This window comes from Amphibalanus amphitrite, unplaced genomic scaffold (genome assembly GCF_019059575.1).
Source record: "Amphibalanus amphitrite isolate SeventyFive unplaced genomic scaffold, NRLGWU_Aamphi_draft 000268F_arrow, whole genome shotgun sequence".
Classification (NCBI taxonomy): domain Eukaryota; kingdom Metazoa; phylum Arthropoda; class Thecostraca; order Balanomorpha; family Balanidae; genus Amphibalanus; species Amphibalanus amphitrite.
This window is the reverse complement of record NW_024881763.1, coordinates 35,949-322,407: the sequence shown is the minus strand read 5'-3', so window position 1 is coordinate 322,407 and position 286,459 is coordinate 35,949. Positions and strand designations below refer to the sequence as shown.

The 286,459-nt window shown below is 51.0% G+C and overlaps 11 protein-coding genes and 1 long non-coding RNA gene across 26 annotated transcripts in view; 4 read left to right on the top strand and 8 right to left on the bottom strand.

The window, feature by feature from the left end:
* Window positions 1-35,250, bottom strand: part of LOC122386967 — a 56,146-nt gene extending 20,896 nt beyond the window's left edge. Inside the window, exons 1-2 of the mRNA XM_043376737.1 lie at window positions 35,140-35,250; window positions 15,512-16,739 (exon numbers count right to left, since the gene is read on the bottom strand). Coding sequence (XP_043232672.1) covers window positions 15,512-15,597 — 86 coding nt within the window. The 5' untranslated portion in view covers window positions 15,598-16,739; window positions 35,140-35,250. The remainder of the gene's footprint in view (window positions 1-15,511; window positions 16,740-35,139) is intronic.
* Window positions 35,251-35,926: 676 nt separating this feature from the next.
* Window positions 35,927-54,885, bottom strand: LOC122386966 (alpha-adducin-like). Of its 7 annotated transcripts, none has more exons than XM_043376732.1 (8): window positions 54,824-54,885; window positions 53,704-53,887; window positions 46,131-46,304; window positions 45,256-45,398; window positions 44,599-44,829; window positions 40,640-40,792; window positions 37,351-37,521; window positions 35,927-36,767 (listed from the first exon to the last, which is right to left on the bottom strand). In XM_043376732.1, exons 3-8 carry the CDS (start codon window positions 46,243-46,245, stop codon window positions 36,606-36,608), a joined length of 975 nt encoding a protein of 324 aa, XP_043232667.1. In that variant the 5' UTR covers window positions 46,246-46,304; window positions 53,704-53,887; window positions 54,824-54,885; the 3' UTR covers window positions 35,927-36,605. The 7 variants fall into 7 exon arrangements, with proteins under 7 accessions (XP_043232667.1, XP_043232663.1, XP_043232665.1 ...); XM_043376728.1 differs by lacking the exon at window positions 54,824-54,885 and adding an exon at window positions 54,742-54,814; XM_043376730.1 differs by lacking the exon at window positions 54,824-54,885 and adding an exon at window positions 54,695-54,743.
* A 4,316-nt stretch (window positions 54,886-59,201) lies between these two features.
* Window positions 59,202-104,888, top strand: LOC122386965 (zinc finger protein 382-like). 4 transcript variants are annotated; one of them, XM_043376726.1, is made up of 8 exons: window positions 59,202-59,318; window positions 62,773-62,859; window positions 96,897-97,063; window positions 99,073-99,182; window positions 99,385-99,518; window positions 99,857-100,039; window positions 103,057-103,170; window positions 104,378-104,888. In XM_043376726.1, exons 2-8 carry the CDS (start codon window positions 62,777-62,779, stop codon window positions 104,541-104,543), a joined length of 957 nt encoding a protein of 318 aa, XP_043232661.1. In that variant the 5' UTR covers window positions 59,202-59,318; window positions 62,773-62,776; the 3' UTR covers window positions 104,544-104,888. The 4 variants fall into 4 exon arrangements, with proteins under 4 accessions (XP_043232661.1, XP_043232660.1, XP_043232659.1 ...); XM_043376725.1 differs by having other exon boundaries at window positions 59,312-59,438; XM_043376724.1 differs by lacking the exon at window positions 59,202-59,318 and adding an exon at window positions 59,431-59,533.
* A 5,152-nt stretch (window positions 104,889-110,040) lies between these two features.
* On the bottom strand, window positions 110,041-112,670 carry LOC122386976 (cytochrome b5-related protein-like). The gene is made up of 2 exons (XM_043376757.1): window positions 112,489-112,670; window positions 110,041-111,988 (listed from the first exon to the last, which is right to left on the bottom strand). Exons 1-2 carry the CDS (start codon window positions 112,585-112,587, stop codon window positions 110,630-110,632), a joined length of 1,458 nt encoding a protein of 485 aa, XP_043232692.1. The 5' UTR covers window positions 112,588-112,670; the 3' UTR covers window positions 110,041-110,629.
* A 7,317-nt stretch (window positions 112,671-119,987) lies between these two features.
* Window positions 119,988-121,934, bottom strand: LOC122386949. The gene is made up of 2 exons (XM_043376696.1): window positions 121,416-121,934; window positions 119,988-121,367 (listed from the first exon to the last, which is right to left on the bottom strand). Exons 1-2 carry the CDS (start codon window positions 121,826-121,828, stop codon window positions 120,803-120,805), a joined length of 978 nt encoding a protein of 325 aa, XP_043232631.1. The 5' UTR covers window positions 121,829-121,934; the 3' UTR covers window positions 119,988-120,802.
* A 17,353-nt stretch (window positions 121,935-139,287) lies between these two features.
* On the bottom strand, window positions 139,288-185,856 carry LOC122386959 (cAMP-dependent protein kinase type II regulatory subunit-like). The gene is made up of 9 exons (XM_043376714.1): window positions 185,446-185,856; window positions 166,329-166,567; window positions 159,847-159,932; window positions 154,018-154,101; window positions 151,478-151,584; window positions 146,289-146,418; window positions 144,971-145,102; window positions 141,625-141,783; window positions 139,288-140,119 (listed from the first exon to the last, which is right to left on the bottom strand). Exons 2-9 carry the CDS (start codon window positions 166,555-166,557, stop codon window positions 139,886-139,888), a joined length of 1,161 nt encoding a protein of 386 aa, XP_043232649.1. The 5' UTR covers window positions 166,558-166,567; window positions 185,446-185,856; the 3' UTR covers window positions 139,288-139,885.
* LOC122386960 lies at window positions 176,298-177,704 on the top strand. Its single transcript, XR_006257465.1, has 2 exons — window positions 176,298-176,480; window positions 177,418-177,704. It is a non-coding gene; the product is annotated as an uncharacterized LOC122386960 (long non-coding RNA).
* A 3,362-nt stretch (window positions 185,857-189,218) lies between the features above and the next one.
* Window positions 189,219-211,136, top strand: LOC122386961 (putative Dol-P-Glc:Glc(2)Man(9)GlcNAc(2)-PP-Dol alpha-1,2-glucosyltransferase). Its single transcript, XM_043376715.1, has 7 exons — window positions 189,219-189,355; window positions 204,776-204,995; window positions 205,737-205,919; window positions 207,192-207,357; window positions 208,394-208,548; window positions 209,098-209,355; window positions 209,949-211,136. Exons 2-7 carry the CDS (start codon window positions 204,828-204,830, stop codon window positions 210,423-210,425), a joined length of 1,407 nt encoding a protein of 468 aa, XP_043232650.1. The 5' UTR covers window positions 189,219-189,355; window positions 204,776-204,827; the 3' UTR covers window positions 210,426-211,136.
* Window positions 194,068-196,280, bottom strand: LOC122386964. Its single transcript, XM_043376723.1, has 2 exons — window positions 195,689-196,280; window positions 194,068-194,975 (listed from the first exon to the last, which is right to left on the bottom strand). The coding sequence occupies exons 1-2, from the start codon at window positions 195,701-195,703 to the stop codon at window positions 194,421-194,423; spliced, it is 570 nt and encodes a 189-aa protein (XP_043232658.1). The 5' UTR covers window positions 195,704-196,280; the 3' UTR covers window positions 194,068-194,420.
* A 544-nt stretch (window positions 211,137-211,680) lies between the features above and the next one.
* LOC122386963 (dihydropteridine reductase-like) lies at window positions 211,681-253,052 on the bottom strand. 6 transcript variants are annotated; one of them, XM_043376719.1, is made up of 6 exons: window positions 252,648-253,052; window positions 219,814-219,910; window positions 215,804-215,993; window positions 215,395-215,535; window positions 214,757-214,949; window positions 211,681-212,878 (listed from the first exon to the last, which is right to left on the bottom strand). In XM_043376719.1, exons 1-6 carry the CDS (start codon window positions 252,659-252,661, stop codon window positions 212,776-212,778), a joined length of 738 nt encoding a protein of 245 aa, XP_043232654.1. In that variant the 5' UTR covers window positions 252,662-253,052; the 3' UTR covers window positions 211,681-212,775. The 6 variants fall into 6 exon arrangements, with proteins under 6 accessions (XP_043232654.1, XP_043232651.1, XP_043232652.1 ...); XM_043376716.1 differs by having other exon boundaries at window positions 252,604-252,782; XM_043376717.1 differs by having other exon boundaries at window positions 252,736-252,754.
* Window positions 253,053-259,060: 6,008 nt separating this feature from the next.
* LOC122386957 (E3 ubiquitin-protein ligase KCMF1-like) lies at window positions 259,061-271,882 on the top strand. The gene is made up of 9 exons (XM_043376712.1): window positions 259,061-259,186; window positions 262,241-262,408; window positions 263,187-263,326; window positions 263,477-263,709; window positions 264,160-264,322; window positions 265,119-265,294; window positions 266,611-266,689; window positions 270,646-270,760; window positions 271,875-271,882. Exons 1-9 carry the CDS (start codon window positions 259,171-259,173, stop codon window positions 271,880-271,882), a joined length of 1,098 nt encoding a protein of 365 aa, XP_043232647.1. The 5' UTR covers window positions 259,061-259,170.
* Window positions 271,883-272,343: 461 nt separating this feature from the next.
* LOC122386956 (fibroblast growth factor receptor-like 1) lies at window positions 272,344-276,591 on the bottom strand. The gene is made up of 8 exons (XM_043376711.1): window positions 276,576-276,591; window positions 276,021-276,293; window positions 275,285-275,487; window positions 274,223-274,379; window positions 273,733-273,848; window positions 272,948-273,185; window positions 272,605-272,705; window positions 272,344-272,472 (listed from the first exon to the last, which is right to left on the bottom strand). The coding sequence occupies exons 1-8, from the start codon at window positions 276,589-276,591 to the stop codon at window positions 272,344-272,346; spliced, it is 1,233 nt and encodes a 410-aa protein (XP_043232646.1).
* Window positions 276,592-286,459: the final 9,868 nt, after the last annotated feature.

The following is a 286,459-nucleotide window of genomic DNA, read 5'->3' as shown; positions in this document are numbered from 1 at the left end:
CTTTTTTGGATATGTTGTTTATTGATATAGATAATAGCTAGCAGAATCGCTGATAGTTCAGCTGAAAAAACCGTGAAAAGATTATGCAGGCGAATGGAGTTTTCGTAGACTTTTGATGTAACACCAGCGCCTGTTTTGCCATTTGATAGTGATCCGTCAGTATAAAAGAAAGTATGATCGTTGTATTGATTTACATATTGTATGAAGAGTTGAGAGATTTCTTGTGAGGAGACATGTTTCTTATTTTCTGAGAAAAGACGATCTACATTCTGGATGGGTGCCAGCCAGAAAGAGGTTAGAGGGGGGATAGGCAAAATGGACGGGAAAGAAATGTTGAAATGATTAAGAGCCTTCTCTACGCGATAACTGATCACTGGGAATCTCCTTTCAGGGTCACTTGGAGGAGACGAAGAATATCGATTTGTAAGTATTTGATTAGAGGGATTCGAGGGGTTCGCGCAGCAACGAAGATAAAAGCGGAGAAGAAGATATTTGCGGCGTCGATCAAGTGTAGGAATATTGACATCAATGTGAAGATTGTCAATATTGGAAGTTTTCATTGCACCAGTGATGATACGAAGAGCGGTGTTCTGAATCACTTGGAGAGAATCAATTTTGTTTGTGGCTATATCATCGTATAAGAAACCGTTGTAATCCAGGATAGGACGAATTAGGGAGGTGTATAGGCGGAGGAGGGTTCTCCGATCGGCTCCCCACTCCCTGCCGGCTATACATCTCATAATTGAAAGTCGTCTGGCGCATCTTTGTTGAATGTCTTCGAAGTGTTTACTAAAATTAAGCAAGGAATCAAGTGTTATACCTAGATATTTGAAGTGTGAAACGAATTGAAGATTACGATTGTTGATTCTGAGATTACGATGATTGGTTTTGGGGAGTCGTCTCGAAAAAATGACCGATTTTGATTTGTCTGATGAGAGGACGAGTCCCCATTGATTACACCATGTTTCTATTTTTTCAAGAACGAGTTGCATGATTGTTATGCCTTGATCAAGATCACGATGAGAAACCCAAAAGGCTACGTCATCGGCGTAAAGAGAGTGTTGTATATTGCTAGGTGTGTTGTTGAAAAGGTCATTGATCATGATCAAAAAGAGAGTAGGAGAAATTACACTGCCCTGTGGGAGGCCATGATCTAGCGTAAAGAGTGGAGAGTAAGTGTGGCCACAACGGACTCTGAATGTTCGATTTGCAAGGAAGTTCTGTATAAAGTTCGCCATGTGCCCGCGAATACCGGTTCGATGAAGTTTAATCAGAAGAGCAGATTTATTGACTTTGTCGAAGGCGTTTTTAAAATCAAGGAAGACGGCGATCGTGTATTCCCTTCTTTGAAATCCTCTTTGAATTGTGTCAATTATGTGAATTACGCTATCAGCAGTTGACCGACCAGGTCGAAATCCGTGTTGGTAAGTAGAAAGAAGATTGTTTGATTCGAGATACGCCCTAATTCGTCCGTTAACCATTCTTTCTGTTAGTTTAGAGGCACAACTGGTGAGAGATATAGGTCGATAGTTAGAAGGGTTTGAGGGGAGTTTAGAAGGTTTAAGGATAGGGATAATGGTGCTTTCGCTCCAGGAAGCAGGATACGAATTGTTTTCCCAAAGGCGATTTAGAGTTTCCAGGAGGGTTTGTTGTCCAGATTCAGGGAGATTTTTGAGAAAAGCGTAGGCGACCTGATCTGGACCAACTGATGTGTTGCCACATCTGTTGAGTGCTGATTGTAGTTCATGTGCTGTGAATGGTGCATTGTATATTTCGGTGTTGTTGGAGTGAAATGAAAGAGAAGCAAGTTCGGAATCGAGTGTTGTGGTTAGTTGTGGAGTATACTGTTGTACTGATGAAATGTTAGCATAATGTATGGCGAATTGTGTGGCTACTTCTAGTGGTGTGAGATAGTGGGTGTTGTTTATGTGTAGGTGTGGGATTTTATAATTTCGGGGTTGTTTGTTGGAGAAACATTTTATGAGAGACCATATTTGCGATAGGGGGGTAAAACGATTAAAGTTGTTCGAGAAAAGTTGCCAGCTCGATTGTTTTGCACTAAGAATAATTTTGCGGGAATGAGAACGAGCCTTACGCGCTTCCTCCTCATGAGCTGAGCATAGGCAGCGCCTAAAGGCGCGTAGTGCCCGCCTCCGGAGGGCGACCGCTCTCTGGCATTCACTGTTCCACCATGGAGCATTATTATTGGGGCGGGGAGGGCCTGAAAGTGGGACTGATTTACGGGCGGCGTTAAGTATTATATCTAGAAATGTGTTAATATCTCTAGGGGGAGTTTGGAGGGGCGATATGGCTAGGCGAGGGGGTCGTAGTCCGTAGCGAGACGATTAAGGAGGGGGAGGGGAGTGGACGGTTGAGGGTAGCCGGAATAAGTGGAGGAGCTCCTTTTCAGCAAAAATCCCCGGGTTGACTGTTAGTGGGTCCAGGTCACTTGTTCTCCTCGTTGTCCCAAGACTCCGAACAGGCCTATATCCCAACAAAAGACGTAGTATGATGCTCGGTCCGAATGTTGGACCGTGGACCGACAATGCTGACCGGCTGAGTCCACCCTCGATCCCGACCTTCCTCCACGGGTCACCCCGCGAGCTGCGCAGTGCGCATAGCCGGCGATGGCGCGGAACGGAACCCCCGGTAACTATTGCGTGGAAATGGTTCTTCCAAGGGCGCACACAAGGGGGGGGGGGCACACGGGCCCGTGCCCCCCCATTCGAGTTGGGGGGCCCAACTCGAAGGAAGGGGCCCATTTGAGGCGGCCGAAGGCCGCCTCAAATGGGCCTCTAACTAATCCTTAGACCACCGAAGACCGTGTACAAAGGGCCCTCAAATGGCCTTAAAGGGCCCTCAGATGGTCTCAAAAGGCCCTCAGATGGCCTCGAAGGGCGCTCAGTTAGCGTCATAGGGCCCTCATCTGGTGTCAAAGGGCCCTCAGATGGCCTTAAGGAGCCCTCAGATGACTTTAAAGGACTCTCAGATGGCCTTAAAGGGCCCTCAGAGAGCCTCAAAGGGCCCTCAGCTAACGTCAAACGGACGTCAGAAGGCCTTAAAGGGTGTCAAAGGTCCCTGAGCTGGCGTCAGAGGGCCATGCCCTTGCGTCAAACGTCTCTCCGAAGGCTCTAAAGAGTCCTTTGCTGGTGACAGAGGGCCCCCAGCTGGTGCCAGATGGCCCCCAGCTGGCGCCAAATGGCCATCAGAAGGTCTCAAACGGTCCTCAGCTGGCGTCAAGCGGCCCTCAAAAAGCCTCAAGGGGCCCTTAGAAAGCCTCAAGGGGCCTTTAGAAGACCTCAAGGGCCCTCAGAAGACCTTAAAGAGCGTCAAAGGGCCTTGAGCTAGCGTCAGAGGGCCCCCCAGCTAATGCCAGAGGGCCCTGAGCTAGCGTCAAACTTAAAGTGCCCTTAGCTGGTGTCAGAGGGCCCCAGTTGGTGTCAGAGGGTCATCCATTGGCGTCTAATGGCCATCAGAATTCAGAAGGCCCAAAAACACGATCCTCAGCTGGCGTCCAACGGTCCTCAGCTGACGTCAAGAGGCCCTCAAAAGGCCTCAAAGGCCCCTCGACTGCTCAAAGGGCCCTTAGAAGGCCTCAATGGGAACTCAAGAGACGTTAAACGGCCCTCAAAAGGCTTGAAAGGGCCCCTGCTGATGGCAAAGGGCTCGCACCTGAGTCAATAAGAGCCTTGTCAAAAAACGGACCTGAGAAGCCTTGCCGGCCCTTCTGCGGGACTCCTACACTTACCTGAGTGGCCCCCGTTTACTGAGGGGCCCTGGTTATTGATGGGGTTCCTCGTTACTTAAGAGGCGCCTGGTTACCAGAGAGGCCCATGGTTACCTGGTGGGTCCCTGATCAATTGAAAACCCCTGGTCATCTGAAACGCCCCTGATTACCTAAAGGGCCCCTAAATCCTAATCACTTGGATTCAGTGACATAGCAAGGGAGCGAGGGGGTACGTGCCCGTTCTCGGGTTTAGGGTTCCTTCGAAACCGAGGGGCCCTGCGGCGCCAGTTGGTAGCAGAGGGTTCGCGCTGGCCGCACTTCAACTCGGAAGGACACCACAGGGCTTGTGGGGGCACGTTATTGGCTCCTATAAAGCCACAATTATCTTCATAAAGGCCCAATGCCGGTTTCTGAGAGACCTCGCCGGCCGCTCAGGGCCCTAGTAACGGCCAACGAGGGATTGGCTGCTATGGCTCCACATCCGTCTGTGATAGACACACGGTCCACACCAGTGTTTCTAAAGGCACCCACAACGGCAACTGCGAGGCCCCTCGCCCCACCTCCAAGGGACCCCCACCAGCGCATCTTAAGGGCCTACATCGGCGGCTCTGAGAGTCCCACACCGACGCCTCTGAGGGCCACGTACCAGTGACTCTGAGGGCCTCTTACCAGCCTCCGAGTGTCCTTGCCAGCCTATGACGGGCCACTTTCCACTTGCAGGCCATTTTGCAGGGCCACACACATGCCAATGATGGCCCCACCAGTGTCTCTAAGCCCTAAGACCCCGCAACGGTGCCTGTGAGGACCCAACACCAGCGCATCTGACGGCCTTTCACTGGCACCTCTGAGCGCGCCACACACCGGTGACTCTGAGGAGCTCGCTCGCTTCGCTCGCTCGTAAAATACCATGTAAATTAGGCATTAGTGTACATTAGGCACACTTATTTATGAAATCTGATGGCCAAGAGTTGCGAACGAAAATTATAATTAAAATCTAATGCTGGGGGGATCCGTGCTATCGTAAGTTATATCGGACGTGGCTGCGAAACTTCTCTCGGTACGAAACTTCTCTTGATCGGAAGAAAATCGGAGGGATGAAAAAGAAAGAGGGGCAAATCGGAGCTACGTTGTACGTAAGTTGTTTCGCAGCGTTTAAATGCCAGTTTTACTACGATTTAAATGCCAAGCAGATCAGCTGACCTCGTAGTACCATGTCGATAAGGTCGAATTCCCCATACGTCTATAGTGTAAAAGTGACCCCTATTGCAAAGGGGCTGTCAGGGACATCTCCTCCTCTGTAAATTTGGAGGGATCATGTGTCGGCATTCCCGCGTTCGTTTCGGAGTCCATCTGTTCCATTTGGAGCCCGTCAGTTGTCGTCGAGAGTTGGCGCAGCGAGCGCCCCGAAGACTGCGTCTGCGCACGAGGCTTCGCGATGGAGGAGTATTTTGACGAAATCGCCCTCGCTGCAGAAGAAATAGAGGGACTTGTTGAGAAAGAGGAGGCCGCAGTGTGCCGACGACTTTAAACTGTACGCCAACGCCAAGACCAAGGCAATCAGGGGGCGCTCAGATGATCGGGAGGTTTCAATTGATCAGGGACCCACCAGGTGACCAGGGAACCCTCTGATAACCAGGGGTCCTTCCAATAACCAGGGACTCCTTCAATAACCAGGGGCCCCTCAGTAAACGTGGGCCACTCAGGTTACTGCAAGAGACAGGAGTCCCTTATAACCAGGGACCGGCAAGGTCTCTCAGGTCCGTTTTTGACAAAGCTGTTATTGATGTCATATGCGAGCCCTTTGCCACCAGCAGAGGGCCCTTTCAAGCCTTTTTAGGGCCGTTTAACGTCTCTTGAGTTTCCTTTGAGGCTAAGGGCCTCTTCAGCAGCCGAGGGGTCTTTGAGGCCTTTTTGAGGGCCTCTTAACGTCAGCTGAGGACCGTTGGACGCCATCTGAGGACCGTTTGGGGCCTTCTGATGGCCAGTAGATGCCAACTGAGGGCTCTCTGACACCAGCTGAGGGCACGCTGACACCAACTGGGGGCCTCCTGACACCAACTAAGGGCGCTTTTATATTTGACACGAGCTCAGGGCCCTTTGACGCCCTTTGAGACCTTCTGAGGTCCGTTTGACGCCAGCAGAGGACCCTTGGGGGGCATATGAGGGCCCTTTGCTGCCTTCTAAGCGGCCTTTGAAGCTTTTTGAGGGCCGCTTGACGGCACCTGAGGACCGTTGCGGTTGGACTCCAGTTACGGACCGTTTGAGGCCTTCTGATGGCCATTTTGCGCCAACTGAGGGCCGGGGGGCCCTCTGACACTAGCTGGGGCCCTCTGACACTAGCTGGGGGCCCTCTGACACTAGCTGGGGGCCCTCTGACACCAGATAAGGGCCCTTTAAGGCCTTCTGAAGTCCGGTTAACGCTAGGTGAGGGCCTTTTGAGGCCAAATGAGGGCCCTTTGAGACCTTATAAGGGCTCCTTGAGGCTTTTGAGGGCCGCGTGACGGCATCTGAGGACCGTTGTACTCCAGCTGACGACCGTTTGAGGCCTTCAGATGGACTTTTGGCGCCAGCTGAGGAGGGCTCACTGACACCAGCTGGGGGCCCTCTGACACAAGCTAAGGACTCTTTAAGGCCTTCGGAGGGTCGTTTGACGCGAGCTCAGGGCCCTCTGACGCAGGTTTAGGGCCCTTTGACGCCCTTTAAGGTCTTCTGAGGTAGGTTTAACGTTGGCTGAGAGCCCTTTGAACCCATCTGAGGGCCCTTTGAGGCCATCTTGTGGCCCTTCATTTGGCCATCTGAGGGCCCTTTGACACCAGATGAGGGCCATTTGACGCTAACCGAGGGCCCTTCGAGACCATCTGAGGACCCGGTGACCCCATCTGTGGGCCCTTTGAGGTCTTTTGAGGGCCATTGAAATTTCACCACAATACCCCTGGCTGCGCTACTGGGCATTTATGGACTCGTATGGGCCTGCTGGGGAACGAGATGGGCCCTCCCGGTCTTTTTAATCATTATTTCAGTTAATTTTACATGGTCTTCGGCGGTCTAAAGATTAGGGGCCCCAACTCGAATGGGGGGGAGGCCCGTGTGCCCTCTCCTGTGTGCGGCCTTGCCGACACTACACCGCTTCCCCTCCCTCCGCCATAAACGCACCGCTGCACTGCTAGGCGCCGACAAATACGGACCGGCGCCGCAACCGGCTCCCCCGCGGCCTGCCTCGCGTTGACATAGCCCTTTCCGAACACCAGTGTAACCCCCACGCGGACTAGGTATCGCCGCGCCCACCTGTCCGCGGCGCGGCCTCTGATGGCGTATCGGATCATTGATGGTGCGATACATGTTTTGGTCAGATTTTCGCAATTAACGCGAAAAATTGCCCAAAACACTTTTTAAACTTCAAAATTGAAAAAAAATAATTACAAAAATGACGTGAAAGTGACCGTTTTCAACGTGTAAATTTAAAACGCTCTAGCGCAGCCATTTTTGAAGAAATCGACTTCAAATTTTGTACACGTGTTCATCAACCATAATTGTTTAACATATATTTCGGTTTTGTGAAAATTTTGAAAATTTCTTATATTTTTCTCTTGAGAAAGAGGTAAAGCTTCGCTACGATCGGCCTTCCGATCGACCGAGAAGATTCGTAAAGTTAGTTCGTATCTTCACCATTTGCGATACAACTTGCGTATCTACTTAGCCTACGATGTGATGGATCCCTCCAATATCTGTTCCGATTCAACTTACGTTTGATCGCAACTGCGAGGTGCCTTGCGATCACATGGATCCCCCCAGCCTAAATCTTTTTGTATTTCAGACGTTTCGACAAACACTGTGTCATCGTCAGTAATTGATATAAAATATTTCCTAAAGTCCCAAATCACATTTTAAAAATAACATCAGCATCAAGAAATTACACATGGTAATGACATTTCGGTATTTTACATTCGATCACGTTCGTTCCTAACACGCGTGCTCCGTTTCAGCAAGGATAATCTGGCTGTCGCTACTGTCATCGAATAAAATCCCCCTCTTGTATTTAGTGTGTTCTTAGTCTTGATGTGTGCAGCCTCTAGTGCCCTCCTGATATTTTTGTTAATACCTTTCTCTAAAATTTCAGCCCCTTCCCACCTTGGTAAGTGCCCGGCCTCATCCACATGAACCACTATCGCATTACTTAACACGTGCCCCCTCACGTCTCTTCTGTGTTCCCCGACACGGGTACCTAGGCCCCTACCTGTCTCGCCTACATATTGTTTTTCGCAAACAGCGCACGGTATCTGATAAACTATGCTACTTTCGTGATCCTTATCTTCGTCGCGTGCACCTTTAAGAATATCGCCACTTTTGTGTCCCGCACTTATTACCGTCTTGAATCCGGCATGTTCAAGCTGTCGTGCTACCAGGGCCTCGTCTAAGGAGTTTTCACTGGGGGGGGGGGGGCAGAGACTGAAGGAGCCAAACCTAGGGTACCCCCAAATCCTGTTTTCTCACCGGATTTAGACCACTTATTTTTCATCACAGCCCTGACACCATGAATATTTTGTTTTGTTTTTGAAAACTAAAAAAAAAAAAAAAATAGTAGGCCATCCGACCCATGCTTGTATACCTATTAGTTTATAGCCTCCTCACATTGCCCCATCAGGCAATAATAATCACACTTCTCGTTGTTGAGCGTGTGATTGAGTGGCAGTGCCTTGTCTAAGGAATTTGCATGCCGAGCCTTATGTCGAGGGCCCACACGCATATGTATTTTTTGCGAACCACATCGGTTTCAGATGGCCCCCTCTGAGTGCTCGATGCCGATCTCTGAGGGCTAATGCCAACGTCTGGACCTATACTTCGGCCTCTATGGTAGCCCACACTGGTTTTATATGATCCATACCAGGCTTTAATGGTCAATCTGAGTGGAGACCGTATTTTCCCACTAGGGCCCCTCAGACCAGATGCCTGTGTATCAACTTGGAGACTGATGGCTTCTCAGGTGGATTCTCCGTAATCGCCGTGGATCTTCAACACAACCTTAACCCTCGCCCGTATTGGTGTTTTTCCAGCCGCGAACGTATAAGGGGGGGGGGTCCGTTGGACCCCCCCTTGCCGTTTCGCCCCTGATCGAGCTAGAGCTTCGCGGAAAAAACGAGCGTGTTGCCCGTGACGAGAGGAAACCGATGATACCTAATTTTAAGGTCCTAGGTCATTGGTTGACCTTGCAGGTCAGGTCAATGACCCAAAAGTCGGGAAAATCGGGACCTGTTAGAACGTCGTAAAGTGTGGCTGCTATGGGGTTTTTCGGGGCGCCGATCACGAATATCATGTTAGTTTTGATCACAGATGATGTCTTTATGCATTTAGTCCAGGTCGGGTCAGGTCAGGTCAGGTCAACCAGTAGGGGTCCTGCTGGGTATTCCTAGTAGGTGTCAACCGCCTCTGACAGCTTCGTAACATGTTACGAAGGTACCAAAACTACTTCGTAAACGTTCATATGGTTGCTAAATTCGAATTCAGCTCCAAAAACTGGCCTAGAAACATGTAAAACTCGCAAAAGTGAACCGAGGTCACCAAAGGTCAATGACCTGACCTGACCTTCAGGTGACCTTAACACCCACCCTAATGCATGGGGGCAACATCATATCACATGTTTGAACGCTTGAAACCACGAAAAGACTGCAAACGCGCGGCTAATGCGAGCCGACATACGCCGAATCGCGATTCCGGCCAAACATGGTCTCGAAAAGTAGGTCACAGGTCAAAGGTCATTTGGGTCAGGGTCATGAAATTTTCAGGGTAGGTGTAAAATTGATCAACGCGAGGGTACTGAAAGTTTCGTCGCGATCGGCCGCTTTTTACGCGAGTTATTCGCGAAAAACCATGGGGGGGGTCCGTTCGACCCCCCCCCCTATACGGGCGAGGGTTAAGGTCGTCAGAGGCTATAAACTAAACAAAAAATGAAGATTACCCCGTGTAGTAGTGCTTTGAGGCCCGTTGGGACCCTAAGTGGCTGGCATTTGCCCCCCAGGACTCTTTTATTTGTTTGTTTGTTTTGTTGGGTTAGGCTCTTTCGGTCCAATGAGACCATTTCAGAGCCGGGAGGATGATAGGATATAGGGGGAGACATTGGTCTGGGCAGGCACCCTAGTGAGTCGCCGGGGCTGAGCCCGTCCAAGGACAGGCCACCCAGCCCCAAGGCACTCACTGCACCCGGCTACGGGGTGCGCTCCCTCAGGAGCAGCGGTGCCGCTCCAAGGGAGCAGCCCGCATGGGTTAAAGTTGCCTGTCCAGCCCGGAGGGGGTTGTGGCGTGGAGGAGAAGGATTTCTGTATCCTGAGGATAGAAGCAGGCAACGGTCCCCCCAGGACTCCATGCCGACTTTTTTAGATAATCCAGCTGTCAGAGTTCCCGTCCCCACAGACAGACCACCAATCTGGCATCTGCGCCTGCGTATGACCACCCAGAACGGGAGCCTGCTTCATTACGATTAGGAGCTACTCTAGCCGCACACCGGTGACCGTCCATCCAGAAGTTGGACGCCGCATAGCGAAGACGACGATAGGCAAAAACAAGAGATTGACGCCTCGAGAACAGAAACAATTCAGATTGATACCTAAAGGAGAAATTGTTGCCGGTAGAGCCTTGGACTCCGCGTGGTGAGGGCTCGTGTCTCGGTTATAACAGTCCGGGTTCGAAGCGCGACATCGCTCGATCTTTATGAGCCTCCTGGCGAGTACATGGTTACGGTTGGTGGCAGGCCGTAGCCATTCGAAGTCGGTGAGGGGACCGGCCGTGTGCGGCTATGTGCATACGTTAAACTTTGGGCTCTAAATTCTGCCATAGATCACGAATTGCGCGATCGGAGGGTAGAGGGCAGGGCCAACGCAAAGCTCTGCTTAGCGGGGGCTCTGTACTTGTGAATCCTTCCATTCAAAAGGTTCGGACTAAATTTATGAAAAAAGAATATCCGGGACACGGAGTTGGGCGCCTGAAAAGACGAAATGTAACGCATTGCTGAGCGAAAAAAAAAAATGGTTCAGGTAAACAAAATAAACACATAACAGCCCTAGGTAATGAGGTAGGTATTTCAATGTGCTCACATTGCATCGTTTCGTTTACACATTTGTTTTTATGTGCACTGACGCCTCGAAATAAAAATTCGTTTGCCTTTTGGCTATTGCCGGCCCCCCCAGTAGTGACTTTTTGCCCTGACTGGGGGGGCCAGGTCGATGACTGCGGGGGTATGGCCCCCCAGTTAACATGTTAGACGAGGCCTTGCGTGCTACCGTATCCACCTTTTCAAAATTGGGAATGCAGAGCAATCTACTCGATTTTTCTATTCTTGCGTTTTCTCTTTCATTAGTGTTTCGTTCGCAAGAAAACGCAAGAATAGAAAAATCGAGTAGATTGCTCTGCATTCCCAATTTTGAAAAGGTGGATACGGTAGCACGACAGCTTGAACATGCCGGATTCAAGACGGTAATAAGTGCGGGACACAAAAGTGGCGATATTCTAAAAGGTGCACGCGACGAAGACAGGGGGGTTCGCTCCCGTGCCTTCAGCGTTACGAAAAATGGCAACAGCCCGTGAGCAGCATCAGCGCTCACACACATGTTCAAGGAAAACAACGTGTAATTAGCTGCTGACGACGGCCCTCTCCACCAATCAGCGCTCGGTAACTCGAGCGCTGATTGGCTGGTAGCAAACGCGTCATATGTGGGTCTCTTTTTTTGCTATCAGTGAACGCGTTATTTAATACACAGTGGCCTATGGAGAATGGCACGCGGAATTGAAGGTCAGTGTTTTATTGCTTCGTACATGCGAATGGGGGTATTTGAGTGGCATTTGACACCATTTTCGAAATCTACAGTGAATTTCTGATCGACTCATGTATATATTTTTATGAATTTGACAGTATTAGTGCTACATAGTCGGTGTTTTATGTTGGAGTTGTTTCTCTCGACCTTTGTCTTGGACTTTAATCATATCTTTTCTCGAAAGTGCTTGCCATAACCAGGTCTAAACTGTATCTGTACATTCTGCCTATCAAACTGCCAGAAGGTGTGCTTGTAAGGTGATTGAAACTGCAGTACGGGTTGCAGATGTGGGTTTGACATTAGCATTGTTGTTGTAACCCCACTTGCTCTAATAAAATGGCAACATGGGGTTATGTACACACTATTGCACAGCCTGGTATCAAGCTGGTTGATATGTGGAGGATAATGAAAGCATAAAAGAATAGGAGCGTTGCGTCTTGTGACTTATGTCAAGTCATTTTAAATCAAATGATTGTGATTGTAACTTTTACTTCAATTATTATTGCAAGTTTTGACCTTTTTAATCATCAATTTTTATGTGTACCAATTTCATATGCCTGTGTAATGTCTGTGCGGCTTTGTGCAGTGTGCGTGTCTTGAAACAAACCAATTTATTTTGTACCTTTTTGTACTTCAACAAATGTATGTCAAAGGACAAAAATGTCATGTCTATTATCATTGACACTACTACAGCTAACTTTGCCTGTATTCCTATCTTTCAGAGGCATTCAATTCAATCTGCTTTCCAGTGCAGTACCAAGGAGGCTGCAGCTGAAACTCGCACAAAGGCAATCAAGTGTCACTTCATCAGCCTACAGTAACAGCCCATCTGTAATCAAGATATGGATGAAGGGGCATAGAAGAACGACCAGTTCAAACATGAAAAGATTGCATTTTGTTTTGGACTATTTCTTAGCATAACAGAACAGTACACTTGCTGCTTTTTATGTTTGCCCTGTGTGCAGTTTTGAATAGTTTTAACCATGAGATGCTTTTGTCAACTATTCTCTTCACATAAGCTTCCTTTGTCATGCATGTGTAATTTTGAGTTTACATGCATAATGTAGGCACATTTCCCTTGGCTTCATAGAAGTTAAAACTACTTGCAAGCTTTGGTTATGGACATTGGTGCTATATATGATGCTTCAAATGTGTCCAGTAGTTGATGAAGGGAGAAGAGGAGTAGGACAGCTGATAGCTATTACCAAAAGTATGTGCTTGTCTGCACTTCGGGCTGTTTTACTTCCTTGAGTTAAAAAACCCTCATCTTTTGTTTCTTTCCTGTGTGCCCATTGTTTCCATGGTGCTATACATAAACGTCAAGTTTGAAGTTAGTATCCAAGTGAGCAAAATGTGTATTATTTCAGTCCGTCTTGAATCATTCGTCTTGAATTATATCCCTAACTGACATCCTGTTATTTGTCCTGCAATGTCTGTGCCTGTGTCCGCCCTTACCTCCGGCTCCAGCCTCCAACCAGCCCTGCTGAGCTCTGTCGCCGGCGCGGTGTGTCGCAACGTGCTGTTTCTCCACTCCAGCCGACAGCTGCTAGGAATCGTCCTGTGCCATGCGCCATGCGACACAGCAATTGTAAGCTGCAGGTCACATTCGGACTGATTGGCTCCGGGTATGTGCATACGGCCGGGAGCTAGTCGATATCAGGGACGTGGGTCGGACTGTTGTGGCGGCGTGCACTGTGCTGGTTGAAGTTGTATTTCTGTTAGTGAAAAGCATTAATACATAACCGTGGCCGCAGCCCAATGTTATTGTGGATTTCAGAGGGAATGGCCAGTCAGGAGGGCCCCATGTGGGTATGGATACAGTGTCCAGTGGGATTGGCTAAGATTTCCGGCGATTGATAAACGCTTCTATGATAGTAAACCTATTGAGTTATGAGGGGAGGTCACGTGACGGACCTGAGCTTACTAAACTCTCGTGAAAACACGACACATACGAACGGTAAGAAACCGACAACTCTTCTTTCTGCCAAGTGTCATCTTTCTGTGAAGGATTTCTTGGCACTGAGTGTTCAGAAATTGCGTTGTTTTTGGACTGTGCAGAGGCTCACGAGCGACAACATAGGTCAACAACATGACCTACCTTAAATATGCGACTTGTACCATAAGATCCAGCTTGATCAAAAGATAGGACATGTCAAATTTCATCTATTTATCTCAAAAGAATTTTGAGCTATCGTAAAAACCGCCAGTGTGGCACCATATCGCCTCCGCGCGCGGTCGGAAGGTAAAAGTTCGCCGGCTCTAACTAAACAAATAGTCGTCATATCGCAAATTCATTGACGGCGTTCGAAGCGTCGTTCAATTTACTTTTGAAACATATCCTAACATTACCATTTAACTGCCTAGCGCAATCACCAACAAGCAAAAGTTCCGCGCATCCCTCCTCATACAGTGTTAGCGGCGGCCGGCCGCCGGCCGCTGACCCACATTCGCGTCATCAGGGAATGCTGCAACTAATTTATTGTTTCCAACTTTTTTCCCGGAGCGTTCTACCTGGTTTATATAGCCTTGGACGAAGATAAGGATCACGAAAGTAGCATAGTTTATCAGATACCGTGCGCTGTTTGCGAAAAACAATATGTAGGCGAGACAGGTAGGGGCCTAGGTACCCGTGTCGGGGAACACAGAAGAGACGTGAGGGGGCACGTGTTAAGTAATGCGATAGTGGTTCATGTGGATGAGGCCGGGCACTTACCAAGGTGGGAAGGGGCTGAAATTTTAGAGAAAGGTATTAACAAAAATATCAGGAGGGCACTAGAGGCTGCACACATCAAGACTAAGAACACACTAAATACAAGAGGGGGATTTTATTCGATGGCAGTAGCGACAGCCAGATTATCCTTGCTGAAACGGAGCACGCGTGTTAGGAACGAACGTGATCGAATGTAAAATACCGAAATGTCATTACCATGTGTAATTTCTTGATGCTGATGTTATTTTTAAAATGTGACTTGGGACTTTAGGAAATATTTTATATCAATTACTGACGATGACACAGTGTTTGTCGAAACGTCTGAAATACAAAAAGATTTAGATTTTAATTATAATTTTCGTTCGCAACTCTTGGCCATCAGATTTCATAAATATGTCTAACAACACTGAACATTAGGCACACTCCTCGGGCATAAATGATACTTTTGCTTGCCGATTTTCCACATTTTCTCATGCAAAGACCGTTTTAAAGAGACCCGTCTGCCAGTGAGACTGGACCCACCGTGCCTTCCTCCTCCCATCGAAAGGTCCTGGATACATCCTTGCCTGAGCTGACCCCGGGCCCCCGGGTGACTCGCGGGCCCGGGGTCCGCGAAAAAAACATGCTAAAAAAACATGCTAGCGTAAAAATATATATGTTTTGAAAATTAAGCTGGTACCGAAATAATTGTTTTACCTACCATGCATTGACAAACCAATTGCTCAAGCTTCAAACCAACCGAAATATAGCCCCGTGGGCCGTATTTTTTTTGGGGGGGGGGCCCTTCGGCATGGGGGGCCCAGTTCGAAGGTCGTGCCCCCCCCATTCAAAAATCCTGTGTGCGCGCCTGGGTTCTTCGATAGTTTATAGTTTGCGAGATACTGTGTCGTTTGTCAGATAATGGCGTAATAGAGAGACTGTGACCTCCGGTGACCTGCAGGTCGTTAGCACAGGCTTGAACTGGTCATGATGCTTTCGAAATGCGCTTTGACGATCCATCCAGTTTGCCTCCTGGCATTATATCAGAAGGAGGAGACCAGTTATGGCGACCCGCGCTGTTACACACCGGCCGGGGGTAGGAGCGGCCACCATCAGCACAGTGCGCTTATGACGTTGAATAATTAGCAATACCCTGTCACCATGGAAGCCCAAATTCCACCCCACATATTCTGAATTTAAGAACCAACCTGGCTATCAGTCACGTGGCTGAATCCATTGGCCATTCCCAGAGCATATCACAGGGCAGCGCCGCAGCTCTAGGTAGGTACTTACCGGGCATTCTTCCTGTAGCGCCGCAGGCTGATCTCGCTGAAGCGCGTGGGAGACTCGCTCTTACGTCCTCGGATGGCGGCCAGCATGGTGCCGGCGGCGAGGGAGACTCCGAGGCGAGCTGACGGTGACGGACGCCTCGTTTGAGGGCAGCGCGGCTGGCCACGACCGGCCGAAGCTGCCTCCGCCGCAACGGACACTGACACTGGCGTCCGCTGCCAATCAGACACTGGCTGTCACCGTAACGGACACTAACACCGGCGCCCGCTGTCACACTGCCACTGGCTGTCACCGTAACGGACACTGACACTGCCACTGACTGCCCGTCAGACACTGGCGCTGACTGTCACCGTAACAATGCTCACTCGAGTGAACAATGTCACTCGCCTCCACCGTCACAGCACCCGCTCGAGTGAACACTGCCGTTAGCCGTCACCGTAGCAGGCACTGCAGCTCACTCGCCGGTACCATGACTCGCTGCCACGCTCGGTCTCACCGCAACAAACGCGTCACTCGCTGATACCGCGCTAAACGCTGCTCCTTGCTGCTGGTGCAGCTCGAGCTGTTACTGTTCCTTGCTGCTGGTGCAGCTCGCTGCTACTGTTCCTTGCTGCTGGTGCAGTTCGCTGCTACTGTTCCTTGCTGCTGGTGCAGCTCGCTGCTACTGTTCCTTGCTGCTGGTGCAGCTCGCTGCTACTGTTCCTTGCTGCTGGTGCAGTTCGCTGCTACTGTTCCTTGCTGCTGGTGCAGCTCGAGCTGCTACTGTTCCTTGCTGCTGGTGCAGCTCGCTGCTACTGTTCCTTGCTGCCGGTGCAGCTCGCTGCTACTGTTCCTTGCTGCCGGTGCAGCTCACTGCCGCCGACAGACGCTGCCCTCGCCGTCACAGGAGCGCTCAGTCGCCGTCACTGGAGCGCTCAGTCGCCGTCACAGGAGCGCTCAGTCGCCGTCACAGGAGCGCTCAGTCGCCGTCACGGGGGCAGTCTCGACGGCCGTCACAGGAGCGCTCAGTCACCGTCACGGGGGTAGTCACGACGGCCGCCACGGGGACAGTCACGCCGTCGGCTCGGTGAATGTCGAAGTGCGCCGGGCGCGCCGGCCGGGCCGCGGCGGGTCCACGACCGGCCGGTCCTTGACTCGCGGCTCCGTTGTGTCGGCTGCAGCGGACGGGCGGCGCCAGCCGAGCGTGTCGGCCCGGGCGTCAGCCGCCAGCCGCCAGCGCCGGCCGCCTCACCTGCCGGCGCAAACAGACGCTCATCAGACGGGCCTCCAATCCGCAGGGCCGCGCCGGGCCGCCGGCCTAATGGCGCAGCGCGCAGAGCAGCCGCCCGCCGGCCGCCGGCGGCGCGGCACTTTCACGGGCAGTCGGCGGGGAGCGGGGAATCGTCCGCCGCCGGCGGCCGGGAGGTGGAAATCGCGCCGGGCATCAGACCCACTGCCCGGTCACGCCGAGTCCCGCCGCGTCGGCCGGGCGCCGTGACGGGAATTTCCATCGCGGCCAACGATCGGCGGACACAATGCCTCTCGTTTACAGCCTCGGCACCAATGGAGGGAGGGGCAGCTCCACTGCGCCGGGACCTGACCTTCGACCGGTGACTGCGCCGACGACTAACCGTAACCACCGTGTGTGCTGCGGTCAGTCACACATCCACCCGGTGCGCCTCACAGTCCCGCAGTCCCAGTCTCACAGTTCCAGCCACACAGTCTCACAGTCCCGACTACACAGTTCCACAGCCCCGACCACACGGTTCCACAGTCCCAGCCACACAGTCCCTGCCACACAGTCATAATAACGCATTCACAAAGTGTCAATTTAAAGTTAAAAAATATGTACCTACCAACCAATAAATGATCAAAGTTCGTCCCGTCTAATTTTCTTTTCACTGTAGGTAGTACATAGCTACCGTCAAAAAAGTTTTTTTTAGTATCACTATATGAAGATACACACCTACCTATACTTACTATGCGATGCATCTTCATACATAACGGTGTTCAAAGATGGCTGCGCCGCGTAATTTTATTCACCATTAATAAACAAGGATAGTACTATCATATCATGATGTCAAGAAAATACCATTTGCTCTGTATCCATGGGTGTAGTTTTCCAAAAATCATTGGGGGTGCTCAATAGCTTTCAAAAAGGCATGCCATATTTTTCGTAGGTCTTTTTTCAGCTGTTCTTTTTTTACTGTATCAGGCATCATGCAAGAAATGATGTTAAATCGATTCGAGAGCTTGTTTTAATAGCGCCACTGTAAAACAATTTTGGCTCACTCAATGCATTCATAATCACGGAAGTTTTTGAACATATTTCAGAACACGCTGGGTTTAAAATTTTAAATTCAGGCCCTACCGGACTTTTGGTAGGTCCGCGCTTAGGCAGCCTGGTCTGCATAGCTCAGCACGAATGAGCTTATATTGAGGGCTATCCAACATGACGCCTGACGGGACAGGCGCGATGGTTACTCTCCGGACATGGTTCTCGTGAAATATTGCATTTTGTCCCTGGAACTTAAACCTCGCCGGCACAGGCCATTTTGCGTCCTTCGATGGCACAAGGGAGGGGGGATCCCACTCGCGTTTGGCCTCTGATCTAGCTAGAGCTTCGCGGAAAAAAACGAGCGTGTTGCCCGTTACGAGAGAAAGCCGATGGTGCCCAATTTTAAGTTCCTAGTTCATCGGTTGACCTTCCAGGTCAGGTCAATGACCCAAAAGTCGGGAAAATCGTGACCTGTTAGAAAGTCGTAAAGTGTGGCTGCTATGGAGTTTCCGGGGTGCTGATCACGAATATCGTGTTAGTTTTGATCACAGATGATGTCTTTAAGATGATGTCTCAGGTCAACCGGTAGGGGCCGTGACGGGTATTTGTAGTACGTGTCAATCACCTCTGACAGCTTCGTAACATGTTACGAAGGCACCAAAACTACTTCGTAAATGTTCAAATGGTTGCTAAATTCGAATTCAGCTCGAAAAACTAGCCTAGAAACATGTAAAACTCGAAAAAGTGAACCGAGGTCACCAAAGGTAAATGACCTGAACTGATCTTCAGGTGACCTTGACATTCACCCTTATGCATGGGAGGAACATCAAATCACATGTTTGAACGTTTGAAACCACGAAAAACTTGCAAAAGCGCGGCTAAGGCAAGCCGACATACGCCGAATCGCGATTCCGGCCAAACATGGTCTCGGAAAGTAGGTCACAGGTCAAAGGTCATTTGGGTCAGGGTCATGAAATTTTAGAGTAGGTGTAAAATTGATCAATGCGTACTGAAAGTTTCGTCGCGATCGGCCGCTTTTTACGCGAGTTATTCGCGAAAAACCTTAGGGGGGTTGCATCAACGGGAGGGTTGATGTCATCCTGTCATCCTGTGCCGGCGAGGGTTAAATAATAATGCTATACTTGCCGTGCTATATTTACATTTATTTACTCAAAACTGATTTAATTTGATTAAAAATATTTAAAAATAGCACATTGATTTCAATAAACGAAAGCCATAGATTTGCTGCCGGATGCTGGGGCTCCTCATGAGGAGTCCATCAAAGCCCGCCTCATTCATACCGATGTTATGTTCTTGTACCAACTCCTTCACCACCGTACCGACTGCGCTTACCTGGTATCGATGTTTGGCCTTATCCCTCGCCAGCACGGGGGGGGGGGGGTTGATGCAACCTTCCCCCTCGGTTTTTCGCGAATAACCCGCGTAAAAAGCGGCCGATCGCGACGAAACTTTTAGTACCCTCGCATTGATCAATTTTACACCAAACCTTAAAATTTCATGACCCTGACCCAAATGACTTTTGACCTGTGACCTACTTTCAGAGACCATGTTTGGCCGGAATCGCGATTCGGCGTATGTCGGCTCGCATTAGCCGCGCGTTTGCAAGCTTTTCGTGGTTTCAAACGTTCAAACATGTGATCTGATGTTGCTCCCATGCATGGTGGATGTCAAGGTCACCTGATGGTCAGGTCAGGTCATTGACCTTTGGTGACCTCGGTTCACTTTTTCGAGTTTTACATGTTTCTAGGCTAGTTTTTTTAGCTGAACTCGAATTTATCAACCATTTCAACATTTACGAAGTAGTTTTTTTGTGCCTTCGTAACATGCTACGAAGCTGTCAGAGGCGGTTGACACGTTCTACGAATACCCGTCACGACCCCTACCGGTTGACCTGACCTGACCCGACCCGACCTGGTCTAAATGCCCAAAGACATCATCTGTGATCAAAACTAACACGATATTCGTGATCAGCACCCCAGAAAACCTCATAGCAGCCACACTTTACGACTTTCTAACAGGTCCCGATTTTCCCGACTTTTGGGTCATTGACCTGACCTGGAAGGTCGGCCGATGATCTAGGACCTTAAAATTGGATATCATCGGCTTCCTCTCGTGACGGGCAACACGCTCGTTTTTCCTCGAAGCTCTAGCTCGATCAGGGGCCAAACGCGAGGGGGGGTCGTACCAACCCCGCCCCCCCCCCCTCCTTGTGCCGTCGAAGGACGCAAATTGGCCTGTGCCGGCGAGGGTTAATGTGCCTGGGAGGCGTAACCGCCGCACGGGCTTGTTTCATGTGCCCTTCGGGAGAGTGAACACCGTAAAAAACTGTCTTTCTGTGCATATTCCTGGGTTGTGCAATCAATTTTTGGCACAAGGTCCGTCGGTGGACTTTTATCACCCTTCCACGTCCTTCCGGCGTGAGGCTTTCCAGTAGGGTAGGGTGGGGTTATTTGGCCGGTGGTGTAAATTGGCCGCCCCCACCTGTACGAAAGCTGATAAAAGTGAATGAAATAATTTAACTCTCTATTCATTTGTCGTCTGCTGAACTAGCTCGAGAACAAATGTCAAAACTTTCCCCCTCTTAGTTTTATTCAAAATTAATAAAAGGTGAATTTCGTTAGAAAATGGTAACTTTTACTTCCGTTTAAAAATTTGTATAACATGTAGTATTTGGGCTGTAAACGAATTCCAACATTATAGCGCCATTTTTGAGGGTGTTCAGTGGTTCCAAGAGCAATTTCATCTAGTTCTGTACAGCCATGACGACTTAATACACAAAAAATTTCAGAATGGCAATGTGGGGTTATTTGGCCGGGACTAGCGGGGCAACTTGGCCGGTGCACTCAGAGTCACTATGCTGGGACGGCCGAGTTGTCATGGTCAATTATACCATAAAGGACATAATTCATGACCAACCTTGACTACCTTGATGCCATATTTCCTATTGGACAGCTGTAAGGGCATGTGACGTCATCAAAGGTTACCTAGCGCTTTTTTGCTAATAAACACTTACATAAAAAAGATACAGCCGCGCAAACGGTATCATTGTGTTCAGCTCGTCAAGGCGCATCGAATGATATACATGATGACCTTGAACTCACGTAACCTTGAGGTCAAGCGACCTGAGGTAACGTGACCTGAAGCCAACCTTTGACCTTGACTCTCGAGGTCAACACATATATGTTTCGATGCTGAATGACGAGAGAATTACGATGGTACTTTTAGTTTTGGCCTAGCTTGATTACTTCAAAAGCTATTAGTAAAAAACTGTCATCGCATCTAGAGCCGTTATTTTGACTATTTTCGACCCCTGTGACGGCTGAGTCAACCTCCAAAATGCTTCAAATGCGTCGTAGGACACGCGTCATTGCTGAATGTGAAGCTGACTCGCCTATAACAAAAATCATGGCCTCAAACTAACACCGGCCAAATTGCCCCACACTCCCCGGCCAAATAACCCTGCTAGTGGGGCAATTTGGCCGCTTTGCAGACCTTTGTAATACGTCACAATTTCAATATAAGTAGTTACTCTATCATTTCAAGTTTACTGTCCAAGAAAGTAAAATGTATGCCACACCTGTCAGCGTTGAGAAAATGCAGAAATGTGTTGTCGATTTTTAATTACATCGTTTTCTAAAAAAAAAAGCGGCCAAATTACCCCACTCTCCCCTACGCCCGAACACTGGGCAGCTATGGGATCTCTCTGTCATCATGTCCCACTTGATTCATTGACCCAGGTTGTACTGAACTTTTAGAATATTACAGAAAATTGGATATTGTTAGGCTGGCGGCTGCTTATACATGCTTGTAAGTTGTATGTTTTACCCAAACAGAGGAACTAAGTATGGTGTTGTGAATATCGATAAATTTTACAGCCATTGACATTGTTTGCCAACCTTTATTTATGTTATGTAGATTGGAGATCTTAGTCCCAAGCACCATAATATCAGATGTAATGTAAACACAAATATCATGCATCTTAATTTGTGGTAATTTATTCAATGTATATTCTCTTAGTCACTGAATTGAGTAAGCATAGTATTTGCATGATTCACTGAGCTCATTACAGTACTAGGAGAAGAAAATACTTATTATTGAGGGCTTTGAGTCAGCTGGGAATGTTTTGAGGAGGCTGGGGGTGCTTTAAGGAGGCAGGGGGTGCTTTAGGGAGACAGGGGGTGCTGAGCTCAGGATTGGGGGTGCTTGAGCACCCACAAAGAGATATAAAGTTACACTTATGTCTGTATCTCATTTTGGCGACCTATAAGATTAACTTCTGGGGAGAAGGGAGTGAAAGACAAAGATCAGGTTACGATAAAGAACACCTGTCGCTCTCGTTCGCTTCGCTATAGGTTACGTCATAGGCGTAGGAACGTTTTCAAAGTGGGGGGGCCAAGGTCCCAGAGGTCCAAAACCTAACCTACCCCCAAAATCCGATTTCTCCTCGGATTTCGGCCACTTTGCTTTCGCAAACATGATCAGAGATAAAAAAAAATCGCGACAAAAACAAAAACAAAATTGGTTAAAAGTTCAGGGAGACTCCCGTCCATAAACTCAAACTGATGGACGCGTTCCCCTGTCCTCCGCAGCCGTTGGCACCCATGCAAATTCCAGAGGCATCCAGCAACTTTTTCATTACGAGCAAGCGTGAAACGTGCAAAGCGAGTCTTTTCAATATACCCATGAAAATCAGCATGAACGGCCCAGCTAGGCTCAGCCAGACCTATAACGTTTTTAAGAGGTTTTATATCAGCGACCACTGCAACTGGGCTGATTGACTATCAGAGGCCGGTGTGGGACTTTTAGAGGTCGGTCTGGGCCATCAGAGGCCAGTTTAACCCTCGCCGGACCGGACCTATAGGTTTTCTACATACGCGCCGGCCGAGGGGGCGGGGGGCGGGTACGACCCCCCTCGCCGTTGCGCCTCAGGTTGAGCTAGCGCGTCGCGGAAAAACGAGCGTGTGCGCCGTTACAAGACGCAGAGATCGATACCCGATTTTAAGGTTATAGGTCAACCGGTGACCTCTGAGGTCAGGTCAAGTGTCTCAAGGCACGGTTCCGTTTTTGGTGAATAACTTCGCAAAAAACGGCCGCAGAGCCGCGATTTTGCCAGCATCGTGTTCGCCTCTCTCAGGCGCGTCGAATGATGTACTTTTTGTTTGGGTGAGGTAAACTGAGGGTGTTGACCACGGGTCACGGTCAGGTCAGCGCCCCCAGGTCACGAAATTGGTCGAAGGAGGTCATGTCGCATATCATTCGATTCGGCAGGTCTTCCTGAGTCCATTGATGGCTTCCGCGACTTGCTAGCTCAATTTGATCGGTAGTTATTGACGACAAACTTATATGACCCTTATAACTTCATAAATGACGTCGCGCAAGGTCAACATTGCAAAAGTGACGCATCGAACCTTGCAAGGAGTGCATGAAAGATTCAGTGTGCTTGAGATAGTTGAAGATCGTTTACGGCGCCAGAAAAAGTTTTCAGTTTATCCCCATTGACTTATAGGTACCTAATGGTGAGGTCACGAAAATGACCTTAGGAAAAATCCGAGATGTACAAGTTGTGAGACTCCTAATGGATACTAGGTCCTCCAAGGTTCATTTCCCTGTGAAATCTCCTCTGGCAGTGAGGGCGTTGCGAAGTTGCGACATCTGAAGACCGTGCAGAGGTTCACTTATGACCTCATGGGTCAGTGACCTGATCTGACCCGAAAATGCGGTTGGTGTCAAAAGATCCGGCTTGATTCAAAGGTCAGGTATGCAAAGCTTCAGCTCTCTATCACCGGCGTGTTCGGAGCTATCGCGAAAAAAAAACTATGGAGGGGCGGCACCCGCCCCCCCCCCATCGGCCGGTGAGGGTTGAGGCCCTCAGAGACCAGTACAGGGCCTGCAAAGGGCAGGATGAGACATTTAGATGCCGACTTGGGCCATCAGAGGCTAATGTGGGCCCTTACAGGCCAGCATGGGCCCTCAGAGGTCAGTGTGGGACCCTAAAATGCCGGCATGGGCCGGTGTTGGACCCCAGAGGCCAGCAGAAGGCCCTCAAAAACCAAGATGGGCCTCAGAGGCCAGCATCGGGTCTTCAGAATCCAGTGCAAGGCCCTCAGAGGCTAATGCGGGTCCTTACAGGCCAGCATGGGCCCTTAGAGGTCAGTGTGGGGCCGTAACAGACCGGCATGGGCGGGACCTGGAACCTAGAGACCAGCGGAAGGCCCTCATAGGCCAAGGTGGGCCCTCAGAGGCCGATGCGGACCCTTAGAGACCGGCATAGGATCTTCAGAATCCAGTGCGGGGCCCTTAGAGGTCAATGTGGGACCCTAAAATACCAGCATGGGCCGGTGTTGGACCCCAGAGACCAGCAGAAGACCTTCAAAAACAAAGATGGGCCTCAGAGGCCGGCATCAGGTCTTCAGAATCCCGTACAATGTCCTCATAGGCTAATGACGGGTTCTTACAGGCCAGCATGGGTCCTTAGAGGTCAGTGTGGGGGCCTAAAAGACCGGCATGGGCCGGCGTTGGACCTCTAAGGCCAAGATGGACCCTCAGAGGCCGATGCGGACCTTAGAGGCCGGCATCGGGTCTTCAGAAATCAGAATTCAGTGCAGGACCCTCAGAGGCACCTAAAGGTTAGTCTTGGGACCCCAGAGACAGAAATGAGGCCACCAGAGGCCGGTGTGAGGCCCTCAGACGCCGACTGGGCCCTTGAGGCCGGTTTAGAGGCCCTCAAATGAGGTCAATGTAGGCAGTAGGTTCTCAGCGGTCAATGTCGGCGCTTGACCGCCACTGAAGTGCCCTCCAAGATCAGTGTAGGACCCTCAAAGACTGGCTTGGGAGCTGTTAATAGCTAGCGTGGGATTCTTGAGCCTCGTGACAATCGAATAAGGGCCAGAGCCCCATACGCCCATGGGGGCCCATTGGTTGTTTGGGGGGGGGCAAATGATATGATGGCCCCTTGATTAGCCTTTGGAGGGGGAAGGGTATGGCCCTGATCCCCCCTCTGCGACCGCCACTGCACTGAAAGTGGAAGGGAAGGGGCAGATACAGACATTGCTGGCCCCCAGCCTGTTTGAGCCGAGGCGGGGGCATGGTCACCCTGGCCCCCAGCTAGTACGCCTTTGACGAACTATGCCGACCCCAAGCAGATCCGGTCAAGCGTTGGTCGTTTGTGTACGCATTCTCCTGCACCGTGATAATATTGTCTTACACCTTTTCAGTGCTCGCTGTCCCGTGCCTCGTATTCAACAAAATGCTGTCACCAGGACCTTGTCTTGTCTCTGATATGGTTTCCTTCATTGAGTGAAGGAAATTGCGGTCAATAACGCTGTAGAAACAAAAGGGAATCTTCATTAAAGGGCAAGCTGAATTGTTGTCAAGTTACCGGGTGGTAGCACTGGTACCTAGGTACAGACAGACACGTCAGCAAAAAGTGGGGGGGGGGGGGCAGTTAACATTGCTGGCCCCCCCCCCCCACCTCCGAAAGTGGGGGGGCCATGGCCCCCCGGCCCCCCCCCCCTGTTCCTACGCCTATGGGTTACGTTCCCTCTGGTGTCACGTGTTTTGACACACGTGACGCTCCCTTCCCGTCAATATCTGTCAATAACTGTTGGACCCGGTGAGGATTTGTGATTTTTGGGCGACCGGGCTTGAAGGTCATCGGCGCAGTCTCCTCCTGTCGCCCATACCTGTCCCTGCCCCCCCCCCCCACCCGTCCCCTCCTGTCACTAATACAGTCCCCCCTCCTGTATGTCGCCCACACCTGTCCCTGCCCCCACCCGTCCCCTCCTGTCGCCCATACCCGTCCCTGTCCCCATGCCCGTCCCCTCCTGTCGCCCATACCTGTCCCTGCCCCCACCCGTCCCCTCCTGTCGCCCATACCTGTCCCTGCCCCCACCCGTCCCCTCCTGTCGCCCATACCTGTCCCTGCCCCCACCCGTCCCCTCCTGTCGCCCATACCTGTCCCTGCCCCCACCCGTCCCCTCCTGTCGCCCATACCCGTCCCTGTCCCCATGCCCGTCCCCTCCTGCATGTCACCCATACCTGTCCCTGCCCCCACCCACCCGTCCATTCCTGTCCCAGTCTGTCTGTCCCCTCCCTCGTCCTTGTCGCCAATAGGTACGTACTATTATTATTTTTTCAAATATTTTTTTTATTTTTCTAACACTGAATAATTATCTTAACCCTGGCACCGACGGGGGGGGGCGGATATCCGCCCCCCTGAGGTTTTAACCGCGGCGCGTAGCGCCGCGAAATTTGGTATGACTATAACCTCATCAATTTTACACATGGTGTGCAACTTTGAACCTCCTACCTTTTAAGGTCAGGTCACCAGGTCACTTTGAATGACCCAACCTCAAGTCACTTTTTTGCAACTTTGTCACCGTGCCAGAGCTACAGTAGATGTCGGAGGCCTTTGAAAGTCGCAGGATATTATTAGGTCATTAGTAGCTACAATTTGTATATCTCGGAACTTTGATATCGGTGACCTAAGGTCAGGTCAATTTCGCGACCTCCCCATTATAAGTCAATGGGGGAAAAATCAACTCCCTGTTTTTACCACTAAAACGGGTCAGAATGGCCCCATATACCATACATGACTTCATATACGATCAACCTTCACTACCTTGAGGTCTGTTTTGCTGTTGGGCAGCTGTGAGGTCATGTGACGTCATCAAAGGTCACCAAAGGTTTTTGGCCAATAACTCCGTACAGGAACAAGATACAGACGCGTGGATGGTCTCATTGTGTTCAGCTCGTCAAGACGCATCGAATGATATACATGATGACCTCGAGGTCACGTGACCTGAGGTCAACCTTTGACCTTGACCTTTCGAGGTCAACATACCTATATATCATTCGATGCGGATTGACGAGAGGATCACGATGATGCCCTTAGTTTGTTCCTATCTTGACTAATACGAAAGTTATTCGAGAAAAACTCTCTCCATATCTAGCGCCGCCATTTTGACTTTTTCGACCCCTGTGACGTCATCTTTGACCTGACCTGAAAATGACCTTAGTAAAAATTGTAGATCTTGGCGTGCGTATCCGATGCCGTTTACCGCTTGTCGCTATCTTGCTTCGTTCTCGAGATCTCAGGGGGGGGGGCTGTCATCCGCCCCCCCCCCCGTCGGTGCGAAGTTGGCGCAGACCCCCGTCGGTGCGCGGGTTAAATACAGAAATGCCTACATTATCCTCAATATACCCCGACAACACCCGCCCTGCCCGCGCCCTCCTGTCGCCTGCCGTCAATACCTGAGTCCGTCCACGGCCACGGCCGCCCCGGCGCCGGCGACGCTCTCGCGGCGGCTGACGTCACGGCGTTGTTTTCGTCCGTCCTGGACCCATACATAATGAGCGCGCCGGCCTCCCGGGGCGGGGGTGGCGCCGGCCGGCCCCACCGCACGGTAACGACCGCGCGGCGGCCAGGGTAGCTATATGGCACCGCCCCCGGGGGTCGAGTATAGGAGCTGGGAGGGAGCCTCAGCCATCCCAGACGGACTCTGGTCCATAAAATCACAGTCACTTGACTTAATAAAATCCTCACGTTACAAACAACGCTCCATAGACCACGGCTCACCGGAGACAGCGCGGCGGATGGTGTCTGGCCAGTGTTTGGACAGTGTTGTTTGAACATTTTTACAACAGGTCTAGAGGGACAGGCTGGTACGCAGGTAAGCATGACGTTCGCATGAAAAGGGTCTCTGACATGGATCATGTTGAATATTGGCTGGACCTGGGCACTGAAAGTGAGTGTTTTCCTGCCGCTGGCAGCGCGTCACGGGCTCCCGGTCGCAGAGCTCGGCGCTCGGCTGACGCGGACCGGCGCGGTGTGCGGGGTCCGCGGAGTGCGGTGGCCCGGGTCCCGGCCCGCGGGGCTGCAGTGGGAACTCCTTTGTCGCCGCACCGGCTGGGAGAGGGCGGACGGGCGGCGGTCGGGTCGAGGCCGGATGTGGCGCGCTGGGAGTCTCCGCGGCGGGCTTCACACGGCCTGGCCGCCCCCGATTACAGCTGAGCGCGCCGTGGGACCGGGACCGGCCGCCGGTCGGCGCGGCAGGCGTCAGCCGCCGCCGCCGAGACGGGACATTTAAACAACTGGCTATATGAATATAAAATACACCTACGTCCGTGAGATCATCACCTTGTGCCACTGCCAGCCATGTTCACTTTCCACGCCATGGGTGTAGAAACGTTTTCAAAGTTGGTGTGGAGTTTACAGCCATTCTCGAAAACTACCCCCATTTTTTGCCAACTCCAAAATCTCATCGGATCTGCATCCATCTCAGGGGGTACTCGGTCGGAGGTTGGGGGAGGCAAACTGCCCCGCTTCCCCCCCCCCCGTGGCGACGCTAATGGTGTTGAAAGCCTGCACTGGCTATAAGAGCTTAGAGGAGGTTTGAGCAACCACTGGAACAGACCCTATCATGCTCAAGCTCGGGTGGAAACGCCAATCAGCTCGTTTATCGCCTTGCCAATCAGCTCATAGACCCGGGAACAGGGGGGGGGGAGGAGCGAGGGCGATTGCCCCCAACTTAAGAGCCGAGGGGGTGACGCCTCCCAACATTCATGCAGCGAGGAAGGATGATGATGATGATGACGACTACATCATCATCTCTTTTTGATGATGACAACACCGAACAGTAGGTAAGCAGAAAACCGAAGTGGTCGAATTTCGACTCGAAGAGAGGGTCCGTCATTGGAACAAAGCGTAAACACCGCTCAGTTTTCGGCCCTAAGAAGACCCTATCATCTTGCCCTATCTCTGAACTCATTCATAGTTTGATGACTACATCATCATCTCTTTTTGATGATGACTACACCGAACAGTAGGTAAGCAGAAAACTGAAGTGGTCGAATTTCGACTCGAAGAGAGGGTCCGTCATTGGAACAAAGCGTAAATACCGCTCAGTTTTCGGCCCTAAGAAGACCCTATCATCTTGCCCTATCTCTGAACTCATTCATAGTTTGATGACCACATCATCATCTCTTTTTCATGATGACTACACCGAACAGTAGGTAAGCAGAAAACTGAAGTGGTCGAATTTCGACTCGAAGAGAGGGTCCGTCATTGGAACAAAGCGTAAATACCGCTCAGTTTTCGGCCCTAAGAAGACCCTATCATCTTGCCCTATCTCTGAACTCATTCATAGTTTCGTCGAAACCGGCAAAACGCCAGAACGTATGTGCGTACAGGGCATGCATATCTTGGCTCCCTGTCCTTCGAGGTCCTGAGGATGATAGCGGAAATTCTGTGACGATAAACCAAGAGAGGTGGTCGAGGATCCTCCAGTGGTTCTTCCGCTCGCCGCAGCGCAGCTGTGCCGACACCATCAAACAGCAGTGGTTTCCGCAGGATGGAGACCATGCTTGCACCGTCCTGAAGACCATGCATTGTCTCAAAGAGTGGATGTGAAAAGTTTTCCTTGGATATTATATCAAAATTTTGACCGAATTTGGAGTGGGAAGGGCTAAAATTGGTCTGGGCTAAATCAGTCTTGGCCCAAACCCACCCATTCAACCGTTCGGACAAAATTTCTAAACAAAATAGGCTAACTTTTATTTCATACCAAAAGCGGTACAATCGGAAACCGTGAATGCTGGTCTTGTGTCTACCAGCAGAAGATTCGCGAATATGAATCCACTGCTAGATTGACGAGCACGCACGTTTCTGCAATGTTTAGACAACATTATCTTATAAATAAAAATTATTCACTTTTTAAATGTAATATATCACAAAAAGGCAAGTAAATAAAGTCAAAATGAAGCCACTGCCAGCTTTTACAAAAAAAATACAAAATACCAAATGCATGAAAATGGTCTTTTCCTGATGAAGGAAAACTTTCATATGGCGGGAACAACAAATTAGGTATCATTGCGCTATTGCAACGATTATGGCGCAGGCCACTTATGCACATGTGCTACAGCCGTCAAACCAACAATACATCATTCTTATTTTTTTAAAAATCGTAGAGCCAAAGCACATGGAGAAGGTATTGTGCCCTGCTGAATGTGAGGTTTGTTCAAAAATTGCTAACTTATTCCCCACATATCGTCGAATACTGCTGTTTTTCTGGCTGGGGATGACACCAGAGCGGGTAAAAAAAAAACTAATTCTTTTACAAATAAAAACCAGGGCAGTTGGACAATGATAAAAGTTTGATTAATAATAATCATTTTCATCATGCATATTGTGTAACTGTGATATCTAGTGGGTGCATGCTTGCATTAAATGCTTCATACAGTTATTGCTTACTGCTGATTAACCTTCGCCCCAGTGGGGGGGGGGCATATGTTACCACCCTGTCGCGTTTTTCGCGTGTAAATAAAAAAGCGCGGCGCGTAGCGCCGCGCCGCTTGGGGTAGCTTTTTGTACATCAATTTTGGACAATGTGTGAAATTTTTGACCCCAGGTCATGTCAGGTCAGGTCACCAGGTCAAGTTAATTGACCAAGCCTAAAAAAAAGTTTGCAATCATGTCCAGCCTGCAGTGTTTGTCAGAAAGGTATCAAACTTGGTGGATTGCATGATGTTATGGGCGCCTACAATTTGTATATCTCGGATTTTTCATATCCGTGACCTAAGGTCAGGTCAGTGGCGTGACCTTACCATTATAAGGCAATGGAGAAAAATGAAAATGCCTTTAGATCCGTGTGTACGCATGGGAACAGTCCAAATATTTCAGAATCACAATGATTTAGTCCACTCGTGATGACCAAGGTGTCATTTTTGCTGATAGCCTCTAGACAGGTCATCTGAGGTCACTTGAGGCTACAAACAGTTTTTTGCCAATAACTCGCGATTGGAAAGAGATAGAACGCTGGGGATGGTCTCATTGTGTTTGTCTTGTTGAGACGCATCGACTGATATGCAACATGACCTTTTCCGGTCAGGTCATGACCTTGACCTGAGGTCAAATTTTCAAGTTGACCTTTCAAGGTCAAATTATAGTTCATTCGACGCGTCTCGGCAAGGGGAACACGATTCTGGCAATAGAAATGCCGTGGCTTTTTGTAGTCAAAAGTTATTGTCGAAAAACACTTTTCGTAAAAACAGCTATTTTTGGAGTTTTTGCCCTCTGGAGGCTAAACCGTTGACCTGAGGTCAATATTGATAATGACCTTTTCAAAAGAAGAGCTCAAAAGCTATCGTTTGCTGTTTCATGCGTTTTTCTAGCTACCATAGTTTTTGAGATAGCGGCATGTTTTCTGAAAAATATAATGACAATTGGCAAATTTTGACCTTTGATGACCTCTGGTGACCCCAATATTGCTCAAAGGTGAAAAATGACCGAAATACTTTCAAACGTACGCATTGAGGGCTATCGACTGCTTTTTACCGCGTCTTTCTATCCCTCTTAGTTTTTGAGTTAGAGGTGGGTGGTAACATATGCCCCCCCCCACTAGGGCGAAGTTGGCTGAGACCGCCACTGGGGCGCGGGTTAAAAGTGACATGCTTTTTGGACATTTTTCTTTAACTTAGAATGTGAAATATTTTGTGTAGACTCAAGACTTGCAGATTTTGGGGTGCTTCTGCCAGTGAGGGGTGCATTTTTTTGGCTCAGGGGGTGCTCGAGCATTTCCATACCCCTTCCCCTCCCCCAATTATCCGCCTTTGTGGACTATGAAAAACCCATACTGATTTCTTCTGGCCTTGAATCATATTTTGCTGTTTTTTCTACTCAAAAGTGCATGAGAAGTGTCACCACTTAAAGTTGGTGTGGAAAATCCACACCAACTTTCAAGTTGGTGTGGAGCTCTCCATACCAACTACATACGAAGTTACGCCCATGTTCCACGCTATACACTTCACATTCGCAACAGTGAATCGGTTTCACCTGTGTGACCCCAGTTGAAGGTTTTCTGAAAATCCGGTATTGGCGTATGGTATGAGGTATGAGGTAAAGGGTTTATACACAATTCGATGTATCCAACTACGCATGCTCTGTCATTGCCATCGCGCATCTTTCGTTTGTGAATGTAACAATTGTGTCCCTTTAAAGCTCTATGATTACTGATTACCTTCGCAAAGGCCAGCTATCTCGTGGCCTCCACATTTGGATCGGGCCGCCGTGCTACCGCCGACACGAGCAGCGTTCTCGTGCACTGCAGGTATGTGAATGGTACTAGCCCCGCCTCCAGACAGTTCACGGGTCAGCACATGTCAGCAGGCGAGGCAGTCGTGTTTGCATGTCTGTCAGCAGCTGCTGTCTGGTTTCCAGTAGTTAGCGACGGGCGCAGGAAACAATAGCGGTGAGCGTGGCTGCCAGTTCTCAGCCAGCCGCCGTTTCGCCACCTAATTTGTATTCAAATTTACCTCGCGGTAGCGGCGCCGCCCCGCCCAGGGGGCGGTGGTATACAGAGGTCGTGGGCGTGGCTGAATGGTGAAACACTCTGCAGGCACGCTGCCGGTGACTGGTGGGACAGACTGCTGGGACAGACTGGAGGGACGGAGTCAGACTGGTGGGGCAGACTGGTGGGACAGACTGGTGAGGCAGACTGGTGGGGCAGACTGCTGGGACAGACTGGTGGGACAGACTGCTGGGACAGACTGCTGGGACAGACTGGAGGGGCAGACTGGTGGGACAGACTGGTAGGACAGACTGGTAGGACAGACTGCTGGGACAGGCTGGAGGGAAGGACTTGAGGGGCAGACCATGGAGACGGGCTGGAGTAACAGGCTGCTGGGACTAGACGGTAGTGGTGTCAATCGGAACTTGAATCTTCGGAATTCCGATTTTGTCCAATGTCCAATTCTGAATTCGGTTGGACAATAACAGCAGGCTTTGGACATCTTTGGACAATCGCTTGCTACACCTCAACATTTTTATAAATCACTCATGTTTAACATTGGTTGGCTATTAGAATTTAGAAAGCTCTGCTTTCGATATGATTAACACCTTTGAGCTGGTAATGGTACATTGAAAAGCAAATTGAATAAGTGTTGAGTGTATAAAAACTAGTACTTAGGTGTCAGACATCTTTGGACAAATGGCTGGCTTGGACATTTTTGGACGGACAGTCGACGTAAGTATTGGACATTGGACGGACATTGGACACACGTTTTCTGAAATTGACACCAATACTAGACGGACAGGCTAGCCTGGCAGGAACGGTAGGAGACGCTCCACCACCTTGGCCCCGTCAATGGATGAGCTGCTCAAAACAAAACTATTCTCTGTTCAAACCACCCGGGGATAAGAGCGAATGAGCCGGCCCAATGGAAGTGACGAGCTGTAATCGGTGCCCACAAGGTCGGTCCGTGGGTACCTTACCTGGCCGGTTACCAGCGTCTTCCACAAATCACACGCCGCCTGTGCCGTGTCGGTTTAATGGTGGGCATAAAAAGGAGCGTGTGTTTCCCTTCTCGTCTCCCCTTGTCAGACGTTTCAAACGGAAAGCGCCGCTGTTGATCTGTGTATTTCGGCTGGGTGTTTTTCTGTTTCCGGCCGTTTTCCTACCGTCGCTGCAGTGTGGCGCCGGGGACCGATCTGAGGAGGGCGGCGCACCTGCGGCGCCGGAAGCCGGGCAGGTGGCGACTGCCCGGGCGGAGCGGCTCGTTAGTCGTCTGGCGGCGGCCACATCCGGCGCCGCGCCGCCCCTCCCGGCTCCCACGGTGACCGGACCGTCCGTCACGAACCCCGTCCGGGCGGCAGTCAGGTGAGCGCTCACCGGCCCCGGCGGAGCCGGCGGAACGGGACAGACGCTGCCGACCAGAGCTGGCCCGGCCCGCCGCTCCTCCGCCTCCGCAGTGGCCGCGGGCTCGGCTGCCCGGACCGAGAGAAACGCGGCGGCCGAGCTGCGCCAGGAGGTGGGAGGAGGGCCGGCCGGCCGGGCACGCGACGAGACGGCCGCCGCTGCGTGAGCGCCCCGGGCGCCGCCCACTCGCTCGGCGGCCGGCCGCGCGGGAGCAGCGGCGCCCAGCCACGACCACTACACGGCGGTGGCGGCGCACCTCTGGTTCTGGAGTGACCACGGACCAAAGTGAGACACGACGGCGCATGACGTCGGTTGGCAGCTGCTCCAAAATCAACGGCAAATGGGTATACCTACACTATACATGCCTGCATCTGTCGGCATGTATGCGGATATATTTCTATAGGTAACCAGAATCTACGCGAATGAGGCTTCCGTTGTCTTGCATTTCCCGAGGTGTTCCGGCTCATTTGCCACTGTGCGGGGTAGACGACATATGTTACAATGGAGCGTTTAACGTGCCACCGTCATCCCAGACATGTGGAGAATGGCTGTGCCAAGGCCCTAAACACAGGCTGTGCCATGGGACAAATACAGGAGCTCCGAATTGGCCGAACTCATTTCGAGCGGTCTGTCGTTCTCGTGATTCAGCGCTCTTGTCCAATCACGTCTGTCTGGGCGCCGGGGTGGAAAAAACTACCCAACTAAAAACAGTGGCTGCTGGGTAGCCAGCTCCTGTGGTAGGGCTGGAGATCACCGGCCGACCACGGCACTACGTGAGTCAGCACTCACCCTCCCCGCCAGCCGTGGGATGCGTCATCGTCACGGTCCGACACAGTCCAAAAACCGCGCCAGTGCGCCATGACTGCGAGCCGAGACCCGAGACCGAGCGAGTGCTGAGTGCGTTACGACCGCGAGCCGCGGCACCTATCTGTAAGAATCTTGGCGGCACCACACCAGTGCGGCACGACTGCCGAGACCGACTGCGAACGCGTCGATCATCAGACAGGCATACTGCGAGCCGGCAGTCGCGAGTTCGACCACGAGAGAGTGTGCCGCTAGTCAGCGCGTCAGCCTCACTACGAGCACAACCAACCAGTCATGGCCGTCATTATGCATCATGTCTGTCCAGCCCCCTCCGTAGGCACCTGATTCCTCGGTGCCTCTCGTGCCCGGTTGCGGTGCCGTTCAAGAGGCATCTCGAGTTCATTTTACTAAAAGCGGAGCAGTAGTAGTGCCTTCTGGTACGGCTCAGAGTGTTCAGCGCGAAACGTTCTTGATGTAAAATCGCGCTCAATGAACGACACTGCCAATTGCCAAGTTATCATTGCTGCAAAGATATCATACAAAGCAGACAATGCATTGCCATTTGGGGAAGGGGGGGGGGGAGGAGAGCTCATGGTAAATATTTCGACGAACACGACGGTGCCGTATGAATTAGTACCTACCTAGTTATATTCCATCGGAGGTATTTTATGGAGCCTTTACACCCGACGCAGAACACATTACGCAGAACACTTCAGTTTTTGACATCCAAAACGTTTGAGGGAGGCGTTCTATTATGAACGCGTGACGCGTCCCGGATCGGATTTTACAATCCATCGGTACTCAAATGGAGAGAGTTAACCAAGTCGGCAATTAGCATGTTTCCGGGGAAGACTCACCTCCGTTCGAGTATCCGACGCTCTGCCGAACAACGCTGCCCTCACGGTGTGCCCACACGCGACACGTGCACCCCCGCTCCCACCTCTCGGCTCTCTTCCGAACGCCGCCACACAACTGCCGCTGCACCTCCCCTCCCCCGGCCCCGGCCCCAACCGGCGCGCCATCCACCAATCAGCGGCCGGCGCGGCGTGACGTCACGGCCCGGACCGGAGCGACGCACTCTGCTCTACATCGGGGAAAAATGAGACACAACACGAGCACGGGACCAGGACGGGCTGTCAATAACATCAGCCGTCAAACGGGGTAATTTTCGCAATCGAATATAGACACTTCACTTGGGTGGCCCTCAGATCAATGACTAATGTGCTCGGCCCAGCTTATCAAGTTTGTTTGGCAGTTTGGCAACGCTAAAAAGCCGGCTAACGGATTGTGGAAACACAGCATCATGTTTCCTGATAACACGCCAGCGTTAAAAACTTTCGCGAAGACCGGCGGAGAACGCTTCTAGACTGTCGGAGACCGTTCTCTCGGGACAACTGACAAGTAGGTCTGGAGTGAACTGGGTCTGGTAGTGTCTGACTTGGTCGGTACAAAGCACACTATTCGCTCAGGGCCACGTCGTGTGATTCAGTTTCATGCTGCAAAATTAAGCGTCATTTGGTCCCTATTAACGTTAAAACCTATCCTTAGTAAGGACGGGTTTTCGGCATATACACATCACCATTCCACCGTAACGCAGATATCGACACCGGACTGGCTCACCAGCTCTCAACAATAGGCCGCCCATTTGACACATTCGTCGTCGGTTTATTCATCCAAGACAATACCCTGTACCTATGTTCATTGTTCATACACGAGTCAAGCATTTCAGCGATTAAATATCCAATACCATGTAACATGTCTTACAAACGACAGCCTAGCCAGCACGTTACACACCTAAAACTGGTGCCACACAGCGGTGTATCTCACGGGATCGCCCAGACCACCAGCCGGGCCAAGCGCTGCTCAGTGCCCTAACACGCCGACGACCACGGGCAATCGTTGAGCGGGTTGTGCTCAGCAAACAAACGTCAGGTAGTCAACAACACGTGATCGACATCGTGGCATAATTGATTTCGATTCTGCCGCTCAGAGTTGTAAAATTTCTTTGGCCTCCGATCTTGTTTGCTGGTAATATTTTACTTACATCATCTGTTTATGTTATTTTGCGTTCTGAGTTTGATCGTGTGTCGGCGCTACTGTGCGGCGGCCCCCACTGCTGACTTACGGTACCGATACCGGTGCAGGTACTGAGACCCCACTGGAGACCGAGCAGTACACTACAGATACCGGTACATGTACTGAGACCCCACTGGACTCCGAGCGGTACAGGTACTCAGCTCCCACTGGCGGCCCGGCAGCTCCCACTGGCGGTCCAGCAGCTCTCACTGGCGGCCAGCAGCTCTCACTGGCGGTCCAGCAGCTCTCACTGGCGGTCCAGCAGCTCGGGGCGCCGGTACGGGTACCCAGTGCTGAGCCCAGCGCGGTCCAGCTTCCTCATACACGCCTCAAAGTCCTGCTGACCGAACTGCAGCGCCTTACCCTCCGAAATGGTCTTCGTATCCACGCCCTTGGCTTCTTCTTTCATCTGAAAACAACGCAAGTACAGTCAACTACAGAATGATGTTCCACTTTTCACGGGCAATCAATTGCCTGGAGTGGTAGACTGTGCCGCATCACACGGACCGACGTGACAGTTTAACGCTGTAACCCAGACCTCACCATCGACAAGCTTAATTACGTGATAAACGGCACAATTCAGCGTTCCAGTCAACTCATAGCTTCTGAGGAGTGGAACATTATTGTACAACATGTACATCATGTAAGTCGCAAAAAATGCACTACAATAGCCCCAAAATCCAAGTTACGTGCAATAATACATATATAAATAAAGAAATAGTTGAGAAAAATGACGTGGCTTGGTCTGAGGCGCTGGTCTGTCCCTAAGGGTCTGGTCTGAGCTGTTTGTCTGTGCCTGTCGGTCTGGTCTGAGCTGTTTGTCTGTCCCTGTCGGTCTGGTCTGAGCTGTTTGTCTGAGCTGTTAGCCTGTCCCTGTCGGTCTGGTCTGAGCTGTTTGTCTGTCCCCTGTGGCAGTGGTCTGAGCTGTTTGTCTGCGTTGTTTGTCTGTCTGTCTGACCCGAGGTTCACCGCTCGGCCGGTAGCGCCCCCACCTTGAGCATATTCTCGAAGGCGACGCTGGAGATCTGGGCGAGGCCGTCCACGCCGGCGGCCATCATAGCCACCTGCGACTGGCAGGCGATCATGAAAAAGTCGAGCAGCAGGTAGGCCTCCTCGACGGTCTCGCCGCAGACGACCACGCCGTGGTTCCGCAGCACCAGCACCTGCACGGACGGACGGAACGGAATCAGCCATTGGGACGGGGTCAGCACCTGCACGGAGGGACGGACGGGATCAGCACCTGCACGGACGGACGGAACGCGATCAGCACAGGGAGGGACGGAACGCGATCAGCACCCGAACCGAAGGTGGGAACGCCATTAGCAGCTGAGGCAAGCTAGCACCGGGTACGGGATCAGCAGCTGGAGGGAGGCACAGACTGCATAAACACACGATAGCCGGAATCAGGATCAGCGTATGATGAAGCGATGTCATATCGGAACGAGCGGAGTACAGGATGGCTGGAAAAAAGTTTACTCAAAGAATCTTTCATAAAATTTGCCATTTTTATTCAGCTCGTCTGAAATTTATGATACTTTAACAATACAATGAGAAATGAGTGGGTAAAGTTTCATGCGAATCGGTTGTGTTTAGCAGGGATGGTGGCACGTAAAAAAACAACGTATGATTTTTGCGCCAGGGCGCATCCCAAAAACGCTTCCGCGCGTAAATTTCCATACAAACTTTTACTGCAGGATCAATCCATATCATTTTCACACAGTGTTATCATAAGACCATGAGAAGTAAATAACGTAAATTAGAGCGCATTTGGATCATTTATGTCGGGATAGGTGCACTTCAAAGAAATGACCGCTTAAAACTCCGATGCAAGAAGAATTTATTGGAAGAAGAATTCATGGAATACAACTAACAGTTTTCCGTAGATAAACCCAAGGATAAACCTGCAGCTTCAGTAGCGGCGGAACACCTTCAATTAAGGGGGGGGGGGGCAATGCCGAATTTTGGTCCCATTCTTTCCATGCAACGCCTATAGGGCTAATGTTCCCGGTGCCCTCCCCGTTCCGCCGCCAATGTGCACCTTTTGCTTCAGTGCAACAGCAAAAGAAAAAAGAAGAAAAAACGATGCACGAATACGAGTAGTGATTAGCAGCAGAGCTTCACTGTTCTTCAGCACCGGGGTACTTGAAATGCTGTCCACAAACGGTCATGCGGTCGTCGATGCAATATTGGGGCGTTTTGCTTTTGGGCTTTGGTCATAGGTTTCCATACAGTTTTCGTTCATTCGTAATGGGCATTGCTAATTTGCTAGTGACAATACAAGCCCAACTGAGAATTCGATCTCTAATGAACATTGTAGCATTTATGGACACTCATTTTGTTTCCATATGCTTTTTATGCAGCCTACGAGTCGTCATATGGGTCAATTATAGGCGCTAGCCACGGCGGTGCTAAAAAGTGGCCGCTAAAATCGTATGGTTTTTTGACACCCCACCACTCCTGCTAAGCAAAACCGATTCGCGTGGAACAGTTTGCCCACTTACTTCTCATTGAATTGTTAAAGCATCGTATGAATTTCAGATGAGTTTAAAGGGACACTCCCACCTTAACATTAGTTTTGAGTTGAGATAGCCAAATTGGTGGCCATGGCCTGCAAATACCGGTTTGGGCACTCACAACATCGAAAAATGCTTTAATTCGAAGATATGGAATTTCAAACTTGCAGTTTTCGGATTCTAAGGGGCTAATGCATTGGAATGCCCCCTTAGAATTTGTGACGTCAGCGGAGATCTAACGATTTTTAAATCTTAGACTAAAACCATCGTTAACACGTGGTGGTATACGCTGCTTTGCGCGCAACGTCTGCCGCACTTAAAGGCTGCCAAATTATTGCTTCCAAATAAAGTCGCTAGTAACAGGGGAGATCCCAAAAAGTAAACAAAAGTAAAAGCCTAATATCTTGAAAACCAGTGAATATTTTTCGGTGAAATTTGGTAGATATTCGTTTTCGCTCTTTCTGAACCAAGGGACATCACTTTCATGCCAATTCATTAACTTTTTTGAAGGTGGGAGGGTCCCTTTAACAAAAATTGCAAATCTTATTAACGATTCTTTGGGTAAACTTTTTTCCGGACACCCTGAGCATGAGTAAATCTGAGCATGAGCGGCAGGTCGGCCAAGGGTACCCTTTTGCGAAGCTTATATCTCTGCAACCACTGGAACGATTTACTTGCGGTTATTTTTATAGGGTAGCTTCATTCCTTCTACAAAGTATTAAACTATTACCGATGCATGTGGGTAACCCCTCATGCAGGTGCCATGTGCAAAACGAAAGGGTGACAGGTTTCCAAAAATTGCAATATCTCGATAATTACTGGGCCGTTTGCGTTGAAACTTAGCATGTAGGTAGGTACCCACCAGGCAATGCATTACCATGTGTCACGGTTGGGATGCTGCTGCACGTGCGCACGTGCAGGGATCGTTTCCAGATCTCAAGAACGGCTGAACCGATTGCGCTCAAATTTGTTACACGTTTAAGAACCCGTTAGAAGGGTGCCATGCAAAAGTCAGTTGGGACCCAGTTTGCACGTGCACACGTGCATGGTGCCGTTTCCAGATCTCGAGAACGGCTGGGCCGATTGGGCTCAAATTTGGCACATCGCTGGAGACCGGTTAGAAGGGTGCCGGGTTTTAGTTGATTTCGATGCTAGTTGAAGTAACCCTAAACAAAGCCTGTATGAAAGTTGGCGTGTCAGCAGGCACTCATTGGACAATGCCTTTCTGTACCACATGTTTGGTGACTGGTGTGCTATTGCGCGTGCCAGCGTGCAGGGGTCGCTTCAACATCCGAGAACTGCTAACAGATTCTGCTCACATTTGTTACTTTCTTAAAGTCCGCTCGGTAGGGTGCCGGGCATAAGTAATTTTCGAACCAACTTGCACGTGCGCACGTGCACGATGCCACTCCCACATCTCGAGGGTGGGCTTCGCCGACTGCGCTAAAATTCGGTACCTACATCATTAGGGACCGGTTGGCATGGTGGCATGCGCACTGCGCAGGGGCCGTATTCACGTCGACTTCGTAAGTCGATTTTCTTTTGTAAGTATAATTTGGTATTCACGTCGACACTTCGTAAGTTTTTATCTACGGAGTTCACGCGATTTAAAAAATTGCGTAAGAAGTAGGTCATGCGTAAGAAAATTCTTACGAGAATGATCGACGTGAATACGGCCCCTGGCCAGTAATTGGAGTTATATGCCTGTTTAGGGCTATTAGTGGACAGGCGCCGGGCTCGGATTTAGCGCACACGTCACCACGATTACCTTATTCTTGGGTCCGAGGTTTTCCTGAATATCCTTCTTTTCTGCACTGTTGATGAGGATGCCCTGGTAGTCGTGGTAGCTGACTCCGGCGAAACCGTGCACGACCAAAGCCTCCTGTGTGATGGGCAGCAGGCCACACTGCATGGTGGACACCTGTCGGCGCACAGTCACCCGGTAAAACTACTAATGGGCGACGGTCACTGCATGGTGGACACCTGTCGGCGCACAGTCACCCGGTAAAACTACTAATGGGCGATGGACACTGCATGGTGGACACCTGTCGGCGCACAGTCACCCGGTAAAACTACTAATGGGCGATGGACACTGCATGGTGGACACCTGTCGGCGCACAGTCACCTGGTAAAACTACTAATGGGCGATGGACACTGCATGGTGGACACCTGTCGGCGCACAGTTACCCGGTAAAAAACTACTAATGGGCGATGGACACTGCATGGTGGACACCTGGGGCGTTCCACGACAAATCGACAAATAAAAAATTAAATTTGCACCCTCATATTTTATTCTTCGTTGAAAACTGGTGTAAGGGGTTGTGATGGGCGGGGAAGCCAGCTGTGGCAAGGATTTTTTTCTTCGAACAACAGTTTCCGAGATATAGCCTCGGGCAATTCCTGGAGTTCGCGCTGCAGCCCTAGGTTTGGCGGCCTATAACTCAGAAACTATTGTCTTTTTTACGATAAAAACTTTATATGGTTTAACTCACAATCAACCAACAAACATTTTGGCTATCTCGGATTTTCAATTTTTGAAAATTTTGATCACATGACCTTTTGTCCTATTTTTCGAAGAGTGACCTTGGTATTTTCCCCACTGAAAGTTGCAATTTTGTTTGATAACGATTAAAGCCTTATCGGTTGTCATTCATATGCGATAATAAAAAAGTGGTTATCGCCCTGCGTTGACCTCAGGTCAGGTCATTTTTATGACCTGTCCATTATTATGAGCGGGACCGACAGCGAGATCTCGAGAATAAAGCAAGATAGCGACAAGCGGTAAACGGTTAAGGGTACACACGGATAAGGTCTATAACTTTTACTAAGGCCATTTTCAGGTCAGGTCAAAGCTGACGTCACAGGAGCTAAAAGGAAGTCAAAATAGCGGCACTAAACATATATATGAAGTTTTTTCTCGAATAACTTTCCAAGGTATCCCAGCTAGGAACAAACTAATAGCACCATCGTGATCCTCTCGTCGATCCGCATCGAAACATATGTATGTTGACCTCGAAAGGTCGAAAGGTCAAAAGTTGACATTAGATCACGTGACCTAAGGTCAACTTTTGACCTTTCGACCTTTCGAGGTCAACATACATATGTTTCGATGCGGATCGACGAGAGGATCACGATGGTGCTATTAGTTTGTTCCTAGCTGGGATACCTTGAAAGTTATTCGAAAAAAACTTCATATATATGTGTTACAGGGAGTTTGAGAAATCCGTGAGTTTGCAAACTCCCTAGTGAGTTTGCATACTCCCTGACCCATCAGTGACTTTGCAAACTCACTAGGGAGTTTGCAAATTCACTAGGGAGTTTGCAAACTTACTGACCGGTCAGGGAGTTTGAGAAATTCCAGAGCGATTGGGCCAAATAAAATCAAATGTGTAAGATGAGGGTGGCATACGTGCCGTCCGTGATGTTAAAACAAAAGCGACTAGTGGTACGGCCTAACACAGGAGCACGTTGCTCCGAACCTCCCCTTTACATAGCCGCGAGTAGCATTTTTTTCGGTAAAACAATGAAGGATCTGTAAGCTTTTTGCGAGCGTGTATAAACGTCGCACGCTGACAAAAAGCTTACAGATCCTTCATTATTTTACCGAAAAAAAAATGCTACTCGCGGCTATGTAAAGTGGAGGTTCGGAGCAACGTGCTCCTCCGTTGCGTCGTTTCCCTCCTCAGAAATCAGGATACTGAAATCCTTCTCGTCCACGCCGAAACACCCTCCGGGCTGGACAGGCACCTTTATCTCATGCGGGCTGCTCCCGAGGGAGCGCACCCCGTAGCCGGGTGCAGAGAGTGCTTGGGGGGCTGGACGGTCTGTCCATTCGGACGGGCTCAGCCCCGGCGACTCTGCATATAGGGTGTCTGCCCAGACCAATGTCTCCCCCTATAATTCCTATCATTCGTCCGACTCTGAAATGGTCCTGTCAGACCGAAAGGGCCTAACCCAACAAAACAAAAACAAACAAGCAGCGTGCGACAGTCGCAGCTGGGCTGGCTGCCAGCAGCGCCGGCTCTCGATGACACGTCTATGGCGGAGTGGGAATGGGCGTGAATTGATGCGTGTGCATGTACTTTAGCATAAGTGACCAATAGTGAGCTGTTTCTACTTTGATATATTTAGCCTGACTCTGGAATAGCCACACTTGAGTGGAACGGGTCTAATTGGGACGTGAACTAAATAATTGTATAACTAAATAAAGCGGCGGTACATGCATGGGTAAATCACTGAGCAGTTTAAAATAAAAAAAGGTATTTATGGTGTGCATATGATCTATAAGCTTTTTGTCAGCGTGCGAGGCCTTAGAGCTAGCCTCCTTTGTTTTAACATCACGGACAGCACGTATACCACCCACATGCTGCACACTTGTTTTAATTTGGCCCAATCACTCCGAAATTTCTTAAACTCCCTGACCGGTCAGTGAGTTTGCAAACTCCCTAGTGAATTTGTAAACTCCCTAGTGAGTTTGCAAACTCACTGATGGGCCAGGGAGTTTGCAAACTCACTAGGGAGTTTGCAAACTCACGGATTTCTCAAACTCCCTGTAACATATGTATAGTGCCGCTATTTTGACTTCCTTTTAGCTCCTGTGACGTCATCTTTGACCTGACCTGAAAATGACCTTAATAAAAGTTATAGACCTTATCCGTGTATACCCTTTACCGTTTACCGCTTGTCGCTATCTTGCTTTATTCTCGAGATCTCGCTGTCGCTCCCGCTCGTAATAATGGACAGGTCATAAAAATGACCTGGCCAGAGGTCAACGCAGGGCGATAACCACTTATTTTATTATCGCATATGAATGACAATTGATAAGGCTTTAATCGTCATCAGACAAAATTGCAACTTTCAGTGGGGAAAATATCAAGGTCACTCTTCGAAAAATAGGACAAAAGGTCACGTGATCAAAATTTTCAAAAATTGAAAATCCGAGATAGCCAAAATGTTTGTTGGTTGATTGTGAGTTGAAACATATGAAGTTTTTATCGTAAAAAAACAATAGTTTCTGAGTTATAGGCCGCCAAACACAGGGCTGCAGCGCGAACTCCAAGAATTGCCCGAGGCTATATCTCGGAAACCGTTGTTCGAAGAAAAAATCCTTGCCACAGCTGGCTTCCCCGCCCATCACAACCCATTAGACCAATTTTAAGCAAAAAATAAAATATGAGGGTGCAGGGCACTTGTCGATTTGTCGTGGAACGCCCCACCTGTCGGCGCACAGTTACCAGGTAAAACTACTAATGGGCGATGGACACTGCATGGTGGACACCTGTCGGCGCACAGTTACCCGGTAAAACTACTAATGGGCGATGGACACTGCATGGTGGACACCTGTCGGCGCACAGTTACCAGGTAAAACTACTAATGGGCGATGGACACTGCATGGTGGACACCTGTCGGCGCACAGACACCCGGTAAAACTACTAATGGACGATGGACACTGCATGGTGGACACCTGTCGGCGCACAGTCACCGGGTAAAACTACTAATGGACGATGGACACTGCATGGTGGACACCTGTCGGCGCACAGTCACCCGGTAAAACCAGTACAGGTAATGGACACTGAACGCCGGCTGTTGCTAACGGCGGCAGCTGGAGCCACTCGCCCTAAACTGGCTCTACAGACCCTCCACTGGCTCTACAGACCCTCCACTGGCTCTACAGACCCTCCACTGGCGCTACTGACCCTCCACAGACCCTCCACTGGCCCCACTCACGGCGATGGCGTCGGGCAGGTGGACGTGCAGCGCGCACATGACGTCCGGCCGCGTCTCGTGGATGGCCGAGTGGAGCACGTAGCCGGCCAGGTTGACCCCGGCCGCGCTGGAACCGGGGTCGAGCACGGCGCCGGCCAGGTCGACACGCACCAGGTTGCTGGCCGTCACCTCGTCGTAGAGCAGGCCGAAGGGGTTCACCAGGAAGTGCTCGTCGCTGGCGGTGATCCGTGCCTGTCACATGGCCGCGGTAAGGGTCAGCGGCGCCGCCCGCCTCAACACACACAACACGGACTCAACGCGGCCAAAGGGCGAGCGTGTCCTCGCGCCGGGCAGCCCGCCGTACCGGGACGTAGTTGTAGATGTACCGTGATGTTACTGTAGATGTACCGCGATGTGGCTGTAGATGTACCGTGATGTTACTGTAGATGTACCGTGATGTGGTTGTAGATGTACATACGGTGATTTGGTTATACCCGTACCGTGATGTGGTTGTAGATGCACCATGATGTGGTTATACCCGTACCGTGATGTGGTTGTAAATGTACCGTGATGTGGTTATACCCGTATCGTGATGTGGTTGTAGATGTACCGTGATGTGGTTATACCCGTACCGTGATGTGGTTGTAGATGTACCGTGATCTGGTTATATATCCGTACCGTGATGTGGTTGTAGATGCCCATGCTCCAGCCGCGGGCGTCCACCAGTCGGTAGAGCGAGGCCAGCTTGCAGCGCACGGCCTGCTCCTCGGCCGAGTACGGGCAGTCGGCGCCCAGGTCATTGATGGCGATCGGCCGCAGCCCTGCGCGCACAGGCACACGCCAAGTCACTGCAGGGGCGGACTGATGGCCAAACACTGTAACGTGTGGACGTCTGCGGGCGATTGACAGCAGCTTGGCAACACGCATTACCACTCCAAATGAATAATTTTCTAAATGTGGTTAACGAGACATATAAGCGCTATATAGTTTGTTTTATATACTCAAGTCTATGAGCTCTGGCTGTTGGCCAAAATGATAAACTTATCGAATGACCTCCTGTTGGCACTTGCGAGACACCTGAGAACAGCTGCGTTACGAGGGGCGATAACAATCCAATAAGGCCACAAGTCAGGGAGTCGGGGCAAAGTTCGATCAGCGTCTGGTCGGTTTCTCAATCAGATAAACCCGTAAAGGCGCCAATGGCGGACATTGGCCGATTGGAATAAGGTGTGTTGTTTCGGGTTGGGGCGCGTAGCAGCTTGGCTCTTGCGTCCAACTGGAATTAGGTATGAAAGCACAGTTTCATGGCAGCCAGAAATGGGAAGCAATTTACCATACAGCGATGACAGTGTTCGTATTGCCTACTGCATGGGAAGTTCAATCTATAAATACTTTCAGGCAAGTGCGTTTTTTTTTCCAGCATTCACGCGGTGTTTGAATCGGAGTCGGTGTTGATATCGCCACCGCACGGTAAGGTACTGGCATGCTGTCTCCGTATCGCAAACACTCTGGAATGGGGGCGGGCTGCTGGGTGCCAGCGGTGAGAACCCTACCTGGTAGGCTGCCGAAGGGACGGGCCAGCCGGGCGACTGTCGGCGTCCTCCGCAGCACGGTCTCCGCCGGCAGCGGCGGGGCGGCGCGCACCAGACGTGCCAGGGAGCGCAGCATCGTACCTCAACGGGCACGACGGACGGTCGGACGGACGGACGGCGGCCGCTGAGCGAGCACTGCCGGCGCGCGGAGAGGCCCAGGGGCGCGGCGCCGGTCCAAGGTCAGACACCGCGCCACGGGCGTACACACACACGGGGACTTCGGGAGTCACAGCACCGGCCCAGCGCCCATATCACACAGCGAGCGTCAGCTAGGCGGCCGAACGGGGAAGGGGGGGGGGGGCACCGCGCCCCTCTCAAATTCCCGAATAAGCAAGGTCTCAAGTAGAGGTCTTACGAGCATCATCAGGAGCGAAATCTCCCGCCCCGAATCGTCCCATCGACATCGTATGAGCGTCACCGGTGCTCAGGGGCATTCATTACACACAAGAAGCATGGTGGTGGTAGACGGGATTGGCCATTATGAAGAGTTTGTGATACTTTCTCAGATATGGCCGATTGTAAGGACTCTGTTTCAGTGGACATTGCGTTGTCAAATAATCCTTTTGTGGCCATCTTAGTTTGTTTTGCTTGGTGCTCCTGCGGCGGGATCTCATTCATAAAGGAGGTCGTAGGAGAAAGGAGCCTCGTGCCTCAGTCGGTGTCACGTTGGCAAATTAAAAAGCTGCGCCCTACCCAGGTCGGCTGTCCCGCACGACCTTCATCGGCTGGGTGCGGAGTGAGCCTCAGGGGCCGTCGTATGCCACAGCTGCACCGCTGGGCTTCAGCTTCAGAGGCCGGGTGTCGATCGCCCTCCAGCAGTTTTCAGAGGCCGGGTGTCCATCGATGGAGTGGCGGCAACAAGCAGTGGAGGCTGAACAAAATTCGGCTGATCCCGAGCCATGACGCTCACAAGTCACAACTAGATGACACAACTCGGGAACTTGGTGCTTTTATTGCGCATCAGCAATAGCAGATGACACACCGTTTTCACACACGTCGTTAGCACGATAAATATTACAATTAACAATAATGAAAAATGGGATGAATGGAGGTCTATTCAATACGAGCAGCAACGTCATTTGTGGGCGCTGCGATAAGCGAAATTGCCAAGTTGGCTATAGGCGGGACCGAAATTACTGCGGTGATGAGACAATGAAAACGATCATCGGCATCTTGACGAGAATGTCGCCGTGTCACAAAACATTAACTTTGACCAAGCTTGTCTCCACACTATTGCCACAGCCAGCTAGCTACGTTACAGGCAATAGAAGAACACGAGTTGACAATGGCAAAACGACTTTATGCCATCTGTCAAGCGAAAATGAACATTTTATCGGGCAATTCGATGGAGTTCAAACCCTACAAACATAATCCACACAATTATCGACTCTGCGGAAAAGCAAAACAAAACAGAACACACTTGGCATATCAATGTATGAACACGTCACGGCCGGACGCCCGCGCAGTCGCCGCACTCACGGCCAGTTCCGTCCGCTCACACCAGCGGTCCTTTCCGCGTGTTAGTGTACATTTTCATCACCTTCTTCCCGGGGGCGAGCGTGTCACCGAGCCCCGGCCGCTTCCTGCGCGCCTGCTGGCCGTCAACGGCCGGCGGCGGCGGCGCGGCCGGCTCGGCGGCCGGCGGCGGCGCGTCGCTCGACTCCTCCTCTGCGCCGTCGCGCTGCAGGTCCGAGTCGTGCGCGAACTTACAGCCGCGCCCGAAGCGGCAGCGTCCCTTGCGGTAGTTCCAGCACACCTGTTTGCCGTTGATGTGGCGCAGCTCGGTGGGCGCCGTGGTCAGTTTGACGTGTTTCTCGAGCACGGCGCGCCGAGCGTCCTCCTCCTGCCGGTACGGGTTGGAGAACACGGACGCGCCCGACAGCTGCGAACTGAAGCTGGGCAGTGGCAGCCGCTCGGCGGCCGGCTCCGGTCTGTCAGAGAGACGCCGTCAATCAGCTGAGACTGCGGCGGATAGACATCCGACACCGGCACACGGACAGCGTTATCCGACACCGGTACACGGACAGCGTTATCCGACACCGGCACACGGAGAGCGTTATCCGACACTGGCACACGGACAGCGTTATCCGACACCGGCACACGGAGAGCGTTATCCGACACCGGTACACGGAGAGCGTTATTCGACACTGGCGGACGACGACACTGATCCGACGAGTGCCATTCCGGGGCCCATTCAGGCCATACGGGGCAGCCATTTTTGTTGATAAACGTTTCAAATGAATAAGAAACAAATTATGCATTGAAATAACACAATCCTTCTGCGGAAAAAAAAGATACTTGACAGAACGATTTCTTTGCAAACCTTTTTATTAGGTAGGTACGAAAGCTAGTGTAATCCGTAATCTCCATGCCATCAAAGCTATTGTTTCCTTTATAAATAACCAATAACCGAGCATCGGAGGACATAATCTCATCCTGAAAAGTCAACACAGAAATTGAAGTGATAATACATTAAAATCAAGAATGTCAAGGCCAATGGCTGAATTTAATCGTCCTTCGTTATGAGGCGGCCTATGTAAAAGTTGCTTCAGTGACCTCATGGTCACCTCACGTCCAAAGCATCAGCCCAGCCAGGTAGACTAAACCGTAAGCATGAGGTCAACTAACGTGTTAGCAAAATATCTTTAAGAACAATAGTTTTTTTCGACACTGCGACGTTTTTCTTTTCAATAAATTTCAATAAATTTCAATAAATTTCAATAAATTTAGCTCGAATGCTTGAATAGACGGGTTGAAAGAGCAGGAGCCCACGCTAAGCAGAGCTTGTTGCGCGGGCCCTTACCCCTACCGCTCGACAGCGCAATTTCGCGTTGTGTCAGGCGAAGTTGGATGCCCTTCAAAGCCCAACACAGACCAACTGACTTTCCCACTCAATTGACTTCTGCTGGTTGGACTGTTTACACCAACCGCGACCACCTCCGTCAGGAGCCTCGCATAGCGAGCGCCGGAGCGACTCGAGCCCGGGCTCTCACCCACTACCGGGAGTCCAATGTTTTACCAACTGAACCAATCAAGGCTCAAGAGATATGAAGTGTTTTTTCCGCAACGTCATAATGGGGAAGTTTGACCTCCGGTGATCTTTGATAATCTGATCCAAAAGTAAGCAGAACCTTTCATGATTTTCTATGATTTTCCAACGCTGTTAAGCGCTTTTCGTTACGTGGTCCGGGTGCAGAGTTCAAGAGGGGTGGCGTTAGAAGTGTTCTCCGCGCCTGGATGTGTGACCATCAGATTCAGACCACCATCAACTTCCGTCGATAAGTGATGTAGCCAAATTTATGGGTACCTATGCATGGTTCAAAGCGTAAAGTAATCATTGCGCCCCACTAAAACAATTTTATAATCGTTTCACAGGAAACTGAAAATTTCTAACACTTACTTCGGTTTTGCACTGGTATCTTCTGATATATCTGGCTGCTCTGGCTCCGACTCAGAACTGCTGCTGGACCCGTAATCCGCCACCAGCGCTGCCATCACAGCTCTACGAAAGGAGGGAAACGTCATTAGTCCCCCCTGTTGTATGTAGTCCGCTCGGTGTCGGCGTCCGCCGGTGTCGGATAACGCCCTCCGTGTGCCGGTGTCGGATAACGCTCTCCGTGCGCCAGTGTCGGATAACGCTCTCCGTGTGCCAGTGTCGGATAACGCTGTCCGTGTGCCAGTGTCGGATAACGCTGTCCGTGTGCCGGTGTCGGATAACGCTCTCCGTGTGCCGGTGTCGGATAACGCTGTCCGTGCGCCAGTGTCGGATAACGCTCTCCGTGTGCCGGTGTCGGATAACGCTCTCCGTGCGCCAGTGTCGGATAACGCTCTCCGTGTGCCGGTGTCGGATAACGCTCTCCGTGTGCCGGTGTCGGATAACGCTCTCCGTGTGCCGGTGTCGGATAACGCTCTCCGTGTGCCGGTGTCGGATAACGCTCTCCGTGTGCCGGTGTCGGATAACGCTCTCCGTGTGCCGGTGTCGGATAACGCTCTCCGTGTACCGGTGTCGGATAACGCTCTCCGTGTGCCAGTGTCGGATAACGCTCTCCGTGTGCCGGTGTCGGATAACGCTCTCCGTCCGCCAGTGTCGGATGTCTGTCCGCCGCAGTCTCAGCTGATTGACGGCACCTCTCTGGCAGACCGGAGCCACGGCTGCCGCTACCCAGCTTCAGTTCCCCTTAGCTGGTTTTATTCCAGCCTTTAGAAGTTGTTGAAATCGATGGGTTCCCAAGCTATGGGTCCATGTCAGTCTCGGATACATCTTATTGTTTTGAGATCCATCTGGTGGCCTAAAAGGGCCCTTTATTGAAAGTCCTAGATCTGCCTCCGTTGACCTAAAACGAGCCTTACTTGTCCCCAGAAGCAGCTAAGAAGGTCTTCTGGTGTCCTCAGACGGCCCTCGGTTGACCCCAACCCAAATAACCATTTGTTGCTCCTAGACGGCTCTCTTCAGAGACGTGGCGTCGATGGATTTTCGGCGGCTCCGACTCCGGGACCCGGGTTCGAAAAACCGACTCCAACATCGACCCCAGCCCCGATTACGGTCATCACTTACTCACGTCTCGGTGACAGCATTCACGTCGGAGATTGGTTGGTTTCATCTTGCCTGAAAAAATGCCCTATGCATTCTAAGCTCTTGCATTGCAAAGTTGCTGTATAAATTAGGTGCACACTCATCTAAACTCGATTCTCCATTTTCGAACCTAGTTAAGTTAATGAAGTTAGTTAATGAAGTTAATGAAGTTAAATAGTAAATGAAGCCCAACTTAAAACTGTTGATTTCTGAATTAAAACAATCGAAAATGGGTTAAAACACGTGACATTCAGCTTTTAAAAATTCAGTTCCAATGTGCTTCAATGACACGCAAATTTTGAAAAATACGACAGCGTAGCGTTACAAATGAATGTTTAGTTGTGACAGCTCACATGTTTTGCCTTGTGTCATAGGATGAAACCAAGGCGATAAAACTTACCTACCTTTTTCACACAGATTCTGGCTGAAGAAAAGGCGCGCTTGAAAAAATAAGGAATGGTCTTGTCCATTTTATTATCTGATCAGATACCTCCCAACCCGCAAAATTGGTCCGTATATACCTATCTGCCTTTACTCTGGCTAGCTCCAGCATTTTTACCCCAGCCGAAGTACTGGCAAAAGACTCAGCCAACAAAATAAGTCTGGGCCGTATTTGGGTTTACTCTGGCTAGCTGCGGCATCTTACTCCGGCCGAGGTACGGGCAGGGTCTGGGGTTCTACTGGAGCCGACACGCGATCCCGGAGCTCGCTCGTACCACAGTCGGACGTAAGCCGTAGCAGTCGTGCCTTACCTCAACCGTACTTCAGCCACAGATAGTCAGAACAGCTACGAGACAGCCGAACCTAGCCATAGCTGATAGCACGCCTTGGCAGACAGCCGGACTTGAGCCGAATTTGGCGGTCCGAAAACATACCAACTTTGGAGCGCAGCGCTACGGCAAAAGCTGGCTAGCCGGAATAGATGGCCATATCGACCCAAACCTCTGTTCCGATGGCGTTCCGTTTACATCGGCCCAAATCTGGCATGTCTGAGTTGCCGGGGCAAAACAGACTTGAGCCAAAACAAATTGCTAGCTAAGGCTGGGGGTGGGGGCTCTACTACAGCTGACACAAGGTCCCGGAGCACACCATCACTGTGACCGGACTTATGCCGAACCAGTCCTCGCCGTACGTACCTCAACCGTGCTTCAGCCACAGTACGCTAGAGCAGATACGAGGCACTGCCGGACATAGCCGTAGCACGCCGGAACGGTGCCGCACTATAGCCGTAGCGAAACCACACCAACTTTGGAGCACTACGGGAAAGATGGCTAGCCGGAATAGAGCCATAGCGACCCAAACCCCTGTTCCGAAGGCGTTCCGTTTACACCAGCTCAAGTCCGGCATCTCGGAGTTGCCGGGGCAAAACAGAATTGAACCAAACCAAATTGCTGGCTGGGCACCTATAGACATGAGATGGCGTAGGAAGCACGCCATTGCGTTGCATTGTGCCAACGCACTATCTAGTACCTACCTTTTGTATGATAAAATCGATTTCTGAAGGATCTGCGGGCCGGAACGCAATGTTAGCTGGCAGCTGCTGATACCAGCCGCGGGCCGGACGTCAGATCGTCGCGGGCCGGATCCGACCTGCGGGCCGTAAGTTGCCGACCCCTGGTCTAAAACAAAAGCATCGCTTTAGCCGCAACAAAATGTCTTGTTAAGGTCAACAAATGTTCCAGTAAAAAGGCATCGAGTGCAGACTTTGAGTACCTAATGGAATGTCGATTTCAACGTCTGAATCCGAATTCGACTTCGGCCAGAACTGTCGACTCCGACCGACTTCGACACCGACTACAGGCAAAACTGTCGACTCCGACGAATTCCACAGGTCTGTCTCTGTTGGCCCCTCAGAGCCCTTTGAGGATATCAGCTCGCAGAAGACTTTCATAAGTCTGAGAAGGACAAGGACCCTCAATTGGTTCATTGGCTCAATCAGTTCTGTTGACCTCAGAGACCAGGGCTGTATATTGACCTCAGGGCTCTGAGGGCCCTCTGCTCACTTTGAAGGGCCACTTTTGGCCTCAGAAGGGCCTTTGTTGGTCTTAGGCCCCTGGTTGGCCTCAGAGGGCCCTCTGTTGTCTTGGAACGGACATCTGAGGGGGTACTTGTCAACATTGATGGGTCCTATGAGGAAATTAGGGGAACCTGTTGTGAGATGAACAGAGGGCCATCAGGGCCATCAGGCCAAATGAAGAGCCCTGAGACTAATGGATGGCCTTTTAAGGCTAATAGAGAACCATCTAAGTTCTTAAGTATTTCTAAGTTCAGTCCTTCAAAGTTCTTAACCTTAATAAACAAACAAAATGAGTCCTTCAAAGGGACTTCAGGCAGGCTTACAGAGGGCCCTCTGTGCCCTGAGGCCAGCCAAGGATCCTCAAGGCTCTGCTATCCTAAGATGACCCTAGTCTGCTGTCCTCTAAGAACCCATTGTTCTCCTCAAAGAACCATTGGCTTGCATCAGAGCTCAGAGAGCTCTTCTTGGCCCAGAGCAAGAGCCCTTAGTGGATCTGATAAACAATTTTCCAGCATTAAAACTTCTTGAGCAATTTTCCAGTAATTTAGGAACCACTGAAGGTGACTAGTAAATGCTAGGTGGGTAGGTACACAGTTAGGTTTATTGTCATTACTTTTATCTAATAACTTATTTTCTTAAGACTTGGTGTAAAATTTGCTGTGGCTGTGAAGTTTGTGGCACTTAACAACCTGCCCACTTCACCTCGACTTCAACTTCATGACAAAAGCACCTGTCACCAGTTGCCTAATCCAGGAAGTTGATGCAAGCTTTTGGGCTAGCATCCAATACCAATACATTTTCAGCAGATGATCAATTGAGATTAGAAACAAATCAGCAAGCATATTAGACAAAATGTTGTAAAATTTGGGTGACATGCCAACCATGACGAAACTGTGACATTTGAGGCGCAGAGAGATAAGTGTTTTAGTCGATAGTTAACTTACCTTAATGATGTACTTTGCTCTCTGAAGGCTTGGGTATCTTCAGCTGAAAAATTGTGGTCCGAGAAGGTTGATCACAACTAGCTGCACGACATATAATTCAACGGAACAGATCGCACAGCAACAAAGCCGGCCTCGAATAAGTCGAATAAGTTGTGTTCAGTTTGTTCTCTTGCCCGCCTGTATGCTGAAATATTCGAGAAATCAGAATCTGCTTGGGGTAAAAAAGACGAAAAACATAGCAAAATATATGACGTCATTTACATAATTTTGATGCCGGCAGCAGCACCAACAGGATAACCAGAACAGCCATTTTCTTTCGCGTAGCAGGAAGGGCGAGTGGAGTAGGCAAGTATTGGGCAAGTATTAGGGTATTTATCGTATTTATATGCCCTGGCAGCTACGCGCCCTAACCCAGCAAGAACAAGAAGAAGTATTTATATGCTCTGTGGTATTGCCTGTATTGGGCAAGTAGCAGTTCTCTATATCAATATACCTAGGGCCGCAAAATGATAAGCATTTCAGTTTCCATTGACCAAGGCCCTTAGAACGCTATTGATAATTAACTATCTAAACTGAAAGGCATTGGTATTACTACACTGCATTAGTTCGGCCTTCCAATTCAAGAATCTACTGATTCTTGCCTACCGGGAATCCTAACCTAACCTAACCTAACCTAACCTAACCTACTGATTTTTGCCTACCGGATAAGGAAATAGTTACTTTCAGGAATAGATTGCAGGCAATAGTAAATCAAATATTTTCAGGTTAAGTGGTCATGCATCAGGCTTCAGGCCTTCGGCCTGAAGCCAGATACATAACCATTTAACCTAAAAATATTTGATTTACTATTGCCTGTAATCTCTCCTAAGGCATTGCCTTCGGCACTGCACTGCTTCGCCACGAGTTGGCCACAGACGAAAACATGTACAGTACAGGCGAAGAAATGTTGGATGAAGAATGAAAATATGTACAGACAAAAAAATGCACGGACCAAAAAACGAAAATAAAGAAAATGCACGAACGAAAATATTTACGAACGAAACATTTCTGAAGACTTTTTCAGAGCCCTGCGGGCTGCTGCTACCACGCTGCTATCAAATTGCGCGAGCTGACGTCACACTTGTGGTAGTGTTGGAGCAATGGGCCTGTTGATGTCTCCATGGAAACCCAATTTGACAAGTCGTAAAATCGGCGTGCTGCTATCACCGGTGAAACAGGGCCCTGGGCCCTGTTTCACCGGTGATAGCAGCACGCTGCTATCACGTTTCGCGAGCTGACGTCATGTCATGACACCATACTGTTGACGTGATGGGCAGTTCTGGCGCACGATTGCCGCGACCTTGGCCGCGGCATTAAGTGACGTATGGGCCTCTAAAAGTAAGAGTTTACGCAGTCATGATAGTATATTTATTTTTAATATATATTTTTTTAATATAATGTATTTAAAATAAGTTTAGTTTAAAGAAAATTTGGACGTAAACTTCGAACATTTAGTTGATGACGTAAAACAATATTGCGGCAATCGTGCGCCAGAATTGCCCCTTACGTCAGCAGTATGACGTCATCACATTACGTCAGCTCGCGCAATTTGATAGTAGCTTGCTGCTATCACCGGTGAAACAGGGCCCTGATCGGCGGCCGGCTAGTACTCTTGCCCGCGCTCACATACGTGCACGTTACCCCGGCAACGGGCTATTGACCAATGAGAAGCGAGAAAAGTGTTACGTCACTGCGATTTTTCATATACCCGGGCCCTGTTTCACCGGTGATAGCAGCAAGCTACTATCAAATTGCGCGAGCTGACGTAATGTGATGACGTCATACTGCTGACGTAAGGGGCAATTCTGGCGCACGATTGCCGCAATATTGTGTTACGTCATCAACTAAATGTTCGAAGTTTACGTCCAAATTTTCCTTAAACCCAACTTATTTTAAATACATTATATTAAAAAATATATATATTAAAAATAAATATACTATCATGACTGCGTAAACTCTTACTTTTAGAGCCTCATACGTCACTTAATGCCGCGGCCAAGGTCGCGGCAATCGTGCGCCGGAACTACCCATTACGACAACAGTATGGCGTCACGACATGACGTCAGCTCGCGAAACACCGGTGAAACAGGGGCCCTGTTTCACCGGTGATAGCAGCAAGCTGCTATCACGTTTCGCGAGCTGACGTCATGTCGTGACGCCATACTGTTGTCGTAATGGGTAGTTCCGGCGCACGATTGCCGCGACCTTGGCGGCGGCATTAAGTGACGTATGAGCCTAAAAGTAAGAGTTTACGCAGTCATGATAGTATATATATTTTTGATATATATATTTTTTCAATATGATGTATTTAAAAGAAGTTGGGTTTAGGAAAAATTTTGACATTAACTTCGAACATTTAGCTGATGACGTAAAACAATATTGCGGCAATCGTGCGCCAGAATTGCCCCTTACGTCAGCAGTATGACGTCATCACATTACGTCAGCTCGCGCAATTTGATAGTAGCTTGCTGCTATCACCGGTGAAACAGGGCCCTGGCCCTGTGCCCCCCGGACGTGACGTAGTGTGCTCGCGCGCGTGCAGGGTCTCTGCGATCGAAAAAGAGTGCTAGCAGCGCGCCACTCGACGTCAAAAGCGGCGTGTTAGTATGCTTTATTATGAATGATGTGTGTAAAAGTGAGTTTTTATGTTGTTTATTTGGAGGAAATGGTTGGAATAAATTAAGTTATTTTTATTTCTGTTGGTTGGAGTTTTTATTCAAAAGATTTCGGTCTATACCATTGATATTTACTGAAAATACCTTCGCTTGAATAAATTGCAGATATTTGGCAACTGAAGTGTCAGGTAAGCCTAAATAATATGTAAAAAGGTAAGAGACACCCTGATTATCATTTGAGAAACGAAAATATATGAAATTTCCTTATAAGACTCGCTCAATATGCTACTCCGCGGTTTATGCCCCGAGGGTGTCCGAGGGTTCCCGTTAGTTTGTCGTTGGCGCTCGGCTCGCGCGCGAGCCGACGTCACCGCCTGTGACGTCGGCTCGCGAAATACGTCATACCCTGCACACAAAATAGCCGGCTGCCGAACAGCGCTCAGGGCCCTGTTTCACCGGTGATAGCAGCAAGCTGCTATCACGTTTCGCGAGCTGACGTCATGTCGTGACGCCATACTGTTGTCGTAATGGGTAGTTCCGGCGCACAATACGCAACCGAAGTGTGACGTCATGACTACTGGCTGGGGCATAATCAGCTGACGGCCCTGTGTTAAAGCAATGGGACGAAATTTTATCAGCATTTTTAGAACAAACTGGACCTAGTTAGATAGTTTGGGGGCCAGTTTCTAGGTAAACTGAGTATATTCTGTTTTTCTACGCCCAAAAAATGCTATGTTTTAAAGCGGAAAGGACCGAATTTCGCGAAATTGTTACGGGCGGCGAACTTGACGCACCAAATACATGACCTTGAGATGCGAACTGTGACCGCGTCGGGAGGATTTTGATGCGTAAGGTTTGACATATTTGAGTTTGAGCTGGATAAATAATTTTTATTCGTAAAAAGCAAAGGAGAAAATTAACCATATAAGTTATTTTGAAAATCTTTTTTATTTAAAATTCATTATTTTAAACCTCTTGATCTAAAATATTTTGTATTTCTGCGTCAACTTCGCCGCCAATTAGGTTTTCACGAAATTTTGTGCTTTGCGTTGTTAGATTTTGCAATATTTTTTCATAGAAAAATAGATCATACATCGTTGTCCTAAATTCAGCTACTAAAACTATCTAACTAGGTCCAGTTTTCTTGGGAAAGATCGGCAAAATATTGCCCCATTGCTTTAGCACGGGGCCGTCAGCTGATTATGCCCCAGCCACTTATCGTGACGTCACGACTTCGGTTGCGTATTGCCGCGACCTTGGCGGCGGCATTAAGTGACGTATGAGCCTAAAAGTAAGAGTTAACGCAGTCATGATAGTATATATATTTTTGATATATATTTTTTCAATATGATGTATTTAAAAGAAGTTGGGTTTAGGAAAAATTTGGACATTAACTTCGAACATTTAGCTGATGACGTAAAACAATATTGCGGCAATCGTGCGCCAGAATTGCCCCTTACGTCAGCAGTATGACGTCATCACATTACGTCAGCTCGCGCAATTTGATAGTAGCTTGCTGCTATCACCGGTGAAACAGGGCCCTGGGCCCTGTTTCACCGGTGATAGCAGCAAGCTGCTATCACGTTTCGCGAGCTGACGTCATGTCGTGACGCCATACTGTTGTCGTAATGGGTAGTTCCGGCGCACGATTGCCGCGACCTTGGCCGCGGCATTAAGTGACGTATGAGCCTCTAAAAGTAAGAGTTTACGCAGTCATGATAGTATATTTATTTTTAATATATATTTTTTAATATAATGTATTTAAAATAAGTTGGGTTTAAGGAAAATTTGGACGTTAACTTCGAACATTTAGTTGATGACGTAAAACAATATTGCGGCAATCGTGCGCCAGAATTGCCCCTTACGTCAGCAGTATGACGTCATCACATTACGTCAGCTCGCGCAATTTGATAGTAGCTTGCTGCTATCACCGGTGAAACAGGGCCCTGAAGTCGCTATCATTCGTCGACAGATCTGGCGCATCTCGTGAGGCGCTTTACCGAAAAAGAAAATTACCGAATGCTCTTCTATAAAAAATTAAAAATACAGAACCGTAATTCCAAAATTATTTGTGTATATCTATCACTTTTTCATAAAAATAGTATCCCCCCCCCACCCAAAACCCCGGTTTCCCACAGTTCCCCTAGTGTGTTGGGTTTTATGAAGATACTACATTTCTGCGTAATGGTATTTAACAACAATTGACATGTTGACAACAGACCGTCGTGCGGCTCCACCGAGATCGTGGTAAGAATGCGATTAGTTAGCTTTTGGTCTTAAAATTATCGATCCGGGCCCTGTTTCACCGGTGATAGCAGCACGCTGCTATCACGTTTCGCGAGCTGACGTCATGTCATGACGCCATACTGTTGACGTGATGGGCAGTTCTGGCGCACGATTGCCGCGACCTTGGCCGCGGCATTAAGTGACGTATGAGCCTCTAAAAGTAAGAGTTCACGCAGTCATGATAGTATATTTATTTTTAATATATATATTTTTAATATAATGTATTTAAAATAAGTTCGGTTTAAGGAAAATTTGGACGTAAACTTCGAACATTTAGTTGATGACGTAAAACAATATTGCGGCAATCGTGCGCCAGAATTGCCCCTTACGTCAGCAGTATGACGTCATCACATTACGTCAGCTCGCGCAATTTGATAGTAGCTTGCTGCTATCACCGGTGAAACAGGGCCCAGATAACTGGAAACCACATTATTCTTACTAAACACGAGTTTCTCTATAGAATGATGTCTATATTATAGGGATTAACTAATTTTGAAGCGGGGACCTCCATGTGTACCGCCCAAGAATCTTCTTACAATTCAAAGGAATGAAATGGTGACGCCCCGACAGGAGGCTGCGTGAGATTGATAAGCATAATACCTAAAGGTATTTGCCCCGCGTTCGATGTCTCACGGACGACGAAGATTCTACGCCGTCCGGCCAATCCCGTTCAAGGTCAGCGGGGGCTCGGCTGCGGTTATGGAACGTGATTGGCGGGACGGCATAGAATCTTCGTCGTCCGCGAGACATCGAACGCGGGGTTGATATCTGATGTAGCCATACTATTGATTCACGGTGAGTCAGAGTGCAACACCCACAGGCTCTGTAACTGTGTTGCAGTATAGATGGCAATGGTTGCAGTACTCACCCAGCACGGTGAGCTAGGTCTGGTAGGTATAAGACTATACTGAGACTGAAATGTAGCGCTACTAAAGTTGAGCTGCATCAGATATGGTATGGCCTTAGATGGCCTTGGTTGCCTTGGCAGTAGTCATAAAGAAGGTGTTGCACTTGTTTTTTAAACCAAGGAAAGGCACCATACCTGCAGATGTAGGTTGTAAGTTTGTTGGTTGTAGGTGGTAGTTTGGGTGGAATCTGAAAACAGGGCACCTGGGGTGATTCAATCAAGGATTTTGGAAATTGCTTGGCCCAGTCATGACTCGTGTGACAATTAGACTCTCAAAGGCACCAACAGGGGGATAGTATCTCAATAATCAGTAATCACGTGACTTAAAATGCCCTCCAGGCTCCAGCACACTATTTTTAGATTCCACTGTGCTTTGTAGGTTTTAGGCTGTAGGGTAGGTAGGTTAGGTTAGGTTAGGTCAGGTCAGGTCAGGTCAGGTTAGGTTACCGTTAGTTCGGTCTGGTTAGAAATAAGCATTTAGGTATAGGTAGGTATATAGATAATGGACTTGGGGTAGCAGTATGCTATTTGTTGTCCATTTCATTATTGGCTGGGAAACATGTAAGGGTACTCATTGAGGTTGGAGGTCACAGGTCAGTGGTCACAGTTGGCTTTGAGCTGGAGGTGATTATCTAGCTTAGCTTTAAATGTAGCAGTGGTGTCAGCAGACACAACATCACCTGGTAGCTTGTTCCAGTCATAAGCCACCCTCTGTGAGAAGAACCTTTGTCTGGCTTGATGGACTGACTGTTCCTTGTGTAATTTCATATGGTGACCTCTTGTGTTTGTCGTCCTCAGTTTGAAAAAAAACTTCTCTCTCTTCACATTGAGCTTCCCTGACATGATCTTATAGGTCTCAATCAAGTCGCCTCTTTTATCCTGTCTTTAATAGATATGGTATTCAGGACTTTTAGTCTTTTCTGGTATAGCCTGTGCTTTATAAACCCCTCACCAATCTTGTAGCTCTGCGCTGGATGTTTTCTAGGAGACTGATATCTTGTTGTTGTTGTTGTTGTTGTTGTTCCCTCCGGCCCCCCACTAGGGGGGCGTAGCCAGACGGCTCAGTTGGGCTCGAAAGCCGGCGGCCAAAGCCGCCACCACGCCGTCGTCCTGTCGGTCGGTCATCGTAGGGTGGATCGTGCCCACTCGTGCCAGGCGGCGCCCCGCCAGCGCCGGGCAACGCAGCAGGACGTGCCGCGGGGTGTCGGCCTCCTCTCGGCACACACGGCACAACGCGGCCGGGCACCTCACGGAGCCGCACTGCTCGCATCCAGGCGTCGGTCGGCGGCCGATGCGGTGAACTGATATCTTGACTGACTGATATCTTGAACAGCTTGGGGACCCACAGCTTGTATATGGTAGTCCAGGTGTGGTCTCACATATGAGTTGAAGAGGCTGGTGAAGTTTGTTGCTGTGATTTGGTCAAAGGACCTCTTTATCATTCGGAGTGCTACCATTGCTTTGCTCGCAGCTCTTTGACAGTGACTAGTAGGTCGAAGGTCGTTTGTTATAGTCACCCCCAGGTCTCGCTCCTTATCTGTGACTTCTAGTTTGACTCCTCTAATACTGTAAGATCTATTTGGTTTTTGGCACACCTGTTCATGCATCTTTTCCGCACATGTTATGAAAATTTCAGACCCAGGGCTTTCAAGGTCAGGTCACCAGGTCACGTCAAGTGACCTCACCTCAGAAAAACTTTCAATCCTCGTCAGAGCTACAGCGGCTGAACGATCGTCTTGAATCTTTCAGCGATTGATAAGAGTAACAGTATGGACAAAATGTATATCCCGGAATTTTGATATCGGTGACCTAAGGTCAGGTCAATTTTGCGGCCTCTCCATTATAAGTCAATGGGACTTGGGAGGAAATTGAAAAGCGTCTATTTTGCACGAACGCTATTCTAGACACTCTCAAACATCGGAGATGTTGGTAAGATTGACACACTGAACCGGAAAATGGCAACTGACCCCTCGTTATGTCCCCGAGGTCATCACAGGTCACGAACATAATCTAACAGTTTTTCGCTAATAACTTCTGATAGAGGCGTGCTAGAGCGCTGAAAACGCATTAGATGTGTTCGGCTCGACTTTGCGGATCGACTGATATGCAACATGACCTTTTCCGGTCAGGTCACTCATGACCTTGACCTGAGGTCAAATTTTTAAGTTGACCTTTCAAGGTCAACTCATAGTTCATTCGACGCGTCTCGATGAGAGGAACACGTTGCTGGCAAAATTAATGTCATGGCTCTTTTGAGTTAAAAGTTATTGCCGAAAAAACGCTTTTCGTAAAAACGGCTATTTTTGGAGTTTTTGCCCTCCGGAGGCTAAACCGTTGACCTGAGGTCAAATCTGAGAAGATTACTCAGAAAGGTCTGTTAAAAGGCCTATCGAATGCGCTTTTCCGCGGCGCTGTAGCTCTATCGGTTCCCGAGATAGCCGTAGGCAGTTTCCAAAACGTTGAAATAGTCAACATTTTACCTTTGGTGACCTCTGGTGACCTGACCTTTGACCTGACCCAAAAAATGACTGAAGTGTTTTCGTCTTTATTTTGGACGTTCTTTCGATTGCCGCTTACCGCGTGTCGCTACGTGGCCCAGGAGCCGAGTTAGAAGGGGGGGGGGGGGTGTTCAGACACCCCCCCCCTCGGCCCGGCGCGGAATCTCGGAGCACCGGCCCGGCGCGGGTTAAGCACCTGCACCTCTGCTGATTACTTATGTCAGTTATGTTTTAACTGGCATGCAAATAAGCTCATGTACTCTATGGTGCCAACAATTTTCATGGCAGTGCACATATGCAAGTTTGAAAACACACAAAAGCCAACAATGGTAAAATTGAATTGTTTGCTGTCTAGTGGGTATTGATCTGGCTGGGCATAATATGAAGCCCACAATAAGGCTTACTCTTTTCACAGGTTTCACCGAGACATCAGCTTGATAAAGTTGCAGCCATGATTTTTTATTGGTTGGGTTTTAGAACAACCACTCAGTCAGACCCATCCGTATTCCATTGTTTCATACTTTTTTTCTTAGTTCTTTACTCCAATATTATTGGACATTATGAACTAAAAATGGATGCTTTCTTATAGAGTGGAAGGTGGCATGCGATAAGCCACCCTTGCTAATTGTGGCATTGTTGTTCACCAATCGTTAAATTTGTGAAGTTTTGTGGAGAGGTGACAAACACCGCAGGTACTTTTGATGACATTGTGGCTTTGTTTCAGATCAATGGCCTCTACAAGAGCCGGGCATACATGTGTGCTGTGCGATAAACAGTTGGAAACGAAAGCGGCACTTCAGGAACACTTCAGGTAGGTCCAGTGGTTAAATGTCTTGTCTTGAGATTAACGTCAATGCTGGATGCCTTCTGAAAGTGGTTATTATAAGTTAGACACCTCCTGGGGGCGAGAAACGAGCGTGCGCGAGACGGCGAGTGCACTGGCGGATCCAGGGGGGGGGGGGCCACGGGGGCCATGGCCCCCCCCCCAAAGGCCTACAGTGGCCTGTTTGGCCCCCCCAAAACGTCAGAAAAATTTCTAAGAAAATATACCTTGATGGAGGTTTTTAGCCACTTGGTGAAGTAAAGTTTCCACAGCATAATATGGAAGCAATATGGTAGCAGTGAGGGTCAGTCAAAAGTTGCGCGAGCGGAGTCGACCTTCAAAAAAAGACTGTTGTTGGCACGTGTTTATGGCGCGGCAGCTGGTAGTTGGCGGTGTTTCGCGTGGTGTGGCATCACTGGCGGATCCGGGGGGGGGGGGGGGGGGTAGCACGGGAGCCTGAGGTGCCCCTGACAGGCCCGTGGTGCCCTTGCTAGGCCTGTGGTGCCCCTGGACCCTGGCAGGCCTGTGGTGCCTCTGGCGGGCCTAGGGTGCCCCTGCTAGGCTGCTGATGCCCCTGGGACCTGACAGGACTGTGGTGCCCCTGACAAGCCTTAAGTGCCCCCAACAGGCCCGTGATGCCCCCGACAGGCCCAAGGGCCTGCGTGATGCCGTGATGCCTGCGAGGCCGGTGGTGCCCCTGCGAGGCCGGTGGTGCCCCTGCGAGGCCGGTGGTGCCACTGCGAGGCCGGTGGGGCCCCTGACAAGCCCATGGTGCCCCTGCGAGGCCGATGGTGCCCCTGCTAGACCGGTGGTACCCCTGGCAGGCCTGTGGTGCCCCTGCTAGGCCGCTGGTGCCCCTGGGCCCTGACAGGACTGTAATGCCCCTGACAGGCCCACGGTGGCCCTGTAAGGCCGGTGGTGCCCCTGTAAGGCCTGTGGTATCCCGACTAGGTCTCTGGTGCCCCTTTGACAGGCCCATGGTGCCCCTGCGAGGCCGGTGGCGCCCCTGGCAGGTCTCTGGTGTCCCTGACAGACCTGGGGTGCCCCTGACAAGCCTGTGGGGCCCCTCACAGGCCCGTGGTGCCCTTGCTACTTGCTAGGCCTGTGGTGCCCCTGGCGGGCTGGTGGTGCCCCTGCTAGGCCGGTGGTGCCCCTGACACGCCTGTGGTGCCCCCGGGCACCAAGGGGGGTCATGAGTCATGACCCATATGGCCCCCCTTGGATCTGCCACTGATACATAATATATTGATTTGTAAAGGCGTTATGGCTTATGCAATATGCAATTGCAGGCACTTGGTATGCCTCACTTATCCCTTATTGGGGGCTCTGGCGGGCTCCTGAGGGCCCACGTCTATCTCCGGGAGCCCTTGACAGGCTCCTTTGGGTCCTTTCAGTCCACTATAGCATAAGAGGTCTCCATGCGAGTCCTATACATCTGAGGGCGTACCCTGACGTCTGAGGTACCCAACTGCAGCTCCAATGGTCTCTTACACTGGCGGATCCAGGGAGGGGGCATTTAGGGCCATGCCACCTTCCCAGAGGTCTAAAGTGGCCCGTTTGCCCCCTCCCCCAAACGATAATGAAACATAGTTCAATCAGTGCGTGGCCTAGGAGCCGAGTTAGACAGGGGGTGTTTTACCACCTCCCGGCCCGCAAAGGGACCCAAGCACTGACTCGAAGCGGGCTAACTGGTCGACAAAAGCAATGGTAAGTGCTTACAAAGTAATATAAAGGCATGGGTCGGGTGGGCTACCATTTATATATTTTTCTTTCTAGTTAAAAAAAAAATCATAGTGTCGGGGCTGTGACGAAAAATAAGTGGCCTAAATCCGATGAGAAAACAGGATTTGGGGGCACCCTAGGTTTGGCTCCAGCATGAGTTGGCCCCCCCCCCCAAAACGCAAGCCTGGATCCGCCAGTGGGCGAGTGACCCCTACACATGCAGAAGGGCTAAGTGGTATCTCCAACTTGTGCGGGGCACCCATACCAACCGGCCCCTAACGGTGCACCAAAATTGATCGCACTCGGCCCTTATCGTTCTCAAGATGTGATAGCGGCACCCTGCTCTTGCGCACGTGCAAATTTGGTACCAATTTACTTTTGCACGACACCCTACTAACCATTTCATAACAGTTTATTAGATTTGAGCGCAATCTGGCAGGGTTTCGGAGTCGTGGTAGCGCTTTTCCGACTCCGACTCCGACTCCGACTCCGACTCCGGGTGACGGGTCTGATACAAGTGATACGAAGCATTGAAAACGACACTTTAACCCGCGCCCTGCTGGGGGGTGTTTGACCACCCCATCCGGCGGTGGCCGTTTTCGGCACACCTTATCATGCATCTTTTCTGCATATGCTGTGAAAATTTCAGACCAAGGTCACTCAACGTTAGGTCACCAGGTCACATCAAGTGACCTCACCTCATAACAAGTTCAAGTGCCTGCCATAGCTACACCGAGTGGCCGATCACTTTGAAACTTTCAGCAATTGATAAGGCTAACAGTATGTACAAAATGTTTATCTCGGAAATTTGATATCGGTGTCCTAAGGTCAGATCAATTTTCCGACCTCTCCATTATAAGTCAACAGGAGAAAATTGAAATGCGCCTCTTTTGGACCAATGTCATTCTAAACACTTTCAAACATCGAATTACAAGTAAACATAACAAAATGAACCGGAAAATGGCACCCGTGACCCCTCGTTATGTCTATGAGGTCATCTCGGGTCACGAATGATATCTAACAGTTTTTCGTTAATGCCTTTTGATAGAGGCATGCTAGAGTGATGAAAACGCTTTAGATCTGTTCGGCTCGACGATACGAATCGACTGATAATGCAAAATGACCTTTTCTGGTTAGGTCATTACATTTACGTTGCCTTGACCTGATGTCAAATTTTAAAAGTTGACTTTTCGAGGTCAAAGTATAATTGATTCGATGCGTCTTGACGAGAGGAACATGATGCTGATAAAAGTAATCTCCTGCAAGTTTTGAGTAAAAAGTTATTGCAGAAAACCCGTTTCCGCAAAGAACGTCTATTTTGGCAGTTTTTACCCCCTGCACTCTGCAGGCTAAGCCGTTGACCTTAGGTTAAATCTGAGAGGGCTACTCAGAAAGACCGTCAAAAGAGCTATCCAATACGAAACCTGGGAAGTGGAGAAATTTTACATTCGGTGACCTCTGGTGACCTAACCTTTGACCTGACCTAAAAAGTGCCTAAAAATGTCATTATTTTTGACGCTCGTTCGAACGCCACCTACGGCGTGTCGCGACGTGGCCCAGGAGCTGAGTTAGAAGGGGTGGGGTGTTCACACACACCCAACCCAAGCAGGGCGAGGAAATCCAGGACGAGGATTCAAAACAAGATGTGTGAAAAAGTTATTTTTGATCAACAGAAGCGAACTCTACCGCGGGGCCACTGATTAAAAACAACTGAAAAGTGATATCACCGATTCTAGTTAACTTCCCGGAGTCGGAGTCGAGGCGGCTTCACCGACTCCGACTCCGACTCCTGGCTGCTTGCCACGACTCCGGGCAACTCCGACTCCGACTCCGACTCCGACTCCGAAACCCTGCAATCTGGAGTCCTGGACAGTAGTTCTCGAGTAGAGGTGGCAAAAGATAAAAATTTTGGGAACCAGACTCGAACCAGACCCGGCTGGACATTTCTGGAACCAGTCAGACCCGGTCTTAGTTGGAATCGGAACCAGTTGGACCCGTTCCCCAAAAGTCAATTAATACAAACTACTTGTAGGTATCATTAGTTGCATCAAGTAAAACAGCCTATTTCCCACTGGGAATACTCACAAGCTATTGTGCGCAAAGAAACATTCACTTCATTCACTTAATATCTTGCAATAATGTGTAGTGTGCAATATGTATAGTTTATGGAAGGACCCGGTTGGACCCGTCAGAAAATTTCCAGGAACCGGTCTGGACCCATATGGGTCCAGACTGGTTCTTTGGACCGGGTCCTCGGGTCCACATTTTGCCACCTCTATTCTCGAGATATAGAATTCTCGATATCGGGACAGTGCCACTCCAACCGTTGCCCAGCGATTGCTTTGATACAGGGCTCTCAAAAGCGTTACTTTACCCTCGCCCTGGGGGAGGGGGGGGGGGTTGAAACGACCCCCCCCGATGTTTTTACGATGAGTGCCGAACCATTAGTCGAATCGTGCTGAAATTTTCAATAGTCTCTGGGGCATCTTTTGCGCAACTTTTGGTAAAACATATTTTCGGGTCATGGCAGGTCACCGAGCTATGACGTCATAATAGGTACAACCTCCTTCACAACCTTTGACAAAATTGTACATTCCGCGTAACTGGACGTGATCTCATCGACAAGAACGAAACTATTCCGTGTGATTCATGTCAGATTTTCACAGGACATGAATCTTTACATTGTATAATGACCTTTCCAAGGTCAGCCAAGGTCAGTGACCTCGCGTTTTCACATGATGACCATTGTGATATGAGCTATGTTTTGTGGGATTTCTTGAGGTCCTGAATCCGAATATGTGGTTCAATTTTCACCTAAACGCTTTCAAAGCTATTCCTTGACCAGTTACAAGATCAATCCAGGTCATTTAGGACCATCCTCACCGGCGGCGGGTATGACCTCCCGTGTTCCCGGAGACTACGTCACGCCAGTTATAACTGAAATGCGATCAACTCTGCATCATTTTGTTGCTAATTCGTTGAGAAACACGGTCATGAAAGTTTCATGCGCTATCTTTCATAGATTCGTCAATATTGGCTACGTAACTTGGAAAATTAGAGCTTTTCCCCGAAATTTGACCTTTGGCCTGCCATAACTGGGTCAAATATTGACTTGGGCAGTGGTCGGCAGGTCATTCGGGGTCGTGCCCCTTTTTTGGGCGCCAGGCACGGCCATTACCCCCACTTACCAGACCCCATTGCTAACACAACCAAGTTTACTGAAATTCCATACCTTTCTGGAACTCTTTGGGTATTTCTGCATTTCCGATGCATCAAATTTAAAACATGACACTTCCTCCACAAAACATTTAATATATCCCATTTAACCCTCGTACATATAGGGGCGGCGGGTGGTTTTTTCGTTAACCCACGCCGGGCCGGTGCTCCGCGACTTCCGCACCGGGCCGGGGGGGAGGGTATCTGAACACCCCCCCCCCCCTCTTCTAACTCGGCTCCTGGGCCACGTAGCGACACGCGGTAAGCGACAATCGAAAGAACGTCCAAAAGAAGGATGAAAACACTTCGGTCATTTTTTGGGTCAGGTCAAAGGTCAGGTCACCAGAGGTCACCAAAGGTAAAATGTTGGCTATTTCAACATTTTGGAAATTGTTAACGACTAACTCGGGAACCGATAGAGCTACAGCGTCGCGGAAAAGCGCATATCGACACCTTTTTTTAAACCCCACATCTACTCTCCCGTGAATTTCCGGGAGGCACGAAAGATCTCCTTTTAAAAGTGTCCAATTGTCCGATCCTGATCAAATATGTGTGTTCGTAGGCCTGTTCTGGTATTGCTTTATCGGCCAAGACAGACAAACTTGAGAAAAATCGAGTGATTGTACCTTTTTTGAAGGTCTCTAACCAACTTGTCTGAAATTCACCGGAGAACAAATGTGGGGTTAAAAAAAAGGTGTCGATATATGATAGCTCTTTTAACGCTCTTTCGCCTACATGTGCTCAGATTTGACCTCAGGTCAACGGTTTAGCCTCCAGAGGGCAAAAACTCCAAAAATAGCCGTTTTTACGAGAAGTGTTTTTTCGGCAATAACTTTTGACTCAAAAGAGCCACGACATTACTTTTGCCGGCATCGTGTTCCTCTCGTGGAGACGCTTCGAATGAACTATAATTTGACCTTGAAAGGTCAACTTGAAAATTTGACCTCAGGTCAAGGTCATGACCCGACCGGAAAAGGTCATGTTGCATATCAGTCGATCTGCATCGTCAAGCGGAACACTTCTAAGGCGTTTTCATCGCTCTAGCATGCCTCTATCAGAAGTTATTTGCGAAAAAAACTGTTAGATACTATTCGTGCCCTCAGATGACCTCGGGGACATAACGAAGGGTCACAGGTGCCATTTTCCGGTTCAGGGTGTCAATTTGACTTGTATCCCGATGTTTGAGATTGTCTAGAACGGCGTTCGTGCAAAAGAGACGGTTTTCAATTTTCTTTCATTGCACAGTGGGGATTTTTTTTTCCCGATCTAGCGCGTTTTAATTCTAAAAATCTTTTTTGGATTTTTTTTTGTGTCAGGAGGGCTAAGAAATGTGTGAATTTTTCATATATGGCATTGTTTTATCTGTATGTCCACAGCAAGACTAGGAAAAATGCGCCCAAAGCTCACACTCATGCGTGATTACTCAATGGGCTCAGTAAGGCCCGGAAGTATAGCTCAATTTCATTGTCCTGTCCCAGGGGTGTAGGATCGCAAAATAGGTTGGGGGGGGGGGCTGAACCCCGGACGCCGGTGGGGCGGCGACGAAAGGTGCTGAGCGGGGGGGGGGGGAACAGCAGTGGAAAAGGTGTTGACCGGGGGGGGGAGGGAGCGTGGACCATGGTGGTGAAAAGCGGGTTTATGACTAGAGTGATATGACTTTTTCTCCCCCTGGATCCAAGTTCAGGCTTATAAAATAAGGCGTAGGTATTTATATTCCGGCTCAACGTTTTGCAACCACATTTATGCAGTGTATGTTCCCGCTCTTTTCAAATGCAAAGTGATGCCACTAAAACGGTATATGTATGCTCTTCTTATACTTAAGGCTGATGAGAGATTCAATTTCTTGATTGATTCAGTATTTAGATTCCTATCCCCTAGTTTGGCAAACTGTTTCAGGGGTTCCTTGGAGGTGCCCCTGCACTTTCCTAAAATCTAGGTACTCATTTTTCACCAATCACCCACTTCATTTCGGAAGGGTCAAGTTTTTGTGTAAAGATTGTAGACTGTTTAATGGCTCCCTTTTGGCTGTTTCAGGGACCTCCTCGACTACTTCTAGGGCCACGATAGCGGTATCGATAAATTAGGCGGATCGTGATCGGTAAAACAGGACAGTGACAGAACAATTTATGTTGTAGTATTTCGCAAAACCCCCACATTCTGCATAGCATTGGAAGCATAATTTTGTTACGGAGCGAGCGAAGCGAGCGGAGTCTTACGTAGAATAACGGAAATTTCTGAGTATGAGCGGCCGGCCGGCCGGCCGGCCGGCCGGCCGTGGTCACGCTTTTGCGAGGCTTATATCTCAGCAACCACTTGACCGATTTACATGCGGTAATTTTTGTGGGGTAGCTTCATTCCTTCTACCAAGTATTGGACTATTCCCGATGCATGTGGGTGACCCCTTATGCACGTGCCACGTGCAAAACGAAGAGGTGTCACTTTTGTAATTGTTGCAATATCTCGGTAACTACTTGGCCGATTGTGCTGAAAGTTGGCATGTAGGTAGGCACCCACTAGGCACTGCATATCCATGTGCCAGAGTTGGGGTGCTGCTGCACGTGCGCACGTGCAGGGGTCGTTTCCAGATCTCGAGAACGGCTGGACCGATGGCGCTCAAATTTGGTACATGGTTAGGGACGGGTTAGTAGGGTGCCGTGCAAAAGTCAGTTGGGACCCATTTTGCACGTGCGCACGTGCAGGGTGCCGCTTCCAGATCTCGAGAATGGCTGGGCCGATTGTGCTCAAATTTGGCACATCGCTAGAGACCGGTTAGTAGGGTGCCATGCACAAGTCAGCTGGAGATACCCCCTCGAAATTTCGCACGTGCAAGGCTCACCCTCTCGCTCGCTCCGTTAGTCGCCCCAAAAGGCGCTATACTGGCCTTTTGGTTGGCCTCTTGGTTGGCTGGCCTTTTGGTTTTTAAAGTTGTAGGTCGTGTAGCCACACGAATACTCTCAAAATGCACGAAACAATTGCAGGTACGTACCTAGGATTTGGCCAAGGGGGGAGGGCGGAGGATCCCGGGGGCCTCCTCTCTACAGAGGGCAAGGGAGGATCTAGGCGAACGTTTTTGTGGGGGGGGGGGGGGTGGGGGGTTACAGGTCGGCCGACATGCCGGGTCTGATGGATGAATTCTGACGACCGGGGGAGGGGGAGCGAGTATGTCGAGATCAAAAGGCATTTCGTCTTCGCCGCTTCTAAGATGAAGCTTTATCGTTATAAGTCACTCGGCTCAGTAGTTTAAGTTAAATTCACCTATACAAGTGCGCCGCCACGGATTTCTTACTGGGGGGGGGGGGGGCGTATCAACCGACTTAAAAACCCAGAAGTTGATATTGTAACCGCACTTTTAGCCTAATGCATTAGTAGCATACAGTAGCGATCTCTCTTATTGACCTGTTAACCCGCGCGGGGCTGGGGTCTCCAGCCGAACGCGCGGGGCTGGGGGGGGGGGTAAATTTTACCCCCCCCTGTTATCTCCCGAACTAACGGTCCAGTTTGGAAAATTCAAACGCCAATCGAAAGCTCTCATCACGAACTACTAAAAACATGTACTTAATTTAAAGTTTGAGGTCAAGGTCAGGTCAAGGGTACAAATTGCAAGTTTCTACAGTATCGGCCTTGCACCGTAGTTGCCGAAGAATGGAGTCATGGACTGAGACTGATCGCCCAAAACGTGTTCTTAGGCTACCAAGACAATATTCGTTGCATACAATATCATTCAGAGGTCAAGGTCAAGGTCAGGTCAGGTCAGGTCAGGTCACCAAAAAACAAAATATAGAAAAGGGCATGTGCGACACATGTTTTGTGGGTCACTTTACTCATAGAATTCAATAGGCACACTCAGTAAGTGATATGGACCACCTCTGGATGAATTTCAGGTCGAGGTCAGGTCAAGGTCAGGTCAAGTGAGGTCAAATTTTGAAGTTGGTTGTTAAGGCCTAAAAAGGTGTCTATCTGATGCAGTTTTTTCACGGCAAATCGAATGGTGCTATTTTTGTTTCCGTACGAGGTCTAGAACTTCCAAAAAAGTCATTTTTCAAAAAATTTGTGTGTCGTGACGTCATAAAATTTTGAATAACTACCACATTTTTGAACCGATTCTTCTAAAATTTGGTATGTAGGTGCACATAGACCACTTCTCTGACATATATTCCGGTTTTTTCGATAGACTCAAAATTTTGGATTTTATAATGATTTTCCCAAAAAAGTCAATTTTTTGAAAAAAAATTAGGCCAAAATCCAAAATTTTCAAAAAACCGAGATTGCCATTTGATAGACAAAGTAAAATTACGTATAACCTTTTTTGTTACGTCTTGATTCCTTTAAAAAAATGAAGATGTTAGCGGCGTTTGAACTTTTGCCGTTTTTGAGGCGAAAATGACGAACATGACGTCACTAAAACGTCAATTTCTCAAAAATTTTCCGACGGATTTCGCTCAAATTTTCAGGGAAGGTGTCAAATTGATGTAAGAAAAGGTACTGAAAGTTTGGCGGCGCTGCGCGCCGCCGTTTTTGAGATATCGCAAAAATTCGCGAGGGGGGGTAAAATTTACCCCCCCAGCCCCGCGCGGGTTAACGAACCGGCGGCGCGAAGCGCTGCGCAAATTTGCACACGCACAAAAAAAAAACATTTGTCAAAACGCAGCTCCAAAACACAAATTTTACGACCCTTTTAGTATGCTAGTACAAGCCGGAGTTCCTTATCAGTATAGGTAGTCGACTACAGAATGATGTTCCACTTTTCACAGGCAAATATTTGCCTGGAGTGGTAGGCTGTGCCGCATCACACGGGCTGAGTTCACAAATTATAACTTTGTCCTAATGATCACAATCGACAGGCGTTTAATTGCGTGATAAACGGCACAACTAGCGCTCCAGTCAACTGATAGCTTCTGAGGAGTGGAACATCATTCTGTAGTCGACTAAGGGAATTTTGATTCAATTTGACACGGTTGGTGTTATTACAGTTACCTTCCTTATTGATTGGTGTATGAATCGGAGGCGCGGAGCGCCGAGAAAATTTGCAAAAGCATTTGTCAAAACACTGCTCCAAATCACAAATTTTACAACTCTTTTAGTGTGGTAGTACAAGCCGGAGTTCCTTCACACTCCACAGTACACATATGAATTCCGATTCAATTTGACACGGTTGGTTGGTGTAATTACAGTCACGGTCTAGTATTGACTTGACCTACCTGTACGTACACAAATTTGCAAAAAAATCAAAACACAGAGGGACGTCCTCTCTAGAGAGGACCACCTCTCTACTGTGGGCCTCCTTTTTTCACAGGGCCTATCAACTACAGAAGGCCTCCTCTCTACAGAGGACTTCCTTTCTACTGAGGGTTTATCTCTTTCAGAGGGCACCCTTTCTTCAGAGGACCTCCTCTCTAGTCTCTACAGGGGACCTCCTCTCTACAGAGGACCTCATCTCTGCAAAGGGCCTCCGGCCTCCTCTCTACTGAGGGAGTCCTCTCTACAGACGGCATGCTCTCTTCAGAGGGCCTCCTCTCTACAGCGGGCCTCCTCTCTTCAGAGGGCCTTCTGCTTTCAGGCGGTCTCCTTTCTACAGAGGGCCTTCTGCTTTCAGGCGGTCTCCTTTCTACAGAGGGCCTCCTCTCTACACAGGGCCTTCTTTCTACAGATGGTCTTTTCTCTACAGAGGGCCTCCTTTCTACAGAGGGCCTCCTCTCTACAGAGGGGCCTCCTCTTACAGAGGGCCTCCTCTCTACTGAGGAGTCAGAGGGGCCCTAGCGGTCAGACACAGACACTAGCAGTTATTCACAGGAGGCCCCAGGAAGTAAGAAGGACCCTAGCTGTCAGGCTGGTCAGAGGCCCTGAATATCCTGACGTGATTTTTGGGACTCCCTTGAATTTCTTTCGCCTCCGACGTGATTTTGGTCCCCGTGGCCTTCGGCCCACGGGGGCCTCCTGAAAACCCCGAGGGGGGGGGGCACCCCGTCCATCTTGGGTACGTCCCTGAACAATTGTCATAGGCGCAGGAGCCGGGGGGGGGGGTTGTGGGGGCAGCTTGCCCCCTCAACTCTGGGGCCGTGGGGGCGGTGCCCTCACAGCTTTGAGACGGAATACCACACTTTTTTGCTAATGTTTTCTTTTTTTTGTTGAAAAAGCCGAGGGGTGAAAATAAGTGGCCTAAAACCGGTGAGAAAACTAGATTTGGGGGTATCCTAGGTTGATCTCTATTATGGTGTGCCCCCCCCCCCCCCAGTCGGAAAGTAGTTCCCGCGCCCCTGACAATTGTCCTCATCGTTCGTCCTACCGTCCGAGTTCCACCCACATGGCCGGCTTGCACCCACCCCTAAACAAACGAAACGAAGCCGTCAAGTGTCGTGCCTTTGTTTTGTTGTGTTTTTCTGCTTTCTGCGCCGCTTTAGCGTGCGTTCGGCATCCGGAAAATATCGTTTGGATATGCTCGGCCGGAAAATTATTGGTGAGTGCCTATCTTCAACATGTCTCGTTATCGCGATACCGAACGTTATTCCCGATAATTATCGCTGATCCCGGATAATTTTCCCTGATTATCCGGATGCCGAACGCACGCATAGTAACATGGCAAAGTTTTGTGCTGTATCGTCAGCTGATAATGTCTGCGATGGCGTCAAATTCCGTAAAAAGGATTTGGCTTTCTTCTGAAGGCGAGGCATAAGAGATATCTTGGAAAAAAGATGAAAAAAACAGTTAAAAGTTAGTGAATGTGCAAATTTCTCTTACCAAATCCTTTTAAGATAATGCCAATTTATTTTTATTCATTATGACGTTATCATTTTAAAAATTTGACATAATCATAAAAACATAATCAGCTGACGACATTTCACCGGCCTTGATTTCACCTCTATTTTACCAAGGCCCTAAATACATTTTAATATTTTATTTTACTATTTTATTTTATTTTACTATTTTGTATTTTACTAGTCTTGTTACAAAAACGGTGTGACAACGTTCGGGAGGTGAGATCTATAGATGGCCTTGGGTGAGATAACCCACATAAATATATAAAGATAACCGTTCTTGTAAAATACCGCAACCGAAGTTGCTTGGTGACGCCTGCTGTAATGGTGTCCTAACATGCTGACCAATTGATTATTTCAGGCTTGCTAAAACCACAGTTGATTTTTATGTGTACCTTCCTGGTTTTGTTTTGCTAGTATGTTCTTTCAAATGACTCGAAGGTCATTTTATAAATTTGATTTACTCCCTCCATTGCAATGCACATTTTCAAAGCCCCCAGTTAGTTTTAAGGCCAAAATTGGGTAGTTAGTCGTAAAGCAGAGAGGCGCTTTACCCAGCCACTCCAGAGATGCTTTCTAATCGGACCAAACCTTACCAAACCTGACCTAAACTCACCTACAACCTACAACCAAAAACCTGCAACCTACAACCTAAAATCTAGCACCTAAAATCTAAAACCTACACCGTACAGTCTAACCTATAGCGCATCTCCTTGGTTGCAAAAATGAAAAGAAGTGTGACGCCAGCTTTACTACTACCCAAAATTGTAACTTTGCCAAGTTGAGCTTTCTTTAATTTGTCCATATTTTATAATGTTGGGGGGGCTGGCTAGCAAGTTGGGGGGGGCTGACCAGCAGGTTGGGGGGGCTGAAGCCCCCCCCAACTGTATAGGATCCTACGCCCCTGTCCTGTCCTGTTGGTTTTATTCTTGCGTGGTCTTAAAGTTGCATATCTTCTGAAAGGCACCTTTATTAGGAATGGAATGGCAAACAGAAAGTATGCCGCAACCTTACTAAGGTCACAAAAATGCCATTTACAAAAAAAAAACTTACAGACACCATATTGAAGGAATGGTATTCTAAATAAATGTAGGAAATCAACAATGTTTTCCACACTTTTCCACTCCGAAACATACAGGGTCTTTCATAATGAATGTTACTTTTGAACATGTAGTTAGGAGCTCTTAAGTTATCACTTCCGCGTGAATTTTATATGCGTATTGTTGCAAATTGATTAGGGTTTTGTCCCAAAAAAATAAAAACTTCACAACGCCAATTTTCCTTCACGCAAAAGCGGAGTATGTCGACACCACTAAACGCATTACGGATTACGGTCGACGGACAAGTCTCCATGTCCATTGGCTCTCCCCTGGGTCGAGTAGTAAAGTAATCTTGCCTGGGTCAACACTGAAAGGGGTGGCTTACCTCAGGCTGCTCAAGGAATGCTTCTGCCTCAGGTCAGGGACAAGGTTCAAAGAGACGGCCTGTGGTTCCAGCAGAATGGTGCCACAGTGCACACCACGGCAGCTGTTGCGCCAGTGGCTGATCGAGAATTTTGAAGAGCGCGTTATCAGCCGCCTCACCGAGCGACCATGGCCACCACGGAGTCCTGACCTCTCCCCGCTGGACTACTGGCTTTGGGGAGTCGCATTGGCAGATCTGAGACAAAGCCCTCCTGTAGCCATCCACTGCGAACCACAGTGGAGAGGTTTTCTGGAAGCCTGGACCCAGACGTTGTGAGGCGCGAGGTGCGACACCTTCGTCAGAGGGCCAAAACGTGTGTCTTAATTAAGGGCGATACAGAAAAAAATTCCTGAGGAGCATTAAAATGAAAGTTGTGTGTGCAAAAACGCTAATGTGTTTCTGTTTCATGTGATGGTACATATTACATGAGGAACATATATGTCCTGAGAAATAGCTCTTTCAAAAGTAACATTCATTATGAAAGACCCTGTATCTTATCGAATTCGCCACTTTCTCCTGCACAAGACAACGCCTTGGCTTGGCTGCCGGAACTTGCCTGAACACGGAATATTCACATTAGAGTATCTTAACCCGCGCGGGGCTGGGAGGGGTAAATTTTACCCTCCCTCGCGAATTTTTGTAATATCTCAAAAACGGCGGCGCGCAGCGCCGCCAAACTTTCAGTACCTTTTCTTACATCAATTTGACACGTTCCCTGAAAATTTGAGCGAAATCCTTCGGATTTTTTTTTTGTTGAGAAAACGGCGTTTTAGTGACGTCATGTTCGCCATTTTCGCCTCAAAAACGGCAAAATTTCAAACGCCCCTAACATCTTCATTTTTAAGGGAATCAAGACGTACCTAACAAAAAAGGTTATACGTGATTCTACTTTGTCTATCAAATTGCTATCTCGGTTTTTGAAAAAAAATTATTTTGGCCCAAATTAAAAAAAACTGATTTTTTGGGGAAAATAATTATAAAATCCAAAATTTTGCGTGTGTCGAAAAAAAACGGAATATATGTCAGAGAAGTGGTCCATGTGCACCTACTTACCAATTTTAAGAAGAATCGGACATCGGTTCAAAAATGTGGGAGTTATTCAAAATTTTATGACGTCACGACAAACAATTTTTTTGAAAAATGATTTTTTTTAACTTCTAGACCTCGTACGGAAACAAAAATAGCACCATTCGATTCGCCGTGAAAACTGCATCAGGTAGACACCTTTTTAGGCCTTAACAACCAACTTCAAAATTTGACATCACTTGACCTGACCTTGACGTGACCTCGACCTGAAATTCATCCAGATGTGGTCCATATCACCTATTGAGTGTGCCTATTGGTTTCTATGAATAAAATGACCCATAAAACATGTGTCACACGTGTCCTTTTCTATATTTTGTTTTTGGTGACCTGACCTGACCTGACCTGACCTTGACCTTGACCTCTGAATGATATTTCATGTTCGCCGGTCCCGTAGCTCAGTTGGTAGAGCGTTGGACTCCGCGTGGTGAGAGCACACGTTCCCGGTTACAACAGTCCAGGTTCGAAGCGCGACGGGCGCTTGACATTTATATGCCTCCTGACAGGTATGGTTGCGGTTGGTGGCAGGCCGTAGCCAGGTGAAGTCAGTGAGGGGACCGGCCGTGCGCGGCTATGTGCGCACGTTAAACTTTGGACTCTAAATTCTGCCATAGAAATGGAATTGCGCGATCGGAGGGTAGAGGGCAGGGTCACCGCAACAAGCTTCGCTTAGCGGTGGCCCTGTCCTTGTGAATCCTTCCCATCAAAAGGTTCGGACTAAATTTATAAAAAAAATATTGTATGCAACGAATATTGTCTTGGTAGCCTAAGAACACGTTTTGGGCAATCAGTCTCAGTCCATTCTTCGGCAGCTACGGTGTAAGGCCGATAGTGATACTGTAGAACTTGCAATTTGTACCCTTGACCTGACCTTGACCTTGACCTCAAACTTTAAATTAAGTACATGTTTTTAGTTGTTCGTGATGAGATCTTTCGATTGGCGTTTGAATTTTCCAAATCGGACCATTAGTTCGGGAGATAACAGGGGGGGGGGGTAAACTTTACCCCCCCCCAGCCCCGCGCGTTCGGCTGGAGACCCCAGCCCCGCGCGGGTTAATACCAGACTTGTAAACGACTCTGAGTTGATTCGTGAATCGACTCAGAATCAAACCGTTTTTCGATGAGTCGTGAGTTGATTCGAATCACTTCATCGAGGAACTTGATGAGTCATGAGTTGATTCGAATCGATTAAATTTAGCATCATGAGTCATTTGATGAATCGATTCAAAATTTCCGACTCAAACAAAGAATCGACTCAAAAAAAATTTGAGTCGTTTACAAGTCACCATCAACACCCTAATAATCAATGCTAGATCACTCCCTCAGCTTTAGCCATCACTTAACTCCATATTTCAGACTTACAAGAGCCTCAGAGGCTCAGGCACAGGTGCCTAATGAGCCAAAAGCATTTGGCAGTTGATAGGTACTTAGTCTTACCAAACCAAGTGCCTGCTACACTACCTAGGTACCTACATTTCAATTTTACATGTCAGAAGTCAGAATTGACACCTGCGGCTGTCTCCCCTTCTCCCAGTCCCAATTTGGTCCCAATAATCAATCAACAGCATAAGAATTTGGGCGTCTGTAGAGTCAAATACGCCCAAACTACCTATAGCCTATAAACTACCTATAGGCTATGTTATAATATAAATAAACTCACGTCACCTAGGTCGGTAAAGCTGGCGTCACCGTCGCCTTCCCGCCAAGGTAGGCCGTAATGACCAAGGTCACGTATGTCAAACTAGTGACAAATTCAGATCGCAGTTACCGTGCGATCGTACTAACTTACTGCAAATTTGTGCTAACCTGCTGCAGTGGAAAATAAGTAGGTACTAACTTACTTCAAATTTGTTAGTTTCAGATGTTCCAGATGTGTGCAACTTACCCCCTACCCCTTAATCGGCCCTTAAAGGAAGGGGCGCGTCAAAAGTGCCTCAAGGGTTCGTCTGATCGCCAAAATAAGGGTCGCAATCGATTCTTCGGGTCAATATCTAGCCGCAGCCTCGGGTTCCAGATGTGTGCAACTTACCCCTTACCCCTTAATCGGCCCTTAAAGGAAGGGGCGCGTCAAAAGTGCCTCAAGGGTAAGACCCTTATTTTGGCGATCAGACGAACCCTTGAGGCACTTTTGACGCGCCCCTTCCTTTAAGGGCCGATTCAGGGGTAAGGGGTAAGTTGCACACATCTGAAACCCGAGGCTGCGGCTAGATATTAACCCGAGGAATCGATTGCGACCCTTATTTATGCGATCAGACGAACCCTTGAGGCCCTTTTGACGCGCCCCTTCCTTTAAGGGCCGATTAAGGGGTAATGGGTAAGTTGCACACATCTGGAACCCGAGGCTGCGGCTAGATATTGACCCGAGGAATCGATTGCGACCCTTATTTTTGCGATCAGACGAACCCTTGAGGCACTTTTGACGCGCCCCTTCCTTTAATGGCCGATTAAGGGGTAAGGGGTAAGTTGCACACATCTGGAACCCGAGGCTGCGGCTAGATATTGACCCGAAGAATCGATTGCAACCCTTATTTTGGCGATCAGACGAACCCTTGAGGCACTTTTGACGCGCCCCTTCCTTCCTTTAAGGGCCGATTAAGGGGTAAGGAGTAAGTTGCACACATCTGGAACCCGAGGCTGCGGCTAGACATTAACCCGGGGAATCGATTGCGACCCTTATTTTGGCGATCAGACGAACCCTTGAGGCACTTTTGACGCGCCCCTTTCTTTAAGGGCCGATTAAGGGGTAAGGGGTAAGAGCTAGGGCCAAATAAAGGTCATATTCTTGCTCCCCGTCCCCCAATTGACCTAATATGAGTTTTTTGAGCGGTTCTGAATTCGACGCTGTATTCGTTGTTGTTGCTGACGCTAACTTCACGGACATAATACTTACTTGTTTTCCACTGCAGCAGGTTAGCACAAATTTGCAGTAAGTTAGTACGATCGCACGGGTTACTGCGATCTGAAGCTGCCACTAGTTTGACATACGTGACCTTGGTCATTATGGCTTGATTATGGCCTACCTTGGCGGGAAGGCGACGGTGACGCCAGCTTTACCGATACCTTAACTACTTTCAATGAGTCTCAACTCAAGATCGCATACCTGATTCTGAGGCCTGAGCCACTCATGCAAGGTCATGGCCTCCTCGTTTGCTCCTCGTGGCCCATGGAGTCCCTGCTGATGCTGAATGTGTCACAGGTGGGATTAATCCTATTTTTGAGGTTGTACTGTTTGAATAATTTTATGTGATAAGTAAGAAGTAGTAACATTTGTTTCATTATCATGTAGAAAAAGTTTGATTAAAAAAAACATGAATGCCTCTCGGAAGTTGTGCTTTTGAATTTTCAAAAAGACTTTCTAGGTTATAATAAGAGATAGGTTACTATGCTACTCCTTAGTCCTCACTTATATTATAATTGTCTCTCAGAGTTACTTACAAATTTATCTGATATTGCACTGTTGACTTTTGAGTGTTGAAGATAGGTAGGTGTAAGGTAGGTACCTACGTACCTAGTCCTACTAGGTAGTTGCTTGAATCTTTGGTCAAGGCTACTATGCTGCTTAATACAATTGTGGTATGCGGCATATTCATTTTATCATAGCTTTGAGTCAAATAATCAACAAATGCCTATAGTGAGTCATGGGTTGAATGAAATAAGTTCAATAAAAATGTTGTGTGAGTCATGAGTTGATTTGAATCGATTCATCAAAATGTGAGTCATGAGTTGATTCGAATCATTCCGTTGGCTAGTTGCTCGAGTCATGAGTTGATACGAATCATTTTATCAAGGAACTTGATGAGTCATGAGTTGATTCGAATCAATTAAATTTAACATCATGAGTCGTTTGATGAATCGATTCAAATTTCCAGACTCAAACAAAGAATCGACTCAAAAAAAATTTGAGTCGTTTACAAGTCTGGTTAATACCCCATTCTAGGAGCGCTAGGGCAAACAGCACGATATAGGTATGTTCCGGACATAGGCGAATAATTTTACTTCGTGATTTATATGATGCATATCGCTGAAAGTTTCAAGGCAATCGTTCACTCGGTGTAGCTATGACGAGCATTCTAATTTCTTCTGAGGTGAGGTCACTTGACGTGACCTGGTGACCTGACCTTTAGAGCGACCTGGGTCTACAATTTGCACAACATGAAAAGATGCACGAGCAGTTGTGCCAAAAAAACGGCGGCGCTCCGCGTCGCCGTTTTTGAGATATCTACGAAAAATCGCAGGGGGGGGGGATGTTCCCCGGCCTGGTGCGGGTTAAAAGCTCAATTAAAAGGCGTTTGGATCACGACCAAATTGTACCCTCGAGCCAATCATTTTTCTTTTTACCTGCCCGGAAAATATCATGACCTGAGGCCAGTTTTACCAACAGAAAAATAGTCGCCTGCCACTGAGCTGCGAACCCATTCGTTCTGAGAACAAACACGATGTGAGCATTACAGAGGCGGATCCAGCTCAGAGTTTTTTTTGGGGGGGGGCAAACCATAGCAATTTATCCGTTCTTTCCATGCCTCGTCCATAGGCGTTCTGTTAAAATTATGCCGTTTGGGAGGGGCAAATGCCCATTTTGCCCCCCCCCCTGGATCCGCCACTGGAGCATTAAATCCTTCCGCATCTAACAAATTTATCTGACCTGGTAGTAAGTGACTCTATGAAGAATCGACAGCATGGCCGGTGATTTAACCCGCGCACTGATAGGGTCTGCCGAGCAACGCGGTCTGATGGGGGGGGGGCATTTTGCACCCCCCCCCCAAGATCTCGAGAACCACGCAACATAGCGACAAGCGGCAAACGGTGTTGGATAGTCCCAACGGGGAACAACCTTGTGACCCAATTTCATTGACCTTGGTCTAACCGATGACGTCACAGGTCAGGTCAAATGTCAAATTTTCACCGTTTACAGGCATTTCAAGAAATGCGTTGTAAAATCGAGTAAAATGCATGTCATTGAAAATTATCGTCCATAAAACACATATTTTGCAATATGAGGTCACTGATACCAGGTCAGGTCACAGAGGTCAGGTCACTGAGGGTCAAAATATGAAAATATCATGTGATGCATGTTTTATGATCCATTTTACATGACAAATGCGATTATGTGGGTCAGGCAGCCTTTGGGGCCAGTTAAGGTTATGTTCTGGTGAAGGTCAGGTCAAATAAGGTCAAATTTCAAACTTGATATTTTTGCATAAAATGGGTATCGATTCGATGCAGCTCGTCACGGGGAGTCTAATGCTGGTCTTTTTCTTGCGCTACGTGGTCTAGAATTGCTACAAATTGAGTTAAAAATTTGATATCAATTTTGAAGTTTTTTTTTCAATATAACTTGGCTAAGAAAGTAGGTATCGATCTAAAATTTGGTATGTAGATAGAAGAGCGCAGGGAATTTCATTTATTTTGCATTTGTTTTCGAAATTCGAAAAAATGGGAATTTTTTTAGTTTTTCTAAAAATATTTTTGGGGGGGGTCAAAACCCCAAAATTTTGAAAATCCGAAATGGCAGTTATGTAGCGCCGTCTTTTCCCTACACGACCACATAAAGGACTTTGAAATTGCTTGTTAAGTGTAGATTTTGTGAGCGTTTCAAGATGTCATTTTTTTGCTCGTTATGCTAGAACATGACTCAGTTTGACCTCAAAAACTCCTGACCTGAGGTGACCTGTAACTTGAAATATTGTGTGAAGGTGTCAAATTGATGCCCGGGAAGGCACTGAAAATTTGGCGGCGCTGTGCGCCACCGTTTTCTCGCTATTTAAGAAAAACCACAGGGGCGGGGGGCAAAATGCCCCCCCCCCTCAGGGCGCAGGTTATGTAGAAATGACGTCATGAATTAGGTGAAGCAGTAATGTAGGTACATGACAGTGCGAAGGTACCTACAATAATGGCCTCAGGCAGCTCAAGAAGCGATGCAAGAAGTTTGCAGTCGTGTTTGGTGACTGGTGAAGGAGTAGTGAACACCATGTAAAAATCGAATTTCTGTCACATCTAATTCATGGTGATGATCACTGATCAGAACTTTTCGACACCCCCTCGTATAGTAGCCAATTACGGGGCAGAAGGAATATATATTCCCGACCGGGGCTGGGAAAATGCGTTTTATTCACCGAGGTTTTTGTGCGGAGGACCGAGTGCCGGTAGGCACGAGGTCCGTAGCAAAAAACCGAGGTGAATAAAACTGCATTTTCACAGCCCAAGGTTGGGAAGAGACTTACCGCCTTGGACTTACCACATGCCGTACCGGCGCAACAGTTAATATCATATTCATTTGATATTTTACACTTTAATCTTAATATTGCGTTAATATTATATTAATACTATGTTCATATTTATAGTCACCGTGATTATTTGTATGTGTTTTTCATTATTAGGCTGCGTTGAGTATGAAAGATGAAATTCTTACTTCCCCCTTATTTAGGGTTTGAAAAAGCTGAGGATGAAGATGATGAAACGCCAGAAGTTAGAATAAAGATATGGGGGCATTCCACGTCAAGTGGGACAAAAAATGATCATTTTGAACCTCACCTCTTCCGAGTTTTGCGAAACTTTGTGAAACTACTCATCTATATGTGAAAAGAAGGGAGACATATTTTTGTCCAGATATGACGTCACGTTTCCGAGATTCACGTCATCAAACATTGACTTAGGCAAGGCACATTATCATCTTTAACCCTCGCCCGTATTGGTGTTTTTCCAGCCGCGAACGTATAAGGGGGGGGGGGGTCCGTTGGACCCCCCCTTGCCGTTTCGCCCCTGATCAAGCTAGAGCTTCGCGGAAAAAACGAGCGTGTTGCCCGTGACGAGAGGAAGCCGATGATACCCAATTTTAAGGTCCTAGGTCATTGGTTGACCTTGCAGGTCAGGTCAATGACCCCAAAGGCGGGAAAATCGGGACCTGTTAGAACGTCGTAAAGTGTGGCTGCTATGGGGTTTTTCGGGGTGCAGATCACGAATATCATGTTAGTTTTGATCACCGATGATGTCTTCATGTATTTAGGCCAGGTCGGGTCAGGTCAGGTCAGGTCAACCAGTAAGGGTATTCGTAGTAGGTGGCAACCGCCTCTGACAGCTTCGTAACATGTTACGAAGGCATCAAAACTACTTCGTAAATGTTCATATGGTTGCTAAATTCGAATTCAGCTCCAAAAACTGGCCTAGAAACATGTAAAACTCGAAAAAGTGAACCGAGGTCACCAAAGGTCAATGACCTGACCTGACCTTCAGGTGACCTTGACACCCACCCTAATGCATGGGGGCAACATCATATCACATGTTTGAACGCTTGAAACCACGAAAAGACTGCAAACGCGCGGCTAATGCGAGCCGACATACGCCGAATCGCGATTCCAGCCAAACATGGTCTCGAAAAGTAGGTCACAGGTCAAAGGTCATTTGGGTCAGGGTCATGAAATTTTTAGGGTAGGTGTGAAATTGATGAACGCGAGGGTACTGAAAGTTTCGTCGCGATCGGCCGCTTTTTACGCGAGTTATTCGCGAAAAACCATGGGGGGGGGTCCGTTCGACCCCCCCCCCTATACGGGCGAGGGTTAAAGCGTCATAACCATTGAAGTTTTAGACATATCACCACGAGACAAAGTGTGAAATGGAGGGAATAGGTCAGGCTTTAATTTGAGGATAACAATACTGACGTAATTAACTAATTATTGAACTTAATTAAAATTCAAAAAATAAATTTTGATTTTCTGAAAAATGGGTACCCTTCGATTTTGCTGATTTTTACATATTTTATTCTCCTATACATAAGCTACATCATACAAAAAATCCAGAATGGGCCGACGTCTACGTAACTGTCTTTTGGACTTCGTAATGTCTGACACTCGCGTGTTTCGTTTTAGCAACCAAGGAGAGGCGCTACCCGGAGATGCTTCTTTCTACCCGAAACCAAAGCAAACCTAACCTGACCTGACGTGACCTGACCTAATCTAACACGCGTAAATATGTACAGCCCTCACGGCAGTTGCCGACTGGCCAAATGCTACCTAGATACGAACATAAGCCCTCACGACAGTTGCCGGCTGGCCAGGCGTGTTTAACACTTCAGGCTGACCCGCTGCGAGCCAGCGACCTTTTGATTTCGAGGTGGGTACACTCGGCACACTTACTACTAATCCACGAAGATAGCTGGTCATCGTAAGCCAGTTTTTAATGATGAAATTGGCCATTCTCCGGGCAGCGCCTCTCTTTGGTTGCAAAAAGAAAATACGCCTGACTCTCCCAGCGCTAGGGGAGAAAAGCCTGGTTTAGCCAAAAAAGGGAATTAAAAAAAAAAACGGAATTTGAATTGTATGTGGGGCGGTGGGGAACTTAATCGTGTGCCAATTTCATGGCCCTAGATCAATATACCTATTCAAGACCAAATGAGGTTAAACGTGATCAAATTTGCTATAGTGACTATTTTGCGTTTATACGCCCATAGCTCTAAGAGATACTGGCCGATTTTCCTATTTCTTCCTTTATGCGACATTCCTAGTGTTATGAGAATCTCCAGTTAATCTTACCATAAATTTGGCAGTTGGTGGCTTGCTAAGAGTAAGATGTCGCCGGTAGAGGCGGGGATCGGCCGACGCGGGAAACGTCATAGTCATATATTGTGTTTGCACCCTGATAATTTAATTTTACCAGTTGATTTTCGTATTTATTTGAACATTAGATTGCCTGTACATTTTTAAGCCTTCACACAAAATTTGACACGAATCGATCATGATCAGCTGTAAGAAGCGCGGTGCAAAGATGGAACCGTCCCGCGCCGGCACAGTCTACCATTCAGGCGGCAACGGCCGGCGCCGGCCGCCGAGCCGCTCCGGCAGGAATGTTTGACTTTACACCGCTATTACTAGAAAAGTTGTGGACCGATTTACCTATTTCTTGCACGGGAGGATTTGCAATTCAATTCTGGACAGATACTGAAAGTTTGACATTAAAATAATAATTATGGCGTGAGTTATTGGCGATAAACAGGTGGAGTTAGCGAAATCGGCCCCTTCCGCCGCCCGTGCTACGTTGCACTACTTGTTGCTATATCATCCAAAGTTATCGTTGGCCCATTCTAATTTTCTCAGCACGTGTGCCTTACGTGTAGTGAAAGACAATATCTAAATTTGAGCAAAATCGAAGGGTACCCATTTTTCACAAATTACATTTTAAGAAATTAATTCAAAATAAAATAAATTCAAAATCACCAAAAAATGTAAAAATTGTCAAATTTTACTAGCATAACTCCTTATGTACACGTTTCAGTTTGTTTGACATCGATAGCTTCAAAAATGTTGAAGCTATAGATCTTTGAAGAATGCAATACACGTCCAATTCTGCTCAAAAAGCAGAAGTTTAGCGACTTGTATCTCTATATTTAAAGACATGATGTGGAGATGAATTGTGAATTAAAATGAAATCGGACTTACTCCACAAGAGTTCGTTGGGTCGGAGCTTTCGAATTGTATTACAATTCTTCGTCAGCGAGAGTCGTATCGGATGTTAAGATCGAATCGAAGGTACAGTGCGGATCGAACAAAATATGGGTCGGACAGGAGGGTCTCTGAGGCAACTACATAGTTGGTCTTGAAATAAACATACAAACACTGGGAAAACACGTGAATAATAACAGGATGCACACTTACTAGAAAAAGCCTGTAAAATGGGTATAAAACACACTAGTAAAATATCTAATACAAAAATATAGGCAGGTAGGTAAAAATACAGTTAATGACATGTAAAAAAATTGCATAGATTAGGTGCAAACAGTACCTAAAGCAGAGATAAAGCTTTACAAAAACACGAATAGTAAACTAGACTAAGATATGAAATATCAAAATGATAAATTCTATAAATGAACTTTTGAACGGCAGAAACGGCGAATAATGGGAAGCCACCTGTCTTGCAGCAGGGCACCAGAGTTGCGGTTCACATTCGCGTCATTGGGTGACACTAGGACGGCTTCCCGCCGTCCCACGGTACGAATGTAGGCCGATTCGAGAAGGAGTCTCATCTGGTGGTGGCAGGCACGGTTCAGGATTTTGGCGTCGTCGAAGGCCGGCGTGCAGTCCCGGTGCGTGCTGAACGCTGAAGCGTTGGCTCTGGAGCGGACCGAGCCAGCCCAGCTCTCTCGGTGCTCTGTAGCAAGGGATATTAAAGAAAAAGGGAGGACGAGATACTGCTGCATCGTTGCGGTTGACCCAGCACCGCGGTCCGCTGTCGTTCAGCTGGTTGTAGAAGAACAGAGCTATTAGCGGCTGTAATGATTCGATAGTAGAGCTTGTGATACAGGGGAGCTTGAGAGTCGTTGAAGAGATCCCGAGAGGGATATGAGATCCTGAGATGGTGTTGAGATCCACCAGAGGAGATGGATCTTGTAGGTATCCAGATAGAGATCTTGAGATGTCGTCCACCTGGGAGAGATGTAGATACAGATCCACCCTGCATACAAATACATCTGATGGAAGATGCTTTTTTAATTTAGAGGCTTGATGATTCTGTTCATTGTATAGGCCATGATGCACGAGATGCTTCTTCACTGCTCGGATTAGGGATAGAGGGATCCGATCAGCTGGGGTTGCGGCACAGTTGGGCAGGTGAAGGACAGGGCATTCGAAGTCCCGATGACCACTGCCAAACTTATGGGTGGTAATTACATTGATTAATTGAATGTGATCATTCGTCCAGTCACCCATTCCTATATCACTGGCCTCCCCATTACGAAAATTGCCCACTTAAGTCGTATTAGCGTTGCGATAGTTTAGTTGCCCTCGAGGGTTGCTAGCTCGACTGCCGTAACCGAATTCTACGCAATTCCTATCGGCCTTATTCTAAGACTCATCCTTCACCATTCTCACACCCTTGTTCGCGTTACATTCACCTTTCATGTATTCACCCAAATTTAATTCGTAGCCCTCGAAATTCCCTCCGATAGTGTTAGGCGTCGGATCAACAACGATCTCCCCGGCGAGATAAATGTCTCTTTCCGAAATCCATTTGTATGCTCCGCTAACCGGCGACAAAGATACTTATCGCAGGGCCGTCCAGAATATTTGCACAAATATCCACCCTACTAATTTATGGGATTCACTACACGTCCGATAGACCTATGGTACACATATACACGGTTTACATCCGACTTATCTCTCTATCCGGGAGAGATTACCTATGCCCTCTTCCGGTCCGCGTGTAACACCTCCGTTCACGACCCAGGGACCACCGTTCATATCCTGGAACTCTCCTCAGGAACTCTCCTTAAACCCTGGGATTTACTCTTCAAGGCCTTACGTGTCCTGGAGTACATCTTTCCCTCCCCTGAGGCTGTCCAGTACCTGATTAAGGTACCTTTACAAAATAAGTATGATGACTTATTCGGGACACTACAGCTTGCCTTATCCGCCCTTTGGGTGACTCACCCCTGACCTTCGGCTTCTTACCTTTGGCATAGCTCCAACTTACTCTCCGACTGCACTGTACCAGTCTTCTCCTTCCCTCTGCCATAGAAACCTCTCACTGCCTCGTTACCCAGTATTACCTAAGCGGGAAATCTAACAGTAGCCGGTACCACTGGCGGAAAACGTGCATATGCCCTGCGTACGTGACGGTGTGTCCCTCTTATTATTCCGGTCTGGACGTGTGTTTATGAGAAGTGCATCTGTGTCTCATACGGTCATGCTGGTAAACGTTACGCCATAGGAGACGGGCAAACAAGCCGTCTGTGCCTCACAATGCCCTGTGCCAATATTGGTGGAGTAATTATTGGCGCTAACTCGCAAGAACGACGCGAATAACAGAAACGCATTATTGATCCAAACCTAATCGTAATCTCAAGTCCTAATTGCTGCTGCACGCGTGAACCTAATCATCAGTTCTCGTATACAATCCTAGCAGGCCTTGAACTGCTCTTGATTTAATCAGATGATCTAGAACCAATTAGTACGCACCGATCAATCGTCTGGTTGTGATCCACCGTATCATATTAAATTACTGGATGCTCAAACGGAAATGACTCCTTGAAACTCGTTCGATAGCTTCTAATGGGGTACTAGTTACCTATACAAATTATTTTTGTAGAGTGCCAGAATATTGTCATAGGGATCCCTAGCCTTTCATAGAAAATATAATTTAAATCATCCCATCAGCAGTAAACAATGCACATCAAACGAACTGCAGTCCTAGATATCATATAGCATGTCATATTTAAAGTTATGCATTAACTGTTTACGTTCGTATCCCGTGGCAACTTTCCACAACTAACCATGTTCCTATACGCTGACCTTCGCCTACCGCACGCGCCCCAATTACGGCTAACCCACTGCCCCTACTGTGGCCGCTGCTCCACTCCCGACGCTGCTCTCATGCCATCTAGCGGCGCACGGTTCCGCGTCGCGACCGACGCGTGTCTGACTGGCCGGGCAGTGGATCGTCGTCGCCGGCCCCGACAGCCAAGGTCGCGCGGCTGGGCGGTGCGGCGCGTCAACACTCGCGGTGCAGTACTGGGGTATGCGGTCTCTTCGGGCCGGGTAGATTCAACGAATGTGTCAGTGAGTGTGAATCTAGTAAAATATCGCTGCAATAATTTCCTGTTCGACATTTCATCAGCTCTGTTCAACGTAAGTGGTTAAAACTAAATTCCTGTCCCATTTAATCGTTTCCCGACAAAGATGGTCTTTTCTATTCTTTATTCTACAAAAGCACAACGATCGGTACCTATATTAGTCGCATATTAGTTCTATTCACAAACAATTCTACATCTACCTATTACTCGACATTTCGCAACTACAATGACGCAAAGTACAAGGACCATCTAAAGTCGTAAAGCGTCAGACCGTCGACCTCAAACCACTACTCTCAACTCTGCACCTAAGTAGCAGAAGAAATTCCGCCGTAAGCTCAAGCATTCGCATTTGTCGAAAATCATAACTCATAGCCATATCCCTAGATCGATTGCATGAATCAGTCGCCACCTTAACCATTACATTCCCTTTCAACCGTATTTACCTGTTCAATAAGTGATTTCGACTTCGCAATTAATTCCTATAGCAATATTACCAATGATTTCGCAATGCAACTTTTAGTGAGTACAGCATGAATCTACACCCTTAATTTCACAAACTTCCCAACCTCAAATCTCAATCGCACCTGATTACCCCGATAATAAATCAACGAACCAGCTTGGCCAAACACAAAGACATATTCATTATTCAATGCTGACATGCATCATGTCATCAATCTCAACGTTCGTGACAATGAGCTGCTTATTCAAATTTTAGCATCTCGCTCCCGGCCTAATCGTGAACTCCAATTGATAATAACGTATTTACTGGCGGCTCTGACATGACCTCACAATTCAGATCCTAATATGCTACTAGGGTGTCTGGACCAATAAGTTCAAAGTAATTTAAGTTTTCCAATTCCAATTGAGAGTGCATTTTATGGCAACCGAAAATGTTTGGCAGTCGTCACGGCACGGCAGGCTGGGCAGAGGGGGGGGGGCAAGGATCAGGGATTGAGCAGACTTTTCAGCAACACTCACATTCTGGAGTTTCTCTGCACTTCCGCTTCTCAGTGTGGTCTCAAGCGTCGGCGGTTGTCCTCCGGCTCTGGTCGGTCGAACTGAAGAGGCTTCTTGCGGGTGACCCCGGACCGACGGCGGCCACCAGATGGCGTCTCCGGCTCCGGCTGCAGACTGTGTCTCCGGGGTGAATCGTGCACCTTTTATAGCTGGAGGGGCTGCCACGCCCTGAGCCGACCTCCGAGTCATTGCACCCAGGGTGTCTTTGTTACTCCCGTGCGTTTTCACTTGGCCGCTCACCATCTTCATATTGGGAGTTTTACCAGTCGGTTCATCGATGTGTAGGATATAAGAACATTGATAAAAGTGTGAATTAGCTCTGTCGTGCCGTTTCTTTATCCTCAACCACTTTCATTCTTATATCGACTGCGTATCTGCCCGCAGCAGCCTTCTTTTCCTCTGGTTATCCAAATACCTCGGTAGCTAAACATCTTATCACATTCCATATAGCTCGTCGTTGTTTGCTTGAATTGGGTTGAATCCCATAACAGCTTTAGTTAGCCTCAACAGCGTTTCTTTGTTCCAGCCACTTACAATGTACCTACTCAGGAGACGACACTTCGTATCTTAGCCTTCATCTTAGATTTTGGCGAATCGGTGTATTCCGTATTGCTGTTTCCGATACGACCGTTGCGCTGAGCTGGTATAACTGTTTTCCCGACGTCCTCTTGCTTAGTCTCCAGGCTTGGGATTTGCAGACATTGTTCATGGCCGGCTGCTCCATTTTCTTGGTTGTATTTTGCTATTAACCTGACGGTGACTCTAGCCCTTGGAATTCAAGCCTGCATTTGCCACAAGCCCCATATTTGTCAGTCATTTCTCCCGCGGCTACTGTATTGGCTGATTACTTTAGGAGCTACCCCTCCGTCCGATCTTCCGTCAAAATGGTTTTATCTCCCAGAATCATACATCCTTTGTTGTCAACCTTTCTCGCGTCTGGATAGTGCTGCCCCCTTCGGTTGGCGGTAGCTCTGCAGCAACTAGTACCTTGGGCGTGTCCCCATCGTCAGCTGGCTAGCACCCCCCGCTTCGCTGCTGACCTTTCCCGCCAGGCCTTGTGGTTGCGGGGTGTGGCCGTAGCGTGCCGCCTCTTCTATTCAGTGGCGAAATCTGGAACTACAGGTCATTGCTTGCGGCTGCTGTGCAGGTCACCTTCAAGGCGTTCTGCCGGGTCACTCACCCTGGGTTGTTGTACCCCGACAAAGGAGGCTGTGTGCTCCAGCCGGCATCCATCCTTTACACTGCTCCATGATCTGATGACGTATCTTGCTGATCCAGCGCTCCCAGCCGTTATCTGTCCTCGGCGTGGGTCCACGAGCTGTTGACAGTGTCACTGATCCAGCTGTTACTTGTTGGGATTCGAATCGTTCATCCTGCGGTAGCTGTCTCCAAAAGCGCGCGTCTTAATGGGAGTTTAACGGCTGCCCATTCTGTGCGGACAGTGATAGATTAAGGGAACTGGGGGGGGGGGGGGGAATTGGGTGTGGGAAAGCGAGGCTAGGCGTGTGGCATGACTGCGAGGGAGAGGGACTGCCGGACCGAGCCGTGCCGAAAAGATACTACGTTAAATGTTCAAGATGTAGCGTGCTACAGCTCGCGGACTCTGGTTCCAAGTTCTCGGTCCGTTTCTCCGATGTAGACGACTGGGTCACCTTCTACCCGGCAGGAGCACTCGATGCCGTAGATGACATTGCTCTCCTGCTGCTTGGGTAGACGGTGCTTGGCTTGGCTACAGAGGAGGGTCCCGATGGTCTGCGACGGCTTCGACACGAGCTGAATGCCGATCTTGTTGGCTTCTCGCTTCAGTTGGTAGAAGCAGGGACCAGCGAACGGAACCGAGAGCCGGACGGGTGCAGGCAGCGGGCTGGGGTTCGGTGGCGACGGCAGAGCCCTGGCCTTCAGCTGGAGGTCCTTTTCTGTTCTTCTTAGGATCGGGTTGATGAACGAGAGAGGGTAGCCGTGTCGGTGGAATTTCTTGCGTATAAAATCAAGTTCTTGCAGGCGGTCTTTGACGGAGGAGCAGTAGCGGATGGCACGTAAGCAGTCAGATCTGATGGCTGATCTCAGATAGCGCGTCTCTGTATAGGAGTTGAAGGCCGGTACTTGGTTAGTGGTGCATGCCTTCCGGTAGACATTTGTAGTGAACTTGTTGTCCTGTCTTGTGATCACAATCTTGTGTGATCAGCTGGATTTCTAACCTGAAACTCCGGCCGATCTGCCCAGCTCACCGGGGTGTTGACTACGAGCTCACAAAACATCTGACAGCCTGTCTAAAAGTTCTCCCACGGCCTCCACACTCCATCAGTTCTCCGATGGAAGTCCTGGATCTGCTGCAGAGCATGGGTCACGCCACCAACAGCTGCCGCCTCATCTCGCTGGATGTGGAGGCCATGTTCCCATCTATACCTACCCAGTCGGCCATCTCTCTCATTCGAACCATGCTGAATGAAAACCAAGACGCCCTCTCTGACGTAACCTGCCTGAGGCCAGATGCAGTGGCTGACCTTCTCTGCATCTCCATCAAGAACTGCCATGCTGTCGTCCAGGACGGCGACCGAGAGAGATGGTTTAGGCAGACTGCTGGCCTAGCCATGGGTAAAAGTTACTCACCAGTTGTCGCGGACTTGTACATGGGACACTGGGAACGTGACTTGGAACTACTGGCAGCCAACTGTGGAGGGAGAATTTATTCATTCTGCAGATATGCTGATGACTACCTGGTCCTCTTCGAAGGCAGCGACACCATCCTCAATGCATGGGTGGAGCTGCTCAACAACAAGGACCAGAACATCAAAGTCACTACTGAGATCGAAGAAAATCGACGACTGCCCTACCTAGACATCATGATCACAAGACAGGACAACAAGTTCACTACAAATGTCTACCGGAAGGCATGCACCACTAACCAAGTACCGGCCTTCAACTCCTATACAGAGACGCGCTATCTGCTGAGATCAGCCATCAGATCTGACTGCTTACGTGCCATCCGCTACTGCTCCTCCGTCAAAGACCGCCTGCAAGAACTTGATTTTATACGCAAGAAATTCCACCGACACGGCTACCCTCTCTCGTTCATCAACCCGATCCTAAGAAGAACAGAAAAGGACCTCCAGCTGAAGGTCAGGGCTCTGCCGTCGCCACCGAACCCCAGCCCGCTGCCTGCGCCCGTCCGGCTCTCGGTTCCGTTCGCTGGTCCCTGCTTCTACCAACTGAAGCGAGAAGCCAACAAGATCGGCATTCAGCTCGTGTCGAAGCCGTCGCAGACCATCGGGACCCTCCTCTGTAGCCAAGCCAAGCACCGTCTACCCAAGCAGCAGGAGAGCAATGTCATCTACTGCATCGAGTGCTCCTGCCGGGTAGAAGGTGACCCGGTCGTCTACATCGGAGAAACGGACCGAGAACTTGGAACCAGAGTCCGCGAGCACCGAGAGAGCTGGGCTGGCTCGGTCCGCTCCAGAGCCAACGCTTCAGCGTTCAGCACGCACCGGGACTGCACGCCGGCCTTCGACGACGCCAAAATCCTGAACCGTGCCTGCCACCACCAGATGAGACTCCTTCTCGAATCGGCCTACATTCGTACCGTGGGACGGCGGGAAGCCGTCCTAGTGTCACCCAATGACGCGAATGTGAACCGCAACTCTGGTGCCCTGCTGCAAGACAGGTGGCTTCCCATTATTCGCCGTTTCTGCCGTTCAAAAGTTCATTTATAGAATTTATCATTTTGATATTTTATATCTTAGTCTAGTTTACTATTCGTGTTTTTGTAAAGCTTTATCTCTGCTTTAGGTACTGTTTGCACCTAATCTATGCAATTTTTTTACATGTCATTAACTGTATTTTTACCTACCTGCCTATATTTTTGTATTAGATATTTTACTATAGTTCGTTTTTCTTAAGTTTGCCCCTCACTGTAAACGTCTCTTTGAACACAGCACGAGAATTGCTAGCTGAATTACTGAGAAAACTGGTTAGCGCACATTGTATTGTAGATATGAATAATATTTTCAAAAATAAGTTTTGAACACAGACGATTTAACGTTATGCTAAGCGCCGTGCAATTTATTTATTAGTTCAGACATAATTCCTGAGAAGTCGTCTATCCCTGTGGGGCTGTAGGTATTGGCAAATACGATTTACGAGTCTGTGAAATAGTAAATAAATTTGATGAAATTGATCGTCTGTGAAATTTTGTCAAATCAGTGTGCGCCAACCAGTTTTCTCAGTAATTCAGCTAGCAATTCTCGTGCAATGTTCAAAAAGACGTTTACAGTGAGGGGCAAACTTAAGAAAAACGAACTATAGTGTGTTTTATACCCATTTTACAGGCTTTTTCTAGTAAGTGTGCATCCTGTTATTATTCACGTGTTTTCCCAGTGTTTGTATGTTTATTTCAAGACCAACTAGTTGCCTCAGAGACCCTCCTGTCCGACCCATATTTTGTTCGATCCGCACTGTACCTTCGATTCGATCTTAACATCCGATACGACCAGGGGTAGCCAGTAACAGTTGGTAGCATTAGGCCAAATGGGCGCTCAAAAACTACTACCCCATAGGGTTTCCATGTTAAATCGACCTTTTTCAAGCGAGCCTCACACGTAAGCTAAAAGATAAAGTGCCAATGTTATTGTGGGGAAAGGTAGCCTCAAGCTTCCTCTACAACCTTTTTATCTAGCATTTTTCGATGCGGAGGCCATAACAGGCCCAAAAAGCATTGGGCGCTGCCCGAGGTACCAAAAGCCCCTCCATGAGAGCACAAGTTCCTGCGCATGCGCACATTGCTTCAACTCTGTACTGGCGTACATTAGTGATACTGCTCACGGACTCGGTCAGCCAATCAGCGTCCCCAATTACATTATTAGATGTCGCTAGCATCACGTGAATCCTGCTTGCGAACACATTTTAAGAATGAAACAGCTGCGCCATTTCCGCCTTCCATTGATTCCTTCCATCTTAGTATCAACTATACGCTTTTCAACTAACTTTAGACTAAGTTTTAAACTATGGTCAGTATGTTATTTCTGGTACATTTAACTTAAAAATAACTGCTTTATGAATTTGGCTTTACTCGTCAGAATGGAATACTCTATTTTTTCCATATTCAAAAAATATATCACCTACCATGTAACTCATCCAGGTAAAATGGGCGCTTTCCGCGTCGTTGGTGTACCCGTTGTTCTATATACCCTGGATACGACTCTCGCTGACGAAGAATTGTAATACAATTCGAAAGCTCCGACCCAACGAACTCTTGTGGAGTAAGTCCGACTTGTATCTCTGTAGCCCGAGGGCATATGACAAAATCCTTTCACCCTCAGAGGTTTCACCCAATAGCCAATAAGTATACCAAGTTTGAACAAAATCGCAGAGGTGGCCGATTTTGGCTGTCCCGGTTGACATGGAATGCCCCTATGGAGTCCAGCAGGAGTGAGGAAACCGTGAGGAAAACTAAAAATTGGGTGAAACGCTGAATCAAACGCGTCTTGGATCCCAGCTGGAACAATATCAAATGTTTCATTGTGGCACGTTAAGATGCTTCACGCATTTAAATTGTTCGTTTTTTGCGTGCATTATGCAGAAATAATAATTATTCCGACCATGTTCTGCAGCAATAAATACATTGGCATTGGAACGATAACCTTGTTTAGTTGAATTACGTTGACAGCAAAAGTATGTAAACACGCAGTCACTTACTTTTGCTGTTGCTGTTAGTGAACACACAATCCGTAAATATCTTCTTTGAAATTGGTTCTTCCGCTCAGAATATTCAGTAAAACTTTGTCTGGGAAAATCAAAAAGCCCTAGGGCCGAATCGTTTCCCAAATACCTTCAACATTAGCCGAGGCGGGCCGAAGCCATTTCCCAAATGCACGTGCTAATGTTAAAGGGATATCTCGGCATGTGGTAATGTGGCTACCCAACAAAAAAGACCGCAGCTCTATCGGCCCAGTGCATTGTTCGCCGAGCTGTAGGCCTCTCAAAAGCGCTGCAGGCCGGGCCAGGCCACTTATGCTGAGATGTTTCCGTTATATTGAAGAGACTTGCTTGCGATCGCTCGTAATTCCTTATCTGTCGTTCGTGTGTTCGTTTGTGTGCTTGCTGTTGTTCGTGTGCTAAGGTGTTTAATATGCTAGTTCTTCATCTGTTATTTGTATTTCTTTTAGTGTTGATCAATGCGTCGTGAAATCACACAGTGAATAATATCTCTGCACGGGCAGGGACCATGCCAACGGTAAAATCAAGCCTCGCCAGCGGCGGACGGGGAACCGGGTGCCGCAGGGTGGCCGCCGGCCGGTCTCTGCCGGCGCGCCCCCGCAGCAGCGCGAGCAGCAGGCGGCGGCGGCGCACGACCACGACGAGCCCGCCTGGCAGTGCGACAGCTGCTGTGAGTAGAGCCGCCCGCCCGGACCGTAACCGAGGAGCCGCCGGCCAGCCGGTCCGTCAACGATCATACAGCACATGTGTCAGTATATGTAGTTTGCATATGATAGATGACTATATGAGTGGATGATGCACGTATGTCGGTATGGTATGGCCCGTATGACCTACAGGGTGTCTCAAAAGTTCGTTCACAGGTACCAGCCATGCTTTTTTGTCAATAATTCTGAATCAACAAGAAATTAACAGTCGAAATTTTGCATGGGCATTGGTGACAACCTTCCTCAATCAGTCTCATTGTTTTCAAGTGCATTCGACCCTTCATGAGCTCACAAAAAGGGTTCACCTCTGACCATGGGTCAGGCACGAAAATGTAGGTTGCAAAGTCGGGTATGTTGTGAAACTCTCTGTTTCAGGAGTAATGGGAATGGTTAAGTCGGAAATGACACATGGCTAAGTGTCGGCGAGGATGAGTGCAACATGATGACCATCTCATAAAAACGGTGGCTAAAATTTTTGAAGGACGAAACCATGCGAGACTAACGGCGTTTTGAACGACCCTCGCACGACAGCAGACTCGTGTTCCGGAAAGCAGCTGAAAATGCGGTCATAACTATTGAAAACTGGCAAGAAGGTCACAGACAGAGGTTACCCATTTTCAAAAAGTGCAAGTCATCGTAAAATAAAGACAAATTATAATTTAAAATTGCTTATAATATCTATAACGCTAATTTTTGGGGACAATAACACAAAAATCGTCAATGCCAAGGACACCTGACCCTCCAAAGGTGTCAGTTATTGTAAAATTTTATCTAACGAAGTTTCAAGAGGCAGATCTGCAGCGAATAATTTTCTTTTAAACACAAAATCCCGATAAAACCACACGATGGACAGGCTTGGGCCGTTTACAAAGCAGAACATCTCCCGAGGAAAACACTCCGCAACCGAGCGAAGCTCTTGGCATGGGGAATGACGAGCGCTTGGAATTTGCAAAATTTGCACAATGTGTCTGAGAAACAGACGTCCGACACATTCTGCTACCATATGATGCGAAAAATTTACTCCTGGCACTTCCCGTTTGTTCAGGACTGGGGTCGTTTTGAAAAGGAAAATGGCGCTTGGGATGTCGGCGCCAGTCATTGATGAAGGAGTTAGCGCCAGAGAATGCCTACAAAATACTCAAGAATGGTGTCGATGCAAGCTGTCGGCTTTCAGGGAAAATCAGATGTTGCCGGGGAGCTAGTCAAAACTAAATCCGACGCAGAAACTGCAGGGGATTCCCCTGCAAGAGCCTGAAAGCTGGTAACCTTTTATCAGCCTCCGGCAGCTGACGGAGCAACAAAAATCGGTATGGGCAAATATTTTTGGAGATACAGCAAAGGGGTTGGTTTCCAACCTTCTTAATCAGTTGTCAAAGCATGCATATTTGTCTAGTGTACACACAGACACCAAAACCTTATACTTTTGGCCGGTCCTTATATGATTTATTGGCATGGGAAATGTGTGAACGAACTTTTGAGACACCCTGTATATCATATGGTGTGTCTGGTAGGAACTGTTGTTCCTTGTGTTTCGTGTGAAGTCGCAGACATCAGCAGCGCTCTCGCTGTACCGCCGACCAGGATTTGGGAGGTTGTACTGTAGCTTCAGCGAGCCCTTTACGATAGTGGTATCTGTTCTTGTTTGACCGTGACGTACAGTGTGTGCGAAACATTGCAGTGGTTTTCGATAGGTACCTTTTTTGGTAAATGATAGCGGCTAGCTCCCAGGACTTTGTTCCAGACCAGGTGAACCGGGCGCGGATCAGTGGGTGGCGTCCCCGCACGGGCGGCGGCCCGGCACAGCTCACTCCCACTGTGCTCAGAACTGGGCGGCGGCGGCGGCGGCGGCCTCCGCGCGCCAGATGGCTGATGTGTGCCGTGCTGTGTACTCGGAAGGGTAGTAGGCGTATGGTCCATCTGGGGACTAGCTGCGGGGCCGGCCGCTCTGACCGCCTAATTCGTGCCGTGTCCGCAGCGGAGACGTTCCCCTCCGTGACTGCCGCCATCACGCACAAGTTCAAGATGCATCCGGACAGCTCGGCCAAACACTTTTGTCCGTACTGCGGCCAGCAGTTTCCGCTGAGGGTGAGCTGTCCAACATCTACAGATAGAGCTGTCCTCTTTTTCAAAGCACCATAGCATAGAAATATTCGTTTTGTTCAATATAGTGATGTATTGATGCATTTGGGGGAGGTCGACTCAGGTCAGGTCAGCTCTCCGGTTGGTGGTCACGTGTCGCTGTGTGCTGTGCCGTATCACACGTGTCGCTGTGTGCCCGCTCGGTCAGGTGTGTTTCGACCTGCACGTGAAGAGCCACAGTGATGAGAAGGTGTCGGGCGAGGAGGCGGCGTGCTCCGACTGCGGCGCCGTCTTCTACCAGGACAAGGCCAGAGAGTATCACTACAAGTCGGTCCACTGCAGGTCAGAGCTCGCCCGCCGTCCGCCGCCCGCCCCGCCCGGCTGTGACTGACTCGGGGCCATTAGCCCGCTCCATGTCCTCGTGATCAGTTGTTATTGCTAGACATTCACTCATAGTTAATGTAGTTCAGGTAAAGGCTGAATCGATCTCGATATTTCGATTTATTTTGTTTCGTTTTGTTTCTCTGCTCTTTCTTTTGCACTCAATGCTGTCCTTGCTCAGTCCTGTGGACTGGTCGATACCGATCTGCCTCGGAAAACGTCCATGGGTTATCGTTACGCGTTACACGACTATGACGGCGTCGTGACGTCTGCTGACACCGGTCTCGGCGCGCCGGCAGGTCTGTCAGCATAGGTCAGCCCAAGTTCTGTCCGCCGCCCAGTCTGAAGATCGACGTGAGTCAGTCGGGCGAGCTGCGCTCCTGCTACTACTGCCACCTGTGCGGATCAGAGTACACGGTCAAGTACAACCTGGTGCGCCACCTGGAGCGACACGAGCCCGCCGAGCGCAACACGGTGCCCAGGTGCGTGACCGAGGGGCCGGGGGTGTGGCCTGGCCGGCCGGACAGAGGGGTGGGACCCGGCCGTATAGAGGGCTGTGACTCGGCCGGATAGAGGGATGGGACTCGGCCGGATAGAGGGGCGTGACTCGGTCTCGGGTGTTTGAGACTCGGTCCCCACTCCCCAGTGTTTGAGATTGGGTCCCTGGTGTGTGAGACTCGGTCCCGGTGTGTGAGACTCGGTCCCGGTGTGTGAGACTGGGTCCCGGTGACTCGGTCCCGGTGTGTGAGACTCGGTCCCTGGTGTGTGAGACTCGGTCCCGGTGTGTGAGACTCGGTCCCGGTGACTCGGTCCCGTTGTGTGAGACTGGGTCCCTGGTGTGTGAGACTCGGTCCCAGTGTGTCAGACTCGGTCCCGGTGACTCGGTCCCTGGTGTTTGAGACTCGGCCCTGGTGTGTGAGACTCGGTCCCTGGTGTGTGAGACTCGGTCCCGGTGTGTGAGACTCGGTCCCGTTGTGTGAGACTCGGTCCCGGTGTGTGAGACTCGGTCCCGTTGTGTGAGACTGGGTCCCGGTGTGTGAGACTGGGTCCCGGTGACTCGGTCCCGTTGTGTGAGACTGGGTCCCCATGTGTGAGACTCTGTCCCGGTGACTCGGTCCCGGTGTGTGAGACTCGGTCCCGGTGTGTGAGACTCGGTCCCGGTGTGTCAGACTTGGTCCCGGTGTGTGAGACTCGGTCCCGTTGTGTGAGACTCGGTCCCCACTCCCCAGTGTTTAAGATTCGGTCCCGTTGTGTGAGACTCGGCCCCTGATATGTGAGACGGTCCCGGTGTGTGAGACTCGGTCCCGGTGACTCGGTCCCGTCCCGGTGTGTGAGACTCGGTCCCGTTGTGTGAGACTCGGTCTCTGATATGTGAGACTCGGTCCCGGTGTGTGAGACTCGGTCCCGTTGTGTGAGACTCGGCCCCGTTGTGTGAGACTCGGTCCCGGTGTGTGAGACTCGGTCCCGGTGTGTCAGACTTGGTCCCGGTGTCTGAGTCTCAGGTGGGTACGTTTTCTGGAAATAAGTAACTGCAAATGGTTCGGATTTCTCAGCTTACTGTTGTTAATAATTGTTCGTCCCCTTGAACTTGAAAACACTCAAAATTATTCATTTCATTCGTACATCCACATCACGTTCATGCGTCTCGACTGACGCGCCACGTGCTGGTTTATGATCTGAAAGACTTATCACAACTTTATTACAAACACAGCCAATTCCAAGAAGGCTAAGGTTCGGCCTCTAACTAATGCGCAGGGTAGGATGACACAGCATAACGTGATAGTTGTACTGTAGCCTGTTGTGTATGTGCAGCCGCAGCCGCAGCTGTGCGGTGGCGGCGGCCTGGTCAGCCGTCACCCTCGCTCAGGCCCGTCTCTGACCACGGCCCGCACGGGCGGCCGGGTCCGACCGCCCCGGGCTGCCACTCGGCCGCCAGTACATAGCCGGTACGCCGGCCCGGGTCACTGGCCTGCCGCCACCGCGCCGCCGCACGCCCCAGGATATTTGTTTATTTATCTGCTGTAGATCGCTGTGGGATCAAGCAAAGTTCATTATTATTGGTACAGAGCTGTACGCTGCGCCCTGTGCATGCGGTCGCAGTTCATCAAAATACAAATACGAATAGGAGGATAAAACATACTAGCTAGATAAAACAATACACTACATAGAATCAGCCAGGTGATGCGCTGTGAGAGGCATCATGTATTCACATTGCACACTAGAGTTGTAAAAAGAAAAAAATGGAACAGTATGCGGACTCATGGCTCATGTGGTAAGATATTCTATTCTTATCTAACGATGCCTTTTAAAAAGAAATATACCACTTTCTTCAAATAAGTTTTTCATTGTAGTTTAGTTATTTTTTATGCATAAAACGATAAAAGAAATAGTTAATATTTACAAAAGGAATTAAAAAAAAATAATATAGAAAGAAGAATTTTCCATCTTTGTTAGGGGCTAAATAGTGTTGCAGCGGAAGGTTGTTGCGCCTTGACCAGTCATAGTCCGTAATTCAAAACCACGTGTACGTGGCTTTGAAACCACGCTGATACGTGTCGTCGAACTTTCGGGACACCCTGTAGCAGTGTTCTAAAATTGGATATTGGTTGGGTGTGCCGATGAAGAAAAAAAAATCCTAGGATGAGAAAAAAAGAAAGTAAACAACTGAAGTATTTTTGCAAAATGGTGTAATTCCAATTTTTATACCAACTGTTAACCAGGATTTCATGTCAGGATCTTGACAGGGTGTGGAACAAAAGGATGTAGGTGCATCAACTGTCAAGTGACATATGAACTGGCTGTTGGGAATACATGAAACTCTTGTCAGAGATGAAGTTAAGTCGGTCATTCATATTTTAGGGATGAAAATATTTTCCCCATTAGGAGTGATTTGCCACCAAAAAGTCTGAAAAATGGAACACTGCCCTGTAGAAGCTAATGTCACACGAAATAAGGCAAGAGCTAGGCGCCTGATTACGAGCGAGCGAGCGCAGCGAGCGAGGTGCCAAATTTGTTTCCATTTCAATGACTCGGTAATTACTCGGGCGATTTCGCTGAAACTTGGCATACAGGTAGGCACCCACCAGGCAATGCATTCCCATGTGTTGCAGTTAGGGTGCTACTGTACGCGCGTACGTGCAGGGGGCGCTTCCAGATCTCGACAACGGCTGGGCCGATTGCGCTCAAATTTGGTACACGTTTGGGGACTGGTTAGTAGGGTGCCGTGCAAAAGTCAGTTTGGACCCCGTTTGCACGTGCGCACGTGCAGAATGCCGCTTCCAGATCTCAGGAACGGCTGGGCCGATTGCGTTCAAATTTGGCACACCGCTAGCGACCGGTTAGAAGGATGCTTTGCACAAGCCCGTTGGGAGTACCCTCTCGCCCTTCCGCACGTACAGGGCTCACTCTCGCTCGCTCGTTCTTCGCCCAAAAGGCGTTTTACTGGTCTCTAGTGTTGTTCCCCGCTGCTGTGGTGTGACCGCCGGCCGGCCGATTTCAGTGACATGATCCGCTGTAACCGCTGCACCAGCGTGTTCTTCAACCAGCGGGCCTACACGGCGCACCTGCTGCGGCACCGCGAGGGCGACCTGTTCGTCAGCACCGAGCAGCAGAGGTGGGTGTCTGTCGGCAGCAGAGGTGGGTGTCTCTCAGGAGACTAGGTGGGTGTCTGTCAGCAGCAGAGGTGGGTCTTTGTCAGCAGCAGAGGTAGGTGTCTGTCAGCACCGAGCAGCAGAGGTGGGTGTCTGTCAGCAGCAGAGGGGGGTGTGTCTGTCAGCAGCAGAGGTGGGTGTGTGTCAGTAGCAGAGGTGGGTGTCTCTCAGGAGACTAGGTGGGTGTCTGTCAGCAGCAGAGGTGGGTGTCTGTCAGCACCGAGCAGCAGAGGTGGGTGTCTGTCAGCAGCAGAGGTGGGTGTCTGTCAGGAAACTAGGTGGGTGTCTGTCAGCAGCAGAGGTGGGTGTCTGTCAGGAAACTAGGTGGGTGTCTGTCAGCAGCAGAGGTGGGTGTCTGTCAGGAAACTAGGTGGGTGTCTGTCAGCAGCAGAGGTGGGTGTCTGTCAGGAAACTAGGTGGGAGTCTGTCAGCAGCAGAGGTGGGTGTCTGTCAGCACCGAGCAGCAGAGGTGGGTGTCTGTCAGCAGCAGAGGTGGGTGTCTGTCAGGAAACTAGGTGGGTGTCTGTCAGCAGCAGAGGTGGGTGTCTGTCAGCATCGAGCAGCAGAGGTGGGTGTCTGTCAGGAAACTAGGTGGGTGTCTGTCAGCAGCAGAGGTGGGTATCTGTCAGCATCGAGCAGCAGAGGTGGGTGGCTGTCAGTACCCAGCAGCAGAGATAGGTGATGTCAATGTGCCGCAATACGAGCGCCAAAATGTATTCCACTTTCGCAGGCTACTTATTTGTGGATGTAATTGGGAAGCTTTGGTAGCGTCGAATAGCCCGATTTCCTTTTTTACGCACGATGCACATTTTAATACACTTTCATATGTTGGTCCTTATATGTCAATATGTGAAAGTTGTCCTTATATGATAGTTGTGTCAAAAGAAAAATCATTTATGGTAAAATTTTATTCAAAGCAACGCATTAGCTCAGTCTGGAATGGCAGCTCTTTTCCAATGCATCTCCGTATGCATTCTTGTAGCGAGGTGGTGGATTACACGAATAAACCGCTACAGGTGCTCTCTTGGCACCCAGTGAATGGTCGTATTTCCTCGTGTCTAGCTATATAGTCATACCCCCAGCCGGTGTAACCGTCCCGGCGTTTTCCGGTGGGCAGTGTGCTGTGCTGTGCTGAGCGGTGTGCTGAGCGGTGTGCTCGCTGTCCGGCAGGCTGCAGGTGGTGGACAGGGTGGACCAGGACCTGGACCTGACGCGCATCCCCAGCGCGCTGGACCGGTACGTGCCGGGCGGCGGAGCGGCGCGCCCCGCCAGCCGCGCCAAGCGGCCCGCCGAGCGTGCTGACGACACGGCCGCCAAGTCAGTGCGCGCCAGCTGATGGCGCGGCGGCGGCGGCGCGCGCCCGAGCGGCGAGCCGAGCCCGCCGCCGCGCTGTGCCCCGCGCCGCCCGCCCGGAACGGGCTCCCGTCCTCCCCCTCGAGTCATACTCACCCTGTGCTAGGTCACCGATGGTTCTCTGTTAGCCATTAGATAATATTTTGTCTATAGTGTTTTTTTTGCAACGCTGTAATCACCATTTCCGAAGTTGTTTTCGAACTTGGGGAGATAATTGTAAAGATGTATTAGTGCTAACGTCGTGTAAATAGCCAGATGTTTGTATCATGTCTGTTTCATTGCGAGACCAACGATGTCTCCTCTGTCAATATCATCTGTGCATGGAAAACGCGTGTGAATTTAACGGGTAGATCAGACCCAAGAGATTATTTTGCCCACCGACTGGATCTAGTTCCAGCTCCCGGGAATTGTTACCGGACGCCATAAGAACCAAAAGGACCAGTAACACGCCTCTAATTGGGGCGACAAACGAGCGAGCAATAGGCCGAACCTTTCACGTGCTTAATTGCGAGAGGTACTTCCAACTGACTTGTGCACGGCTCCCTACTAGCCGGTTTCTAACGATGTGCCAGATTTAAGCGCAATATGGTCAATTGTTTAGCCGTTCTTGGGATCTGGAAGCGACCCCTGCACGTGCGCACGTGCATCAGCACCCGAACCGTGACACATGGAAATGCAGTGCCTGGTGTGTACCTACTTACTGTACCAAGTTTCAGCGCAATATGCCCAGTAATTACCGATATATTGCAATTGTTACAAAACTGACATCGCTTTGTCTTGCATGTGGCACGTTCATGAGGGGTCACTCACATGCATCTAGAATAGTCCAATACTAGGTAGAAGGAATGAATTTTAGCTAGCCTACGAAAATTTCCGTAAGAAAATCGGTTTAGTGGTTGCGGAGATGTAAGCTTCTTAAAGCGTTCCCATGGCCGGCCGGCCGCTCATACTCAGAAATATCTGCTAATCTACCTAATACCTCACTCGCTCGTAATAACGGCTTGGTACTCTGAACTGGGCGGTTATCATTGAACATTGCGGAGACTGGAGTTGGTTGGTACATTTCATAATGAATGTTACTTTTAAAGGACCTATTTCTCAGGACATATATATTCCTCATGTAATATGTACCATCACATGAAACAGAAACACATTAGCGTTTTTGTACACACAACTTTCATTTTAATGCTCCTCGGGGATTTTCCACTGTATCGCCTTTTCTTAACCCGGCGGCCGCTGGGCCTCCCCGCCGGCCGCTGGGGGGGGGGGCATATAGTTGCCCCCCCTTTACTTCCGCGACGATATCGTCGCAACGCGAAGAGATAGAGAAGCGAAACTTTGCACACGTCTTTCTGAATACCTAGCCGAGGTTGTGTCCAAATTTGGTGTCGATCCCATTTGAAATGACGTCACAGTGACGTCATAAGTCAAATTATAGATTTGCGACTCTCAGTTTCCTCACGATACATCAGATGTATGGGACCGAATATAAAGAGCCGATTATTGGTCAGGAACGAGATGGAAGTGTGCTTAGATGTTTTAGGATGACAGCAGGTGCTGTCTAGTTCATTTACAGTTGAGTTTCATGCTCAGCGTCATCAGAAACGGTCCATATCGGAAAACGACAAAACTTTATGACGTCACTGTGACGTCATCTTTGGTGCTACAACCACCAAACTTTCTCCAAACATTGCCTAGGTATTCATTTGAAGCTATGCCAAGTTTCACGTTCGTAGCTCATCAGGTTTCGGAGATATTCCACAAAACGTAAAGGGGGGCAACTTTATGCCCCCCCCCCCCCCCAGCGGCTCGTGGGTTAAGGCACACGTTTCGGCCCTCTGGCGAAGGTGTCGCACCTCGCGCCTCACAACGTCTGGGTCCAGGTTTCCAGCAAACCTCTCCACTGTGGTTCGCAGTGGATGGTTGCAGGTGGGTTTTGTCTCAGATCTGCCAATGCGACTCCCCAAAACCAGTAGTACAGCGGGGAGATTTCAGGGCCCTGTTTCACCGGTGATAGCAGCACGCTGCTATCACGTTTCGCGAGCTGACGTCATGTCATGACGCCATACTGCTGACGTGATGGGCAGTTCTGGCGCACGATTGCCGCGACCTTGGCCGCGGCATTAAGTGACGTATGAGCCTCTAAAAGTAAGAGTTTACGCAGTCATGATAGTATATTTATTTTTAATATATATATTTTTTAATATAATGTATTTAAAATAAGTTGGGTTTAACGGTCGTCAAGTTAGATGTAAGTGAATCCTAATCTATAATCTAAGATTCGGAATCAGGTGAGCCCCTACAATTTGGACCAAACTTGGTCAGTAGATAGTACGTAACGTCCTGATTACGGTGCACCCAAAATCTAAGCTCGGCCCGCCATATTTACGAAGTTACGGATGTTTGAATTTCAAGGTCATTCGGGAGAGCCCCTGCGATTTCCGTCAAAATTTGTGTACGGACACTCTAGATGCTCCTCATTACGAATATCACAAAATTTAAGCTCGGCCCGCCATATTTACGAAGTTACGGAGGTTTGAATTTCAAGGTCATTTGGGTGAGCCCCTGCGATTTCCGTCAAAATTGGTATACGGACATATTACATCCTCCTCATTACAAATATCATAAAAGTTAAGCTCGGCCCGCCATATTTTTCAAGTTACGGAGTCATAAAGTTACGGAATTTCAAGGTCATTCGGAGAGCCCCTCCGATTTTCGTCAAAATTTGTATGCGGACACATTACATGCTCCTCATTACGAATATCGTAAAAGCTAAGCTCGGCCCGCACCATTTCAAAAGTTATTGACGTTTGAAACTCACTGAAATTCAAACATCTCTAACTTTTGAAATAGTGCGGGCCGAGCTTAGCTTTTACGATATTCGTAATGAGGAGCATGTAATGTGTCCGCATACAAATTTTGACGAAAATCGGAGGGGCTCTCCGAATGACCTTGAAATTTCGTAACTTTGTGACTCCGTAACTTGAAAAATATGGCGCGCCGAGCTTAACTTTTATGAGATTTGTAATGAGGAGGATGTAATATGTCCGTATACCAATTTTGAAGGAAATCGCAGGGGCTCACCCAAATGACCTTGAAATTCAAACCTCCGTAACTTCGTAAATATGGCGGGCCGAGCTTAAATTTTGTGATATTCGTAATGAGGAGCATCTAGAGTGTCCGTACACAAATTTTGACGGAAATCGTAGGGGCTCTCCCGAATGACCTTGAAATTCAAACATCCGTAACTTCGTAAATATGGCGGGCCGAGCTTAGATTTTGGGTGCACCGTAATCAGGACGTTACGTACTATCTACTGACCAAGTTTGGTCCAAATCGTAGGGGCTCACCTGATTCCGAATCTTAGATTATAGATTAGGATTCACTTACATCTAACTTGACGACCGTTTGGGTTTAAGGAAAATTTGGACGTTAGCTTCGAACATTTAGTTGATGACGTAAAACAATATTGCGGCAATCGTGCGCCAGAATTGCCCCTTACGTCAGCAGTATGACGTCATCACATTACGTCAGCTCGCGCAATTTGATAGTACCTTGCTGCTATCACCGGTGAAACAGGGCCCAGGGCTCCGTGGTGGCCATAGTCGCTGGGTCAGGCGGCTGATAACGTGCTCTTCGAAATTTTCGATCAGCCACTGGCGCACAGCTGCCGTGGTGTGCACTGTGGCACCATCCTGCTGGAACCACAGGCCGTCTCTTCGGACCTTGTGCCTGACCTAAGGCCAGAAGCATTCCTTGAGCAGCCTAAAGGTAAACCACCCCATTCAGTGTTGACCCAGGTGAAAGCCAATGGATGAAGACTTGTCCATCGACCGTAATCCGTAATGCATTTTGGTGGTGTCGACATACTCTGCTTTTACGCGAAGGAAAATTTGCGTAGTGTATTTTTTATTTTTTGGGAAAAAATCCTATTCAATTTGCAACAATACACAAATAAAATTCGCGCGCAAGTGATAAATTAAGAGCTCCTAATTAAATGTTTAAAAGTAACATTCATTATGAAAGACCCTGTATGTACAGGTCTCGCGGGTTTTAGCGGTAGGTTTTGCACCTAGAAAATTTAGTGTACTTCAGGCTATATCTTCGTCGTCTTAAGCTTTTAAGTGTTGAAGATGCTATCGACTTGTTGGTTCACAAGCCGGCCATGATCGTGTAAAATGGCTTCATCGTAGATGGATTAGTTTCTGAGATATAACCGGAAATGTCAAAGTGCAAAACCTACCGCTTAATCTCGCGAGAGCCGTACTACAGGGTGTCCCAGAATTACCTGAACATTTTTAATTGGCGTATAAAATAAGACAAACATATTTGCGCTTTTTTTCATCGACCTATAAAGTCAACTGGGGTGGCTATGAAATAGAATAGCGCATGCAATAGACACGCTAGTTACAAGATCAGCCGGCAGTGGTGGGAAAATGCCAGCCGCTGTTGGTCTCAGTTATTTTATGGGTCTCCCGAAACTGGCTTTAGGCCCGTTTTCTTTGACCTCTCGCCGGAGGATTATACGATCATTTAAGATGAATTTTATATCAAAGTGTTCCCAGGCCATAAGGCATTATCCCCCAAAGCAAAAAGTTCTGCCTACACCACTGTTGCGTTGCTTTTGACATCTGAAGTGGAGAAGCTCCAGTCTGATCATGGCGCGACCTTTGGCTTCCAACCAGGGCTGCGGAGTCGATGGATTTTCGGCGGCTCCGACTCCGACTCCGACTCCGGCTTTCAAAAACCAGCTCCGACTCCGACTCCGACTCCGGGCAGAATTGTCGACTCCGACCGACTCCAACTCCCGACTCCGGCTCCGCAGACCTAGCAGGGCTGCGGAGTCGACAGATTTTCGGTGACTCCGACTCCGACTCCGGCTCGGGTTTCTAAAATCGACTCCGACTCCGACTCCGACTCCGGTCACAACTGTCGACTCCGACCGACTCCGACTCCGACTCCGACTCCGCAGCCCTGCTTCCAACATATTTGGTTTCCAAAACAAACCCGTGCATGGCCATTGGGTTCACGGCATCCAGTTTCTGTAATGCTAGAATATTACCGTAGTAGCACCCTGTGTTAACAGTCGCCTTTGGGCATCATATCAAGCTGAATGAGTGCACCGTGGCTCAAAATGTCTCACACTTTGATTTTCGACGGGTGCCTGGCCGTCTCTGCTGTTGGGGCGTTGTCGCCATCTGACTTCCAAACACAACTTTTTCGGCCGGTTCAAATGACAGAGTACCTTCGTTAGACCCCGATGTGTGTCTCAATTTACTTTTTTGTTGTACCAAAAAATGGAGTCGCAGCCTGAAAGATTTTGAAATAGCTGAGCGATCTAAAGGACCGAGACAACTGTTATTTCGTAGCATATTATTGTTACTTGCCCAGCCGTCATAATGCATGAAGGTAGTAGGTGTAGTCGCACCAGAAAGTGATTGACAGAAATGTTTTCGCCAACACAGATACCGAATCCCTCGTCCATGTATTATAAGTATATTATAACCGAACGTACGGAACACCTGAACCCAGTATCCACGTTACTTGATGTTGCAGGCATTTAACTGAAATGCTCCCGTCAACAAAACTCCGCAGGACTGACCAATTGTTGAGCGGCCCTTTGTTTACATACGGCATCTTAAATCATTTCACAGTAAACACCTCATTGGTTAACGATGCCATAAATGGGTCCATACCCCCGCTCCCATAAATGGGTCCATGCCTCCAGCGCTGACTGTCACTCAGGAGATATATCTCAGAGAGACGATAGGACCGTGGCCCCGGCGCTGGCTACTGCTGGCCGCCGCTCAGTGGAGATAACTCAGAGAGCACGCTGTCGAATATAGGAGCAATGCCGGAGAAAACTCAGCTACATTTGCGGCAAAACTCACATTGTTAGCCTATAAAAATGGGAAGAAAAGGCTTTGTTTATAGACTAAAAACAATTGCTTGGGATACCACCCAAGGCTCGGACTATGGACCGGGGCCCTTCTCGGTCAAGTTCCAATCCTGACATGCTGCTGCTGCCGATGTGTTCACTTTCCCTGCTTCCAGCGAGGGATCCAGGTATCAAGACTGGGAAATGCAGCTGGCCTGGTTGGAGTTGGCCTGCAGAGTGGCTACACTGGCCGGCGGCCGGTGTGGGGCGCGCTCCCCGGTCTCCTGCCGCGCTGATCCGCTGTCGTCTGGAGTCGGTGCGGCCATGAGGTCGGACGGCCGCGGCCGGGTGCGGCCCATCTGCTGGTGCTGGCCGCGCAGCAGCTCCCAGGCCGAGAAGTGGCGGTATCGGACGCCGAACTCGGCGCAGGTGGCGTCAAACACGCCGCGCAGGTGCACCAGCTGGCCGTGGTCGACCGTCGGGAAGAGGTGGTGCAGCCCGTGATCGCCGAACGTGGTGAGCACCAGCAGCGGACTGCCGCGCACGGCCGCCCGGTCGCCGACGGCGTCCAGCTGGCGCAGGCCCCAGTCGCGCTCGGCCACCGGCTCGTCGCCGTCGTGGTAGAGCCGCGGGTGGTGGTGCGCCGCCGCCAGGCCCAGCGTCGCGAACACGTAGCCGCAGGTGGCCACTGTCAGCGTCCACAGGCCGAGCGCGTCCAGGAGCGCGTCGGCGGGCCGTCCGTGCGCGCGGCCCCACAGGCCCGCGCAGCCGGCCAGCAGCAGCACGTGCAGCAGCGGCAGCGCGTTCTCGGGCCGCGGCCGCTGCTCGCCGCGGATCCAGCGCAGCGCGCGCTTCATACCCTCGATGAAGAAGCTGATCAGCAGAGTTAAGTGGTACACGACGGCGTCCGCCAGCCCGCGGCGACGCTTGGCGTGCGTCAAAAAGAACATGACCGGCTCCAGCAAGGTGACCTCGAGGTCCATGGCCGTGTTGGGGAACATGTGGTGGCTGAGGGCGTGCGACACGCGGAACTCGGCCGACGACAGCAGCGGCACGTCCAGCAGGTACATGCGCCAGTTGTCGCGCTGGTGCAGGAAGTTGTGGCCGACGCCGAGCAGCAGCGCCAGCACCACGCCCGAGGCGGCCGCCGCCAGTCTCGAGTGCAGCACCGCGGACGCCACGCCAGTGACCAGGAAGAGCAGCAGGCCGCCGTCGGCCACCAGCCGGGTGGCGGCGCCGGCGCCGGTGCCCACGCGCCGCAGCACGGGCGCCGCGCGCCGCTTCAGCGTCCGGTAGAAGCCATCGGCCTGGAACGTGTAGGGCGCGTTGCGCGGCTGTGTGGCGGCGCGGACGCGGCAGCGGGCCAGCTGCTGCTCGGGCCGGCCGGTGCCCAGGCAGTGGCTGGCCTCGAACAGTTCTGTGATGTCCTGGCCGCGGGTGATGTCCAGCCAGAAGCGGCCGCCCGGGTGGCGCTCGGCAAACTCGCTCAGGTCGTACAGCTCATCGTGCACGCGCCATAGGCCAGCGGCGCCATCGATCTTCCTCTTTTCCTGCCCGCAGGGGTAGCCGGTAAAAGTAACATGGCTGGATCGTATCATCAATTCATTTGTTACTGATGATACGGTCCTGTTGTTGTGCGGCTAGGTATTTTAATGGAGGCTAATGCTACCCTAACAGCCCACTAAAACGGTTCAGTAAAAAGCACGCATCAAAATTGCCCACACAGTCCTCGCAGCCACCACCGAATCCATCGAGCTGTGACATTTGAACGTTCAAGATAGGCAGTTATCAGACGGGGTCCGATTGTCAAAGCGTCCCTCGCGGCCAGCGGCGCGGCTGTCGTGCGGCGCTCAGCTGCGGTAGAGATACATAAGTGGCGGGCCCCTGCGCTCAGTCTATGTCCCGCCAGTCGGCCCCCGGGGCCCGTGTCCCTCCACCCCGGCGCTGCGGTGACGGGTTCTAAGGTCTCGCTCCCCCCGGCGCTCCTGTGCCGGGTACGGGGGCCCCTGTGCTCAGTCTGCGCGTCGCTACCCCCGGCGCGGCGTCTCACCTCCAACCAGGCGATGCCGGACTTGTCCCAGATCCAGCGGCGCCGGCCGCCCGTGTACCGGCCGAACTGGCTGGTCAGCGAGTCGCCGCGCGGTGCCATGGCGTCGCCGGCCGGGCTCGCACTGTGCCGGCCCGGCCGCCAGTACCGACACGACCCAAAGCTCTGCCAAGGTCACCCTCCGCACTGAGAGGCAGCGGCGAGCCGGGGCAGACCGCACCCCGCCCCCTCCCAGACGGGATCAGCAGCGCGGCGCCGGGCTGATGCGCCGCAAACCGGAACCAACAATTCACTGCAAGCCTGACACGCCAAGTGCCGTCAGTAGGTGGCATCCCTTGAGCGTACTGATTGAACGGTAGCCCCTGTCAGGTCATGTCATCATATGGTTTGAGCGTCACGGACTTCTTGCAAAAAATCTTGAATCGGGAATGAACCGTCATAAATCGGTATGAATGTCGAAATTTGGTGAATGTTAAGGCTAGAAACTGGTTGGGTATGATCGACCGGCATGGTAAGACCAGAGAGAGATATCTTTTAAGTATGAAACCAACTATGAGAAGAGAGGATCCTATATCAAAATTGAACAGAGTTGAAAACCTTTCTACCTAAAAAATAACTATACACAACGGGACATGGGTCCGGGTTGGGGGGGGGGGGTAATAGATACCCCAGCCACCGCTGCCACCAAATGTCAGCGGGGCCTTTAGCCCTTACCTTCAGCAAAGACGTCTGCTGGTGAACTGGATTGTATTGGCGTCAGATACAGGACTTTATATATGATGACACACACGTGTACGAAACTTGGACGCTGACCGACACGCGTGAATGTAGGACGCAGGGCGGCCGGCTGGGCACTGCAAAGCGCAGCGTCAATCAACTTTATTATTGTACATGCGTGCGGGCCGGGCCGCCCGTCCGTCACACGATGAGCGTAGCGAATAGGATTTTGCAAGGTTTCAATTAGTGTAAACTGTGAGGGTGCAGGATGGAGCAAGGCTGTGCGACACAGTTTACATCCCAGAAGTTTGAAACGTGAGCTTTTATGTGAGGAAATCAGTATAAACAATTCGTATATCTCGGAATTTTGATGTCGGTAACCTAAGGTCAGGTCAACTTTGCGAACTCTCCGTTATAGGTACCTAAGCCAATGGGAAAAATTGCAATGCTTTTCTTTTGGCCGAAAACACCCTCAAACATCGTGACACGGATGAACGAACATGACACACTGAACCAGGAAATTGCAGCTGTGACCCCTGTATGGCTCTGAGGTCATGCCAGGTCATGAAACGTCTCCAACAGTTTTTTGACAATAACTTTAGCTAGAAACATGCTAGAGCGCTAGTGAAAACACCATCAACGTGTTCAGCTCAACTATACGAATCTAATGACATGCTACATGACCTTTTCCGTGACCTTGACCTGAGTTCACATTTTTAAGTTGGTTTTAAGTTGACTTACTGACGCGTCTCGACGAGACAAATACGACGCCGGTAGAATCAGCGTCATACAAGCTTGGAGTCAAAAGTTATTAAAAAACATTTTCCGCAAAAACGTCAAATTTTGATGGTTTTTGCCCTCTGTGGCCGTATTCACAAGCACGGGTTAAGGGTAGGGGTAGGAGTAACGGGTAAGGGGTTATTTTGTGGCCGTATTTACAATAGAGGTTTACTTCTGATGGTCGCCCGGCGCCACGCAGACGGCACCACGCAGGCCAGGCGCCGGGCGACCATCAGGGGTAAACTTCGATTGTGAATAGTGAATACGGCCACTGGAGGCTAAACCGTTGACCTTAGGTCAAATCAGAGAACAATAATCAGAAAGCCCCTTCAAAGAGCTGTCGAGTGCGCTTTTCTGCAGCGCTGTAACTCTATTATGTAATATGTAGTTCCCGAGTTATGCGACGATTTGTGAAAAGTTGTCAAAATCTGGAACAAAAATTCGTGAAAATTTTACCTTTGGTGACCTCTATTGACCTCAGCGATGACCTGATCAAAAATGACCTATGTACCTAATTCTGAAAGATCTCTTTTAGCCAACTATATATTGCTTTTACCGCGTCTTTCTAGCTTGCTTATTTTCCGAGATAATCTGGTGTGGCCAAAAAGGCACTCCCCACCGTGTCGAAGTTGGCTGACTGAGAGGCCCACCCCTGCGCTCATATAGGTACATACCTAAACGCTGGTGATCCGGCAGCAAGACAAAAGTTGAGGTGTGTTTGGCCCGAAATCTGGCTTTCCGGCAACCAACGCTCCATGAATGATTTTCGCTAGCGTGCCTTTTATTGATGTTAGCGCATTCCTTATAAGGCCCGTAAGCGGTGAAGAATGTGACCTTTGACCTGACCTGTGACGTCATCGCTTGCTCCTAGGTCAACGAAACTTGGCCACTAGGTAGTTCCCTGTTAGGACTATCGAAGGCCGTTTGAATTTTCAAAATCGGTCGGATTTTTTTTTCGAGATCTTGGGCGTGGGGGGGGGGGCGAAACGCCCACTCCACCGACGGATGGTAGGGCCCGCCAGAACCCAACGGGGCGCGGGTGAATCTCTGATGATCACACACAAGTTTCTGATGACCCGGAGGGCACCAGCTTCTGAGGGAGGCTCGAACCGGTCTAAGCCAGGCCTGAGAGGTCACGCAGGGACTCTTTGAGGGCCCGCGCCCCTACAAGTGACAGGTCTCGTGCAGGCTTCAGAGGCTCACGCCACGCCCGCATTCGATGACACCACACTCCTCACCCAGCTTCTGATGACACTCAAAGACTAGTTGGGCACTACGCAGACCGCTACATCCCCTCACCGATTTTTCAAAGGGTCCAAACTCCAAACCAACAGGCACCGGCCTCTGAGGCGCTCAAAATCTATGGATCCTTCTCCTTGTTGATAGATAGCCAAATATTAAAAGACATAGGTTACATTTGCAGTCGGGCACAGCCCATCATCAGATGTATATTGTTCCAAATACACCAAAAACGATCACAAATACACTTAAATAAATTCATTTTTAACAGCTCGTGAAAACCTTCACCCGATGTCTACTCCTTTGCACTGCCAGTGTGCATATTTTAGTGGGCCATCTTTCCAGCAGGAAAACAAAATCGGTGACGGAGTACATACAGGTACATAACATTAAACACCTAACAGGCACACTTTGCACCCCTATATCCTGAGTTACAAAATCGATGCATTGACAGCTATAACACACAATTTTAAGACGGCGACGGCAGCAAATTTTCGCACAGTTACACGCTACACAGAATGAGTCGAATCACATGGGAATACACAGAACGATCACATGGAGGGGGGGGAGGGTTAGTCTACCCCATCAGCCGCCAAGATGACAAGTTGTCATTTAACACTGGCTTACGGTCCCTAATGTACAGGGACTCAGAGATTTTCCTGTCTGGGTGATCCCTCGTTTTCTTCAGGACCCTCACTTCGATAGGAGGATTGGCGAGCTTGTCAGCTTTGGGTATTCCCTTATGACATGCCTCAAAATGATCTCCTACCGGGGTGAGTGTGGTTTCGTTCGCCGCACACCTCAAGTGTTCGTTGAACCGAAGGCGAAGTGGTTTCTTGGACTCGCCTATATATGTGGCCCCACACAGTTTACACATAAGTTCATACACTACATTTTTATCGGTACATTTGCCACTTTTAATCATTTTGCACGTGTTGCAGGTCCTGTTACCTGCTGGGCACGGTGGGTCCGTGAACGAGGAGTGAACTAATTTACGCTTCAGCGTATCAGGCGCGTAGGAGGCGACATTAATATCCAAGCCAGATTTTTTAACTACACGTTTTACCTTAAACAGAATGCAGTCTCGTTCACATACGGAAGCAGAAGAATCTCGAAGAATCTCGAAGAGAGAGCAGAGCTGTTAAAAATGAATTTATTTAAGTGTATTTGTGATCGTTTTTTGGTGTATTTGGAACAATATACATCTGATGATGGGCTGTGCCCGACTGCAAATGTAACCTATGTCTTTTAATATTTGGCTATCTATCAAAAAGGAGAAGGTCGAGATAAAAAAACAATACTACTTAAATATTATGCTCCTTGCCAAAGCACTTAGAGATATACCGGAAGCAGAAGAACATTGCCTACCATTCGATCGCGTCGGCCCGCGCCCCTTTCTCCCCCTGGGTCATCTGCTCTCTCCCCAGTACCCCTCCTCCTCCCTCCCCTCCGTTCTCGGTCCCTCCCCTCTCGCTCTACCTGTCGCTGAACGCGCCGGATGACATTCATTGGATAACCGTTTTTCAAGAACAGTTCACACATCTTCTCCATGCTCCTGCCTCTCGCACCCTCGTCTGATGACAATCTCACTGCTCATTTTAACTGTGCTCGGAGGGTACTCAGCTTCATGTGCTTAGGATGGGCTGAACGATAGTGAATGATGATTCCTGCATTGTTAGGTTTCATGTATAATTCCGACTGAAATACGCACGTCTGACCCTCGCGGCGCAGCGAAATCAAAGTGTCTAGCATCGGTACCTCCCCCTCCCTCTCTCCCGACATCTCACAAGTAAACTGGATTCTACTATCTATGCCGTTCAGGTAAGCGACGAAATCATTCAGAGTATCCTTGCCGTGTAGCCAGACCCCGGCATAGTCATCAATATATCTCGCCAGGAAATCCGGTCTCAAGTTTGCTCCCTCCAGCGCCCTCCTCTCGAAACGATCCATATACAAAACAGCTACAGCTGGAGCGACCGGGTTTCCCATAGCTATACCTTCTTTTTGCAAGTAGAACTGATGACCGAATCTAAAAATGCTGTTTTTTAGACAGTGACGCAGTAACTCACATATGTCCTCTACACGGAGACCAGCAGTATCTATGCTATCATAGTGACGCTCCAAAGCCTCTCGGACTACATCCACAGCATCGTCTACAGGGATACTGCCGTATAGGTTAACAACGTCTATACTGAGGAATATAGCAGTGGCCGGGACCGGCTGCTCACCCCAGAATTGTCGCAGTCTCCGAAGGAAGTCGTCGGTGTCCACCAGGTGGTGAGGGACGAACGTCAACAGCTGCTGTAGGATTTTATCCAGCATCCATGACGTCTTCTCCGTCGGTCCGCCGCACGTTGCGATGACCGGCCTGAGTGGGACGCCCGGCTTATGGTCCTTTGGTAGCCCATAGAAGACTGGTGTCCGACTGTGGTTTGGAGTTAGGACTTCGACAGTTCTATCCGGCAGTTTTCCTCGAACTGTCTGTTTGAAGATTCGTTTGGTAGCAGCTTCCACTTTCGCTGTTTTGTCTTGTTCAAGTCGCGCGTATTTCGTGTCGTCATCGAGAATATCATTCGCCTTTTTCACATAATCAGCCTTGTCCAAAATAACCAGGCCCTTGCACTTATCGCTCGGCTTGATTACGATGTTGTCGTTCGTTTTTAACACTTCTAGACCGTCTAGCTCCTCTTTAGTGACGTTCTCGATGGTTTTCCCATGCTGTCGATAAACTTTCAAAATCGAGCTTTTTAGTTTGCCTAGCCGTTCTTCTGTGACTCTATCAGACATAGGGGGTTGTGTTTTGGTCTCGTCTGGAAAACGTGCATCGCTGAGCAGATTTGAAGTAGCGGCGCCGTTACCCACTTGAGATACAACACTCGATGTAGCGCCAACATCTTCAACTTGAGGCTCAGGAAGGCCACGGGTGTCCGCGTTCTGATTTCTTTCTCTCTTCGCACGCTGTATTTCGTCTGCCCACCTTTTGCCATACGCATATCTTTCGATATTCTTCTCAATATCAGCGATGAACCGACGATCCAGCTTAGGCGTGATCGTCAGCTTAGCCGCGAGGGTCAGACGAGCGTATTTCAGTCGGAATTATACATGAAACCTAACAATGCAGGAATCATCATTCACTATCGTTCAGCCCATCCTAAGCACATGAAGCTGAGTACCCTCCGAGCACAGTTAAAACGAGCAGTGAGACTGTCATCAGACGAGGGTGCGAGAGGCAGGAGCATGGAGAAGATGTGTGAACTGTTCTTGAAAAACGGTTATCCAATGAATGTCATCCGGCGCGTTCAGCGACAGGTAGAGCGAGAGGGGAGGGACCGAGAACGGAGGGGAGGGAGGATGAGGGGTACTGGGGAGAGAGCAGATGACCCAGGGGGAGAAAGGGGCGCGGGCCGACGCGATCGAATGGTAGGCAATGTTCTTCTGCTTCCGTATGTGAACGAGACTGTTCTGTGTAAGGTAAAACGTGTAGTTAAAAAATCTGGCTTGGATATTAATGTCGCCTCCTACGCGCCTGATACGCTGAAGCGTAAATTAGTTCACTCTTCGTTCACGGACCCACCGTGCCCAGCAGGTAACAGGACCTGCAACACGTGCAAAATGATTAAAAGTGGCAAATGTACCGATAAAAATGTAGTGTATGAACTTATGTGTAAACTGTGTGGGGCCACATATATAGGCGAGTCCAAGAGGCCCCTTCGCCTTCGGTTCAACGAACACTTTAGGTGTGCGGCGAACGAAACCACACTCACCCCGGTAGGAGATCATTTTGAGGCATGTCATAAGGGAATACCCAAAGCTGACAAGCTCGCCAATCCTCCTATCGAAGTGAGGGTCCTGAAGAAAACGAGGGATCACCCAGACAGGAAAATCTCTGAGTCCCTGTACATTAGGGACCGTAAGCCAGTGTTAAATGACAACTTGTCATCTTGGCGGCTGATGGGGTAGACTAACCCTCCCCCCCCCCCTCCATGTGATCGTTCTGTGTATTCCCATGTGATTCGACTCATTCTGTGTAGCGTGTAACTGTGCGAAAATTTGCTGCCGTCGCCGTCTTAAAATTGTGTGTTATAGCTGTCAATGCATCGATTTTGTAACTCAGGATATAGGGGTGCAAAGTGTGCCTGTTAGGTGTTTAATGCTATGTAACTGTATGTACTCCGTCACCGATTTTGTTTTCCTGCTGGAAAGATGGCCCACTAAAATATGCACACTGGCAGTGCAAAGGAGTACATAGACATCGGGTGAAGGTTTTCACGAGCTGTTAAAAATGAATTTATTTAAGTGTATTTGTGATCGTTTTTGGTGTATTTGGAACAATATACATCTGATGATGGGCTGTGCCCGACTGCAAATGTAACCTATGTCTTTTAATATTTGGCTATCTATCAACAAGGAGAAGGTCGAGATAAAAAACAATACTACTTAAATATTATGCTCCTTGCCAAAGCACTTAGAGATATATCTATGGATCCTTCATGCATTTGTGACGGGCCACGGTAGGTATAGGTATAGAGAACTGTGAACTTGTGACGGGCGGTGGGTCATGTTGATTTAGAGAGGCCCGCTTGAGAGGGCCTCTCACCGGTCTCCGAGGGAGTAGCGTCGACCTCAGATGACCCAATGGCCACACGCCTGCATATAACTACATGGCAAATCTCGATGAAATGGGGCTTATTAGGGTATCAGGGCCTTTTTCATCGTGGGACCCTGTGCACCTACCATGCTGAACTCACATATGATATACAAATATCTTTCATGGCCGAGGCCGATAATTGCAAAAACTTTATTTCGATACCGATCATTTGCGCTTTACGATTCCTACAGGGAGTGACGGAGCTAGCCGAGGACCGATCAGACAGGCGTTCCACTTTTCCAATATTTATGGGTAAACCATTGATTACTCTGTCTACATTTCTGATGAACCAGCGAGTAGCGACACATCGAGATTAACCCTAAGCAGTGTTCAAGTGTAAGTATTCGGATCAAAATGAATCGCTATCAATTTGCACTAAGCACAGCACCAAGTCACCGCAGTCTTCGTTCACCACCGTCAGTGCGCTCCACCAACAGCCCGTCGGTGTACCTTCTCCGTGGCGTCCTTCCTTTCCCCGGCCCGTCAGTTCACGCCCTGTCCATATCATTCGATTCGACAGGTCTTCCCGAGTCCACTGGTGGCTTTCCCAACTCTCTAGCTACAGCTGATGCTAGAGACGCGTGACGTCATACATGACGTCACGCGAATTCAACAATGCATAAGTGAAGCACCGAACTTTGTAAGGAGTGCATGAAAGTACCATTCCCGGTGCCCGAATAGCGGCTTCCAATTTCCCTTGTTGACTTATAGTGGTGCTAGATCCTGTAGGTATTATACTCAATTATGACGTCATAACTTAACAGCTTCACGTCATATACCTACTAAGTGCTTGACATCCAAATGATAGCTTACATATAACAGAGAAGGTATGCAAAGTTTTATGAAGTTTGCTTCTCTAGTTGCGAAATAAGAAGCAAAAAACTTTTGCGGCCTCTCGCCGGAGCGTTTCCGACAAGCAGTGTGCGCTGGTTGCTAGCCCTCTATTGCCGCCAAGATGGCGTCCCCGACATGCTCGTCGGCGTCGTAACTGACCACCTTCAGCTGGCCCTTCAGGTGGTCATTTTTAGCCACGATCACTTTGAGCTCCTCTATCAACTCCTTCATCTGGTTCCGGCAGTCGGCAACGCTAAGGCCGGCTGGACCGTGATTACGAAGCTTCTGGAGGGTTTCCAGGGCTCCCACCTTGTCCAGCGCCACATACATCTTGTGCTCGCCGTCGCTCGACTTCACCTCATGCACCTTGAATTCCCCATAGCTGCGCTCGTTGCCACCCACTCTTTTCTTGAAGGGTTTCAGTGTTGCAGTGATCTTGCCAACACCTTCCAGTCTGTCCCATTGTTCGGGGTAACTACCGTCCTTTGGCGCAAGCACCACTACTGCTTTGGAGTATAATTTCTCCAGCTCTTCCTCTGGAAAGCCCGCAGGGTTTTCACGTTTGAATTTCTCCAGCACTTCCTCTGGTAAGCCCGCAGGGTTTTCACGTTTGAATTTCTCCAGCACTTCCTCTGGTAAGCCCGCAGGGTTTTCACGTTTGAATTTCTCCAGCACTTCCTCTGGTAAGCCCGCAGGGTTTTCACGTTTGAATTTCTCCAGACGCGTCCGGATGCCATGCTCGCCTTCCATGAGCCTGAGGTAGCCAAAATAATGGTTGTAGGCGCTACCCTTGCCGATCTGGCACAGCTGGCAGTTTTCGACGTGCTCGTCGGGCGGCCCGAGCCAGGTGAGCAGGGCCGGGGCAATAGCCACGAGCAGCGTCAGCGTTCCCAGCCACTCCCAGGGCATCTCTGTCTGGGTGAGCAGCAGCACCGCGGCCGGGATAGACACGAGCAGGAGTACCGACTTCTTAGTAACATAATCGGCGCGCGGTCGGCTGCTGCCGGCCAGATGGTGGCGCACGTACACCAGGAGACCGTTCAGGATGGTGGCGGCGGCGCCGGCGGCCACGGACAGGCAGGCCAGCACCAGAAACTTCAGCAGCAGCTTGCGCCACAGCCACATGTCTGCGCTAGTCCGCGGCGCGGTCTGCGCTAGTTCGCAGCGCTCCCAGTCCGCGGCCCGGTCTGCACTAGTCGGCACTGCCGGTTACTGAGGCTCTCCGGCGGGCTCTGCGCCGATAGTGAGTGCCGGACAGGGTGGGACGGGTGCTGCAGCCAACGATAGCGCTATCCGCGCACCTAGTCATGAACAGCAGCCACTTGCAGGCGGCCGATATGTCCCCCCCCTCCCCCGGGGCCCCGGGCCTGCCGCAGGTAGGCCGGGCGTCATGGCATGCATGATAACGGATTGCAGTCCTTTCAGAGGCCAAGGCATTCACCTATCTTAGGCAGCCATTTTGTCATACACACCTATCGGTGCCCAGTGCCTGTCGGGACCGGGGTATATACTGATACGCCGGGTGCCCCCCTGTTTCCGTTGCCCGTCACTCATGTCAGTAGGCGTTGTCACTATCGGTAGCGGTGCAGCCCCCGTCGGCGCGGTTCACTATCGGGTCGGGGCGGCCGGGCGGCGGGCGAAGTCCCCCGCGCCGTCCGCCCCGACCCGACCTCTGCAGCGGCGACGCTCCCGACCTCTGCAGCGGCGAGGCGGCCGGGCGGCGGGCGAAATCCCTCGCGCCGTCCGCCCCGACCGCACTGTAGGCCGGCAGCCCGAAAAAGCGCTAGAAATTCCCCCAAACTGACTGTCCGCAATATGAACAAAATATGTATCATTTTATCCCAAATTGATCGAAGAATACTAGTTATTCCGATGCCAGTTTTCCCTAAGGTCAAAATTGAGGCCGTCAGTTGTCACCAAACACAAGACAATTTAGACTCTCTAGTGGCCACCACATTTACCGATTTTCATGATGATCTTTAGTGGTAGGGGAGAGTGGGGTGGGTTGTATCAGTTTTTACTCCGAGACCCATAACCTCGTAAGTATCCGTGATAAACTCAATATTTCCATACTATCCCCTTCCTTGATTCTTCTGCTTTTTTGTGCAAAGTAACTTTTCCGCTACCTCTACCAGTTTTTCTTCTACGGTCTGCCGAATAGAACAATGTTTTTGATACAACTTGCCCCATGGCTTGGGTGAGTTGTATCACATGGTGGGGTAATTTGTATCACTATTTCACGTTTCAGGGAGTGTGCTTGCTTCTGGTTTTGAACATAACAACAACATTAAATGGGGTTAATACAATGTATAGGTATGCTCAAAGGCTTCACTTTATTAGACCAAACTTAGGTCAATGCAATCCGAACGAAACATCAACAGACTAGACGCAAAAGTGGCCCGTTAAGAGCAAAGAAGCCAACACATTGTGCCGAAATGGAACGAGCATTGACTAGCTACCTACAAACGCGAGCCAGGGCTTAGCTTTCGCGATCAAAAGCAACATACCCATACATACATACACACATACATGTTACAACATACCCCACCCGGCTCTGATACAACATGTACCTAGCCGCCATCTTGGAAAAAACATCCTCGTGCTAAAAAAACAACGGACAGCTGGAGAAATCCGTTTTCACTCGCGCAGCCTTAGAACCTACCCTCACCACCGCTACGGAGATCTTTCAAATTCGTGCACATCTAAATGCCCAAAACACACATTTTCTTGCAACTTATTTTTTTAGAATGACATTAAAAAAACATAAAATCGGCTCTCACCTCGAGACGCTTCCACTCAGCCACAAGACAGAACAGGGAAAGATGGCGCCCGGAAAACCTCGTCGGCTGGTCGTGTCGCGAGCGCTATCCATTGGATAAGTTTGGCACAATTCGCCCTGATACAACTTGGACATGATACAACTCTCCCCGCTCTCCCCTAATTTCTTAGCAGACCAATCGTCGTTTTGAACGAAATTTCCTGTCAGACTAGTTCAGGGCACTGTCATTCACTGTGCCAACATCATTCTTACACATTGCATCGCTTTTCTGCAAGATAAGCTAATTTTTTGCAAGCAGCTGCAAGACGTAAATAAAAATCATATCTAATTCTTTAATTAGACTTTTATAAAAATGTGATTTCGAGCGGCTAAAAATGGACGTTTTATACTAGCCTCTGATTACTCATCTTTCGTTCCATATAGGTGCTTTGCTGCTTTTCCCTGCTACTTTTCGAGATATGCGCCAGTAAACCATGTCCGTGAAGTTAGCGTCAGCAACAGCAACGAATACGATTCAGAATCGCTTCAAAAACTGCCATCAGGTCAATTGGGGGACGGGGAACACGAATATGACATTTATTTTGCCCTAGCTCCCTTCCTTCATCCCTTAATCGTCCCTTAAAGGACGGGGCGCGTCAAAAGTGCCCCAAGGCTTCGTCTGATCGCCAAAATAATGGTCGCAATCGATTCCTCGGGTCAATATCTAACCTCAGTCGAAGGTTCCAGACCTGTGGCTCCTATCCCTCATCCCTTAATCGTCCCTTAAAGGACGGGGCGCGTCAAAAGTGCCCCAAGGCTTCGTCTGATCGCCAAAATAATGGTTGCAATCGATTCCTCGGATCAATATCTAACCTCAGTCGAAGGTTCCAGATCTGTGGCTCCTATCCCTCATCCCTTAATCGTCCCTTAAAGGACGGGGCGCGTCAAAAGTGCCCCAAGGCTTCGTCTGATCGCCAAAATAATGGTCGCAATCGATTCCTCGGGTCAATATCTAACCTCAGTCGAAGGGTCCAGACCTGTGCCTCCTATCCCTCATCCCTTAATCGTCCCTTAAAGGACGGGGCGCGTCAAAAGTGCCCCAAGGCTTCGTCTGATCGTCAAAATAATGGTCGCAATCGATTCCTCGGGTCAATATCTAACCTCAGTCGAAGGTTCCAGACCTGTAGCTCCTATCCCTCATCCCTTAATCGTCCCTTAAAGGACGGGGCGCGTCAAAAGTGCCCCAAGGCTTCGTCTGATCGCCAAAATAAGGGTCGCAATCGATTCCTCGGGTCAATATCTAACCTCAGTCGAAGGTTCCAGACCTGTGGCTCCTATCCCTCATCCCCTAATCGTCCCTTAAAGGACGGGGCGCGTCAAAAGTGCCCCCAGGCTTCGTCTGATCGCCAAAATAATGGTCGCAATCGATTCCTCGGGTCAATATCTAACCTCAGTCGAAGGTTCCAGACCTGTGGCTCCTATCCCTCATCCCTTAATCGTCCCTTAAAGGACGGGGCGCGTCAAAAGTGCCCCAAGGCTTCGTCTGATCGCCAAAATAATGGTTGCAATCGATTCCTCGGATCAATATCTAACCTCAGTCGAAGGTTCCAGATCTGTGGCTCCTATCCCTCATCCCTTAATCGTCCCTTAAAGGACGGGGCGCGTCAAAAGTGCCCCAAGGCTTCGTCTGATCGCCAAAATAATGGTCGCAATCGATTCCTCGGGTCAATATCTAACCTCAGTCGAAGGGTCCAGACCTGTGCCTCCTATCCCTCATCCCTTAATCGTCCCTTAAAGGACGGGGCGCGTCAAAAGTGCCCCAAGGCTTCGTCTGATCGTCAAAATAATGGTCGCAATCGATTCCTCGGGTCAATATCTAACCTCAGTCGAAGGTTCCAGACCTGTGGCTCCTATCCCTCACCCCTTAATCGTCCCTTAACCCGCAACCCGTAGGGGGGGGCCGAAACGGCCCCCCCCCCTGTCCTTTTCGGTCGATATCTCCTAAACGGCTGGAGATATCGCCACCAACCTTTCAGGACCCCTCCGGGCATCAATTTTACACATTGTGACCAAAATTTTTCCAGAGGCTATGATAGGTTGGCCACAAATGACGTCAGAGTGACGTCATGTTCTGTCATTTTCGACCGAAAAAAAGACCTTCGCGAGTAGACCTGTCAGGACTACAGCTTTGAAGATACAGAAAAATGATCAAGACATAAAAGGTGTAGAATTGACAGGGCTACAAAACTGCTATCTCGAATTTTTGAAATTTTTGAGTTTTGACCCCCAAAAATCAAAAAAGCATTTTTTTGGATATATTCGCCAAACAATCCAAAAAGTTTTTTGAGTTTCGAAAAAACCGGAATATATGTGATAGTGCCTACCGTCTTCTATCTACATACCAAATTTCAGATCGATACCTCGTTTTTTGGCCAAGTTATAGCAACAAAACTGTTCAAAAATGATGACGTCAAATTTTCAAACTCAATTTTTGGCAATTCTAGAACTCGTAGAGTAAAACGAAGACCACCATTAGACTCCCCGTGACGAGCTGCATCGAATCGATACCCATTTTATGCAAAAATATCAACTTTGAAATTTGACCTAATTTGACCTGACCTTGACCTGACCTTCACCAAAACGTGACCTAGGCTGGCCCCAAAGGCTGCCTTACCCACATAATCGCATTTGTCATGTAAAATGGACCATAAAACATGTATCACACGACACATTCATATTGTGACCCCCGGTGACCTGACCTCGCTGTGACCTGACCTGGTATCAGTGACCTCAGATAGCAAAGTATGTGTTTGACGAACAATGTACCATCGATGGTTTTCAATAAATTACCAATTTACTCGCTTTCACAGCACATTTCTTGAATTGCCTGTGAACGGTGAAAATCTGACCTTTGACCTGACCTGTGACGTCATCGGTTTGACCTAGGTCAATGAAATTCGGTCACAAGGTAGTTTCCAGGTGGAGCTATCGAACGCCGTTTGAATTTTGAAAATCGGCCGGTAACTTTCCGAGATCTTAGGGGGGGGCCGAAACGGCCCCCCCTACGGGTGGTAGGGTCCGCCGGTAGCCCTACGGGGCGCGGGTTAAAGGACGGGGCGCGTCAAAAGTGCCCCAAGGCTTCGTCTGATCGCCAAAATAATGGTCGCAATCGATTCCTCGGGTCAATATCTAACCTCAGTCGAAGGTTCCAGACCTGTGGCTCCTATCCCTCATCCGTTAATCGTCCCTTAAAGGACGGGGCGCGTCAAAAGTGCCCCAAGGCTTCGTCTGATCGCCAAAATAATGGTTGCAATCGATTCCTCGGATCAATATCTAACCTCAGTCGAAGGTTCCAGATCTGTGGCTCCTATCCCTCATCCCTTAATCGTCCCTTAAAGGACGGGGCGCGTCAAAAGTGCCCCAAGGCTTCGTCTGATCGCCAAAATAATGGTCGCAATCGATTCCTCGGGTCAATATCTAACCTCAGTCGAAGGGTCCAGACCTGTGCCTCCTATCCCTCATCCCTTAATCGTCCCTTAAAGGACGGGGCGCGTCAAAAGTGCCCCAAGGCTTCGTCTGATCGTCAAAATAATGGTCGCAATCGATTCCTCGGGTCAATATCTAACCTCAGTCGAAGGTTCCAGACCTGTGGCTCCTATCCCTCACCCCTTAATCGTCCCTTAACCCGCGCCCCGTAGGGGGGGGGGGCCGAAACGGCCCCCCCCTGTCCTTTTCGGTCGATATCTCCTAAACGGCTGGAGATATCGCCACCAACCTTTCAGGACCCCTCCGGGCATCAATTTTACACATTGTGACCAAAATTTTTCCAGAGGCTATGATAGGTTGGCCACAAATGACGTCAGAGTGACGTCATGTTCTGTCATTTTCGACCGAAAAAAGACCTTCGCGAGTAGACCTGTCAGGACTACAGCTTTGAAGATACAGAAAAATGATCAAGACATAAAAGGTGTAGAATTGACAGGGCTACAAAACTGCTATCTCGAATTTTTGAAATTTTTGAGTTTTGACCCCCAAAAATCAAAAAAGCATTTTTTGGATATATTCGCCAAACAATCCAAAAAGTTTTTTGAGTTTCGAAAAAAACCGGAATATATGTGATAGTGCCTACCGTCTTCTATCTACATACCAAATTTCAGATCGATACCTCGTTTTTTGGCCAAGTTATAGCAACAAAACTGTTCAAAAATGATGACGTCAAATTTTCAAACTCAATTTTTGGCAATTCTAGAACTCGTAGAGTAAAACGAAGACCACCATTAGACTCCCCGTGACGAGCTGCATCGAATCGATACCCATTTTATGCAAAAATATCAACTTTGAAATTTGACCTAATTTGACCTGACCTTGACCTGACCTTCACCAAAACGTGACCTAGGCTGGCCCCAAAGGCTGCCCTACCCACATAATCGCATTTGTCATGTAAAATGGACCATAAAACATGTATCACACGACACATTCATATTGTGACCCCCGGTGACCTGACCTCGCTGTGACCTGACCTGGTATCAGTGACCTCAGATAGCAAAGTATGTGTTTGACGAACAATGTACCATCGATGGTTTTCAATAAATTACCAATTTACTCGCTTTCACAGCACATTTCTTGAATTGCCTGTGAACGGTGAAAATCTGACCTTTGACCTGACCTGTGACGTCATCGGTTTGACCTAGGTCAATGAAATTTGGTCACAAGGTAGTTCCCAGGTGGGGCTATCGAACGCCGTTTGAATTTTGAAAATCGGCCGGTAACTTTCCGAGATCTTAGGGGGGGGGCCGAAACGGCCCCCCCTACGGGTGGTAGGGTCCGCCGGTAGCCCTACGGGGCGCGGGTTAAAGGACGGGGCGCGTCAAAAGTGCCCCAAGGCTTCGTCTGATCGCCAAAATAATGGTCGCAATCGATTCCTCGGGTCAATATCTAACCTCAGTCGAAGGTTCCAGACCTGTGGCTCCTATCCCTCATCCCTTAATCGTCCCTTAAAGGACGGGGCGCGTCAAAAGTGCCCAAGGCTTCGTCTGATCACCAAAATAAGGGTCGCAATCGATTCCTCGGGTCAATATCTAACCTCAGTCGAAGGTTCCAGACCTGTGGCTCCTATCCCTCATCCGTTAATCGTCCCTTAAAGGACGGGGCGCGTCAAAAGTGCCCCAAGGCTTCGTCTGATCGCCAAAATAAGGGACACAATCGATTCCTCGGGTCAATATCTAACCTCAATCGAAGGTTCCAGACCTGTGTCTCCTATCCCTCATCCCTTAATCGTCCCTTAAAGGACGGGGCGCGTCAAGAGTGCCCCAAGGCTTCGTCTGATCGCCAAAATAATGGTCGCAATCGATTCCTCGGGTCAATATCTAGCCTCAGTCGAAGGTTCCAGACCTGTGGCTCCTATCCCTCATCCCTTAATCGTCCCTTAAAGGACGGGGCGCGTCAAAAGTGCCCCAAGGCTTCGTCTGATCGCCAAAATAAGGGTCGCAATCGATTCCTCGGGTCAATATCTAACCTCAGTCGAAGGTTCCAGACCTGTGGCTCCTATCCCTCATCCCCTAATCGTCCCTTAAAGGACGGGGCGCGTCAAAAGTGCCCCCAGGCTTCGTCTGATCGCCTAAATTATGGTCGCAATCGATTCCTCGGGTCAATATCTAACCTCAGTCGAAGGTTCCAGACCTGTGGCTCCTATCCCTCATCTCTTAATCGTCCCTTAAAGGACGGGGCGCGTCAAAAGTGCCCCAAGGCTTCGTCTGATCGCCAAAATAATGGTTGCAATCGATTCCTCGGGTCAATATCTAACCTCAGTCGAAGGTTCCAGATCTGTGGCTCCTATCCCTCATCCCTTAATCGTCCCTTAAAGGACGGGGCGCGTCAAAAGTGCCCCAAGGCTTCGTCTGATTGCCAAAATAATGGTCGCAATCGATTCCTCGGGTCAATATCTAACCTCAGTCGAAGGGTCCAGACCTGTGCCTCCTATCCCTCATCCCTTAATCGTCCCTTAAAGGACGGGGCGCGTCAAAAGTGCCCCAAGGCTTCGTCTGATCGTCAAAATAATGGTCGCAATCGATTCCTCGGGTCAATATCTAACCTCAGTCGAAGGTTCCAGACCTGTGGCTCCTATCCCTCATCCCTTAATCGTCCCTTAAAGGACGGGGCGCGTCAAAAGTGCCCCAAGGCTTCGTCTGATCGCCAAAATAAGGGTCGCAATCGATTCCTCGGGTCAATATCTAACCTCAGTCGAAGGTTCCAGACCTGTGGCTCCTATCCCTCATCCCCTAATCGTCCCTTAAAGGACGGGGCGCGTCAAAAGTGCCCCCAGGCTTCGTCTGATCGCCAAAATAATGGTCGCAATCGATTCCTCGGGTCAATATCTAACCTCAGTCGCAGGTTCCAGACCTGTGGCTCCTATCCCTCATCCCTTAATCGTTCCTTAAAGGACAGGGCGCGTCAAAAGTGCCCCAAGGCTTCGTCTGATCGCCAAAATAATGGTTGCAATCGATTCCTCGGGTCAATATCTAACATCAGTCGAAGGTTCCAGATCTGTGGCTCCTATCCCTCATCCCTTAATCGTCCCTTAAAGGACGGGGCGCGTCAAAAGTGCCCCAAGGCTTCGTCTGATCGCCAAAATAATGGTCGCAATCGATTCCTCGGGTCAATATCTAACCTCAGTCGAAGGGTCCAGACCTGTGCCTCCTATCCCTCATCCCTTAATCGTCCCTTAAAGGACGGGGCGCGTCAAAAGTGCCCCAAGGCTTCGTCTGATCGCCAAAATAATGGTCGCAATCGATTCCTCGGGTCAATATCTAACCTCAGTCGAAGGTTCCAGACCTGTGCCTCCTATCCGTCATCCCTTAATCGTCCCTTAAAGAACGGGGCGCGTCAAAAGTGCCCCAAGGCTTCGTCTGATCGCCAAAATAATGGTTGCAATCGATTCTTCGGGTCAATATCTGACCTCAGTCGAAGTTTCCAGATCTGTGGCTCCTATCCCTCATCCCTTAATCGTCCCTTAAAGGACGGGGCGCGTCAAAAGTGCCCCAAGGCTTCGTCTGATCGCCAAAATAATGGTCGCAATCGATTCCTCGGGTTAATATCTAACCTCAGTCGAAGGTTCCAGACCTGTGGCTCCTATCCCTCATCCCTTAATCGTCCCTTAAAGGACGGGGCGCGTCAAAAGTGCCCCAAGGCTTCGTCTGATCGCCAAAATAATGGTTGCAATCGATTCGTCCTTTAAGGGACGATTAAGGGATGAGGGATAGGAGCCACAGGTCTGGAACCTTCGACTGAGGTTAGATATTGACCCGAGGAATCGATTGCGACCCTTATTTTGGCGATCAGACGAAGCCTTGGGGCACTTTTGACGCGCCCCGTCCTTTAAGGGACGATTAAGGGATGAGGGATAGGAGCCACAGGTCTGGAACCTTCGACTGAGGCTAGATATTGACCCGAGGAATCGATTGCGACCATTATTTTGGCGATCAGACGAAGCCTTGGGGCACTCTTGACGCGCCCCGTCCTTTAAGGGACGATTAAGGGATGAGGGATAGGAGACACAGGTCTGGAACCTTCGACTGAGGTTAGATATTGACCCGAGGAATCGATTGCGACCCTTATTTTGGCGATCAGACGAAGCCTTGGGGCACTTTTGACGCGCCCCGTCCTTTAAGGGACGATTAACGGATGAGGGATAGGAGCCACAGGTCTGGAACCTTCGACTGAGGTTAGATATTGACCCGAGGAATCGATTGCGACCCTTATTTTGGTGATCAGACGAAGCCTTGGGCACTTTTGACGCGCCCCGTCCTTTAAGGGACGATTAAGGGATGAGGGATAGGAGCCACAGGTCTGGAACCTTCGACTGAGGTTAGATATTGACCCGAGGAATCGATTGCGACCATTATTTTGGGCATCAGACGAAGCCTTGGGGCACTTTTGACGCGCCCCGTCCTTTAACCCGCGCCCCGTAGGGCTACCGGCGGACCCTACCACCCGTAGGGGGGGGGGGGGCGTTTCGGCCCCCCCTAAGGTCTCGGAAAGTTACCGGCCGATTTTCAAAATTCAAACGGCGTTCGATAGCCCCACCTGGGAACTAGGGGAAAGTGGGGTAAGACGGTCAGGGTAGGTAAGACGGGCACCCCTTCTGCAGACCAAACCAATAGCGCTACGAGCGAGAAAAATTAGGACCAGAATTGTCTTTCCCACTACACACCACCATTGAAGTTTGGTGATTTTGTGTTCAGTCGATAATCTTTTATTTTGATTTCTTTAAAACACTAATTTCATTGAAAACATCCATAATGTATTGTGCAAGTTTTTGTGTGCAGCACTATACAGCTAAAAACTCGCAATCACTTGTGGTACACTCATATGCCACCAGTGTTCATTTACCGCGGATTTGCTTTGTCTGCATCAAATTGTCCACAGAGAAAAATTGTGCTGAACTTCTTACATTGAGTTAGGGGTAAGACGGGCAACTATGAATCCAATGGGTCTGTAATGGTGAAAATATTTTTGTTGCTGTAGGAAAAAAAGAAGCATTTCTTATAAGAATATCTTCGATTCCGATACTCACAGACATGTTAGCAATATTCCTTCGGCACAGTTTATTCTCGAATGATGAATGTGAAAAACGGTTCTACATGACTTCTGATCTAGGGCCTATATACGAGCATACGCCTTCTGCACAAATCTTGTATACTGCCATTTCCGAGGCACTTGAGACCAACGAGCGACTGTATCAATGCAGCTAATTTCGGGCATTTGTTGCGAGCTGTACTGGTCGGTGAAAGAAGCTGGCCGTCTTGCCCTACCCATGTGACCGTCTTACCCCATGGGGTGGGGTAAGACGGGTTTTTGCAAGGTTTTGCAAAAATAGCTGCAGTTTATTTGTTGAATCAGGTCTAAGTCTCATCTTCTGGCAAATGGAAGTAAAATGTCTAAAAGAGGTTTTCACTCAGTTTCCCGTTTCTATGATGTTTCTAACCGGCCGAAAAATGGCTCCAAAGTTAAGGTGTCCGTCTTACCCCACTTTCCCCTACCTTGTGACCAAATTTCATTGACCTAGGTCAAACCGATGACGTCACAGGTCAGGTCAAAGGTCAGATTTTCACCGTTCACAGGCAATTCAAGAAATGTGCTGTGAAAGCGAGTAAATTGGTAATTTATTGAAAACCATCGATGGTACATTGTTCGTCAAACACATACTTTGCTATCTGAGGTCACTGATACCAGGTCAGGTCACAGCGAGGTCAGGTCACCGGGGGTCACAATATGAATGTGTCGTGTGATACATGTTTTATGGTCCATTTTACATGACAAATGCAATTATGTGGGTAAGGCAGCCTTTGGGGCCAGCCTAGGTCACGTTTTGGTGAAGGTCAGGTCAAGGTCAGGTCAAATTAGGTCAAATTTCAAAGTTGATATTTTTGCATAAAATGGGTATCGATTCGATGCAGCTCGTCACGGGGAGTCTAATGGTGGTCTTCGTTTTACTCTACGAGTTCTAGAATTGCCAAAAATTGAGTTTGAAAATTTGACGTCATCATTTTTGAACAGTTTTGTTGCTATAACTTGGCCAAAAAACGAGGTATCGATCTGAAATTTGGTATGTAGATAGAAGACGGTAGGCACTATCACATATATTCCGGTTTTTTCGAAACTCAAAAAACTTTTTGGATTGTTTGGCGAATATATCCAAAAAAATGCTTTTTTGATTTTTGGGGGTCAAAACTCAAAAATTTCAAAAATTCGAGATAGCAGTTTTGTAGCCCTGTCAATTCTACACCTTTTATGTCTTGATCATTTTTCTGTATCTTCAAAGCTGTAGTCCTGACAGGTCTACTCGCGAAGGTCTTTTTTCGGTCGAAAATGACAGAACATGACGTCACTCTGACGTCATTTGTGGCCAACCTATCATAGCCTCTGGAAAAATTTTTGGTCACAATGTGTAAAATTGATGCCCGGAGGGGTCCTGAAAGTTTGGTGGCGATATCTCCAGCCGTTTAGGAGATATCGACCGAAAAGGACAGGGGGGGGGCGTTTCGCCCCCCCCCCCTACGGGGCGCGGGTTAAGGGACGATTAAGGGGTGAGGGATAGGAGCCACAGGTCTGGAACCTTCGACTGAGGTTAGATATTGACCCGAGGAATCGATTGCGACCATTATTTTGGCGATCAGACGAAGCCTTGGGGCACTTTTGACGCGCCCCGTCCTTTAAGGGACGATTAAGGGAGGAGGGACAGGAGCCACAGGTCTGGAACCTTCGACTGAGGTTAGATATCACCCGAGAAATCGATTGCAACCATTATTTTGGCGACCAGACGAAGCCTTGGGGCACTTTTGACGCGCCCCGTCCTTTAAGGGACGATTAAGGGATGACGGATAGGAGCCACAGGTCTGGAACCTTCGACTGATGTTAGATATTGACCCGAGGAATCGATTGCGACCATTATTTTGGCGATCAGACGAAGCCTTGGGGCACTTTTGACGCGCCCCGTCCTTTAAGGGACGATTAAGGGATGAGGGATAGGAGGCACAGGTCTGGAACCTTCGACTGAGGTTAGATATTCACCCGAGGAATCGATTGCGACCATTATTTTGGCGATCAGACGAAGCCTTGGGGCACTTTTGACGCGCCCCGTCCTTTATGGGACGATTAAGGGATGAGGGATAGGAGCCACAGGTCTGGAACCTTCGACTGAGGTTAGATATTGACCCGAGGAATCGATTGCGACCATTATTTTGACGATCAGACGAAGCCTTGGGGCACTTTTGACGCGCCCCTTCCTTTAAGGGACGATTAACCCTATTAGTGGCAGGCTCCTGGCTACCCCCTATTAGTGGCAGGGGGGGGGGAGCTGTTTACGACCCCCCCTTGATATCTCGAGATCTAACGGGCCGATTTTCAAAATTCAAACGGCGTTCGATTTCGCTCAACGTGATCTACATTTCTAAAAAATAAAAATTAAAAAATGTTAATAGGGGGGGGGGGTAGAGGGGGGTAAAAACGGGCATATTGCAGATACATTTTAGACTGTTTATCACGGCCAGGTTTCTGAACCAATCTTAACGCAACTTTTGCCGATCGATAGACAATGAACCAGGAATTCACATGGATCCCAAAAATATGCATTTTCAAAAATCATAGGCGGATGCAGGTCATTGAGATTGGGGGTAGGTACACAAAAAGTATAGTAAATAAGGTTTTTGTTGGTACTGTTGCTAAAAATGGTGGTAATGGTCTTGTTATGTTACAATTTTCTTATGAGAAAACGACTACAATTGTATTGGTCATGCATAGGCGGTGTCAGGGCACCTATGTTGGGAGGTAAAACATAACCCCCCTTTTTGGACGCCTGGATCCGCCTATTATAGCAAAAACGTGTCAAAAGAGGATGCACAATAACTGTATATGTAATCACATGATACCTTTCATTCACTGTTCGTAAAACTGGTGCAGCATCGTGATCTTCGCCCAAATGACTCGCTTCACGAATAGGACCCCCCGATTCCCAGTGCTCTGGAGCCGCCCCTGGTAAAGTTATGAACTTGAAATTTTCAGGGAATGTGCCCAATTTAGTTTTAGGAAAAGTCAGAAAATTTCAGCATCGTAGCTTCAGCGGTTTCGGAGATATTCCCGAAAAAACCTGAGGGGTGGATAAAAACAACCCCCCCCTGCCACTAATAGGGTTAAGGGATGAGGGATAGGAGGCACAGGTCTGGACCCTTCGACTGAGGTTAGATATTGACCCGAGGAATCGATTGCGACCATTATTTTGGCGATCAGACGAAGCCTTGGGGCACTTTTGACGCGCCCCGTCCTTTAACCCTCGCCGGCCGAGGGGGGGGGGGGCGGGTGCCGCCCCCCCATAGGGCTTTTTCGCGATAGCTCCGAGCACGCTGGCGATAGAGAGCTGAAACTTGGCATATCTGACCTATGATCCAAGCCGCATCTTTTGACACCAACTGCATTTTTGGGTCAGGTCAGGTCACTGACCTATGACGTCATAAGTGAACCTCTGCACGGTCTTCAGATGTCGCAACTTCGCAACGCCCTCACTGCCAGAGGAGATGTCACAGGGAAATGAAACTTGCAGGATCTAGTATCCATTATGAGTCCCACAACTTGTATATCTCGGATTTTTCCTAAAGGTCATATGAGGTCAGGTCATTTTCGTGACCTCACCATTATAAGTCAATGGGGAAAAATGAAAACTGCTATTCTGGCGCCGGGAACGATCTCCAACTATCTCAAGCACACAGAATCGTGATTTTATGCACTCCTTGCAAGGTTAGATGCGTGACTTTGGCAATGTTGACCTTGCGTGACGTCATTTATGACGTCATCAATGTCATATTAGTTTTTCGTCAATAACTCTTGATCAAATTGAGCTAGCGAGTCGGGAAAGCCACCAATGGACTCAGGAAGACCTGGCGAATCGAATGATATGCGACATGACCTCTTTCGACCAACTTCGTGACCTGGGGGTGCTGACCTGACCTTGACCTGAGGTCAACACCCCAAGTTGACCTGACCCGGACAAAAAGCATATCATTCGACGCGCCTGAGCCAGACGAACACGATGCTGCCAAAATCGGCGCTCTGCGGCCGTTTTTTGCGAAGTTATTCACCAAAAACTGAACCGTACCTTGGGGCACTTGACCTGACCTCAGAGGTCACCGGTTGACCTAGGACCTTAAAATCGGGTACCAATCTCTGCGTCTCGTAACGGCGCACACGCTCGTTTTTTCCGCGACGCGCTAGCTCCACCAGGGGCGAAACGGCGAGGGGGGGGGGTCGTACCCGCCCCCCCCCCCCCCTCGGCCGGCGCGTATGTAGAAAACCAATAGGTCCGGCGAGGGTTAACCCGCGCACCGACGGGGGGGGGCGGATATCCGCCCCCCCCTGAGGTTTTTCGCGGATAGCGGAAAAACCGCGGCGCGTAGCACCGCGAAATTTGGTATGACTATTCTCTCATCAATTTTACACATGGTGTGCAAGTTTGAACCTCCTAACTTTTAAGGTCAGGTCACCAGGTCACTTTGAATGACCCAACCTCAAGTCACTTTTTTGCAACTTTGTCACCGTGCCAGAGCTACAGTAGATGTCGGAGGCCTTTGAAAGTCGCAGGATGTTATTAGGTCATTAGTAGCTACAAGTTGTATATCTCGGAATTTTGATGTCGGTGACCTAAGGTCAGGTCAATTTCGCGACCTCCCCATTATAAGTCAATGGGGGAAAAATCAACTCCCTGTTTTTACCACTAAAACGGGTCGGAATGGCCCCATATACCATACATGATTTCACATACGATCAACCTTCACTACCTTGAGGTCTGTTTTGCTGTTGGGCAGCTGTAAGGTCATGTGATGTCATCAAAGGTCACCAAAGGTTTTTTGCCAATAACTCCTTACAGGAACAAGATACAGCCGCGCGGATGGTCTCATTGTGTTCAGCTCGTCAAGACGCATCGAATGATATACATGATGACCTCGAGGTCACGTGACCTGAGGTCAACCTTTGACCTTGACCTTTCGAGGTCAACATATATATCATTCGATGCGGATTGACGAGAGGATCACGATGATGCCCTTAGTTTGTTCCTATCTTGACTACTTCGAAAGTCATTCGAGAAAAACCCTCTCCATATCTAGCGCCGCCATTTTGACTTTTTCGACCCCTGTGACGTCATCTTTGACCTGACCTGAAAATGACCTTAGTAAAAATTGTAGACCTTGTCCGTGCGTATCCGATGCCGTTTACCGCTTGTCGCTATCTTGCTTCGTTCTCGAGATCTCAGGGGGGGCGGTCATCCGCCCCCCCCGTCGGTACTAAGTTGGCGCAGACCCCCGTCGGTGCGCGGGTTAAGGGACGATTAAGGGATGAAGGAAGGGAGCTAGGGCAAAATAAATGTCATATTCGTGTTCCCCGTCCCCCAATTGACCTGATGGCAGTTTTTGAAGCGATTCTGAATCCGACGACGCTGTATTCGTTGCTGTTGCTGACGCTAAGTTCACGGAAATCAGTAAACCACACGATGTAGGGGCAGTTGTCACCTCGCCGCTCTACTGAAGGCCCGGAGCTCTTTGAAGCGCTGGAAGTTGTGAAAAACGAACGCGTATAATCTGAATAAAATATATGTCCCTTAGCTCAGAATTGATCAACGCACACAATGCTGTCAAAAATTTTGGGCCAAACTAAAAAATTCAGTCATTATTAACCCCCAAACACAAGTCAGTGATAATCAACAACTTGCTCTTTAGTTAGACTTCTTGAGAAATGTTATTTCGAGCCGCTAAAAATGACCATGCCATACAAACCACTAGTCATCTTTCTGTCATGCCCTTTTCGCAATTTTTGCTAATGCCTGCTACTCTTCGAGGTCACGTGACCTCACCATTAAAAGTAAATGGGGAATTAAGGAAACTGTTGTTTTTGCACATGGAATGATCTCAAACTGTCTCAAGCACACGGAATCGTGATTTCATGCACTCCTTGCAAGATCCGATGCTTTACTTTTGCATTTTTGACCTTCCGTGACGTCATTTATGACGTCACTACGGTCATAGGAGTTTCTCGTCAGTAACTCATGATCGAATTGAGCCAGCGACTCGGGAAAGCCACCAATGGACTCGGAAAGACCTCCCGAATCGAATGCTATGCAATACGACTTCCTTCGATTAACTTCGTGGCCTGATGGGCTCTGACCTGACCTTGACTCGAGGTCAACACCTTAAGTTGACCTCACCCGGACAAAAAGTATACCATTCGACGCGCCTGAGCCAGGCGAACACGATGGTGCCGAAATCGCTGCTCTGCGACCATTTTTTTTTTTTGCGAAATTATTTACCAAAAAGCAAACCCTACCTTGGGCTTTTTGACTTCACCTCAGAGGTTACCGGTTGACCTGGGACCTTAAAATCGGGTATCAATCGTTCCGTCTTGAAACGGCGCACACGCTTGTTTTTTCCGCGAGGCTCTAGCTCCATTAGGGGCGAAACGGCGAAAAGGGGTCGTACCAACCCTCCCCCCTCGGCCGGCCGAGGGGATGGGGGGTCCGACAATAGGTCCGGCGAGGGTTAAGCAGCTCCACTTCGCTTTTAGCATGTTTGCTTGTCACTGAGATCAACAACTCAATCACAGATAATTTCTAGCACTTTTCCGGGCCCCCGGCCCAGTGTGCGACCTTTGCAGCGGCGCGGCGGCCGGGCAGCGGGCGAAGTCCCCCGCGCCGTCCGCGCCGACCTCTGCCACCCCGTATAGGACCGCCACGGCGCACGTCACGCGCACAGGGAAGCAGTAGGGAATGTCGCCAAATAGCAGGGCGTCACCAATTAGCCTCACCGTATGTAATACGCGGGATAATGACCGCCCTTGGCTACTCTGGTGAGCGCGCGGCACTGAGGACGCTGGTGGGCGTGTGGTGAGCGTGGGCGGGTGCCCACGCTAATGTAGTGCGCTGGGTGAATACGTGCACGACTCGCAGAGCGCCGCTGCCCACGGATTCCAGAGCCGGTACCGGGCCGTGGGGGAGGGCAGAGGTAAACTCCCGGCGGCGCACGGGCCAGACGACCACACACAGACACACCGAGAGTGACGAGGCGCGGTGGCGGGCGAACGTGAATACACGAGTGAATTGAGCGAATCGCCAAGCAGCCCTCGCACTACCGACCCTCAGTCCCACGCCTTCAGTTGAGTACTAACATTTACGATCCAATATCCATCCCACTAATTCATACATATATTGCTGCGATCCGACGCTCGGCGGGCCCGGGGGCGCGGCTGTAGCTGTACTCTGAGCCATCCACGTCCTCTCAGTGCATTCACGTGAAACTGGTAACTTTATTGACAACTCATTTACACGATTAACGGTAGGGGAGTTTGATCGAGAAAAGGGGCGGGGCGGGACAGGAAGGGGGAGGGGAGGGGGAAGCGGGCACCGGCAGCGCCCACCGAGAGCGGCTCCCGAGGGCGCGGCGCACCCTACTGCATAGCTGGCCGGCCCGCGGCCGCAGTGGGCGCCACAGAACGCAACGCAACTCACGCTGAACGAACGCGCCGCACACACAGATAACTAGGTCTGAACTCATATACACAGCCGGCGGCCGGAGCGGGACGGGGCGCGGGCGCACCCGGGACGCCGCGCCACCAACCATTCGGACGCGCCCCGCGACTTCGTCACCGCCGCCGCCGCCGTTTGGCACATCCGTGTGCAAAAATATGGGAGTGTCTCGGGTACCGTCCCTGAGGGCGGCGCGGGCGACCCAGCGGCGGCGCCCCGAGGCGCGCCTCACATACAGCCTACTCTACAACAGCGTCAAGGTGTGTGGTGAGGGTGCGGCGCTCCGTGCAGGCCGCACCGCCGACTAGACACTGGAATGGGGCGGCGAGCGAGCGAGCGCCGGCGCGCCCGGACGACCGCGCCCTCATCGCACGTCCGAAATGTTGACCGACGAGCCGAATATCTTCTGCAGCTCCTCCTCGTAGTTTTCCATCTCGCGCTTCATGACATCCATGCAGGGGCCGAGCAGGCGCTCGAACGCCTCGCGGTCGAGGAAGGCCAGCCGCACGTCGCCGACCGCGTAGGCCGAGGCGGCGCGCGGGTTCTTGGTGATGAGCGCCAGCTCGCCCAGGTAGCCGCCTTTCTCGATGACGTTTATCTGGCGGCGAAAGGCGCCAGGGTCACCGGCGCACACTGACCAGCACAACAGATTCGACGGGAAGTCGTTTCGAGAACAAACCACAGTTCCTTTCATCGTGTGCCTTCAGCTTTGCATGCACCGTGCAATGGAAAATCGAGCGTTTCCGAGCTAAGAATGGGAGCTGTCCGTCACAGTCCGGTACCGAGAGCAAACACCGGACGGCTGGCGAACAACAGCGCCGCCTATAAAACTGGGTTACATGAACAAGTAAATGCGTATGAGGAACGGAATTTCCTGTCCGCTCACCATTGCAGTCCGTTTGTAACACGCAATTTACTGCACTCATGCACCCCGGTCTATACGTCAGGCATTAAACCTCGCACAGCCTTGGATACAATTTAGTTGCTTCGGGACCAAATATTACGCCTTGGCAAAGATATGGACAGTGGATACCCTATTTTCTCATCTATTTTCACCCAACAATTAACTTTCGTCTGTATGCCCAAGCATGCAATGCGGTAACCCCACCACTTTCGGGACTTTGTATTATAACGAGTATGCAGCTCTGTAGCTCCAACGTCATGACACAAAGGACCAGCCAGTTGGGGAACGCCTTAGAACAGAGAAATGAAACTGATCACTTTTTCCTGATAGAAGTGGCCGTGGCACTGGGCGGCTACGTTCCGTTGGCTGGGTAGTGCCGCGGGCGGCCGTTGGCGGGTGCGGCCCCTGCCGTCCGACTGCTGCGCGGCACGTACCGCGGCTACTCCCCCGCCCCCCCCCCCCCTCCCCCGGATCACGGCACAATGCCGACGCCGCCGCCGGCGCGCACAAATAAACGCCCAGCTGTGTATTATCTCAGACGAGCCCGGCTGCGCAGGAGCCGGCCGGCAGCGGCGCCCGTACCGACTCTATCGGCTGCTGCCGGCCAGCAGCAGTGGCGCCCGTACCGACTCTGTATGGGGTCCGACGGAGCCGCCCAGCAGCAGTGGCGCCCGTACCGACTCCGTATGGGATCCGACGGGGCGGGCCAGCAGTAGTGGCGCCCGTACCGACTCCGTATGGGGTCCGACGGGGCCGGCCAGCAGTGGCACCCGTTCAGACACTATCGGCTCCGCCAAACATTATCTTTGCCACCCGCTTTTGCACAATGTCTGGTTTCTTAGGTAAAAAATGGGTGCTTATAATTGAGATGGGCATCGACTTTGCAATAAATTAAGCAAAATTACTTTTTAGCCTAACGAATGTGACATTTCAACAGTGGCATTTACGTCGTAGGAAGTTGTAAAATCTATCCCTTTAAAACATTTGATTTCTTTTCACTCCGTTAGCCTCTCCGAACCCTAACAGATATTAAAAAACACTGTTATTGTTACTGTTCCTGAGTTATTGAACATTATGGTTCAAATCTGTAGCACAGTTTATGGAAAAGGTTCCTCATTCGTTGCAATTCTCGTTAGTGCGTGGATCAGAGTCCCCCGCCCGGCTCACCTGGACTGTCCGAGTCCCCCCGCCCGGCTCACCTGGACCTCCGCCTGTCCGTGCTCGGTGCGTGTGATGCGCACGGTGCCCTCCTCGACAAAGTACATGCCGTCGGCCTCGTCGCCCTGCTCGATGATGAGCTCCCCGTCGGTGAAGGTGCGCGGCACCAGCGCGTCGGCCAGGTTCATCCGCTCGTACGGCTGCCGGCGCGACCGAGACCAGTCAGAGGGGACGGCGGGGCCAGCCCGAGCCGGGGAGAGGACCGGGCAGGGGCCAGTCCGAACCGAGGAGAGGACCGGGCAGGGGCCAGTCAGAGCCGGGGAGAGGACCGGGCAGGGGCCAGTCCGAACCGGGGAGGGACCGGCCCGCCCGGGAATTCATTGCTCCAGGGACATCCTCCGACCCAGCCGTCCCAGCGAATCCCGCCTTTATATGAACCGAAACATCACTAATCAAGTATTTCGTTTCAAAGAACTTATTGCATGCTGCAGCAGAAGTTTGTGGTACCTACCAGAAAGAAATATGATTCCGCATCAGCGATGTCATGCGAAACCTCTCTAACGCGGGTAACAAAAACACAATGCTAAAGAGATATTGACTTTCACCGTAACAAATACCTACCAATTCAATCAAACGAAAAGCCAACATCGATATGACTTTATCTCGGTGCCAACAATAGTCCGAACATGCATAAATACATGGGCATTTCCTACACAAGCATTCATGCCGATCCGTGTGACGTGCAGATTGATAAGCCATTTGCATAAGTTGAGATGGAGCGTAATTCTGGATCAATCAATATTTGCCCTCAGTAACCGCCCATAGCCGGGGTAGCTACTGAACGCAGCTCAGACAATATTAGGCGATACTCGCGATCAGTTACCGCCCATAGCGACACCAGGTCCAGTGCGAAAAGGGCTCCTAGGACATCCCAGGGCACGTATGATGAGGACAATTTGGAGTCAATAGCTATTCGAGTTCAATCAAGGCGATGGGTTTATCGGGCGGTCCTAAGACAGCCCACAGAAAAACTCGGCGCTCCACTTTCACGGATACGTTAACAGAAATGCCTCAGAGGGTGCAAGTCAGCCGAGCCCCTCCCTCCGGCCACGCGGGCAGCTCTGCGCGGTGTCCGAGCGCTACCAGACCGTCACCGTTCACCCGGAGCGCCGCCGGGGCGGGGTGCGGTGCCGGGCCGCGGTGCGGTGACACGGCGCTGCTGCCGGCGGGTCTGAATGGCCCGGTGACGCCTGCCGGACGCCGCCGGCGCGCAACTGGGCGGATCCGGCGCCGCCGCTCGATGGACCATCATTGACGACATTACCTGACAAGATACACATCCTGATACAATAGAGCAGCACGCCGACCGACCATCGCCGGCCCGCCGGCCGCAGACACGGTCTCCGTGGCCACTACCGGGAACGATACAAGGAGAGTTCTACGAGGACACAGTAGGCATTACTGTGTCCTCGTAGACCCGGTAGTGGTCTCCGTGGCCACTACCGGGAGCGATACAAGGAGAGTTCTACGAGGACACAGTATAAATATCGTGGTAGTTTTACACAAAGATAAAGAAATAGAATCTCTTCTCGCCTGCCTTACGCCCATCGAGCTTGTTGCGCAGGAGCCGACAGTGGCCGTCAAATTGAGAAATTCCAGCATGTAGTCCGAAGAATTTAGAAACCACTAGCCAATAGGAGAGGTATTGGCCATCGCATCCATTAGTCTTGTACTCACTGGCTCAGACTACTGGGGAAGATACAGCCCAACACGTATCAGTTGGAGCGACTCGATGCCGAGCTCTCACCACCAGAGTCCCACCACGCCCAGAGCAGGAGGCCGACCGGGCCACGGACGCAGCGGCCGGGGTCTGCAGTCGCCGGTCCACATCGGCGGCCGGGGTCTGCAGTCGCCGGTCCACAGCGGCGGCCGGGGCCTGCAGTCGCCGGTCCACAGCGGCGGCCGGGGCCTGCAGTCGCCGGTCCACAGCGGCGGCCGGGGTTTGCAGTCCGGTCCACAGCGGCCGGCGCGGCCGTCCCACCCGGCAGGGCGGCTGCCGCCGGTGTGTGTGCACGCGTATGGACTGCATCTAGCGCTGAGCTGAAGGAGTACGGCCATCTCTGGGGCCCGCGGCGGTCAGCACAGCTGGAGAGACATGCCGTCAGTCACACTGCTGGACCGAGGACCAGCCGTCAATTACGCTACTGTACCGAAGACCAGCCGTAAGTCACACTGCTGGACCTAGGTAAGAACTGTAGTTAGAAACCTGCCGCCAGCCACAACAGGATAGAGGTGTGGACCGAGGTCAGCTGGCAGCTGGACAGACGGTCCTGCCGTCCCTTACACTACTGGACCAAGGTCAGCACAGCAGGGAGACCTGCTGTCAGCTGTCAGCACAGCTAAAGACCTGCCGTCACAACTGGGGAGCTGCCGTCAGCACCACTGGGGAGCTGCTTTCAGCACAATTGGAGACCTGCCCTCAGCCCAACTGGAGAGCTGCCGTCACTCACAGCAGCTAGATGATGATGATGAATTGGGGTTTTTGGGCGCCCGGACTACAGTGGTCATCGGCGCCCATTGCAGCAGCTAGAGCAGCTAGACCTGCCTCACTGCCAGACCGAGATCAGAGCGGCAGCTAAAAGGCTGCCGTCAGCACAGCTAGACAGAGGTCGACCTGCCGCCAGTCGGACTGCTGGACAGACTGACCGCCCCGGCGTCACCTGCACACGTCCACCGGACAGGGACCCGCCATCCCCGCAACGGTCCGCCAACCATCTAGGCTGCTCCTGGCGCTCGCGAGGTCCAGTTGTATCCGTGGACCGGACCAGTCACCTGGGCCACTAGTTTTCGATCGCGAGGTGCTCACTCGGGGGAGGGGGGGGGGGCTCAATGGACACGCGCACGTCCCGTTTGTCATTTATGTTTTGAACCGACTATGCAGTATGCGCACACAATGGGGACGCTCTCTGGAGAGGCCTTGAAAACTGTGCGCCCCAGAAAACTGAGCATTCAGGTACAACAGTTTCGCCCGCCTGGAGCAGCGACGAACGTTTAGGAGGGAAGGAGCACGGAAGAGGCAAAAGTTCATATTGTTGGAGGTTAAAGTTAAAAGTGAATTGGTGTTAAACTTAAAGTATACCTACACAGCAGCCACAATGGAGGCGGGGTTGAAGTGGTATTCTGGTATTGATCTAACGTTTAGTTAGGAGGCTAAAATTTGCAACTAAAATGTGCTATTTAATGATGAACCAGGCCTGTCTACTGTCTAGAATAAGTTGATGGGTAAAGACATAGGTAATATCCCCTTTCAGAGCGTATCAATGTCATACTTGATAAGTTCGTCGGCAAAAAACATTACTGCTCAGTTTCCCATCGTACGGTACGCACCTCGAGAGCCTTAAGCATTGGCACCGTCTCCAGCAGCGACTCGTACATTTTCCGCTTCTTGAAGGCGTTCTTCAGCACGATACGCCGAAACGTCTGCCGGTCCATGGCCCACAGCGAGCCCTCCTCGTCCGCCTGGAGCACGGAGCGGGGCATGTCAGCCTGGAGCACAGCACGGGGCATGTCAGCGCACAGAGCACACAGTGGGTGCATCAGCACACGGCATGGCAGTGCACAGCACGGCGCGGGGCATGTCAGCGCACACAGTGGGTACATCAGCGCACGGCATGTCAGCGCACAGAGCACAGTGGGTACATCAGCACACGGCATGTCAGCGCACAGAGCACACAGTGGGTACATCAGCACACGGCATGTCAGCACACAGCACAGCAAGGGGCATGTCAGCGCACAGAGCACGGCGCGGGGTATGTCAGCACACCGGGGACGGTGAAACCCTCCAGCACACAGCGGGAGGTCACCAGCACACAATATCAGTCAGCACACAGAGCATAACGTGATCTGTCGGCACACAATAGTCATCAGCACTAACATTACTCAGCACAGAGATCAAAGCAGGATCCCATCAGCACGCACACAGCACAGCGGGATCTGTCGGTCAACTCAGAGTCGTCAGCACACAAGCCACAGCGGAAGCGCATTCGGTGTCGACGACCGACGCTATGACGGCTCTGTTCAGCCAGCGCAGGGTTTCAGCAGGAGCATGTCTAACTGAAACCTCACGCCAGGGAGGGGCAGTCATGGAGGAACGTGTGAATGCGGCGGACGTGGACTGACGGTGCCGACTGCTCGCCACACTATCAGCGAGACGGTCCGGCCGGGAGCACCGCACCCAGCTGCCTCTCCGGGCCACAGGCCACACCAACATGGAAACGGACCCGCCCACCCAGAGACTACAAATAACGCCCCATCAACGGAACGGACGGACAACGCCCCGTCGGACACATCCGCTACGGGCGGAAAACCGGTAACCAGCAGACAGCTGAGTCGACACCGGGTTTTATCGGCATTGGCGGCGACCACGGCCACCGTGCTTATGCGCCACACTATTCCGAACAACCAAAACAGAAGTCGCTGACAGGAAAACGCTCCACGAGCCTGAAAAATGTCTAATTTCACCCTTAACCGGACTCACATCACATAGACTCTCATATAAGGTCCTAGACAAAATAAAAGATTTCGGCCTCTAATCGCACGAGAAAGAACAGGTCACGCTACTGTAACAGCCTGGGCTGCAGTCAAGTTGGTCTGTGCGTGAAACAGCACGGCCCGGTGGCTCGTTTAGCCGCCACTGGAATCTCACGGTGATTGTGGCCGCCCGGGGCATGTTGTACATGAGCGCCAGCTCGCCGAAGCTGCCCTTGTTGTCGTAGCTGCCGACCTTCTTCGGCTCTGCGCTGTCGTCCATCTTGACGTAGATGCTGTACCGGCCGCTGTAACAGAGACCAGGCGGCGTGTCAACAATGGGGGAGCACACGCACGCTGACATGTATTAGGTAGGGTTCTGTTCATGCGCAGGGGTGGATCAGCAGTCAGCACGTCAGGCTGAGCTCCGCTATCATGGCATTGACATGCTGACCGCATAGAGAGACATTGACTCCAGCGAAGGCATTTTACCCACATAATGCGGCAGCTATGCAGCAGTCAATAAAGAAATCTTGGGTCCACATCAACCTAAAGCAATTTTCCCCCTAAACGAAGCGATCCGCTCTACCAGTTCTAATTCAGGCTTTTTAACAGCAGGAGGATCAGCGTTCTAGCGTTGCCAATCCGTCTGCTCAGAAACCTGTAGCCAATACCGCTGGTATCAAAAAGCGTCCCTCTGGCCGGCAATATCCGGTCTCTGTGTTTCGGACAAAGGGCGCACGACACTGGAACCGGCGCCCACCGGCCGCGGTGGCCGCTGCAGAGCGCCATATTGCTGGGCACGTGGACAATGGCCGTCTGGTTTTACTGCGATCTGCGGAGAGCCGGCCGGCTGGACGGCGGCGGCGGCGGCGGCGCGGCTCCGATCAGACCGGGCGGGCCACCGGCGGGCACCGGCGGGCCCGGTCACAGCAGTGTGTGACGGCACCAGACCGGGCCGGGTCACAGCAGTGTGTGACGGCACCAGACCGGGCGGGTCACAGCAGTGCACCGCCGTGCACCGGGTCACCGCAGTGTGTGACGGTACCAGACCGGGCGGGTCACAGCAGTGCACCGGCGGGCCCGGTCACAGCAGTGTGTGACGGTACACGGTACCAGACCGGGCGGGTCACAGCAGTGCACCGTCGGGCACCAGGTCACAGCAGTGTGTGACGGCATCAGACCGGGCGGGCCACAGTAGTGCACCGGCGGGCCACCGCCGTTCACCGGGTCACAGCAGTGTGTGACGGCACACGGCAGCGTGCATGTCTGACATTTTAGGCAGACACAGGCTCAACGCTATTCTCTCACGCATGAGCGAACATAATGCACATGCTGGTGGGGTGACAGGCTCATCCAATCCCATTAGCCGTTGGGCCTTGCGAGACGGGTAGCCTGCAGTGTGTGCGAGGCTAATGCATAACAGTGACCTGTACCGTGTCAACCGTGATGACATTTACAAATAATTCCCAAAAACGACATTCACGAGGAAGCTGGAAATGAAATCTATTCGGCCCTATTCAAACTTTGCAAAGCAACATCGGTTTAAGCCAGTCACAAAACCTCCAAGAAAATTGGCAGTTTTCGAGTTTGCTTATTAGCCTAATTGGGCTTAACATACCAATTGGAGCGTCCCTCGCCAAATGTTAGCCACCATTAAAACAGTGAGGTCAATAGCAAAGCCTAATTAGGGGACATGAGCTTGGCAGGACTGGCTGGAAGTTTGGTTCACCGGTTATCGTTCCCTGTCTCGACGGGAAACCGGCGGAACGGGAGACATTCTCAAACATTCAATTCAAGGGGAATAGGAGAGACAACACCGTACGATACGAGTGAATGTATGTGAGTGATGCGGTCCTCCCGCCGTCCCGTCACCAGTCGGGTCTCCAGCGCGGACCCCTGTTCGGCGGCGGCCGCCGGGGAGCGGCCGACTGCCGGCGCTGACCACCGGCAGGTCATCTTAGCCCAATGACGCTCATCCTTTCCAAGCGATCAAAGGGAGTGGCCGTCTCGGACTGTGACTGCCTGTCTTTTATGCAGCGCCAGTGGAATAATGATGGCGGGGCCGGCTGGCACGTCGCCCGTCGGAGCTGCGCAGCGGCCGGCGGCGCGCCGTCTACCGGCGGCGGCGCCATCGACCGCGGCGCCGCCGTGGGCCGGGCTGCGCGGCCCGCTCTCGGGCGGCCACCTGGGGGCGGCGGCCGTCCGCGGACCGGAGGCCGGTCTCAGCACGGCCCGGGGCCGTCCCCGGCGGCGGCGGCGGCCGTGGCAGCCCCTCAGGTGCGCGCCGCCGCCACCGCCGCCGCCGGCCTCTCGCTAATTCGGCCGCTCTCCCGGCGATCGATGTCGCCACGGCGTGACGTCACCGTGACACAGCGTGACGTCACCGCGACCCCATGCGTTTTCAGCGGGCGCGGCCGCCGCGCGACAGCTGGCATGCAAAGTAATCAATAGTGGCACGGCGAGGAGTGAGACGGGCCGGCCGATGGCGGCGCCGGGCCCGTCCCAGACAGCTGCGAGGGCGCCGCCCGTCGGTAACAGGCAGAATGCGACCGACACCTGCACCGGATGGAAGACATACAATCACACACCCCATATGCCGTACAAAGGGCGCAGCTCAGCATACAGACGGCTCGGCGGAATGGAGCTCGCACGACGTCAGACATACCGGCACGTCGTAATCGAAACCAGCTATCGGAAAATCGCCAGATAAAGCGATGGTCGTCATGAGGCCACAAGGCGGCGGTTGATGGGCTCCAAACCTCAACGAGCGGGGCGGGATATCAAGATGGATTCGTAACGCTGGACGTCGGCAGTGCAGCAGCTTTCAGAATTCAGCAGATCCCGGGCGCTGTCGGAACTGAAGCAATTGATTCATTAATAACATCTGACCACTCCTCACTGACATAAATAAGCACGCCAATCACAAAAGCTCCTCCAACTCATTCACATCGGAGATATATTCCTACCCAGAAATGACATAAAAAATGTATCAGATACAAGCTATAAACAGTACTCGGCGGTTTCGAAGCGTTGGATGCAGTGAAGGAGTCCGCCACAGGGCACAGGCCCGCGGGACGAACGGGCCAAGCGGTTATTAGGGTGAGCGGTCGGGCCGTACCCCACCGAACTGGTGGACTAGGGGCCACCTCGTGTGACCGAGCCGCTACCCCGCTGAGCACAGCGCAGAGCACAGGCCGTGTGGCCCTGAGCTCACGGATTGAGCCGCTACCCTGCTGAGCACAGCGCTGAGCACAGGCCGTGTCGCACTGAGCTCACGGATTGAGCGGCTACCCCGCTGAGCACAGCGCTGAGCACAGGCCGTGTCGCCCTGAGCTCACGGATTGAGCCGCTACCCTGCTGAGCACAGCGCTGAGCACAGGCCGTGTCGCCCTGAGCTCACGGATTGAGCCGCTACCCCGCTGAGCCGACGTCAACCTATGTACCCACCGAGCTGACGGACCGCGTGGCCACCAAGCCGAGCTCACCGATTGAGCGGCCGCCCATTGTGACTGAGCGGCAGCCCTGCTGGACTGCTGCAGAGTGACTGAGCGGCAGCCCTGCTGGACTGCTGCAGAGTGACTGAGCGGCAGCCCTGCTGAACTGCTGGACTGAGCGGCCGCCATGTGGGACCATACGATTGCCCCGCTGAGCTCGCGTCACCCCCGCTGAGCCGGCGGACTGAGCGACTATCCCGCTGAGCTGGCGGACTGAGCGGCTGTTCCGCTGAGCCGGCGGACTGAGCGGCTGTTCCGCTGAGCTGGCGGCTGTTCCGCTGAGCTGGCGGCTGTTCCGCTGAGCTGACGGACTGTGAGCGGTGCAGCGGCGTCGCCGGTCACAGCCGACGGCCGCTGCTGAGATAGGCGGTCGGTCGGCGGCGCCCCCGCTAAGGTAGGCGGTCGGTCCGCGGCGCCCCCGCTAAGGCAGGCTGCCGGTCCGCAGGCGCCCCCGCCAAGGCAGGCTGCCGGTCGGCGGCGCGGCTCCGGCGGGACACCTGTGGGCCGCGCTGCCCCGCGCGCCGGGTGCTGCGACTGGCGGCGCCCGCTCCACCCAGCGTGGTGGCGGTAAGACACCAGACTGCCGGCACTCCGAGCACTGCCGGCCGGCCCGCCTACGGGCCCAGCCGGGCTGATACCCTGCCTGGTGCCGCCGGTAGGCACCCACGCCCGCCCGAGGGAGTCGTGAGCTGGTGAGCCACCGAGCGCCCCGTCCGCCGGCCGGCCCCAGTGCCGGGCCCGATCGGTCCTGCAGCAGGCAGCGAATGGCACGGGCCCGACCGGTTGTCTTCAATGGTCGATGGAGCCGGGCAGAGGTGCGCCCAGACGGTCTGGTCTGATCGATCTGCCGCGGCGCCGGCGGCCGGTCACCGGCCGGCCGACTGAGCGCTGCCGGCCGCAGTCGCTGTCACCTGGCCGCCGCCGGCGCCGGCCGCCCGGCCGGGAGCGGGCGCTCTGCCAGTCGGCCGGGTCCGCCATCGATCGCGGCCGCCGGCAGCTCCCGGCTCTCGGCGCCGGCACCGGCTCAGCACGCCGCGCCGCACACCACCGCGCCCATGGACACTGCGCACCGCACTTCGTACATGCATGTTGCAAGTTGAACAACAAAAACAATGTGGGGTGTCAAAATAATATCAAGAACACTAAAAGAACCAAGAACCAACTATCAAATGTTCACTAATTGACACCTGTTAATGATGGTACTCATTTTCTATTTATTCGTAGTGTTCTTATAGTGGTGGTTATATCCAGTACGGCCCAAACAATCCTCCGTTAGCCTACTCGCTGCGTGGCGTACACAATATACCCATTCTGACAAGTCGTTTATCCTGTGCCGGCCAGTGGACCGACGATAGCACAAAATTATCCGGCCCTCGCAGAACTTTCATCCCTGACAAAAAGCACAAAAAGCAAATGCTTCGGACAACGGCAGAACGTAACTTTTCAAATTACGCTGCTTCATTATTTGCTGGTTAAAATTCAACAAATTTTATGGTGATACCCAGATCAAAATCATGGATTAGCTTGTAACCCTTATCAATCTACACCTATTACTAGATAATCTATGTCATCATTATCGAACCTGAGACCTGTAATCAGGGTGACATTTAACACTGAACAGCTTTTAGTCAATTAGTAAGTAATTCCTAAATTTATTCTTCAGAGTGTATTCACAATGCAATAACTTCATCAATTACTGGCTACACGCGAGTGGATTACACTAGCCTGTTAGCCCTCATTCTCTGCTCTTTGTGCTGAACGTCGAGCCATGCTACTCCTTCTTGAGTCTTCAAAATGAGTGCGCGCGGCCGAGCGGCTCGCTCTGGCGGGGTCAGTGGGCCCCGGCCGTTGACCGCGGGGGGCGGCTCACCTCTCGATGACGTAGAAGTTGTCTCCGTCGTCACCCTGCTGGATGACGTTCTCTCCGGCCGTCACCTTACGCTCGAACATGGCGTCGATGACCTCCTGCATTTGGTGCTGTGGACGACCAACGCAACAATTACATACGCTCTGTTGCTGATTCTCCAGGGTAAAACAATCCAAATTCCAATTTTCTTTAAAGCCTATCCTGGTTTTCCAAATAAAAATAACTGGAATTCAGCTCCCGCAATGCTGCAGCGAGCGGGACACAAAGTAACTAGAAAACAAGTTATTTCCAATGATAACATTGTCTACCAAAACAACGGATCACCAGGCTGATCATTTCCTAGCACCATATGAGTGTACGATTCTGTTTAGATGCTCACGTCTTAAATCTTAGGCCTGACAGTTCATACCTGACTGAGCATCATGAACTATACACTTAACATTTTCTACACGAGCTTCTTCCGTGCTGCATGCATAAAATAGCGACTATGGAATAGGAGATAATTGCTACGATAAATATCGAGCTGAATCCTAGCGTAGTTTACGTCACTCAAGGGTTCATTATTTGTTCCAGAGCTGTGCTCCATCCCTATACGAGAGCGGATGACCAGGACAGGTCTTCTGCATTCGGACCTCGTCTGGCTGAGACCGTCACTGCCAGGCCGCAATGGACCGAGGCAGGATTTCAGAGAGTTAGCGCATCACAATAAGGAATAGGGAACGGAGCGAAAGAGAGCACAGGGAGGATGGGAGGTCAGTCTGCCGCGAGGCGAGGCCGCTCACCCTCACCCTCTTCCCCCGCTGCTGATACCGACCAGTGGACGGTGTAGTGTGGGCTCTGCGCTCCCGGCAACCACTCCCAGTCAGCCCTCTACACTCCCAGGGAACCACTCCCAGTCAGCCCTCTGCGCTCCCAGAGAACCACTCCCTGTCAGCCCTCTGCGCTCCCGGCGACCAGTCCCAGTCAGCCCCCTGCGCTCCCAGAGAACCACTCCCTGTCAGCCCTCTGCGCTACCGTCCCGTCTACAGTCTGCCCTGCTCCCGTCTACAATCTGCCCTACTCCGCCCGGCTCTCGTTTAGAGTCTACCCTACTCTGCCCGGCTCCCGTTTACAATCTGCCCTACTCTGCCGACCCCGTGCGGACACGTATCCCGGGCGGCCGGCGCCCACCGTGTGCTCCAGCCGAGGTCACCGCCCACGGTCGGTCAGAGGGGCCGGCGGCGGACCGCGTCACCGCGGCCCACTCAGACACCGGCCCGGTCACCACAGCGAGCGACCGCCGCCGCCAGCGCTCCACTGAACACTCATCATGATAGTTGACCATTTACAGCCGAATCTTTTAGATGAACTCATGCTTATCAATAAAAGATCCACGTGCTCCATCTGCGAATAACCAGTTACCGAGCACTGGAATCCCTACAAACAAGCAAGGCCCACCATTACGTTAACACCTACCCGGTCTCTCCCCCCCCCCCCGGTCTGTAGGATCACCGGGTCTGCCCCCCCCCCCCCGGGTCGGTCGGGTCACCGGGTCCACCATCCCTGGGGTCTGTGTGGTCACCGGGTCAACCCCTTCCCCCCGGGTCTATCGGATCACCGGGTCTACCCCCCCTCCCCCCCCGGGTCTGTAGGGTTACCGGGTCCACCATCCCCGGGCCTATCAGGTCACCGGGTCAACCCCCGGGTCTGTCGGGTCACCGGGTCCACCATCCCCGGGTCTGTCGGGTCACCAGGTCTACCATCCCCCGGTCACCGGGTCTACCAGTCGACCAGCGGCACCAGTAACGATCTGGGAGCCGTACAGACGTGTGCCGGTTTAGGAGCCGACGGCCCTCTGCTCTCACCGGGGCGCGGCCGCCTCGTCCCTGTGCGGCCCCGCCCCCGCCCCCGCCCCGCCGCGGCTCTCCGGACCGGCCGGTGCAGGTCTCCGGAGAGGGCTGGCGCCCAATTAGGAGACGGGGCCGACCACCGCGACGGCCGCGCACATGGTTATCTACGCCGCGAGTGCCGCGGGGACACGGGGCTTCGGAATCTTCTGGGAGAAAAATGAGTGTAGTAGGGCCATGGCGGGATATCTAAGCAGATATCAGGTGCTTTTAAACTTGAAAAAAAAAATCGAGTGGAAAGATTAACGGATGCTGACCTTGCCGTCTGGCAGTGCACCGGTTCAAATTTTCACGTGGATTATTTCTCAATTATAATAGTAAGCGATGCTCAGCAATCAACAAAAATGAGCAGCTGGGATACTGTCAGCGGTTATCACTCCTTCCTATCCATCGCTTTTCTGAACAACCATAGACCTCTGTATACAGAGGTCTTTGGAACAACAGATCGCATGAAAATCCCGGATGTGACGTTAGGACGTTGCACATATTAGCAGCTGATTATGAAGGGCTGCCGAAATTGCATCCACTAACTACAGGCCGGACCAGGGGTGATGTGGACGGCCACTCCGCGCCCACTACAGGCCGGACCAGGGGTGATGTGGACGGCCACTCTGCGCCCACTGGTCACCGGGCCAGGTGATGTGGAGCGCTACTTACCGGGTCCAGGGCGCGGAACAGCAGGATGCCCTGCACGGCATCGCTGAGGCGAGCGCGCTGCTCGTCCGACTTAGGGAACACGGCCTGCGGACAGACGGGTGGGTCAGTGGACAATCAACATCCCGACGGACAGACGGGCGGGTCAGTGGACGGTCACGGGGCCTGCGGACAGACGGGTGGGTCAGTGGACGGTCACGGACTGGCGGGAGGGTCAGTGGAGGGCGACGGATTGACGCGAGGGTCAGTGGACGGCGACGGATTGACGCGAGGGTCAGTGGACGGTCGACATCCCGGCGGTCAGACGGGTGGGTCAGTGGAGGGCCACGGATTGACGGGCGGGTCAGTGGACGGTCACGGACTGACGGGAGGGTCAGTGGAGGGCCACGGATTGACGCGATGGTCAGTCGACGGTCGACATCCCGGCGGTCAGACGGGCGGGTCAGTGGACGGTCACGGGGCCTGCGGACAGACGGGTGGGTCAGTGGACGGTCACGGACTGACGGGAGGGTCAGTGGAGGGCCACGGATTGACGCGAGGGTCAGTCGACGGTCGACATCCCGGCGGTCAGACGGGCGGGTCAGTGGACGGTCACGGGGCCTGCGGACAGACGGGTGGGTCAGTGGGCGGCCACGGACTGACGGACAGACTACTGTATTGTCACAGGTCCTATTCACGGACGGACGCGTGGGTTACCGGACGGTGCGGGATCACGGACAGCCGGGGTGCAACAGTCCCATACTCCTCTCCACCCCCAGTTCCGTGGCGCACGGGGACCGCACCAACGAACATTGAAACACGGCAGTGCCACCGGCAGCACGACGGCGCAACAGATTGACAACTTCGAGTCGGCAGTAATTCGTCAGAGCACGACTTACGCACGGAAAAATGCTATATATGGCTTTAACTGCTGTGCAGGTTACCAATGAAATGTTTGAGCATCATTATCAGTAGCAATATAAGTACAAACATTATGTTCATTGCTCACGCTTTGCCCCTAAGCCGGGAGAAAGAGCGAGGAAGCCCGCTTCGTTTGACAGGCGGACGTCACGGGGCGACGGGAGATATCAGGACGAGTAGAAACTGCCGGGGCTCTGACGGCTTCTGTTGACGCGCAGAGGGACGGCGGACAGATAGGAAAGGCGGCGGTGACGGGCTCATGGTGACTGTCGACGGCTCACGATACACAGTCGCCGCGGCGGCTCACCGCAGCGCCACCGGCCGACGACTCGCCGCCTTTTTGTGCCGCTTTCCTGCAGCAAAAACTGAAGTGGCCTAATCCGGCGGGTCGAACGGAGCGCCGCGCCGGGGGACGGCAGAGCGCGGTGCCGGGCCCGCCGGCCGGCGCCGCTCGGCCGTCACCGCGCGTCACGCCAAGACCGGTCCGGTCCGGCACCGGTCCGCCGGCCGTGTGCAGTTCGGGCCGCCGCCGCGACGGCCCGCGCTCCGCTCGGCGCCCGACTGGAGCACACAAAAGGCCGGACAAGCGCTCCTTGGTGCCCGGCTCGGCCTGGTGTCGGTGAGCAGATGGCCGCTGGACTCGGCACTCAGCTCGGCGGGCATCCGCTGACCAGGCGCGGTATCCCGCACAGCGCCCACTGCGCACAGTGTGTGTACTGGTGCCAGAGACTGTTGGTAAGTTCCGGTAGGCGTCTCCACCGGCCGCGGCCGGGTCACGGCGAGCGGTGCACGGCCGCGGCCGCGCCGGGACGGAGGCCGCTCATCTGATGAGAGGGTAACCACGCCGTCCCGATAGGCCGGACACTCGTCCCGGCTATCACGGCTGTGGCGCCGCAGGGCGGCCGGCCCGGCCCCCCTGTGTCGGCGCTGTCAGAGACCGGCGCGACGGAATGCAGTCAGCCGCGCCAGCCGACCGGCCCAATCGGGTCACATGCGCAGCCGGCACTTGGGGAGAGGCGATAATGAGGATCTTAGGCGACCGCTCTCAGGGCATGGTAACGCGTTGTGGGGGGACGAGTGGCCACCCGTCGCGTCATAGACTAGCCAGTCGCGCGCGGCCCGGCGCCGGCCGGAATCGGGGAGTGGCGCTGCATAACGGTCAGCCGGCGGCCCGTCACGCCAGCCGTGCCGCGGTGCCAACTGGTTCGCGCGGACCCCGGCGGCCGCACCGGCACGGAGCGCCGCGCTGCTTCACACCGGACGGCCGCAGTCGGCCGATCGCCCGCCGCAACAAGTCGGCCGGCATTAAATAAACATGGCGGTGGGGCCGTCCGGGCCGCAGCTGCAGCCAGCCGGCCGGACCGGCTCCCAGCGGCGCGACTCGGCGACAGAGCCGCGTGACCGCCCCTCCCTCGGGTACACCAAGGTGACCACAACACCTGCCAGCGCTGTCCAACACTGTCCGGCGCCAAACTGCCCTCGTCAGGCTACGGGTGGAAGCAGGGACTGAGGCTTTTCGCCGCTGCAGAAATGCCGTGGCGCTGACGCCGCAGAACATGATTTTATCGACCATATTGTATCGACCTCGTGGGGAAAAAGGATCGAAGTGGACCTCAAACCATATAATCCGTCATTACAACAAAATAGTTGTGAAGACAGTGTCGGCTTTCGTACACAAAGGGACAAAAACACTATTATATAGGTATTCTAGGTATAGACATTTCCAAAGCCAATGAGTTCCATACAGCTGTCTGGGCCGCCGTAATGCCCTGCCAGCTCGGTGCACTGTCTAGTCGGGTCGGTGTGTAGCTCAAAAGAGCAACGTTTTAAAGTCACTACTCAGTTCAGGGGCCCAAAGCTGCTCTTGAAATGTTTGCAGTTATGCATGAAATCCGGGAGCACACTGAAGACATTACGATTCTTGAAAACAGTCTGGAATCCATTAGCAGGTCCATTGGCAGTGCTATTTCTGTTTTGGAGGGCGATTACAGCTGAGTGCCGTTCGGCCGGGATCGTTTACTGCCATGTGAGCCATGAGTTTGGGCCACGCGACCGGGCGCCGCTAGCCGAGCGCCGTTGTCCGCAGCGGCCCCGGCCTCGGACACCTCGGTGTCGTACAGCAGCGGTCGGTGTCGTACAACGGCAGCCCATGTTGTACCAAATCGGGTCCGGCCGGTGTCGTACCACAGCGGTCATTGCCGATCCACAGCGGGCCCATGTGAGCCGGTGCCGTACCGCAGCGGCCGCGACCCCGGCCGGTGTCGGTACTCGGTACCCCAATGATCGGTGTCGGTCGGCAGCGGCGGCCACCCCGGCCGGTGTCGGCCGTCCGGTGTCGGTCGGCAGCGGCGGCCACCCCGGCCGGTGTCGGCCGTCCGGCCAAATCAGCGGCTCTGTTTGCCGAGCGATAGAGGCGGCGCGAGGCGGCGCGGCGGCTGCAATCTCGGCGCCGCCCCGCCGGCCGATACCCGGCCCACTATCGAGCCGTCAAACAGCCGCACGGCCGCGCCCAGCTATCTCACGGCTTACGTCGCTCCGCGCCAGTACCGGCCGGCGGCCGCCTCCCGCCCTCTGCCGGCTCAGCCGAGCGGCCCCCTGCGCGGCCGTAAATTAAATGATAACACCTGACTTTTGCAAGTGAATATCAAGAGACTGAAGCATTGATCTCGAAACTCAATTTTTATGTATGTGACTTGTGAGCCTAGAAGCCATTTATGGAAATTTGCACCATTCTATATTGCTGCTAAAATAACGAAAATCGAAAATTGGTCGGAAAGATAGGCAATTCTGTTTGGCTGCAATTATCTGCGAATCATGCAGCGTTTTCCGTAGCATTGATTTCGAATTTTATTAAGTGGGTAAATACCGCCCCATTAACGACCCGCCATTGATTTCCTGTTTCCTAAATGAGATTACGTATATCAAATGTGTCCTGAAGATGGGCTTCCGGGGCCGATTACCGCGGTCTAGGACACATGTTCGCAATGTCTGGGCCATGGTCTGACTCTGGGCTGACCTCCCGTACAGAATCAATGGACTCGGCAGCGGACTGGATGGCGGGTGCGTGGTTATTTCAGCAGCCGGAGCTCTCCAATCCACTGGAGGGGTGCGGTTTGACTGTGCTCCTGGGCCTCTCCGCTGTGCCGCTCTGTGACTGGGTGGAGCCGGCCGGCCGCATTAATGACCTCTCTGTTATCAGCGCTGGCGGAGGCGGGACACGGAGAGCCGGCCGGCAGTGGGCGGGCGGAGGGAGCAGAGCCGGCCGGCAGTGGGCGGACGGAGGGAGCAGAGCCGGCCGGCAGTGGGCGGACGGAGGGAGCAGAGCCGGCCGGCAGTGGGCGGGCGGAGGGAGCGCCGAACGAAACCGGCCGGCGAACGGGCCGCCGCCTCTCAGCGGGACACCGCCCCCGGCCGCCGCCCGTCTGATCGCCCACCGCCCGGAACAAACGGTCCGTGCCGGCGCCCCTGGTGCCACAGAGAAAATCGGCACAGCCCACCTCCAACGCCCTGTTCAAAGTCACAAAACAATAGCAAACAGCCCTGATCAGCTTTGGGCGTGCTTAGCTGTGAATAAATGAGCGTTTCACGACATAAGACCTACATAGGAGCGAGTCATTACTCATGCTGCTACGAAACGTGTCCGAGTTTTTTCTTCTTTTTCTAGCCACACGGCTGTCATTGAAAGCCGACTTGTCGATAACATTTGACAAGTATACATGTTAATTACGCCCACCGATAAACCAGGACAGCGCGGGTCCCATCTGTGTTGTAAGAGGTCCGGCGATTTCCAATTAGGGAGTGTTGGAGCCGCGCCCATCCGGCTCCGAGTCCGGTGATTTCTTATTAGGGAGTGTCGAAGCAGCGCCCATTCTACGGAGGCGAGGCAGCACTGCCAGCAACGGAGCGGATCGCGCAGACCAAGTGGCCCGGCCTGACCGGGGCCAGCACCACCGGGGCAGGACGGTCGTCTGACCTGACCGAGGCCGGCTCCACCGCCGCGGGGGCGGGCAGTCCGCTGCAGCTCCGGACCGGAGCGGACCGACTGACCGCCGCGGGGGCGGGCAGTCCGATGCAGCTCCGGACCGGAGCGGACTGAATGGACTGACTGACCGCCGCCGGGGCGGGCAGTCCGCTGCAGCTCCGGACCGGAGCGGACCGACTGACCGCCGCGGGGGCGGGCAGTCCGCTGCAGCTCCGGACCGGAGCGGACTGAATGGACCGACTGACCGCCGCGGGGGCGGGCAGTCCGCTGCAGCTCCGGACCGGAGTGGACTGAGTGGACCGACTGACCGCCGCGGGGGCGGGCAGTCCGCTGCAGCTCCGGACCGGAGCGGACTGAATGAACTGACTGACCGCCGCCGGGGCGGGCAGTCCGCTGCAGCTCCGCTCCAGTGCAGGCCGCCATCGATCGCTGACGGGACGCCGATCAATGCTCAATCAATGCCTGCGGTCAACGCGCCGCCCTTCTCCACCAAACGACCGGTGGTTAAGTTTCAATGTGCGCCCGTGCAGGATTCCATCACCAACTATCCGACGGTCTGCAGCGGCCCAGGCGGCGTCCACTGCTGTCCGGCCGCGCCCTCGACATGTCTACACGGCGGCGCCGGTCCCCGGTGGTCGGGGGGACTGGCCGACTGTCAGCCGTCTCTGCAGCAGGTAGCCGCGCCGAGTGACAGCCGCCGCCGGCCGCGAAAATAATGAGAGGGGAGGGGACGACAGGGCCGCGCGGGGAGGAAGGGAAGAGAGGGAGGCAGAGGCAGAGAGATACGCGAAGAAGCCAGAATCCGACTCGCAGGTGCTGCAAGGCAGCCGGAATGTGCGCGCACACCGCGGGGTTGCCGGTCGGAGCGGTAAGTACGGTCGACTGACCGGACCCGCTGGCGGCGCGCTCCCAGTCGGTTTGGAGTGGGCAGTTCGGCACCCAGTACTCACCTTCTGACCCTCGTCATCGTCCTCCTCCGGGTTGTAGGCCTCGGCGAACACCGACTTGCGCCGGTAGTTGCAGTTCTGTGGCGGTCCTGTGGACAGAAACGGAGCCAGTCAGAGGCGCGCGGCCCGGCGCGGTGGGAAGGAAAACGCCGCTCGCCTGGCCTTGTCCGGGCCGGTGATGTAAGACGAGTCGGCGCCGCAGTCGGTCCGCGGGCCGGGCCTGGCCGACAAACAGAGCCACACGTCACCGGCCGCTCCCCGCGGCGGCTGTCCGCCCGCAGCACCCACACAGGCACCAACTCGGCCTACATACACCAACGGCAAGTGGCTCAGGTGGCTTACGATTAACTATCACTAACAATAAATGTCTGACTGAGCTAATCCATTGTGAAATCCTAACGGCATGGGACCATCCTCGAGACCTCTGACAATGAAGACACACTTTGGGTAGCTGACGTACTATCACAGATCATCCATGGACCGAGACCGCATGTATTGACCGCTGCTCGCCGCAATCCGTGTCTCGGAGGGTGGGATGGTGTGGTGTAGTGATGCCAATTACGGAAAATCGTGATACCGGTACCAAGCCAAATACCCACAATATCCATGGAAAAATACCGAAACGGGGAATTTGGGAATATGAGGAAAATACCAACTTTTTACCAAATTATCAGCCTCTTTTACATTAGTGAGGATTCATAATACCAACAAAATACCAAATGCACTCGCCTTGAGATGCCAAATACCAAGCTGGTATACGTTTGGTATCGGTACCTATACCAAAAGGTTGGTATCCGACTGACATCTCTAGTGTGGTGCAATGTTTGAACACCTTTCTCCGGCGGGCGTATAAAAACAGGCCGGCCGGCACGGAGCCGATTAACATTCAGGGTATGTACGGGGCCAGTGTGCACGTTTCACGGCGCGGCGCCCGATACGATCGCCACCGGCGCGGCGGCCGGTGGCGGGACAGCGCGCCCGCCCGCTCCAGGAGCCCGGTCCCTGTCCGTGGTCCGTTTCAGCGCTACACCCACTTTATGGCGCCGTCTGTGCAGGCTGATGAGGATTAATCAGGGCAGCCGGCCGTTACTGGCAGCAGAGCGAGGCGCGATACCCGGGCTGGCGACCACCGGCGCGGCGGCTGGCGCCGCGCTCACCGCGCTGTGGCGCCGCCGGAAGTGATCAGAGGCGCATGCACCTGCACATCAATCTGGCGCGGAAGGACAACTACAAGTGCTCTTTACTCGGCAATCAGCCCACTCGAAAGGAACCCGCTCAAATGTCAGTCGTGCACCACTCTTAAGTTCACAGTATGCATGTGAAAGGGAAGGGGTAGCGACATTGAGATTTGAGCGTCCTCCATTTCTGAGAGCATGGACGACAAGCACGGATGTGAGGACTCTAAACCGGTGACCTCTGAGGACAGGTCAAGTGGCCCGAGGTACGGGCTCGGTTTTTGGCGAACAACTTTGCAAAAAAATGATCGCAAAGCCGCGATTTTGAAAGCATCGTGTTCGCCTTACTTGGGCGCGTCGAATGGTATGCTTTTTGTTTGGGTGAGGTCAACTTAAGATGTTGATCTCGGGTCACGGTCAGGTCAGAGCCCACCAGGTCACGAACCTGGTCGAAGGAGGTTATGTCGCATATCATTCGATTCGGCAGGTCTTCCCGAGTCAATTGGTGGCTTTCCCGACTCGCTAGCTCAATTTGATCAGGTGTAATTGACGAAAAACTATTATGACCCTAGTGACATCATAAACGACGTCATGCAAGGTCAACAATGCAAAAGTGAAGTATCGAAACTTGCAAAGATTGGATGAAATCACGATTCCTTGTAGTTGAAATAGTTTGAGATTGTTCCTGGCGCCTAAAAAGCAGTTTTCATTTTTTCCCATTGAAAAATCCGAGATACGTATACAAGTTGTGAGACTCGTAATGGACACTAGTGACTAGATCCTGAAAGTTTCATCTCCCTGTGAATGCTCCTCTGGCAGTGAGGGCGTTGCGAAGTTGCAACATCTGAAGACCGTGCAGATGTTCACTTATGACGTCATAGGTCAGTGACCTGACCTGACCCGAAAATGCAATTGGTGTCAAAAGATCCGGCTTGAATCAAAAGTCAGGTATGTCAAGCTTCAGCTCTCCATCGCCAGCGTGTTCGGAGCTAGCGCAAAAAAAAAACTATGGGGGCGACACCCGCCCCACCCCACGGCCGGCGAGCGTTAAATTAGTTCAAACCTAAGCATGATGCATTGGCTGTAAGCAGCATGCTGATTGGCTGACAATGACGTGGCTGCGTTCTTCTGCAAGGTACACATTCCTCTACAATGCACTCTTTTCGGAACGAGAAATGGAATATCTTTGCCGAGGGTGATCGTTGGGCCGTAAAAGCTCCCGATTTGTGCTAGTCTCAGCTCAAGCTACAAAACTGCTATTACACTTCAAGACCCCATATTAAAAGTGATATATTTCCTTTAAGCGCCCGCTCGTCCATCCCCGCTACGTTGACACAGAGACAGAGACAGTGGGCCGGCCGCCAGCCCGGTGCGCGCGCGGTGGTCAGCGGCCAACCGCTCCCGACCGGCCAGCCGGCCGCTGACAGCCGGTCGGTGAGCGCGCGGTGGTCAGCGGCCAGCCGATCCCGACCGGCCAGCCGGCCGCTGACAGCCGGTCGGTGCGCGCGCGATGGTCAGCGGCCAGCCGCTCCCGACCGCTGACAGCCGGTCGGCGGGGCGCAGTGTCCGTACTGCCGTCGTGGGCCGCCGCTGGGACGGACAGCAGGCCGCCGAGCGGTCAGTCGCTGTGAGCACAGCGCTGCTCCGGCGCACACAGGTGTGACTGAGCACAGCGCCGTGCACAGTCACACACACCGCGCGGCGGCTCACACACCAAGGCCGCACCGACCCGGCACGTTCGGCTGAGAGCCCGAAAACCGAGATGTCATCCCTCCCACCACCTCACACACCACACCAACCGATGGCCGCATGGCGCCAGCGCCGCTGGCCGCTCACTAGCCGCGACCGGCCAACTCTTACAAACACCGCGGAATAGATATGGCAGCATTGCCTGAAGTTTGGGTCCAAAAAACGGCTGTTTAATGCACATTGGTTTTTACGCATTTCAGTCCATCGTATGTTGACAGTCTCAAGAATCGTTTCATTGATTCGGATACGTAGTTGATAACACTATGCATTATCACTGGCACTGTTACCAAAATGCCGTGAATAAGATGGCACGCCATTTACAAGATTAAGCCCTTACAGGAGTGCCTCACACAGTCACACCCATGTCCCGTATGCCCACACCACACCCCCATTCAGTAATAGGGGCACCTATTAACGATTAGTGGCGTGCTTGGCGGTGTGTTTTTACTTTGTAGCCCCACGAGGGAATAACGAATGCGCCACGGGTGCTGACGGCCTCTAACAGCCAAAAAACGAGGGACTGACGAGGGACTGGTTTGAAGTCGACCGAGAGGAGTGAACACTAAAGCGCCATAACCCACCGAGCACATAACATCTGAGGTCGGTGAGGTGTCCGCCTGGGCGACTGGGCGGGTCGCAGGCCCGCCACACAATCTATCCGGCGTTACCCTCCGGCCTTAGGAGGCCGGGCGACTCAGAACGCCTTGGCAGAGCCATACACCTTCCCCACCGAACCCTCACACCACAATCGGCCGGGTCCGCCTGCAGGAGAGAGAAAAACGATACAGAGCCGACAAGCGCCAACGTAGCGCGAAATGCCATCATTTAGAGCAGCGGTCGGCAGGTCCCCCGGTGGTGCCCCTTTTTGGGGGCGCCGGGCGGGGCAACTATCCCCCCCCCCACCAGACCCCATTGTTTACACAAGGTTCACTGATATTCCATAGGTTTGGTTGACTATACTTTTGCATATGAAATGCAACACAACTAACCCTCGCAAAATAGAGGTGGTATAGGTAGGATAAACCTTTCCGTTTTTTTTTTAATACAAATAACTCGCGTAATAAGCAGCGTACTGCAACGAATCTTTCAGTAACCCAGAGTTACTAAATTTTACATTTTCTATAAGATTTGCATGACGCTGATTTAAATAACCTTCACCTCTCAAGACTACGCCAAGCCAGAATGGCGAATCGGCGCATGTTAACACAACATCTTACATATCGGTACGTTTGCAGACCTTTTGTTCTAAGAAACGTGCCAACATATGCAATTGCTTTTCCAATTATGCAATTGTGAATTATGGTGGATGTCAATGTCAGGTGAATGTGAAGTCAAGGTCTTTTGGTGTCATTTGCTTACTTTTTTAGTTCATAACTTTTAGGGTAGCATTGGAGTTGATTTCGAATAAACACACATCCAATGTTTGTGGAGAATCAGTTTTAGTGCCCATGCACCATGCTGCTAAGCAGTAAGCTGCCGGTGTTGGTATTCTATGGATAGCTGGCGGGACGCCTGATGGTTGACTTGCCCTGGCCTGATACGACCTACCACAAATACGTAAATACACCATCTTCGAACAAAACAAATGCGACATTCGAAATCGAGATACCGAAAACTCTCATAGGAACCTTAGTTCAAGAAGTTTTGGCAGTTCCCGATCTTCCACTCGTTTGGGTCATTGACCCAAATGTGCAAGGTCAAAAAGTAACCTAGGCCCTTTGAATTGGCATCATCGGCTTATTCTCGTCACGGGCAGCACGCTCGTCTCATTTTTCTTTCCCTACAAAACCTAGCTCGATCAGGGGTTGATCAGCTCAGATTCTGAGCGAACTCCCTCCCCCTCGCCCCTCCTACGATCGGCTCGGATTCTGAGCGAACTTCTCTCCTCCTCACCCCTCCTACGCTGGCTGCCGTGAAAACACCGACTCCGGCGAGGGCTAACACATGGCAGTTGTTTTTGCACGACTGCACGAAACGATAATCAGCTACATGAAAATTGGCATTCGCCACCTAACCAATTCGCGCTCACTGAGGGCGTTTGGCCTGGACTAGTCTCCGCATCCTGGGCTTTGTCTCGAATTTCGCCGGACCAAACAGCCACGACGTCCGGCTGTCCCATCAGAAGAGTCAGGAATTCTAAAACATTGTTTTCCCAGAGGCCCTCATTGCCCCCAGGGAGGGCTCCGATACCGAGGGGGAGGGAAGGGGGCATGCCTCATCATTCGCCGGCCCCTAATCTATGCAAACGTTATCAATCACTAGGTGACGACTCAAGTGGGGCTTCTTACCCATCGAGATCGTACCAATAAGACGCCTTTTGGGAGAAGAACGAGCGAGCGACAGAGTGAGCCCCACTCGTGCTGAAATGCGACCGGGTGCTTCCAACTGGCTTGTGCAAGGCACCCTAGGTACTTACAGATCTATAGCATTGTGCCAAATTTGAGCGCAATCGGCCCAGCCGTTGAGATCTGGAAGCGTCACCCTGCGTGTGCGCAGTGCGCACGTGCACAGTGGGTCCCATCCGACTATTGCACTGCACCGTCCTACTTATCAGTCCCTAACCGTATACCAAATTTGAAAGTAATCGGCTCCTCCGTTCTCGAGATTCTCGAGATGCACCTCTTCTTTTTGTATTTTGCAAGTGCAATGCAAGTACACCCCATGCAACGAAAGTATCCGATATTTGGTAGAAGGGATGCAACTACCCTACCAAAATTACGGCAAGTAAATCACCCCAGCGGTTGCTGATAATTGAGATATATAGGCCTCTCAAAAGCACTACTTCAGCAGAACAGCTTGAAGACCCCGACTTTTCACGTGGCACGTGCCACGACGGTCACCTTTATGCATAAAGAAGAGTCAATTACAGGGTAGAAGGAATGGGGCTAACCGAAAAGAAAGACCAGTTATCGGCCCCGCCGTTGCTGAGACATAAGACTCAAAAGCGTTACAGGCCAAAAGCGTGTTGGGTCGCTCATACTGAGATTTTTTTCCGTTATATTGAAAAGACTCCGCATCGCTCGCTCGCTGGTAATAATGTCAGATCTCTATATAGGATAGGTATCTATCTCGAGCTCTATACAGTATACATATCTCTTATATATCCTACAATATAAGAGATCCATGTGGTGTTATCTACCCGTAATACAAGACGCCCCATTTGCAAAGTACGTACTTACAAAAGCTCAGTTATGCCGGAATGCAGCATCCTCGATTTTTTCACTATTTGATTAAATTGAGAAAAGAGGAGACTGTAACAAAATACTATTAAGCGCGTGGTAAAACAAGTACTACAGGATCGAGTTCATAAAGCGTGATCAGTGATCACCAATGGCAGCAAGAGGGCAGCCGAGGTCGGCCACCATCTACCGATTAATTTACCGTCAGAAATGTGCGCACTGCATGTGTCCGAGGTGTGTTGGTTTGCAGTTTAGACCACTCCCTGCCCACCGCCCACAGACCGCTGCCCGGAGCGGGCGCCCGCGGCCGACACCGACCGGCCGCCGGTTAGGACCGTGCCCACAGACCGCTGCCCGGAGCGGGCGCCCGCGGCCGACCCACCTTCATCCTCCGACATCATCGAGTCGTCCTGGTCGGAGACGCCGCCATCCTGCACGTTGTTGGTGTCGGCCGGAGCCAGCTTGCTGTTGGCGCCGCTCTCATTGAGACGCGTGAAGTACTGGACGGCGTAGGCCACCAGGTTGTCGGGCTGGTTGACGAGCACGTTGACGGTGAACTCGAGGAGCAGGTCCTCGAGCTGCGGCGGCACCTCGTAGTGGCGCGTGGTCATGCCGGCGCCGCTGTCGGCAGGCGCGCGCGGACACCGGTCAGACACGGCCGCTCGGCTGCACGCTCGCTCCGACACAGGTGGGCGGCTATCGGCCGCCGCGGCCCGGGCCGGCACAGCTCTCCCAGGGCGCGCCGGCCAGCGCCGCCCGCACCGCTCTATCGGCCGATAGCAGGGCCAGTAGAGTGCGGCCCATGACGAGCCATCAGTGGCCGCGCCACATGACACCAACCCACGGCCGGCACCCTGTCCGCTCAGGTCATGTAGTAGATCTATTATTTTTAACCGCAAAAATATGAGTTAGCATAGCAAAATTGTGCGTCCATCAAAGTGCACATTGTTACAGTTGTCTGACACTGCAACACGCTGAGCGGCAAAAAGGCATTTTTGCACCATCCAATCTCAGAACTGCTATTTGATCAACGAAATTCACACGGCATGCATATAGCTCATGCAGATTGGTCCCCTTAACCCTATTCCTGGCGGGCTCCGCCGGGACAAGAAACTGGCGGGGGGGGGGCCGATTCGGCCCCCCTCAGATCTCAAAAACTACACATCGCAGCGACAAACGGTAAACGGCATCGGATACGCACGGTCGAGATCTACAATTTTTACTAAGGTCATTTTCAGGTCAGGTCAAAGATGACGTCACAGGGGTCGAAAAAGTCAAAATGGCGGCGCTAGGTATGGAGAGTTTTTCTCGAATAACTTTCGAATTAGTCAAGATAGGAACAAACTAAGGGCATCATCGTGATCCTCTCGTCAATCCGCATCGAATGATATATATGTTGACCTCGAAAGGTCAAGGTCAAAGGTTGACCTCAGGTCACGTGACCTCGAGGTCATCATGTATATCATTCGATGCGCCTTGACGAGCTGAACACAATGAGACCATCCACGCGTCTGTATCTTGTTCCTGTACGGAGTTATTGGCCAAAAACCTTTGGTGACCTTTGATGACGTCACATGACCTCACAGCTGCCCAACAGCAAAACAGACCTCAAGGTAGTGAAGGTTGATCGTATATGAAGTCATGTATGGTATATGGGGCCATTCCAACCCGTTTTAGTGGTAAAAACAGGGAGTTGATTTTTCCCCCATTGACTTATAATGGGGAGGTCGCGAAACTGACCTGACCTTAGGTCACCGATATCAAAATTCCGAGATATACAAATTGCACATACTGGTACCCTAACTAAAGCCTGAAGAGAAGAAATTGATCGGCCAAAAACTCTAGCTCTGGCGTGATTGCAAACTTTTCTGAGGTAGGGTCACCAAACCGCCTCTGGTGACCTGACCTGAGGTCAGATCAACTCAAAATTTTCAGACATGTTGCGTAGAAGCCTTTTAGGAAACGTCAGAAAATTTGAGCTTCCTAGCTCAACGCGTTTGGGAGAAATAACCAAAAAACCTCAGGGGGGGCTCCTGAGGCCCCCCCCCCGCCAGGAATAGGGTTAAAAAGATGCCACCGGTAGGATCGAAGAGCAGCGTGTCTCGTTTACGCTCTTTCCATTAGACCAATCGCGACTTTTCGAAATTAACCTTCATCGTGTACAATTTGTGATAGAACGTAACACAGGTTTAATGATGCCACTGATACATAGGTGTAGGAACAGGGGGGGGGACGGGGGGGGCCGGTGGCCCCCCCCCCCCACCTTTCATAGTGGGGGGCCAGTAATGTTAACTGGCCCCCCCACTTTTTGCCGAACTTTTTAATGTATTTGTAGGTATCACCCCAAAGAACAAACTTGACGGTTCTCCGGCCTGCCCTTCCATGAAGATTTCCATTTGTGCTTCATCGTTATTGAGTGCAATTTTCCTCCACCGGGCAATGAAAGGTAACTTTGTCAGAAGCAATAAGTGGCAGCTTAGGGGCAGCGCGCACTGCAAAGAGAGACAATAGTTACTGGCGCAGCAGAATGCGTAAACGGCGTAAACTAACAATTTATGTTAGGCGGCCTTGCATTAGTTGATCGGTTACTGGCATAGGCGTAGGAACAGGGGGGCAGGGGGCAATGGTCCCCCACTTTCGAATGGGGGCCAGCAATGTTAACTGCCTCCCCCCCCCCCCCCACACACGTACCTTTTGCTGACTTTTCACTTCTCACGTTTCACGCTCGCTCGTAATAAAAAATGTTTTTGGATGCTTCAGGAATTCGCATGGGTGCCAACCAGTGGCGGATCCAAGGTGGGGTCACATGGGCCATGCCCCCTTGGGGCCCGGGGGCACCACAGGCCTACCAGGGGCACCACCGACCTATCAGGGGCACCACAGACCTGACAGGGGCACCACCGGCCTGTCAGGAGCACCATCGGCCTAGCAAGAGCACCACTGGTCTGCCAGGAGCACCACAGACCTGTCAGGGACACCACAGGTCTTCCAGGGGCACCAAAGGCCTTCCAGGGGCACCACCGGCCTCGCAGGGGCACCTTGGGCCTGTCAAGGGCACCACGGACCTGTCAGGGGCACCTCAGGCTTGTCAGGGCCCAGGGGCACCACAGTCCTTTCAGGAGCACCACAGGCCTGTCAGGGGCACCAGAAGCATAGCAGGGGCACCACAGGTCTGCCAGGGGCACCACGGACCTGCCAGGGGCACCACAGGCTTGCCAGGGGCACCCACTGGCCTCGCAGGGGCACCTTGGGACTGTCAGGGGCATCACGTGCCTGTCGGGGACACTTCAGGCTTGTCAGGAGCACCACAGTCCTGTCAGGGCCCAGGGGCACCAGCGGCCTAGCAGGGGCACCACGGCCTCGCAGGGGCACCACCGGCCTCGCAGAGGCACCATGGGCCTGTCGCTGGCACTTCAGGCTCGTAATTAGCACCACAGTCCTTCCAGGGGCACCACAAACCTGCCAGGGGCACCTGCGGCCTAGCAGGGGCACCACAGGCCCGCCAGGGGCACCACAGGCCTGCCAGGGCAAAAACAAATAAATAAAAAATGAAAATAGGGCACCACCAAAATTAAGTGGCCGAAATCAGTTGAGGTTTTAATTTTGGGTATAGGTAGGGGCACTACTTCGATTCATGACCCTCCCCTTGGAGTTTTCCTGGATCCGCTCCTGGTGCCAACGCGGCTGCGGAGGCCAGGGGGACGCGTCCATGAGATTTAATTTCTGGACGGGAGTCTCCCCGAGATTTTGGTCGATTTTTTTCTTGTCACGTTTTTTTTTACCAATTTGAGCATGCTTGCGAAAATGGAGTGGCCGAAATCCGAGGAGAAAATGGATTTTGGGGGTAGCTTAGGTTTTGTGCCTCTGGGAGCCTGGCCCCCCCCCTTTCGAAAACGCTCCTACACCTATGCACTGATAGCCACCCAGCCTCCCAGTCGTGGGTTAATCTGAAACATTTACCTTTTTAATAAATCTAGCTCGAATGGTTGAATGGAATGAATGACACACCTAGAGCTCACGCTAAGCAGAGCCTGTTACGGAGGCCCCGACCCTTACCGTCCGATCATGCAAGTTCAGTAAATCGGGCGATTTTCTTTTAAGCGTGCTACATATAGCCAAATTTAATCGTGCTATGTATTATGTATGGTCACAGCCGCAAATAGTCCGTTCCGCTCGGCGAATTTAAGTAGCTGCGGCCGCTGCCGCTAGCTGCAGACGCCATCCCCGACACTCGACAGGAGTCTCTTTCGTCGAGTGCCGCGGCCAGCCAGAGTGTCACATCTCCGAATAAATAAATATTCATCAGCCGAGATGGTGAGTGCACGCATCTTTTTCAGACTACCTTGACATCCAAAGTTTTTGTTTGGCTTGCAATGTTGAATATACAGTAAGGACATCCAAGGTTTTTTGCTTGCAGTGTTGAATATACCGTTAAAATTGATCAATTTTACACCTACCTTAAAAAAAAATCATGAACCTGACCCAAACGACCTTTGTCCTGTGACTTGTTTCTCGAGACCATATTCGGACGGAATTGCGATTTGTCGTATGCCAGCTCACATTATCCGCGCGTTAAGAGTAAACGTTAAAACATGTGAAATGCAGTTGCTTGTCCCATGAATTATGATGGATGTCAAGGTCACGTTAAGTAAAGGTCAGGTCAAGGTCACTGACCTTTGATAGCCTTCCTCCACTTTTTCGAGTGTTACGTGTTTCTATGGTAGTTTTTGGAGCTGATTTCGAGGTTAGCATCCATTTGAACATTTACGAAGAAGCCTTGGCCGCCTTAGTAAGTGAATCGTAACATGTTATTAAGTTGTCAGTGGTGGTTGACACCTACTATGGATAGCTGTCAGCACTCTTCTGGTTGACCTGACCCAACCTGGCCTAAATACACAAATGAGATCGAAACTAGCATGAAATTCGTGATCAGCACCCAGAAAGCCCCTGGTCAACCTCACTTTACAAAGTTCTAACAGGTCCCGATTTTCCCGACTTATGCGTCATTCCTGACAGCCGTAAACTCCGGCCAGTGCTGCCAAATCCTATTCACGGCATTGGTAAGATTGGGCCCTGGAAGGTCAACCAATAATCTAGGACCTTAACGTTGAGCTGAGGCCAGTTTTACCAAAAAATACCAGCCGGCCGCCGAAATAAAATATCCAGCCGAAAAAATAGACGCCACACAGCAACGAGTTTCACCAACAAAAAAATTCCAGCCGACTTCGGACGGAAATTATTTGTCGCCGGTAGTCAGCTGATATTCTGTTACGATATCAAATTACGATATGTCAAGGAGATTAAGAAATCATTTAAAGCATGTTTTCAATCAAATTGAAGCGTGATTTCTAATGCAAATGCTATATACATTTCGAAATATTATAATCGTAAATTAATACATTATTTTCAAGAGTAATAACAACAAAGTAGAGCATTATAAACTTTCACATCTATATTAACATTCTGGTGCCCAGCAAAAGCCAATACAATACAAAACTACCAAATTGTAAACGTAGGCACGTCATTCATAAAGGTGACGTAAGAAAGCTTGCATTTAAGACAAATTTAAGATGGATCTTTTTTTCTGTCAGCCTATTATATTAATTTTTACAATACCTTCAACTTGTTATGTACCTTTTTGTCTGTTTTTAGTCGCACCTTGTAGAAAATCATCGTGTAGACCGAGAACGCAATGTGTGGACCTCCAGCTATGAGGTGGGGACTAGATGAGACCCACTCCAGTGGCAGCGGAACACCTTCAATTAAGGGGGCACTGCCGACTTTTGGTCCCATTCTTTCCATGCAACGCCCATAGGGCTAATATTAAAATGTCAAAATCAAGGGGGGGCACGGTGCCCCGGTGCCCTACCCGTTCCGCCGCCTATGAGTCCCGCTCCCGACAGATCCGGGAGCCGCACCTCTTTCCTAGCTTTCAAAAGAGCGGCAAATAAGCGGTCAGCATTGCTCCCAGAGACGCCACCTGAAGCTGGACGGACGACGGACAGTTCCGCTGCCGAGCGATTGAAGTTGAACTGCGGTGCTACGAGGCGGCTTCGCGTGCACTGCATTAGCACCTTCTAGCGGGAGTAAGAGGGCTAACGAACTCGCCAAGGCCTATATATGTAAAGCATTGTGCAAAGGCGAGTGTCTTACCTTAGGAAAATACCTACCCAGATTAACTGCTGCACCGCGGTTAGCCGATACGCAGGCCCCGTTTGCCGGGCCCGGTCGAGCAGAAGGAACGCCACACAGCAAATAATATTTGCTCCAGGCCCGCTACACTGGTCCGGCTCGTAAGTCGTAACAAATTAACAATACCTGCGCTAGCGTCGTCGACCGTCGTTCGACTGCCCCCAGTACCGCTCAGTGGAGAGTCCTGCCGAACTCCTCTGCGTGTGCCCAGATCATTCGTTGCGCGCGGACGCAATCGTCCGACGGAGACCGCTGTGCATTATGATCGGGTGGTCACCACCTTGGTCGCCGGCTTTCACACCCAGCCGAGCCGTCTGGCTACGCCCCAAATGATCGTCTAAGCCTTTCGATTGGTTTGTAACTCGGGTCTAATATCGAAATGTTTGGGAGTTAGGACATGTTAAATCCGTGTTCATGAACAAACATACATTATGCAATTAAAACGCTTTACTTACTTTAACTTTTCTAGGCTGATGACAAGGCATACATCTATTTCATTGCAATATTTCTAAAATGTAAATAAATCATGAGCAATGAGCATAAAAAACAACAGCGATCCACTAGAAGCTAGTGTGGAAATCCACTGACTTAGGTCGCCTCGTACTGGCGCAGCTCGTAGCTCGTCCAGCAGCGCCAGCGTCTCCCGCACCCGGCCGCCCGCCTGCACCATCAGCCGCTGGAAATTGCTGCGCTGCCGCTCCAACATTAGCTTGACCGCCTGGCCGGCCCGGCGGATGCGCGCCGTCCGACGCACGCAGTGTACGTCTTCAACCGCGCCGGGATGTCGTACGACACGACCGCGTCCACGGCGTCCACGTCAATACCGCGCGCTATAGCCTCGAGCACACCAGCGCGGCCATCTCAGCTAGCGCGCGCCGCCGCCGGCACGCCGGCACTACCCCACAGAACTCAGTCACGCGCGCGCCCAGCACAGACAGCGGTAGCTCCAGCTGGTGCGCCACCTCGTTCCAGTTGACCAACACGAGCGAGCGTCGCCAGTCGGGCTGTCGGAGCAAATGGTGCATCAGCAGCGGCTTCAGCGGCTGCGGCGCCACCACGTTGAACGACTCGCTCAGCTCGGCCGGCGTGGTGAACCTGCCGACGAACTGACCGGGCAGTGCGACGGCGGCGGCCGCCGTGCCGACCACCAGCAGTCGCGGCTGGAACAGCGACATTCGCTCCAGCTTCTCCGGCCTCCGGGTTCTGTGACAGGGTGGCCAAGAATGGCAGCTTCTGAAGCGGCAGGTGAGGCGCGCAGACGGCGGCGGCCGTCAGCCGGCCGGCGATGCAGGGCGGCGGGCCGTGGCCGCCGCCACCCGCTCCACCGCTTTCAGCCAGCCCGTCTCGGCCATCTCGATCACCCGGTCGGCTTCGTCGATCACCAGGTAGCGCAGGTGCGGTAGCGAGAAGCCCTCGGCACTGGTTATGTGATCCATCAGCCAGCCGGGAGTGCTCACCACGATCAGCCAGGGAGGCCGGGCCGCGCGGCCCCACCGCCACCAGTTGGCGCCCCCTCGTGCCACTGTGTCTCCACCCAGCAGCTGGACGCAGAGCGGCGTGTCGGCGTCGTACTGGCGGAACACGGCGGGCACCGAGCGGCCGGCCGGCGCCGAGACTCAGAGGTCGGCCGGTGGCAGTGGCGACTCTGCGGCCGCCAGCAGCTCGGGCAGCACGGTCACCTGCACCAGGAACACCTGTTCGATGCCCTCGGCGGCCAGCCGGGCGCGCAGCTCAGGGCAGAGCGCCGGCAGATTGGCCGGCGCCGGCCGCCGGTCGCCAATCGGCTGCAGGTGCGCCAGCCAGTCGGGCAGCGCACGCGGTGCACGGTCTGTCGGCTCGAGCGCTCCACCTCGTCCAGCACGGTGAAGTCGTCAGCGGCGGCGTCTCCGTCCGACTCGGAGGTGTCCTCACTGTCGTTATTGGCGACGGCGGCTGCCGCTGTGCGCTCAGTCAGGTCGGCCATCACAGCAACACTCGCCGATGATTGGCGTCATCGAAACCGTCGGACGATGGGCGATTCATCACCGTTTTTGCAGCAGAGACTGGAAAAACCTCAGCAATAAACAAGGAAAACCTTACAACATGCCACAGCCTGCAATTGTGCATATTGTTATTATATTTCTCACATGACAGAAAATATTGGCTGCTTTATTCTAGGAACTGGCATGAAAAACATAAGCTAAAATCAAGCTAAGTGAATTATTATTGTATTTCAACATGAGACTGGGAAAAAATCCTTGTCACTGTCAACATGACCAGTGTAATGGATGGGCTGCATGAACATTTTGGCGCATGATCTGAAAACTCTGTGAGCAGAAATTTCAGCGCTGAGGTGAACAAATAACATTTCGGCCGCAATTTGCCTGGTGCCTCCACAATTTTGCAAAACTAACTCACAATACTTACAGCCAGTTTTAACATGATCCCTGCATGACTCATGCATGCAAGATACACATGCATTCAATATCAGCACAGTGCACACACAACAGTTATGGATTCATTTACATTTTACAACATTACTATTATTTTCTTTTCCTTCAATATTGGCAGCATGACTTGCTGAGCTCAGTGGCACAATCTTATGACAGCAAGTTTGTTCGGGTTCGCAACCATGCAAACTTTGCATGTTTGGCTTCAAAAACAAGCCTTTATACATTTCTTTCATGCTATTCAATTTCTTTTTTTAAATTTACTGTCATTGATCTTGAAAATCTTGCCATTTTGGTCTTAGCCATGTCAATTGCACCTTCCCTATTCCGCACAGCTCAAGTAAGTTCCACCCAAAAGCAGTAGTGGTATCAGTAGCTGGCGCCTTGCATTGTCAAATGTAGCTGAATATGTGAAAACAGTGACATATTTATTTAAAATCTTGAGTCCAATGAGCCTACCCTCTCTGCCTCTCCTTCCAGCATTTGTTCAAGCACCTTCAATTTTCGAAAATGATCTTCCATCATTATTTTCCACTTCCGTGCGACTCGCACGAGCAATGAACTTGTAAGCTGACCACTAGTTAATAATGTGCTATCATCTTGCTGTTGGGTGCTTGTAGCAAAAAGATAATATAAACGAAAAAACTAACACCACAACACCAAACACCAGTCTTGTTGGTTCCTTTTGGTCCTGCCGGTTTATATAGCCTTGGTCCTGCCTGGTGACAAAGGCTCTTTCTTTATGCAATATCATCAGTATTCCTCTTCTAATCTTGAAGCCCAGATGCTTTACAAATTGGCCATGAATGATACTAAATTATTATATCAACTGGGAAGCGCAAATCACGATAATTAGTAACAAATGAGGCCAATTGTTCCAACACGACATCAAAAAAATAGACGGGGTCCCCCGTCTATTTTTTGGGCTGTTTTTCTACAAATAATGGCGCAAAATAACACTCCATTAATGCCGCATTTGCCGTTGGTGAAACTCATTGGCTATTTTTCTGGCTGATATTTTTTCACGCCGGCGGATATTTTTTCGCTCGTATGGCATTTCTTCGTCGCGCAATATTTCGTCCGCATTTCTTCGTCCGCAAATCTTCGTCGGCGCATTTATTCGTGTCGCATTACTTCGTCTCGCATTTCTTCGTAGGTGCAAAAATTCGTAGCGCATTTCTTCGTATCCGCATTTCTTCGTCGGCGCATTTCTTCGTCAAGCATTTTTTCGTCCACGCATTTCTTCGTCTCCGCAAATCTTCGTCCGCATTTCTTCGTCCACGCAAATCTTCGTCTGCGCAAATCTTCGTCGGCAAATCTTCGTCTCCGCAAATCTTCGTCCGCAAATCTTCGTCCGCATTTTTTCGTCCACGCATTTCTTCGTCTACGCAAATCTTCGTCCGCATTTCTTCGTCCACGCAAATCTTCGTCCCCGCAAATCTTCGTCCGCAAATCTTCGTCCGCAAATCTTCGTCCGCAAATCTTCGTCCGCAAATTTTCGTCCGCATTTTTCGTCCACGCATTTCTTCGTCCAATCAAATTTTCTTCCGCAAATCTTCGTCCGCAAATCTTTGTCTGCGCTATCTTCGTCTCCGCAAACACTCGTCCACAAATGTGGTTCAATAAAACCATGAAGAAATATCAGACAGTCAAGTGAATGACGAATTTGATGCATGGAATGGATGATCGAAACTTTTGAAGTCAGGTAGATGAGGTCAGTCAGAGCTCTGTTCGCACCCCGTTTATTTATCAGCAGACTTATGACGTCGGCGGTCGATTTACGTCACGGGACATGACGTCATCACTGCAAGCTACGTGCTACGTGAAAGAGACATATATGATGCTGTACTGACATTGGTGGCGCACATCAACAAATGCTCCGAGCTGTTTTGTGTGTTTATTGTTTCACATAGGTATGTTGTGATTATATTCGGTTTTGAAAATTGTTTTTTTGTGTTATTTAATTTTATATGCTGTTTATTTGTTCAGCCGTAGGTTACAGGCATAGAACGTTCATTTTCTATTCGTAAACGATTTACTTGCGTTTTGGAGTAGGTACCTAGGTACTTCATAGAAGAGCATTTCAATTTAGTGTTTGATTGTGTCAGAATATATGATATGTGTGCTAAAATGCAATATTTTGCTTCATTAGATTTGCTGTCCCCTGAAGTTTGTAACGATTTAGGTACCTTCTTAAATACTTGGCCACTCAATATTGTCATTTTATCTCCCAATTTATGTTCACAAATATTTATTATAAGTAGGCACTGTGTGGTGATACCTACTTTTGCTGTTTCTTCCTTTAAATTATTGTTATTGCCTTATGTTTTATCTTGGCATACCTATCCATGTAATTTTTTATCTTAAATATAGAAAAATATTCCCAAGAAGGCACTGAATTCATAGCACTCGTACATGTGGTGATTGTTGATGATGTGTATCCCGGACCGTGAAACTTATAGGCCTACTTATATGCCACAATTTTTAATATTCAAGTGGATTTTTTATGTTGAAATTAAAAAAAGTTGTTCAGAACCTTGCACGGACTGATTTACATATGAGATAATAAATAAACAGTTCTCATCAATCCAAACAAAAATATGGCACATGCTCATGAGAACATTTACTGCAGGTCTTTGACCATTTGCTGGAAAATGCCTTCCGCCAGCTGTCCAGTAAAGTCTTCAGACCTGAGGCATCATCCTGTTATTACTCTGAATAGCTTGGTGAGGCTGCTGAAGGCCTCTATTACTGCTTCCTCTGAGGCTCTGACCCTGAGGTGCTTGAGCAATAAGCATTTTGGACTTTAAAGGAGGGAGTGAATTTTCTGATCCCTTGTTTTCTTGGCAGGTGATTTATCGCTGCTTAGGGCCAGCGGCCCATCGAACAGCCTTGAGAAGACCGCCGCACGCTGTTTGCAGTCCGTCGACCTCCTGTCTTCAACGGACGGACGCCCTCGGTCCCACTCAGCAATTGACTGAAGCCTATCGCGCCGATATGCTCGCTCATCTTCCATCCTCGCCCTGCCTGATGGTTTCGACGACCCGGGCTGTGGTCCCTGAGGTTCGGAACCCGTCTCGCTGGCCTGCCAGCAGGAGGCCTGGCGCTCGTCGCAGACGAGCGCTGCAGTGTGGCCAGTGAACCTGATGCTTCACTAGCCACACTGCTGGCACTGATACTGCATATCGCACAGCTCGTTATATAACAATTGAACACATGTCAGGCATGATTTATTTGTAGATATTTGTAAACAGCCTTTAATCTTTGGCATTGATTCGTTGTGTGACGTTGTTTTGTTCGCATGTGGCCATAGCCTTATCCTTCTCGTTAAATTTGTTATCTGGAAATAAATGTCACCACTCACCGTAAATGTGTTCTACATGGGCAATGACTATTCTACTGTACATTTTACGGATGTCACATTTCATGATGCTTCAGGATTAGGATAGATATCACAAGTGTCGTACTTCTTTGTTACGTTGATGACGCACCTGTAACCGCAGGCAATAACAGCCGGACACAGGCTGACACGCGCTATTCACCGATGGGCATATGAACAGATGGGTGTCGTGATCGTGGGCATGGTACTGCCTAGACTCGGCAATAATTAGGGCATTTTTAATTCTCGCCGAACTTATCGGTTTTCTTCATCAGATGCCGTTTAGGGGGGAGGGTAGATGGACTCTGCCCTCCCCGCCCCTCGCCATTTCGGACTAAATTGCGACATTTTAGCGCCGTGCAGAGGTTCACTTACGAGGTCCCAAGTCAGTAACCTGACCTGACCTAATAATGTGGTCGGTATGAAGATCCGTCTTTAATGTTCAAGTGCGCGCCGCCAGCTTTCATCTCTATTCCAGCGCCTTCCGAGCAATTACCTTAAAAAAAAAAACGTCGAGGGAGACACCCGAACCCCCTCTTCTCGGTGGCGAGGGCTAGGGGGTAGTGCTTATTAAGGGAGAATGGCTGTGCTAGTTGACTGTGCCATTCGAGCCCTACCAACACCTGTGATGAACCGACGCCCGGTGCGAAAGGAACATCGGCGTTCTCGGCCAGTAGCGGTGGAACACCTTCAATTAAGGGGGGGGGGCACTGCCGACTTTTGGTCCCATTCTAAATTCTTTCCATGCAACGCCCATAGGGCTAATGTAAAAATGTCAAAATCAAAGGGGGCACGGTGTTCCGGTGCCCTCCCCATTCCGCCGCCTATGTTCTCGGCAAAGTTGCCAATGATTTGCAAAGTTTGAATGATTCACTGCATATTGCCAAGTCCTTTTGGCTCCTGCGAGATGTCGCTAGCGCGTTGATGAAGTTCAATATAGAGGTCACTAGCGTCGAGCCATGAAACCCAAGATTTCTTTCATGAAACCTACGCAGCTAACGGATGGGGCTGCAGACAAATGTACGCCAAAAGTACGTCGTGACCGTGGTCTCCGCTGCTAAGTGACAATCAAAAGGGACATTGCCATTGCTCAGCTTGTTTGGCGCACGTGTGACAGCGGCGCGGGGCGCGCCCAACTCGGCCGCGCCTTCGCTGCGGTTGGCCCACAGCGACCGCACGAACTCTGCGGTTATAACAGCAGCCTACGTCACACACTGCTGGCGCGACTCGAGCTCCTATTGGACAAATTCACGTGGTCTCCGTTGCTAGGCAACAATCTCGTCCATCAGCCAGCGTATGGATGGTGGCAGTGGTTTTGTAGTGTCGGTAACTTTTTTGTCTGCGTTTTAGATCACTTTGTAGCCCCATTAAAAGAAGAAATATCTCACTCTTGTGGTTGCCCATAGTAAGCGCACGGCAGCCTACGTCAGCAGCCTGCGTGCGTTTCTCGGCCTCTCATTGGTCAACAGCACAGTCCTATCTCTTCAACACAGTAGCCACCTAGTGGGCTGTTGGGGAAGCTGTTTTGACAGCAGCGGGCGAACAGAGCTCAGGTGAAGCTTGTATTTGGAGCCGACAATTGTAACATTCCATATCATTTGTGTCCCGGACATTCTTTTTTTTTCGCGGTCGTTGAATGACAATATAATCTCTTGTACCCTCGTCGGCATAGGCGGCGGAACGGGGAAGGCACCGGGGCACCGTTCCCCTCTTTAATTTTGGCCTTTTAACAGTAGCCCTATGGGCGTTGCATGGAAAGCATATTGGACCAAGTCGACAGTGCCGTGCCCCCCTTAATTGAAGATGTTACTGGTGGAGCTAGCGCGTCGCGGAAAAAAACGAGCGTGTGCGCCGTTACGAGCCGCAGAGATTAATACCCGATTTTAAGGCCTTCTAGGTCAGGGGTCGGCATACGGCCCGCGGGCCGGATCCGGCCAGGTGGGTGACGGTTGGATCCGGCCCGCGACCATCTGACGTCCGGCCCGCAGCTGGTATCAGCGACTTACATCGTGTTCCGGCCCGCCCCCCCCCCCCCCACACACACACCGCCTGGAAGGTTAAGCGAGTAGACCACGTGAAGCCGCCAAGTGCACGCAGCTGCAGCAGTCGTTGATGCTGCGCGCAAAAGCTGCTGACCAAATCTTACCGTTGCAAGTTCATTGCTCAGTAAACATGCCGACGTCGGTCCAACCTCGGCACGACGTCGGCTGGATGTCGGATATGCCCGCATGTTCCGACGTCCAGCCGAGGTCCAGCCGACGTCGGGCCGACATCGGACCGAGATCCAGTTGTCGGGCCGACGTCGGGGCGACGTCGGACCGACATCGGCCGCTGTTTTGACCGTTAAAATAATATAAAATACATGTTTCATGTTTCATAAAGAGCTTCTGTATTCAAAATATCCTCAGGAAACTCAAATCTTCCTCCACGCCGCAACCCCCTGATCCGGACTGGACGGGAAACTTTATCCCATTTGGAATTGCCCGTAAGCCGAGCTCGCCCGTAGCCGGGTGCGGTGAGTGCTTGGGGGCTGCTCGGCCTATCCTTTGGTCAGGCTCAGCCCCGGCAACTCACCAGGGCCGGGCCCAGTTCATATAGAAAGGCCAGTCGGCAAGTGTCACTTTGCCAAAGTGCCACTTATCAAAGGGACACTTTGGGAAACGTTGGTGCAGGTGTGTAAGAGTGGCTATATGAATCCATTGTGGGGTCGCCCTTTCCAATAAGTGTCACGTAACAGCAATGGGACCAGGGACTCTATATGAACTTGACCCAGGGTGCTCGCCAAGAAGATCAATGTCTCCATCCTATGATCCTTCCGGCTCTGAAATGGTCGTCAGACCGAAAGGGCATAATCCAACAAAACAAACCAAATTCGTTAGCTGGCTGCGTGGTGTAGTGGTTAGCGCACTAACATCGCGTTCAAATGACACGGGGTTCGAATCCCATCGCCGGCTGATGCTTTTGGCGTGTTGTCCCAGTAAACATGCCGACGTCGGCGACTGGGGGCTCGAATCCCGCCGCCGGTTGATATTTTTGGCGCGTTGTCCCAATAAACATGCCGACGTCGGCCCCGTCGGTCCAACGACAAACGATCTCGTCAACCTCGACGAACGATCTCGGCCCGACGTCGGCTCGACGTCGGCTGGACTTCGGCTGGACGGGCATATCCGACGTCCAGCCGATGTCGGGCCGAGGTTGAACCGACGTTGGGCCGACGTCGGGCCGAGCCTCGGCCCGACGTCGGGCCGACGTCGGCATGTTTACTGGGTGTCTAGAAGTGGAATTAGACAAAAACACCCGCAAATGGTGTTTATAAACTCATGAAGTGTGCGAAGGAAGAACTGTTGTGCCAAAGCACATTTGAGTCACTTTTATATCGGAGTCGATTTATGAAGGAACCGCGGGCTGGAACACGATGTAAGTCGCTGATACCAGCCGCGGGCCGGACGTCAGCTGGTCGCGGGCCGGATCCAACCGTCACCCACCTGGCCGGATCCGGCCTGCGGGCCATATGCCGACCCCTGACCTAGAAGGCCTTAAAATCGGGTATTAATCTCTGCGGCTCGTAACGGCGCACACGCTCGTTTTTTTCCGCGACTCGCTAGCTCCACCAGTGGCGAAACGGCGATGGGGGGGGGGGGGGGTCGTACCCGCCCCCTCGGCCGGCGTGTACCGTAGAAAACAAATAGGTCCGGCGGGCAGTAGCGGCGGAACATCTTCAATTAAGGGGGGCACGGCACTGCCGACTTTTGGTCCAATATGCTTTCCATGCAACGCCCATAGGGCTACTGTTTAACCCGGCAGTTGCTGGGGTATTTCGCCACCCACCGTTTGCTGGGGAGGGGCGTTAAACGCCCCCAGCCGATAACTCGAGAACCAATAGGCGCAGCGAAACGCACGAGGCGGCAAACGAAAGAACGCGACGAGACGCTTCAGATGAGTACTTTAAAGTTGAATTTTGAGGTCACAGGTCGGGTCAAAGTCAGGTCAAACACCTGAAATCGGGCTTTCAGTAGCATGGACTTCAGGACTTCGCAATGGGCGCCTCTCGTCAGAAACTCTGTCAAAACGGTGCACATTCCATCATATAAGGCCTACAAGAGTGTCAATTCCATGTAGGGGTCAGTCAAGCATAGGTCAGGGTCAAGGTCAGGTCAACCGGGTAGGCACATATCCCCGAAAATCAAAGTTGATATTCGCAGCCTATGACACATGTTTTATGGGTAATTTGGGCCGCAGAACACGATGGTGACATTCATTTTATCATATGTGTACGTGTTTGGCTCAAAAAGTTCAATTTAAGAAATTCATGTATCATGGTCGTGAAGTAGTCACGAGAAATTGTCAAGATTCAGTTCAAGATTTTGGAAAATGCGGAACGATAATCAATAATGGAAGATAGCCATTTGATTGTTCATGGTATTGGCATTCTAATGGCGTTTACGGCATGTCCGTATGTCTATTCTGTGATTTTATATGATTTTTTGAACATATGCCGTTTTTGGTCGAAAAATCAGAAATCATGACGTCACTAAAACCTCGATATCTCAAAAAATTTCCGTCCGATTTGTTTGAAACTCTGTCACAATAAACTTCAATCAATTCCCTACAGGTACCCAAAATTTGGCGCGCCTGCGGCGCGCCATTTTTATTCTATGGCCCGGCGAAAAAAGTGGGGGCGTTTAACGCCCCCCCCAGCAACTCGCGGGTTAAAGGCCAAAATTAAAGAGGGGAACGGTGCCCCGGTGCCCTCCCCGTTCCACCGGCTATGCCGACGAGGGTACAAGAGATTATATTGTCATTCAACGACCGCGAAAAAAAGAATGTCCGGGACACAAATGATATGGAATGTTACAATTATCGGCTCCAAATACAATAGCTTCACCTGACTGACCTCATCTACCTGACTTCAAAAGTTTCGATCATCCATTCCATGCATCAAATTCGTCATTCACTTGACTGTCTGATATTTCTTCATGGTTTTATTGAACCACATTTGTGGACGAGTGTTTGCGGAGACGAAGATAGCGCAGACAAAGATTTGCGGACGAAGATTTGCGGACGAAGATTTGATTGGACGAAGAAATGCGTGGACGAAAAATGCGGACGAAAATTTGCGGACGAAGATTTGCGGACGAAGATTTGCGGACGAAGATTTGCGGGGACGAAGATTTGCGTGGACGAAGAAATGCGGACGAAGATTTGCGTAGACGAAGAAATGCGTGGACGAAAAAATGCGGACGAAGATTTGCGGACGAAGATTTGCGGGGACGAAGATTTACGGACGAAGATTTGCGCAGACGAAGATTTGCGTGGACGAAGAAATGCGGACGAAGATTTGCGTAGACGAAGAAATGCGTGGACGAAAAAATGCTTGACGAAGAAATGCGCCGACGAAGAAATGCGGATACGAAGAAATGCGCTACGAATTTTTGCACCTACGAAGAAATGCGAGACGAAGTAATGCGACACGAATAAATGCGCCGACGAAGATTTGCGGACGAAGAAATGCGGACGAAGAATTGCGCGACGAAGAAATGCCATACGAAGATTTGTCCTGGAATCTTTTTCGCCTGGTTGGTGAAACTCGTCGGCTGGTTTTTGACAGAAAAATTGCGCCGGGCTGCTATTTTTCTGTTGGTAAAACTGGCCTCAGCATCGACTTCTTCTCGTCACGGGCTATATAATCGGTTTTCCGCGAAGCTCGCTCGATCAGGGACCGTACAGCAAGGGGTCTAACGGACCCCCTCCACTCCACATATATTATCGTCAGCAAAAACAGGGTGAGGGTTCAGCCTCTCAGCACCAGTGACTGAAGTGAGGATGTTGAACATATTTCTGGCTCCTACACCGTTTTCATTTCATCACTGCCAACTCCTCCACAGCAATCAGCTGTGAATCAAATGAGCAGTCAAAGGCCCAGGTGATTGGCAAGAATAAAAATGTTAATATCAGCCCATAATAATGGCAACACAAAGGACAACCCTACCATGTTAAGTGTGACTGACACTTAACAACCCTTCAGAGATCTACATAGCAACATGAAGGATCTGATACCTAGCATATCAATCATCTTAATTTGAGCATGAGACCAAGGCCATATAACCCATGACACTTTTGAAAGAGAGGACCACTGGCCCATGAGACAAACATATACTTGGTTCTTATAACTCACTGTTGGAATTCCTAAAAGGTTCTTGAAATCAGCTGATTTATAACTCAGCTCTGGATTGTAGATTGATTATCAATCAAACAATCCAGCTACCAGGTTATTAAGTATTAACACTAATACCAAGCACAAGAACATGGAATCATAAAAACAAACAAATTAAGACTGAATTCACACAAATGCACAGCAAGCATTCAAAAGTATACATTGATGCAGATTACAGGTCATGATCAGGGTTTTGAATGACTTAGCTACAAAACCAGTGTAGTGATAGAATCGAATTGCAGCAAAAGGCAAGACAAAAATGACATCAAATGTTTAGGACTTAAGATAGAAAAAGGAGCAATCAAATTGTGTTTATCACTATTACATGGAGTTAATCTTTCAAACCAAATAAGCTGATTAATTGCATGAAAATAATACACAAAATTACAGAGTACTACCAAGGAATAAATTATGAATTTAAGATTGCTTAGCAATGGGACAGAAATTGTTTTCATTGTGTAAGCAAAAGGCAAAATCTTTACAAAACTCACCACAAATGGAAAACATTAATTGACCCAACACCATAAGCAAACCTTCCCTGGTTCAGGAAAATTTCAAAAGCTTAAAAGTTAAAAAGTTCAAGTGGGTAGAGTTCTATTCATCTTCAAGCAAATTTAGCATTTAAGCAGTTCCCACAATAAAAAACTCAACAAGGGGGAGAACAAGAGACCACCCATGGAAGCTGAACAAGGAACAATCACAATCAAGGACCAGAAGACCCTGCTTCAGCACAAGAGTAATAAGTGACTGGAACTCTCTCCCCGTGAAGGTTGTCCTTGCTCCTTCCTTGAGTGTGCGCCATTCAAGTAGCACCAGGATGCCCACTGGGATGGCATCAGATACCAAATTCCTGATTGATCCACGCACTGCTCAATGAGAACGGGACCAGGCCAAGTGGCCAACAAAATTCTTGAATACGTTACGGCACGGTATGACATGCCGTAAAAATTCTGCGAAATGATATGCTGTAACATGATGATGCCAACAGGAATGGATAACACCATTTCTTTTATTCTGTTGTGATAACAGAACACTGCACACTGTTCCAAACAGGTGAGTGGAGCAGGCGAGTATCCCAGGGACCACATGCTAGCTATAACAGGAACTCAGCAGTGTGCAACTCTTCACAACACTTTTCCAAGCCAAGAAACTTGCCCCTAAACAAGAATGTTTCCCGCCAAAACAGCTCCAGAGCCCCTGAAAGTGCCCACCCTAACCTGAACAGCTCCATGAAGCCATTGCTGCCGGAGCAAAGTTCAGGTCAATCATGCCGAAGTAAACTCACCTTGAAGACGCCTGGTTATAAGAAGATGTGTATCTTATCACAACACCAACTTTCTCGCTGATAATGTCGGTTCGGCACAGTCACAGCACATCAAAGACGGCATCCGCCAAAACTAACTGTTTTCTCGAATGAACCGAGGAAAAGTATTCAAAGAGAATCATCGAGATTCGGCCTTGATTCCAATTCTACTTGGGATGATGATTGTCATCGGCCGTGCACCTTCGTATATTTAACAAAAGTGGCCTTGTAAGGTAGGTAAGTAATATTGGTCTAGCCAAAACATTAAAAAATAATTCACTTTTGGCATCCACTAAACACCTCCCATTTCTCCTCCAACCACCACCGCCAAGGCCACGACGACGACAACAGATGAAGTGGCGACGGTAGCAGAAGCCCGGAAAGGACGCGAGTGCTATAAATAAAATATTTTAATTATAAATGGTAATACTCATCAAATTTTGAAGATTATTTTAATTTTTAAATTTCCAATGTAGGATTTATATAATTATTGATGTATGCATTTTTTTGTCTTTTAAAGAATAAAAATAAGTTGGAAATCTTGAGCAAAGTTTTCCTTTCCACTGTACGTATTTTCTCTAATATCTGATCAAATTACGGTCAAAATTTCTTCTAATTTCAATTTGATTTAATGATATTCAAATTTTTCATCTATTTTAATATATTTAAAACTGTAAACCAACTAACCATAGACCTAGTGTATTTAAAAGTGATACTTGGATATTTGGCTTTTTATTTCATATTGTAAATGTTTTCAATTTGGTAGCGTAATATGGTTTCAAAAATAAGAGACAGATTCTGCGAAATAGATTCAAATAAATGATCAATATTCTCCGTGCATACCAAGGCTATATAAACCAGGTAGAACGCTCCGGGAAAAAAGTTGGAAACAATAAATTAGTTGCAGCATTCCCTGATGACGCAAATGTGGGTCAGCGGCCGGCGGCCGGCGGCCGCTAACACTGTATGAGGATGAGTGCACGGAACTTTTGCTTGTTGGTGATTGCGCTAGGCAGTTAAATGTTAATGTTAGGATATGTTTCGAAAGTAAATTGAACGACGCTTCGAACGCCGTCAATGAATTTGCGATGCGACGCGTATTTATTTAGTTAGAGCCGGCGAACTTTTACCGTCCGACCGCGCGGGGAGGCGATATGGTGCCACACTGACGGTTTTTACGATAGCTCAAAATTCTTTTGAGCTAAAGAGCTGAAATTTGACTCGTTCAATCTTTTGATCAAGCTGGATCTTCTGGTACAGGTCGCATATTTAAGGTACGTCACGTTGTTGACCTATGCTGTCGCTCATGAGCCTCTGCACAGTCCAAAAACAATGCAATTTCTGAACACTCGGTGCCAAGAAATCCTTCACAGAAAGATGACACTTGGCAGAAAGAAGAGCTGTCGGTTTCTTATCGTTCGTATGTGTCGTGTTTTCACTTTTCACAAGAGTTTAGTAAGGTCAGGTCCGTCACGTGACCTCCCCTCATAACTCAATAGGTTTACTTTCATAGAAGCGTTTATCAATCGCCGGAAATCTTAGCCAATCCCACTGGACACTGGATCCATACCCACATGGGGCCCTCCTGACTGGCCACTCCCTCTGAAATCCACAATAACGTTGGGCTGCGGCCACGGTTATGTATTAATGCTTTTCACGGACAGAAATACAACAACTTCAACCACCACAGTGCACGCCGCCACAACAGTCCGACCCACGTCCCTGATATCGACTAGCACCCGGCCGGATGCACATACGCGGAGCCAATCAGTCCGAATGTGACCTGAAGCTTACAATTGCTGTGTCGCATGGCGCATGGCACAGGATGATTCCTAGCAGCTGTCGGGTGGAGTGGAGAAACAGCACGTTGCGACACACCGCGCCGGCGACAGAGCTCAGCAGGGCTGGTTTGAGGCTAAAGCCGGAGGTAAGGGCGGACACAGGCACATACATTGCAGGACAAATAACAGGATGTCAGTTAGGGATATGATTCAAGACGGGCTGAAATAATGCACATTCTGCTCACTTAGATTAACCAACTTCAACCTTGACATTTATAGCACCAGGGAAACAATTGGCACACAGGAAAGAAACAAAAGATGAGTTGTTTTTAACTCAAGGAGGTAAAAAGAGGTTGCATATGATGGAACAGCCCGAAGTGCAGCCAAGCACATATTTTTGGTAATAGCTATCAGCTGTCCTACTTCTCTCCTCCCTTCACCAACTACTGGACACATTTGAAGCATCATATTAGCACCAATGTCCATAACAAAAGCTTGCAAGTAGTTTTATGAAGCCAAGGGAAATATGCCTACATCATGCATGTAAGCTCAAAATGCATTACAAAGGAATGGTATCTAAAGAGAATAGTGGGCAAAAGCATTTCATAGTTAAATTATTCAAAACTGCACACAAGGCAAACATAAAAAGCAACAAGTGTAGTGTTCTGTTATGCTTAAAAATAGCCCAAAACAAAATACAATCTTTTCTTGTTTGAATTGGTTGTTCTTCTATGCCACTTCATCCATATCTTGATTACAGATGGGCTGTTACTGTAGGCTGATGAAGTGACACTTGATTGCCTTTGTGCGAGTTTCAGTTGCAGCCTCCTAGGTACTGCACTGGAAAGCAGATTGAATTGAATGCCTCTGAAAGATAGGAATATAGGCAAAGTTAGCTGTAGTAGTGTCAATGATAATAGACGACATTTTTGTCTTTTGACATACATTTGTTGAAGTACAAAAAGGTACAAAATAAATTGGTTTGTTTCAAGACACGCACACTGCACAAAGCCGCACAGACATTACACAAGCACATGAAATTGGTACACATAAAACTTGATGATTAAAAAGGTCAAAACTAGCAACAATAATTAATTGAAGTAAAAGCTACAATCACAATCATTTGATTTAAAATGACTTGACAAAGTCACAAGACGCAACGCTCCTATTCACTTAAGAAAAGTTTTTATGCTTTCATTATCCTCCACATATCAACCAGCTTGATACCAGGCTGTGCAATAGTGGGTACATAACCCCATGTTTCCATTTTATTAGAGCAAGTGGGGTTACAACAACAATGCTGATGTCAAACCCACATCTGCAACCCGTACTGAAGTTTCAATCACCTTACAAGAACACCTTCTGGCAGTTTGATGGGCAGAATGGTCATAACTACTTTCTCCTCATATTCAACACAAATTATCTCTTATACAGATACAGTTAAGACTTTGTTATGGCAAGCATTTTCGAGAAAAGATATGATAAAAGTCCAAGACAAAGGTCGAGAGAAACAACACCAACATAAAACACCGACTATGTTGCACTAATACTATCAAATTCATAAAAATATATACATGAGTCGATCAGAAATTCACTGTAGATTTCGAAAATGGTGTCAAATGCCACTCAAATACCCCCATTCGCATGTACGAAGCAATATAACACTGACCTTCAGTTCCGCGTGCCATTCTCCATAGGCCACTGTGTATTAAATAACGCGTTCACTGATCGCAAAAAAATGAGACCCACATATGACGCGTTTGCTACCAGCCAATCAGCGCTCGAGATGCCGAGCGCTGATTGGTGGAGAGGGCCGTCGTCAGCAGTCCATTACATGTTGTTTTCCTTGAACATATACGTGAGCAGCTGATGTTGCTCACGGGTTGTTTCCATTTTTCGTAATGCTGAAGGCACGGGAGCGAACCCCCCTGGCATACCGTTGTGTGAGTCAAGATTCTTACAGATAGAGGGCCTTGACAGATAGTGTGAGTGGTGTTTTTTGGGTGTTTTTGTTTTGTGAGCAAGATTCTTACAGATAGGTGTCAGTGTGAGCAGTTCAGTGTTTTTATATAGGTACCTTGGCACTTGGCAGTTCTCTATATACCGTTTGTGTGAGTTACCGTCTTTATTAGTTACCGTGCATTTCATCAATAACATTTGTAGGTCTTGGCTTTAATTAATTATCAAGCTGCATCTCAGATTCTATCCTGCATCTGTTGCATATCAACATTTTTTTTTTCATTGGTACTATTAGGTTTATGGGGATAATTAGCGGTGTCATTGATTTTTCGCATCCGTGTCAGTAGGATGATTACCATACATGGGGGTGGAATCTGAAAGCAGGGTGCCTGGGGCGATTTGATCAAGGCTCTCAAATTTGTCACGTGAAAACCCAAATCTTCAGGGCACTTAATCACTGGTGCGCGACGAGCTGATTGAGTTCCTGACCTCCACCGGCCAGCTGTCTAGACACCAACATGGGTTCCGTCCCAGAAGGTCCTGCAGCTCACAGCTTCTCGAGGTGCTGGAGGAATGGACCAACATACTTGAACAAGGTGACTGTTGACGTGGCATACCTGGACTTCCGAAAGGCGTTTGACGCAGTCCCTCACACGCGTCTACTAAAAAACTAAGGTGCTCTAGTATCTCAGGCAATCTTCTTCAGTGGATACAGGCATTCTTATCCGGACGCAAGCAAGAAGTACCTAGTCGTGAACAGAAGCCACTCGGAACCCGCTGCAGTCAGGAGCGGGGTCCCTCAAGGATCAGTCCTGGGGCCCCTCCTGTTCCTGCTGTTTGTGAACGACATCCCCTCGGCCCTCTGTGGTCGACTGCTCGGTGAAGATGTTTGCTGACGACACAAAGCTCTACCGGAAAATACAAAACAGAGTCTCCTCAGAAGCCGCCGAGTTTGAGGGGTTGGCTGTCGCTCCTAGAGCTGCCAGAGACCACCCCACCCAACATACCCAACCGGCGAAGGATGCGCATAGTCGGAACACCGGTGGTGCCCTGCCTGAGGCTGATGCGGAGGGAGAGGTGGCTGTCTCTCCTAACGGAGATGGCAGAGACCACTCTGCCCAACCATCGCCCATGCAGTTGGTGCAAGTCCCAACGGCAACGACATGTCTCCAAGGCGACATCGATGCTCTGGTGGCATGGTCCGACCGCTGGCAGCTCCCATTCAACGAGGGGAAATGCAAAATCCTGTATCTGGGTCGCCACAACCCTCGGATCAAATACACTATTGTAGGAGTCGAATTGCAGGTGGTTAAAGCTGAACGCGATCTTGTTGTCCACGTGGACTCTTCGCTGAAGTTTCGCAAACAGGCTGCTGCTGCTGCGGCCAAGGCCAACCAGATCCTGGGAATCATCAGGCGATCGTTCGAGCTCATCGACAAGTCAACCCTTCCACTGTTTACAAGACACTGGTACGCCCACACTTGGAATTCGGCAATGTGGCGTAGGGCCCGTTCAATCGTGCTGATCAACTGTTAATTGAGCGAGTCCAGAGGAGAGCAACGCGCCTGGTAACCTCAATCAGACACCTTCCCTATGAAGAGCGCCTACAAACACTGAAACTGCCTTCACTGTTCTATCGTCGGCGGCGAGGCGACATGATACAAATGTACCAGCTGTTCCATGGAGGCGTTGATTTGGCTCCTGAAGATTTCTTTACTGCTGCCACGGACGGCCGAACTCGAGGTCACTCGCAGAAGGTCCAAAAGCCCAGAGCCGACACCAGATCAAGGAGGAAATCATTCAGTGTTAGGGTCGTCAATGATTGGAATGGCTTGCCTCAAACGGTCGTGGACGCTGCTTCTATTGAGCAGTTCAAATCAAGACTGGATGCCCACTGGGCAAACATCAGGTACAAGATACCTGATAGGAGTTAGAAAGGTCAAATATGTCAGGAGCTCGATGAGAACGGTTCCCTACAGGCCAAGTGGCCTCTAAATTCCGATCAAATCAAGGTAAGGTACTTAACGGTGGAAAATTTCACGGTAATCACATGATTTATATGCCTTCCAGTGCCCTGTTTTCAGATTCTATCCATACATGCCGACTGTTTCGCTCTACCAATTTTGATTTGAATTGGGGAGAGTGGGGTAAGATGCCCAGGGTGGGAAAGATGCCCCACCCCATCTAGCGGCAAAATAAAGAATCGAATCTGGAAATTAATGTTCTTGGACTAAAGCGGAAGCCTGCCTTGTTACCTGCACAAAAATTTGTGAAGCTCAGTTGGGCAACGGTTGGCAGTTGATTGCATGTCTTTTATTTGCTGCTTTCAAAAAATATTTTGGTGTCAAAACATTGTAAATATTGAAGAAGATAAATAATTTTTAGTCCCTTGCTATGATCGTGATACATCAACATGCGTTTACTGTGTCCCAAACATTTTGTTTCAGGGTGTAGTTTTATGGCTAAGAAATTGTACTGATTAAATGTAAATTAAGTACCTACCTTGGGGAAAGATGCCACCTGCCCTGATGGGGAAAGACGCCCCCCCCCCTTAATCTGTAGGATGTCCTTCAAGCAACCCATTGAATCATTTATTACATACTTGTGATGAGAGACAAAAGCCGATCTGGGACTATTGAGAGTCCAATATGGTCGGGTGCTCCACATGCTGGTCTCTCAGCCCACACAGAGACTTTTTGGGCGGCATCTGACTCTGAGAGCCCTCAGTCATGACGGCCTCTGTGGGCCCCATTATTGGCTCCAAGGCCCCTCACCACATCCTTTGAGGGCTCCCACGCTGGCTCCACGGGCCGTGCTGGCATCTGAGGTCCCCATGATGGGTTTGAGGGCCCTCAAGCATCATGAAGACTTATAAGGACCCGACAACAGTCTTTGAACGCCCCCATGGAGGCTTGTTTGGCCGCGCTGGACTATGATGGCCCTAACGATGACCTCTGAAGCCCCTCACGATTACTTTTGAGGGCCCTTACGAATTACGATGGCGTTTAGTGATCTTCCCCAACGCCAGAGGGAGTCTTTTTCACCCTCTGTGGTAAGATGCCCCCTTTCACTTTTTCAGCAAAATGCTTAACCTGGCAGTTGCAGGGGTATTTCGCCACCTGCCGTTTGCTGGGGGGGGGGGGGGCGTTAAACGCCCCCAGCCGATAACTTGAGAACCAATTGGCGTAGCGAAACGCACGAGGCGCATAGGCGGCGGAACGGGGAGGGCACCGGGGCACCGTGCCCCCCTTTGATTTTGGCATTTTAACATTAGCCCTGTGGGCATTGCAGGGAAAGAATGGGACCAAAAGTCGGTAATGCCCCCCCCCCCTTAATTGAGGGTGTTCCGCCGCTACTGACGAGGCGGCAAACGAAAGAACGCGACGAAAGGCTTCAGATGAGTACTTTAAAGTTGAATTCTGAGGTCACAGGTGGGGTCAAGGTCAGGTCAAACATCTGAAATCGGGCTTTCAGTAGCATGCACTTCAGAACCTCGCAATGGGCGTCTCTCGTCATAAACTCTGTCAAAACGGTGCACAAGCCATCATATAAGGCCTACAACAGTGTCAGACCCATGTAGGGGTCAGTCAAGCATAGGTCAGAGTCAAGGTCAGGTCAACCAGGTAGGCTAATATCCCCGAAAATCAAAACTGATATTCGCAACCTGTGACACATGTTTTATGGGTAATTTTGGGCGTAGAGCACGATGGTGACATTAATTGTATCATATGTGTACGCGTTTGGTTCAAAAAGTTCAATTTAAGAAATGCATGTATGTGCGAGTATATATCATGGTCGTGAAGTAGTCACGAGAAATTGCCAAGATTCAGTTCAAGATTTTGGAAAATGCGGAACGATAATCAAAAATCGAAGATAGCCATTTGATTGTTCATGGTATTGGCAGTCTAATGGCGCTTACGGCATGTCTGTATCTTTATTCTGTGATTTTATATGATTTTTTTTTTTAACATATGCCGTTTTTTGGTCGAAAACTCATAAATCATGACGTTACTTAAACCTTGATATCTCAAAAAAACTTCCGACCGTTTTTGTTGAAACTTTGTCACAATAAACTTCAATCAATTCCCTACAGGTACCCAAATTTTGGCGCGCCTGCGGCTCGCCGTTTTATACAAAGTTTAACGCTCCCCCCCCCCCCCAGCAACTCGCGGATTAATGGCAAAACAAGTTATCACATTTCAGGCACGAGAGTGTGCTATTTTTTGGAGAAAAGTGATGTCGACTTCCATTGAAACTGCAAGTTTTTGCTTTCTGATCGTCATTTTCGAATAATACATGACATTGCCAACCACTGGGCATCTTTCCCCACTCTCCCCTACTAAATATGATCACATCAAAAGTTGAAGGGGAGGGAATGTACCTGGTGCTGGGATTCATTTATGATTGCTCGTTTTTTATAAATTTAGCTTGAGTGTTGGGTGCACTGGCAGAGCCGGAGCCCACGCTAAGCAGAGCTTGTTGTGTAGACCTTGAACCCTACTGTCCGATTGTACAGTTTCAGGTGACCGGAAATTTAGATGCCAAAGTTCAGTGTGCCCCTCAAAGCCAGACAGCCTGTCTCACTCCCTCAGCTGTCTTCAACTAGCTGCTGCTGCTCCCACCAACCGCAGACCATGCCCATCAGAAGTCAAATATCGAGAGCCGGAGCAACTTGAACCCAGTCTCACTAATCACTACTGGAAGTCCGGTGCTCTACCAACTGAGCTACGGGACAGGCTAACGGTTGACAGGCTAAACAGTTGTTATTAATTGTTTTGATTGTTATGCAGGTGCTCTGGACAGCTGCAGAGTGTGGACCATCTAGTCAGGAGTTGGATAACTTCAGCACCCAAATATCAGGTTCTGCAGCCTGTCACACCAACATTTATTAATAGTGCAAAAATTCACTGGCATGAATCTAGCACACTTTAGACATAGCTGATTGTTACCAACAGCAGCTCATGAGAATACAATAGAATGTTGACAGCAACTCAATAGTGTGAACCCATGTAGGCTGTTGACAGCAGCTCAGTAGAGTGGATTCCAGCAGACCCGACTGGGACAGCAACTCAATGGTGTGAACTCCAGTAGGCTGCTGACAGCAGCTCGGTAGAGTGGACTCCAGTAGGCTGTTGACAGCAGCTCAGTAGAGTGGACTCCAGTAGGCTGTTGACAGCAGCTCAGTAGAGTGGACTCCAGTAGGCTCCTGGCAGCATCTCAGTAGACTGGACTCCAGTAGGCTCCTGGTAGCAGCGCCGTTGAGGCTGGTGTATGGCTGAGGCCCACTGTCACGGACCGTCGCTTCCGCTGGGCCCTCTGAGCGGCGCGGAACGTGGCCATGAACTCGGCTTTGGCGGCGGCCACCTCGGGTGTGTCCTGGACGGGCGCCGGTATCACGCCCTGCTGGGCCATCCGGAACGTGGCCATGAACTGGGCCTTGGCGGCGGCCACCTCGGGCGTGTCCTGGACGGGCGCCGGTGCGGGCGCCGCCATCCGCAGCTGGGGGCTGTGCGGCGTATGTGCGCCGGACGACCGCAGGCTGGGCGTGTCGGCCCAGTATTTGACGGTGCGCACCGTGCCCTCGGCGTCGATGTAGCGGTACTGGTTGTCGGTGACGCCGAGCAGGGCGCTCTGCGAGCGCGCCGAGCGGCCGATGCTGTCGGCGAACGTGTGCGGGGAGGTCGCGGCGCGACTCCAGCGCTGCCAGCCGGCCAGCGCGCCGCTCCAGCCGGCCGGCTGGCCGCGCGAGACGGCCGCACACAGCAGCGCCACCTGGCCGACAGCGGGCGGTCAGCGCACGGCCGGTGTAGCCACACAGAGCTACTGTGGCAGTCCAAACAGTTCAGTGACTTGTTAATGCCAATGTCATATGCTACATGCAATTACGGACTCGTTTTAGCTCCGAAGTACCTACCGTTGTTGTGCCACAGTAGATAACGATACTGGTATCTTTGACTTACAAATTCCCCTTTGGTCTGATGTTACCTGAACGTTGCGAGCCGTAGACTTTCTGCCGCTGAGTTTCCTGACTCGGTGATAGCTGGCAGGCCCAGGTAAAGAAGAAAAACATCCACGGGAGCGAGTAGCGACGGAATGGGGTGTCTCAATTTGCAAGTAGTGATGCAAGCAGTGTTAAAAATTGTATTATTTTTAATCGGTTGAAGCTAAGTCTAAATGTTGAATGAATGGTTACGGGCACTGGCGTCAGCTAAGCCAAGCCTGTTGCATATAAACACGGACCCACCAGTCCACACCTTCTCCCGCTGCTGTCTAGCCGGTATGAATACTGACATTACTCCCGAAGGTTTCACATATTGCAAGAGGAGGCGACGCTGGCTGGATGCAGTGTAACCTTTCTCACCAGTTACGAACTATCCTCAGTTACAATTAAGACTTTTGGGCATAATGGGGAAGACATACCTAATTGAATCAAACCGGAATAAGAAGAGTACTGCCTACGCTACGAAGCGTTTTGCGCCACTTACCACGAGGAGCTTCATGTCTGCGCTCTGGTCCGGTGCCCCGCCTGTTGCTGCTGCTGCTGCTGCGGTGGGGACCGCCGCGGTGGATTATATATACCCACCTAGGGGACCAGGCCGGCCGCCGGCGGCGACAGGGCCGTCTGGGCGCGGTCCCGCAGGATCGCGCAGAATTGCACAGGCGCCTCGCAAAAACAGCCCGCCCCAGATGAAGATGGCACCGGCGATACTGCCTGCTCAAGGCCGACGGCTCATCTGGGCCGCGCCTGCCTGTCCCGCTCGGCGGCAGTCGGCTCTGTTTCACCCCGTCAACAACTGGAATATTGGCACTCGCCGGAAAATTAATTAGCCCGCTAATATTCTTTGCAGTGGTGAGATCCATTTTCTCCATCTCATTGTCTCGCCAGGCAGTTCTTCCTCTCCAGGGCTAATATGAATGCTGTTTTGAACCTGAAGTTTTTTAGGGTGGAGGGGGGGGGGGGCTTTTTATGAATCCAAAAGTTTCATACCTATCACTAAATATAGTAAGCGTTAACTACCTTTTTCTTTTTAATTGCTCGTGAGCGACCCCGGTCTGCGAGTTACCTGCCGATTTTGTGGGAGTGGGTTAATGTCACTGATGGGACGTTGATCTCCAATTTCCAAACACCGGTGCACGTGAGCTCGTACTTACATGACCATTGCACAGAGCCTGTTATCCACTGAGCCGCTCCTGTCAACACCGGCATCAATCATTCACCGGTAATCATTACTGTCCCTGTGCTCTGTGCGTTACTGTCCCTGTGATCTGTGCTTTACTGTTTCTGTGAGCTGCTTCAATCTCTGTTACCCCTCAGAATCTCGGAACGTGTCTTTGCACGAGGTCAAAGTTGGAATTTTGCTGTGTCCCATGTTAAGTCAATGGACGGCGATGTCGAGACTTTGCAGAGACATTTTCATTCAATCTTTGTATAAAATTTTAGAGATAGATTTCGCCCAAACTCTTATATCTTGTAGAGGAAAGAGCATAGTACTTGCTGGTATGCTTCGTTAAGGTGGCAAAACTCATTTTTTCTTTTAAAGTTAATTTGAAATTTAAATTTTTTAACATGGAAAGTCAATGGGAGCGTCTTTATTCCTCTATAACTTTTAGCTTTCGTAAGATATATAGGTGAAAAGTTAATATAATATACAACTTTTGATGCTCTTTCCACTGATGCATAGGACGTCACTGCACGATGTGCCGTTTTTAAGAAAAGCTGTAAAAAATCAGGGCTCGACTGTGACTTGAACCCAACCACATTAGAGTATACGAACAGGTGACGGCGATACCTCCCGTGTGCGGATGCGACACTGATTATTGCTAAATATTAGCAGTAGGCCGCCTGTGGGGTGCCTTTACAAACCTTATATCTCTGCAACCACTGGACCGATTCACTCGCGGTCTTTTGTGTGGGATAGCTTCTTCCTTTCTTACACGTAATGTGCTGTTCTCGATGCGTATGGGTGACCCCTAATGCACGTGCCACGTGCAAAACGAAGAGGTGTCAGTTCGGTAACAAGTCTAATAACTCTGTAGTTAGTTTGCCGTTTGCGCTGATACTTGGCATGGTTGTAGGCACCTGCCGCGCAATGCATTTCCATGTGTCACGGTTGGGGTGCCGCTGCACGTGCACACGGGCAGGGTGACGCTTCCAGATCTCGAGAACGGCTGGGCCGATTGTGATCAAAGTTGGCACACCGCTAGAGGCTGGTAAGTAGGGTGCCGTGCACAAGTCAGATGGGACCCGTTGTGCACGTGCGCACGTGCAGGCTGACGCTTCCAGATCTCAAGAACGGCTGGGCCGACTGTGCTCAAATTTGGCATACCGCTAGAAACTGGTTAGTAGGGTGCCGTGCACAAGTCAGTTAGTATGTATTTTCATGTGCCACGGTTTGGGTGCAGCTGCACGAGCGCACGTGTAGGGGTCGCTTCCAGATCTTGAAATTGACGGGGCCGATCGAGCTCCAATTTGGTACACCACTAGAAACCGGCGAATAGAGTGCCGTGCACAAGTCAATTGGGGCCTAAGCTGCACGTGCGCACGTGCAGGGTGTCGCTTCCAGATCTCGAAAACGGCCGGGTCGATTGCACTCAAATTTGGCACACCGCTATAGACCGACGAATAGGGTGCCGTGCACGTCAGTCCGTAGTAACCGCAGGTTGTTTGAAAAGACAAACACTATTCGTTAGAATTGTGTTTTTCTATTGAAAAACAACCGGAGCGGTCGTTGTCCGGGCTATGTTTTGCAAGTCTGGCAGCGAATCAGTACAACTTGATTGGGGCCTAGACGAAATGTACAATCTTCGTAAAAAGTTCAGGGTATGGGCTCCCGGAGGCGATCTACCTGATGGCAACGGTCGCTACTCGCTTAAAACCTCGTGGCACGTGGCACGTGCGATTCCATTTTCCCCGTGTTAAGTCAATGGGGTTTTGGACAGTTTTTGTGCGATCGCCAATAGCGGGAAAACGAGCCAAGGAAGAGGTTGTTTTCTTCCCAGCATTTTATGGCAAACACGTTTGGGTACACGCCAGTGTGCGCTGTATACCCCTCAGAATCTCGGAACGTGTCTTTGCACGAGGTCAAAGTTGGAATTTTGCTGTGTCCCATGTTAAGTCAATGGACGGCGATGTCGAGACTTTGCAGAGACATTTTCATTCGATCTTTGTACAAAATTTTAGAGATAGATTTCGCCCAAACTCTTATATCTTGTAGAGGAAAGAGCATAGTACTTGCTGGTATGCTTCGTTAAGGTGGCAAAACTCATTTTTTCTTTTAAAGTTAATTTGAAATTTAAATTTTTTAACATGGAAAGTCAATGGGAGCGTCTTTATTCCTCTATAACTTTTAGCTTTAGTAAGATATATAGGTGAAAAGTTAATATAATATACAACTTTTGATGCTCTTTCCACTGATGCATAGGACGTCACTGCACGATGTGCCGTTTTTAAGAAAAGCTGTAAAAAATCAGGGCTCGACTGTGACTTGAACCCAACCACATTAGAGTATACGAACAGGTGACGGCGATACCTCCCGTGTGCGGATGCGACACTGATTATTGCTAAATATTAGCAGTAGGCCGCCTGTGGGGTGCCTTTACACACCTTATATCTCTGCAACCACTGGACCGATTCACTCGCGGTCTTTTGTGTGGGATAGCTTCTTCCTTTCTTACACGTAGTGTGCTGTTTTCGATGCGTATGGGTGACCCCTAATGCACGTGCCACGTGCAAAACGAAGAGGTGTCAGTTCGGTAACAAGTCTAATAGCTCTGTAGTTAGTTTGCCGATTGCGCTGATACTTGGCATGGTTGTAGGCACCTGCCGCGCAATGCATTTCCATGTGTCACGGTTGGGGTGCCGCTGCACGTGCACACGGGCAGGGTGACGCTTCCAGATCTCGAGAACGGCTGGGCCGATTGTGATCAAAGTTGGCACACCGCTAGAGGCTGGTAAGTAGGGTGCCGTGCACAAGTCAGATGGGACCCGTTATGCACGTGCGCACGTGCAGGCTGACGCTTCCAGATCTCAAGAACGGCTGGGCCGACTGTGCTCAAATTTGGTATACCGCTAGAGACTGGTTAGTAGGGTGCCGTGCACAAGTCAGTTAGTATGTATTTTCATGTGCCACAGTTGGGGTGCAGCTCCACGAGCGCACGTGTAGGGGTCGCTTCCAGATCTTAAAATTGACGGGGCCGATTGAGCTCCAATTTGTATGGGTGACCCCTAATGGTAGTGCCACGTGTAACCGCAGGTTGTTTGAAAAGACAAACACTATTCGTTAGAATTGTGTTTTTCTATTGAAAAACAACCGGAGCGGTCCGTCTCCGGGCTATGTTTTGCAAGTCTGGCAGCGAATCAGTACAACTTGAGCGGGGCCTAGACGAATCGCTCAATCTTCGTAAAAATTTCAGTGTATGGGCTCCCGCAGGCGATCTACCTTATGACACCGGTCGCTACTCGCTAAGAAGTCTTTTGCGCGTGGCACGTGCGATTCCATTTTCCCCATGTTAAGTCAACGGGGTTTTGGACACTTTTTGCGCGATCGCAAATGGCGGGAAAACGAGCCAAGGAAGAGGTGGTTTTCTTCCGAACATTTTATGGCAAACACGTTCCGGTACACGTCAGTGTGCGCTGTATACCCCTCAGAATCTCGGAACGTGTCTTTGCACGAGGTCAAAGTTGGAATTTTGCTGTGTCCCATGTTAAGTCAATGGACGGCGATGTCGAGACTTTGCAGAGACATTTTCATTCGATCTTTGTACAAAATTTTAGAGATAGATTTCGCCCAAACTCTTATATCTTGTAGTGAAAAGAGCATAGTACTTGCTGGTATGCTTCGTTAAGGTGGCAAAACTCATTTTTTCTTTTAAAGTTAATTTGAAATTTAAATTTTTTTACATGGAAAGTCAATGAGCGCGTCTTTATTCCTCTATAACTTTTATCGTTAGTAATATATATAGGTGAAAAGTTGATATAATATACGACTTTCGATGCTCTTTCCAACGATGTATAGCACGTCACTGCACGATGTGCCGTTTTCAAGAAAAGTTGTAAAAAAGCAGGGCTCGACTGTGACTTGAACCCAACCACATTAGAGTATACGAACAGGTGACGGCGATACCTCCCGTGTGCGGATGCGACACTGATTATTGCTAAATATTAGCAGTAGGCCGCCTGTGGGATGCCTTTACAAACCTTATATCTCTGCAACCACTGGACCGATTCACTCGCGGTCTTTTGTGTGGGATAGCTTCTTCCTTTCTTACACGTAGTGTGCTGTTCTCGATGCGTATGGGTGACCCCTAATGCACGTGCTACGTGCAAAACGAAGAGGTGTCAGTTCGGTAACAAGTCTAATAATAACTCTGTAGTTAGTTTGCCGATTGCGCTGATACTTGGCATGGTTGTAGGCACCTGCCGCGCAATGCATTTCCATGTGTCACGGTTGGGGTGCCGCTGCACGTGCACACGGGCAGGGTGACGCTTCCAGATCACGAGAACGGCTGGGCCGATTGTGATCAAAGTTGGCACACCGCTAGAGGCTGGTAAGTAGGGTGCCGTGCACAAGTCAGATGGGACCCGTTATGCACGTGCGCACGTGCAGGCTGACGCTTCCAGATCTCGAGAACGGCTGGGCCGACTGTGCTCAAATTTGGTATACCGCTAGAGACTGGTTAGTAGGGTGCCGTGCACAAGTCAGTTAGTATGTATTTTCATGTGCCACGGTTGGGGTGCAGCTCCACGAGCGCACGTGTAGGGGTCGCTTCCAGATCTTGAAATTGACGGGGCCGATTGAGCTCCAATTTGGTACACCACTACAAACCGGCGAATAGAGTGCCGTGCACAAGTCAATTGGGGCCTAGGCTGCACGTGCGCACGTGCAGGGTGTCGCTTCCAGATCTCGAAAACGGCCGGGTCGATTGCACTCAAATTTGGCACACCGCTATAGACCGACGAATAGGGTGCCGTGCACGTCAGTCCGTAGCACACCGACTCCGGTCTGCACGTGCAAGGCTCATCCTCTCGTTTGGTGGCGGGCGTTTTTGCTGCGTTTACAAAGGTGCTTGCTCAAACAACCTGCGGTCCCGCGATGTAACCGCAGGTTGTTTGAAAAGACAAACACTATTCGTTAGAATTGTGTTTTTCTATTGAAAAACAACCGGAGCGGTCCTTCTCCGGGCTATGTTTTGCAAGTCTGGCCGCGAATTGGGGCAACTTGGGTGGGGCCTAGACGAAATGTACAATCGTCGTAAAAAGTTCAGTGTATGGGCTCCCGGAGGCGATCTACCTGATGGCAACGGTCGCTACTCGCTTAAAACCTCGTGGCACGTGGCACGTGCGATTCCATTTTCCCCGTGTTAAGTCAACGGGGTTTTGGACACTTTTTGCGCGATCGCCAATAGCGGGAAAACTAGCCAAGAAGGAGGTGGTTTTCTTCCCAGCATTTTATGGCAAACACGTTCAGGTACACGCTAGCGTGCGCTGTATACCCCTCAGAATCTCGGAACGTGTCTTTGCACGAGGTCAAAGTTGGAATTTTGCTGTGTCCCATGCTAAGTCAATGGACGGCGATGTCGAGACTTTGCAGAGACATTTTCATTCGATCTTTGTACAAAATTTTAGAGATAGATTTCGCCCAAACTCTTATATCTTGTAGAGGAAAGAGCATAGTACTTGCTGGTATGCTTCGTTAAGCTGGCAAAACTCATTTTTTCTTTTTAAGTTAATTTGAAATTTAAATTTTTTAACATGGAAAGTCAATGGGAGCGTCTTTATTTCTCTATAACTTTTATCGTTAGTAATATATATAGGTGAAAAGTTAATATAATATGCAACTTTTGATGCTCTTTCCACTGATGCATAGGACGTCACTGCACGATGTGCCGTTTTTAAGAAAAGCTGTAAAAAATCAGGGCTCGACTGTGACTTGAACCCAACCACATTAGAGTATACGAACAGGTGACGGCGATACCTCCCGTGTGCGGATGCGACACTGATCATTGGTAAATATTAGCAGTAGGCCGCCTGTGGGGTGCCTTTACAAACCTTATATCTCCACAACTACTTGACCAATTCACTCGCGGTCTTTTGTGTGGGATAGCTTCTTCCTTTCTTACACGTAGTGTGCTGTTCTCGATGCGTATGGGTGACACCATAATGCACGTGCCACGTGCAAAACGAAGAGGTGTCAGTTCGGTAACAAGTCTAATAACTCTGTAGTTAGTTTGCCGATTGCGCTGATACTTGGCATGGTTGTAGGCACCTGCCGCGCAATGCATTTCCATGTGTCACGGTTGGGGTGCCGCTGCACGTGCACACGGGCAGGGTGACGCTTCCAGATCTTAACCGCAGGTTGTTTGAAAAGACAAACACTATTCGTTAGAATTGTGTTTTTCTATTGAAAAACAACCGGAGCGGTCGTTGTCCGGGGTATGTTTTGCAAAGTTGGCCTGAGATTGGGGCAACTTGACGGGGGCCTAGACGAATCGCTCAATTTCCGTAAAAAGTTCAGAGTATGGGCTCCCGGAGGCGATCTACCTGATGGCATCGGTCGCTACTCGCTAAAAAGTCTTTTGCGCGTGGCACGTGCGATTCCATTTTCCCCATGTTAAGTCAATGGGGTTTTGGACACTTTTTGCGCGATCGCGAATGGCGGGAAAACGAGCCAAGGAAGAGGTGGTTTTCTTCCGAGCATTTTATGGCAAACACGTTCCGGTACACGCCAGTGTGCGCTGTATACCCGTCAGAATCTCGGAACGTGTCTTTGCACGAGGTCAAAGTTGGAATTTTGCTGTGTCCCATGTTAAGTCAATGGACGGCGATGTCGAGCCTTTGCAGAGACATTTTCATTCGATCTTTGTACAAAATTTTAGAGATAGATTTCGCCCAAACTCTTATATCTTGTAGAGGAAAGAGCATAGTACATGCTGGTATGCTTCGCTAAGCTGGCAGAAATCGTTTTTTCTTATAAAGTTAATTTGAAATTTTAAATTTTTAACATGGAAAGTCAATGGGAGCGTCTTTGTTGCTTAATAACTTTTTACGTTGCAGATATACCAAAGTGAAAAGTTAATAAAATATACAACTTTCGATGCTCTTTCCAACAATGTATAGAACGTCACTGCACGATGTGCCGTTTTTAAGAAAAGCTGTAAAAAAGCAGGGCTCGACTGTGACTTGAACCCAACCACATTAGAGTATACGAACAGGTGACGGCGATACCTCCCGTGTGCGGATGCGACACTGATTATTTGCTAAATATTAACAGTAGGCCGCCTGTGGGATGCCTTTACAAACCTTATATCTCTGCAACCACTGGACCGATTCACTCGCGGTCTTTTGTGTGGGATAGCTTCTTCCTTTCTTACACGTAGTGTGCTGTTCTTGATGCGTATGGGTGACCCCTAATGCGCGTGCCACGTGCAAAACGAAGAGGTGTCAGTTAGGTAACAAGTCTAATAACTCTGTAGTTAGTTTGCCGATTGCGCTGATACTTGGCATGGTTGTAGGCACCTGCCGCGCAATGCATTTCCATGTGTCGCGGTTGGGGTGCCGCTGCACGTGCACACGTGCAGGGTGACGCTTCCAGATCTCGAGAACGGCTGGGCCGATTGTGATCAAAGTTGGCACACCGTTAGGGATCGGCGAGCAAAGTGCCGTACACAAATCGGATGGCACTCATCTTGCACGTGCGCACGTGCAGGGTGACGCTTCCAGATCTCGAGAACGGCCGGGCCGACTGTGCTCAAATTTGGAATACCACTAGAGACTGGTTAGTAGGGTGCCGTGCACAAGTCAGTAAGTATGTATTTTCATGTGCCGCGGTTGGGGTGCAGCTGCACGTGCACACGTGCAGGGTGACGCCTCCAGATCTCGAGAACGGCCGGACCGATTGTAGCCGAACTTAGCACACCGCCAGAGATCGGTAAGTAGGTTGCCGTGGAAAAGTCAGATGGGACCCATTTTGCACGTGCGCACGTGCAGGGTGTCGCTTCCAGATCTCGAAAACGGCCGGGTCGATTGCACTCAAATTTGGCACACCGCTGTAGACCGACGAATAGGGTGCCGTGCACGTCAGTCCGTAGCACACCGACTCCGGTCTGCACGTGCAAGGCTCATCCTCTCGTTTGGTGGCGGGCGTTTTTGCTGCGTTTACAAAGGTGCTTGCTCAAACAACCTGCGGTCCCGCGATGCGGAGCCCGGCATCGCAGATGCCGGGTACTGTTTCTGTGAGCTGCTTCAATCTCTGTTAACTATGCGGCTGTGTCTCAGACGGCACTGTATGACTGTGTTTCAGGCGGCGCCCGGACCGGCCGTGTCTCAGGTGTGCGGCTGTGTTTCAGGCAGCGCTGTGCTGCTGTGTTTCAGGCGGTGTTATATGGCTGTGTTTCAGGCGGCGCTGTGCTGCTGTGTTTCAGGCGGTGTTATATGGCTGTGTTTCAGGCGGCGCTGTGCGGCTGTGTTTCAGGCGGTGTTGTGCGGTTGTGTCTCAGGCGGCGCCCGGACCGGCCATGTCTCAGGCGGCGCTATATGACTGTGTTTCAGGCGGCGCTGTGCTGCTGTGTTTCAGGCGGCGCTGTGCGGCCGTGTCTCAGGCGGCGCCCGGAGCGGCTCGGCCGGCCATGCAGGTGCAGTGGCACACGGCCGGCCTGCTGGCCACGGTGGCCGTGTTCGCCGGCACGGCCACGCTCGTGTTCCACCACGTGTACCGCCTCCAGCCGACGCCCTTCATCGACGAGGCGTTCCACGTGCCGCAGTGCCAGCGCTACTGCGCCGGAAACTTCACCCAGGTCAGCCGGCTGGCAGCGCGGCGGCAGACGCGCGAGGCACTAAGGGAAGCAGACCCTTTTCAAACTGCAGTTTGTCCGCTCCCCGACGGTCTTTTTATAGACAAAACCCTGAGTGTAGCTATCAATGTAATTCCCCCGGCACCGACAGAGCCCAATGGATCAGCCCGTCTCGGTGGCTGCTGCTGGCGGCTCGCTATATCAGTGGCTTAGCGTCTGTTTCGGTCTCAGAAATGTGTAAAACACACACCCAATTTTAGTGCTTATTTTTCCGTCGTTGCATACGTAGGAACGTAAAAAGTACATTATCCTTGCGTTTTTTATAGAGAAAATTGGGCACGAGATAACGGCATTCGTAATTTGAAGGGACGGGCGAACGATCTTCAATCAGCGACTGGCCCGATGACGGTGAACAAGTGACTGACCCGGTGACTGACCCGGTGACGGTGAGCAAGTGACTGACCCGGTGACTGACCCGGTGACGGTGAACAAGTGACTGACCCGGTGACTGACCCGGTGACGGTGAGCAAGTGACTGACCCGGTGACTGACCCGGTGACGGTGAACAAGTGACTGACCCGGTGACAGACCCGGTGGGCGGTGACAGACCCAGTGACTGACCCGGTGACGGACGTTGGACCGGTGACAGACCCAGTGGCAGACCCAGTGGCTGACCCGGTGACAGACCCGGTGACAGACGTTGGACCGGTGACAGACCCAGTGGCTGACCGTCTGTGTGCCGCAGTGGGATGACAAGATCACCACGCTGCCGGGCCTGTACCTGCTGTCGGTTGGTGTGCTCGGCTACACGTCCGGTCTACAGCGGCCCGCGTGCTCGCTCTACCTTCTGCGCCTGGTGAACCTGCTATTCTCAGTCGGCACGCTGATCACCCTCTATAGCATCCTGAAGGTGCTCAACGCCGAGCAGGTGAGGTGCCGCTGACAGTCTCCGCCCCGCGCCGCCACTCTGCCCAGTCTGCGGCTGGAAACATCTGCATACGGGTCAAACATCTCCCGGTTTCAAGGAAACGCTCCTATTACGGTGAAAATATATTGCTCTGTACCCAAGCCCTTGTGTTGTGGCTGCGGGTATGCTGGAATCTCATGACCCACCCAGCGATGTCTAATCGAGCCTCGATCAGCTGGTCTAAGCGTTTGTATTGAATTTGATATGAAGATGCGCTCATTCCGATGCTCCTTGGCCTTGGTGCGGCGATTGGTGTGTATGGGTTCACTACTTCTGTCGCCGCCGTGGCGGGCCGGTGGCGGGGGTGGGCGCTCTCCCCTATATCAGCTGCGGTTCGATGACGGAAGGGGTGGAAATTCTCCCCGATATCAGCTGCAGGCCGGTGACGTGTATCAGGAGCGGGTCGGTGACGAGGGTGGGCGCTCTCCCCGATATCAGCTGCAGGCCGGTGACGGGAGTGGTCTCCCTGTATCAGATCCGAGCCGGGACGGCAGTGGTCTCCCTGTATCAGATCCGAGCCGGGACGGGAGTGGTGTCCCTGTATCAGGAGCGGGCCGGGACGGGAGTGGTCTCCCTGTATCAGATCCGAGCCGGGACGGGAGTGGTCTCCCTGTATCAGATCCGAGCCGGGACGGGAGTGGTGTCCCTGTATCAGATCCGAGCCGGGACGGGAGTGGTGTCCCTGTATCAGATCCGAGCCGGGACGGGAGTGGTCTCCCTGTATCAGGAGCGGGCCGGGACAGGAGTGGTCTCCCTGTATCAGGAGCGGGCCGGGACGGGAGTGGTCTCCCTGTATCAGCTGCGGGCCGAGACGGGAGTGGTCTCCCTGTATCAGGAGCGGGCCGGGACAGGAGTGGTCTCCCTGTATCAGCTGCGGGCCGGGACGGGAGTGGTCTCCCTGTATCAGGAGCGGGCCGGGACAGGAGTGGTCTCCCTGTATCAGCTGCGGGCCGGGACGGGAGTGGTCTCCCTGTATCAGGAGCGGGCCGGGACGGGAGTGGTCTCCCTGTATCAGATCCGAGCCGGGACGGGAGTGGTCTCCCTGTATCAGATCCGAGCCGGGACGGGAGTGGTCTCCCTGTATCAGATCCGAGCCGGGACGGGAGTGGTCTCCCCGATATCAGCTGCGGGCCGGTGACGGGAATGGTCTCCCTGTATCAGATCCGAGCCGGGACGGGAGTGGTCTCCCCTGTATCAGGAGGGGGTCGGTGACGCTGCTTTGTGCCGTTCCAGGAGCGGCGCGAGTGGCGTCACCTAGTGGCGGCGCTCTCGCTGGCCTCGTTCCCGGTGCTGTACACGTTCTCGTTCCTCTACTACACGGACATGGCGTCCACGCTACTGGTGCTGCTGATGTACTCGCTGCACCTGCACCGGCAGCCAGGCGCGGCCGCCGCCATCGGTCAGTCAGACAGTCAGTCAGTCAGTCAGTCAGTTACAGTCAGTCAGTCAGTCAGTCAGTCAGTCAGAGACAGACAGTAGACAGATACTCAGTCAGTCAGTCAGTCAGTCAGTCAGTCAGTCAGTCAGTCAGTCAGTCAGTCAGTCAGTCAGTCAGTCAGTCAGTCAGTCAGTTACAGTCAGTCAGTCAGTCAGTCAGTCAGTCAGTCAGTCAGTCAGTCAGTCAGTCAGTCAGTCAGTCAGTCAGTCAGTCAGTCAGTCAGTCAGTCAGTCAGCCAGCCAGACATGCAGGCAGGCACTCAGTCAGTCAGTCAGTCAGTCAGTCAGGCAGGCAGGCAGGCAGGCAGGCAGGCAGGCAGGCAGGCAGGCAGGCAGGCAGGCAGCCAGGCAGTCAGTCAGTCAGTCAGTCAGTCAGTCAGTCAGTCAGTCAGTCAGTCAGTCAGTCAGTCAGTCAGTCAGTCAGTCAGTCAGTCAGTCAGTCAGTCAGTCAGTCAGTCAGTCAGTCAGTCAGTCAGTCAGTCAGGTCAGTCAGTCAGTCAGTCAGTCAGTCAGTCAGTCAGTCAGTCAGGCAGGCAGGCAGCCAGGCAGTCAGTCAGTCAGTCAGTCAGTCAGTCAGTCAGTCAGTCAGAGACAGACAGTAGACAGATGCTCAGTCAGTCAGACAGTCAGACAGTCGGTCAGACGCACAGACGTCCCTGCGTGTGACTGGTGACTCTCCTGCACTCTGGCTGCTGACCTAATCATCTGACTGCTGACTGTAGTGCTGACCCTCTCATCGCCTAACTGCCGACCCTTTTGCAATGTAACTGACTTCTGATCCTCTTATCGTGTAACGGCTGACTCGTCGATATCGTCTGACTGTTGCCTCATGATACGAACTGAACTGACGCTTATGATACTTAACTTTTCGTACGTTTACGTAAATTGAGTACCGTATTTCATGAATAAGATGATTGCGCGTCTTTGTCAGTAAATCGGTCACAGTGTTGACGCTGCCTGTGACGGCTGCCCGCCGCCCGCCGCCCGGTCTGTTGCAGGCGCCGTTTCGGTGCTGGTCCGGCAGAGCAATGTCATCTGGGTGGCGGTGGTGGGCGCGTTCGCCTGCACGGACGCCATGGTGGCGGCGCTGACGGCGGCCCGGTCGGCTCCGCGCCGGCGGCCCGTCGACCCGAGCTCCCCCAGAATCGTCCGGGTGAGCAGTCAGTCAGCCGCCAGCCGTCAGCCGCGGGGACCGGCTGCATGTTCCGCTTCCTTAGTACAGTATGCAGTAAAATAGTAGGATGGTAGGATTTAGTACGTAGGATACCCTGTGATTCGCAATATGAACACATTTGTTACTGCTGGCTGTATAGTCGACTACAGAAAGTGAAATTATCACGCAATTAAGCGTGCCGATTGTGAGCATTGGGACAAAGCTATAATTCGTGAACTCAGCCCGTGTGATGCGGCACAGCCTACCACTCCAGGCAAATAATTGCCCGTGAAAAGTGGAACATCATTCTGTAGTCGACTATACATACATTGGAAATTTTATCTATTTTGTATCTTTTCGCTGGTTGTTATTAGTTCTGAAGCCCAGTGGGGCTCGCTGACCTGTGGGTGAGATGTGGTGTTTGTGTCTGCCCCTTGCGCACTGCCGCCTCTGTGGGCCCCTGGCGCCGTCCCCTGGCGCCCCGCTCTGTCCCCTGGCGCTCCTCTATCTCCCCTGACGTCCCGCTCCGTCCGTCTGTCCGCCGGCCAGGAGGTGTTGCACTTCTACTGGTCGCAGGCGCGCCACGACCCGCTGGCGCTGGCCGAGGCGCTCACCGATGTGGTATACGAGGGCGTGCAGTACGGCGCCGTGTGCGCCGCGTTCGTCGCATTTGTGGCGTGGAACGGCGCGCTGGTGGTGGGCGACCGGTCGGCGCACGAGGCGGTGCTCAACGCGCCGCAGCTGCTCTACTTCCTGGCCACGTCGTCCGTGTGGCTGGCGCCGCTCATGGTCGAGTCCGCCCGGCAGGTCAGAGGGGACACGGGGGTCAGATCACCGGGTCCGAGGTCACAGCTGAGAGATCATAGTCACGTCAGGTCACAGGGGGGACTGTAACTGGAGGTCAGGTCACCAGTTACAAGGGGTCGGTTCCAGTCGCATTTCCTAACACCTCTAAACTCCTTCAAGATTGCTTCCCTGTTCCAATGGCAGCTCTAGCCCCTACAAAGCCAAGGAGGGCCCTGCTCCCTCCTCTGTCTTGCTCTTGGAGGAGTTTAGAGGTGTTAGGAAGTGCGACTGGTACAGACCGAAGGTCACACAGAGCCGGTCAGACCGCTGAGTACGTAAAGGGGTTACGCCCCGGGACCGTGATTTATAAGTTAGGCGACCGATAGTGGAAGTCACCAGCTGTAAGCTGCCATCGGGAGTGCGTAGGGTCATAGAAGTGGGATGGACCAGGTCACCGATGGTGTGTAACCACCAGGTGTCCCTGGACAGGTGACCAGGTGCCGAGTGTGCTCAGTAACCAGTAGTGTGAGCTGACCACTGCGGGCGGGCCGGTGAGCCGCGGAGGCCGGCCGACTGACGGTGCCGGCGCCCCGTCCCGTCTCTCTCGCCGTCAGATGTTGGCGACTGTGCGCGCCCGGCCGGCGCTGTGGGCCGCGCTGGCCGCCGGCCTGGCGCTGCTGCTACAGTCGGCCGGCGCGCCGCACCCCTACCTGCTGGCCGACAACCGGCACGTGGCGTTCTACGCGTGGCGCCGCTGGCTGGGCCACCGGACGCTGCGGCTGACGCTGGTGCCCGTGTCGGCGGCCACGCTGGCGCTGCTGGCGGCCGGCGGCGCCCGGCGCCCGCTGCTGCAGCGCGCCGCGCTGGCGGCCGGCACGGCGCTGGTGCTGGTGCCGCAGCGGCTGCTCGAGTTCCGCTACTTCATCGTGCCGTTCCTGCTGTGGCGGCTGCAGCTGCGGCCGCCCGGCAGCGCCGCCCTGCTCGCCGAGTGCGCCCTGTACGCCGCCGTCAACGCCGCCGTCCTCTACCTGTTCACCGTGAAAACGTTCACCTGGGACGACCAGCCGGGGGTGCAGCGAATCATATGGTGACCAGCGGGGGTGCAGAGAGTCATATGGTAACCGGACGGGGTGCAGAGGGTCCTCTGGTGACCGGACGGGGTGCAGAGGGTCATTGGTGACCGGACGGACGGGGTGCAGAGGGTCATTGGTGACCGGACGGACGGAGGACAGTGTTCCCAGTGAACTCCAGTGCGCCGTGTCTCAGGTTACTCGGTCCGCCGTTCACTGGTGCAGTCAGTAGGAGCGGCTTCTGATGTGCCGCAGCGCGGTCGGTCCTTGCCTTTGGTCATGTGCGCTCTAATTGTGCGCTCTAATTCCAATAAGTGGGACATTACCACAGGGATAATGAACTGGGGCACTGACGTAAGACCAGAGAGACGTCCCCACACGAACGTTTCCATTGGGGACTTCGTAAGTTATACGACGCATTGAGGGTGCATGTGGTGTCATTGATGAAGTTGTTCCTTTCATCATGCATTAGATGGTCAGCAGAGCAGGGAAAAGATGAACGATTTGTTTATCTTTTTCTTTTTATTTTGTTGTTTGCGTGTTTATACTGATTTTTACAGACGTGGCGTGTGCGTGTTGTTAAGGAAAAATAATCAATAAAATATGGGTCAAATGCCTTCTTTACCTGGGCACATTTTGATGATGGGTGCGTTGCAGCGTCCCTTTGTTGGCTCTCTGAGTGGCTCGAGGGGTGAAGGGTGTGACAAAGGTGAAATATATTGAAACATATAATGCATTTTCTTTAGATGTAATGATGAGGCACTTTTATATTTTTCAGGGGTTGAGAATAATGAATAATTTATACAAGATATCTGGAAAGATATCTGATCTCCATTTCAGATGCTGGGATGTAGCCTGGTTATTGATGAATTCGATCCCCCCGTTTCCGGGCCAGTTTCGCCAAGTCACCACCGTTCTGGTCTGAGCTGTGCGCTGGACGGACGACCATAGACTGGGGAGTCCAGACTAGGTAGAGGGCGGATGACGGAAGACTTCGCCTGGGGAGTTCAGTCTAGAGTTCAGACTGGCGGGCGGACGACAATAGACTGGAGACTTCAGACTGGCGGGCGGACGACCGTAGACTGGGGAGTTCAGACTAGTGGGCGGACGACCGTATAAGGAGTTCAGATCTTAGCCCGCGGGAACATCACCAACTCCGTCAGACTGTGTGGCGGACCGATCACCTGCACTCGACTGTAACTACGCACCTAAGGCAATAATGTAGACTTTTGCAGTAGCATGCGACGCTGAAATTGGGAGGCAAAAGGACGGCAAGTTGATTGCACCAACATTTATTTCCTCATAAAACAAATGAGTAGCAAATTACAACATGCACGATCAAACAGTACCCGAATCTAATACCACAAAAATTACATAGATTGGTTAGTGCTAGTCCTATACAAGACTGGTATCTCAGTTTCACGCCTCCGACATTCTTGGTCCCTCGAGAAGGCACACACAGACACGCACACGCACATTGGCACGAGACTGGCAAGACCATGAGTATTCGTGGGCACTGCCACCTGGGCAGCGAGCGGGAAAACAAAACCTCCACCAGGAGCTTCGTACAGCGATAGATTTGGCCGTGCACGTGCTATTTGGCACACTTTTGTAGACGGTGAATTTCGGGGGCCGGCCGCCGGAGCCCGTACAGATCACCGGCGCGTCCGGCACACTATCGAGGTCTAAATAAATGTGTCGCTCACCTCCTCAAACCCAGGTAACCGGCGGCAGTGCAAACAATCGGCAGGGCCACAACACCGAAACACCGGCCAGGCGGCGGTCCCACGACACAGAACACCCCAGTTAGGCGGATACATACTCAGCACGAATATTGCACATAACGCTCTGACTTCGGAGACGAGCTGAATTCATTACAATCGAATAAACAACCACCTCAACTCAAAATATTCCGAATACTCAAATCTGGCCGGGTTTGACAGTGGTGCGCGAGTGAAGCGACTGGTGGTGCGTACTTTGTAGCTAAATTGTTAGGGAGGTTTCGATAGACCGAGAACCCAGAGAATTGTGCTATGGACGCTGAGGCGAGACGCCGTCTATGGCAAACCAGGGGCGCTGCTGAGCAGCCGCGTGGCGGGCTGCCGTTCCGTACTGACCGACGACATACTGGCACGGATAGCTGCCCGACTCACAACCTTCGAACCCACAGCGCACCATCGGAATGCTCTGCTTCAGCCGCTGCACCAAAAATCACCAAACCGAAAAATCAGAGTAAGACAGACCACAGCTCCCAAAAGTCGCGAGGGTAGAGACCACACCACAGAGGGGAGGGGGGAGGGGGTTATCCTGCCGGCAGCACGGGACGCTCCCCGCCGGACCGCGCCGCCGTCCGCAGCCGTCCGGAGCCGGCTCAGTCGGCGTTGACCAGCTCGGTCTTGCTATCCTTGGTAATGAGCTGCACCAGACTGCCGGTCTTGGGCCGCTCGTCGCCCTCGGCCCACTTCCCGAACAGCCTGCCGACGAGCCGCGCCGGCGGGCGTCAGCGAAACGCCGCGGATGGAAACAGGGAGCTCACCAACAGACCGGGAACAGAGGGGGAGCTCCCCAACAGACCGGGAAATACATAGAGAGGTAGCATACCAACAGACAGGAGAATAGACAAATATCGGCTATCGGTCACAACTAATTGGCTACATCAGCATCAGAAGAGAACTCACTGACTGTAATTAGTTACTTCCTCATCTCCCCACGCTAACTACAAGACTGAGAACTCACCATAACACAGACTACATAGACAGAGAACTCACCATAACACCGAGTACCGACTACATAGACTGAGAACTCACCATAACACCGACTACATAGACAGAGAACTCACCCGGCCACATACTCCATGGCAGTCCAGGTGGTGTGTTGGGCGGATAACTAACTCACCCGGCCACATACTCCATCGGACTCCAGGTGGTGTGTTGGGCGGATAACTAACTCACCCGGCCACATACTCCATCGGACTCCAGGTGGTGTGTTCGGCGGATAACTAACTCACCCGGCCACATACTCCATCGGAGCCCAGGTGGTGTGGTCTAACTCACCCGGCCACATACTCCATCGGACTGCAGGTGGTATGTTTGGCGGATAACTAACTCACCCGGCCACATACTCCATGGCAGTCCAAATGGTGTGGTCGGCGGATAACTAACTCACCCGGCCACATACTCCATCGGACTGCAGGTGGTATGTTTGGCGGATAACTAACTCACCCGGCCACATACTCCATCGGAGTCCAAATGGTGTGGTCGGCGGATAACTAACTCACCCGGCCACATACTCCATCGGACTCCAGGTGGTATGTTTGGCGGATAACTAACTCACCCGGCCACATACTCCATGGCAGTCCAAATGGTGTGGTCGGCGGATAACTAACTCACCCGGCCACATACTCCATCGGACTCCAGGTGGTGTGTTCGGCGGATAACTAACTCACCCGGCCACATATTCCATCGGGGTCCAGGTGGTGTGGTCGGCGGATAACTAACTCACCCGGCCACATACTCCATCGGTGTCCAAGTGGTATGGTCGGCGGATAACTAACTCACCCGGCCACATACTCCATCGGGGACCAGGTGGTGTGGTCGGCGGATAACTAACTCACCCGGCCACATACTCCATCGGAGTCCAGGTGGTGTGGTCGGCGGATAGCTAACTCACCCGGCCACATACTCCATCGCAGTCCAGGTGGTGTGGTCGGCGGATAACTAACTCACCCGGCCACATACTCCATCGGGGTCCAGGTGGTGTGGTCGGCGGACAACTAACTCACCCGACCACATACCTACTCCATGGCAGACCAAATGGTGTGGTCGGCGGATAACTAACTCACCCGGCCACATACTCCATCGGGGTCCAGGTGGTGTGGTCGGCGGATAACTAACTCACCCAGCCACATACTCCATGGACCATGGCAGTCCAGGTGGTGTGGTCGGCGGATAGCTAACTCACCCGGCCACATACTCCATCGGGGTCCAGGTGGTGTGGTCGGCGGATAACTAACTCACCCGGCCACATACTCCATCGGGGTCCAGGTGGTGTGGTCGGCGGATAACTAACTCACCCAGCCACATACTCCATGGCAGTCCAGGTGGTGTGGTCGGCGGATAACTAACTCACCGGGCCACATACTCCATGGCAGTCCAAATGGTGTGGTCGGCGGATAACTAACTCACCCGGCCACATACTCCATGGCAGTCCAAATGGTGTGGTCGGCGGATAACTAACTCACCGGGCCACATACTCCATGGCAGTCCAAATGGTGTGGTCGGCGGATAACTAACTCACCCGGTCACATACTCCATGGCAGTCCGAATGGTGTGGTCGGCGGATAACTAACTCACCCGGCCACATACTCCATCGGAGTCCAGGTGGTGTGGTCGGCGTCCGGCATGAACTTGCGGTTCATGGGCGTGTCCAGAGTGACGGGCAGGATGGCCAGCGCGGTGACTTGCGGCGGCAGGCCGCTCTCCTCGGCGCCCAGCGAGCGCACCAGCTGGTGTACCGCTGCCTTGGCCATGCCGTAGCCCATCATACCTGTGGCGAGCGGCCGGTCAGCGGGCAGCACACGACGGGACTACCGCAAGTCGGGGGGGGGGGGGCGGCACGCCGAGCTGCCGCCGGTCAGCGGGGGGGGGGGGGGGCAGCACACGGAACTGCCGCCGGTGAGGGGTCAATCATTCCACCGAACGCCAGATCGCTTTCCCTCGGACAAGAGTAGACCCCGTTCAGCAATCCCCAGTATTGCAGCCGGTTAAACGCTCCGGGGTTATATTCTCTACACATTCTACCAATCACCAGTCTGTGGCTTAGAATCCAGCTACCCCGGTCGTTCTCAGGGGAATACAGGCCCATACTCGCTGGCCGAGCTGGCTTATCAGCAGACTGGAGCCGAATATGACGGGTCCCACCCACCTGACTGTGACGGTAGGCTGTGACGGTTCCACCCACCCACCCGGCTATGACGGTCCCACCCACCCACCTGGCGTGGGGCCCAGGGCCGGCTGCGCGCCGGTCAGCTGCAGCAGGCCGCCCTCCCGCAGCACGCGCGACGCCAGGTGCGCAGAGATGGCCGAGCTCCAGACGCTCTGCTTCCACATCAGGTCGCAGTTCTTGACCATGGCTGCGATCGACGAGGAGGGGGGAAGGGGGTTGGTCAGTCACGGCCGCGTCCCGGTGACCGAGCCACCGGCACTGGCAGCGGACACAGAATCCACAGAATACTGCCTCTACGATACGGTCCAACAGGAATTCAACCGCATCAAGAGCATCTATTGGCTTGGTGAGTGGCAATGTAAAACTACACCACCTACAGGAAGCATCACTGTCCCGGTGCGGGTGGCCGGACCGTACAGCCGACCGGCCCGCCCGCCCAGCCCAGCGCCGCTCACCCTTGGCCTTAGCGCTGCCGCCGGCCCAGCCGCCGGCCACGCAGAAGATGGCGTCCAGCTTCTCTCCGGCCAGCGCGCCCTCGACGCCTTCGAGAACGGCGGCCAGCTGCTCCTCCCACGAGTCGGCCGGGCGCACCAGCACGTTCACGTCGGCCTCCTCGTTGGGCGCCAGGTCCACGCTGCCCACCCACTGGACACACAGAGCGCCGGTCAGTGGGGAGGTGAGGTCAGTTGCGGGTCACCGGGTGAGGGCAATGGTGCGACAGGTCAGTCAGGCAGTGGCACGGATCAGGACCGGGGTACTGGGTCAGAGTACGGATCGGGGTCGGGGTACTGGGTCGGAGTACGGATCAGGGTCGGGGTACTGGGTCCGAGTACGGATCGGGGTCGGGGTACTGGGTCCGAGTACGGATCGGGGTCGGGGTACTGGGTCCGAGTACGGATCGGGGTCGGGGTAGGAGTACGGATCGGGGTCGGGGTACTGGGTCGGAGTACGGATCGGGGTCGTAATCGTAATCGTAATATATTTGAAGGCACATCCACTAGGTATAAGATGGTTTTTACGCACCCGAGTCAATTACAATGCATAAGACACATGAGATAAAAATAAAATGAATGAGAGGTAAAATCACTCGCCAAGACAGTCAACCAACACTCATACATATATAAAACACCGCATACCTTCACCTTTCAATCATCTGGCCAAGCCTCAATGAGCAGTAGCTTCTTGAGGTTACGCTTGAAGGCGTTTCCGCTAAGACACCGTAAATCAGGAGGCAGCTGGTTGAATGCGCTGCTACATTGTGCTAACATCCGTGCACCAGAGCATGTCCTGACTCTGTGGTTTTGAAGAAGGCCAGTCTGGCGGGTCTGGTACTGAGTATTGACATGCGAAAACATTGCTGCTATGTCGGACGGCAGGCCAGTCTCTAGGGCAGTTTTGACCAAACACAGTCTGTGATACCTCACAAGCTGCACCGCAGGCAGCCACTTGAGCTGTTGTAGTACATCGGAGATATGTTGGAATTTACGCCGGCCACTAATAACTCTAGCACAAAAGTTAAGGAGCTTCTGGATGCGGTTCAGCTGAGTTTTGCTACAAGACCCATAGATGGCGACACAGTACCGGATGGAGCTGACTACGAGCGCGTTTACAACATAAGCGACAGTCCAGGACGGTAAGACATGTTTGGAATGTGATAGCGAGATTAAAAGCCCAGTGCACTTCGCTACCAGCTGAGTAATGTGGTCCTCAAATGTGAGATACCGATCCATGGTGAGACCTAGGTTTCTGACACTGTCACTCTCAGAAATGATCGACGTGCCAAATCTAATTTGGATCGGCTGAATGTTTTTCAACATACCCTTGGTACCATGTACCATGAGTTGAGTTTTTGCCTGGTTAATTTTCATGCCGTTTGAGCCAAACCAATCGGCCAGTGCTGCAATTTGTTTCTCCATAGTTGAGATCATCTCATCCAGCTGATCTTTTCTACCTTTTACAGCTATCTGTACGTCGTCAGCATATTGCAGTATTGTTGCACCAGGAGCGTGCAAAGACAAATCGTTGCAAAAAATGGAAAACATGATCGGTCCGAGCGCTGTACCCTGAAAAACGCCCATCGGAATTGGTAGTGACTTCGATCGAACCAGCTGTCCATTCGTAGTGCGGTATTGCACTTGCTGGGTGTGGTTAGCAAGGTAAGACTCGAACCAAGCAGTGTCCACATTGTAAAGTCTGAGTTTGGATAACAGAAGTTCATGGTTGACAACGTCAAACCCTTTTGACAAATCACACAATACGACAAGTACAACTTCAGAGTTGTCCATGGCAGATAATATAAAATCCGATAAAACCGCAAGAGCAGTTTCGGTGGAATGCAGTCTCCGGTAGCCATGCTGGGTTGAAGACCATAGCTCGTGATTTTCAAAATATTCACTCAACTGCTGGTGCACAATACGTTCCACTATCTTTGAGATGCTAGGTACCACGGTGATTGGCCTAAATTTGGTTACATCAGACAAGTCCGCTGTTTTAGGTAGTGGCGTGACCAGTCCATGTTTCCATGGTTGTGGTACGCAGCCAGAGACCAGACTAGAGTTAACTAAGTGGAGGAGAATGTGTCCAATGCCATAAAAACACTTCTGATACAGATAGACACTGATACCATCTGTGCCACTGGACCTAGACGGGTTTAGACTCGCCAAAGTACACATGAGAGAATCGAGCGTGACAGGGCTGACATTAAATGAACAGGTGAGCACTCGTGGCAAAAGCACTGGCACTGAACGACTGGGCGGAGACACAGTTGCGGCAGTAGCAGGTCCAACGTTGACAAAGTGACTGTTCAGTACATCACAGTCTACCGTGGGCACAGCGGACGTTGTACTCTTCCCTGCACCTATCACTGACTTGAGACAGCGCCACATGCTGCCCCGGCCGGCCTCTACGATGCGGCGATGGATGTCATCCCGACTATCACGGCGAATAGATGCTCTAGTCTCACGATTGAGCCGCTTGTAACACTCACGATCACCCGATCTCAGCGCCAACCTGCGCTGATTCATCAGCGCCTGTGTCACGTCAGACACGCGAGGGGCACCAGGATTACGCAATCGCACACGACGCACCGGCGCAGCATGGTCGAGAAACGATGTGAATGTCGTGACGAATCGATACCACTTATCAGTGACAGACGGTGCTAAAAAGACGGGCAGCCAATCAAACTCAAACAGGGCGCTGTTAAAGTACTCAAAATTCAGTTTGCCGAGACAACGAGATGAAATAACTACCGGTTCATTCTTACGCTTGATAACACGAATTATAACTCTAGAGAAATTATGTGGACTGAAAAAGCAGTGAGTCACTCCACTACGACGTAGTTGGTTCACAGGCCTTACAGCGATCGAGTCTATAACAGAATTGGCAGGGCGATAGGTTGGAACTGTTGAGTTGCACTGTCGCAGTTCATATGCTGTCAACATCGAAGAGAAACGTCGAGATTGTGGGCAAGAACGCTTTAACTGGTTCAGATTGTGGTCACCAGCTATCACAATTGTCCCGGGATGAGCGGCCAAGACGTACTGGATCTGGTGTTCCAAGTCGTCGATGTCTGCGGTGATCTGGGCGACTGTCTGGGTGGGGTGACGATAAAATGAGCATAGCGTAACGAGGCGGTGCGTGGGACTACTGATGATAGTCCAGATGGTTTCCAGGTTTGAGGCTCCACCAGAGTGGGGCACATCAATTACCTGGACACGTAGACACCGCCGCGCTAGCACTGGGGTACTGGGTCGGGGTACTGGGTCGGAGTACGGATCGGGGTCGGAGTACTGGGTCGGAGTACGGATCGGGGTCGGGGTACTGGGTCGGAGTACGGATCGGGGTCGGGGTACTGGGTCCGAGTACGGATCGGGGTCGGGGTACTGGGTCGGAGTACGGATCGGGGTCGGGGTACTGGGTCGGAGTACGGATCGGGGTCGGGGTAGGAGTACGGATCGGGGTCGGGGTACTGGGTCGGAGTACGGATCAGGACCGGGGAACTCACAGCCGTGGTTCAGGTCAGGGTGAGGGTACTCAGCCGTAGTTTGGGTCAGGGTCGTAGTACAGGTCAGGCTCAGGACACTGATACAGAGTACTGTCCAGAGCCGGGGAAAGGGGCACGACTCAGTCAGCCGCACCGGCGCACATTCCCATCAGCAGCAGTACCTTTGTCATCTACAGAGCTAAACGATGATCATTTCACTATACATAAAACATTGTCAAAAACAGCGTTGAATAATGTTATCTGAAAGGGGTGAATATGTATGGCCATCCATGAGGCTGGATGCATAAGCTCAAAGTGCGACACAATGCAGCCGAGTGACCGAGAAGTACGCAGTCAGCATATGACATATGAGTGGCCGAGAACCCCTCAGTCAGCGTATGACAGCCAGCTAGAGCACGACTGGCCGACCCAGTTCGCCGGCTCGGAACAACACCCACATACACGACATCCAGCTCAACCTACCCAGCTCTTGGCCTTGAACGCCTTAACGCAGGTGGATCCGAGGGCTCCCTTGCCGCCGTACACCAGAACTTTCTTCACAGATGCCATGGCGAGAGCTCTGAAATATCGACCCATCACAGTCAGCCGTGAACGCACTAACACATTTCACGGGCGGTTTACTGTCGCGACTCTAATGCAGGTTGGATGCGTCTCTGGCAGACAACCCGACGCTATCAACACCTATGGTCGGGGTCGATCGGAGTCGCACCGACGGAGGCCGGCGGCGGACCGTCCGGTCCGGATCCTGTCCGGTCCGGGTCCGTCCGTCCGTCTGGTCCGGTCCGGTCCGGTCCGGTCCCGTCCGGGTCCGGTCCAGGTCCGTCCGTCCGGTCCAGGTCCGTCCGTCCGGTCCGGGTCCGTCCGTCCGGTCCAGGTCCGTCCGGTCCGTCCGGGTCCGGCCGTCTGGTGCGCTCGGGGTCCGTCCGTCTGGCGCGCTCGGTCGACACGGCGCCGGGCGGCTCATTTCCATCCCGGTCTGATATCGCCCCACCGCAGCCGTGTCGGATCGGGGGGAGGGCGGTACAGCCATGTAAATTTGGAGCGCGGAGCCGGAACGAGCTTCAGCCCATGGCAGGCCACTGCACTGCTGCACTGCCCTGACCAGCCTGAACTCAGCCAGCAGGACAGCCCTGGCGCTGGCAACTGTGGCCGACTAGGGCACCGGGCAGGACATCAGTTTGGAACTCAATAGCCTTCAGAATCAGAGGTCACCAGACACTGATCCTATCATATACCAGTGAATCTCATTTTATAAATCACTTTTGTCTTTTAATAGAAAAGGTTAGAACATCACAGATGGTTCCAATTTTGCCTGACTGTGGTGCAAAAACTAATATGCACTATACAGCATTACCTACTCAATCAATCCGGCCCAATCTTACCAATGCCGTGAATAGGATTTGGCAGCACTTGCCGGAGTTTACGGCACTGATATCAAAGATATCCTTTTTATTTACATCCAGTTAATCTTGTCCAATGATTTTGATAGCGTCAATGATTATGAATGTTGCCTGAACGAATGAATAAGTGAATGTTGAATAGTCTAAATGTTACCAAATGCCGTGAATGCGCATTCACAGCATTTGGTAAGATTGGGCCCAGGATCTTGCTCCGAGGTCAATTTTGGCACTGAGCTATTCAGATCATAGCATATGTCAATTGACATTAACTTTTGAGAGGAAGGTAATAATACATTGTAGTTACATTTCTCAAAGTTACACATTTACCCTCGCCCGTATAGGGTGGGGTGGGGGGTCGAACGGACCCCTCCTCCTTGGTTTTTCGCGAATAACTCGCGTAAAAAGCGTCCGATCGCGACGAAACTTTCAGTACCCGCGCGTTGATCAATTTTACACCTACCCTGAAAATTTCATGACCCTGACGCAAATGACCTTTGACTTACTTTCCGAGACCATGTTTGGCCGGAATCGCGAATCGGCGTATGTCGGCTCGCATTACCCGCGCGTTTGCAAACTTTTCGTGGTTTCAAACGTTCAAACATGTGATTTGTGTTGCTCCTATGCATTAGGGTGAATGTCAAGGTCACCTGAGGTTCAGGTCAGGTCATTGACCTTTGGTGACCTCGGTTCACTTTTTCGAGTTTTGCATGTTTCTAGGCTAGTTTTTGGAGCTGAATTCGAACTTAGCAACCATTAAAACATTTACGAAGTAGCTTTGGTGCCTTCCTTAAATGTTATGAAGCTGTCAGAGACGGCTGACACGTACTATGAATACCTGTCACGACCCCTACTGGTTGACCTGACCTGATCTGATCCAACATGGTCTAAATGCTTAAAAATATCATCTGTGATCAAAACTGACACGATATTCGTGATCAGCAGCCCGAGGGACCCCATAGCACCCACACTTTACGACTTTTTTACAGGTCCCGATTTTCTCGACTTTTAGGTCATTGACCTGACCTGGAAGGTAAACCGATGACCAGGACCTAGGGCCTTAAAAATGGGTATCATCGGCTTTATCTCGTGACGGGCAGCACGCTCGTTTTTTTCCGCGAAACTCTAGCTCCCCGACTGGAAAAATGCACGCTTTCGTCGAGAACTCGAGCGTAGTTGGGCGTTTGCGCCGAAATTTTTCAGCGTACTTCGGCGTAAATCGACGGCTTGCGCCGAAATTTTCGGCGTACTTCGGCGTAAATGGACGGTTTTCTCTATCCCTCTATCGCAAACGGCTCCGAAGCAGTCGCGAAAAACCCGTCAGGGGGTGGCACCAACCCCCCTCGGCCGGCGAGGGTTAAATGTCTTCGGGAGTTAAACATCTTAAATATCACTTATCTTGTCTCGTGTTCGTCTCAGGGTATTTAAGTCATGTTCAGTGAACCTGATTGCGACTCTCCCACGGCGGGACAGTTCACCGATCGAGAGTGAGGTTATGGATTGTCGGATCCCCTAGTTCAGATAACGTATGCTATCGTTTGCGTATTGACCGTTGTGATTCCTGTATTTCCGGCGTGTGGTTTGCGAGCGGACGCTGGCAATCGGTCCCGCGTGGCCTGGTATCTGCCCGATCCCATCGGCCGTGCTTGCACCACGCCTGTTGAAGGCCCCGTCAGGCGTCAGTCACCGGCTGGGCACATACTGCTGATCAGAGCCGGGCAACAAAATAAAGGTTACGTTATGGAACATGCCAGTGAGTTTGTGAGTCAGGAGATTTTGTGATAGCGAACGCTGGTGCTCGGTCCCGCATGGCCTGCTGATGTCTATTGTCTGCCCGATCCCGTCGACCGTGCCAACAACCGTCTGTAGACAGTAGTCACTGGAAGACAGCCACACACACACGCCAGCCCCCCCCCCTCGACGAAAAGTGCGTGGCTACAGCCTGCAGCCATCAGTAAGCCTTGAAAATTTTCGGCGCATGAAGCATGGCTTGGTAAAATAATTTCGGCGCATAAACCCTTGCGCCGAAATTTCGGCGCATCACCTCCGCCGAGAACTTCAGCGTAGTGGAGGCATTTTTTCCAGTCGGGTCTAGCTCGATCAGGGGCCAAACGCGAGGGAGGTCGTACCAACCCTTGTGCCGTCGAAAGACGCAAAATGGCCTGTGCCGGCGAGGGTTAAAGGGACCCTCCCACCTTCAAAAAAGTTTATGAATTGGCATGAAAGTGATGTCGCTCGGTTCCGAAAGAGCGAAAACGAATATCTACCAAATTTCACCGAAAAATATTCACCGGTTTTCAAGATATTAGACTTTTACTTTTGTTTACTTTTTTGGGATCTCCGCTGTTTCTAGCGACTTTATTTTAGAAGTGCGGCGTTTGCGGCAGATGTTGCGCGCAAATAGCATATACCACCGCGTGCTACAAAACGTTTTAGTCAAACATGTAAAAATCGTTAGATATTTGCGCTGACGTCACACATTCAGAGGGGTATTCCTAAGCATTAGCCCCTCTGAATCAAAATGCTGCAATTTTGAAATTCAATATTTCCGATTTAAGGCATTGCTCGATGTTGTGAGTGCCGAAACCGGTAATTGTGAGCCAGGGACCCCATTTTGGCTATCTCAACTCAAATCTTATGTTAAGGTGGGAGGGTCCCTTTAAAGGGACCCTCCCACCTTCAAAAAAGTTAATGAATTGACATGAAAGTGATGTCCCTTGGTTCAGAAAGAGCGAAAACGAATATCTACCAAATTTCATCGAAAAATATTCACCGGTTTTCAAGATATTAGACTTTTACTTTTGTTTACTTTTTGGGATCTCCGCTGTTCCTAGAGACTTTATTTGAAAGTGCGGCATTTGTTGCGCGCAAAGCAGCATATACCACCGCGTGCTACCAAACGTTTTAGTAAAAGATTTAAAAATCGTTAGATCTCCGCTGACGTCACAAATTCTAAGGGGGCATACCAATGCACTAGCCCCTTAGAATCCGAAAACTGCAAGTTTGAAATTCCATATCTCCGAATTAAAGCATTTGTTGATGTTGTGAGTGCCCAAACCGGTATTTGCAGGCCATGGCCACCAATTTGGCTATCTCAACTCAAAACTAATGTTAAGGTGGGAGTGTCCCTTAAAATAAAACTTGAATGTGGTAGTTGACACTATTTTGTTCTTGACTATAGGACAAAATTGATGTGTTTTTTTTTTCATGCAAATGATTTGGTTCAAAAATGGTTTTGAAGATCATGCTACATTTTCACAAAATTGAAACATCTCCAAAACTCTGTGTGTGCCACATAAACTAGTAGGTGACAGAAGGGTACTTTTTGGTTCCATTTACCTTCCCAGTAAACATGCCGACGTCGGCCCAAAGTCGGTTCAACCTCGGCCCGACATCGGCTGGACGTCGGGTACGCCCGCATGTACCGACGTCCAGCCGACGTCGGGCCGAGATCGTCTGCCGAGGTTGACGAGATCGTTTGTCGTTGGACCGACGGGGCCGACGTCGGCATGTTTATTGGGACAACGCGCCAAAAATATCAGCCGGCGGCGGGATTCGAGCCCCCCAGTCGCTGACCTCGGCATGTTTACTGGGACAACGCGCCAAAAGCATCAGCCGGCGATGGCATTCGAAGTTCGAACCCCGTGTCATTTGAACGCGAGGTTAGTGCGCTAACCACTACACCACGCAGCCAGATGGCGTATTCAGTTTGTTTTGTTGGTTTATGCCGGACACACACCTGCACCAACGTTTCCCAAAGTGTCCCTTTGATAAGTGGCACTTTGGCAAAGTGACACTTGCCGACTGGCCTTTCTATATGAACTGGGCCCGGCCCTGGTGAGTTGCCGGGGCTGAGCCTGACCAAAGGATAGGCCGAGCAGCCCCCAAGCACTCACCGCACCCGGCTACGGGCGAGCTCGGCTTACGGGCAATCCCAAATGGGATAAAGTTTCCCGTCCAGTCCGGATCAGGAGGTTGCGGCGTGGAGGAAGATTTGAGTTTCCTGAGGATATTTTGGATACAGAAGCTCTTTATGAAGCATAAAACATGCATTTTATATTATTTTAACGGTCAAAACAGCGGCCGATGTCGGTCCGACGTCGGCCCGACGTCGGCTGGACGTCGGTACATGCGGGCATACCCCGGACATCCAGCCGACGTCGTACCGAGGTTGGACCGACGTCGGCATGCCGATGCCGAGATGCCGACGTCACCCCGACGTCGGGCCGACGTCGGCATGTTTACTGGGTTACAATTAGCACATTTTCCAGAAGCGTAAATCGCATTACATGTAATTGGCTAAAAAAGCCATTAGTGGTGAATGCACCTGATATGTTTTGTGACACACTATGCAAAACATTTCAATAAATAACTTGTGTGCCCTCTCCCATCCCAATTGTGGGCATTTGATGACCATTTCTTGGAATAATATAGGTATCCCTTAACACCCCACATTGGGGTTTACTCACCTGGTGCTAAGGGACAGTGATGAAAAATGATAAAAAATAATATGCAGGTATATATTTTTAAAACTCAAATGTAACAGGCATGTAAGGCACCAAATTCCACATAAAATGCTGATAATTTGATGCTTCTATCTCCAACCCTTCATGAGTCATATAACAAAACACCTCAAAACTGTCCCTTAACACCCCATTCGGCACTGCATAAACATAAATTCATTATGGCCGGCTGAAACAGACTCTTTCCGCATTCAGGAAATCGCATGCGAGAGGCTATTCAAATACATTATAGTTCTTCCCGTATCAATCGCATCCGGGAGGTGCGTGCATTTGGTGCGAGCATGCTTCCATGTATCTGAATAGGCTCTCACATGTGATTTCATGACTGCAGAAAGAGACTGTTTCAGGCATTAGGTACCTATTCTTACCTAGAATGTTCTTACCTAGAATGTAGGATAAGAGGCAAGGGAGCTGGGCTCATGGGATGCTGCCTCTCTCACTGTCTATTCATGTATTGGTCGTATCTGTTTTTGAATGAACTGATGCTGGGACTTTCTACCACTTCTTGAGGCAAATTATTCCAGTGGTCAACAACTCGTGATGAGAAAAACATGGTTCTCTTGAGGGTTCTGTGTCTTGGCTTGGCGAGTTTAAGTGAGTGGCCACGAGTCCTGTCGCTGCGTGGTCCAGCGTCCATTTGAAGAAACTTATCACCAGCTTTCACCACATCAAAGCCCTTGACAATTTTGAAGACTTCTATCATGTCACCTCTGACTCTTCTTTCTTGTAGAGTAGTGAGATGGAGCCTCTTGAGACGGTCTCCGTAGGGTAGGTCAGCTATGGACGGTATTAGTTTGGTTGCCCTTCTTTGAACTTTCTCTAGCTTGAGTATGTCCTTCTGTAGATACGGACACCATGCTTGGACAGCAAACTCCATCCTGGGTCGCACTAGTGCTTTGTAGATAGGTACAAGTATGTGTTCGTCCAGGCAGGAGAAAGTCCTTCTTATTCTACCCAGCATAGAGTTTGCCACAGAGGCCGCTTGGGCGACTTGCTCGGATGGTTTGAGGTTCGGCGTTATCAGTACTCCAAGGTCCTTTTCCTTCTTGGTAGTGGCTAAGGTAGTTTGTCCCATCGTGTACGCATAATTCAAGTTCTTCTCTCCAAAATGCATGACCTTACACTTTTCCTTGTTGAAGTCTAGCAGCCAGGTCCTACTCCAAACTTGTAAGCTGTCCAGGTCATTCTGCAAGATGGAACAGTCATCCGACGACTTGATGCTCCTGTAAATCTTCGCATCGTCTGCAAATAACTTTCCTGGGGACTGCAAGTTATCCAGAAGGTCGTTGACAAAGAGTAGGAACAAGACAGGGCCGAGAACACTGCCCTGGGGGACACCACTCCACACAGTTCTCCACCCAGAATGACTGCCTCGGATGCATACTCTCTGTTCGCGATTCTTCAAGAAACTGCTGATCCATGCTCCAAGCTGGCCCTCTATACCAGCAGCTTTGAGTTTGGCAAGGAGGTGGCAGTGTGAGACCGAATCGAAGGCCTTCCTGCAATCTAGGTATATGGCATCCGCACAGCATCCTTCATCAAGAGCATTTTCAAGGTCATAGGTAAATTCAAGCAGCTGGGTGAGACATGATTTCCTTGAGCGAAACCCATGTTGGTGTTGACTTAGTAGTGTGTTAGTCTCTAGATGTTCAACTATCCTCTTCTTTACAAGCTTCTCCAACACCTTGCAGGGGACAGATGTGAGGCTGATTGGACGGTAGTTGAGAGGATCTTCACGGTTCCCTTTTTTGAATATCGGTGATACATTTGCTCTGGTCCAGTCTCTTGGAAGTCTGCCATCTTCCAATGATTTCTGGAAGATAATCAGCATGGGTTTGGCCAGACTTCTTGAACAGTTTTTCAGGACAATGGGGTGGACGCCGTCAGGGCCAGGCGCTGATGGGGTTTTTAAATGTTGCAGTATGTTTACAACCTCACCCACATCAAATTTACACTCGGTAAGTTTTCTTTCGCTGAGACACTGGATGATAGGTGGACTGTCAGACGTTGTGTTAAAAACCTTTTGAAACTGTTCGTTCATTTCTTCACATGCCTCCTTTAGGTTTCGGGTAAGTTGCCCATCTGACTTCCTGACCATCGTAATGTCTTCTTTTATAGTTGTCTTGCTACGTGCATACGCATAGAAAGCTTTTGGGTTTTCCTTGATCTCACTCGCTAGCTTGGCTTCAAAGTCGTACTTTGCTTTCCGCACCGCACTTGTAGAAGCATTTCTCACTTGGGTGTAGAGTTGGCGTAACCTCTTTGATTTCTTGTTCGCACGAAGTCTTGTCCATGCCTTCTCTTTCATTCGTACAAGGCGTAGAACCTCATTAGTCACCCATTTCTTCTTGTGTCGTTTGTTTTTTACAAGTGGGTATACTGGTACAGTTTGGTTTATGACTTCCCAATAGTGATTTAGGAAAGTATCCCAGGCTCCCTCCACATCTTTAGTTGATAGCTCATCAACCCAACTTATTCGGTCAAACATGTTTCTTGCAGTTTCATAATCACCTTTATGGAAATTTCTCTTGGGATCAAGTTCCATGGCAGCTTCAGGGAGATGTCTCATATCAATTTCAAATGAGAAAGAGAGTACACAGTGATCACTAGAACCAATTGGTGCCATGTGCAATATGTTTGTTATTTCTAACTCATCTCTTGTCAGTACAAGGTCCAGTAGCGATGGTTGATCATTCCCTCTGATCCTTGTGAAATTCCGATAACCTATGCTAAAAACTAAATATGCTATGCTAAAAACCTATGCTATAAGATAGTGAAATGCATAATTTTCAGGAACATTTCAAGGTTGAACTTTAATTGGCTGGTTCACTTACAGTCATTCGGGGTGACTTAGATCGTCGGGGTGACTATGATAATGCCCCGGGTGACTATGATAGCCCACAGGAAAACCACAGAAACACAGGAAAAGGGGGCAAAGGATCTCTGCTCTTGCAGGGATGGCAGTACAGGCACAGCACCTCAAGCCATCAGGGTCTGGGACACAAGAAAAGGACAAAGCAAGGGACAAAACCAAAGAAGCGAAGCTTCGCTGAGCAAGACAAAGAAAATGAGTCAGCAGAGGAGCCAGACTCAGGGGAGGAGGAAAAGTGTAGTATCTGTGAGAGGTGGAACCCCCCTGGAGCCACAGGGGACAAGAACATCAAGTGGGAAGGGTGTGAAAACTGCCAGAAATGGTACCATGTGTCATGCATTCAAAGTGAAATGAACGATGCTACCGCAGTCGTGGAAGAGTACTGTGATTGTACCTGGTGAGAAGGAAAACCACACAAGACGTGAAGATGTGACCATTTGTGACATGTTTGGCTCCTTGCCAGTTGTGCTTGCCCACAAAAGTTACAGTTTGACATTTTTAAAGTGTTATTTTTAAGTGTTTTGTGACCACATGCATCCGAAAGTGGGTGAATTGTGATCACTTTATGTTTTGAAGAAAAAAGACATCAAGTTTGCATTGGTGCAAAATACTTTTTTTAAAACAAACAGACCTATCATAGACACCCCCATTGCTGTGCTTGTTTGACCAGTCAACTCATTTACAATGCAAATAATGAGGGGTATCATAGTCACCCCGACCTTGGTGTGACAATGATAATTTTTTAACCAAAAAAATAAAATATAAGGGAGTGATTTTAAATATTCAGATATACACCATCATGCACAGAATTCCCCATTTGGTATCTTAGAACAAACCCTGGTTGAAAATATCTTTTCAGATCTCCCCTGCATTGAAGAAAATAGCAAAAGTTTTACAAAGTCACCCCGAATGACGGTATCCCAACCACTCTCACAAAACAGCCCCACCCCGGATCCAGATGCGAAACAAGAATGGATTGTGGACGATGCCCCCGAAAAAACCCAGCCGCTTTTCGGTATATATAGGGCCTTACGCTTTTCCTTAACGTTCACATATTATGCAGGGTTCGAAAGCCTAGAAAAACCTCATGGCTCATGGCTGACCCCCAAGGCCCCCAAGGACGAAAAAGGTCGGAAACACTATGACCAAATACTTTTCTTACACGTTTAATTTTCTTATAGTAGTGACAGCTTGAAACGGCGCTTGAATCTCTTCAGCACAAAAGCAAGGCACAAAAGAACCCGTCAGCGTCCTTCACGAAAGTGAAACTTTCAAGGGCCTGTTCAAAAAGGTAGCACAGATGATTTATCCGCTATTTTAGCAATTGAGGCGCTAAATCAACCACTGAGGTGCAAGTATCTCTGAAGAATCTTGTCAACAGCTGCTAGTTTTGGCTTTTAGAACATATTTTCTGTCGAATTATTGTATTTTCTGCGCAATATATGCTGCAATTATTCATTTGCTTGGTATCACGGAACATGTCACCTTCGGGTTCATGAGTCGTGACGGTCTTGGGCCACGTGTGCGATTTTGCTCTTAGGCTTATTAGATATTAGATCTTAAGCGATTGTTGTTGCGTGGCTAGCTTCCCAAGTACTTTCTCGAAATTATCATTCTCGGTATTCTCTTTTTGGCGCTCATCGTTGTGAATTTCTGCTGAATACTGGCGGCGGCGGTGCTGCGCCGCGCTCGGTCCGCGTCGGTTTACTGTCGGCCATTTTCCCACCTGGAAAATCGTGATTTGAACAAACCGGTAAGGTTCTCTGTTCTCTCCTTACTATTACGTCTCTGTTTTGTTAATTTGCTCCTTTCTCCATCAAAAGTTTCCTTCATACTGGTTTCTTGGGTGTGCCGCCTGTGAGATCTCGTTTTTTCAACCTTCTTCGTGCGTTTGGCACGCTTTTTTCGGCGCATTTCCAACCATCTACATTCTCTAAACATGGCCCCTCCCCTCTCCCGCCCCCGCCCTCCCCTGACCCGCCCCCTCCTCGAAGATTCCTCTCCGGGCTCGCCTGGTCGAGGCTGGGAGCCGCTAGATGACGTGCCTGACGGGCAGTCGTTTATCATCCTGACTAGTCCTGATCGGTCCCTCCAGGGCCTGTCACCGTTTCGAATCAAACGAGAACTCGACACCCTAATCGGCCCAGTTGTCACCGCAAAGGTAGTCCGATCGGGATCTCTTCTAATCCGGGTTAAAAACAAGGCTCAGGCTTCGCTGGCCCTTTCGATCCAGGCATATGAAGCACTGCAGGAGCACCAAGATATGCTAGCATGGATCTGCAAAGAATGCAAGGTCAAGATAAGACTAGACAAAAACAAAGAAAAAGAAATGAAGAAACTGGAGGAAAAAATAGATGCTCTTACAGACACCATCAAAGATCAAATGAGAGTCATCAAAAAAACTGCGGATGATCATGAACAAGTCCTTGTACAGCTAGGTGAGCTGCAAGGAAGGAACCTGAATACTCTACATGAACAAAATGAAACAAACATCAACAAGGTTGAAAGCCTGGCAGTGAGCAGCATCGGAGAAGTAAGAGATTCAGAGAAGACGTATGCTGATGCGGCTAAACAAACATGTGAAAAACATGTAGAAAAGGTAGTGAGCACACTCAGCGCAAGACTTGATGTCATACCAAAAGTTGACAAGATAGTAGAAGATATCAAGAAAGTGATGAAAACAAAGGATACGGAAGACAGAGCAACCAACATACTCATCCATAACGTGCCCGAAAGTCGATCTGAGAACAGTGAACAACAAAGAGAAGATGACCTGAAGAAGGTCAAGAACATCACAGAAGCACTAGGAGTAGCAAACATAAGCATAAAAAGTATCCTAAGACTCAGAAGACACCCAAGAAAGTCAGACACAGCGGCGAGAGGATCAGACCAAACGGAATCTCGGGAAAACAAACAAAATAAACCCAGAATCATGCTGCTGAAACTAGGCACAAAAGAAGAAGCTGAAGTCCTATACAAAAGAAGATTTGATTTGAAAAGAAAGGGAATCGAAAACACATACATATCGAGAGACCTCGACCCAGAACAACGGGAAAAACAAAGAAAACTACGGGAAGAATGGAACAAGAAAGGCAGAGAAACCCACGTAATCTACCATGGTAAGGTGGTAGAACGGAAGGGAAACAAGTCTGTGAAGTAAGGAAGAAAAAGAAGCAGAGTGAACTTGAAGAAAGGACTGCTAAAGGTAGTATACTTGTCATCCAACTTTTGAACATTCAAGGGCTAACCAGAGCTAAGCAGATAGAAATTATAGATATGGTCAGTCAAAAGGCAAACCTGTTGTGTTTGACAGAGACTCAACTTAGGCATGACAAGCTAATGTGGCCAGATGGCATAGAAAAGATCGAAAAAATGAGAAATCAGCAAGACAAAAAAGGGGGTGGTCTACTAATGATATACAGGAAAGACTCCTGGTTTGAGGTAGAGAAGATGGAGACGAAAAATGTGGATATCCTGTACGGGAAGATTAAGGCAAACAGCCTCAAGATTCACCTGATTCTGGTGTACTTTTCAATCATAAAAACAATGGATGACAAGATACGCAACCAAGAAATGAAAAAGGAAATCGAAGGAATTCTGGAAGGAGTTCAGGAAAAAAGTGAAGCAGCCATCGTACTTGGAGACTTCAATGGACATATTGACCTCTTGGGATATCAGAAAGAAGATGAAAATGGACGCATCATACTGAATTGGATTGATAACCTTAACATGACCCTATTAAATCTGGACAGAGCATGTCAAGGTATGTTTACATGGTCGAGACAAGATCAAAAAAGTGTTATCGACTATGTCCTTTCAAACAAAGAATGCTATAGATACTTTCAAGGGATGCAAGTGGATGAGGGAAAGGAAATAACTGATGTATCCGACCATAATGTGGTTACAACTACTTTTATGCTACCACATGTTGACAACAACTTCAAAAAGGATAAAGTAATCAGAGAGAGCTACATGAAAACGGACCAAAAGTCCATGCAGAAATTCGGAGAAGAGATGAATAGAAGGCTGAGGACAACAGAAGTCCAAAAATTTGAAGTGCTTAACAGCATGATGAAAGAGGTGGCAGAGACTCTACTTGTAGCTGTCTACAAAAGGAGATTGAGTAGACAATATTCAAGGAAAGAGCCACCATGGATTACGGAAGCTATCAGAGAAGCAATAAAGAAAAGAAAGGACCTGAACCGCATGAAAAGAAATGCAATAGATGATGCTAAAAAAGTCACCCTTGAACAAAAGTACAAAGAGCAAAAACAGAAGACACAGCGCCTGATTAAAGAAGCAATAACAGTGACAGAAAAAAAGATAACAAAGGAAATTCGAAGCAGTGAAAACAAAAGTAAATCGCTATGGGAAAATATAGACAAACTCAGGAAGAAAGAGCGTATTAAAGAAGAAGTACGTCTATATGACGAAAATGCCAAAATTCTCGACCACCTTGAGGAGAAAGAAAAACTTATCAGCTACTGGACCAGCATATACCAGCAGCATAATAACGATATTGACGAGCATTGGAATGAAGAAGAAAGACGAAGTTATACTGAGGAAATGAAAGAACAGGCACGGAACAAATGCTTTCCTAGGCATCTATGCGAACATATGGACATGGCCATGTACATCAACAATGTCGTTGAACCAATGGAAGATCCTCAGCCTGATGGAGCGCAGGTGAGGGCTATAATAAATAAAACGAAAACAAAAACCACTCCTGGGCCAGACGGGCTGAAGAACGAGCTGTACAAAGAGTTAATCAAAAGCGACAAAGGCCTTAAAGTGCTAACAACATGTATGCAAAACGAACTGACATCTGACACGAAGCCGGATTCATGGAAAGGATCACATACAAAGATGATACCTAAAACAAGCAAACCAACAGCACGGCAACTACGACCAATAGCACTGACCAACGCATCATATAAGATATATATGAGCATGATCAAAAACGAAATCGAAGAACATCTACTGGTGAACGGAGCCTTAATGGAAACTCAAGCAGGCTTTACTGCTGGAGGACGTGTTGAGGACAATCTCTTTCTTCTAAGCTACTGCGTCGAACAAAGTTATAAAAGAAAGAGACCGCTATATGTGACAGCCATTGATTTTGAAAGCCTTTGATTCAGTCAAGAGAGGCCCAATGATCAAAGTCATGCAAAGATATAAGATCCATCCCGATATCATCTCATCGGTAGCAAGTATATATCACGGCGACTTCACAACGATTAGGCTCAGTAGTGCTACAGAAGAAAAACTCAAAGTAACCAGTGGTATAAGACAGGGCTGCACTGGTAGCACCACGCTGTTCAAGCTGATCACGTATGAAATTGCAAGGAAGCTGATGGCCACAAGAATGGGATACAATGATAGGAATATCTATCTCCCCTTACTTCTGTTTGCAGATGATGGTTTGATGCTGTCTCATTCAAAGAAGGAAACAGAGCTAATGCTTGAGGTACTTGTAGCATCAAGTGAAGAATACGGAATGAAAGTAAACAAAAGAAAAAGTGAGATATTGATCGTAAATGAAACTTGCGAAAACAGTGAGAACATTACAGAAATCGGAGGGATACCTGTTACAACAGAAGTCAAATACTTGGGAGTGACGATTCTCAACAAGAAGGATGTATTCAAGGAACAGAAGAACCTAATGATCAAGAAAGCCCATAAGCTGTCAAATATGACATATAGCATCATAAGTAAAAGTTGTAATAAGATTATGATTGGGAAAACCTATTGGAAAAGCATTGCCCTACCAGCAATCCTATATGGAGTCAATGTTATGACACTTACAGAAACAGAAATCAAGCAACTACAGACTATTGAAAACGGGGTCTACAGGAAGATTCTAGGAGCACCGAAATATGCACCAAATTGCACATTAAGAGGAGAAATCGGTTCATCACTAATGAAGACAAGAATAATGAAAAGTCACCTTCAATATATAAGAACGACACTGCAAGGACGAAATGAACTACTAAAGAAAGTAATGGAAATAGAGCTTGAAAGGAAAGAAAGCAAATGGGCGAAGACAACCGAGAAGTACCTGTCATCACTGCAAATAAGATTACATGCCCTAAAAGATAAAAGCAAAAAGGATATAGACAAAGAAATAAACAAATGGGATGCAAAACAATGGATGGAAGAAATAGGAAGCAAAGTAAGCCTACAGCTATACAAAGCAAGCAAACAACGTATAAGAGAAGAGACTATCTATGACAACACCCCAGCAGCGGTCACTCTCTTTCGAGCTAGAACGAATTCGCTACCCTTGCAAGAAAGAAGACGACACACCGATGAAGACACATTATGCCAACTATGTGGAGAGGAGAATGAAGACATGGAGCACTTTCTATTGAAATGTAACAGACTCATGGATGTTAGAAGTAATATCGAGTCCCTACAACGACCTCACATAGAAGACACTCAGGAGATCATGAGAGACTTTCTCTTCAATGACGAACGGGAAGAGGATGCGGAAGAGAGGAAGGAGAAGCTGCACTGTCTATGGAGAATCCGTCAAAAGCGTCTGGAAGGAACATGAGCAAATGTAGAAAGACATGCAGCCTCCATCCTCATCCTTTTCCCAGTACCCCTATAACCAAATAGGGCATCTATGGGGGAGCCGATGCAAAGGCTATTCCCCCGAAGACTCATCTGCATCTGCATCATCTGTGAGAAGGACGCGTGGTGTGATTTACACAAATGGCCGGTATTGGGTATTGTGTAAATCTCACCGTGGTGTGATATACACGGTCCCTTGTGAGAAGGGATAAGAAGTTGAATTACGTTATTGCCTTGATTATTATTATGTGACGTGTTTTCTGGAAGAGCCCGTATCTATTGAAAAGTTTCATGGTTAAAGGCCATTTTCATTCATAGACTGTCATGATGCTGTGACCTGTTTTTGTTTTAAAAAGGTGTAGGCTAGCATTGCTGATCAAAATATGAATTATAGGTACCTAGTGAATTCAGATTGTTTTTACCTGTTAAACACAGGGACCGCGGATTCCGGGGGGCAGGGTGTGCAATTGCACACCCTGAAAATCCTGAGGGTGTGCAAACACCTATTTTTGCACACCCACAGTTCGTTGTGGGGGCCCATGCGGCCCTGGCGCTTGAGTGTCCCAAGCTGATTCTCGAGGGCCCCAGCGCGAGCCTGATGGTCCCGCACCGGTGCCTGAAGGCGTGAACAGGTTCTAGTGTTATCTCAGGGGTTATCTCAGAACCTCACCCACGCCATTTTTTAGCGCTCCCACCGGCTCTTGAGGGCCCAGGCCGATGCCCGAGGGCCCCAAGTCGATGTCTAAAGGTCCCACGCCGGTGTCTGAGTACCTACATGGCTAGCTCAGGGATCCACGCCAGTTTCTGAGGGCCCTAACCGGCTCTTGAGGACCTCTGTCCTCTTGCCCCCTGCCCTCCTTAACCCCTCTTGGGGCCGATGCCTAAGGGTCCTGCATCAGCACCTGAAAGCCCACAGAGTTATCTCAGGGCCCCATACCAGTTTTTGAAGGCCCTCACCGGCTCTTGAGGGGCCCCAGGCCCATATCCAAGGACCTCTGGCCAATGCCCGGGGGCGCAGGCCGATGCCCGAGGGCCCCAAGCCGTTACCCGAGGGCCTTACACAGCTATCTCAGGGTATAATGCCACTTTCCGAGGACCCTAACCGGCTCTTGAGGGCCCCCAGGCTGATGCCTGAGATCCCCAGGCTGATGTGAGAGGGCCGACCGACTGAGGCGGCCCCTACGTCAGTTTCTAAGGGCGTCCACGACCGCCGCGCCGTCTGGTCAAAGCTGATCTCTGAGGGCCCTACGCAGGTTTTTAAGTGCACTCAGCTCTTGTTTAGGATTTCACACCGGCCTCTGAGATCGGATGGCTTATGCATGCCGCAGAGGAGCCCTTACTGTTACCGGCTCCTGCGGGCTCCGTGCTGATAGTTGAGGGCCCCATGCCAATACTCGAGAGTCACATTCAGTAATCTCAGCGCACTACACCAGTTTGAGGAACGCTGTTCGGCCAAGGCTGACCTCCGAGGAAAAGCCCTTTGCAAGCCTCGGAGTGCCCTCACTTTCTTTTTTAGGATCTCACACCAACCTCTGAAGTCGCAGGGCTAAAGGATGCTTCTGATAACCCTCACTAGCTCGGACCCAAATCGATGCATGATGACCCGACAGAAGTGCCTGAGTAGCCCAAACAGTAATCTCAGGGCTCACACCAGTTTCTGAGGGCCTACACGAACGCTTTTTGGCCAAGGTCGATGTCTCGGGGCCCTATTCAGGCATCGAGGCTACTCGGGCGCCAAGAGACGGTGGGGGACCTCCAGGCGAGCTTGCTTGATAGTAGTTGGTACCCCATGGAGCCGGCGAACGGTGTCGAAGAGCCCGGTGTGGGGGCCCAAGAAGCGGCGTGGGCATCCATATTTCTATGTACATGAGGTATTCCAGAGGCCGTTATGGGACCTTCAAAGACCGTGTGCGGTGCGCCGGTGACCCTTAGAATTGCCGGCGTTGGGTCTCAGGAGCTGGTGTGCGGCCTTTATGGGGCCCAAAAGCCAGCGTGTGGGCCGTAGAGTAATGGGGAAGCTAAGGGGGCCGGAGGCCAGACCCCCATAGGTCATAGGGGCCAAATCGATGGGTCCAAACACCCCGCCGGCCGTGTTTTATTTTTAAACTAATTCATGTAATCCATGATAAAAAGAAGTGTACCAACATCAACTGTGCAAAAGGGCTCTCTGAGGCCCGTAGGGACCCTTGAAGGTCACTGTAAGCCTTTAGGGGCCTGTTTGGGAAAATCGGAGATCGATTTGGATCACGTTGCATGCATGCATGTGCATTTATTCTGCTAATGCATCTCCTGACCGTAAGATGCTCGCTCAGTCATCTTACGACCATCAATTTTGAAGGTTTTCCCGCCCCGCTTCCTTAGAACCGGCTTATTCCGGAGCAGTGGCGGCGCTGACTTTTTGGAAGGGGCCCGGCGTGAGATGGGAGCCCAATCGCCACATCTTGCACACCCTACGAGAATTTGAATCCGCGGTCCCTGGTTAAACAGCTTGAGTTGAGCTTAGGTTAATTAAATCTGTGGTTATAACTGGATTGAACCATACCTGGCTGAATTCATAGAACTTTAAGATTCAAGAATGAAGCATCTTATTGGGATTGGGAGTTGAATTTCTGGAAAATGTGAAGATGAAGTCCGAGTAGATAAGCATAATCTAACCCAAGGCCCTGACCTAACCTTACCTACTAACATTCAACCTACCAACCTACTAGGTACCTACCAACCTACAATTAGGCATTATTTTCTAGACAATTTTCCAGCTGGTGCGGTATAGACTATAGTGGCGCTAGCAGAGCTAGTAATATATCAATGCCAGATACAATATAGTACTCAGCTTTCGTTGAAATTAAATAAAAACTCAGCATATATCGGACGTTTCGTGTTCGGTTTAACACTTCATCGGCGATACTTGCCGCGCCAGTATCGCCGATGAAGTGTTAAACCGAACACGAAACGTCCGATATATGCTGAGTTTTTATTTAAAGGGACCATCCCACTTTAACATTAGTTTTGAGTTGAGATAGCTGTGGTATCGCGAATTGTCCCCCTCCGCCCGGGAGCTGGCGACGCCACTGGCGGCGCCGGCACGCAGACGCGGCGGCTCGAGAGAGTCGGTCTGGCGCGCGTGTCGGGTGCGGTCGGGCGCTGTGTGCGCCGTGTGCGGTGGTCGTCGCGTCGCGGTCAGCACAGACTAGTGTTCGTGTATGAGCCCAGATTACCTCAGCAATAAACTTGTCTCCACGAGCCAGCCTGTGTGAGGCAGTGCGGAGTGGAGACGTAATACCTGGCGACAAGGATTTCGAACTCGCTGAGGAGGACGTGGGCGACTCCGATCCGAACGCTGTACTGTGCAGTTGTGGACCGCGTGTGGACTGCGACGGAGCCGCGGAGACTGGTAAGCGGCAGTAAACTGCGTGTCCTGCGACTGACGGGGGCGTGGGCTTGTGTTGAGTCCCCCCTGTGTTCAGCGCTGTCCGAGTTTTTGGGCCTCGGCGGCCATTTTCGGACGGGTGCGCTGGTCGAGTGCGCAGGCGCGTGGTCACGTGTCTCGGTGACGTCGCGGTCACGTGACTCCCCCGGAGTGGAAAGCGCGGGAAACGCAGCGGCGGTGCCAGGGACGGGCGGCAGGGAGCCCGAGTCACTGCTGAGTGACCTTGGCCGGCGCCAGCTGACGGTTCAGTCGCGCGGCGGCGGCCGCGGCGTGAGGAGGCTTGAGGGGACCGCGAGTGGACGTCAACGGCGGACGGGATGGCGGCGGCTGGACTGAGTCTGCCGGCGGTGGGGCCGTACCAGCCGGGGACGGATTTTCCTCGATGGCTCAACAGCGTGGAGCTGTACATGGCGGCCCTGGACGTCACTGGGGACGAGAGGAAGACGGCGATCCTGTTGCACCTGCTCGGACCCGAAGTGCAGGAGGTGTACGGCACGCTCCCGGAGCCGACAACTGGAGTGACCGGCTGCTATGCGACGTGTGTAGCTAAACTCCGAAGCTACCTGGCGCCGCAGCGCAACGTCATCGCTGATCGACTCGCGTTTCAGCGGTTGCGCATGGTGGAAGGCGAGCTGTTTGACGCGTTCCTGTCCCGTCTGCGCCTCGCGGCAGCTCGGTGCCAGTTCCCGCCCGAGCAGGCCAGCGCGGCCCTGCGGGACCAGGCCATCGCGGGCTGCACGCCTCGCCTGCAAGAGCGAGTGCTGCAGCGGGCCGTGGAGGCGCAGGAGCCGCTCAGCCTCCAAGACGTCGTCAACATAGTCCACAATGTGGAGCGGACCGACCGCCTGCTCCGTGAGGTGCGGCAGGACGGCCAGCTGGCCGTACCTCAGGAGGAGCAGCAGGTGCAGGCGCTCGGACAACCCAGCCGAGGGGAGCAGCGCTGTTTCCAATGTGGCGAGCTGGGCCACTGGAGGGACCACTGTCCCAGCGCGCAGTCGCAGCAGGCCGGCGCGCGGCCCCGGCAGGCTGGTGCGCGGCCACGGCGAGCCGGCGCGCCGCGCTGCTACCGGTGTGGAGAGCGCGGACACCTGCAACGGGACTGCAGCAAACGACGGGCTGTCAAGTTGATCCAGGACAGCGACCAGGCCGACTGGCAGGTCTGCGCCGTGCATCTGGCGGCAGGAGCGGCGCAGAAGAGCGGATTCTTCCGACAGCCCGGCTCAGCAAACGGCGGTCGGCGGGACAGCCGACGCGGCGGACCGCGCCGGAGGGGCGGAACGCGCCGGTGCTTCAGGTGCGGCGACTCAGGGCACTTGAAGCGTGACTGCCCCGGATGCGGTCAGGTGACGTCTGTGGACGCCGTGACGTCCGTGGCGCAGCGGAGGACACAGCATCAGGACCGGCTGCCACTGGTCACGGTGACAGTCAACGGCCGGCCAACAGAGATGATGGCAGACACCGGGTCGCCAGTCTCGATCGTGGCGGACGGCACGATCCCGGGGCTGAAGCTGCGACCATCAACGGTGCAGCTGCGCTCGTTTACGGGCCAGACGGTGCCGGTCCGCGGCGAGGCGACCGTAGAGGCGGAGTTCGGCGGCCAGCGGAGGCGGCTGAATGTCGTAGTCAGCGACCGACTCGGACACCAACCGCTGATAGGACGGGACTGGTTGCGCGACATGCGCCTCGACTGGCGGTCGCTGCTTCAGGGCAGCGAGGACCGTGAAGTGAGCGGCGCAGACGGAGTCAGAGGGCGCCGTGACACTAAAGGAGCCGGTGGGCGCCGGGATGCTGATGCTGCAGGAGCCGGCGGGCGCCGGGACGCCGATGGAGCCGGCGGGCGCCGGGACGCCGACGGAGCCGGCGGGCGCCGGGATGCCGATGGAGCCGGTGGGCGCCGGGGCGCCGGCGGAGGGAGCGGATACCGGTACGCCGGCGGGAGCAGCGGGCGCCGGGACGTCGGCGGAGGCGGCGGCGACGGGCGGCCCGTCGGAGACGCTCGTGCCAGAAGCTTCGGTGGCGGAGACCGGATCGGCAGTGTCAGAGCGGCGACCGTCGGTGACGTCCGAGCAGGGTTCATCGACGGCTTCACCAGCGGCGGCGTCCGACGGCCCGTCGGCGATGATCGCGCTGATGGCCGCGGTGACGGCGGCCGCGCCGGCAGTGCCAGTGACCTCATCGGAGGGTGCACCAGTGGCGTTGACCTCAGTGGAGGTCGTGTCGGTGCCGGTGACAGCGGAGGTGACCTCAGTGGTGCACTCGGTGACGGCGGCGGCGGCGACGTCAGCCACGCCGATAACCTCGGTGACGGTCAGGCCGGTGACCCCAGCGGGGGCGACGGTCAGGCGAGTGACCTGGGAGGAGCCGGCTGCGCCGGTGGCCTCAGTGGTGCCCTGGGTGACCGCGGTGGCGGCGGCGCTAGCGACGCCGGTGACCCCGGCGGCGGCGGCGGCGGCGGCGGCGGCGGCGGCGGCTGCGCCGGTGAGGTCAGTGCAGTGGGGCCTCTTGAACGTGAGCGCGGCGCGCACACTGGGCGCTCCGCAGTGCCGTTCCGCCCGGCGTCGGAGGCACCCGGGGCGGCTTATCGGCGTCTGATCGCCGATATTTGAAATGTGATTGGATCTGTGATTGTGATTGTGATTGTGATTGAAAGGTGATTGTTTCACGTAAAGGGGTGAGGTAACCCTGAAGGCGCGCGCCTAAACAAATGATGCTTTGTGCTCATGCCATTGTTTCGTGCGCCTGGGAATATGTTCGTTTAAAGGGCGGCAGGGTGTGGTATCGCGAATTGTCCCCCTCCGCCCGGGAGCTGGCGACGCCACTGGCGGCGCCGGCACGCAGACGCGGCGGCTCGAGAGAGTCGGTCTGGCGCGCGTGTCGGGTGCGGTCGTGCGCTGTGTGCGCCGTGTGCGGTGGTCGTCGCGTCGCGGTCAGCACAGACTAGTGTTCGTGTATGAGCCCAGATTACCTCAGCAATAAACTTGTCTCCACGAGCCAGCCTGTGTGAGGCAGTGCGGAGTGGAGACGTAATAATAGCCAAGTTTGCGGCCAGGCTCAGAAACCACCATTTATCCTGGTCGCAACCCCCGCAGCTTTATGGTGTTCAAGAAATTTCTTCCCTTTACTTGCAGGGTGGGACCAGCTTAGTCCCTATCTCTTAACCATTAGCGGTTTTTTGATGACGTCAGCAGTCATTTCAACGCCCGCCATTCCTTGAACCCGAGTTTTGCTGACCTTGAGCTCCCTTTTTTATCAACGTGAGAAATCCGTCGTCGGCGATGAGAAAGCCTATTGCTTTTCATATTAACCCGCGCCCTGCTGGGGGGGGGGGGGTGTTTGAACACCCCCCCTTGTGGTTTTTCGCGAATATCTCAAAAACGGCGGCGCGGAGCGCCGCCGTTTTTGGTACACCTTATCATACATCAATTCTACACATGTTGTGAAAATTTTAGACCAAGGTCATTCAAGGTCAGGTCACCAGGTCACTTGAAGTGACCTCACCTCATAAAAAGTTTCAATGTCTGTCATAGCTACACCGAGTGACCGATCGCTTTGAAACTTTCAGCGATTGCTAAGAGCAATAGCATGTACAAAATGTATATCTCAGAATTTTGATATCGATGACCTAAGGTCAGGTCAATTTTGCGACCTCCCCATTATAAGTCAATGGGAGAAAATTGAAATGCGCCTCCTTTGGTCGAAAGACATTATAAACACTCCCAAACACTGAATTACAAGTGGTTTAGACACACTGAACATGAAAATGGTGTCCGTGACCCCTGTTTATGCCCTGAGGTCATCTTAGGTCACGAATGGTATCTAACAGTTTTTCGCAAATAACTTTTGATAGAGGCATGCTAGAGCGATGAAAACGCCTTAGATGTGTTCAGCTCGACGATACGGATCGACTGATATGCAACATGACCCTTTCCGGTCAGGTCATGACCTTGACCTGAGGTCAAACTTTTAAGTTGACCTTTCAAGGTCAAGTTATAGTTCATTCGATGCGTCTTGACGAGAGGAACACGATGCCGGTAAAAGTAAGCTCGTACAAGGCTTGGGTCAAAAGTAATGGCAGAAAAACTGTTTCCGAAAAAATCGGCTATTTTTGCAGTTTTTGCCCCCTGCAGGCAAAACCGTTGACGTTAGGTCAAATCTGAGAAAATTATTCAGAAAGGGCGTTAATAGGGCTATCGAATGCGCTTTTCCGCGGCGCTGTAGCTCTATTGGTTCCCGAGTTATGCGTTGGCTTCTTGGAAATTGTCGACTTTCGACCTGGAAATCGGCGAAATTTTGCCTTCAATGACCTCTGGTGACCTGACCTTTGACCTGACCAAAAAATTGACCGAAGTGATTTCCTCATTATTTTTGACGCTCTTTCGAACGCCGCCTTCCGCGTATCGCTACGTGGCCCAGGAGCCGAGTTAGAAGGGGGGTGTTCAAACACCCCCCCCCAGCAGGGCGTGGAAATCCAGGACCCCCAGCCGGGCGCGGGTTAATTTGAATATTAGAAGATACCCACCACTGGAACTTGGACTGATATTATACCAAGGCCGAAGATGATCAAGCTGCCTGCTATATCTGGAGCTTGGTGTTCAACTTCAACATGGAATAAAAAACAAAATATCAAAGCAAACTGGATATGGTACTGCAAGTTAAAGTCCAAAGAAATTTGAAGAGCTGACAATTGACATTAATTCTTTTCCTGCAAGGTTTCCATATGGAGATTGTAGTGACCGTAGCCTATGGGTACCGTCGTACTGAGTACCGAGTACTCGTTTCTCTATTGTGTCGTTTCTTGTCCGCCACTATCGGAAATAAACAGTCTCCATCTTGGACAAATCGTGGCGTGTCGTGGCCCGGGCCGTTCGACGGAACTACACACCCAGGACACTATATTGTGGCGACGAGTGGATACTTTTCGAACTTTTCACGTAATGTCGAGCGCGTGTGTTATATTTTCGTCAGTTTTCTTGCATTCGGCGACGCAATGAGCGCCTTCGACGGGGGAGTGCCACTCCCCGCGCCGTTCCTGCCGCACCCTGGTGCGCCGCAAACGCCGTGGGCGACGTGGGAGCGGCGGTTCGGGAACTACTTAATTGCTCGCAGTGGCGACACCCCTCTACCAGCGGCCCAGAGACGTGCACTGCTACTCTGTGCAATCGGAGATGAGGCATATCGCGTTTATGAAAACTTGCCGACGCTGGTGAAGGACGAGAACGAGGACGATTATGACGTCACCATTCGCCAACTACGCAACCACTACGAACCCAAGACCAACGTCATCGTAGAACGGTTCCAGTTTCGGCAAAGAGGCCAGCAGTCACATGAGTCGACGGCAGACTACGCTGCAGTTCTGCATGGACTTGCCAAGAAGTGCAACTTCGGAGCGATGGAGGACGAGCTGATCAGGGACCAAATTGTGGAGAAGACCCCTCACAATGCTCTGCGTCAACGCCTTCTGCAGGAGCATGACCTAACACTGCCGAAGCTGCTCGGCATGGCAGAGGCTCATGAGCAGGCTCTGCAACAGGCCGCTACTATTCAGCATGGTGTTGTCGCCGCTCCACCTGTTCCCGCTGTCGCAAAGGTGGAGACACGTAAAGGACATCAGCAACCTGCCCAGACCGTCAGCACCCCGTGCACCAACTGTGGACGTCACGATCACCCTGTCCGTGATCCCAGCTGCCCAGCCAGGCACATCGTCTGCCACATCTGCAACCGCCAGGGACACTTCGCTGCCTGGTGTCGCAGTCGCGACAACCCAGAACCCAGGGGTGGAGGTTCAAAACCCAAGAAACCAGGTCCTCGTGGCGGCAGATCTGGGTCCAGCCGTTCCAGACCACAAGCTGTCAGAGAACTGCACGTTCTGGCTTGTGAACAGGGCAAGTCAACAAAGCTGTCGTGTCCAGTGACAATCACAGCCGGTGACATCACACGTGAGGATGTGCATCTTCAAGTGGATACAGGTGCCACCTGTTCGCTTCTAAGCCTGCAGCGTGCCAAGCAGCTGTTCAAGGGTGTCAGCTACGAGCCTACTTCTGCTAACCTGTACGGTTTCGGCCACAACCCCATTCAAGTTCATGGCACCCTCCCTGCCATCATCAGCTACAACGAGCGCAAGGTCAACGCATCATTCTACCTGGTGGACACGCCACGCCTGGAGGCCATCATGGGTATGGATGTGCTGAGTGCCCTGGGATTAACTCTGCACCCAGCTTCGCACACCATCTTCGATCTGGATGAGCAGACCTCTGCGTCAGAGGAGCAACTTCATCTCCCAGCTATCGACGGATACGCTCACAGGATCCAGCTGAAGCCTGACGCTGTGCCTAAAGCGTTCAAGCTTCGTCGTCTGCCTCTCTCAGTCCGGGAGGAGGTGTCAGCCGAACTCAATCGACTTCTCCGAGCTGACGTCATCGAACGAGCAGACGCGTCTCAGTGGGTCAGCCCACTGGCTGTCACTCGCAAGAAGGATGGCAAACTCCGCATCTGCACTGATCTTCGATGGCCGAACTCACAGATCATCGCGGAAGTACATCCACTTCCCACCATAGATGACCTGGAGCGGAACCTACGAGGCACCGTCTACAGCAGGATAGACCTGAAGTCCGCGTACTTCCAACTCTGCCTGCATGAAGATTCCCGAGACATCACTGCATTCCTCACCATGGACGGCCTCTTCCGCTGGAAACGAGTTCCCATGGGTCTCGTCAGTTCTGGCTCTGCGTTCCAGAAGCTCCTGGACCAAGTCCTGGACGGGATCGCAGGATGTGGTCACTACCTCGACGACATCTTGGTGTCCGGGCGCACTCAGTCCGAGCACGACGCCCGCCTGCATGCCGTCCTGGCCCGGCTTCGCGCAGCTCGCATCACTGTGAACATGCAGAAGTCCGTCTTCTCCCAGCCTGAGGTCGACTTCTGTGGTCACCGCCTGACGAAGCACGGAGTCGCACCTCTGCAGTCAGCAATCAGGGCTGTGGTGGACGCACCACACCCCACCGACCTCAAGGAGCTACGGAGCTTCATCGGCACCACCGCCTGGTTCAGCAGGTTCATCCCCGCCTACTCCACGGTGGTCCAGCCGCTGACTGTGATGTTGAAGAAGGACGCTCCCTTCGAGTGGGGCCCAGCCGCGGAACACGCCTTCAACAGCGTCAAGAGCCTGATCTCCTCCAGTCCGGTGATGATGCCGTTCTCGCCGGCACTGGACACCATCGTCACCACGGACGCCAGTGACCGTGGTGCAGGCGCTGTCCTGACTCAGATCCAGGCGGACGGACAGGAGCGCCCAGTGGCCTACTGGTCACGTTCCTTCACAGATGCTGAAGCGAAGTACTCAGTCTCCGAGAAAGAAGCGCTGAGTGCTGTGAATGCCATCGAGCACTGGCGGATCTACCTCTGGGGCCGCCACTTCACCCTACGAACCGACCACTCCGCGCTGACAACGCTGCTGTCGCCTCAGTCAGCCAACCGCGCAGGAGCTCGGATCGCCAGATGGCAGTCACGACTGATGTCGTACTCTTATACCGTCCAGTACAAGCCTGGCCACAGTATCCCGGTCGCGGACACTCTCTCGCGACTACCGCTCCCAGACACCACTGCCGCTGAGACTGACAGTGACGATGTCGTCGCACTCGTCACTGATGCCGCTGCCGACGTCCTCACGGAGGAGGACATCCGAGCCGCTTCAGCCGCCGACCCGGTGATGGAGAAGCTGCGTTCTACAATCCGCTTCGGCTGGCCCGACACGGCTCGCAAGTGCGCGCCGGACCTTCGCGATTACTTCGCCGTGCGCCACGAACTCCAGTGCAGAGAAGATGGCATCGTCATGAAGCACCATGAAGAAATATTTGCACCATGAAGCACCATGAAGATAATATTTATTGAAGAAGAAGCACCATGGCACACCATGAAGAAATATTTTTGATGTTAACAGTTGAAAGGGGATTGATCTTCCAGTTTTGACGAAAGACGCTGCTGACTGTCTTTGGAAAAGGAAGTCGGCATGAGGTGCAATTGTGCTTGTGAAGTGGTTATAACTGGTCTTTTCACAGTATTAAATTAAATGTGCCATTGCAGCCAAGTGTGTTATTATGTAAGGTAAAATCAAAACTACAATGTTGGTTTTACGCGCATTGAGAAGGCTGGTAGGTAACACCTGCCTGTGCTCGTAAATCATGCTGCCAAAGTATTCTAAATTAATTTTATCATACACTTTTGTTGTCCAGAATGGTTGCACTATTGTTTGGTATCATATTATTCCATGTAAATATGGTAGTGTAAAGTCGGACCAACATGTTACCAGATTTGAAGCTGTTACATTACCTAAGTACCTGTTTTTTACTGGCGTGGTGAATGTCGCCTGGATTTTGTTTTGAGGTGCAGACCTAGTAACTCTGACTACATGGGTTTGAAGCTGTTATCTATTCTGTTTTTACTGGCCTGGTGAATGGCGACTGATGTTGTCCGTGGATGGCACTGAAACAAATTTTGAGTGTCATGTACACTGTACAGTGTTTTAATACAATGCTGATGGCTGCAAATTGTCTTGTTTAGAGTGGTGAAAGTTCAGGATATGCCAGCCACCATGGTGGGTCAGAGTTAATGTGTTGCAGTCAGTTCGGCTTCGGCAAGCACACGAATGGGCATACGCATCAAGACCTGCTCTGCCATACTTTCAGCCAATTTTACCTAGGTAAGTCTTTTCTTTTTTTCTGCCAAAAGCTATGACATTGTGAATTTCAGTGCTGTGGCCTGTGTGTAGCTTTCAGGAAAGCAATTCTAAATAAAGCTCTGATAAAGTGCAAAATCAGCAATGCAGCCCTCTATTACATTTTCTACAACATCTTACTTGTTCCTTGCATGGAGAGAAAAATGCAATGTTATGAATTCGTTTATTCACATAATTTGACAAGCATGCAGTTACCTGCTACTATCACTGCACAAAACAGAGCAGAAAACACCAGTTGATCAAACACAACATAAACACAGTTGATCAACACAACCACAAGACACAACAGAAGTTTACAACACAGGGCTGCCGAACCTGCTTCCTCCCACCACAGTTGATGCCATTTCCTAGCCTGGCTTGATGTGAGCACTGAATAGCTGCTTTGTCTAATTACAGCTCACTGCCATTCAACTTAAACTACTCTCTTTAAAGTAAGAGTGAGAGCGTTCAGTGTTCATAGCAGCTCGAGAGACGACGGACAACAAACATCTTGACAAACCAACCAGTATTTGATTTGGCTAATGATTTATGTGCTTGTTGTATCATGGCAAAACTACTTTAGCAGCAATAATCCCTGTTTCATCTTGATCTTGCTTTTATTTCCATTTTAACTCAGATCTTGAAACAATCATCTGAAGTGATAGGTATCAGATACTGGCTTCTGTTTCTCTTGAAAGCAAGTTAAAACAACAATGATAAACTAAGGCAGGAGATGTGAGTTGTGGCAGTAGAGTTTTGATTCAACATATGTCAACCTTATATTGCTTGAGACCTCTGTGACAGACAAACAAATATTTATAGTTTTTTGATAGTTTGGATTCTTGGCTTGATTTAGCAGATCAGCTGTGAACCTTGACTTTGAAATCACATAAATGTCATGGTACCCGAACGAATCCCCGCATGACATTTCTTCGTAGCACAATTTTTCGTCCGCATTTCTTCGTCTACAAATCTTCGTCAGTGCATTTATTTGTCCCTCAATGCTTACTCTTGCATATATTTGCGTTGAAGAAGAAATGCGAGCCGATTTTCATATACCCTGATGCGAGACAAAGTAATGCGATACGAATAAATGCCCTGACGAAGATTTGCAGACGAAGAATTGCGATACGAAGAAATGCCATAAGAAGAATTGTCCTGGAATCCTTTAATATATTGACCTTGATAAGATAAACGCATCATTCGCGCAATATTTGTCGCACTTTGATACCAAACTATTGCTTCCAAATGCCGACGTAAAGAAAACCTTTATGTGACGTCATAGAAGCAGCGGAGTTCCCAAAAAGTAAACCTTACCTTACCTTACCTTAATGTTGGCGGGACTATTGGAGGCCAGAGGCCTATTGGACCCGATCTCGTCGAGCTCATGCGGTACTCTTTGCTCAAACTCAGTTTATGGTAGGGATATCGTACATACGACTCGACCAGTGTCTGTCAAGGAGGTTCTTGAACCCATTCAGGGTCGGTGCGAGAACCACTTCAGCCGGCAGCGAGTTCCAGTCGTTGACCGCACGTACGCTCCAGTGGTTTCTTCGTACTCTAGTCAGAGCTCTTGGTTTGGCCACCTTCATCGTATGACCTCTTGTGCTTGCCGATGGAGCAGCCTGGAAGAAGTCTTCTTTCTTCAGGTTCAGAAGACCAGTCATGAGCATGTAGAGCATGATGACGTCTCCTCTGCGTCTTCTGTAAAGCAAGGACGGCAGCCGTAGCTTGCGCAGCCGCTCCTGATACGGGAGATGCCGGATTTCAGTGACAAGTCGCGTGGCTCTGCGCTGGACTCTCTCCACCAGTCGTTGATCTTCTTTGTTGAAGGGGCCCCAGATGATGTTGCCGTACTCTAGGTGCGGTCGGACCAGGGTCTTGTAGAGGACTGGGAGAGTCTCGGAGTTGAGTAGCTCAAAGGAGCGTCGGATGACTGCCAGAATCTGGTTGGCCTTGCTGATGGCAACAGCAGCATGCTTCTTGAACTTCAATTCCTCGTCGATGAAGATGCCCAAGTCTTTCTCTTCTGTCACCGCTGAGAGTGGCTCCCCCAGAAGCGTGTACTGGAACCGTGGATTACCTCTCCCGAGGTGAAGAACCTTACACTTCTTCAGGTTGAAAGGGAGAAGCCAGGTCGCTGACCAGTTCGCTGCGGCTACTAGGTCGAGTTGCAACTGGGCGCCGTTCGCGTCAGTAGGAGCCTGAGGCGGTTGCGACTGGTTTGGGCCGTACAGTTTTGCGTCGTCCGCGAACATGGCGATATGGCTCTTGACACATTCTGGGAGGTCGTTTACGTAGATGACAAAGAGCGTCGGTCCCAAGACCGAACCCTGTGGGATGCCGCTCATGACAGGGTGTTGAATCGAGGTTGTTCCATTGATCGCCACTCTTTGACCTCGGCCAGTAAGAAATGCCTCAATCCACTTGAGCACCGGGCCTCGGATTCCGTAGCCCTTCAACTTTGCAAGCAGACGCTTGTGCGGAACAGAGTCGAAGGCTTTTCGAAAGTCCAGGTAGGCAATATCAATATGCTCTCCATTCTCCAACTGCCGAGTCCAGTCCTCCAGAGTAGAGAGGAGTTGGGTTGCGCACGACCTCTTGGGAAGGAAGCCATGCTGGGCATCGTTGAGCTGCCCGGTCTCCGTGAGGAACTCCATGATTCTGTCTCTGACTATGCCCTCCAGCACCTTCGAAAGCACGGATGTCAGGCTTACAGGTCTGTAGTTTGCTGGTTCCAGTCTGCAACCACCTTTGAAGATTGGAACAATAGTTCCCAGTTTCCACTCGTCTGGAAGAGAGCCGCTATCAAGGGACTTCTGGAACAGAGAGCAGACGGGAGAACTGATTGCGGTCGCGAGCTCTCGCAGGACCCTCGAAGGAATACCATCAGGACCAGGGGAGGTGGAGGTTTTGAGGCTCTCCAGTCTGCGCTGAACCAGTGCAGGACTCAATTCAACACGCTCTAGTGTTCGTCCTTCCCATGGAGACGCCAGGTCCGGCATGTTCGAACAGTCCTCCACGGTGAAGACACTGGCAAAGAACTCAGCAAGCACGTCCGCCCTCTCCTGATCTGAAAGTGCTAACGAGCCATCAGCCTTTCTGAGGTTTCCAATGCCAGGCTTAGTTTTCAAACGTGAGTTGACGTATCTCCAAAAAGGCTTCACGTTGTCTTTGAGCACATCAACCAGAGTCTGTTCAAACCTCCGCCTCAACCGCCTGGTGAGGCTTCTCAGGTCGTTACGCGCGCGGACAAAACGATTGTAGCACTCCACGTCTCGAGTTCTCACGTATTTCTTCCAGAGCTTATTTTTCTTATTTCTTAGAGTCCGGGCTTCTCTTGTTACATAGATGTTCTTCCTCTGATGGGATCGATGAAGCGGGATGTTCTCTGTCATCATCACCTTGATGGTCTCGGAGAAGAGCTTGCAGTGTTCCTCCAGCGGGACCGACTCTAACGAGGCCCACGACACGCTTTGGAGGTCATTCACCATCTTTGCATAATTACCCTTGCTTAGGTTCAACTTGGCTGTGTGGTTGCCTGCTCCAGGTGTGTAGCAGTGCAGCTCGAACCATAACACCTCATGGTCGCTGTTCCCGAGAGGAGGGAGGTGAGTGATTTCGGATATCATGCCCTCCTCATTAGAAAATATCAGATCCAGGACGTTGGGGGTGTTACCAGGTCTGTAACGTGTTGGTCGCTTGACATGCTGGACGAGGAAGCTGTCTCGAACCGCCTCCAGAAACGCATGGGCCGGGTCAGACGGTGGACCAAGAGACATACAACAGCTCCAGTCAATAGAATTGAAGTTGAAGTCCCCCATAATGACGAGGTGAGATGGGTTAGCTCTTGTAACTTCAATGAGAAGGTCGCAAAGCTTCGTTGTGGACTGACAGTCGCTGGAGGGGCTACGGTAGATGCCACCTAGGATGAGCTCATCGGAGCCCCCCAGTCGTACCTTCAGCCAGAGTTGCTCTGAAAAGTCATTTGAAAACTGAACTTGGGTCACACATAAGTGCGCAGCCACAAAGAAGCATATTCCTCTCAATCCTGATGACCCCAATCGAGGAGCTGTTGGTTCAAAGCTGGTGAATGTCACATAACCAGGTAGAGCTAACTGGGAAGGGCTGATGGGCAGGGACTGGGCTTTGGGAATGACTTCTGTTATCACTATGATGTCAGGTCTAGTACCGGCGATGTACATACTCAAATCATCTCTCTTGTTCAGGAACTGATCTGCATTCGTGTATACACATGTTAAGCCTGTCTGGGCCCTCCCCGTCCTGCCCTCAGTCAGTCAGGCCGTTCTTGGATTGGCTGCCGAGTTGCTCGCCCCTGAGGCTGCTTCAGCATCAGCATTCACAGCCGGCACAGAGCCCGTGCCAGCCTGACCGACTTCAGGTTCCGGTTCCACCTCCTGTTGGATAGTTTCTTGGTGTTGGGTCATGTCTGCCCCAGTTGATGCGGGTGCCTGTCCAGCCTGCTGTTGCGACTCCAGCGGCTGGCCAGTCACGGCCCTGGAGTGTGATGTTTCCCTTCCAACTTCCACAATCCTTCTGTTTCGAATTGTCAGGTGCAGCTCACCATTTTCCTTCCTTCTCTTGAGTTCGTCTCTAAGCCTGCGTGCTTCTTCCCTTTCTGTGCGTGTTAAGTCAGGAGAGAGGTATACTCTCGGCCATTTCTGACTGTGGCGCAGTTGTGGGGCTAGACGGATGATCTCCCACTTCAGTTCTTCACTTTCCAGGGTAACAATCAGTAAACGAGGTTTCCCTGGAGTGAACTTTCCGACTCTGAATGATTTTGTCACACTCGTGATGACACGGAGTTCGTCCTTCACCAGTTGGGCAAAGACTGACTTATCGTGAGTGGCCCTTTCCAAGGGACTTTGACCATCTGACTCAGGCAGGTTGTGGACAACTACATTTTTCCTCCTTTTTTCTTTGTCTAGCACACTGTCAACAATCCCTGCGATTTGTTGTGGGTGATTTTCTGTGCTGTTTTGAGTGCGTCTTTCCTTTGGAATGGATTCAATCTTTGAGCTGATTGAGTTTACAACTTCAACACATGAACCTTTCACTATGCTGGCGTAGCTTGCTTGTCTTTTTTCATCCACCTCTGTTGTCTTCTGTTCTACCATCGAGACGTGATCTAGCATCATAGATTTCATTTTTTCATGACTTTCTTTCATGAGATTGGCTAGGGAATCCTGGTTGTCCTTCATTTTGCTCAGCAATTTTGATTGCTCAGAGAGCATCTCCTCAAGCCTCTGGATTTTAACTTCCATATTTGCACAACTCCTACATCCACCTCTGGTCGTTAGAAGACCCTCTTTGCATATCGAGCAGAGCCAGGCCAGTGCCTTGTGACGTTTTAAGGCCTTCATCTCCACCTCTGACAGACCTTGGCAGCAAGAGTGAAACCAGACATTGCATGAATCACAAAGGATGCCCTCGTCTTCATCCGTCACTGGTTTGCCACAGTGTTTCGAAGGACCTCCAGGACACATGGCAACATCTGCAGCGTCACCCACACTGGAGGAGCGGGAGGGCGGTCCGAAAGGCTTGAAAACCTCATCATCAAGCCTTCCTATATCATTTCCTTTGCGCCCAGGCTTCCCAGTGATGCCATCAGAACCAGTTGGGTTGGAAGGGGCCAGAGAAACGGAATTACCTTTTGATTGTGTTTGGGAAATAGGTCCTCCATCCCCCGCTAGTAGTTTTGATTTACCATCGCCATTATCTCTCACCTTCTTTGATGGTTTTGTCGTTTTGGTGGTGGCTTCGAGTTTACCTTTGTCTGCACATGGTTCCGTAGTATTTTCGACACCGGCACCAGTTCTCGCCGAATTTGACCTCGATCCACCCCGAGTCTCACTTTCCTGTGACATTCGCACCGGCGACGCTGACGATTCATTTCTGGTGTTTTTACGCGTCAGTGGGCGTTCCGGTGAACGAAGTGTCGGCATCTGGCAGACAACTGCCGCCCCCTAGTGGGGAGGTGCCTTGGTCTTCGGTTTCTTTTACTTTTTCTTGAAGAAAAACCTTAGCTTTAAGCTAAACCCTAAATGTTAATTTTCTTGTCGATATTTAGTTTAGGATTTGAGATGCTTGAGTATAGGGATCAGCAAGAGAAGAGCAAATATCGCAGGAGCTCGCGAGGCACGTCCGTTCCCGCCAAAAGTCCGCGACCAACTCCAAATTAGAGTAAGACTTTTATAAGACTTTCAACTCACTAAGACTTTTATTTTTAAACAAAAATAAAAGTCTTATATCTCGAAAACGGGTGAATATTTTCCGGTAAAATTTGGTAGATGTTCATTTTCGCTCTTTGTGATTCACGCTACATCACTTTTATGCCAATTCATTAACTTTTTTGAAGGTGGGAGGGTCCCTTTAAAGGAAATAGTTCACTTTTTAACATGGGTTTTGAACTGGAATAGCAGTTCCGTAGCCTGGGCTGAGACGAGCATAAATCAGGAGCTTTTACAGCCCAACGATCACCCTAGGCAAAGATATTCTATTTCTCGTCCCGAAAAAGGGGCTCTCTCTATCGTCTGGAGGTTTCGAAAGATGCTCTCCAGAGATGGCGCTAGTAAGTTTGGCTGACATGACGTCATGCTTAAAAGTGATGGGTTTTGTGAGAGCAAATGTAATAATAGTTGAAAATTTTGTACTTTTGCTTAATTGAGAAAAAATAAATTTACAATTGTTCAAAACAGCGTTTTCCTCATTCATCCTTCATTGTTTTAAGAGGAATATAGACAGTTTAAATCTTTTGTCTTGACCGCAATTCGCACACGCACTAAATTAAAAGCTGGAGTTTTGTGCGTTCGTAAGTCGTGTTTTGAGAAAATAAATTGACAATAATCTATTGCACTTTTGCTTTACAATCATTTTTCAATGTAGATAAATACATGAATTATTCGAAAATAGGCATATCTTTGAAATATTATGATTTTCCACAAGCAAACTTTTCCAAAAACTTGAACTACTCACAACTGACGAACGCATCCAATAATCTGGATGTCTTAGGATGAGTTCGTCATTTTTTTCCCAAGGAATTACGATACAGTTTAAGCTACTTTTCCGATTTATTAGGGTACTTTTGCCAATGAATTAATAAATAAACGACAACAATTAATCTCATTATCAACCATACTCGGAAGAATTTTCTTCGCATAAGCGCGAACACATCCGCGCTTTCATGAAAAGTAGTGCCTGTAGAGGTCAGGACTGCTGCTTTATGTTTCGCAAGGTGGCGCAGCGCGCAGGGTACCGACTACCGAGGCTGAGGTCTCCAGACTCTCCACCACGATTTAGCTTGGAAATGGCCAATGGGGAAGGTCTCACCCAAAAAACGGACGCCCTTTTACACAGCTGCATAACGAAAATGAATTGTTGGCATAGCTGACCATACGTCCCCTCCCCCTCTCCGCCCCAGCTCAATTGGAAATACGCCTATTTTCCTTAGTCAGTTATATTCTGACTAATTTCTCACTCTTCTGCAGATGTCCACTGCGTAAGTCGTGTGCTTGCGTAAGTGTGCCAACTATATAGTGCTGCCTACACTCTACAGTGCCTACTGCTTCCACCATTGTCGTTATAATTGGTGATTCTCAGGTCAAAAGTTACACAGTGGTCTCAGAGAACAATCGTTTCAACTAATTAACGATTCAAACCGTTGCATTCTACTTATATTCCGGTCAGTTCTGCTACTAAACGATTCCGGCAAAACACTCTTTAGGTTATGTATTAGCGAACCACCACACAAAATTCGCCCAATCAATGGTCAGTTATTACTGCTGGGCTGAACTGTCATACGCTATATAGCCTATTGCAGTCAATATTTTCAGAACGATACCGACTGACGAAACACAACGTATTCGCGGATTCGTACATACGTTGGCACCCAGGTGGCCTGTCAGCAGCCGCACAAATTGAGATGGTACACCGTAAAGCATGCCTTTCCACACAGGCACAAGCACAGGGACACAAATTTTCAAAATCCAAACTTATTCCAATACTGGTCAAATACTAATAGGCATAAAGTTTTGAGGTTTTCTCATGTTCATTCTTCTTTCAACACACGCGGCAGACTGCAGCAGAACATCTCACAGAGCTGCGCTGGATGCAGTCATGAGCTGGGACACGGTTTGTGACCAATGACCGATCGGGGGTGCCAGCCTCCTCCCGGCACGCGATGCACTGGCCGCCGCGCAGTCGATGTCGGGGCACCGCCGGCATTCGCCGACAGGGTTCCATCCGATTCGGTGTATTGGTGGCAGCCCGAACAGTGACCCACGCGAAGCTGGTGGACGTCGATGGCCGATGAGCGATGCCCTTCCGCGACCGGCGGTGGCAGTCGGTCCCACATCAAGAACAGATACCAGTCATGCGGTCAGTCGGCGACGGCGCGGTCGCGAGCCGATCTGATGGTCGCGCGGTGGGCGTTGCCGACGTCCACCGGGACCGTCGACTGGGGGAGCGCGGCCGCCTCTTGGCCGCCGCCTCTGGTCGGCGCGCTCGTTGCGCTGTGGGACGGCATCCACTGCAAGTCGTTCACTGTGAAGCGGTCGTTTGACCGGGCCTGGCAGGCGGGGAAAGGGGGCCTCGGATGAAGGAAAACCATCCCTCAGGCCAGCTGCCTCTCCACCTCACCATGGCAGATAAGCGGACACCCTCGTGATCATCGCAGCGATGATTGCCAATTGGTGTGTCATTATGGGAGAGGATGCCAGCCTCCTTTGCAAGATAGTCTGCAGCCCGACCCATTGCCTGTGGCAGCAGACTGGGCTTGATAATGCGGTGCAGGACACACCAAACGTAAGCGGCCATCTGTACCCCTGTGCAGTCTGGGCTGACTGACTCAAGAGCCCAGAGTTGCCCTCCCCCACCATTCTGTGCACGTGATAACTGGATGGGACATGCCATGGTCAGCATCTGTTCAAAAGCTGCTCTAAGCATGTGAAGCTCCACTGGCATGCTCCAGCACGGCCACAGTCAGTTCTCACTTCTCAGTTGAACCTCCAATGGAAACCAATCATGAAGTAGAGATCAGGGCGCCTCTCACACTACAGCACACTCAACGACTGAGGCGCCAGCTCATCACTTGCAGGTGGTTCTTGCCAACAGCAATGCCAGCCACTCACATCAGGTGATAACAGCAGTGTACAACTGCAATTTTTAAGCATCTATGCTCTTTCTGGTTTTCTCCTGTTGAGATCCACTGCCATGCATGAACTTGATGGGCTTTTGTTGTGCTCCTCCCATGTGCAGACAGGTTTCCGCTGAAACAAAGTAAAGCAAATGTGATTAATAATGGCCCTGTTTCACCACCCAGACACTGTGTGCGCTGGCAGCTATGCTATGGTAGCTACGGCATACCATAGCGTCACTCAAATGACGTTGCATGTGATCTCTTTGTTTATGATGAATCGCACTTGGAACAGAGTGAGAGGTCCAGAAAAACCAAGTACCTACCAAGAACAGAGGTTTGAGTTCAAATACTGCTAGCATGCTGCTGGCGCTGGCGCCACAGCGTGCTAGCATTCTGGGATGCTGTCATAGCTTAGCGTCAGAGTGAAGTTTGTTGACACTGACACTGCCATGGAAACCCAATGCTCCGACACACGCAGCACACTGCAGTGCTCTGCCGTGAAACACCACCCATGAACATTAATTGCATGACCAGGATCGAAGCAGTGTGGCAGAGTGCTTTTAATTTTAGTTACACTTTCTAGAGATTAACAAGTTGTTAGTGAAATGGCTATTCATTATTCCTATTACCATTGTCTAAATTTCACATTTCAAGACAGCATTGACATGTTATCTAAAAAAAGGTTTAGACTTCAGGTGGTCCCGGATTCAGTTATTAAGAGGAACAAGGGTAAAAAATTGTCCAAAAAAAATATTTAAAAATACCTGCCTTCATCAACACCTCATCTAATGACATATCCTCCATGCAATAAGCAAAAACCGTTTGAATAACAATGTAATATTTTGCAACCGCTGCACCATTACTGTCACGTACGCTATCCCTAGAGTGGTTGCTGGTAAGTAAGTGGTTGTCGTCATCAACTCGTCATGCAGCAGCTGATTGGGATGGGCGGGGCCTATTTTTATCCAGACGATAGAGAGAGCCGAAAAAGGTGTCGATGAGTGCCTTGCATATATTCGCATCCAGTATGAAAAGAGCATGGGTACCGAAAATTCTTAAGAAACTAGAGAAATTATCTACGAGAACTCTAGAGAAATTCTCGTACTGATCAATAAGGACATTCAGCAGCAGCAGATCGCCCAAATGCCGGTGGCCGCGATAATTTCTCTAGTTTCTGAAGAATTTTCGGGACCCATGCTCTTTTCATACTGGATCGCCTGTGCCTTACAGAAACTGAAAAGTTCTTCCTATATCAAAATATAGAAAATAATCTTTTGTTATAAATAGGTTTTATTTTCTTTGCTGATCATTTTGAACATAAAAAATCATAAATCCATTGCAAAAAAAATAATTTCGTGAAAGTGAACTATTTCCTTTAAAGGGACTATCCCACCTTCTAAAATGTTGTTAAAACCAGTTAAATTGTGCCCGACTTTATAGATTAGATGACCAGGAACACGGTTCTGGCATTTATTTTTCATTAAACATCTTAGGCTTCCCATATTCCAAACACAAACTTTCAAATATGTGACGTCACAGCCCAAAATTACCTCCTTCCCCAGGCCACATTACTGTCATAAAGCTGATTCTTTTTACTCTGTAGGCACCACAACAAAGTTCAGACCAAGTTTTAAGCGATTTTTCAACGAACAAACCCATTTAAATCAGAATGACTAAACGAGGTGATGTCACACTAACGGTCGCTCCATGTTGAAGATAGGGCCTTGTACAAGGCCCATTTTCAAATGAAGGGAACGAATTTCTTCGACACCAAGAGGCCGCGGGGGTTGCAACCTAGATAGATAGTGGTTTCTGAACCTCGCCGCAAACTTGGCTATCTCAACTCAAACCCCATGTTAACCCTCGCCCTGGCAGGGCATTTTTCATAACACGGCCTGGCAGGGGGGGGGTCGATGCGACCCCCCCCTCGCGATTGGCTCCTATGGCACCTAGAAACACCAAATTTGGTAGGTAGGTGGGCCCCCATGAGTTCTCGCCCCTGTGCAAATTTGGTTGCTCTAGGTCAATATTTAGGGGGGTTTTGGGGGGTATAAATGTAAAAATTTCGCTAAAAACAGGTCAAAAGTTTTTCGCTTATAACTTTTGATCTAATTAAGATAGAGCAAAAAGAAAAGCACCAGTGAACTCAGCACGTCAAGGCGCGTCGAATGATATACTTTTTAGCTTGCTTAAGTGTACTTAAAGTTTTTCTTAAATTTTAAGTAAACTTAATTTAATAAATTAAGTTCTAGTTAACCAAATTGCATCATATCGCATGTCATTCGATTCGGCTGATCACCAGGAACACAATGATACCATTTTTTAAGCTCTAGCGTCATTATGTGCCAAGTTATTGGCAAAAACGTCATTTGACCTCAGATGACCTCATTTGACCTGACCCATGGATAAGTACACCGAGCAAAGAAGCACCAAGTGACCTGCTGCTAAGTACTGTGGTTTCAAAGGACAAAAGTGATAGAAAGAAGCGGATATCTCCATTATTTTCCGAATTTAGTATTTTCCCATAGGCTTAACATTACGACGTAATGACCTCTAACTGACCTCAGGTCAGTGACCTCAAAAAACCCGACCTATATGTTATACAACTCGGTGAACTTAGCACATCCTGAAAGTTTGAAGGAAATCAGTCCAAAACTGTGAGTTGGACAGGTGCAAAAAGAAAATTGAAATTTGACCATGACCTTGTACCGGTTTTTCTGACCTGGTGACCTGACCCAAGGTCACCCGGACCTGAAATTTTCAGGTCATATGTAAAAAGGTTGCCCCATAGGCTGTGCCAAATTTGGCGGCGCTGCGCGCCGCCGTTTTTACGCTATCTTCGAAAAACCTTAGGGGGGGGTCGCATCGACCCCCCCCCTGCCAGGGCGAGGGTTAAAGGTGGGATAGTCCCTTTAATGCCAGATACAAATAACTAAATACCTATTTTTTAATTTTTTGATAATAGGCCTCATGGTTTCAACTACAACCTAATCATAAGTCAATCTACCAACCTAACCTACATATACCACTTGGACTTCATCTTCACATGGTTAATATTGCCTCGCTTCACATCAAGATCGAAGCTCAGTGCATTAACTTTGCTGATTGATAACTTTTGCTTTCAATTTGCTGTAAAAACAAGTGAACGAAGGCTGAGATGTCAAGACATGAAGGTTTGTATTTTGCCATTGTTCATTACAGCATTATGTTGTCTTTGTCTCATCAATCACCCTCACAATTACCTTCAAATACCTTATCAACACCCATTGGAAAGCCATCCAGTTGTCTGATCTTGATGATAGATGCTTAGAAATTAGTAATTAGGAAGTGTGTGTACAATGTGTACAATGAATGTCTGGTCCATTAGGCTTACAATTTCAGTTGGTTTTTCAGCCTGTAAATATCAAGATTGTGGTCAAATGCGAGTTGCTAAGCACTTTCATAGTTGTAGTCTTGCAACATCACCATGAGTTGCTCATGGTGATGTTGCACTTCTCATTAGACTTAGCTACTGAACATTTGGGAAGAAAAGGTACAAAGGAAAAGAGAATCTTTTATCTTTTTCCATGCATTGGTAACTCCTATTCAGCATCATTGCTGGGGTCATTGAAGGTTGGGCTCTGGTGCTTATTTACAAGAATGACTCATCTTCACCTTTTTGTGTAAGATCTAAATCCTGTTAACACAGCAGATGATAACAGATACCGGGCTTCTCACAAAAGTCGGACGAATTTATAATCAATATATTTAAGGGTGTGTCAGTGTTACAAAAATAAATCAGGCATCACTTGAAGGCCTAGTTAAAAATATTTTGTTTCAGGGGATTTTGACAGTCGGCGATCGCCTTACTGAGCCGCGCCGGACCTATTCGAGATGACACCCGTTTCGCTCGATGCACAGTTAAGCCCCGTGCAGCACGGCTTCTGTTGCAGCATGGCACACGGAAGATGGCAGGCTGCGTACCGCCGACCTCATTGCACCCTTCAGGTCTTTGGGGCTTCTTTGGTGGTTTCGGTACACCTGGGACTTGAGGTGGTCCTACAGGAAAAAGTCCGGTGGGGTCAAGTCCGGGGAGCTCGCTGGTCACGGGTGTGTCTCGAACCTCGAGATCACACGCTGCCCGGAGCGCTCCTGCAGCCACTCCCGGTTTTCTTTGGCGGTATTGGCTGTGGAACCGTCTAGCTGGAACTATTGGCACTTGAGTGGATCAGGATCGCTGCCCATCGTGGTCTGCAGGACGCTCCAAAATTTGTCAGGGTCATCCGATATCGCTGACCGTTGACAGCCTGGGTAGCGCATCTCTCACACGAGCGACGTTCGCCAGCTTGCTTCTTTGATTGGATTTGCGGCCGCCGTTATGTTTTTTGAACCCGCAGTTAACATTTCCTCGAGCCAGAAACTTTCAACAATGTGGAAAATAGCATTTCAAGATGGTGCTCACTTAAAAAAAATGGTTGCGGGAGTTCCATTGTGTTGAAACGACCGACTTGTTTTGAAAGTAGAATTTCTTTGAGTTTGCTTTTGCGTCTTAGACCACTGTCTCATTTTTTAAACTTAACAAATATGGTATCATATAAATCTCCTAAAAATTTGCTTTCTTTTCATGTGCATTTGTTTCGTTTAGATATTGCTTCCAGTCCACTATCCGCAAAAGAAATTGGTCCGACTTTTGTGAGAAGCCCGGTAGATATGCTATCGCTGATGGCCTGCCACTCTGCGACTCATAGGAACAGAGACAATTTACACCAGTAGGAGCTCAAACCACACCAGCTTGCATTGCTTGCACTGCTTCCAGGGGCGCCTATAAAGCCCACAGGAGCACCTCAATGCGCCTGTAAGGTCTACTGGGGCGTTTGTGATGTACATAGGTAGGAACTCCTCCATGCAGAAAGGGTGCCCACATGCGAAAGAGAGGTTTATTGCATCCAAAGGAAAGGCACCTGGAGGCCAATAGGTGCGCCTCTGATGGCGAAAGGGGCGCCTCTATACGGAAGTGGGGTGCTTGGGGAGCGAGAGTCCTTCGTGTAAAGTTTTTGAGGGGTGGTGCGCCGTTTGCGGCAAATAGACACTAAAATATGTCGGAGGGACACCAAAAATATGTTGGAGCCCTCGGCGCCGTTAAAAATTAGTGCGGCATTCCGCACTGTCCGTTTACGTCCACGGCTGTGTGCTTGTGACCCGAACATCCAGACTGTTGAATTTGCCTTGTCTCGCTGAGCAGAGCTTGTTGCGCGGGTGGTCATGACCTCTACCAATTTAGGGTTGGCGTTAAATGTGTGTACACTGTACAGATCCAGGCGCAGTTGGCTAGGCTCGGTGGCCCGCGCCTCCGGCCGCTGGCCGCTGGCTATTGCCGTCCGGGGGGGGGGGGAGTACAGGGACTGTGGGCCCCGGACCGCCCAGACCGGTGAGCGCCTGGTGGTGGGAGATGGCCAGAAACAACTGAACCGGGCTGACACAACCGAGCTCAATGCGGTGCATTGCGCTAGTTCCGGGTATGTGCATTGTGCACGACATCGCAGTGTATCCGCGCAGCACCACACACAGTCCGTGCTACATCGCATCCGATAGTTGGCTGCGCCATTTGGTAACAAAGCAATGTTTTTACTTATCTGGAATATCTATTGATCGAAATCTCATCCAAATGTCTTTGCACACAAAAATGCTTTTCAGCAGCGGGAAACTGCTGAAGTACTGATGTGACAGCCTTGCGAGTCCCGCTCCTGTGCTAATGCCTTTCTCCTGTCTGTGGGAGTTATGGGTCCCGACTGTTTTGTCCCAGTGTCACTGATTGATGTACAGCCCTCAGCAGACTGCGAGGTAGGTATTCTTTTTTCGACAAAACCGATAATTACTTAAAGGCTATGTCAACAGTAGGTCGGAACTCACTTCAAATAACAAGATGCGCCATGCTCCACTCCTTCGATTGGGTCTATCACTAAACAAAGTATACGGTTTGTGTGGCAACAAAATGCAAAAGTTTGTTTTTGGGGCAAATATAAACTTTTGGGTTTGTTGCCAAACTTGATGGAAAATGAATAAGATGATAATGCCAATCTAAGGTGCGGTATCTCGCGCGTCTTGCTGTTACGATTTTCGGGTGACCGATAGCATAGTATTCGCGTTATTCTCGGTTTTGTCGGAAAAAGAATACCTACCACGCAGTTTGCAGAGGGCTGTACATGCATGCGTCAGCGCGAAGGACTCAGTGCGGGCTCCGCTTTCAGGTGTCAGCTGCGACGCGTGTCTGCGGAGTAACTTCCGCGGCCGGCGCTACAAGTGCCTGGTCTGCTACGACTATGACCTGTGCGCCACGTGCCACGAGGCGGGCGCCACGACCACGCGCCACACGGCCGAGCACCCGATGCAGTGCATCCTGACCCGAACGGACGCCGGTGAGAGCCGCCGGCGGACCGCGGCGCCGGACTGAGGGGGGAGGGGCTCCGGGGAGGGCGGGACCGTCAACGGCGCGGCGCCGGGTGCTATTACAGGTGCTGAGTGACCGAGTTGCCGAGTCCGCAGTCCTCGGCACCAGTATGCCATCCTCGACATTTCGAGCATTTGCCTCATTTACTGTGGACCAAAAACATCAGGTGTGCGTCCTGAAAACGGATTTAGGCACCATTTGGTCCACCTGAGGACATATCCTCATCGTCATGTATATATTTTTGTGGATTCCACCAAGAGACTTTCCACAGCTACATGACCTCAACCAATATATTATACTTTCCTTCCTCTGATCAACTAATTGGTCTCTGTGTTGACATCACCGAACTCGATCCGGTTTGGGGTCTGACGTAACTGAGACATTGCATGTCATGGATTCCTCACAACGAGTGTGGCAGCTCTCATTCATAAGTGATGAATCGCCTGGTATATTGTTCTGGTTTCCCTGTCTCCCTAGCTGCTGTCTGTTTGACCGTGCTCCACTGACTGTACTCCACTGACCGTGCTCCACTGACTGTTCTCTATCTGTCCGCCACTGACTGTACTCCACTGACTGTGCTCCACTGACTGTACTCCACTGACTGTACTCCACTGACTGTACGCCATCTGTACTCCACTGATTGTACTCCACTGAATGTACTCCACTGTCTGTGCTCCACTGACTGTACTCCGTCTGACTGTACGCCATCTGTACTCCATTGACTATACTCTGTCTGTTCGCCGCAGAGCTGTTTTACGGCGGCGAGGCGGTGCCGGCCGACCAGCCGCAGTCGCTCGTCTGCCCCCACTGCGGCCGACTCGGGCTCACGGAGCACGCGCTGATCGAGCACGTGACGGCCGAGCACGCGCACACGGCCGCCCAGGTGGTACGTACTTGCTGGGTGCCCTGTCGGCTGTCAACCGGCCTGTGCAGCGCGTTTTTCCTTGAGACGTTCTGATCACGTGGATTGTCGGTGGATGTTTGATCCGTTCGATATGTACCGGTGTACCGACCGTCCGCGCCCCCGTACCACCAGGTGTGCCCCGTGTGCGCGGCGGTACCGCTCGGTGAGCCCAACCACGTGACGGAGCACCTGGCCGCCCACCTGAGCGCCGAGCACCGCGGCGGCGGCGGCGGCCGCGCGCGCCTGCCCGTCGCCTTCGACGAGGAGCCGCTGTCGGCGGCGCGGCCGGCCGGCCGCCGGCCGCCGCACCCCAGTCGGCCCGGCGCCGGCACGCGCACCCGCCGCTTCAACAACATGCACTTCAGGTGGGCGGCGGAGAGAGGGGTGCTGCCTGAGCAGTGAGCTCTGAGCTCCTACTAGGACCTGTGTCCTCACAGAGCCCGGTTGCTTCCGCGATCCAGTGGCAGTCAGAGCCACTATGTCGGCACCATCCTGTCGAAGGTGTACTTGAAAGTCTGTTTCGTTTGGTGAGGCACATTTGAAGGTTGACGGCTGTTGGGAACAAAATTGAGGTGGGAGGGAAGGTGGGGGGTGGGAAGGGGAATTGGTCTAGACGGCGCGGCTGAGCCCGTCCCGATGGACAGGCCATCCAGCGACTGCGGCTACCGCATGCCAGTCTGCTCCTGCTATCTTATTCTCCAAACCTTCATGCACTGTCAATTGTGATCTATGAAAGCTGTGTGTAGTCACTAGTCATGTACACAACTTTCATACACAGTACCGGGCGTGATGTGACATCCCAATGTTTGCGGCAGGGAGTCGATGGACCCGATCACGGAGCTGTTGTCGCAGCTGTCTGGGGCGCGCCGCACGCCGGCGTCGGCCTCCTCGGGCGCCTCGAGCTCCGCCAGCTCGTCGAGCGCCGCCTCCCAGTTGCAGCAGCTGCAGATGCACCTGCAGCTGGAGCGACAGCAGTATGTGAGTAACCGGCTGCAGTATGTGAGTAACCGGCAGCTGGAGCGACAGCAGTATGTGAGTAACCGGCGTTATGTGAGTAACCGGCAGCTGGAGCGACAGCAGTATGTGAGTGACCGGCAGCTGGAGCGACAGCAGTATGTGAGTAACCGGCAGCTAGAGCGACAGCAGTATGTGAGTAACGGGCAGCTGGAGCGACAGCAGTATGTGAGTAACCAACAACAGTATGTGAGTAACCGGCAGCTGGAGCGGCAGCAGTATGTGAGTAACGGCGGCAGTATGTGAGTAATGGGCGCCGCCAACAGCATGTCAGTAACCGGCGGTACGTGAGTAGCCGGCGCCGGTGGCGGGTGTGCACCGGTTGTGTCAGCCAAAAGAAATACCACAGTTTCGCGCTGCTACCACACTTCTGTATGGGACACCCCCTCCCCTGTTTTATTTTCTTTATCCATTGACTGATACCTGCCTTTATTTGAGAAAAAATCAAACTGTAAGGCTTGTTTCTGTTTTGTTTATTTTAAGTTGTGTCGGTGCATTGAACGCGTACAAGAATTAACGGGGAAAATTCAGATGGCCTTTGAAAAAAGATATTCAAAGCAAGCTTGATACACGCATAGAATAATCAGTAGAAGGTTGGTCTTTTATTTTCACACTGTTCTATCACATTTTCACGTGTTTTCTATATCTGTATTGGGGAGGCCGCTGTTCCCACCGTGTGCCGGTGACCGCTGGCGGCCCTGACCTGTGCTCTCCGTTTTCGGCGGCTCTGACTTGTGCTCTCCGTTTCGGCCGCCGTCAGGCCCAGGTGGTACGTCAGCACTCTGAGCGCACTCCGCGGCGGCAGACGGCCAGCGCGGCCGCCACGCCGGCCGCTCCGGACGCCGCCGGCGCCGCCGACCCGCCGGCCGCGGGCGCCGAGCACACGGCCGAGCCGGCTGCCGCGGCTCCGGCCGGCCCCCAGTTCCTGCTCTCCGGGTTAGTATCAGGCGATCAGGCGATCCCCGGTTCCTGCTCTCCGGGTCAGTGTCAGACTATTCCCAGTTTCTGCTGGCCGGGTCAGTGTCAGATAACCCCAGTTTCTGCTCTCCGGGTCAGTGTGCTTTCAGTTTCTGCTCTCCATGCCGGTCCCGTAGCTCAGTTGGTTAGAGCGTTGGACTCCGCGTGGTGAGAGCACGCGTTCCCGGTTATGACAGTCCGGGTTCGAAGCGCGACGGGCGCTCGACATTTATGGGCCTCCTGACAGGTATGGTTGCGGTTGGTGGCAGGCCGTAGCCAGGCGAAGTCAGCGAGGGGACCGGCCGTGCGCGGCTTTGTGCGCACGTTAAACTTTGGACTCTAAATTCTGCCATAGAACCGGAATTGCGCGATCGGAGGGTAGAGGGCAGGGTCATCGCAACAAGCTTTGCTTAGCGATGGCTCTGTCCTTGTGAATCCTTCCCATCAAAAGGTTCGGACGAAATTTATAAAAAAAAGTGTCAGATAACCCCAGTTTCTGCTCTCCGGGTCAGTGTCAGATAACCCTAGTTTCTGCTCTCCCGGGTCAGTATCAGGAGATCCCCAGTTCCTGCTGTCCGGGTCAGCGTCAGATAACCCCAGTTCCTTCTTTCTGGGTTATTAGATTTAGGGTTTACCAAACTCCCCACTTGAAATGTGTTCGGCGTCACAGCTCCCGCCGGTAAAATTCATTTGCCGCGTATTCTAAAACCATTGGCGTGTCTGTACTGTATTCTCGCCGACTGACTTGTGGCGACTGACTAGTGTGGCTGTCCGGTGACAGCCGACTGACTAGTGTGGCTGTCCGGTGACAGCCGACTGACTAGTGTGGCTGTCCGGTGACAGCCGACTGACTACTACTAGTGTGGCTGTCCGGTGACAACCGACTGACTAGTGTGGCTGTCCGGTGACAGCCGACTGACTAGTGTGGCTGTCCGGTGACAGCCGACTGACTAGTGTGGCTGTCCGGTGACAGCCGACTGACTAGTGTGGCTGTCCGGTGACAACCGACTGACTAGTGTGGCTGTCCGGTGACAGCCGACTGACTAGTGTGGCTGTCCGGTGACAACCGACTGACTAGTGTGGCTGTCCGGTGACAACCGACTGACTAGTGTGGCTGTCCGGTGACAGCCGACTGACTAGTGTGGCTGTCCGGTGACAACCGACTGACTAGTGTGGCTGTCCGGTGACAGCCGACTGACTAGTGTTACTCTCCCGTTTCCATGGAGTGACTATCGGGTGACTTTTATAGTGTGTGACTGTGCAGTGTGCGTGACCAGTGCGTGACGGCTCCACAGGCTGCGGGAGGAGGAGGAGCTCGCCGTGGACGCCGCGCAGCGCCTCTCGGACCGCATCGACCGCAGTCTGTTTGCACAGGTCAGTTGGGACGTCTCAGCAGCAGACTTGTAAACGATTCAAAAAAAATCAATCAATTCAATCACGACTCACTTGATGAAATGACCGATTCAATCATAACTCAATCAAACAGTCTGATTTTCCAAGCGATTCAATCACGACTCATGGACCTTGTGATTCAACTCAATCACGACTCATCCCATTATCAGTGATTCAGGGAATGACTCAACTCATGATTTGACTCAACGCGATTCAATCAAGATGTTATATAAAATATATACATATGTGATATCAATTTAAGACATTTTTTGAAACTGATACCAAACAGATATCAACCAAATACACTAGGAAAATACCAAAAAACATAGAAAAGTACTAAATCTATGCTTGCTCACAAATGTCCTGATGAAACAGGGTATTGAAAATATAAAGATTAGCATGGTATCTAAAACATGTGTGTTGAGTCTGCTGCGCGCCCTAACTCTTCAACAACAACAACATGTGTGTTGAGCACTGAACTCTATAATGAGCGTGATGTGTTGAGCAATGTGCGCCTGCTTACTGCTACTGTTAACTTGATTACTATACTGATTTTAGGGCACTGGAAAGAAACTTTACATTCATTTTTTCATCTTCATGCATTGACATTTATGTGTAATTTTGTGTTTACAGTTTGATTAAAAACTTAAAACAAAATTTTTATGTTTTTTTTTTCAATACTGATAGCTATGCGCATTTATAATGCTGACAAAATACCTAAAAATTTTGCAGTGCATTGTGTGTGACTATGATGCAAATGCCACATATATTTCCACATAATATAGTACTAAATATGGTCATAACTTCAATTTCCAGCACATGGTGATTGAATCATTTTGTTAATTGAATCAACTTGAATCGATGAGTTGCCGATTCAATCACTTGCAGTTGCCATGTGTGACCGATTCAATCAGGATTCATATGGTGACAAGAGGTGATTCAACCGACTCAATCACAGTGAGTCGGCATTTTCAAGCGATTCATGAGAATCGATTCAATCAGAGTTGAATCGTTTACAAGTCTGCTGACTCAGCAGTCATCCCCAACTAGAACACGCACCAGGCTGATGGTTCGCTATTGAAATATTGCACGTAGAATTTGTGGTCGGCAGCTAATGTGCTGAGACTTGAAAGTCTTATTCTTACCGGGACGGGGATGTTTGGGACGGGGAAGTGAACTGTTGTGTGATCAAAATCCATGACAAATATGTAGGGAAGTCCTACGGATTACTATGCATTATCGATTTATTGTGCTAAGACCGTATGGCGCCGCACTGTGACTGGAGCTGCCTCCGTATTGTGCAGCGCCGTAGTGGCTCGACGCCACAGACACAACGCCCTCTGCGGACGGGGCTGCCGATAACGAGTAGCGCGGCACACCATCGTTCAATAGTGACAGACCGTCGCACAGTGGCCCTTTTTCAGAATTAGCACGCATTAATTCCCACATTACCTGAAAGTGGTGCAAGACATCACCAAGTGATCAAGGACGTATTCCCTGCCAATGCAAAGAGAAGAAAAGAAACGAACTGCCCAAGGAGATTCGGCCCAACAGCGACAGGCCGCTCGGCCCAAGATTTGGCGCACGTTCGCACGGCTCGCCCGCCGGCTCAGGCCGCTCAGACCGCAAGTGTGACGAGCCCGCCAGCCGACCGCGCTGCACTGACCGCCAGGACGCCCCAGGGCGTCACGTGACCGCATCTACAGCTGTTGCCAGCAACCGTTCGGCCCCTGCCGGGCAGCAACTAAGGTCAGCGCGACGCGAACAATACAAACACATAGGCGCTTTTGACGTTAGATCTTAAGCCGACCACGGGACTTGTGCGGCTTGGACATCAAACGCGACAAGAAATCGGACAGTTTTTCTTGGGCACAGCGTTATGCCTACATGCCATTTCAATTAGCACATCTTATGGCAAAAGTCAAGCCACATTTAGGCGCACACCAGGTGACACCAGCTTCGAGCCAGGTCAATGAGCTTAGTCGTATCGAACAGGAGCCACAGCCGCTCGCGGACTGAACTGGCTCACGTTATCCACCGTAGAAGCAAAATGGCGCAAAATGGCGCGATGCCCTTTGGTGGACATGTTCAGAAGAGATCGGCGATTCGAACGATGTATAATACGACATGTTCCAGAGTGTTCTACTTAACATAAAGCTTCATATGTATGCCGCCATCTCCAGTTAATAATTGTCCTGTTATTGTGTCCACAATATTCGGCAAAAGTGGTCTATTTAAGTTAATACAATGAAAATAGTGGTTTCTAGGGCTTCTACGTAAACTCAGCTTCACAGCCATGCCACTAAGTTTTAATATTTTCTCAACGAAAGTCTTACAAATTGATGTTCATCTCACCCTACTTTTTAGGGTCCGCCGGTGGTGTCCGCGCGCCTCTCGACAAACTTCGATTTTGCGGTCAGTTTTACCAAAGATAATTATTTTTTAGGAGGTAAAAATGGCACCATCGGATAGTTTGGAATGTTTTGCACACGATTAGACTGCTTTTTACTCAAAAGAAGAGAAAAAATATTTTGAATTTATGCGTGCTAATTCTGAAAAAGGGCCACTGTGCGTCGCACGCTGGATAACAACGGGTGTTGCGGTACAGCATCGTCCAGGCGCCGAATAGCAACGCCATCTATGGAGGAGAGTACGAGTCGCTAGGTGCTGCGGCACAGTATCATTCAGGCGCCGAATAGCAACGCCATCTATGGAGAGGAATACGAGTCGCTAGGTGCTGCGGCACAGTATCATTCAGGCGCCGATTAGCAACGCCATCTATGGACAGGGAATGAGTTGTTAGGTGTTGCGGCACAGTATCATTCAGGCGCCGAATAGCAACGCCATCTATGGAGAGGAATACGAGTCGCTAGGTACTGCGGCACAGTATCATTCAGGCGCCGATTAGCAACGCCATCTATGGACGGGGAATGAGTTGTTAGGTGTTGCGGCACAGTATCATTCAGGCGCCGAATAGCAACGCCATCTATGGAGAGGAATACGAGTCGCTAGGTACTGCGGCACAGTATCATTCAGGCGCCGATTAGCAACGCCATCTATGGATGGGAATGAGTTGTTAGGTGTTGCGGCACAGCATCATTCAGGCGCCGAATAGCACCGCCATCTATGGACGGGATCCTACGAAATCTATGAACGGGAGTTGTGAAGACTAAGGTCCTGCGGCACAGCATCATTCGGGCGCGCGGTTATAACGCTATATCGACACCTTTTTTTAAACCCCACATTTGTTCTCCGGTGAATTTCGGACAAGTTGGTTAGAGACCTTCAAAAAAGGTACAATCACTCGATTTTTCTCAAGTTTGTCTGTCTTGGCAGATAAAGCAATACCAGAACAGGCCTCCGAACACACATATTTAATCAGGATCGGACGATTGGACACTTTTAAAAGGAGATCTTTCGTGCCTCCCGGAAATTCACGGGAGAGCAGATGTGGGGTTTAAAAAAAGGTGTCGATATATGAACAGGGATATGAGTTGTGAGGACTAAGGTCCTGCGGCACAGCATCAGTCAGGCGCGCGGTAGCAACGTCATCTATGAACGGATTTGAGTTTTTTTAAGGTGTTGCATCACAGTATCCGTTGAGGCGTATCAATGCTCGTCAATATGAACGGGAGACCGGAGAGCCCCTAAATGTAGCGGAAATGTGAGACGGTATGGTGATGGTAAACAGGGACGGTATGGTGATGGCTACAGTGTCTGATGTCAAGTTATGGTACGTACCTATGTCGAAATTAAACTTATCTGCTATAAAGCAGGTAATGTTGAGTTTTGGAATCTAGTCATTATGAAATCGACCACAACAATGTCAATTCGCGCAAGGAGAGCTGATTGAAAATACGTGAGCGCATGGTCGTCTTGTGCGGATATTACAGGAGGTTGTGCTGTGTTTTCTCTGACTCGCTGTGGGTTGGTTACAGGAGGTGGTGCTCTCCACGCTGAGCAGGGAGCTGGCCGAGTGTGATGTGCAGGGCGGCCCGGCGCCCGGTGCCGGTGTCGGCCGGCCGGCTCCTGCCAGCCGCGGCGCCCGCTCGCCGCGCCCGCCGCCCGCCGCGGCGCCGTGCGCGCGGCGCCAGCCGGCGTCCGCGGGCGTTCGGCCGGCCGCCGCCGCCGCCGCCGCGCCGCCGGCGGGTCGGTGGTCGGCGCCGCGGCTCAGCGTCGGCCCCGTGTCGGTCAGGGAGCGCCGCAAGCCGCCGGTGCTGGACGGCCGGCCGCCGCCCACCCCGCGCTGACCGGCCCCCGCCCCGACCGGCTGTGAGTGTCACGGGCCCGGAGGCGGCCGTCCGCCGGGCCGCCGGGCCGATAGCTTTTGTGCCTTGTTTCGCTGCGAAGCTGCCGCACCCGCTTAGCGCGTATATACCTACACGTCCAAGTCCAGCCAGTGCCTGCGCGCCATCCGTCGGCCACTGGGCGCGGAGGTGTCCGTGGCCGCGGCCCCGCTGTGGGGCGTGCTAGGGTGCTTATGGGATGGGGGCGGCTGGCGGAACTCTCAGCAGCGCCGGCGTCTAGGAAGTCTCGTTGCCACTTAGTTATCGGGGGCTCTAGTCCTGTGAACCGGTAATATAAGCCCCAAATGAGTTGGCGATGTATTGTTTTGATTGCGTTTGTTTTGACTATCGAATGCTGAGCTAGCAAACTAACTTGTTTTAAAGTTGTGTATATTGCCCTGCTCTCAGAGGAATGATATAAATGAAAACTGTTACGATAAGCATTCGACTTTGTGAAAACATACACACATGTGCTCTAGGAGCCTCTCAATGAGCATTGGACAGTGGACACACATCACGTAGAACAATATGGCACACTCCGTGTCGCTGGCCGCGCTGCGGTGAGACCGCCGCCGGCGGTGGCCGCGCCGGTCCGCTCTGACTAGGTGGGCTGCTCCCGGAGACGGCCGGACGGTGTCCTCCGTCCGTACCTGGGATCACGGGCGACCCGTCCAGCCAGCACACGCTGCCTCCAGGCACCACCACTCGGTGCTGCAGCTCGACATACCTACCATACTCCATACCCTGTGGTTCTGATACTGACCCGAGCGGCAGTCACACCCTGTATCCGACGCTCCGCCGCGCATCCGTACCCTGTATCCGACGCTCCGCCGCGCATCCACACCCTGTATCAGACGCTCCGCCGCGCATACCACGCTCAGAGGTTTGACCCTCAGCCTGGGGGTCGCACTGTTGTTTTGGCACTCGACTGCGCAGTCACAGTCTATAGTTTTGGCGGTTGGTTGTGCGGTCACGCACCAGTTCCGATATTCAGTCGCGCATCAACACTATTGTCCTGGCACTCGGCTCCACGGTCGCACATTACTTTTTGTGCCTAACTGCTCAGCCACTTTATGCTGCTGTGCTCCGTTACCGGGCGGCGCGCACTGGCTCGGGCCGCTCACATTGGTTCAGGCCGCTCTCACTGGCTCGGGCCACTCACGCCGGCTCCGGCCGCTCACGCCGGCTCAGACCGCTCACGCCGGTTCGGGCCGCCAACGCCGGCTCGGGCCGCTCACATTGGTTCAGGCCGCTCACGCCGGTTCGGGCCGCTCACGCCGGCTCAGACCGCTCCCACTGGCTCGGGCCGCTCACGCCGGTTCGGGCCGCCCATGCCGGCTCAGACCTCTCTCACACGACGTCCAGATGTCGGAGCTGCCGGTAGTCGAGTATCGGCGCCGGCTCGTGCTTGTGCGACACGCTGGCGCCGTCGGCGCCAGGCCGTGCGGCCGGCGGCAGCAGCGCGGCGCGCACCGTCCGCTGGCCGTCCCCCGGGTACCGCGGCGACACGTGGTCGGTGCGCCCGCCCGACGGCAGCGCGCCCGCCGCCGCCGGCCGCCGGCTCCTCTTGCGGTCGGCGGCCGCCGGCGGCGGCGGCGGCGGCGGCCCGGCCTGTCGGCGCCGGTGCAGGCAGCAGGCAGCGGCGAGAACCAGCGCCACCACGGCGACCGCCGGCAGCGCCAGCAGCAGCGCCGGCGCCGAGCTGGGCGGAGCTGCGGCCGAAAGAACGCGTCAGTCAGTCAGTCGGGCGGGCGGCGGCAGTCGCCGCTCTGAGAACGTCATCTATGGGTTTGTTGCTGGCCTCGCACCAGCTGGGTCTTTCGATGCAAAAAAAAAAAAGATGCAAAGTGACAACAAATGGAGGCGCTGCAGTCGGCGTCTGCCGGCACCTTCCAGTGCTCCCCGACCCCAGCGATCCCCTACCCCAGTGACCCCAGTGATCGCCCGACCTCACCTGAGATCACCTGGAGGAGCGCCTCCCGGCCCAGGTAGCCGTGTCCGTTGGCGGCCAGACAGACGTAGACGCCCTGCTGTTCGACGGACACGGCCGGCAGCCGCAGCTCGCTGGAGAACCGGTCGCCCTGCTGCGAGCTGGACGCCCCGGAGAGGACCGCGTACCGGCGCCCCTTGATGGTCACCGTCTGCGTGTGGTTGAAGGTGGGAGCGGCGCCGGCCGACAGTCGCCGAACCCACTGCCGGCACGGCCGGACGGTCAGCGCGCAGACACGGGCTCAGCAGCGGGCGCCGGGGCAACAGAACGTCAGCGGAGGGGCAGGGGTTGGTGGCACAGAACTTCAGCACTCAGCAGAGGGCCGGAGGTGGGGTCACGGAACTTCAGCACTCAGCAGAGGGCCGGAGGTGGGGTCACGGAACTTCAGCACTCAGCAGAGGGCGGGAGTCGGGGTCACGGAGCGTCAACATAGGGACGGGAGGTGGGGTCACGGAGCGTCAGCGGCTAGAGTATATCAGCGAGGCGAGGGCAGACGAGGCAGTTCACCATTACCGAACGGGCAGTGCCGCTCCTGCGGGAATCTATGGAGAATAGTCAGCTGAACAAGCGTGACTCACGGGGCGGGGTGGGGGAGGGGGTCCACTCCTTATACACGGGCTGGATTACGGACTACTGTTTGTGCGGCTATGGCGTGCGCCGCCTGGTGTCGCGGTGACGCAGTGACTGCTCCCATTCGGTCTCGGCCCGCACACGGCACGCGCCACGGCTGACCACCGGCCGAGCCCTACCTTGAGGTGCGCCTTGGAGACGCTCTGCACGCGGCACCTGAGCACGGCGGTGTCACCCTCGGCCACCGTGGAGTTGGCCGGCACCTCCAGAAACAGCGGGTCGGCAGACACCGGCTCTGGGGAACGGGGGACACGCGGGCCCGGCTGTCAGACAGAGCGACGGCCGAGCCGCAGAGGATGGGCGACACATCGAGCCCCAACCACCCGACCGAGCCTGAGGACAGCGGTTCAGCGGCAGCGCCGAGCGACCTGGGCATGCTCCGTTCCGCCGGGTCCGGTCAGCGGCCAGCAGCGGTCTACCAGCGGTCAACAGTGGTCTGTCAGCGGTCAGTGGTGTGCCAGCGGTCAGCAGTGGTGTGTCAGCGGTCAGCAGTGGTGTGTTAGCGGTCAGCAGCCGTCAGCAGTGGTCTGTCAGCGGTCGGCAGCGGTCTGTCAGCGGTCCCCGGTCAGACGTTGTCGGTCAGGAGTCGGGAGTCGGCGGTCCACTCACCGGAGACCTGCAGGCTGAAGCTGTGGTTGGCCGAGCCGAATATGTTTGAGGCCACGCAGATGAAGACGGCTTCGTCGGAGCGGACCAGCTGGGAAAACACCAGCTGGCCGTCCTCCTGTACGTAGAGGCGAGTGCTGGGCAGCACCGGCCGACCCGCCTGTGGCGCACAGACACGTGGCAGCTGGGGGTTACCTGCACCTTGGTTTACATTATCAGTTACTGCTGTCATTGACCCCTGACCGGTGATCTCAGACTGATCACGTGCCTTTGACTTAGGACTGACCTTGTCCCATTTGACCTGAGACAAACCTCGCAGCATTTGGCGTGGGACTGACCTCACACTAGTTGATCTGAAACTGACCTCGCACCAATTGACCTGAGACTAACCTAGCACTAGTTGACCTGGAACTAACCTCGCACCAATTGACCTGAACTGACCTTGTACCAATTGACCTGCGACTGACCTTGTACCATTTGACCTGAGACTGACCTTATACCATTTGACCTGAGACTGACCTTGTACCATTTGACCTGAGACTGACCTTGTACCATTTGACCTGAGACTGACCTTGTACCATTTGACCTGAGACTGACCTTGTACCATTTGGCCTGAGACTGACCTTGTACCATTTGACCTGAGACTGACCTTGTACCATTCGACCTGAGACTGACCTTGTACCATTTGACCTGAGACTGACCTTGTACCATTTGACCTGAGACTGACCTTGTACCATTTGACCTGAGACTGACCTTGTACCATTTGACCTGAGACTGACCTTGTACCATTTGGCCTGAGACTGACCTTGTACCATTTGAGCTGAGACTGACCTTGTACCATTCGACCTGAGACTGACCTTGTACCATTTGACCTGAGACTGACCTTGTACCATTTGACCTGAGACTGACCTTGTACCATTTGAGCTGCGACTGACCTTGTACCATTTGACCTGAGACTGACCTCGCACCAATTGACCTGCGACTGACCTTGTACCATTTGACCTGAGACTGACCTTGTACCATTTGACCTGAGACTGACCTTGTACCATTTGAGCTGCGACTGACCTTGTACCATTTGAGCTGGGGCGGCGGGTGGCCGTCGGCGGCGCAGCCCAGCTGGAGCCGCGAGCCGAGCGGCGCGCGCACCCTCCGGTCCGGGTGGTCGGGCGAGGCGCTGATCACCGGCGGCCCGTGGACGGACGTCAGCAGGTTATCGGCCGGCCCCTCGCCGCCGCCGGACAGCGCCGGCGCGCCGCTCGTCTCCGGGTCTGTCGGCACGGCCACAGACCGAACTCAAACGCCCGTATAAATCTGCGGGCTCACATAATCCAGTGGCATCCTTCAGTGAGGTACGATGACACACACAAACCATCACATGACCTCGTTTAACTTGGGTCCGGTGAGTCTGATCATCTTATTCAGTCAATCCGTCGATGAGTTCGGAGGGCGAACTGCGTGCGCCTGTTGAGCAGGTGCTATGAACTGCAGAGAGCAGCCGCTAATCACCGGGGATCTGAGAGAGCCGCCCCTTTCCGGTCCCAGCGCACTTCCCGACAGACGCTCACTGGCCGGAGGGGGCGCCGAGGGGGCGCCTCTCCTCAGTCCTCTCCTCTCCTCGGTCGACTGGTCGCCCCCGGGGCCCGGATCGATCCCGGACGGAAGCACGCTCCACGAGAGGTTCGGGGTGTTCTGGGCCCCGATCCCCGGGTCGGTCCCTCACCCAGGACAGCCGCGGGCCGATCCCCGGACGGCAGCGGAGTCCGACTCACCCCCGGACAGCGCGCGGCGGCGGCCGACTCACCGATGACGAACAGCTCGGTGGTGACGCGCTCGGTGCCGAACCCGTTGACGGCCACGCACACGTAGACGCCGGCGTCGTCGGCCGTCAGTCGGGCCACGTGCAGCGTGTTGCCCTGCCGGCTGAAGCGGCGCCAGCCGGGCAGCACCTGGGCGCCGTCCTTGCGCCACTCGAGCAGCGGCGGCGGCGAGCCGGCCACGGGACAGGTGAGCCGCGCCGCGCCGCCCAGCCGCGCCACCAGGTGCGCCGACACCGGCCGCACGCGCACTGGCGGACCTGCCCGCAACGGTCAGCCGGGCGTGAGCTACCGGGGAGCGGCGGGCCTGCCGGCGCCGGCCGGCCCGTCAGTGGGGACCGCGCAGAGCGGCCGACCTAGCACAGTATACCTCGCCACGGCCAGAGACTAGCAGTTGGGGCACCGCGCCGACAGGACAGCCTCGCGCCGGGTCAGGTCAGACCGGCACGCGTACCAGACCGAAATTAGAGACATCAGGTGAGGTCAGCTCGAGTATAACATCGAACTAAGAGGAGCATGTTCGATGTTGTACTCGAACTGACTCGAGCTTGCATTCATAGACATAAGAGACAGTGACGCGTAGGTCTGTGTGCTGGGAAGTATGGGCGGACAGAGCAGGGACGGTCACCGCGGCAGGGAGCACAGAGCACGGACGGCCACTGCACCGCGGCAGGGAAAACAGCGCATGGGGACGGCCACCGCGGCAGGGAAAACAGAGCATGGTGCGGTCACTGTGGCAGGGCGGGCGGCAGAGCAGGGCTGGCCACCACGGCAGTGCAGTCGTGCTCCTCTGGAGACTGCTGCGCTGCACCGAACGGCAACACCACGGCGTCTGTCGGCAGCCAACCCCCCCCCCCCCCCCCCGGGCACTTCCACAGGGACGGCACCATCCCGACGATCTGCTCTGCTCTGCTCCACTCCGCACTGATCAACTTGTACATATGTAACTAACAACCATAGACCACCATAGTGACAACCATAGACCATCATAGTGACAACCATAGACCACCATAGTGACAACCATAGACCATCATAGTGACAACCATAGACAACCATAGTGACAACCATAGACCACCATAGTGACAACCATAGACCGACGTCTGTGTCCCACAAATGGTGCCGACCTGAGCCGTCGCGTCGGCCCGCGACGATCGCAGTGCCGACCTCCCAGTGTTGGCGGCGACGCGGCCAGATTAGGCACCGACTCTGCGCCGTTCAGCCAATGTCGGCACCGACGCGGCCCGACAGTCAGCGGCGACGCGGCACTAGGCTCCAGAGTCGGCGGCGACGCGGCACTAAGCTCCAGAGTCGGCGGCGACGTGGCGCGCCGAGAGCGCTCGGCCGGCGCCGTAAATGTTTGCCGCCGGCGGTAAACAGGCCGCGGGTCTCTCGGTATATAGCCTCAGCCTGCAGTGGGGAGTCGGCGACTGGCCGCAGAGCCGGGTCTCTCGGTATACATATAGCCTCAGGACCTCAGGAGTCAGGCTGCAGCGGGGACTGGCCGCAGAGCCGGGTCTCTCGGTATATAGCCTCAGCCTGCAGTGGGGAGTCGGCGACTGGCCGCAGAGCCGGGTCTCTCGGTATATGTATGGCCTCAGCCTGCAGTCGGCGACTGGCCGCAGAGCCGGGTCTCTCGGTATATGTATGGCCTCAGCCTGCAGTCGGCGACTGACCGCAGAGCCGTTGTGTCTGCCGGGCCTCCTCCCGCGATCGGCGGTTCGGCCTGTCTGAGCGGCCTCCACTGGCGGCGGTCCGGTGTATCTGAGCGGCCCTGAACGATACGCCCCCGAGCCTGCTTTTGCGTCCCGCTAGATCAGGAGAATACCTACATGATACTGTCATAATCAAAAGTTAAGCGTTCACATCATAGAAGCTAAGAAATTAAACTAACCATAAAAGCAAGCAGGACGTGTAGCGACATCGAACTTCGTAGTGCACAGTGATCTTTTATTTTGAGATGCTAAAAGCTATTTTAAACGGTATACATTCACAAATACGCTTCAGAGGAAGTAAGACATGCATAATGCACAATGCACAAGAATAAGGAATACACTGATAAGGACCGGCAGCAGGCCCTATGGGTGAATTAAGTGAAACAGACAGGGGCATGTGTTCCCCGTACCTATCGATAAATTTCGTCACCTCTCACAGCGTTATAAGTGTGACCATTGCCTGTTGGACAGGCTCATCACTCGTAGCTGGGAGCAGCGCCGGGATCGGTACACCGATCAGAGCCCAGCTCCCAGCCCGTACGGCTCAATATGCATCGTTTCCACAAGTTGGCATTGAATATTGGTAGACATCCGTCACTGCTGCCCGCAATCTGGCCGAGCATACATCAGCCATTCCGTTCTGTCGACTGAATGAGCTTTGCATTGGTGATGGCTGTCTGAGATGTGGAGACATGCCATTGGAGGTGCTGCCGGCGCCAGCTCACGGGTCAGTCCGACCCCGCGCCAACTGCGAGAACGAACGACAGTGACACCAGCCCACCCCAACCCATCGGCTGGGGAGCGTGCGTGGTCTCTTTCAAGTCTCTATAAGACAGTTGAAGTGTCTCACCTGTGAGGGAACTGCGTTTGAAATTCTCGCATCTATATTAACAGAGACATGGCTATGACGACCACGGTCGTATAAAATTATGGTAGTATATCACTAAAAACCACTTCCACGCCCTTTATTATGAGAATAAAGTTAAAATCCCCGTCTACGAATGACGCGTGTGACCGACATGGCACCCGACGAAACCCATACCTATGTGGGTCACTTGGGCAAAAAAATGTTTTACATTTATTTTACGTTTATACCATCTTTATTCCTGTGGGCGAATAATGCTCCCCATGAATGCCAGTCTCTGGCCACGTGTCCGGTCGTGTAACACGCCTATTTCAGGGCTCAATACTATAGAATATAGATGCATCGAAGGCCTTATCCAGCAGGAAGAGGCTTCTTGGCACCGATGGAACACTAACGGTAGTGACCTGAACGTTCTGCTCAGAGCACACCCAGCCCTATTCCAATAAATAATGTCACACAACACGTCACACAATGCCACAAAACACAGCGTCACACGTTATTGCAGTCGTTGGGCCGGACCGGAGCGGGGAGGCGGTACGGCGCCCGCCGGCCGGTCGTCCTCTCCCCACCTCACCTTTGGCGGCCGCTGTCGGAGACAGCAGCCGCAGCAGCAGCAGCACTGTCAGTAGGGGCAGCAGCAGCGGCAGTCGGGCAGAGATGTCGCCAGCCGGCGCGACCTTCACCATGGCGAGGACGCGGCCGGGTCACTACATCACCGACCCTGGAACGTATAACCGGGAGGTCACTACATCACCGACCCTGGAACGTACCGGGAGGTCACTACATCACCGACCCTGGAACGTACCGTGAGGTCACTACATCACCGACCCTGGAACGTATAACCGGGAGGTCACTACATCACCGACCCTGGAACGTACCGGGAGGTCACTACATCACCGACCCTGGAACGTACCGTGAGGTCACTACATCACCGACCCTGGAACGTGCCGGGAGGTCACTACATCACCGACCCTGGAACGTACCGTGAGGTCACTACATCACCGACCCTGGAACGTACCGGGAGGTCACTACATCACCGACCCTGGAACGTACCGGGAGGTCACATCACTAGTTACATCACCGACCCCGGAACGTACCGGGAGGTCACTACATCACCGACCCTGGAACGTATAACCGGGAGGTCACTACATCACCGACCCTGGAACGTACCGGGAGGTCACTACATTACCAATCCTGGAACGTACCGGGAGGTCACATCACTAGTTACATCACTGACCCCGGAACGTACCGGGAGGTCACTACATCACCGACTCTGGAACGTATAACCGGGAGGTCACTACATCACCGACCCTGGAACGTACCGGGAGGTCACTACATCACCGACCCTGGAACGTACCGTGAGGTCACTACATCACCGACCCTGGAACGTATAACCTGGAGGTCACTACATCACCGACCCTGGAACGTACCGGGAGGTCACTACATCACCGACCCTGGAACGTACCGTGAGGTCACTACATCACCGACCCTGGAACGTGCCGGGAGGTCACTACATCACCGACCCTGGAACGTACCGTGAGGTCACTACATCACCGACCCTGGAACGTACCGGGAGGTCACTACATCACCGACCCTGAAACGTACCGGGAGGTCACATCACTAGTTACATCACCGACCCCGGAACGTACCGGGAGGTCACTACATCACCGACCCTGGAACGTATAACCGGGAGGTCACTACATCACCGACCCTGGAACGTACCGGGAGGTCACTACATCACCGATCCTGGAACGTACCGGGAGGTCACTACATCACCGACCCTGGAACGTACCAGGAGGTCACTAAATCACCAACCCTGGAACGTACCGGGAGGTCACTGTATAACCGTGAGGTCACTACATCACCGACCCTGGAACGTATACCGTGAGGTCACTACATCACCGACCCTGCAACGCACCGTGAGGTCACTACATCACCGACCCCGGAACGTACCGGGAGGTCACTGTATAACCGTGAGGTCACTACATCACCGACCCTGGAACGTATAATCGGCCGGGTCACTACATCACCGACCCTGGAACGTGTAATCGGCCGGGTCACTACATCACCGACCCTGGAACGTACCGGCCGGGTCACTACTCACTACATCACCGACCCTGGAACGTACCGGGAGGTCATTACATCACCGACCCTGGAACGTATAACCAGGAGGTCACTACATCACCGACCGTGGAACGTACCGGGAGGTCACTGTATAACCGTGAGGTTACATCATCGACACTGGAACGTAAAACCGTGAGGTCACTACATCACCGACCCTGGAACGCATCGTGAGGTCACTACATCACCGACCCTGGAACGTACCGGGAGGTCACTTAATCACCGACCCTGGAGCGTACCGGGAGGTCACTACATCACCGACCCTGGAACGTATAACCGTGAGGTCACTACATCACCGACCCTGGAACGTACCGTGAGGTCACTACATCACCGACCCTGGAACGTACCGGGAGGTCACTACATCACCGACCCTGGAACGTACCGTGAGGTCACTACATCACCGACCCTGGAACGTACCGGGAGGTCACTACATCACCGACCCTGGAACGTGCCGGGAGGTCACTACATCACCGACCCTGGAACGTACCGGAAGGTCAGTGTATAACCGTGAGGTCACTACATCACCGACCCTGGAACGTATACCGTGAGGTCACGACATCACCGACCCTGGAACGTACCGGGAGGTCACTACATCACCGACACTGGAGCGTACCGGGAGGTCACTACATCACCGACCCTGGAACGTACCGGGAGGTCACTGTATAACCGTGAGGTCACTACATCACCGACCCTGGAACGTATACCGTGAGGTCATTACATCACCGACCCTGGAACGTACCGGGAGGTCACTATATCACCGACACTGGAGCGTACCGGGAGGTCACTACATCACCGACCCTGGAACGTACCGGGAGGTCACTAAATCACCGACCCTGGAACGTACCGGGAGGTCACTACATCACCGACCCTGGAACGTACCGGGAGGTCACTGTATAACCGTGAGGTCACTACATCACCGACCCTGGAACGTATACCGTGAGGTCATTACATCACCGACCCTGGAACGTACCGGGAGGTCACTATATCACCGACACTGGAGCGTACCGGGAGGTCACTACATCACCGACCCTGGAACGTACCGGGAGGTCACTGTATAACCGTGAGGTCACTACATCACCGACCCTGGAACGTATACCGTGAGGTCACTACATCACCGACCCTGGAACGTACCGGGAGGTCACTAAATCACCGACCCTGGAACGTACCGGGAGGTCACTACATCACCGACCCTGGAACGTACCGTGAGGTCACTACATCACCGACCCTGGAACGTACCGGGAGGTCACTACATCACCGACCCTGGAACGTACCGGGAGGTCACTACATCACCGACACTGGAGCGTACCGGGAGGTCACTACATCACCGACCTTGGAACGTACCGGGAGGTCACTGTATAACCGTGAGGTCACTACATCACCGACCCTGGAACGTATACCGTGAGGTCACTACATCACCGACCCTGGAACGTACCGGGAGGTCACTAAATCACCGACCCTGGAACGTACCGGGAGGTCACTACATCACCGACCCTGGAACGTACCAGGAGGTCACTACATCACCGACCCTGGAACGTACCGGGAGGTCACTGTATAACCGTGAGGTTACATCATCGACACTGGAACGTATAACCGGGAGGTCACTACATCACCGACCCTGGAGCGTATAACCGGGAGGTCACTACATCACCGACCCCGGAACGTACCAGGAGGTTACTACATCACCGACCCTGGAACGTACCGGGAGGTCACTAAACCACCAACCCTAGAGCGTAAGCTTGGCAGTCAGCTCGGCCGGTGTTCTGCAATGTCAGCCCCAGTGACAGCAGTGACCAATGCACGTTTTCAACAGACGTCTTTGAGCCAAAACCTCCGTCATGGTCGTCTGTGTGTTATCTGTCCAACACCACCCGTTTTGCTTTAGTGTATCTGCCGACTGCCTCATTCATTGTTCTAATGTCCCAGCACGGTAGATGTATGTTGTAGGTACACATAAGTAATCGGCGGACATTTATCGCGACTAGGTCCCCGTGTCCACCTCCGGTGGCCCGGGCGTGTGTCTCTATCGGTTCCTGGCTGACACCGATATTGGCATTATTTACGGGCTGTCGTAAAACCATAATTTGTCGGCCGTCACGCCGCTGATAGCACCGCTCCCCTCCGAACCAACGGCACCGGGCGCGCACGGCGACATGTCGACGGCGCGTCACTGTTCGGGGACGACGCCGGGGGACCGGTCATCGGTGGGAGGACTGCAGGGGCAGCTGGCTCCGGGCAGCAGAGCGGGGTGAGCTGTCAGGACAGGACAGCCGAGTCGATAGATTTTCGGTGACTCCGACTCCGGCTCCGGCTTCCAAAAATCAACTCCGACTCCGGCTCCGACTCCGGGCAGAACTACCGACTCCGACCGACTCCAACTCCGACTCCGAAGCCCAGCATCGTCTGCGGAGTCTATGGATATCCGGTGACTCCGACTCCAAATCCGGCTCCGGTTTCCGAAATCGACTCCGACTCCGATACCGGTCAAAGATGTCGACTCCGACCGACTCCGACTCCGACTCCGCACCTGTGGTCAGGACAAGTCCCAATTGTCCCAAAGATGTCCCGTGCTCAATGTGTTTTCATTTGATCATAGGCGTCGCCAGAGATTTTCGGTGGGGGGGGGGGGGGCAAAATCAACTTTTGTGTTAAAACTTGCCTTTCCCCAGTCTTTACTCACTCGTTTTACATATCATTCGGCGCGAAATGGTGCGAGGAATCCGATGGTGACAAAGGTTTTCTTCTAGCAATGACATGTAATTTTTTACAGAAAAACTCGAAATTTTGATATTTCATGACAAAAACGACTGGTAGAATTATAGGTAGTATATAGTGGCTGCGATTGCCGACGCACTGCAGAGGGCCCCTGTGTAGACGCTCGACGCTCATGACCATTACCCAGAACAGAGGCGGATCCAGCTCAGAGTTTTGGGGGTGGGGGCAAACCATAACAATTTATCGATTCTTTCCATGCCTCGTCCATAGGCGTAATGTTAAAATTATGCCTTTTTTGGGGGGGAGAAATGCCCATTTTGCCCCCCCCCCCCCCCTGGATCCGCCACTGACCCAGAAAAAGGGGAAAAACGCTCCATTTAATCGGATCACCCTGCTAAAACCTCCATTCACGCATGCATGCAGAGGTTTTACGTGAAATGCATGGGACTTATCCCAGCCACCGATCGTAGCTAAGTTGGTCTGTGTCGAATCCCTAAGGACCTTACGTAGGGACATAATAAACATGTGTTGCGGACCTCAGAGGGACACGTGAGCTGTGACCCCTCAGACACCGGCTTGGGGTTAGCAAAGTCTGTCGCCTCAAAAGTTTGGCTGAACTATCAGAGGCCAGTTAAAGTTCTCAGAAATGTTCGAAGGCTCAAAGATCCCTGTATGGGCCCTCAGCGAACATGGACACCAGTGAGACTTTCGGAGGCCCGTTTGGGCCCTCTGAAAGCTTCTTTAGGGCTCAGTGGAGCTCCTTAGGAGCCTTTGTTTAACCCGCGCCCCACTGGGGGGGCTATTTATAGCCCCCCCTCCCGTTTTTCTGCAATAACTTCCAAACCGCCTGACGAATCGACGCCAAACTTTCAGTACCTTCGGCTGCATCAATTTGACACCTTGTGTCAAAATTTGAACTTCGTAGCTACCATAGGTCGGCCGGAAATGACGTCAGAGTGACGTCATGTTCGTCCGATTTCGACGCAAAACATTGAACCACGGCAATCGCTCCCAAGAGCTCAGTTTTTAAGCTAGATCCAATTTCTTTGCATGAAAGGACTTAGAATTGACCGCGCTATCAAACTGCTATCTCGGATTTTAAAAATTTTGAAAATTTCGAAAATTTTATATAATAATATTCAAAATTTATATTTTTATATTTTTTCAAAAAGTTTTTGACTTTTCGAAAAAACGGTTATATGTGACAGAAAGCATGGTTATGACTAACTCTAGCAAGTTTTATCTAAATATCTTCAAAAATGGCCAAGTTATACGCATTATTGCAAAAAATTCACAATTATTAATTTTTCAAATCAATTTTTCAGTACGTATTTGGCATCGTACACCAATATAAATGGCACCATCGTGTTCCTGAGCTCAAACTGCATCCAATAGACACCTTTTTTGTTGAAAAATTTCAACTTCAAAATTTGACCTTTTTTGACCTGAAAGTGACCTGACCTAAGCTAATTTCGACTCAAAATGACCTTGAATGACACAGACGACATCAAATTCGAAATCTATGGCCTAAATGGACCATAAAACATGTGTCACGTGACCGACGCATGATATAATATTTTCGTGACCTGTGATGACCTGACCCTGACCTGAAAATCAAAGTACAAGTTTGGTACCCTCAAGGTATCTAGAGCATCTGTTCACGAGTGTGGAAACCAAAAATGAGCCTGATCTGACCTGTAAGACGGCGGCCAGAGCCCAAAATGCGAACAAGCCAAAGTGCTAATAATTTTTACTTTGACCTGACCTGTGACGTCATCGGTGACCTCGAGGTCAATGAAATTAGGTTTCGCTCGACAGTTTTTCCATGGCTATCAGACGCCCGATCGGCCCAGTAGTTTCGGAGTTAGGAGGGGGGGCTATGAATAGCCCCCCCAGTAGGGCGTGTTATACACAGACCCCAGTGGGGCGCGGGTTAAAGCAAGCTCATGAGCCCTGCGACACTTGTACGGTAATTGAGCCTGTCGCAGACATTTGACGCGAGTTGAGAAAGGCCCCGAAGATTTCGTTTCACGCTTTGAACGAAAATTGTGTCAGCACTCCAAAACTTATGAAAACCAGCTGTAAAATGTAATAAAGAACGAACTAGGAACATGGAATGAATCACAGCATTGACATTTCCGAGTCTGGACTCGGAGTCTTGAAGATTTGGCGACTGCGAGTCAGACTCTGATTTAAACTGCACGCTCCAACCGAGTCTGACCTCACAGACATTCTCATAAAGGTACCCCCATTTTTCCCGACTCCAAAATCTCATCGGATCTGTATCGATCTCAGGGGTGCCCGGTCCGAGGTTGGGGGGGCAAGCTGCCCCGCTTGCCCCCCCCCCCCGTGGCGACGCTAATGCATACGGGGGTGAACTGCCATTTTCGTTTAGTAAAAAAAAAAAAAAAAATAAATCGTGTCAGGGCTGTGACGAAAAATAAGTGGCCTAAATCCGATGAGAAAACAGGATTTGGGGGTACCCTACACTGAAAGAAAAGTACACCCAAAATTGGAATAATTTTACGGTGCCTAAATCTCCAACCCTAAGTGATCATTCTACTCCCCCGTGTAAACTGCTTTAACATGGGCGATTAGCGACTATTTTTACCACCGGGTGTTGTCAAATAACTCCCATGAGCTTAAAAATACACCCACTCTGGAGTAAAAGTACGGTGCCTAAAAGTCCAACCCTAAGGAATTATTTTACACCCCCGGTGTAGGGGAGTAAAGGCGAATAAAGCATGCGATTTACGAGAGTAATATTGCACTCCCAGTGTAATAATATCAAATCGGATTTCACCCCCTGCTTCTGAGTGTAAAAAAAGTAAATAGCATAAATACACCAGAGTAAAAAAAGTTGAAGGAGTAAAAATAAATCACATTATAATTCACGTTGAAACAAAAACTCAAAAAGATAATTCTATGACTGAAAAGGCTTGGAGTAAAATTACCCCGAGTTAAATATACGCTACTGTTTCAGTTTACCCTCTGGTGTATTTCTATGTCTAGGCTG

Coding starts and splice junctions, on each gene's coding strand:
- LOC122386963 (XM_043376716.1), bottom strand. CDS start 252,770: ATGAATCGTCAGCGTCGCCGGTGCGAATGTCACAGGAAAGTGAGACTC. Junction 215,994..219,813: donor CGTTCAAGGCCAAGAGCTGG/GTAGGTTGAGCT, acceptor CTGTGTGTCCAG/TGGGTGGGCAGCGTGGACCT. Junction 215,536..215,803: donor CGGCAGCGCTAAGGCCAAGG/GTGAGCGGCGCT, acceptor CGTCGATCGCAG/CCATGGTCAAGAACTGCGAC.
- LOC122386949 (XM_043376696.1), bottom strand. CDS start 121,828: ATGTGGCTGTGGCGCAAGCTGCTGCTGAAGTTTCTGGTGCTGGCCTGC. Junction 121,368..121,415: donor ATCCGGACGCGTCTGGAGAA/ATTCAAACGTGA, acceptor AGTGCTGGAGAA/ATTCAAACGTGAAAACCCTG.
- LOC122386965 (XM_043376726.1), top strand. CDS start 62,777: ATGGCCTCTACAAGAGCCGGGCATACATGTGTGCTGTGCGATAAACAG. Junction 62,860..96,896: donor GCACTTCAGGAACACTTCAG/GTAGGTCCAGTG, acceptor CTGCACGGGCAG/GGACCATGCCAACGGTAAAA. Junction 99,183..99,384: donor GCCAGCAGTTTCCGCTGAGG/GTGAGCTGTCCA, acceptor CCGCTCGGTCAG/GTGTGTTTCGACCTGCACGT.
- LOC122386959 (XM_043376714.1), bottom strand. CDS start 166,557: ATGACCACGCGCCACTACGAGGTGCCGCCGCAGCTCGAGGACCTGCTC. Junction 159,933..166,328: donor GATGATGTCGGAGGATGAAG/GTGGGTCGGCCG, acceptor TTCTGTCCACAG/GACCGCCACAGAACTGCAAC. Junction 145,103..146,288: donor CCCGGGCGGCCACAATCACC/GTGAGATTCCAG, acceptor TCCGTGCTCCAG/GCGGACGAGGAGGGCTCGCT.
- LOC122386961 (XM_043376715.1), top strand. CDS start 204,828: ATGCAGGTGCAGTGGCACACGGCCGGCCTGCTGGCCACGGTGGCCGTG. Junction 205,920..207,191: donor AGGTGCTCAACGCCGAGCAG/GTGAGGTGCCGC, acceptor GTGCCGTTCCAG/GAGCGGCGCGAGTGGCGTCA. Junction 208,549..209,097: donor GCTCCCCCAGAATCGTCCGG/GTGAGCAGTCAG, acceptor TCCGCCGGCCAG/GAGGTGTTGCACTTCTACTG.
- LOC122386976 (XM_043376757.1), bottom strand. CDS start 112,587: ATGGCACCGCGCGGCGACTCGCTGACCAGCCAGTTCGGCCGGTACACG. Junction 111,989..112,488: donor CCGGCATCGCCTGGTTGGAG/GTGAGACGCCGC, acceptor CCCTGCGGGCAG/GAAAAGAGGAAGATCGATGG.
- LOC122386957 (XM_043376712.1), top strand. Junction 263,327..263,476: donor CGCACACGGCCGCCCAGGTG/GTACGTACTTGC, acceptor CCGTACCACCAG/GTGTGCCCCGTGTGCGCGGC. Junction 265,295..266,610: donor CCCCAGTTCCTGCTCTCCGG/GTTAGTATCAGG, acceptor ACGGCTCCACAG/GCTGCGGGAGGAGGAGGAGC.
- LOC122386966 (XM_043376732.1), bottom strand. CDS start 46,245: ATGCTGCGCTCCCTGGCACGTCTGGTGCGCGCCGCCCCGCCGCTGCCG. Junction 44,830..45,255: donor GCATCTACAACCACATCACG/GTACGGATATAT, acceptor GCCATGTGACAG/GCACGGATCACCGCCAGCGA. Junction 40,793..44,598: donor ACCTGCCCGACGCCATCGCC/GTGAGTGGGGCC, acceptor GTGCGCCGACAG/GTGTCCACCATGCAGTGTGG.
- LOC122386956 (XM_043376711.1), bottom strand. Junction 274,380..275,284: donor CCCAGCTCAAATGGTACAAG/GTCAGTCGCAGC, acceptor TGTGCGCCACAG/GCGGGTCGGCCGGTGCTGCC. Junction 273,186..273,732: donor TCTCCAAGGCGCACCTCAAG/GTAGGGCTCGGC, acceptor CCGTGCCGGCAG/TGGGTTCGGCGACTGTCGGC.